General features: G+C 41.6%; 7 protein-coding genes, 1 long non-coding RNA gene and 1 pseudogene across 13 annotated transcripts in view; 6 read left to right on the top strand and 3 right to left on the bottom strand.

Moving 5' to 3' along the window:
- LOC106581170 (reticulon-4 receptor-like 1) overlaps positions 1–285 on the top strand; it is a 221,534-nt gene extending 221,249 nt beyond the window's left edge. Inside the window, exon 3 of the mRNA XM_014163048.2 lies at positions 1–285. This exon is cut by the window's left edge and continues 2,814 nt beyond it. The gene's annotated coding sequence lies outside the window, so the exon portion shown is untranslated.
- Positions 286–88,214: 87,929 nt separating this feature from the next.
- rfa1 (Replication protein A 70 kDa DNA-binding subunit) lies at positions 88,215–133,392 on the bottom strand. Of its 2 annotated transcripts, none has more exon segments than NM_001141785.1 (17): positions 88,215–89,753; positions 97,226–97,312; positions 97,737–97,844; positions 99,087–99,263; positions 112,431–112,560; positions 121,782–121,930; positions 123,369–123,505; positions 124,543–124,735; positions 125,054–125,122; positions 125,215–125,317; positions 125,639–125,768; positions 127,486–127,557; positions 127,719–127,807; positions 129,737–129,845; positions 131,492–131,570; positions 131,837–131,887; positions 132,091–132,195. In NM_001141785.1, coding segments are annotated over 17 exon segments (1,824 nt in total). In that variant the 5' UTR covers positions 132,124–132,195; the 3' UTR covers positions 88,215–89,645.
- Positions 133,393–141,947: 8,555 nt separating this feature from the next.
- Positions 141,948–172,041, top strand: LOC106581074 (WD repeat-containing protein 81-like; annotated as a pseudogene).
- A 4,845-nt stretch (positions 172,042–176,886) lies between these two features.
- Positions 176,887–181,916, top strand: LOC106581172 (alpha-2-antiplasmin). 2 transcript variants are annotated; one of them, XM_014163049.2, is made up of 9 exons: positions 176,887–177,173; positions 178,046–178,119; positions 178,211–178,285; positions 178,378–178,684; positions 179,088–179,231; positions 180,011–180,199; positions 180,319–180,461; positions 180,769–180,973; positions 181,216–181,916. In XM_014163049.2, the coding sequence occupies exons 2-9, from the start codon at positions 178,057–178,059 to the stop codon at positions 181,578–181,580; spliced, it is 1,491 nt and encodes a 496-aa protein (XP_014018524.2). In that variant the 5' UTR covers positions 176,887–177,173; positions 178,046–178,056; the 3' UTR covers positions 181,581–181,916. The 2 variants fall into 2 exon arrangements, with proteins under 2 accessions (XP_014018524.2, XP_045559749.1); XM_045703793.1 differs by having other exon boundaries at positions 178,208–178,285.
- A 6,939-nt stretch (positions 181,917–188,855) lies between these two features.
- LOC106581085 (solute carrier family 13 member 5-like) lies at positions 188,856–202,065 on the top strand. The gene is made up of 12 exons (XM_014162799.2): positions 188,856–189,085; positions 190,421–190,549; positions 190,781–190,917; positions 191,755–191,972; positions 192,180–192,354; positions 192,478–192,600; positions 192,720–192,932; positions 194,473–194,579; positions 194,725–194,846; positions 196,533–196,694; positions 198,452–198,589; positions 198,842–202,065. Exons 1-12 carry the CDS (start codon positions 188,984–188,986, stop codon positions 198,965–198,967), a joined length of 1,752 nt encoding a protein of 583 aa, XP_014018274.1. The 5' UTR covers positions 188,856–188,983; the 3' UTR covers positions 198,968–202,065.
- Positions 202,066–215,030: 12,965 nt separating this feature from the next.
- On the top strand, positions 215,031–223,480 carry LOC106581173 (multidrug and toxin extrusion protein 1). The gene is made up of 17 exons (XM_014163050.2): positions 215,031–215,291; positions 215,636–215,737; positions 215,992–216,060; positions 216,576–216,724; positions 216,977–217,019; positions 217,681–217,725; positions 217,816–217,913; positions 218,051–218,148; positions 218,401–218,514; positions 218,760–218,827; positions 219,069–219,177; positions 219,309–219,384; positions 219,697–219,766; positions 222,025–222,157; positions 222,423–222,517; positions 222,604–222,646; positions 222,792–223,480. Exons 1-17 carry the CDS (start codon positions 215,133–215,135, stop codon positions 223,034–223,036), a joined length of 1,716 nt encoding a protein of 571 aa, XP_014018525.1. The 5' UTR covers positions 215,031–215,132; the 3' UTR covers positions 223,037–223,480.
- Positions 223,481–224,577: 1,097 nt separating this feature from the next.
- LOC106581174 (multidrug and toxin extrusion protein 1) lies at positions 224,578–240,697 on the bottom strand. The gene is made up of 17 exons (XM_014163052.2): positions 240,413–240,697; positions 239,655–239,756; positions 239,304–239,372; positions 238,981–239,129; positions 231,467–231,509; positions 231,233–231,277; positions 229,588–229,685; positions 229,358–229,455; positions 229,144–229,257; positions 228,966–229,033; positions 228,603–228,711; positions 228,374–228,449; positions 228,204–228,273; positions 225,635–225,767; positions 225,250–225,344; positions 224,984–225,067; positions 224,578–224,880 (listed from the first exon to the last, which is right to left on the bottom strand). The coding sequence occupies exons 1-17, from the start codon at positions 240,578–240,580 to the stop codon at positions 224,578–224,580; spliced, it is 1,824 nt and encodes a 607-aa protein (XP_014018527.1). The 5' UTR covers positions 240,581–240,697.
- Positions 224,845–225,462, top strand: LOC123729281 (uncharacterized). Its single transcript, XR_006760997.1, has 2 exons — positions 224,845–225,171; positions 225,272–225,462. It is a non-coding gene; the product is annotated as an uncharacterized lncRNA (long non-coding RNA).
- A 15,244-nt stretch (positions 240,698–255,941) lies between the features above and the next one.
- The window catches only part of LOC106581175 (membrane-associated phosphatidylinositol transfer protein 3), a 129,560-nt gene continuing 97,143 nt past the window's right edge, over positions 255,942–288,358 (bottom strand). For 2 of the 4 annotated variants that reach the window (XR_001323030.2, XR_001323028.2), the window contains exons 11-20: positions 287,008–287,202; positions 286,267–286,415; positions 282,910–283,026; positions 268,075–268,191; positions 267,602–267,750; positions 267,147–267,296; positions 266,382–266,565; positions 265,767–265,895; positions 265,048–265,441; positions 255,942–258,686 (exon numbers count right to left, since the gene is read on the bottom strand). Coding sequence is in view for 1 of the 4 variants with exons in the window: in XM_014163053.2 (XP_014018528.1) it covers positions 265,115–265,441; positions 265,767–265,895; positions 266,382–266,565; positions 267,147–267,296; positions 267,602–267,750; positions 268,075–268,191; positions 282,910–283,026; positions 286,267–286,415; positions 287,008–287,202 (1,517 nt within the window). In the remaining 3 variants the exon portion in view is untranslated. Of the gene's footprint in view, positions 258,687–264,459; positions 265,442–265,766; positions 265,896–266,381; positions 266,566–267,146; positions 267,297–267,601; positions 267,751–268,074; positions 268,192–282,909; positions 283,027–286,266; positions 286,416–287,007; positions 287,203–288,358 lie in introns of those variants that run through there. The other 2 variants (XR_001323032.2, XM_014163053.2) reach the window with 2 other exon arrangements.

Here is a 288,358-nt window from a genome sequence, read left to right as displayed (position 1 = left end):
GAAAACAGGGTTTCTGCTCCCCTGATGGGGGGACAATCTTTCTTTAAATTCATTAACCGTTTCCTTTTTTTTTTTTTGCTAAAAGGAAAATTTTTTATTTCCTTTTTTTTCTTACATCCTGTCAACCCCTTTATTGGATAAAAATGCACAATTCAGTTCCCCTCCTACTGTTCCCCATCTATCTCCTGTCTTTGCCATGATTGAAGGGTTCAAATAAGTCGTTATCAAAGAACAACAGTACAAAATGTTTATAAAGATATTAAAATCTATATCTTCTTATGTTAAGATGACTGTTTGACTGTGTTTATTTAGTATTCAGACACCTTACACAAGGCTGTGCCGTAGGCCCAGGAGAAGCTGGGAGTCAGGCTGGATCCTTCCTTGTCTTTCTCTTTATTAGGAATTTAAAGCTGAAATTGGCTCTGTCAGCAAGTTTGTCTTTTTCCTCCCTGTTTTCCCCTCAATATGTGCACTACTTTGCAATCTGTCTCCCCTCATCAGACACTGCTGGCTAAACTGGCTGCTTTCTACAAATAGAGACATCTCCCTGGCTCAACGCTTGGCTTGTATACATATGCAACACTCACATCAATAAGAAATTGATTTTATTTTAGAGAAATTGACCAAAGAAAGCAGGTCCAAACTACAGTAAGTGACATCTATTGACCAAAAACACAAAAAGAAACACACAGACTACTGGTCGACATGCAGACAGAGTTCTGTACAGAGTCAGTGAAACGCATAGCTCGGTATGATACAGTGCAGTTGAATAAATCATTTAAAAGGCACTAAGGGTATTTATGATGTCACCGTGAATCTGTAGATATGCAGGGTTATTATTATTATTCATGGAACGTTAGAACATACATTCGTTTTCCTCTTCTCTACCCCTCGCACCATGATGGAAATTCATCCACAAGTAAGAGTGCAATTTCGTACATTTTTTATTTTTAATATTCTGTTAAACGAAAAAGGGGGTGGGAAAAAACATAGTTTTATGCATCGTTGAGGATGGCTGCGGAATTACATTAAAATGAATGAGTAGCTCTGGCATCTATTAACATTGGGCTCTAGTGCCATCAAGCCCCTCTCTCCTGTCCTCTCTCTCTCTCACCCTCTCCGTCCTCTCTCGCTCTCTCCCTCTCTGTCTCTCCTGTCCTCGCTCTCTCTCACCCTCTCCGTCCTCTCTCGCTCTCTCCCTCTCTGTCTCTCCTGTCCTCTCTCTCTCTCACCCTCTCCGTCCTCTCTCGCTCTCTCCCTCTCTGTCTCTCCTGTCCTCTCTCTCTCTAACCCTCTCCGTCCTCTCTCGCTCTCTCCCTCTCTGTCTCTCCTGTCCTCTCTCTCACCCTCTCCGTCCTCTCTCGCTCTCTCCCTCTCTGTCTCTCCTGTCCTCTCTCTCTCTCACCCTCTCCGTCCTCTCTCGCTCTCTCCCTCTCTGTCTCTCCTGTCCTCTCTCTCTCTCACCCTCTCCGTCCTCTCTCGCTCTCTCCCTCTCTGTCTCTCCTGTCCTCTCTCTCTCTCACCCTCTCCGTCCTCTCTCGCTCTCTCCCTCTCTGTCTCTCCTGTCCTCTCTCTCTCTCACCCTCTCCGTCCTCTCTCGCTCTCTCCCTCTCTGTCTCTCCTGTCCTCTCTCTCTCTCACCCTCTCCGTCCTCTCTCGCTCTCTCCCTCTCTGTCTCTCCTGTCCTCTCTCTCTCTCACCCTCTCCGTCCTCTCTCGCTCTCTCCCTCTCTGTCTCTCCTGTCCTCTCTCTCTCTCACCCTCTCCGTCCTCTCTCGCTCTCTCCCTCTCTGTCTTTCCTGTCCTCTCTCTCTCTCACCCTCTCCGTCCTCTCTCGCTCTCTCCCTCTCTGTCTCTCCTGTCCTCTCTCTCTCCCTCACACACATATCTCTCTCTACTAACATAACACTCTAAAAACCCTTCCCCAGACCTCAATACTATAAATGCATAAGATGGACAGTCATTGAGCTCTCCAACCTTGCAGGCTGTAGTTCTGCAAGCCCACCAAGCCCCTCGGCAATGGCTGCATGAGACAGACAGGTGAATGTGTTACGGAGAGAATATGTTCTTCTGATTCTCTCTCCTTGTTTTTTCGGCATACTGTACACTCTAGGGAGCTATACTGTGAATTTGATTTGGAGGCTTGATTATAATATCACCTTTACCACATATACAGTAGTCACTGTGTGGAACTTGATATTTCTTCCCGCAGTTGAAGCCATTCACTATAAACTCAACTCCACTTAGCAGTCCCTCTCAGTAAAGGCATCATGGAGCGAGGGTGTACAGAGAATAAACCCATGTTGACAAACGATACCACCATTTCCTTAACAGCATCATTGCAAGTCGTCCCGACTCATTAGGAAATGACACTGACAATTAAGCAGTTTACAGCTACACAAGGCATTCCATATTACTGCTCGCTTCACTAAGGCAATCATTGGTTACACATTTAGTAGCAATCTCGGAGAGCCAGACACAACACCCCATTAACCAATCACACTCATCTAAATCTGCTGCTCCCCTAGAAACAAGGTTAGTCTGATATGTATGCCTATGCCAAAAGAAGGCTATACAGGATAAATGGGGGCCATAATCAATGTTAAATGACTCACCTTGAGGTAGCTTAGCTAAGTCGAGTTTTACATTATTCATTTTTTCTCAACTTTGGGATAAATTAGTATTTCACTCACAGATACTCTCATCTGACTTGACCCACTTATTTGTGAGGCACTTCAAACGCGGGAGCTTAATTGTAATTGTCTTGTTGTGGTTGAATCCAAGAGTGAGCAGCATAGTCAGAACCAACATAGTTCTGTTGGGAAAATCCTCTGTGTAAAGCAGGTAGGTCACCAGTTTAAACATATCTCACAGAAGCTTGAGCCAAAACATATGTCAAGCATTTAAATACGTGATGAACCAATGATGAGTGAACTGAGCAAATGAGAGCGAGAGAGACAAAGGGATAGAGGAAGAGAAAGGCAACATAAGAACGTGAGTTGCTCTGCTTAGAGGATATGACATGGGGATGGATTGAGGGAGTGGAGGAAATAAAGAGAGGAGACAACAGATGGTAGAGGTGAGAGACAGAGGAGAGAGGGCTTGAGGGAGCGTAAGAGGGCAAAAAACCACAGAGGGAACAGCCGGGGCGAGAAAAGAAGGGATGATTGAGGCCATGACAACATGCATGGAGGAGAGATACACGAGACAGGAAGGGGACAGGAAGGGGTAAAAGAGAGGGAGTGTGCTGGCTACAAGTTCACAACAGAGGATGAGCTTAATATTGGGGGCCTATTAATATGTAAGCTATACATATACTGAGTGTACAAAACATTAAGAACGCCTGAGCTGTCCTTTGGTTGGTGGACCATTCTTGATACACACTTCCTGACACAAACTGGTACACCTTGCACCTACTACCATACCCCGTACAAAGGCACTTCAATCTTTTGTCTTGCCCATTCATCCTCTAAATGGCACACATACACAATCCATGTCTCATTGGTCTCAAGGCTTAAAAATCCTTCTTTAACCCCCCTCACCTACACTGACTGAAGTGGATTTAACAGATGACATCAATAAGTGATCATAGCTTTCACCTGGATTCACCTGGTCAGTCTATATCATGGAAAGAGTAGATTTTCATGAAGTTTTGTACATTCAGTGTACATGGCACCACAACAATCTTGATTATACACAACATATACACACTCCCAAAGCACAGTGAAAGATTTACTAATTTGTTATTCATGCATCAGAACAGAACAGAGCTGCTTGTTGATCCATCTCATAGCCTGAGAATACAGTGCCTTCAGAAAGTATTCATATCCCTTGACTTATTGCACATTTTGTTGTTTTACAGCCTGAATTCAAAATGGATTAAATAGATGTATTTCTCACCCATCAACACACAATACCCCATAATAACAAACTGAAAACTTGTTTTTAGAAATGTTCAAACATTTATTGAAAATGAAATACAGAAAAATCTAATTTACATAAGTATTCACACCCCTGAATCTATACATGTTAGAATCACCTTTGGCTGTGATTACAGCTGTGAGTCTTTCTGGGTAAATCTCTAAGAGCTTTGCACACCTCGATTGAACAATATTTGCCCATTATCTTTTCAGAATTCTTCAAGCTCTGTCAAATTGGTTGATCATTGCTAGACAACCAATTTCTTGCTATAGATTTTCAAGTAGATTTAAGTCAAAACTGTAACTCGGCCACTCAGGAACATTCACTGTCTTCTTATCGGAAGCTTTGCAGCCCTACATACGATAAAATAAGTGGAATGCAACAAATAGATATTATTATTATAGTGTATGATGACGATCTGTGTCTGTTGCATAGCGTTTAATTGACTCTGTCACCGTTGTGTGGGTTTAATTAAAAGCAGGCATTTATAAAATGCATAAAGAGAGTGAGAAAGAGAGGGAGCCGAGGGGGGAAGATTATCACAGGGGGACATGATAATTAACAGAAGAAACATTACACAAACCAAACTACCTGCTAGCTCTAGCTCTAGCTCTAGCTCCCTACCTCTCTCCCTCTGTCTCAGAGTCCCTGTCTCCCCAATCAATCACAAAGCTAATATCACCTATTTCTGCATAAGCCCCTTTCTTTCCTCAGCCCTTTTATTTGATTTATTTAGCCTGAGAATCCCTTAAGAACTGTGGTGTACCTCCACCAGCTCTCTCAATGCTAACCAGGCGGCATACTAAAACGCTAGGACATAGCTAGCCCAAGGCCACATCACCACCTGCAGGGAGGGGAAGCAATTCTGTTGTTTGACCTTAACTTAGGTTTGCTCTGCTGAATAGGTGAAAAGAATAAGCTTAACCTGGCTGTCTATTACCATGATCAGTGATTGGTAGAAAAGCTTATTTGTAATATTCTGAGAGGATGGAGTTATGTGATAAATCAGATTTCCCCTTCCTGGGCTAAAATGGACGACAGTTAAAGTGCACCTTGGTGTTTACGTTGGCTGGAATGTGATTTACAGAGGGACTTTAGTACTGTTTCTTAAAGGACCAATCCACAGCTGAAACAATAACAAAGTGGGCATCCCACCACTGTTATCAAAATAATATTTGTAACCATGTTTTGAGGCTATACAGTGTTTGTTTACATGTATGTTGTTTACAAACATTGGAGTAAAACAAGCTTATATTTTGGCTTCTGTAGTAGTACGACAGTTGAACTTAGCTCACAAGGCATAATTAATAATTTTCTTCAAGAGTCAATGGGCATATATCACTAAGTCCAAAAATGAATGTAGCAATTGCGGATTGCCCCTTTAAAGACGGCAACATCTCCCTCTACTCACTCCTGGACATCCAGGCCCATTGAAGCAGCCTCACATCTGCTCTGCTGCTAATCAATGGCGGCAATTAACACATACAATCAATTTGAGAGTGGTGGAAGAAAACAGCAGTCCTTTCTGTGACTGTAAAGCCCTGGGGCCCATCACTCTTCTGATGTGCAGGACCCAGACAAGGGGCTAATGACACACAAAGCACTTTCTCCACTCCGATGAATCACCCTACACCCAGACCTGACAGACAGACAACACACCCCTTCTCTACAAGCAATACCATGTTCCTTTCCCTGCCTTTAATCACACACCTCCCAGTCTTGCACTTCACATACAGTCCTGTTGTATCCGTGGCCATCTTTTGTTCTACGTAACAGCTAAAATACAAATGTAACAGAACCTTGAATATGGCCAGGTTGTCAGAACATGAAAAGAAAAGAGATGTCGGCATACTGTGTACTCCACATTACCACCTAAGATGACAATGTTTCAATCCAGATGATTTTAGTCAGGTCAAACAAAATACAAGTGCTTGTCTTCAGTACACCAAAGCCCTGCTCTCGGAGAAGCACAGCAATATGACAATATTTTCATGGTTATTCTCAGTGGCAACCCGTCAGTCTTTTTTGGGGGATGGGGTTGCCTGTTTTGCTTGTTATTTGGCATTAATACGTGTCATATATCAGTTTGCAAATAAAGCCTTTTTTGCTTTCTTAAGGCAGCTCCAAATGCAGATGTTTCAGCCTAGCTCAGTGCTTTCTGTGGTAGTGGGGCAGCCAGCGGAAAATACGGAACGTACGGGTTGGTAATGTCCTCTAATTGTGCTGTGATTGGCTCAGTGTTCTGTCACTCATGGGGACACTACATCACCGCCAAATCTAAGGGTAGAGCTTGAAAATTCAAGCCCCTTGGGTGCTGCCATAGAGTTACATTAGAAGTGCCCATCCAAGAAGGCTCAAGGTCATTGGCCACAGATAAAATGACATCAAATCACGTTATATCTACAGTAGCTTTGATTGGACTCATACTTTCAAAATCTTAGCTAGCAGTCATCATCATGAATCAAGTCGACAATCTACTTGTCATATGAAGAAAAATAATGAAGAGAAATTATAGATAAAACGTGTCGGTGCTCATCGGCCATTAGACATAAACATTACGCAACAAGTTGGAAATTGCAAATTCAACAATGAGTGGTTTGGAAGGAATCAGTGGCTAACTGCAAGCATTGCAAAGCAATCACTAGCCTGTTATTCAGTGGAGTAGCAGTGTGGTCCCAAGTCTGGGTTTAAGGGTCTCTTTTACAAGCCTAAAATGATAAACATTGGCCATGCTGTCAATCCAGAATGATTTCTGCCGCGCTCAAAACAACTTAACTCGGAACTGAGAAATCTGACTTCAGTGAGTTCAAGACATTCGGGAGCTCTGACTGGGAGAATACGTTTTGAACGGTCATCCAACTCAGGAAGTCGGGAACATGGGCCTCTTTTTAGAACTATGACCTGAAGATCACTGACGTCATCATTATTCAACCCAGTTGTCTTGGAAGCTCCATAAATCCAAAGAATGCCAGACTTTTTTGACAAAGTCTGATGACAAAATTCCCCCACGAAGGAACGCCGCGCCTCCTTCCTGTTCAAGTGAGCACAACACAACAAGGTGAGTCCAAAAATATCTTGTATGCTGCTGCATAAATGATGTAATATGCCAGGGAGATATGTAATACTAAATGTATGTTGTGTAGTAAGCAGTTAGTAGCCCATGTGCCTCACACTAATAATTTGGTCTATTTTCCCCTCTTAATTTCGCTTACTGTTCTGACATGGTGGTGCACATTTAGCCTATATCCTGTTTTAGAGAAATGTAATCCTTGAATATTGTAAGAGCTTTCATTGTCTGCTTATATGCCCCCTTCATTTATCCTACAGTTCTGATCTGGTGTAGAGGGAGAACAATGTAAGAACGGCCCATGTTCTAAATTCTGTTGCTGTACATTTCAAAAGTGCTGAACAAATAGTTATAATGATGACGTCCGTCCTAGCTCGCTCATTAATGTCTTAATCGAAATTACAGATTGCCTCTTATTTGCTTGTCGTCCCCTTATGTCATAGTTTGTACATCTCAATTGTCAGCAGAAACCACATTTGTTTAAGCAAGTCAGCCATATCAGATATGTTTTTTTAAAAGGCAGTAAATTAGGCTGAATGAACTGTTTCGCTGCAAGACAAGGCTCCGCTGATAGACAGGTGTAGCAGTGGTAAGGTGTTGGGACTGCTGTTGGGACTCTGCTGTTGGGACAGCTGTATGTAGGCCCTAACAGTTTATGGGAACTGTTTGTCATCGTTATAGTGCAAATAATGTATTGTTTAGTGTTGTGTTGTGTAGTGGCTTTGCTGGCATGCATCCCCCAATTATAATTGTTTTTGCCCCACCAAGATTTACATGCTGAATTCGCCACTGGTAATTCTATCTATCACCTGAGCAGAGGCTTTCCTTCTTCAGTGCAGTGTGTTTTTCCTCTCCTCTGAGGTGCTGCTGTGAAACTCTGGCCCCAGATCCATATTTAATCATGCCCAGGCAGGCAGGCAGGCAGGCAGGCAGGCAGGCAGGCAGGCAGGCAGGCAGGCAGGCAGGCAGGCAGGCAGGCAGGCATAGTTACTGGGGGTCATGGAGAGAAAGGAAGCTGGTGATCCTACAAATGATTTTCCCACTCACCTTGAGGCAAGGCAGTGACAGCCACCAACCTCACATAATCCTCAGGCTCAGAGGGGAGGGGAGGACTTACTACACAGGAGCTTCCTGGGATACATCCCATATCGCACCCTATTCCCTGTATAATGCACTACTTTTGACGAAAGCCAATAGGGCTCTGGTCAAAAGTAGTGCATTATATAGGGGATAGGATGCCATTTGGGACTCACACATGGATCCAATATAATCTGGTGTGGAGAGCACGGAACATCGTCACTGTTTGAAATGCAATGAGCTGCAGCCTGAGTTACAGCTGATGTGTGTAATTACTGAGCTAGCAGGTAGTGTCTAATTATCCCTCCATACACTCCCTGTCTCCATACACTTGAACAACAGCCGCCGGTCTTCAACGTTCCCCCAATCAATACCCTGATGCTGCATGCTTATCATCGACCAGCTGCAATCAAATCCAATTTGTAAATAGAAAATGATTTGTTGCTCTAGTATTTATTTATATATACGGCCGGGTGGTCTTAGGAAAACAACATGAAAACATCATATTGATATTCAAACATGGTATTTTTTTAGGATATCTCATTGACACCAAGTAAACAAGAGGAAGTAAACTGATTTGTATTTGCATGCAACACTTCTTTCCATCTATTTCTTTCTGGGGACTGGGGAGTTGTGTGGGAGAACCTTCATCTCTCTGAAGAAAAAGACTGCCTCGACCTCCTGCTGATCTTCCTGTGCTGCTGCCGCTGCAGAAAGTTACATCACTACAACAATAGGAAGAGAGGAGACACGTGAGGATCCCATCTCCCACCTCCTCCTTCCCTCTCTCCCACTCAGTGGGAGACTGAAGGCCCTCTGAGGTTGAGTTCAAACTGCCTTCACTCCCTCTCTCTATGTTTCTGCTCTGCAGCACCAGTAGCACACGGATAAACACACCCACACTGGCACACAGCACAGCATATAGTCTAGTGCACAGCAGCACACTAAAATCACACACGCTAAAACATGCACGTACAAACACATATTTTACATTTGGGTTATTTCACCTCTGTGTATTTGAGACACACACATACACACAGTGCACTGTGCACACACGCACATCCCCACACACAGTGCCTGGTTGGCATATCCAAACACACCCAATAACACACACAGAGTCTGTTTTCATGGCTTAAGACCAATTCTGCAGGTTAGATTTGCAAATTGGGATAGTGGGGAACAGTTGGGGAGGAAGGATGAAAAAACATGGCTCAAGAGTAAACAGCATTAACAAAAACAATGGCTTCCCAAAAATAATTGGTCAGGAGCAAATTCTTCATCATAGCCAATTCCACTAGACGATAAATATAAAATTCACCCTTGCTGTGCTTTGTTTATATACTGTTGTATCCTGTGACTACATAATTAATATCACCACAGGTAGGTAAATAAAAGATTCCATAGGAATCAATTTAGCGGGCATGGAAAGTGAATAATGGTCCAAAATGGCTGTTCTCTTGACATTATTCTACGGGGCATGTATAAATAATTATCATTGCAAGAACATGACAGCTACTGGCACGAGAACACACATGCACGCACGTACACACACATAAAGGAACAGCTGGAGTTATGGGGACACAGAGAGAGATCTCGCTTAGGATGTAGGAGAGCCAGTAGACCCTGGGAGGTAAAAGAGAGGAGCATAGCATTTTCCTCTGAGTGGCATAATGGTTTGCAACATGTTGTGCTAGAGAACAGATAACCCCAGCACTCTGCCCAAATGTCCTGCACATAGCCTCTCCTTGGATGGAGAATTCACACTCATTTGTTTGTCCTGTTGAAGGGCCAATGTGTTCCACTAGAGGAATAGGGTGTCCCTTCAGAAGGGACAATAGCCTAATCTCACCCAGGTACTGTAATAGCCATGTGTGCCAGTCTGTCTCTAAGACCAACCTGGACTCAGGGGTAGACGTAATATATTAAATGTAAATCTGTGACACTACTAGTATATATATTACGTTATTAGATATATTACGTTTCGTATAGTATGTATTAATTTGTGGATGTCCATAATCCATTTCATATGATATGTTACGAATTTGCAATAAGTATAATATGTTACAAATTCCAATTTGTTGTGGCTAACGTTAGCTAGGTGGCTAATGTTAGCTAGGCTCGGAGTTAGGGTTAGGGGTTAGGTTAGGGTTAGGAGGTAGGGTTAGGGGTTAGGTTAGGGTTAGGAGGTAGGGTTTGGGGTTAGGGGAAGGGTTAGCTAACATTCTATGTAGTTGCAAAGTAGCTAAAAAGTAGTAAATCATTGCAAAGTTGCTAATTAGCTAAAATTGTCCGTGATATGATTCAAACACAAAACCTTTGGGTTGGTAGACGTTCCCGTTATACCCTCACCCGTCCTCCGCGACCAACCTCCCTCCTTTTGTTTTTGCCTTAATCTTACATCTAGACGTTCCGCTAGCGGAACACCTGCTCCAATATCCAATGATAGGCGTGGCGTGAATTACAAATTCATCAAAAATACAAAAACTTCAATTTTTCAAACATATTACTATTTTACAGCATTTTAAAGACAAGACTCTCCTTTAATCTAACCACACTGTCCGATTTCAAAAAGGCTTTACAGCGAAAGCAAAACATTAGATTATGTCAGCAGAGTACCCAGCCAGAAATAATCAGACACCCATTTTTCAAGCTAGCATATAATGTCACAAAAAAACAAAACCACAGCTAAATGCAGCACTAACCTTTGATGATCTTCATCAGATGACACGCCTAGGACATTATGTTATACAATACATGCATGTTTTGTTCAATCAAGTTCATATTTATATCAAAAACCAGCTTTTTACATTAGCATGTGACTAGCATGTGACTAGCATTCCCACCGAACACTTCCGGTGAATTTACTAAATTACTCACGATAAACGTTCACAAAAAACATAACAATTATTTTAAGAATTATAGATACAGAACTCCTTTGTGCAATCGAGGTGTCCGATTTTAAAATAGCTTTTCGGTGAAAGCACATTTTGCAATATTCTGAGTAGATAGCCCAGCCATCACGGCTAGCTATTTTGACACCCACCAAGTTTAGCCCTGACCAAACTCCGATTTACTATTAGAAAAGTTTGATTACCTTTGGTGTTCTTCGTCAGAATGCACTCCCAGGACTGCTACTTCAATAACAAATGTTGGTTTGGTTCAAAATAATCCATAGTTATATCCAAATAGCGCCGTTTTGTTCGTGCGTTCAAGACACTATCCGAATGGTAAAGAAGGGTGACGAGCACGACGCATTTCGTGACAAAAAAATTCTAAATATTCCATTACCGTACTTCGAAGCATGTCAACCGCTGTTTAAAATCAATTTTTATGCAATTTTTCTTGTAAAAAAGCGATAATATTCCGACCGGGAAAGGGTGTTTACATACAAAGAGAGAGAAAATAAAAGCATGGGATCCCCTCGTGCACGAGCCTGAGTCTCATAGTACTGTGACCGGCCACTATCCAAACGCGCTAATGTTTTTCAGCCAGGGGCTGCCTCGATATCATTCAGCTTTATGCCGCCTTCTGAGAGCCCATGGGAGCCGTAGGAAGTGTCACGTAACAGCAGAGATCCCCTGTTTTGGATAGAGATAATCAAGAAGGCCAAGAAATGGTCAGACAGGGTACTTCCTGTACAGAATCTTCTCAGGTTTTGGCCTGCCAAATGAGTTCTGTTATACTCACAGACACCATTCAAACAGTTTTAGAAACTTTGGAGTGTTTTCTATCCAAAGCTAATAATTATATGCATATTCTAGTTTCTGGGCAGGAGTAATAATCAGATTAAATCGGGTACGTTTTTTATCCGTCCGTGAAAATACTGCCCCCTATCCATAACAGGTTAAGTAACCTACTCTTTCGTAACCATACCAAAACATATCATCAGGGGTGAAAGTAGATTTAATTTCTTCCAAGTACGGGACCTCCTATGAGTGCATGCGCTTGCCTAATCATAGAATTACATAGAATCCCTGTTAATTCAGTAGTATCTCTGTGGGCCTAGTCGTAAAGATTTGTCATTTAACTTTTACAATTTATTACCTTTTATTGTGGCATAAACACAACCAGTCATGATGTTTTAGGGCTTCTTTTCTAGGCTACCTGCGCACGTTCATCCACTCGCAACATATTTCCATCGTTCATCTTTTACACAAAACACCAAAAAGTGTAATGACATTTAACAATCGTCAATAGGCCAGAATTTATGCGTCCACTGCTGTCTGCGCGCATCTCAGTGTTTGCCACTCATCTCTGCCTTGGCAAAATGTCTGTGTTTTTGTCAAACCACATCGCATTTTGGAGCGCAGGCTATACCGCGCGTTTTCAAGTTCATCTGCACATTTTTCTTGCCTCTGACATGCGGTAATGATAAATAATGGTGTAAAAGCCTACAGTTTTCTTGACATTTTGTTTGAATTATTGTGATAGGCTCATGTTTTACTGGTACGGCGTACCACCACTATTTATTTTGCTGGGACGCCGCACCGGACCGCACCGCCTTGAGCCTCATAGCTGCGCCGGATGTCATGCATTTCAATGGAGACGTCCACAACAGAGTGAAAACTCAATGCCCCCTTGCGGTTGAAGGTTCTGTTGCGAGACTAACACCGCATACTTTGACATTTTTATAACTTTGAGTCATCTTTGAGTCGTCCAGCCAGAGTCCGTCGAAGAACAGGAAGTTACCAAAACAGAGATTATGAAAATATGTGGTTTTCAGTGAAGGCTTTATGGGATAGCTAGCAGCTTGTAAACAATATTTGCACATTATTCTTTTGAAGATTCTTCAAGCTCTGTTAAATTGGTTGTTGATCATTGCTAGACAGCCATTTTCAAGTCTTGCCATATATTTTCAAGACGATTTAAGTCAAAACTGTAACTAGGCCACTCAGGAACATTCAATGTCATTTTGGTAAGCAACTCTAGTGTATATTTGGCCTTGTGTTTTTGGTTCTTGTCCTGCTGAAAGGTGAATTTGTCTCCCAGTGTCTGATGGAAAGCAGACTGAACCAGGTTTTCCTCTAGGATTTTGCCTGTGCTTAGTTCTATTCTGTGTATTTTTGTAAACTCCATAGTCCTTGTCGATGAGGAGAAGTTGAGGGAAAAGGAAACAAACAAAACCGGTTTTATTATAACCTGAAAAAAATATATTTATCCTGTCTTGAATGAAGAGTTCATATTTTGCAATCTCGCAAAAGAAATGCCATCTCTGACGAGAGACGGGCTCACCTCCATCTTGCGTTACAAACACTACACTTGTCTGTTCAGTAGCGGGGCAAGACTCTGTGAAGTTGATATACGGAGTAATTAATTACGTCATGATGTGAACGGGGCATCACTTTCACCCCTGCATACCATACTAATTTGAGTGTCACAGATGTACTATGTTACGTCTAGTCTTTGAGGCCAGTGAATAAAACAACCCAGATAGGATCAGGAATACAGCATACAGAGACAATATCAAATCAGATTAGGAACAGAATCCGATCAAGTCCACATTTTAATCTGAAAGTAGTAGTAACTCAAGATTACAATGTGGCTGGATAAATTCCCTCTCCCTTTGCAAGACATGTAAGACCATTGAGTGGAGGTGAGAAAAGGATGCTAAAGCAGAAGGCTGGCTCTTCTCTCTCTGCTCTCCTCTCCTAGTGATGATGCTGTGGTGCTCAGGCATGGCTGCGTCCCGCAATAGCGGGCAGATCTGCATTGATTTTGTGACAAGTGCACCGGGCTCTGCTCTAATTGGCTATGTACGTCTGCAGTCCTCCGGGCTAATTGTGAGGTTACAGCAGCAACAAGACACGCTGCTGGGACCATCCTCACGCTCCCAGCTACAGCCGGACACAGCCACCTTGATTTTATACCAGCTTCTCCAGATCTCTCTGCGGTTTCACTAAATTACATCTTTCAGGCCAGCGATAAGGGAAAACAAGGAAGGAATAGTTTTGGCATGTTGACAATATTGATGTAGATATTTGTCATGCCGGTAAGTACTGTAGGTGTCACAGAGGTTAGTTAATAAACATTGTGTCTGCTTAACATCTGAAAGTGAGGTAAGAACAGAGTCATGTGACAGTAGAAACATATTAAGATAGTAACAGGTGATTGTGAAAACAAAGTTAGATCTCTAATAACTAGGTTATAATAGCCAGGTATTCATGTTCTGTAGCCCTAAAGTCATTGGGTAAAGCTAGCCAGACAGCTTGTAACAGGCAGTAAACCTACAGAATAGAAATTGGACTGTGCATGGCTTGGGACCACAAACCAATAAAAAATCTATAAACGCTGTCATATGCTATTTAATCAAGCTCAAATAGGAAAAACAAAACCTTTCTCAAATGGACCCATCATGTTTGGTCCCATTAGTGCTGGTGCATGTTAGCCCTGTGGTGTGCTGCTGGAGCCACGGCATGTGGTGGAGCTCTGCTCTGAGTGCTCCCTGATGTCCATTACCTAACACAGCCCTGGATGTCCATAACAGTAGCACAGCCCTGGGTGTCCATTACCTAATACAGCCCTGGATGTCCATAACAGTAGCACAGCCCTGGATGTCCATTACCTAATACAGCCCATGATAGCCATTACAGTAACACAGCCCTGGGTGTCCATTACCTAATACAGTCCTGGATGTCCATAACAGTAGCACAGCCCTGGATGTCCATTACCTAATACAGCCCTGAGTGTCCATTACCTAATACAGCCATGGGTGTCCATAACAGTAGCACAGCCCTGGATGTCCATTACCTAATACAGCCCTGAGTGTCCATTACCTAATACAGCCATGGGTGTCCATTACAGTAACACAGCCCTGGTTGTCCATTACCGTAACACAGCCCATGATGGCCATTACAGTAACACAACCCTGGTTGTCCATTACCTAACACAGCCCTGGCTGTCCATTACAGTAGCACAACCCTAGGTGTACATTACCTAACACAGCCCTGGATGTCCATTACCTAACATAGCCCTGGATGTCCATTACCTAACACAGCCCTGGATGTCCATTACCTAACACAGCCCTGGATGTCCATTACCTAATACAGCCCTGGATGTCCATTACCTAACACAGCCCTGGATGTCCATTACAGTAGCACAGCCCTAGGTGTACATTACCTAACACAGCCCTGGATGTCCATTACCTAATACAGCCCTGGATGTCCATTACCTAATACAGCCCTGGATGTCCATTACAGTAGCACAGCCCTGGATGTCCATTACCGTAACACAGACCTGGTTGTCCATTACCGTAACACAGCCCATGATGGCCATTACAGTAACACAGCCCTGAGTGTCCATTACCTAATACAGCCCTGGATGTCCATTACACTAGCACAGCCCTGGGTGTCCATTACCTAATACAGTCCTGGATGTCCATTACCTAATACAGCCCTCAATGTCCATTACAGTAGCACAGCCCTAGGTGTCCATTACCTAATACAGCCCTGAGTGTCCATTACCTAATACAGCCCTGGCTGTCCATTACAGTAGCACAGCCCTAGGTGTACATTACCTAATACAGCCCTGAGTGTCCATTACCTAACACAGCCCTGGATATCCATTACCTAACACAGCCCTGGATGTCCATTACCTAACACAGCCCTGGATGTCCATTACTTAACACAGCCCTGGATGTCCATTACCTAACACAGCCCTGGATGTCCATTACCTAACACAGCCCTGGATGTCCATTACCTAACACAGCCCTGGATGTCCATTACAGTAGCACAGCCCTAGGTGTACATTACCTAACACAGCCCTGGATGTCCATTACCTAACACAGCCCTGGATGTCCATTACCTAACACAGCCCTAGGTGTCCATTACCTAACACAGCCCTGGATGTCCATTACCTAACACAGCCCTGGATGTCCATTACCTAACACAGCCCTGGATGTCCATTACAGTAGCACAGCCCTAGGTGTACATTACCTAACACAGCCCTGGATGTCCATTACCTAATACAGACCTGGATGTCCATTACCTAACACAGACCTGGATGTCCATTACCTAACACAGCCCTGGATGTCCATAACAGTAGCACAGCCCTAGGTGTACATTACCTAACACAGCCCTTGATGTCCATTACAGTAGCACAGCCCTAGGTGTACATTACCGTAACACAGACCTGGTTGTCCATTACCGTAACACAGCCCATGATGGCCATTACAGTAACACAGCCCTGAGTGTCCATTACCTAATACAGCCATCGGTGTCCATTAGCTAGCACAGCCCTGGATGTCCATTACAGTAAGACAGGTCTAGATGGAAAGTAAGTACAGACTGTTTGGACATTGACAAAGCACATAAGTCCTGATGCACATCATGGTAAAGGACATCTTTACCTCACCAGAACTGGAGCAAGCGTCTGGACAGGCATCAGCTGTACAGTAGGGAATATGGCTATCTCCATTTCATTACAAACTGTAAATGCTAAAGGTGTGTATTCAACAGTGTTGAGGCCTACTTTATTGTGTGTTGTTTGGCTCTCTGCAAGGCCCTGCAGAGTTTGGGAAACTCACATTTAATCAGTGCTACTGACCAAGAGTAGGGAGGCCTTATTCCCACCAGGCTCCACTCAGAATCACTGATGAGGAACATGGGAGGTGCTAAATAAGAAAATAGAAGGAGAGAGAGAAGGAGAGACAGAGAGAGAGACAGTGACAGATTGAGAAAAAAATAGATGTTGTGGAAGAGAGGTGACAAGCCATGAACAGAAGGAGAAAAGTTGCCAGGGAAACATATGTGGAAGGACGGTATTGCATTCACTAGGTGGAGGGAGAAGATTTAAGGCCAGGCACCACAGGCTAATTGGGATTATTTTTCAGACATCAGACTGAAATTTTACCAGGTGAAAGTATACATAAATACAATATATTATTGTATTACAGGTTTTATTTATTTTAAAATTAAAATATGCAAATGAGGCAAACTGTCCTTAAATGTGCGATAATTTGCATTTTATGAGAATCTGTTTTTCAACACATTGCTTCAAGGCACAATGTTTTTTGTTGTTGTTTTATTGTGATAAGACACTCAATGGTCAGACCTTTACAGATCAGTTTATCAAAATATTGTCATTTCATGGAATTATTTACAAAACACTATTCACATGTATGACGGATGCATCGTTTGCATATATTTACACATAAAATGACATTTAAAATCAAGACGACACAAGATATTTAAAAAAGCCTGTAAAAGTCTGACTATAAGACCTAAGAACCTGTGTGTGGAATAATGGGAATGGACGTTCTTTGCAGAGTTGAAGCATCAAGAACATGTCATTTTGAGAAAATGCAATTAAAATGTACTTTCCATAAATATGACCATGTACAGTTGAAGTGGGAAGTTTACATACACTTAGGTTGGAGTCATTAAAACTCATTTTTCAACCACTCCACAAATTTCTTGTTAACAAACTATAGTTTTGACAAGTCGGTTAGGACATCTACTTTGTACATGACACAAGTCATTTTTCCAACAATTGTTTACAGACAGATTATTTCACTCATAATTCATTGTATCACAATTGCAGTGGGTCAGAAGTTTACATACACTAAGTTGACTGTGCCTTTAAACAGCTTGGAAAATTCCAGAAAATGATGTCATGGCTTTAGAAGCTTCTGATAGGCTAATTGACATCATTTCAGTCAATTGGAGGTGTACCTGTGGATGTATTTCAAGGCCTACCGTCAAACTCAGTGCCTCTTTGCTTGACATCATGGGAAGATTGTACTTTTTGGAGAAATGTCCTCTGGTCTGATGAAACAAAAATAGATGGCATCATGAGGTAGGAAAAATATGTGAATATATTGAAGCAACATCTCAAGACAAGTCAGGAAGTTAAAGCTTGGTCGCAAATGGGTCTTCTAAATTGACAATGACCCCAAGCATACTTCCAAAGTTGTGGCAAAATGGCTTAAGGACAACAAAGTCAAGGTATTGGAGTGGCCATCACAAAGCACTGACCTCAATCTAATAGAAAATGTGTGAGCTGAACTGAAAAAGAGTGTGCGAGCGAGGAGGCCAACAAACCTGACTTAGTTACACCAGCTCTGTCAGGAGGAATGGGCCACAATTCACCCAACTTATTGTGGGAAGCTTGTGGATGGCTACCCTAAATGTTTGACCCAAGTAAACAATTTAAAGGCAATGCTACCAAATACTAATTGAGTGTATGTAAACTTCTGACCCACTGGGAATGTGATGAAGGAAATAAAAGCTGAAATAAATCATTCTCTCTACTATTATTCTGACATTTCACATTCTTAAAATAAAGTGGTGATCCTAACTGACCTAAAACAGGGAAATTTTACTTGGATTAAAAGTCAGGAATTGTGAAAAACTGAGTTTAAATGTATTTGGCTAAGATGTATTGTAAACTTCCGACTTCAACTGTATGTCAAATTAATTAAACTCTTATTCATATATCTTATTCTAAACTGACAAATAAACATCAAATATACCTTTTACAAATACATTAGCACGTTTAATACATTTGTTTCAAGCAATAGAGCATATGCTTTGAATACTGGTCTGTTGGGCAAATTCTCATTTCACTCAATTTGTCACATACAGGGATTTTGTATGGCTGTTTAAATGTGCAGAACATTACTTAGCTATGCCTGCCCCATATGTAAGGCCCTCTTTGAGTTGTTGTTGGTGACACTTTACTTTCTTGACTGTGTCATGGGACCTGCGCCTACGCTTGGCACACTCTCTGATTGCTCCAGTGTCACCAAAGTGCTGTCAATCCACAATTTGTTCATCACATTTGTTATAGCAGTGGCTGGCTCATTGAACGTGGCTACTGCCATACTGGCTGCTCTGTCAATGCAGCTTTTGCCCTCGAAGACAGTTTTGGGGCATCATGACCATATTACAGAGTTCAGACATTCATTTGCATTCTGGGTTCCTCCGTGCTACATTCTATTGAGGACGTTGTCACTTGACATCCTATAATATACAGGTACCATTTTCTGTGCAACCTCTCTATTAAAAAATGTATGGCCTACAAGGTTTTTGTGACGGGGTGGATCTTCACCATTTTCTATGGCTCGCTGGTACCAGCACCAATGCACACACCTATCCCGTAGTTGGAAGTGAATCCTCTCTTGTGCCAAGTGCCATCAAAGGATACATGAATGTCGGTGATGGCATCCTCATCCTCCAACATCTCTGTTATATCTGGGTCTATATCTGCGTATGCTCTTCTAATTATCTTTGCAGCACTCTCCATTGACTGCAGCCCTCTCTGAATCTCTCCAACTAAAGTGGGGGTGGGAAGTATTTATTATGTCTATCGACATTACAGTCATAACTGCAGGGCTAAATATGATCATATCAGCATGTATTTACTTTACATTAAGCTAATTTCCCACTAATCACATTAGGCTACAGCCGTATGACACTGTAGGCCTATGTGACAGTCTCATTGTATAGTTATGTTTTCCTATCACTCTGTTTTATTAACTTTGTACACTATATACATTTGCTGGAGCAAGGAAATTAATATTATTTACACACAGCAAGTCACCTGGCAATAATGGGCCACTCTCCCTTTTTATTTACCTGTCATTCTCCTCTCATGTCTCTGATATGAGCTGAGACACAAGGAAGGAATTCCTAGGACTTATTTTCTTTAGAGCTGCATAACCAAGTCCAAGTTCGTGGGCTAGAAGAACCATCCTCACATTCATATCAAACGCCACATCTCCCCTGGAGCACTCTTGCAGCCTGGAGGAAGTGTAAACACTCCTCCTAAATGCATCACGATCACCTTCACAGTCTGCACTCATGACAGAATTACAGAATCTGGTTGGTGAAGTCTATGGTGATTTTCAGTCCAGTGTTTAGACACTTAGAGCAAATCCAATCATGTATGAGTTGGTTTATTTGAGACCTGTGGAATAAAAGCCACTGTTACCGGCTGCTGTCTGGTTGATCGCTGCATGTCGTCATCTTCATCTCAACTAATTCGCGTCTCAACGCGCTGCAGCGGGCTACCTCCTTTCCCTGTACTGCCACTGCCACTATCGGCGGATCAAGCAATATGTTTCTTTCAATCACTGTTTTTCTCACATTGGCTACCTGAGATCGCCCATTTTTATTCACATACTGTAGGTATATTCTTCGAGATTTTCTCATTTTGTCTGTCTTTACGTTGATTCTTCGCGGGAGATATTTTCAAACAAGGAAGTACTGAGTGGCACGTGAGACATTTTAATCAATCGGGTTGCCGGAAAGGGCCTTTAAGGGCCAGTAACCAATCGGATGTCAGGAAATTACTTATCTTTCATCACGTAGCTCTACGTTAACAAAGGATATAGCCATGTATGGACAAGCTAATGATATGCTCCGGAAAACAAGCTTTTGAATGATTTATGATTCAACATGGAGAGTTTTAAAAATAGCGGTTGAAGCTCTACATGAAACATGCTATCAATAACGACATTTATGCTAGGTGTAGTTGACGGAGTTGGGATAAAATTATACAAATAAAGTATTTATATGCATTATTTATTTGTACATTTTATGAAAGTATGGAAGTTATAGTTGCAAAATATCCCAACAAATGAAAATTGACAGATGGAAGCAAAATCACAGTTTTTGCCTCTGGTGCCTGGCCTTAAAAGAGGTTAGAGAGAGTGACAGATATTATAAATGGGAAGCTCAATGGGAAGATCGATGGGAAAATCAATGGGAAGATCGATGGGAAGATCGATGGGAAGATTAAAAAACAGATAGAGAGAAGGAACAAAAGAGATGGTTAAGAAGATTTATCTTCCATTTAAATTAAATGGCATGGAAAAATATCACATCTATCTCATGTAGGCTAATGACGTTTCGAAGAACCTACGATAAAAATGTACAAATAAATGTTCAGACTGTGTCCTTTTCCACACTCGCTCCCTGAGGGTTCGAGATGGAAATGCAAGTTCCACATCACATACCAACAGCAGGGTCGTGAAGCAGCAGGAAGAGACCCCAACAGAAAAACAATCTAATCTGTGTAGTTTAAACCTAGTTGCGAGCTCCATGATCATGGTTAGGCCTAACATTTTTAGAAACATTAGACCAGAACCTTGGTCATGAAGATTAGGCTATATATATTTAAAAAAATAGCCATTTAGTCCATAGTGAAGGCTCTCCTTCACATTTCCTCCCCCTTATGACTGTGAGTAGCAACCCTGCGTTGTCGCTACTCACGGTCACAGCTCTGCTCCCTCCCTACCTCCCTCACCATGCCATTCAAATAAGACGTAAAAGTGTGTAGAACTGGAACCTGCTCCCATCTCTTATACAGTCTGCTTGGCACTGTGCCAAGGATGGAGACATAGTGGAAAGAGGAAAGGAGCCATCCCACCAGCACGACAGTAACACATCGTTGTCCTACCCTCCTACTTTCCCAGTAACACCAGGGACGGAGGGACACACAAGCAGGACTTGTAGATACAGTATGAATTGAAATTATTGTGAAACTGAAACTATCTTGAACTGACCCTACGCACACTCACTAGACTATATATACAAACCATAAACGCACACTCTTTAAACTATATATAGTGCTCAAAAAAATAAAGGGAACACTTAAATAACACATCCTAGATCTGAATGAAAGAAATAATCTTATTAAATACTTTTTTCTTTACATAGTTGAATGTGCTGACAACAAAATCACACAAAAATAATCAATGGAAATCCAATTTATCAACCCATGGAGGTCTGGATTTGGAGTCACACTCAAAATTAAAGTGGAAAACCACACTACAGGCTGATCCAACTTTGATGTAATGTCCTTAAAACAAGTCAAAATGAGGCTCAGTAGTGTGTGTGGCCTCCACGTGCCTGTATGACCTCCCTACAACGCCTGGGCATGCTCCTGATGAGGTGGCGGATGGTCTCCTGAGGGATCTCCTCCCAGACCTGGACTAAAGCATCCGCCAACTCCTGGACAGTCTGTGGTGCAACGTGGCGTTGGTGGATGGAGCGAGACATGATGTCCCAGATGTGTTCAATTGGATTCAGGTCTGGGGAATGGGCGGGCCAGTCCATAGCATCAATGCCTTCCTCTTGCAGGAACTGCTGACACACTCCAGCCACATGAGGTCTAGCATTGTCTTGCGTTAGGAGGAACCCAGGGCCAACCGCACCAGCATATGGTCTCACAAGGGGTCTGAGGATCTCATCTCGGTACCTAATGGCAGTCAGGCTACCTCTGGTGAGCACATGGAGGGCTGTGCGGCCCCCCAAAGAAATGCCACCCCACACCATGACTGACCCACCGCCAAACCGGTCATGCTGGAGGATGTTGCAGGCAGCAGAACGTTCTCCATGGCTTCTCCAGACTCTGTCACGTCTGTCACGTGCTCAGTGTGAACCTGCTTTCATCTGTGAAGAGCACAGGGCGCCAGTGGCGAATTTGCCAATCTTGGTGTTCTCTGGCAAATGCCAAACGTCCTGCACGGTGTTGGGCTGTAAGCACAACCCCCACCTGTGGACGTCGGGCCCTCATACCACCCTCATGGAGTCTGTTTCTGATCATTTGAGCAGACACATGCACATTTGTGGCCTGCTGGAGGTCATTTTGCAGGGCTCTGGCAGTGCTTCTCCTGCTCCTCCTTGCACAAAGGCGGAGGTAGCGGCCCTGCTGCTGGGTTGTTGTCCTCCTACGGCCTCCTCCACGTCTCCTGATGTACTGGCCTGTCTCCTGGTAGCGCCTCCATGCTCTGGACACTACGCTGACAGACACAGCAAACCTTCTTGCCACAGCTCGCATTGATGTGCCATCCTGGATGAGCTGCACTACCTGAGCCACTTGTGTGGGTTGTAGACTTTGTCTCATGCTACCACTAGAGTGAAAGCACCGCCAGCATTCAAAAGTGACCAAAACATCAGCCAGGAAGCATAGGAACTGAGAAGTGGTCTGTGGTCACCACCTGCCGAACCACTACTTTATTGGGGGTGTCTTGCTAATTTCCTATAATTTCCACCTGTTGTCTATTCCATTTGCACAACAGCATGTGAAATGTATTGTCAATCAGTGTTGCTTCCTAAGTGGACAGTTTGATTTCACAGAAGTGTGATTGACTTGGAGTTACATTGTGTTGTTTAAGTGTTCCCTTTATTTTTTTGAGCAGTGTATATCAACCATATACACACACTCACTAGACTATATATACACCCACTCACTAGACTATATATACAAACCATAAACACACACTCAATAGACTATATATACAAACCATATACACACACTCACTAGACTATATATACAAACCATAAAAAAACACTCAATAGACTATATATACAAACCATACACACACTCACTAGAATACATATACAAACCATATACACACACTCACTAGACTATATATACAAACCATATACACACTCACTAGACTATATATACAAACCATATACACACTCACTAGACTATATATACAAACCATACACACACTCACTAGACTATATATACACACTCACTAGACTATATATACAAACAATATACACCCACTCACTAGACTATATATACAAACCATACACACACTCACTAGACTATATATACAAACCATATACACACTCACTAGACTATATATACAAACCATATACACACTCACTAGACTATATATACAAACAATATACACCCACTCACTAGACTATATATACAAACCATACACACACTCACTAGACTATATATACAAACCATATACACACTCACTAGACTATATATACAAACAATATACACCCACTCACTAGACTATATATACAAACCATACACACACTCACTAGACTATATATACAAACCATATACACACTCACTAGACTATATATACAAACAATATACACCCACTCACTAGACTATATATACAAACCATACACACACTCACTAGAATATATATACAAACCATATACACACACTCACTAGAATACATATACAAACCATATATACCCACTCACTAGACTATATATACAAACCATAAACACACACTCACTAGACTATATATACACACCACATACACACTCACTAGACTATATATACAAACCATAAACACACACTCACTAGACTATATATACAAACCATAAACACACACTCACTAGACTATATATACACCCACTCACTAGACTATATATACAAACCATATACACACTCACTAGACTATATATACAAACAATATACACCCACTCACTAGACTATATATACAAACCATACACACACTCACTAGACTATATATACAAACCATATACACACTCACTAGACTATATATACAAACAATATACACCCACTCACTAGACTATATATACAAACCATACACACACTCACTAGACTATATATACAAACCATATACACACTCACTAGACTATATATACAAACAATATACACCCACTCACTAGACTATATATACAAACCATACACACACTCACTAGAATATATATACAAACCATATACACACACTCACTAGAATACATATACAAACCATATATACCCACTCACTAGACTATATATACAAACCATAAACACACACTCACTAGACTATATATACACACCACATACACACTCACTAGACTATATATACAAACCATAAACACACACTCACTAGACTATATATACAAACCATAAACACACACTCACTAGACTATATATACACCCACTCACTAGACTATATATACAAACCATATACACACTCAATAGACTATATATACACCCACTCACTAGAATACATATACAAACCATATATACACACTCACTAGACTATATATACAAACAATATACACACACTCACTAGACTATATATACAAACCATATACACACAATCACTAGACTATATATACAAACCATACACACACTCACTAGACTATATATACAAACCATATACACACACTCACTAGAATACATATACAAACCATATATACACACTCACTAGACTATATATACATACTCACTAGACTATATATACAAACCATATACACACTCACTAGACTATATATACAAACCATATACACACACTCACTAGACTATATATACAAACCATACACACACTCACTAGACTATATATACAAACAATATACACACACTCACTAGACTATATATACAAACCATATACACACTCACTAGACTATATATACAAACCATATACACACACTCACTAGACTATATATACAAACCATACACACACTCACTAGACTATATATACAAACCATACACACACTCACTAGACTATATATACAAACCATATATACACTCACTAGACTATATATACACACCATTTACACACTCACTAGATTATATATACAAACCATATATACACACTAACTAGAATACATATACAAACCATATATACACACTCACTAGACTATATATACAAACCATATACACACAATAACTAGAATACATATACAAACCATATATACACACTCACTAGACAACATATACACACCATATATACACTCAATAGACTATATATACAGAAACCATACACACACTCACTAGACTATATATACAAACTATATACACACACTCACTAGACTATATATACAAACCATACACACACTCACTAGACTATATATACAAACCATATATACACACCCACTAGACAACATATACACACCATATATACACTCAATAGACTATATATACAGAAACCATACACACACTCACTAGACTATATATACAAACTATATACACACACTCACTATACTATATATACAAACCATACACACACTCACTAGACTATATATACAAACCATAAACACACACTCAATAGACTATATATACAAACCATATACACACACTCACTAGACTATATATACAAACCATAAAAAAACACTCAATAGACTATATATACAAACCATACACACACTCACTAGAATACATATACAAACCATATACACACACTCACTAGACTATATATACAAACCATATACACACTCACTAGACTATATATACAAACCATATACACACTCACTAGACTATATATACAAACCATACACACACTCACTAGACTATATATACACACTCACTAGACTATATATACAAACAATATACACCCACTCACTAGACTATATATACAAACCATACACACACTCACTAGACTATATATACAAACCATATACACACTCACTAGACTATATATACAAACCATATACACACTCACTAGACTATATATACAAACAATATACACCCACTCACTAGACTATATATACAAACCATACACACACTCACTAGACTATATATACAAACCATATACACACTCACTAGACTATATATACAAACAATATACACCCACTCACTAGACTATATATACAAACCATACACACACTCACTAGACTATATATACAAACCATATACACACTCACTAGACTATATATACAAACAATATACACCCACTCACTAGACTATATATACAAACCATACACACACTCACTAGAATATATATACAAACCATATACACACACTCACTAGAATACATATACAAACCATATATACCCACTCACTAGACTATATATACAAACCATAAACACACACTCACTAGACTATATATACACACCACATACACACTCACTAGACTATATATACAAACCATAAACACACACTCACTAGACTATATATACAAACCATAAACACACACTCACTAGACTATATATACACCCACTCACTAGACTATATATACAAACCATATACACACTCAATAGACTATATATACACCCACTCACTAGAATACATATACAAACCATATATACACACTCACTAGACTATATATACAAACAATATACACACACTCACTAGACTATATATACAAACCATATACACACACTCACTAGAATACATATACAAACCATATATACACACTCACTAGACTATATATACATACTCACTAGACTATATATACAAACCATATACACACTCACTAGACTATATATACAAACCATATACACACACTCACTAGACTATATATACAAACCATACACACACTCACTAGACTATATATACAAACAATATACACACACTCACTAGACTATATATACAAACCATATACACACTCACTAGACTATATATACAAACCATATACACACACTCACTAGACTATATATACAAACCATACACACACTCACTAGACTATATATACAAACCATACACACACTCACTAGACTATATATACAAACCATATATACACTCACTAGACTATATATACACACCATTTACACACTCACTAGACTATATATACAAACCATATATACACACTAACTAGAATACATATACAAACCATATATACACACTCACTAGACTATATATACAAACCATATACACACACTAACTAGAATACATATACAAACCATATATACACACTCACTAGACAACATATACACACCATATATACACTCAATAGACTATATATACAGAAACCATACACACACTCACTAGACTATATATACAAACTATATACAAACACTCACTAGACTATATATACAAACCATACACACACTCACTAGACTATATATACAAACCATATATACACACCCACTAGACAACATATACACACCATATATACACTCAATAGACTATATATACAGAAACCATACACACACTCACTAGACTATATATACAAACTATATACACACACTCACTATACTATATATACAAACCATACACACACTCACTAGACTATATATACAAACCATATATACACACCCACTAGACAACATATACACACCATATGTACACTCAATAGACTATATATACACAAACCCTACACACACTCACTAGACTATATACACAAACCATACACACACTCACTAGACTATATTTTTTCACAAACCATATACACACTCAATAGACTATATATACAGAAACCATACACACACTCACAAGACTATATATACACACACACTCACTAGACTATATACACACAAACCATATACCAACTCACTAGACTATATATACACACCACATACACACACTCACTAGACTATATATACAAACCATATACACACTCACTAGACTATATATACAAACCATACACACACTCACTAGACTATATCTACACACCACATACACACTCACTAGACTATATATACACACTCACTAGACTATATATACAAACCATACACCCACTCACTAGACTATATATACAAACCATATACACACACTCACTAGACTATATATACAAACCATATATACACACTCACTAGACTATATATACAACCATATATACACACTCACTAGACTATATATACACACCATATACACACACTCACTAGACTATATATACAAACCACATACACACTCACTAGAATACATATACAAACCATATATACACACTCACTAGACTATATATACAAACAATTTACACACACTCACTAGACTATATATACACACCATATACACACTCACTAGACTATATATACACACACTCACTAGACTATATATACAAACAATATACACACATTCACTAGACTATATATACACACAACATACACACTCACTAGACTATATATACACACGACATACACACTCACTAGACTATATATACAAACCATATATAGCCACTCACTAGACTATATATACACACACTCACTAGACTATATATACAAACTATATACACACACTCACTAGACTATATATACAAACCATACACACACTCACTAGACTATATATACAAACCATATATACACACCCACTAGACAACATATACACACCATATATACACTCAATAGACTATATATACAGAAACCATACACACACTCACTAGACTATATATACAAACAATATACACACATTCACTAGACTATATATACACACGACATACACACTCACTAGACTATATATACAAACCATATATACACACTCACTAGACTATATATACACACACTCACTAGACTATATATACAAACCATATATACACATTCACTAGACTATATATACAAACCATATACACACTCACTAGACTATGTATACATACACTAACTAGACTATATATACACACACTCACTAGACAATATATTCAAACCATACACACACTCACTAGACTATATATACAAACAATATACACACACTCACTAGACTGTATATACAAACAATATACACACACTCACTAGACTATATATACAAACAATATACACACACTCACTAGACTATATATACACACGACATACACACACTCACTAGACTATATATACAAACCATATATACACACTCACTAGACTATATATACACACACTCACTAGACTATATATACAAACCATATATACACATTCACTAGACTATATATACAAACCATATACACACTCACTAGACTATATATACAAACCATACACACTCACTAGACTATGTATACACACACTAACTAGACTATATATACAAACACTCACTAGACAATGTATACAAACCATACACACACTTACTAGACTATATATACAAACAATATACACACACTCACTAGACTATATATACAAACCATATACACACACTCACTAGACTATATATACAAACCATACACACACTCACTAGACTATATATACAAACCATACACACACTCACTAGACTATATATACACACACTCACTGGACTATATATACAAACAATTTACACACACTCACTAGACTATATATACACACCATATACACACTCACTAGACTATATATACACACACTCACTAGACTATATATACAAACAATATACACACATTCACTAGACTATATATACACACGACATACACACTCACTAGACTATGTATACACACACTAACTAGACTATATATACACACACTCACTAGACTATATATTCAAATCATACACACACTCACTAGACTATATATACAAACAATATACACACACTCACTAGACTATATATACAAACAATATACACACACTCACTAGACTATGTATAAAAACAATATACACACACTCACTAGACTATATATACACACGACATACACACTCACTAGACTATATATACAAACCATATATAGCCACTCACTAGACTATATATACACACACTCACTAGACTATATATACAAACTATATACACACACTCACTAGACTATATATACAAACCATACACACACTCACTAGACTATATATACAAACCATATATACACACCCACTAGACAACATATACACACCATATATACACTCAATAGACTATATATACAGAAACCATACACACACTCACTAGACTATATATACAAACTATATACACACACTCAATAGACTATATATACTAACCATACACACACTCACTAGACTATATATACAAACCATATATACACACCCACTAGACAACATATACACACCATATATACACTCAATAGACTATATATACACAAACCCTACACACACTCACTAGACTATATACACAAACCATACACACACTCACTAGACTATATTTTTTCACAAACCATATACACACTCAATAGACTATATATACAGAAACCATACACACACTCACAAGACTATATATACACACACACTCACTAGACTATATACACACAAACCATATACCCACTCACTAGACTATATATACACACCACATACACACACTCACTAGACTATATATACAAACCATATACACACTCACTAGACTATATATACAAACCATACACACACTCACTAGACTATATCTACACACCACATACACACTCACTAGACTATATATACACACTCACTAGACTATATATACAAACCATACACCCACTCACTAGACTATATATACAAACCATATACACACACTCACTAGACTATATATACAAACCATATATACACACTCACTAGACTATATATACAACCATATATACACACTCACTAGACTATATATACACACCATATACACACACTCACTAGACTATATATACAAACCACATACACACTCACTAGAATACATATACAAACCATATATACACACTCACGAGACTATATATACAAACAATTTACACACACTCACTAGACTATATATACACACCATATACACACTCACTAGACTATATATACACACACTCACTAGACTATATATACAAACAATATACACACATTCACTAGACTATATATACACACGACATACACACTCACTAGACTATATATACAAACCATATATACACACTCACTAGACTATATATACACACACTCACTAGACTATATATACAAACCATATATACACATTCACTAGACTATATATACAAACCATATACACACTCACTAGACTATGTATACATACACTAACTAGACTATATATACACACACTCACTAGACAATATATTCAAACCATACACACACTCACTAGACTATATATACAAACAATATACACACACTCACTAGACTATATATACAAACAATATACACACACTCACTAGACTATATATACAAACAATATACACACACTCACTAGACTATATATACACACGACATACACACTCACTAGACTATATATACAAACCATATATACACACTCACTAGACTATATATACACACACTCACTAGACTATATATACAAACCATACACACACTCACTAGACTATATATACAAACCATACACACACTCACTAGACTATATATACACACACTCACTGGACTATATATACAAACAATTTACACACACTCACTAGACTATATATACACACCATATACACACTCACTAGACTATATATACACACACTCACTAGACTATATATACAAACAATATACACACATTCACTAGACTATATATACACACGACATACACACTCACTAGACTATATATACAAACCATATATACATACTCACTAGACTATATATACACACACTCACTAGACTATATATACAAACCATATAAACACATTCACTAGACTATAAATACAAACCATATACACACTCACTAGACTATGTATACACACTCTAACTAGACTATATATACACACACTCACTAGACTATATATTCAAATCATACACACACTCACTAGACTATATATACAAACAATATACACACACTCACTAGACTATATATACAAACAATATACACACACTCACTAGACTATGTATACAAACAATATACACACACTCACTAGACTATATATACACACGACATACACACTCACTAGACTATATATACAAACCATATATAGCCACTCACTAGACTATATATACAAACCATATACACACTCACTAGACTATATATACAAACCATACACACTCACTAGACTATGTATACACACACTAACTAGACTATATATACACACACTCACTAGACAATATATACAAACCATACACACACTTACTAGACTATATATACAAACAATATACACACACTCACTAGACTATATATACAAACCATACACACACTCACTAGACTATATATACAAACCATACACACACTCACTAGACTATATATACAAACAATATACACACACTCACTAGACTATATATACACACGACATACACACTCACTAGACTATATATACAAACCATATATACACACTCACTAGACTATATATACACACACTCACTAGACTATATATACAAACCATATATACACATTCACTAGACTATATATACAAACCATATACACACTCACTAGACTATATATACAAACCATACACACTCACTAGACTATGTATACACACACTAACTAGACTATATATACAAACACTCACTAGACAATGTATACAAACCATACACACACTTACTAGACTATATATACAAACAATATACACACACTCACTAGACTATATATACAAACCATATACACACACTCACTAGACTATATATACAAACCATACACACACTCACTAGACTATATATACAAACCATACACACACTCACTAGACTATATATACACACACTCACTGGACTATATATACAAACAATTTACACACACTCACTAGACTATATATACACACCATATACACACTCACTAGACTATATATACATACACTCACTAGACTATATATACAAACAATATACACACATTCACTAGACTATATATACACACGACATACACACTCACTAGACTATATATACAAACCATATATACATACTCACTAGACTATATATACACACACTCACTAGACTATATATACAAACCATATAAACACATTCACTAGACTATAAATACAAACCATATACACACTCACTAGACTATGTATACACACACTAACTAGACTATATATACACACACTCACTAGACTATATATTCAAATCATACACACACTCACTAGACTATATATACAAACAATATACACACACTCACTAGACTATATATACAAACAATATACACACACTCACTAGACTATGTATAAAAACAATATACACACACTCACTAGACTATATATACACACGACATACACACTCACTAGACTATATATACAAACCATATATAGCCACTCACTAGACTATATATACACACACTCACTAGACTATATATACAAACTATATACACACACTCACTAGACTATATATACAAACCATACACACACTCACTAGACTATATATACAAACCATATATACACACCCACTAGACAACATATACACACCATATATACACTCAATAGACTATATATACAGAAACCATACACACACTCACTAGACTATATATACAAACTATATACACACACTCAATAGACTATATATACTAACCATACACACACTCACTAGACTATATATACAAACCATATATACACACCCACTAGACAACATATACACACCATATATACACTCAATAGACTATATATACACAAACCCTACACACACTCACTAGACTATATACACAAACCATACACACACTCACTAGACTATATTTTTTCACAAACCATATACACACTCAATAGACTATATATACAGAAACCATACACACACTCACAAGACTATATATACACACACACTCACTAGACTATATACACACAAACCATATACCCACTCACTAGACTATATATACACACCACATACACACACTCACTAGACTATATATACAAACCATATACACACTCACTAGACTATATATACAAACCATACACACACTCACTAGACTATATCTACACACCACATACACACTCACTAGACTATATATACACACTCACTAGACTATATATACAAACCATACACCCACTCACTAGACTATATATACAAACCATATACACACACTCACTAGACTATATATACAAACCATATATACACACTCACTAGACTATATATACAACCATATATACACACTCACTAGACTATATATACACACCATATACACACACTCACTAGACTATATATACAAACCACATACACACTCACTAGAATACATATACAAACCATATATACACACTCACGAGACTATATATACAAACAATTTACACACACTCACTAGACTATATATACACACTCACTAGACTATATATACAAACCATACACCCACTCACTAGACTATATATACAAACCATATACACACACTCACTAGACTATATATACAAACCATATATACACACTCACTAGACTATATATACAACCATATATACACACTCATTAGACTATATATACACACCATATACACACACTCACTAGACTATATATACAAACCACATACACACTCACTAGAATACATATACAAACCATATATACACACTCACGAGACTATATATACAAACAATTTACACACACTCACTAGACTATATATACACACCATATACACACTCACTAGACTATATATACACACACTCACTAGACTATATATACAAACAATATACACACATTCACTAGACTATATATACACACGACATACACACTCAGTAGACTATATATACAAACCATATATACACACTCACTAGACTATATATACACACACTCACTAGACTATATATACAAACCATATATACACATTCACTAGACTATATATACAAGCCATATACACACTCACTAGACTATGTATACATACACTAACTAGACTATATATACACACACTCACTAGACAATATATTCAAACCATACACACACTCACTAGACTATATATACAAACAATATACACACACTCACTAGACTATATATACAAACAATATACACACACTCACTAGACTATATATACAAACAATATACACACACTCACTAGACTATATATACACACGACATACACACACACTAGACTATATATACAAACCATATATACACACTCACTAGACTATATATACACACACTCACTAGACTATATATACAAACCATATATACACATTCACTAGACTATATATACAAACCATATACACACTCACTAGACTATATATACAAACCATACACACTCACTAGACTATGTATACACACACTAACTAGACTATATATACAAACACTCACTAGACAATATATACAAACCATACACACACTTACTAGACTATATATACAAACAATATACACACACTCACTAGACTATATATACAAACCATATACACACACTCACTAGACTATATATACAAACCATACACACACTCACTAGACTATATATACAAACCATACACACACTCACTAGACTATATATACACACACTCACTGGACTATATATACAAACAATTTACACACACTCACTAGACTATATATACACACCATATACACACTCACTAGACTATATATACACACACTCACTAGACTATATATACAAACAATATACACACATTCACTAGACTATATATACACACGACATACACACTCACTAGACTATATATACAAACCATATATACATACTCACTAGACTATATATACACACACTCACTAGACTATATATACAAACCATATAAACACATTCACTAGACTATAAATACAAACCATATACACACTCACTAGACTATGTATACACACTCTAACTAGACTATATATACACACACTCACTAGACTATATATTCAAATCATACACACACTCACTAGACTATATATACAAACAATATACACACACTCACTAGACTATATATACAAACAATATACACACACTCACTAGACTATGTATACAAACAATATACACACACTCACTAGACTATATATACACACGACATACACACTCACTAGACTATATATACAAACCATATATAGCCACTCACTAGACTATATATACAAACCATATACACACTCACTAGACTATATATACAAACCATACACACACTCACTAGACTATATCTACACACCACATACACACTCACTAGACTATATATACACACTCACTAGACTATATATACAAACCATACACCCACTCACTAGACTATATATACAAACCATATACACACACTCACTAGACTATATATACAAACCATATATACACACTCACTAGACTATATATACAACCATATATACACACTCACTAGACTATATATACACACCATATACACACACTCACTAGACTATATATACAAACCACATACACACTCACTAGAATACATATACAAACCATATATACACACTCACGAGACTATATATACAAACAATTTACACACACTCACTAGACTATATATACACACCATATACACACTCACTAGACTATATATACACACACTCACTAGAATATATATACAAACAATATACACACATTCACTAGACTATATATACACACGACATACACACTCACTAGACTATATATACAAACCATATATACACACTCACTAGACTATATATACACACACTCACTAGACTATATATACAAACCATATATACACATTCACTAGACTATATATACAAACCATATACACACTCACTAGACTATGTATACATACACTAACTAGACTATATATACACACACTCACTAGACAATATATTCAAACCATACACACACTCACTAGACTATATATACAAACAATATACACACACTCACTAGACTATATATACAAACAATATACACACACTCACTAGACTATATATACAAACAATATACACACACTCACTAGACTATATATACACACGACATACACACTCACTAGACTATATATACAAACCATATATACACACTCACTAGACTATATATACACACACTCACTAGACTATATATACAAACCATATATACACATTCACTAGACTATATATACAAACCATATACACACTCACTAGACTATATATACAAACCATACACACTCACTAGACTATGTATACACACACTAACTAGACTATATATACAAACACTCACTAGACAATATATACAAACCATACACACACTTACTAGACTATATATACAAACAATTTACACACACTCACTAGACTATATATACAAACCATATACACACACTCACTAGACTATATATACAAACCATACACACACTCACTAGACTATATATACAAACCATACACACACTCACTAGACTATATATACACACACTCACTGGACTATATATACAAACAATTTACACACACTCACTAGACTATATATACACACCATATACACACTCACTAGACTATATATACACACACTCACTAGACTTTATATACAAACAATATACACACATTCACTAGACTATATATACACACGACATACACACTCACTAGACTATATATACAAACCATATATACATACTCACTAGACTATATATACACACACTCACTAGACTATATATACAAACCATATAAACACATTCACTAGACTATAAATACAAACCATATACACACTCACTAGACTATGTATACACACTCTAACTAGACTATATATACACACACTCACTAGACTATATATTCAAATCATACACACACTCACTAGACTATATATACAAACAATATACACACACTCACTAGACTATATATACAAACAATATACACACACTCACTAGACTATGTATACAAACAATATACACACACTCACTAGACTATATATACACACGACATACACACTCACTAGACTATATATACAAACCATATATAGCCACTCACTAGACTATATATACAAACCATATACACACTCACTAGACTATATATACAAACCATACACACTCACTAGACTATGTATACACACACTAACTAGACTATATATACACACACTCACTAGACAATATATACAAACCATACACACACTTACTAGACTATATATACAAACAATATACACACACTCACTAGACTATATATACAAACCATACACACACTCACTAGACTATATATACAAACCATACACACACTCACTAGACTATATATACAAACAATATACACACTCACTAGACTATATATACAAACCATACACACACTCACTAGACTATATTTACAAACCATACACACACTCACTAGACTATATATACACACACTCACTGGACTATATATACAAACCAAACACACACTCACTAGACTATATATACACAAACCATACACACACTCACTAGACTATATATACAAACTATATACACACTCACTAGACTATATATACAAACCCTTTACACACACTCACTAGACTATATATACAAACCATACACACACTCACTAGACTATATATACAAACCATATATACACACCCACTAGACAACATATACACACCATATATACACTCAATAGACTATATATACAAAAACCATACACACACTCACTAGACTATATATACAAACTATATACACACACTCACTACACTATATATACAAACCATACACACACTCACTAGACTATATATACAAACCATACACACACTCACTAGACTATATATACAAACCATACACACACTCACTAGACTATATATACACACACTCACTGGACTATATATACAAACAATATACACACACTCACTAGACTATATATACACACCATATACACACTCACTAGACTATATATACACACACTCACTAGACTATATATACAAACAATATACACACATTCACTAGACTATATATACACACGACATACACACTCACTAGACTATATATAGAAACCATATATACATACTCACTAGACTATATATACACACACTCACTAGACTATATATACAAACCATATAAACACATTCACTAGACTATAAATACAAACCATATACACACTCACTAGACTATGTATACACACACTAACTAGACTATATATACACACACTCACTAGACTATATATTCAAATCATACACACACTCACTAGACTATATATACAAACAATATACACACACTCACTAGACTATATATACAAACAATATACACACACTCACTAGACTATGTATACAAACAATATACACACACTCACTAGACTATATATACACACGACATACACACTCACTAGACTATATATACAAACCATATATAGCCACTCACTAGACTATATATACACACACTCACTAGACTATATATACAAACTATATACACACACTCACTAGACTATATATACAAACCATACACACACTCACTAGACTATATATACAAACCATATATACACACCCACTAGACAACATATACACACCATATATACACTCAATAGACTATATATACAGAAACCATACACACACTCACTAGACTATATATACAAACAATATACACACATTCACTAGACTATATATACACACGACATACACACTCACTAGACTATATATACAAACCATATATACACACTCACTAGACTATATATACACACACTCACTAGACTATATATACAAACCATATATACACATTCACTAGACTATATATACAAACCATATACACACTCACTAGACTATGTATACATACACTAACTAGATTATATATACACACACTCACTAGACAATATATTCAAACCATACACACACTCACTAGACTATATATACAAACAATATACACACACTCACTAGACTATATATACAAACAATATACACACACTCACTAGACTATATATACAAACAATATACACACACTCACTAGACTATATATACACACGACATACACACTCACTAGACTATATATACAAACCATATATACACACTCACTAGACTATATATACACACACTCACTAGACTATATATACAAACCATATATACACATTCACTAGACTATATATACAAACCATATACACACTCACTAGACTATATATACAAACCATACACACTCACTAAACTATGTATACACACACTAACTAGACTATATATACAAACACTCACTAGACAATATATACAAACCATACAAACACTTACTAGACTATATATACAAACAATATACACACACTCACTAGACTATATATACAAACCATATACACACACTCACTAGACTATATATACAAACCATACACACACTCACTAGACTATATATACAAACCATACACACACTCACTAGACTATATATACACACACTCACTAGACTATATATACAAACCATACACACACTCACTAGACTATATATACACACACTCACTGGACTATATATACAAACAATATACACACACTCACTAGACTATATATACACACCATATACACACTCACTAGACTATATATACACACACTCACTAGACTATATATACAAACAATATACACACATTCACTAGACTATATATACACACGACATACACACTCACTAGACTATATATACAAACCATATATACATACTCACTAGACTATATATACACACACTCACTAGACTATATATACAAACCATATAAACACATTCACTAGACTATAAATACAAACCATATACACACTCACTAGACTATGTATACACACACTAACTAGACTATATATACACACACTCACTAGACTATATATTCAAATCATACACACACTCACTAGACTATATATACAAACAATATACACACACTCACTAGACTATATATACAAACAATATACACACACTCACTAGACTATGTATACAAACAATATACACACACTCACTAGACTATATATACACACGACATACACACTCACTAGACTATATATACAAACCATATATAGCCACTCACTAGACTATATATACACACACTCACTAGACTATATATACAAACTATATACACACACTCACTAGACTATATATACAAACCATACACACACTCACTAGACTATATATACAAACCATATATACACACCCACTAGACAACATATACACACCATATATACACTCAATAGACTATATATACAGAAACCATACACACACTCACTAGACTATATATACAAACAATATACACACATTCACTAGACTATATATACACACGACATACACACTCACTAGACTATATATACAAACCATATATACACACTCACTAGACTATATATACACACACTCACTAGACTATATATACAAACCATATATACACATTCACTAGACTATATATACAAACCATATACACACTCACTAGACTATGTATACATACACTAACTAGATTATATATACACACACTCACTAGACAATATATTCAAACCATACACACACTCACTAGACTATATATACAAACAATATACACACACTCACTAGACTATATATACAAACAATATACACACACTCACTAGACTATATATACAAACAATATACACACACTCACTAGACTATATATACACACGACATACACACTCACTAGACTATATATACAAACCATATATACACACTCACTAGACTATATATACACACACTCACTAGACTATATATACAAACCATATATACACATTCACTAGACTATATATACAAACCATATACACACTCACTAGACTATATATACAAACCATACACACTCACTAAACTATGTATACACACACTAACTAGACTATATATACAAACACTCACTAGACAATATATACAAACCATACACACACTTACTAGACTATATATACAAACAATATACACACACTCACTAGACTATATATACAAACCATATACACACACTCACTAGACTATATATACAAACCATACACACACTCACTAGACTATATATACAAACCATACACACACTCACTAGACTATATATACACACACTCACTAGACTATATATACAAACCATACACACACTCACTAGACTATATATACACACACTCACTGGACTATATATACAAACAATATACACACACTCACTAGACTATATATACACACCATATACACACTCACTAGACTATATATACACACACTCACTAGACTATATATACAAACAATATACACACATTCACTAGACTATATATACACACGACATACACACTCACTAGACTATATATACAAACCATATATACATACTCACTAGACTATATATACACACACTCACTAGACTATATATACAAACCATATAAACACATTCACTAGACTATAAATACAAACCATATACACACTCACTAGACTATGTATACACACACTAACTAGACTATATATACACACACTCACTAGACTATATATTCAAATCATACACACACTCACTAGACTATATATACAAACAATATACACACACTCACTAGACTATATATACAAACAATATACACACACTCACTAGACTATGTATACAAACAATATACACACACTCACTAGACTATATATACACACGACATACACACTCACTAGACTATATATACAAACCATATATAGCCACTCACTAGACTATATATACACACACTCACTAGACTATATATACAAACTATATACACACACTCACTAGACTATATATACAAACCATACACACACTCACTAGACTATATATACAAACCATATATACACACCCACTAGACAACATATACACACCATATATACACTCAATAGACTATATATACAGAAACCATACACACACTCACTAGACTATATATACAAACAATATACACACATTCACTAGACTATATATACACACGACATACACACTCACTAGACTATATATACAAACCATATATACACACTCACTAGACTATATATACACACACTCACTAGACTATATATACAAACCATATATACACATTCACTAGACTATATATACAAACCATATACACACTCACTAGACTATGTATACATACACTAACTAGACTATATATACACACACTCACTAGACAATATATTCAAACCATACACACACTCACTAGACTATATATACAAACAATATACACACACTCACTAGACTATATATACAAACAATATACACACACTCACTAGACTATATATACAAACAATATACACACACTCACTAGACTATATATACACACGACATACACACTCACTAGACTATATATACAAACCATATATACACACTCACTAGACTATATATACACACACTCACTGGACTATATATACAAACCATATACACACACTCACTAGACTATATATACAAACCATACACACACTCACTAGACTATATATACAAACCATACACACACTCACTAGACTATATATACACACACTCACTGGACTATATATACAAACAATTTACACACACTCACTAGACTATATATACACACCATATACACACTCACTAGACTATATATACACACACTCACTAGACTATATATACAAACAATATACACACATTCACTAGACTATATATACACACGACATACACACTCACTAGACTATATATACAAACCATATATACATACTCACTAGACTATATATACACACACTCACTAGACTATATATACAAACCATATAAACACATTCACTAGACTATAAATACAAACCATATACACACTCACTAGACTATGTATACACACTCTAACTAGACTATATATACACACACTCACTAGACTATATATTCAAATCATACACACACTCACTAGACTATATATACAAACAATATACACACACTCACTAGACTATATATACAAACAATATACACACACTCACTAGACTATGTATACAAACAATATACACACACTCACTAGACTATATATACACACGACATACACACTCACTAGACTATATATACAAACCATATTTAGCCACTCACTAGACTATATATACACACACTCACTAGACTATATATACAAACCATATACACACTCACTAGACTATATATACAAACCATACACACTCACTAGACTATGTATACACACACTAACTAGACTATATATACACACACTCACTAGACAATATATACAAACCATACACACACTTACTAGACTATATATACAAACAATATACACACACTCACTAGACTATATATACAAACCATACACACACTCACTAGACTATATATACAAACCATACACACACTCACTAGACTATATATACAAACAATATACACACTCACTAGACTATATATACAAACCATACACACACTCACTAGACTATATATACAAACCATACACACACTCACTAGACTATATATACACACACTCACTGGACTATATATACAAACCAAACACACACTCACTAGACTATATATACACAAACCATACACACACTCACTAGACTATATATACAAACTATATACACACTCACTAGACTATATATACAAACCCTTTACACACACTCACTAGACTATATATACAAACCATACACACACTCACTAGACTATATATACAAACCATATATACACACCCACTAGACAACATATACACACCATATATACACTCAATAGACTATATATACAAAAACCATACACACACTCACTAGACTATATATACAAACTATATACACACACTCACTACACTATATATACAAACCATACACACACTCACTAGACTATATATACAAACCATACACACACTCACTAGACTATATATACAAACCATACACACACTCACTAGACTATATATACACACACTCACTGGACTATATATACAAACAATTTACACACACTCACTAGACTATATATACACACCATATACACACTCACTAGACTATATATACACACACTCACTAGACTATATATACAAACAATATACACACATTCACTAGACTATATATACACACGACATACACACTCACTAGACTATATATACAAACCATATATACATACTCACTAGACTATATATACACACACTCACTAGACTATATATACAAACCATATAAACACATTCACTAGACTATAAATACAAACCATATACACACTCACTAGACTATGTATACACACACTAACTAGACTATATATACACACACTCACTAGACTATATATTCAAATCATACACACACTCACTAGACTATATATACAAACAATATACACACACTCACTAGACTATATATACAAACAATATACACACACTCACTAGACTATGTATACAAACAATATACACACACTCACTAGACTATATATACACACGACATACACACTCACTAGACTATATATACAAACCATATATAGCCACTCACTAGACTATATATACACAGACTCACTAGACTATATATACAAACTATATACACACACTCACTAGACTATATATACAAACCATACACACACTCACTAGACTATATATACAAACCATATATACACACCCACTAGACAACATATACACACCATATATACACTCAATAGACTATATATACAGAAACCATACACACACTCACTAGACTATATATACAAACAATATACACACATTCACTAGACTATATATACACACGACATACACACTCACTAGACTATATATACAAACCATATATACACACTCACTAGACTATATATACACACACTCACTAGACTATATATACAAACCATATATACACATTCACTAGACTATATATACAAACCATATACACACTCACTAGACTATGTATACATACACTAACTAGACTATATATACACACACTCACTAGACAATATATTCAAACCATACACACACTCACTAGACTATATATACAAACAATATACACACACTCACTAGACTATATATACAAACAATATACACACACTCACTAGACTATATATACACACGACATACACACTCACTAGACTATATATACAAACCATATATACACACTCACTAGACTATATATACACACACTCACTAGACTATATATACAAACCATATATACACATTCACTAGACTATATATACAAACCATATACACACTCACTAGACTATATATACAAACCATACACACTCACTAAACTATGTATACACACACTAACTAGACTATATATACAAACACTCACTAGACAATATATACAAACCATACACACACTTACTAGACTATATATACAAACAATATACACACACTCACTAGACTATATATACAAACCATATACACACACTCACTAGACTATATATACAAACCATACACACACTCACTAGACTATATATACAAACCATACACACACTCACTAGACTATATATACACACACTCACTGGACTATATATACAAACAATTTACACACACTCACTAGACTATATATACACACCATATACACACTCACTAGACTATATATACACACACTCACTAGACTATATATACAAACAATATACACACATTCACTAGACTATATATACACACGACATACACACTCACTAGACTATATATACAAACCATATATACATACTCACTAGACTATATATACACACACTCACTAGACTATATATACAAACAATATAAACACATTCACTAGACTATAAATACAAACCATATACACACTCACTAGACTATGTATACACACTAACTAGACTATATATACACACACTCACTAGACTATATATTCAAATCATACACACACTCACTAGACTATATATACAAACAATATACACACACTCACTAGACTATATATACAAACAATATACACACACTCACTAGACTATGTATACAAACAATATACACACACTCACTAGACTATATATACACACGACATACACACTCACTAGACTATATATACAAACCATATATAGCCACTCACTAGACTATATATACACACACTCACTAGACTATATATACAAACCATATACACACTCACTAGACTATATATACAAACCATACACACTCACTAGACTATGTATACACACACTAACTAGACTATATATACACACACTCACTAGACAATATATACAAACCATACACACACTTACTAGACTATATATACAAACAATATACACACACTCACTAGACTATATATACAAACCATACACACACTCACTAGACTATATATACAAACCATACACACACTCACTAGACTATATATACAAACAATATACACACTCACTAGACTATATATACAAACCATACACACACTCACTAGACTATATATACAAACCATACACACACTCACTAGACTATATATACACACACTCACTGGACTATATATACAAACCATACACACACTCACTAGACTATATATACACAAACCATACACACACTCACTAGACTATATATACAAACTATATACACACTCACTAGACTATATATACAAACCCTTTACACACACTCACTAGACTATATATACAAACCATACACACACTCACTAGACTATATATACAAACCATATATACACACCCACTAGACAACATATACACACCATATATACACTCAATAGACTATATATACAAAAACCATACACACACTCACTAGACTATATATACAAACTATATACACACACTCACTACACTATATATACAAACCATACACACACTCACTAGACTATATATACAAACCATATATACACACCCACTAGACTATATATACACACTCACTAGACTATATATACACACACTCACTAGACTATATACACACAAACCATATACCCACTCACTAGACTATATATACAAACCATTTACACACACACTCACTAGACTATATATACACACTCACTAGACTATATATACAAACCATACACACACTCACTAGACTATATATACAAACGATATACACACACTCACTAGACTATATATACAAACCATATATACACTCACTAGACTATATATACAACCATATATACACACTCACTAGACTATATATACACACCATATACACACACTCACTAGACTATATATACAAACCATATACACACTCACTAGACTATATATACAAACCATAAATACACACTCACTAGACTATATATACAAACCATTTATACACACTCACTAGACTATATATACACACCATTTAAACACACTCACTAGACTATATATACAAACAATATACACACTCACTAGAGTATATATACACACCATATACACACACTCACTAGACTATATATACACAGCATATACACACTCACTAGACTATATATACAAACCATTTACACACTCACTAGACTATATATACACACACTCACTAGACTATATATACACACACTCACTAGACTATATATACAAACCATACACACACTCACTAGACTATATATACAAACCGTTTACACACTCACTAGACTATATATACACACACTCACTAGACTATATATACAAACCATATACACACTCACTAGACTATATATACAAACCATTTACACACTCACTAGACTATATATACATACTCACTAGACTATATATACAAACCATACATACACTCACTAGACTATATATACAAACCATATATACACTCACTAGACTATATATACAAACCATTTACACACTCACTAGACTATATATACATACTCACTAGACTATATATACAAACCATATACACACTCACTAGACTATATATACACACACTCACTAGACTATATATACACACCATATACACACTCACTAGACTATATATACAAACCATTTACACACTCACTAGACTATATATACATACTCACTAGACTATATATACAAACCATATACACACTCACTAGACTATATATACAAACCATATACACACACTCACTAGACTACATATACAAACCATACACACACTAACTAGACAATATATACAAACCATACACACACTCACTAGACTATATATACAAACCATACACACACTCACTAGACTATATATACAAACCATATACACACACTCACTAGACTATATATACAAACCATATACACACACTCACTGAATATATATACACACCATAAACACACACTCACTAGACTATATATACAAACCATACACACACTCACTAGACTATATATACAAACCCTTTACACACTCACTAGACTATATATACAAACCATATACACACACTCACTAGACTATATATACAAACCATATACACACACTCACTAGACTATATATACAAACCATATACACACTCACTAGACTATATATACAAACCATATACACACTCACTAGACTATATATACAAACCATAAACACACACTCACTAGACTATATATACAAACCATATACACACTCACTAGAATACATATACAAACCATATACACACTCACTAGACTATATATACAAACCCTTTACACACACTCACTAGACTATATATACACACACTCACTAGACTATATATACAAACCATATACACACTCACTAGACTATGTATACACACACTAACTAGACTATATATACACACACTCACTAGACAATATATTCAAACCATACACACACTCACTAGACTATATATACAAACAATATACACACACTCACTAGACTATATATACAAACAATATACACACACTCACTAGACTATATATACACACGACATACACACTCACTAGACTATATATACAAACCATATATACACACTCACTAGACTATATATACACACACTCACTAGACTATATATACAAACCATATATACACATTCACTAGACTATATATACAAACCATATACACACTCACTAGACTATATATACACACCATACACACACTCACTAGACTATATATACAAACAATATACACACACTCACTAGACTATATATACAAACAATATACACACACTCACTAGACTATGTATACAAACAATATACACACACTCACTAGACTATATATACACACGACATACACACTCACTAGACTATATATACAAAACCATATATACCCACTCACTAGACTATATATACAAACCATACACACACTCACTAGACTATATATACAAACCATACACACACTCACTAGACTATATATACAAACCATACACACACTCACTAGACTATATATACAAACCATATACACACACTCACTAGACTATATATACAAACCATATACACACACTCACTAGACTATATATACACACCATAAACACACACTCACTAGACTATATATACAAACCATACACACACTCACTAGACTATATATACAAACCCTTTACACACTCACTAGACTATATATACACACTCACTAGACTATATATACAAACCATACACACACTCACTAGACTATATATACAAACCATATACACACACTCACTAGACTATATATACAAACCATATACACACACTCACTAGACTATATATACAAACCATATACACACTCACTAGACTATATATACAAACCATATGCACACTCACTAGACTATATATACAAACCATATACACACACTCACTAGACTATATATACAAACCATATATACACACTCACTAGACTATATATACAAACCCTTTACACACACTCACTAGACTATATATACACACACTCACTAGACTATATATACACACCATATACACACTCACTAGACTATATATACAAACCATTTACACACTCACTAGACTATATATACATACTCACTAGACTATATATACAAACCATACACACACTCACTAGACTATATATACAAACCCTTTACACACTCACTAGACTATATATACACACACTCACTAGACTATATATACAAACCATATACACACTCACTAGACTATATATACAAACCATTTACACACTCACTAGACTATATATACATACTCACTAGACTATATATACAAACCATACATACACTCACTAGACTATATATACAAACCATATATACACTCACTAGACTATATATACAAACCATTTACACACTCACTAGACTATATATACATACTCACTAGACTATATATACAAACCATATACACACTCACTAGACTATATATACAAACCCTTTACACACACTCACTAGACTATATATACACACACTCACTAGACTATATATACACACCATATACACACTCACTAGACTATATATACAAACCATTTACACACTCACTAGACTATATATACATACTCACTAGACTATATATACAAACCATACACACACTCACTAGACTATATATACAAACCCTTTACACACTCACTAGACTATATATACACACACTCACTAGACTATATATACAAACCATACATACACTCACTAGACTATATATACAAACCATATATACACTCACTAGACTATATATACAAACCATTTACACACTCACTAGACTATATATACATACTCACTAGACTATATATACAAACCATATACACACTCACTAGACTATATATACACACACTCACTAGACTATATATACACACCATATACACACTCACTAGACTATATATACAAACCATTTACACACTCACTAGACTATATATACAAACCATATACACACACTCACTAGACTATATATACAAACCATATACACACACTCACTAGACTATATATATACACACTCACTAGACTATATATACAAACCATACACACTCACTAGACTATATATACAAACCATATACACACTCACTAGACTATATATACACACACTCACTAGACTATATATACAAACCATATACACACTCACTAGACTATATATACAAACCATACACACAGTCACTAGACTATATATACAAACCATATACACACACTCACTAGACTATATATACACACCATAAACACACACTCACTAGACTATATATACAAACCATTCACACACTCACTAGACTATATATACAAACCCTTTACACACTCACTAGACTATATATACACACTCACTAGACTATATATACAAACCATATACACACACTCACTAGACTATATATACACACCATAAACACACACTCACTAGACTATATATACACACACTCACTAGACTATATATACAAACCATACACACACTCACTAGACTATATATACAAACCTTATACACACACTCACTAGACTATATATACAAACCATATACACACTCACTAGACTATATATACACACCATACACACACTCACTAGACTATATATACACACACTCACTAGACTATATATACAAACCATATACACACTCACTAGACTATATATACAAACCATACACACACTCACTAGACTATATATACACACACTCACTAGACTATATATACAAACCATATACACACTCACTAGACTATATATACAAACCATATACACACTCACTAGACTATATATACAAACCATACACACTCACTAAACTATGTATACACACACTAACTAGACTATATATACAAACACTCACTAGACAATATATACAAACCATACACACACTTACTAGACTATATATACAAACAATATACACACACTCACTAGACTATATATACAAACCATATACACACACTCACTAGACTATATATACAAACCATACACACACTCACTAGACTATATATACAAACCATACACACACTCACTAGACTATATATACACACACTCACTGGACTATATATACAAACAATTTACACACACTCACTAGACTATATATACACACCATATACACACTCACTAGACTATATATACACACACTCACTAGACTATATATACAAACAATATACACACATTCACTAGACTATATATACACACGACATACACACTCACTAGACTATATATACAAACCATATATACATACTCACTAGACTATATATACACACACTCACTAGACTATATATACAAACAATATAAACACATTCACTAGACTATAAATACAAACCATATACACACTCACTAGACTATGTATACACACTAACTAGACTATATATACACACACTCACTAGACTATATATTCAAATCATACACACACTCACTAGACTATATATACAAACAATATACACACACTCACTAGACTATATATACAAACAATATACACACACTCACTAGACTATGTATACAAACAATATACACACACTCACTAGACTATATATACACACGACATACACACTCACTAGACTATATATACAAACCATATATAGCCACTCACTAGACTATATATACACACACTCACTAGACTATATATACAAACCATATACACACTCACTAGACTATATATACAAACCATACACACTCACTAGACTATGTATACACACACTAACTAGACTATATATACACACACTCACTAGACAATATATACAAACCATACACACACTTACTAGACTATATATACAAACAATATACACACACTCACTAGACTATATATACAAACCATACACACACTCACTAGACTATATATACAAACCATACACACACTCACTAGACTATATATACAAACAATATACACACTCACTAGACTATATATACAAACCATACACACACTCACTAGACTATATATACAAACCATACACACACTCACTAGACTATATATACACACACTCACTGGACTATATATACAAACCATACACACACTCACTAGACTATATATACACAAACCATACACACACTCACTAGACTATATATACAAACTATATACACACTCACTAGACTATATATACAAACCCTTTACACACACTCACTAGACTATATATACAAACCATACACACACTCACTAGACTATATATACAAACCATATATACACACCCACTAGACAACATATACACACCATATATACACTCAATAGACTATATATACAAAAACCATACACACACTCACTAGACTATATATACAAACTATATACACACACTCACTACACTATATATACAAACCATACACACACTCACTAGACTATATATACAAACCATATATACACACCCACTAGACTATATATACACACTCACTAGACTATATATACACACACTCACTAGACTATATACACACAAACCATATACCCACTCACTAGACTATATATACAAACCATTTACACACACACTCACTAGACTATATATACACACTCACTAGACTATATATACAAACCATACACACACTCACTAGACTATATATACAAACGATATACACACACTCACTAGACTATATATACAAACCATATATACACTCACTAGACTATATATACAACCATATATACACACTCACTAGACTATATATACACACCATATACACACACTCACTAGACTATATATACAAACCATATACACACTCACTAGACTATATATACAAACCATAAATACACACTCACTAGACTATATATACAAACCATTTATACACACTCACTAGACTATATATACACACCATTTAAACACACTCACTAGACTATATATACAAACAATATACACACTCACTAGAGTATATATACACACCATATACACACACTCACTAGACTATATATACACAGCATATACACACTCACTAGACTATATATACAAACCATTTACACACTCACTAGACTATATATACACACACTCACTAGACTATATATACACACACTCACTAGACTATATATACAAACCATACACACACTCACATACTATATATACAAACCGTTTACACACTCACTAGACTATATATACACACACTCACTAGACTATATATACAAACCATATACACACTCACTAGACTATATATACAAACCATTTACACACTCACTAGACTATATATACATACTCACTAGACTATATATACAAACCATACATACACTCACTAGACTATATATACAAACCATATATACACTCACTAGACTATATATACAAACCATTTACACACTCACTAGACTATATATACATACTCACTAGACTATATATACAAACCATATACACACTCACTAGACTATATATACACACACTCACTAGACTATATATACACACCATATACACACTCACTAGACTATATATACAAACCATTTACACACTCACTAGACTATATATACATACTCACTAGACTATATATACAAACCATATACACACTCACTAGACTATATATACAAACCATATACACACACTCACTAGACTACATATACAAACCATACACACACTAACTAGACAATATATACAAACCATACACACACTCACTAGAATATATATACAAACCATACACACACTCACTAGACTATATATACAAACCATATACACACACTCACTAGACTATATATACAAACCATATACACACACTCACTGAATATATATACACACCATAAACACACACTCACTAGACTATATATACAAACCATACACACACTCACTAGACTATATATACAAACCATTTACACACACACTCACTAGACTATATATACACACTCACTAGACTATATATACAAACCATACACACACTCACTAGACTATATATACAAACGATATACACACACTCACTAGACTATATATACAAACCATATATACACTCACTAGACTATATATACAACCATATATACACACTCACTAGACTATATATACACACCATATACACACACTCACTAGACTATATATACAAACCATATACACACTCACTAGACTATATATACAAACCATAAATACACACTCACTAGACTATATATACAAACCATTTATACACACTCACTAGACTATATATACACACCATTTAAACACACTCACTAGACTATATATACAAACAATATACACACTCACTAGAGTATATATACACACCATATACACACACTCACTAGACTATATATACACAGCATATACACACTCACTAGACTATATATACAAACCATTTACACACTCACTAGACTATATATACACACACTCACTAGACTATATATACACACACTCACTAGACTATATATACAAACCATACACACACTCACTAGACTATATATACAAACCGTTTACACACTCACTAGACTATATATACACACACTCACTAGACTATATATACAAACCATATACACACTCACTAGACTATATATACAAACCATTTACACACTCACTAGACTATATATACATACTCACTAGACTATATATACAAACCATACATACACTCACTAGACTATATATACAAACCATATATACACTCACTAGACTATATATACAAACCATTTACACACTCACTAGACTATATATACATACTCACTAGACTATATATACAAACCATATACACACTCACTAGACTATATATACACACACTCACTAGACTATATATACACACCATATACACACTCACTAGACTATATATACAAACCATTTACACACTCACTAGACTATATATACATACTCACTAGACTATATATACAAACCATATACACACTCACTAGACTATATATACAAACCATATACACACACTCACTAGACTACATATACAAACCATACACACACTAACTAGACAATATATACAAACCATACACACACTCACTAGAATATATATACAAACCATACACACACTCACTAGACTATATATACAAACCATATACACACACTCACTAGACTATATATACAAACCATATACACACACTCACTGAATATATATACACACCATAAACACACACTCACTAGACTATATATACAAACCATACACACACTCACTAGACTATATATACAAACCCTTTACACACTCACTAGACTATATATACAAACCATATACACACACTCACTAGACTATATATACAAACCATATACACACACTCACTAGACTATATATACAAACCATATACACACTCACTAGACTATATATACAAACCATATACACACTCACTAGACTATATATACAAACCATAAACACACACTCACTAGACTATATATACAAACCATATACACACTCACTAGAATACATATACAAACCATATACACACTCACTAGACTATATATACAAACCCTTTACACACACTCACTAGACTATATATACACACACTCACTAGACTATATATACAAACCATATACACACTCACTAGACTATGTATACACACACTAACTAGACTATATATACACACACTCACTAGACAATATATTCAAACCATACACACACTCACTAGACTATATATACAAACAATATACACACACTCACTAGACTATATATACAAACAATATACACACACTCACTAGACTATATATACACACGACATACACACTCACTAGACTATATATACAAACCATATATACACACTCACTAGACTATATATACACACACTCACTAGACTATATATACAAACCATATATACACATTCACTAGACTATATATACAAACCATATACACACTCACTAGACTATATATACACACCATACACACACTCACTAGACTATATATACAAACAATATACACACACTCACTAGACTATATATACAAACAATATACACACACTCACTAGACTATGTATACAAACAATATACACACACTCACTAGACTATATATACACACGACATACACACTCACTAGACTATATATACAAAACCATATATACCCACTCACTAGACTATATATACAAACCATACACACACTCACTAGACTATATATACAAACCATACACACACTCACTAGACTATATATACAAACCATACACACACTCACTAGACTATATATACAAACCATATACACACACTCACTAGACTATATATACAAACCATATACACACACTCACTAGACTATATATACACACCATAAACACACACTCACTAGACTATATATACAAACCATACACACACTCACTAGACTATATATACAAACCCTTTACACACTCACTAGACTATATATACACACTCACTAGACTATATATACAAACCATACACACACTCACTAGACTATATATACAAACCATATACACACACTCACTAGACTATATATACAAACCATATACACACACTCACTAGACTATATATACAAACCATATACACACTCACTAGACTATATATACAAACCATATGCACACTCACTAGACTATATATACAAACCATATACACACACTCACTAGACTATATATACAAACCATATATACACACTCACTAGACTATATATACAAACCCTTTACACACACTCACTAGACTATATATACACACACTCACTAGACTATATATACACACCATATACACACTCACTAGACTATATATACAAACCATTTACACACTCACTAGACTATATATACATACTCACTAGACTATATATACAAACCATACACACACTCACTAGACTATATATACAAACCCTTTACACACTCACTAGACTATATATACACACACTCACTAGACTATATATACAAACCATATACACACTCACTAGACTATATATACAAACCATTTACACACTCACTAGACTATATATACATACTCACTAGACTATATATACAAACCATACATACACTCACTAGACTATATATACAAACCATATATACACTCACTAGACTATATATACAAACCATTTACACACTCACTAGACTATATATACATACTCACTAGACTATATATACAAACCATATACACACTCACTAGACTATATATACAAACCCTTTACACACACTCACTAGACTATATATACACACACTCACTAGACTATATATACACACCATATACACACTCACTAGACTATATATACAAACCATTTACACACTCACTAGACTATATATACATACTCACTAGACTATATATACAAACCATACACACACTCACTAGACTATATATACAAACCCTTTACACACTCACTAGACTATATATACACACACTCACTAGACTATATATACAAACCATACATACACTCACTAGACTATATATACAAACCATATATACACTCACTAGACTATATATACAAACCATTTACACACTCACTAGACTATATATACATACTCACTAGACTATATATACAAACCATATACACACTCACTAGACTATATATACACACACTCACTAGACTATATATACACACCATATACACACTCACTAGACTATATATACAAACCATTTACACACTCACTAGACTATATATACAAACCATATACACACACTCACTAGACTATATATACAAACCATATACACACACTCACTAGACTATATATATACACACTCACTAGACTATATATACAAACCATACACACTCACTAGACTATATATACAAACCATATACACACTCACTAGACTATATATACACACACTCACTAGACTATATATACAAACCATATACACACTCACTAGACTATATATACAAACCATACACACAGTCACTAGACTATATATACAAACCATATACACACACTCACTAGACTATATATACACACCATAAACACACACTCACTAGACTATATATACAAACCATTCACACACTCACTAGACTATATATACAAACCCTTTACACACTCACTAGACTATATATACACACTCACTAGACTATATATACAAACCATATACACACACTCACTAGACTATATATACACACCATAAACACACACTCACTAGACTATATATACACACACTCACTAGACTATATATACAAACCATACACACACTCACTAGACTATATATACAAACCTTATACACACACTCACTAGACTATATATACAAACCATATACACACTCACTAGACTATATATACACACCATACACACACTCACTAGACTATATATACACACACTCACTAGACTATATATACAAACCATATACACACTCACTAGACTATATATACAAACCATACACACACTCACTAGACTATATATACACACACTCACTAGACTATATATACAAACCATATACACACTCACTAGACTATATATACAAACCATATACACACTCACTAGACTATATATACAAACCATATACACACACTCACTAGACTATATATACAAACCATACACACACTCACTAGACTATATATACAAACCATATATACACACTCACTAGACTATATATACAAACCATATACACACTCACTAGACTATATATACAAACCATATATACACACTCACTAGACTATATATACAAACCCTTTACACACACTCACTAGACTATATATACACACACTCACTAGACTATATATACACACCATATACACACTCACTAGACTATATATACACACTCACTAGACTATATATACAAACCATATACACACTCACTAGACTATATATACACACACTCACTAGACTAAATATACAAACCACATGCACACTCACTGACAGACACTACATTGACAATCCCACACAAAACCCACATACATTCACTACAAAAAACACACAACACACATACGTAAACCAACACAATACAAACACACATACACTGTTCATTACACACACACACACACACACACACACACACACACACACACACACACACACACACACACACACACACACACACACACACACACACACACACACACACACACACACACACACACACACACACACACACACACACACTCACACACACTCTTACACTCATCATTTGCTGCTGCTACCCTGTTCTTTATTTTACTCATATTATTATCTACTCTGCCTTCATGTACATATCTACCTCAAATACCTTGTAGCTCTGCACATTGATGTCATACTGGTAGTCCCTGTATATATATTTTACCCCTACACATTGATGTGGTACTGGTACTCCCTGTATATAACTATTACCCCTGCACATTGATGTGGTACTGGTATTCCCTGTATATATCTATTACCCCTGCACATTGATGTGGTACTGGTATTCCCTGTATATATCTATTACCCCTGCACATTGATGTGGTACTGGTATTCCCTGTATATATCTATTACCCCTGCACATTGATGTGTATATATCTATTACCTCTGCACATTGATGTGTATATATCTATTACCCCTGCACATTGATGTGGTACTGGTATTCCCTGTATATATCTATTACCCCTGCACATTGATGTGGTACTGGTATTCCCTGTATATATCTATTACCCCTGCACATTGATGTGGTACTGGTATTCCCTGTATATATCTATTACCCCTGCACATTGATGTGGTACTGGTATTCCCTGTATATATCTATTACCCCTACACATTGATGTGGTACTGGTACTCCCTGTATATATCTATTACCCCTGCACATTGATGTGGTACTGGTATTCCCTGTATATATCTATTACCCCTACACATTGATGTGGTACTGGTACTCCCTGTATATATCTATTACCCCTGCACATTGATGTGGTACTGGTATTCCCTGTATATATCTATTACCCCTGCACATTGATGTGGTACTGGTATTCCCTGTATATATCTATTACCCCTGCACATTGATGTGGTACTGGTATTCCCTGTATATATCTATTACCCCTACACATTGATGTGGTACTGGTACTCCCTGTATATATCTATTACCCCTACACATTGATGTGGTACTGGTATTCCCTGTATATATCTATTACCCCTGCACATTGATGTGGTACTGGTATTCCCTGTATATAACTATTACCCCTACACATTGATGTGGTACTGGTATTCCCTGTATATATCTATTACCCCTACACATTGATGTGTATATATCTATTACCCCTACACATTGATGTGATACTGGTACTCCCTGTATATAACTATTACCCCTACACATTGATGTGGTACTGGTATTCCCTGTATATAACTATTACCCCTGCACATTGATGTGGTACTGGTATTCCCTGTATATATCTATTACCCCTGCACATTGATGGCTGTTCCTGTATATATCTATTACCCCTGCACATTGATGTGATACTGGTACTCCCTGTATATAACTATTACCCCTACACATTGATGTGACACTGGTACTCCCTGTATATAACTATTACCCCTACACATCGATGTGGTACTGGTACTCCCTGTATATAACTATTACCCCTACACATTGATGTGAAACTGGTATTCCCTGTATATATCTATTACCCCTACACATTGATGTGATACTGATACTCCCTGTATATATCTATTACCCCTACACATTGATGTGTTACTGATACTCCCTGTATATATCTATTACCCCTACACAATGATGTGTATATATCTATTACCCCTGCACATTGATGTGTATATATCTATTACCCCTGCACATTGATGTGTATATATCTATTACCCCTACACATTGATGTGTATATATCTATTACCCCTGCACATTGATGTGTATATATCTATTACCTCTGCACATTGATGTGTATATAACTATTACCCCTGCACATTGATGTGGTACTGGTATTCCCTGTATATATCTATTACCCCTACACATTGATGTGGTACTGGTATTCCCTGTATATATCTATTACCCCTACACATTGATGTGGTACTGGTATTCCCTGTATATATTTATTACCCCTGTACATTGATGTGGTACTGGTATTCCCTGTATATATCTATTACCCCTACACATTGATGTGATACTGGTACTCCCTGTATATATCTATTACCCCTACACATTGATGTGATACTGGTACTCCCTGTATATATCTATTACCCCTACACATTGATGTGGTACTGGTACTCCCTGTATATATCTATTACCCCTGCACATTGATGTGGTACTGGTATTCCCTGTATATATCTATTACCCCTGCACATTGATGTGATACTGGTACTCCCTGTATATAACTATTACCCCTGTACATTGATGTGGTACTGGTACTCCCTGTATGTTGCTCCAATCGTCTGTATTTTAGTCCTCTTGTGTTACTATTTGATTTTGAAACTCTGCATTTTTGGGAAGGGCTCGTAAGCAAGCATTTCACAGTAAAGTCTACACCAGTTTTATTGGGCGCATGTGAAAAATACAATTGGATATTATTTCAAATGACATCCACAGAGATGCCAGGCATTGCTGGAGCAACTATGTATTATTTAAATGGAGAGCTTGGGACTATAAGGTTCTATCTGCATTTTTGACAAAAATGAGTTTTTGACATATCCTTGTTCTGTTCAATGTTCTCTACCTAAACTCAGCAAAAAAAGAAATGTCCTCTCACTGTCAACTGCGTTCATTTTCAGCAAACTTAACGTGTAAATATTTGTATGAACATATCAAGATTAAACAACTGAGACATACACTGAACAAGTTCCACAGACATGTGACTAACAGAAATTGAATAATGTGTCCCTGAACAAAGGGGGGGTCAAAATCAAAAGTAACAGTCTGGTGTGGCCACCAGCTGCATTAAGTACTGCAGTGCATCTCCTCCTCATGGACTGCACCAGATTTGGCAGTTCTTGCTGTGAGATGTTACCCCACTCTTCCACCAAGGCACCTGTAAGTTCCCAGACATTTCTGGGGGGGAATGGCCCTAGCCCTCACTCTCCGATCCAACAGGTCCCAGACGTGCTCAATGGGATTGAGATCCGGGCTCTTCGCTGGCCATGGCAGAACACTGACATTCCTGTCTTGCAGGAAATCATGCATTGAACGAACAGTATGGCTGGTGGCATTGTCATGCTGGAGGGTCATGTCAGGATGAGCCTGCAGGAAGGGTACCACATGAGGGAGGAGGATGTCTTCCCTGTAACGCACAGCGTTGAGATTGCCTGCAATGACAACAAGCTCAGTCCGATGATGCTGTGACACACCACTCCAGACCATGATGGACCCTCCACCTCCACATCGATCCCGCTCCAGAGTACAGGCCTCGGTGTAACGCTCATTCCTTCAATGATAAATGTGAATCCGACCATCACCCCTGGTGAGACAAAACCGCGACTCGTCAGTGAAGAGCACTTTTTGACAGTCCTGTCTGGTCCAGCGGCGGTGGGTTTGTGCCCATAGGCGACGTTGTTGCCGGTGATGTCTGGTGAGGACCTTCCTTACAACAGGCTTACAAGCTCTCAGTCCAGCCTCTCTCAGCCTATTGTGGACAGTCTGAGCACTGATGGAGGGATTGTGCCTTCCTGGTGTAACTCGGGCAGTTGTTGTTACCATCCTATTCCTGTCCCACAGGTGTGATGTTCGAATGTACCGATCCTGTGCAGGTGTTGTTACACGTTGTCTGCCACTGCGAGGACGATCAGCTGTCCATCCTGTCTTCCTGTAGCGCTGTCTTAGGCGTCTCACAGTACAGATATTGCAATTTATTGCCCTGGTCACATCTGCAGTCCTCATACCTCCTTGCAGCATGCCTAAGGCACGTTCAAACAGATGAGCAGGGACCCTGGGCATCTTTGTTTTGGTGTTATTCCAGAGTCAGTAGAAAGGCCTCTTTTGTGTCCTAAGTTTTCCTAACTGTGACCTTAATTGCCTACTGTCTGTAAACTGTTAGTGTCTTAACGACCGTTCCACAGGTGCATGTTCATTAATTGTTTATGGTTCATAGAACAAGCATGGGAAACAGTGTTTAAACCTTTACAATGAAGATCTGTGAAGTTATTTGGATTTTTATGAATTATCTTTGAAAGACAGGGTCCTGAAAAAGGGATGTTTCTTTTTTTGCTGAGTTTATATAGTAGCCTAAATCAGGGTTTCTCAATCTCAGTCCTGCAAACATCTTATTAACGATGTACATCATGTTGTGGTAGTGGGGACTCTGCCCTGAGGGTGCTCTTTAATACCAGACAAGAGAGAGACAAGTCCCACATGCAAGCAAGGGTGACTTTAAGGCCCTTATGTCAACTGGGATTTGCACATTCTGAACTGAACACAAGTCATGACCACTTCACACATTCCCTTGTACTGTATGCCCTTAGCCTGAACCCACAGTTGACTGAGAGGTGTACCCATAGGTCTACAGAGAGTGCTGCTAGCTGCCTCGAAGGACCAGTCTCCATCTGTGCTCTCCTGTCCTATGCTACTTGCTGGCCCAGACACTGTCCCTCTGTGGCCCTGAGCAGCAGATGCCATTTCTCTCCCAAGGTATGCATCTTCCAACCTGCCTTTGTACTCCACTTTATTCACAACACAAATTATGAATAGGGGGACAAAGATGGAATCCATCTCTCTCTCTCTCTCTGCCCTCTCTAGCCCCAACCCAGTCAATTAAATTCAGGCTTGTCAGATCAAACAGACTTACTCTCCCTTTCACACACTCATAACAACCCCCCTCAAGAATGAAGGGGAAGGGCTCTGGCTTACATTCGTGGTGAGGAGCGGATCCAGAGAAGAAAGCTGACATTTGAGGACAGACAAGCTTTCTGCCCAGAGATCCAATGACACGCACGCACGCACACACGCACACACACACACACACATAACCCTGTGCGTCCCACACTGCTGCCCAGCACTCAATTAGGAGCGTGCTCTGTGAAAGCGTTTGATCAGCTTTTAGAAGCACTGGACAGGACGCACACAAACACACAGACACACACACTCACACACTATGCAAGTGCACACATACACACCCGTGCACGCGTAAACACGTCAACATGAGCGCATGAACACACACTATATTGTCCCCAGAGAGAGGATGGTTTTGAACTTGTTTTATGATAGACAGCACAGGGCATTTCAATAAGTGCACAGTATCTCTTAGAATGAGTCTTTGTGCTTCACACATTTTACTGTAGACCTAGATCTCACCCTTTAAAGCTATGAAAAAATAATATAAAACTAGAGGAATTTGAGATCAATATACACAATGCTAACTGCATAGAAATTTCATCTTGGGTTACTAAAAGGCTACATATTTGAAAAGTGAATACCCACTGTGACCATCTACTGCAACAAACTTAGAGAGTCAAGTAGAGGATGTATGGAATGCATTATTAACCAAACTGCATATTAAAGCCAATAGAAATGGGGGTGACCTTGGCTTCCAATCTATCCTTATTTCCACTCCAGGCAAGGATCAGGGCCAAGGCCCGTATGAAGGACAAGAGGGTACACTGATTTCACATAGCAACTGTCCAAAGATGATTTCAGAGTGTGCACCATGCACTTAGAAGATACCAGATGCAGTGGAGTGGTTAGTACCATGATATCCAGACAGTCGGTTAGTTGCCTGGCAAAGGGATTACAGATTCTCCATGCAGCCCTTTTCTCCCAGTTAATCAAGTTAAATCTGTGCAATCCAATGATGTTAGTAATGCCCTTACCTATAGTAGACTGAAACAAAGAGAAGAATAGGGCTCAATGCTGCTTTCTCCTACATCTGAAGTTCAAGAAGGCAACCCGTTGTGTTGCCGATGTCTCTTAAATCAGTAGCATTACAGAATAATTTGAGTTTGAATGTACTCTTCACTTTACTTTTTTTTTCTCACTTTTATTTAACCAGGTAGGCAAGTTGAGAACAAGTTCTCATTTACAACTGCGACCTGGCCAAGATAAAGCAAAGCAGTGTGACACAGACAACAACACAGAGTTACACATGGAGTAAACAATAAACAAGCCAATAACACAAAAAACAAGTCAATGATACAGTAGAAAAAAGAAAGTCTATATAGATAAGGTGGAGCTTTACCTAGCATAGACTTGTAGATGACCTGGAGCCAGTGGGTCTGGCGACGAATATGAAGCGAGGGCCAGCCGACTAGAGCATACAGGTCGCAGTGATGGGTGGTATAAGGGGCTTTGGTAACAAAACAGACGGCACTGTGATAGACTGCATCCAGTTTGCTGAGTCGAGTATTGGAAGCTATTTTGTAGATGACATCGCCGAAGTCGAGGATCGGTAGGATAGTCAGTTTTACTAGGGTAAGTTTGGCAGCATGAGTGAAGGAGGCTTTGTTGTGAAATAGAAAGCCGATTCTAGATTTGATTTTGGATTGGAGATGTTTAATATGAGTCTGGAAGGAGAGTTTACAGTATAACCAGACACCTAGGTATTTGTAGTTGTCCACATATTCTAGGTCAGAACCGTCCAGGGTGGTGATGCTAGTCGGGCAGGCAGGTGCGGGCAGCGAACGGTTGAAAAGCATGCATTTGGTTTTACTAGTGTTTAAGAGCAGTTGGAAGCCACGGAAGGAGTGTTGTATGGCATTGAAGCTCGTTTGGAGGTTAGTTAGCACAGTGTCCATGCCTGATTAGAAAGTAGTTAGGCATATTAGATATCACCCCATAGACATCCTATAATGCATTTATTACTGTGACTGCCCCATAGTGATGAACCATAAAAAGGTCCCACTAGGTGTAAGCCTATTCTCTTTCTGTACACAGATTTTAATTCAGGTCTATTTTCACAAAACCATTCTACAGTATTTTGAGTGCCCGATGGAATATCCCACAACTGGACAAAGCCACAGAGTATCCAGTATATTGACCAGATACTCAAGTTGCTACTCTAACAATGGAAATAAATGTCTTAAAAAATGGAAGGCAGTCCAAGATCAGGTGGGACCTTTCTAGCCAATGAGAGGGCAGATATGCATGTGTACAACAGGACAAGTCCAATATAAAGTGTTGCAGTCATGTCCCGGTCCTAGTTATATCATTACACTCGCAACAACCTAAGCATTACAAAACTGATACTTTAGAAAACAAGCCACACCTAGCAAATAAGCCATTGATTTTTTTATTCGACACTCATTGACCTCCATATAAAAACTCCTCACTTGGTGAGTCAAAACAGCTAAAGAAACACCCCCTGCTGGAAAAGACAGATTTTGGGCCCAGTTATCCCTCTGGCTTTGCCTCTTCCTCTCTGACAAAGCACAGCCATATCAACAGTAATGGAGCCAGAACTAATTTCACTATGTCAATATTGAACCAGATACTGCAAGGCCAATTTTTTAAGAGTATGATTCCAAATGCCAATTAATCTAAAACAGTATTGATGATGACTAAGGTGAAATGAAGCAATTACCTGTCTACATTATTGTAGCTCACTGATATCATGACAAACAGGCAAAAATCCATTTGCATATTTGGAGGCTTAAAAATGAATAATCATTTTCTTGTCAAACTGGAGTGCGAGTTGAAACCATAAAATTGCCAGCCAAAACAATGGTGGCTCATCTCAAAGGAAAGCTTCTCCTGAAAGCATCTCCTCATACACCCATCTATGACAGCAGGGTGATTGCTTGCATAATGAGTGGCACCTGTGTCACTCTTTAGCTCAGCCAATCAGAATCTTGGAACAATTCCCAGGAACTCCACAGCGGCTGCAGAGTTGTCAGATGGGAGTATAGTGCCTCAGAATGTAGTAGTGGTGGTGAAATATGAACAACTGAAACAGTGAAAGACAATACATATTTACATATTGCTCATCAATGTACTTTAAAAACAATTAACTGAAGTGTCCTTATTCAGTATGTTGAAGGGGATATCCTATCTCCTCATGGTATTTTTATTTTGATGAAAGCACAATAATAGGCTATACCTGTGATTAATTGAAAGCAGAGAATAATTTATATTCCCCATGACTAGAGCTGGGCGATATGGACAAAAATCCATATCGTGATAAATTGCCTGAATTGATGCGATAATGATAAATAGAATGATAAGTTTATAACAATGTGCACCACAGTTGTTTAAATATCCTTTAAACTACTACTAGTTTGATGGTTGTAGCCATCAATTGTCCCATTAACAATCACTCATATTAGCAAACCTATTTCATTTCAAACTTCACATTTCTCTAGTATAGGCTACTTATCGTAACAAACAATATCAGCTGAATGCCTGTGATAAGTGATCGGTAGGGTCCGTGTCCATAATATTTGGTTTATCGTCCCAGCTCTACACGAGTCATACATTGCTTACAATGGGAACACATTTTTCAATGAGACATTTCCACAGCATTCAAGAACATGTGAAGAGCACATTTTTTAACCCTCTTCTACAGGATTCCATACTCCATCCTTGTTGTAGATGAAACATACAGTGCTGTGAAAAAGTACCCTTCCGTATTTCTTATTTTTTTGCACATTTGTTACATTTAAATGTTTCAGATGATCAAACAAATGTAAATATTACACAAAGATAACCCAAGTAAACACAAAATGCAGTTTTTAAGTGATGATTTTATTTATTAAGGGAAAAAGCTATCCGAACCTTCATGGCCCTATGTGAAAAAGTAATTGCCCCCTAAACCTAATAACTGGGTGTGCCACCCTCAGCAGCAACAACTGCAATCAAGCGTTTTGCGATAACTGGCAATGAGTCTTTCACATCCCTGTGGAGAAATTTTGGCCCACTCTTCTTTGCAGAATTGTTTTAATTCAGCCACATTGGAGGGTTTTCGAGCATGAACTGCCTTTTTAAGGTCACGCCACAGCATCTCAATCGGATTCAAGTCTGGACTTTGATTAGGCCACTCCAAAACCTTAATTTCGTTTTTTTTAAGCCATTCAGAGGTGGACTTGCTGGTGTGTTTTGGATCATTGTCCTGCTGCAGAAGCCAAGTGTGCTTCAGCTTGAGTTCACAAACTGATGGCCGGACATTCTCCTTCAGGATTTTTTGGTAGAGAGCAGAATTCATGGTTCCATCAATCACAGCAAGTCATCCAGGTCCTGAAGCAGCAAAGCAGCCCCAGACCATCGCATTACCACATTTGACTGTTGGTATGATGTTTTTTTTCTGAAATGCTGTGTTACTTTTACACCAGATGTAACAAGACTAAGACCTTCCAAAAAGTTCAACTTTTGTCTCGTCAGTCCACAGAATATTTTCCCAAAAGTCTTGGGGATCAGCAAGATGTTTTTTGCCAAAAGTGAGACGGGCCTTTTTGTTATTTTGGGTCAGCAGTGGTTTTCGCCTTGGAACTCTGCCATGGATGCCATTTTTGCCCCGTCTCTTTCTTATGGTTGAGTCATGAACACTGACCTTAACTGAGGCAAGTAAGGCCTGCAGTTATTTAGATGTTGTTGTGGGTTCTTTTGTGACCTCTCCGATGAGTCGTCACTGCGCTCTTGGGGTAATTTTGGTAGGCCGGCCACTCCTGGAAAAGTTCACCACTGTTCCAAATTTTCTCCATTTGTGGATAATGGCTCTCACCGTGGTTCGCTGGAGTCCTAATGGCTTTGTAACCCTTTCCAGACTGATAGATGTCAATTACTTAGTTTCTCATCTGTTCCTGAATTTCTTTGGATCGCGGCATGATGTCTTGCTTTTTGAGATCTTTTGGCCTACTTCACTTTGTCAGACAGGTTCTATTTAAGTGATTTCTTGATTCAACAGGTCTGGCAGTAATCAGGCCTGGGTGTGGCTAGTGAAATTGAACTCAGCTTTCCAAAAAATTTGATTAACCACAGTAAATTCATGATTTAACAAGGGGGGGAAATTACTTTGTCACATAGGGCCATGAAGGTTCGGATAGCTTTTTTCCCTTAATAAATACAATAATAATTTAAAAACTGCATTTTGTGTTTACTTGGGTTATCTTTGTGTGATAGTTACATTTGTTTGATGATCTGAAACATTTAAGTGTGACAAATGTGCAAAAAAAATAAGAAATCTGGAAGAGGGCAAATACTTTTTCACAGCACTGTATGTGTATGCCATCCATTGCCATTGTTCTCTTGATGGGTCTTTTACTGTAAAGACATAAAAATCCACACAAAACTCCACAAGCTGAATGCATATACAGTTGAAGTCTGAAGTTTACATACACCTTAGCCAAATACATTTAAACTCAGTTTTTCACAATTCCTGACATTTAATCCAAGTAGAATTTCCCTGTTTTAGGTCAGTTAGGATCACCACTTTATTTTAAGAATGTGAAATGTCAGAATAATAGTAGAGAGAATGATTTATTTCAGCTTTTATTTCCTTCATCACATTCCCAGTGGGTCAGAAGTTTACATACACTCAATTAGTATTTGGTAGCATTGCCTTTAAATTGTTTAACTTGCGTCAAACATTTCGGGTAGCCTTCCACAAGTTTCCCACAATAAGTTGGGTGAATTTTGGCCCATTCCTCCTGACCTAGCTGGTGTAACTGAGTCAGGTTTGTAGGCCTCCTTGCTCGCACATGCTTTTTCAGTTCTGCCCACAAATGTTCTATAGGATTGAGATCAGGGCTTTGAGACGGCCACTCAAATACCTTGATTTTGTTGTCCTTAAGCCATTTTGCCACAACTTTGGAAGTAGGCTTGGAGTCATTGTCCATTTGGAAGACCCATTTGCGACCAAGCTATAACTTCCTGACTGATGTCTTGAGATGTTGCCTGAAATCCACATAATTTTCCTACCTCATGATGCTATCTATTTTGTGAAGTGCACCAGTCCCTCCTGCAACAATGCACCCCCACAACATGATGCTGCTTCACGGTTGGGATGATGTTCTTCGGCTTGCAAGCATCCCCCTTTTTCCTCCAAACATAACAATGGTCATTATGGCCAAACACTTCAATTTTTGTTTCATCAGAACAGAGGACATTTCTCCAAAAAGTACGATCTTTGTCCCCATGTGCAGTTGCCAACCGTAGTCTGGCGTTTTTATGGCGGTTTTGGAGCAGTGGCTTCTTCCTTGCTGAGCGGTCTTTCAGGTTATGTCAATATAGGACTCGTATAACTGTGGATACAGATACTTTTGTACCTGTTTCCTCCAGCATCTTCACAAGGTCCTTTGCTGTTAATCTGGGATTGATTTGCACTTTTCACACCAAAGTACGTTAATCTCTAGGAGACAGAACGTGTCTCCTTCCTGAGTGGTATGACAGCTGCATGGTCCCATGGTGTTTATACGTGCGTACTATTGTTTGTACAGATGAACGTGGTACCTTCAGGCATTTGGAAATTGCTCCCAAGGATGAACCAGACTTGTGGAGGTCTACCATTCTTCTTCTGAGGTCTTGGCTGATTTCTTTTGATTTTCCCATGATGTCAAGCAAAGAGGCAGTGAGTTTGAAGGTAGGCCTTGAAATACATCCACAGGTACACCTCCAATTGACTCAAATGATGTCAATTAGCCTATCAGAATTCTAAAGCCATGACATAATTTTCTGGAATTTTCCAAGCTGTTTAAAGGCACAGTCAACTTACTGTATGTAAACCTCTGACCCACTGGAATTGTGATACAGTGAATTATAAGTGAAATAATCTGTCTGTAAACAATTGTTGGAAAAATTACTTGTCTCATGCACAAAGTAGATGTCCGAACCGACTTGCCAAAACTATAGTTTGTTAACAAGAAATTTGTGGAGTGGTTGAAAAACTAGTTTTAATGACTCCAACCTAAGTGTATGTAAACCTCCGACTTCAACTGTATACATCATGGCTACATCAACCAGTGTAGCTAGGCTAACACACATCGGCTACAGCGAGAAGACTCCCCGTGTGTCTGGGCTTATCTCTATTCCTCCCCTTCTCCCTCATCTCCCTCCCCCTGCTCCCCCCTCCCTCCCTAACACAGGACATGAGGTCCTTGACATAATGACACGTGAGGAGGACATAGGGAGACACCCGACTTTAAAGACATAATCACCCCACTGCTGTCAGAGATCAGGTCAGACTCTTTCTTTGTCTCTCTTTCTTCCTCCCACTCCCCCCCATCTCTCCCTCCACACGCCTGCCCGGCCCACTTAGCATTTAGTCAGTGTGTCAGCCCCACACACATTCTACATGACAGAGGGTCGACACTTACACCGCGCCCCAGTGACTGCGCTCATCCACTACCGTCTCCCCGGAGGTGAGAGGTCCTCTTTCTGCCATTCACCACAACCCAAAATATGCTGTGACTGTCTTTCTGCCCCTCCAGCAGAAAAGAGCTCCAGAGGTCGAGAGGAAGATTGTGGTGCTTCGACACAGAAGGCCAGGACTCATCAGAAAGAGCTACGAGTGACTGAACCTCCACTTGAAATGACAGAGCACACTTCCAAACAAAAATGAGGCGCACAAAGGGGTTACATGAGAGATCAACACGATGAGAACATTCTACTGACTCCAGTACACTACTTCTCTCCTCCACCCCTTATTTCATGGACCCCTGACTCCACCAGCGCGAGGATTAACATCCACTGCCCTGTGTTCAGCCAGGGGGTAATTACATAAAAAATACATCACAAAACATCCACCGAATGTTTCTGTTTTCTTCAAGTCAACAGTGGGAAATAAGTTTGAAGTGTTTTGGCGTTTACAAAAGGCTGAAGTAATGTAAGATAGAGTATAAATCACTGCTATCTGTAAAGAGAATTATTTGTACTCATATTACTATGTAAATAATAGTAGATTTGATCAGAGGCAGAAAAGGGGAGCTGAATAGAGCCAGGGGGCCTTCAGCAGTAGTTCTTCAGCCTATTTACTTCCATGAGAGGAATGGAGCATTAGACTAATGAGCAAAGTGGCCAATGCCCCAGAGCACTTCTCCATTCCCCAGGGGGAGACAGTCAACATACAGGTCACACCCACTGACCCTCAGCTTCTCTCCCCCTCTCCTCTCTAAAAAACAGATGCTTATTCAACACAGATAAACACACACACACACACACACACACACACACACACACACACACACACACACACACACACACACACACACACACACACACACACACACACACACACACACACACACACACACACACACACACACTACGCACTCACACAAACAGAAAATAGCAGAGCCACTTAAAAGCAAATCAGCCAAATTGCCAATCAATATTAGCAATAAACAGGCCAGGGTGCTTTGACAGTCCTTTTCTAATCCAGCCAGTAGAGGCCTGGTTAATGAGAGGGAATTTAGAGCACACAACACACACACACACGGCTGGGCAAATCCAAATGACCGGCGGCTGCCAATAAACACAGCCAGGACCAAAGCAGCATGTTGATCAGCTGGGCCTGGTATGGTCACACAGTCTGAGCTCCATCATCACTGGGCTCTGGCTTCTCCATACAACAACCCTCTGTAATCAAAGGGCCAAAGCCCTGAAGGTGGAGGTGGGGGTGGAGGTGGAGGTGGGGGTGGAGGTGGGGGTGGGGGGTGGAAGTGGGGGTGGAGGTGGAGGTGGTGGAGGTGGGGGTGGAGGTGGGGGGTGGAGGTGGTGGGGGTGGAGGTGGAGGTGGGGGTGGAGGTGGTGGGGGGTGGAGGTGGAGGTGGAGTTGGAGGTGGGGGGTGGAGGTGGGGGTGGAGGTGGGGGTGGAGGTGGTGGGGGTGGAGGTGGAGGTGGGGGTGGAGGTGGTGGGGGTGGAGGTGGAGGTGGGGGTGGAGGTGGTGGGGGTGGAGGTGGAGGTGGAGGTGGGGGTGGAGGTGGTGGGGGTGGAGGTGGTGGGGGTGGAGGTGGAGGTGGGGGTGGAGGTGGTGGGGGTGGAGGTGGGGGGGTGGAGGTGGGGGGGGTCGATGACTGATGATGCTGGCACTGGAGCTCCATTCCCATTTATGATGACATCAGCGGGTCGGCAGGGTTCAAAATAGCCAATCAGGAAGGCAATTACACTGATTAGTGTCCTTTGACACTGTTAGTGGTATGGGCTGTCCTGAATTAAAGCGAACAGGTTCAGAATGCTAGAATGGGATGTTGACTCCCTGACGGTGTTGGTGTCTTTATGTCAACACAGTGTTTGAAAAGGCTTTTCTATCTCTGTCTTGTTCTTATCTGCAGTGAGCCATCACTTTCTTTTTTTTACCCTGCCCTCATCTTTCAACCTTTCACATCTCTCCTCCTCTCCGGCTGTGTTCATCCAAAATTGCCTCCACCCACCCACTCTCTCCTTCTCCTCCCCTGCTCCTCTCCATTCAAACCTAACGACCCATACTTCATCCTCATCACTCTATTTCTCCTTAGCCCATAGTCCATCTCAAGCCATCTCAAGCCATAATCAATTACAGCCAGATCAATAAGTGTTGTCAGAGGAGAGAACCTGGTGACAGAGGTCTCATTGAGTTGTCAGTTAGACTAGCTGTTCTGTCCTCTCAGGCCCTGCTCTCTGACAGGTAAATATCTCTGTAGTACAGCCATCAACACTAACAAGAAAACACACACACATACAGTGCCTTCGGGAAGTATTCAGACCCCTTGACTTTTCCCACACTTTGTTACGTTGCAGCCGCATTCTAAAATTGGTGGTTCCAAACTTCTTCCATTTAAGAATGATGGAGGCCACTGTGTTCTTGGGGACCTTCAATGCGGCAGACATTTTTTGGTACCCTTCCACAGATCTGTGCCTCGACACAATCCTGTCTCAGACTTCTAGTGACAATTCCTTCGACCTCATGGCTTGTTTTTTTCTCTGACATGCACTGTTAACTGTGGGACCTTATATAGGCAGGTGTGTGACTTTCCAAATCATGTCCAATCAATTGAATTTACCACAGGTGGACTCCAATCAAGTTGTAGAAACATCTCAAGGATGATCAATGGAAACAGGATGCACCTGAGCTCAATTTCAAGTCTCATAGCAAAGGGTCTGAATACTTATGTAAATAAGGTATTTCTGTTCTTTACATTTGTAAAAACCTGTTTTCGCTTTTGCATTATGGAGTATTGTGTGTAGATTTCTGAGGATTTTTATTTATTTAATCAATTTTAGAGTAAGGCTGTAACGTAACAAAATGTGGAAAGGTTAAGGTCTGAATACTTTCCCAGTATTTCAGTGGATGACATATTTCAAATCAATTATCATAATTCATCTTCCAAATATTGACTTGTAGGCTTATTTACCACACCTAAAGCCGTTTTGAATAATTCTCACTTTACAGCTCTAGAGCTCATAAGCTAAGTAGCTTTATTTCTAAATGTTAATTTCTTACAACACCCACTATAATTATTTAGGATTGTGATTAAATCATGTTTACAAATGTTGTCAGAGAATAGTGTTACCATGGTGAATAGGATATATATTTTTTTTAAATGTAAGAATGCAACTCCCGTTAGACAGAATGGTCTTTTGGTGTTTTTCAGCAGTGTGTTTGTTGTCATGCCCCACACCTGCCTGACAGACAAAGGGGAAGTTAAGATAATTAAAATTCTACTTTATGCGTACAGGTAGTCATTTATGGTATATACCGCCGGAACAAATTATGTGGTTTTGGGGCAGCATGATTTGAGTATTAGCTGTCAGCAAGAGGCTGGGAGCTAGCAAGGTGTCTGCTGTCTATAAGATAATTGCCTGATGTCTTTCAGGAGAACCAAGGTGGCGTCTAACGTCCTGCAGCTTGAGAACCGCCTCACCTCCCATTCACAGGGAAAACATATTTCCAGGTTGTTGTTCCTAATAGAAAAGTAGAAGTACAACACATGGGTTTGTTCTCCTGCAGACCTGCAGCCCACCTGGTTTAGTGGCATTACTCAGTCTGTGAAGAAAGCCGTCCCTGACGCCTTCAGAGGAATGCACAATGTGGATTGTTTGGAGATGGAATGCAATCCCAGCAGAGCTGAGGGGCAGTATTAAAGATTCAACATGCTGTCAACTGTGCCAATGGTTGTGTAAGGCTCAGTCTCTAAGAATTCATGGGGGCTTTTATCCAAATAGACATTGACAATCCGTATTGACTATTCTGAGTATATCTATCCAGCTCTGAGAAGGGCTGATTATTGATTTATACAGAATACAGAGACTGTAGCTTCACATGATGGCCATGCTACGTTACACCTCTCATCCTGATTCTAGGAAAATATCAAAGGACAGGAGTTAAAAGCCCCTGAATGGAGTTAGAAGTTAAAGTGTGATATAATTAGAGCGTTGGGCCAGTAACCGAAAGGTTGAAAGATCGAATCCCCGAGCTGACAAGGTAAAAATCTGTCATTCTGCCCCTGAACAAGGCAGTTAACCCACTGTTCCTAGGCTGTCATTGAAAATAAGAGTTTGTTCTTAACTGACTTGCCTAGTTTAATAAAGGTAAAATAAAAAAATAATAAATAATGTATGGCATGCCATCAAAAGACACTAAATGATGATGGCACCTTTGAAGACCTGTACGTGTTACAGGCTACAAGCCCTACATCTCCTACATCTCCTACATCTCCTACAAGCCCTACATCTCCTACATCTCCTACATCTCCTACATCTCCTACAAGCCCTACATCTCCTACAAGCCCTACATCTCCTACAAGCCCTACATCTCCTACAAGCCCTACATCTCCTACATCTCCTACAAGCCCTACATCTCCTACATCTCTCTCTGAAGGCTTAATGAGGTTCAACATAACCCTTATGTCTTTTTAAATGGCAAAGTGCTCGGTTTACCGCAGACCTTAAATTGTACCGGAAACTCAGATATATATATTTTTATTCCTCTCAGAAACAAACTGTCTCTCTCTTCCACTGTTCTATTTCTTCACTGCAGTAGAAAAACAGGCATATCTAATCCTGGGAGGTTGAAGTATTGCCCTCAGTGTCACACATCCTTGGCTGCTCTTCTGTCTTCTCTCTTTATCTGTCTAAGTCAGGGTACGGTGCTTGGCTGGGAACACAGTCACCCCTCCACATCCATCGGAGCGTCCGGTGGGAGGGGGGCTGTCCAAGGCACCAGCGCTGAGAGGCATGAAAGGGGGGATTTTATGACGCCGTTCCAGTGTGCTTTAGAAGCCCCTAAGTCAGACCCGGCGTCCTACTGCCCTACCAGCCCACTCACCACGGTAAAGCCTCCAGCACGCCTCCGCTTAAAAGACACAACCTCACGATCAAACGTGACATATCTGCCTCTCGCTCGTCCTTACAGTCATGTTACGTTCCAGGGTCTCAGTCTTAGTGACTGGGGGCTGTTGGCTACACACCAGGCTTCAGTAATCTACAAACATCCCCCACGCAAGCACACATACAGGTACCCCCCGTCCCCGTCCCCCCCACACACACACACACCCTGCAGGCGCTTCATTAGCAGACATCAAAGACCTGCCAGAAAACACAGGGGTCACTAATGGTCCAAACAGGGACTTCAATTAAACAATTCCAATGGGGGGCTAGCTTGCCTGGCGTAGACCAGTGGTGGCTTCAGGGGACAGACTCCTTCCACACTGCTCTGCGGTGTTATCTGTGTCTCTACAGACCTGCATGCAGCGCTTAAGGCCCCTCTGAAGGATAATTCTGGCATCGCATAGCATCCTCTCTTTGTAATTATAGCACTTCAGAGTTTATGATACCGCATATTTGATTCATTTTTCCTCAATGTTTGTCACAAAAGTATTCCTCGCTTTGATTTTCTCCCTTATTATATGCCCTGAGTTTTTGGTTTTACTAGGCAAATATGAGGCACAATGGTTGGTAAGTAATGATCTAGAATCAAGGCTGTAGGGTAAATATCATCTGCCTAGTGAGAGCAATTGACTTGGCTGAGTTAAAGAGGCATCTGGGTGGTGGGTTTGCTCTGCTGCACCAGTTACTGTAGTCTCTGTAGGCTTTCTTCTCTCTCCCCTCTTTGAGTAGTGATCATTTAGAACGGTGTGGAGGAATAATTATTTAATGATTGCATTTAAGCCGATGGCATCTCTGTAATAACTTGAGAAGAGGTTATATCAGTGTGGGGAAGTAATGTTTCAAAATGGCAGAACATAATACAGGGAGTGGAACCTCCTTGCTTCTGTGCAAATACTTTTAGAAGGATATGTTTAATTGAACTTCTCCACCCTTCACCTGCCTACCTGTCTTGCCTCCCCCTCACACACACATGAAGGACTACAGGGCTTCTTCACATTCAGCCTTGCCTTCAAGGGTCTGTAGAAAGATGTCAAAATAGAATCTGCAGCAGGACTTGTGTAAAGCTATATGTGCAGGCGCTCTGTCAGCCAGCAAGACAGTACAGCCCTGAACAACCAAACTCCCATTTTCTTCATTTCATTCCAGAAAAGGTTGCACTGACAGTGAGTAAATAAGCCAAATGCTCTTTCACTGGCCAGCTTGGAGTGTGTTGTGTGAGTGGGAGGGTGTATATTGTAGAAGGCAGCAAGAGAAATGACTCCGTCACAGCAGTGGATCACCCACAGGAGCACCAGGAAGCACAGATCACTAAAGACAGGGCAAGGCCTGTGGCGCCCAGATTGCTGCGTCTCAAATGGTACCCTATTTCATATATAGTGGCCTTGCCCTATGGGCCTTGGTCAAAATATGTGCACTATATAGGGAATACAGTGCCATTTGGGATGCACCCAGAGACAGGGCAAGGCCTCTAGCTATCCCCAGCGTGGGGTTAGTCCTCTCTGGGCCTGGCCTGCTTGACACAGAGATAAGATCAGACCTTGGAGACAAATGCGCACCCTATTTCCTACTACACAGTGCACTACTTTTGACCAGAGCACTATAAGCCCTGGTAAAAAGTAGTACACTAGGAATAGGATGCCATTTGGGATGCACATCAAAACTTTATTGGTGAATAAATCTATCAAATCTGTATGACTACATGAGCTTCAGATCAGTTCCCATAATACTGTGTAGACTGGAGTGACTGTGTAGGGACAGACTTGAGCCATTGAATCCATGCAAATGAAAAAGGCTGGCGAAGCCAGCAAATGTTCTGCAAATGTACTATTCTCTTTCTGAAGCCCACATTAATAAACCCAGCCATAGTCTCTCCCAGTCTCCCAGGACCAGCAGGCTAGCCCTCATGACTGGAATAACATTGCAGAGAAAAACCCTTCGAAAAAGAGATGCTCAAAGCAAAACTACAGTGTGTGAGAAAGAGGGTGGGGTGGAGGGAGATGGAGGGGAAGGGGTTGTGAGAGAAAGGGGGATCTGTATTGATGTGGAACAGCTTCCCTCCAGTTGTGGTGTCCACCGCATGCACGCACACGCATGTCCCAAAGGGTCATACACTCTTTGGCTGGAAGGGGAACCCACTAGCCTCACCAAACTATTAAAGGCCCTTAAACAGTGAGAGGGGAAGAGGGGGAGGAGAGGAGAGAGAGGAGGGCAGCCAGCCAGCCAGAGAGGCAGCATGAGAGCAGGGCCTAGTTATATAATCAAACAGCCTGTCCTAACCTCTACCAGAGGGACCTAAAAATACCTGTTTTTAGACAGAGAGAGGGGAGTGAAGAGCAGAATGGTGAAAACTCTGAAGCAGACAGGCAGGGAGGGAGGGAGGATGGCAGGGAGGGAGGATGGCAAGGAGGGAGGCAGACAAGCAGGAAGGGAGGGAAGCAGGGAGGGAGGGAAGCAGGGAGGGAGGGAGGATGGCAGGGAGGCAGGAAGGGAGGATGGCAGGGAGGGAGGGAGACAAGAAGGGAGGGAGGCAGGGAGGGAGGGAGGGAGGGAGGATGGCAGGGAGGGAGGCAAGCAGGGAGGGAGAGAGGGATGGAGGGAGAGAAGGTGGTGGTATTGTGTGAGTGTCTAAGAATAGAAGTAATCTGTGGGGTGCTGGTGCACTTTTCCAAGTCATTTAACGTGAACGGCAGTAAGAGGGAAGGTGATAATAGATACACATCAGGTGGTACGACTGGTCTTCATCCTCCCTGTTACGTCAGGGGGAAAGAGAGACATTTCAGAATAAAACCAGGACAGTGGGTGTATGTCTAATATTTCTCTACATGTAAATGAGCTCTGACAGACCAAAGCGGTATTCACACCATGACTCTTTCTGCTGTCTAATCACCTGTTATCTTGACACTTCACTGAACTCTGAGATGATATCACTCCTCAGTATTCATTGATGAGCAGCTCCTTATTCAATGCAATTGGTTATCCAATTAAAAGAAGCCCAGACAAGGTCAGCTGCACCTGTACACCCAGAAATACACCACAGTGGTTTCAAAGGGCCTTGTGTCAGATTCAACAAAAGAGCAACATGAAACTTCAAAGTTATTTGAAATGGGAAGCCTTATCAGGCATAGCAATTTCACTGATGTGCCAGACCTTTGATGTTCTCGCCTTTGTTTTACCATTTTTTCTTTGTGATGTATGATTTATTGTGCATCTCAAAAATCTGCCTGCTCCATCCAAAAGCACTCTCTGACCGGGTTCCTGTAACTGCTAGCAGTTGTTGACAGGATCAGGATCCCAACACTGCATCTGTTAAACACAAGCGCACACACACACACACACACACACACACACACACACACACACACACACACACACACACACACACACACACACAACAGCTAGTGACGTTTTAATCTATAAAACAGGGATGACCAAGTATGATAATCTAGACCAGACTGGAGCTGAACAATAGACAGCCGTGTGTCCGCCTGTTAGCTCTGGGTAAACATTTACCTCCAGCACCTCGCAACGCGGTGTTATTCTGACCCACTTTAAAACATGTTGAAGACAATGATTTTTGATGGCTCACATCAATAACAACAACATCAAACATGCCACCTACTCAACCTGATATGTGGATAGTATACTTAGCCTGTCTGTCTGTTCATCGCCTGGAAATTGCTGTGAGTCGTTATCAGTGGCTGCTGCTGTGAGGAGACAAGCCATCCATAAGCCAGCCAATTGTATTTTAGGGGATGTTGATGAATATCTCGTCTTTAGACTTTGCGACTTTACCTCCAGTATATATGGACGCTCTACGGGAAGCAGAGAAGAAAATCAAGAGAGGGAATGAGGAAGATTCATTTTGACTGAATCCAAAGAAAGTATGTATTTTTCAAGAATACGAATGACAGGCAGAGAAACAGGCAGCAGAGAAAAATTCCAACAGCAACTCTCATCATCGCTATCAGGATGTTTTATTCATTGGCATGGCCTTATAATCTAGTGCTTGAGAAAAGCAAACAAAAAGCCCCCATCTATAACCAAATCCAATTAAAGTGGAAAAGGGATAAGAGCCAGAGACACGTGTATGTTCAGATTCAATCTACAGTTCTTTTGAGAAACTACAATGGATTATTACTTTATTTGATCACAACAATTATTGTGAATATCATATTTCCACCTACCAGACATGTGATTGTCAGAGAAATGTTCTGCACTCACTTGAGGAGGCAGGCAGGCAAGTAGGTAGATATTCTGCCAACTATCTTTTCTCTCTCTCAACAACAATAGCCTTGGCTGGGCAGCTGTTCTAGTGCTGAGCAGAAGCCACATGACCAGGATGTGTGATCAACAGGTTCCACTACTCCTAAGGACTTGTCTTTCAAATGATATCAGCAAGAATTACTTACATTTATTTGGAATAGTAAACCAGACAAAATTAAACGTGCTTATTTATATAATGAATATGAGTTTGGGAGGCTGAAATTATGAAATATTAAAGCATTAAACCTCTCACTAAAAGCTTCACTCATACAGAATTATACTTAAACCCAAAATGTTCCTCCTGTAGATTATTAAGAATGGTTCATCCTCTCTTTAAAAATTGCCTTTTTACCTTCATCCAGATTACAACATGTAATTTTCTGTTCAAACGGAAAATTAAACCTTGTTCAAAGTATTGCCCTTTCTCAAACAAGCCATAGACCAAGCTGATTATAATTTAAATTTCAGCCTCCAGAAAAGACAAAACAAATATTAAACTAAAATATACTATTTTTTATGTAATTTTTATTAAAGGAATTATGAACAAGAATGGGGGAGTTATGTCACACATGCAGTTATCGAAAATATATGTGAACGTTTGCTCAATACAAAGTTACAACCAATTGATTGCAGAATTACCGCAGAAATGGAAACGGCAGGTGGAAGGGGGAGAAGGCAGAGAACCAGTCATTCTGCCCTATATTAAAGACCACAATTGGCAGAATTTTTTTTGTCTAAATAAAAAAATGTACCAGTTCCATTAGAGGACAAACATGCTGACAGCTGCATCACACAGGTTACAAAACAGCTGGGAATACATCTTTGATGTTCTGATCCCATGGCACATTATGAACTGATATACAAACAACCATTGATTTAACAATCCAAGTTTTTCAATGTCAATTATTATACAAAATTCTTGCTACCAACAAAATGTTATATATATGGGGCATACAACCATGTCAGCTATGCAGATTTTGGTATGGCCCCTTAAAACAGTTTTCTGGTCACAGGTTTAGGAGTAGCTAAAAAGTCATAATATTGTTCTAAAATGAACGCTACAAATAGCACTACTGGGTAATCTGGAAAGCCACAGTCAATCAATTAACAATATAATACCACTTTTAGCAAAACATTCATTTTTAAATCATAATCTGTTGGTAATATGCATTTAGAAATGTTCAGAATCTGTGTAAGACATCACAGCACAGTTTAAAAATATATATATGGCACAAGAAAATCAAGAGAAGGTGTTCTATAGAGATAGGTGGGATGGGCTGAGGGAAGCTGAGGGGTGGATTTAATCTGTAATAGTTACTAATCGGAAATAGTTCTTCATCTGTAATAGTTCTTCATCTGTAATAGTTCCTCATCTGTAATAGTTCCTCATCTGTAATAGTTCCTCATCTGTAATAGTTCCTCATCTGTAATAGTTCTTCATCTGTAATAGTTCCTCATCTGTAATAGTTCCTCATCTGTAATAGTTCCTCATCTGTAATAGTTCCTCATCTGTAATAGTTCCTCATCTGTAATAGTTCTTCATCTGTAATAGTTCCTCATCTGTAATAGTTCCTCATCTGTAATAGTTCCTCATCTGTAATAGTTCCTCATCTGTAATAGTTCTTCATCTGTAATAGTTCCTCATCTGTAATAGTTCTTCATCTGTAATAGTTCCTCATCTGTAATAGTTCCTCATCTGTAATAGTTCCTCATCTGTAATAGTTGTGACTGAAAATAATATACAGTATATCATGTGTACTGGACATGTCTGAGCACTATGAATCCAAATGTAAAAAAATCCAATGAATCCAGATCTGTATATAAAATAAAAATATGTTATGTGATATTATGCAAAAAAGTACCATTATGTAAAAATGTATTTGTAACAAAGTTACTTTTGTCCTCCGGAGAGGGGTGGGTGGTGGATGGCAAAAATCTATACTTTTTCCAGGGGTGTAAAGTACTTAAGTAAAAATACTTTCAAATACTACTTCAGTAGTTTTTTGGGGTATCTGTACTTTACTTTACTATTTATATTTTTGACAACTTTCACTTTTACTTCACTACATTCTTAAAGAAAATAACGTACTTCTCACTCCATACATTTTCACTGACACCCAAAAGTACTTGTTACATTTTGAATGCTTAGCAGGACAGAACATGGTCCAATTCACACACAGAACATCCCTGGTCATCCCTACTGCCTCTAATCTGGCGGACTCACTAAACACAAATGCATTGTTTGTAAATGATGTCTGAGTTCTGGAATATGCCCCTGGCTATCCGTAAATAAAAAAATAACAAGAAAATTGTGCCTACTGGTTTGCTTAATATATGGAATTTGAAATGATTCATACTTTTACTTTTGATACTTAAGTATATTTTAGCAATTACATTTACTTTGGATACTTAAGTATATTTAAAACCAAATACTTTTACTCAAGTAGTATTTTACTGGGTGGCTTTCACTTGAGTAATTTTCTATTAAGGTATCTTTACTTTTACTCAAATATGACATTGGGTACTTTTTCCACCACTGTATTTTTTTAACACTGGGGTAAATCGTTTAAGAAACCACATGGATACGTGCACACACACACTCTCCCAGGTACTAAAGATGGGCACACGGGCACAGAGTCACAGTGTACAGTCACGCACGCACACACATACCCCTAGGTACTAGCGAAGGGGCACCAGCCAGGGCCATGAATCTTGAGAGATAAACACAGCGCTCCATCCATTACAATTACAGCAGCGCCCCAGAGGGCCTCCTGGCCATCTGTCTCCATGGTGTCAGGGCCATGCTGGGGCCTGTGGGCCTTAACGCTCTGCTTCCTCAGCTCAGCACAGCTCAGCAAAGCATGCATCACCAACCCATCAGGGCTCACCGGGCACATGCTGAGCCAGAAGAGAGGACGCATGGAGCATCACAACAAACAAGGACTGGGGCTGTGTGTCCCAAATGGTGCCCTAATCCGTATATAGTGCACTAATTTAGACCAGGGCTCTGGTCAAAAGTAGAGCACTAAATAGGAATAGGTTGTAGTTATGGACGTAAATGGAGAGCTTCACAGTGTGCAATTACCACCAAAACAGTGACTCATACTCACTCATACATACAGTACACTGTCCGAAAAGTTACATTGTTAGTCTATTATCATTAGATTACTTTATTTCTCCATTTCAGGGTCTCAATTATGGACCCATTTTAAGATTAGTCCGATAGAAGATCCGATTATTTTTATTGGTGTCTTGGACTCGGTGATCAGATTTCCCATCCAGTTTGGTGCAGTACGGAGTGGACAACCAGTCACAGAGCTGATTGTATTTCTCTAATGGCCCCATTACACCAGTTTCTATGAACATATGTCATTGACTCCACATAGAGTTCATCGTTTCTTACCCAGCATGAATGCTGAAGTGCTCATCTCAGAAACAGACCATTCTTTCCCGAGTCACATACAAAAGTCTTCACCTGAATGTACACAAACACACCAGCACACACACACACACACACACGTTTTCTTCTTCACGTTCTCACACTGCATGTGTAAAACTGTTTCAGCTGTCAACCCCTAGCTACGTGAACACAGTGTCTGGTATACATAAATTACAATACCGCTCCCCTCACATCTGTAAAATGCCAACATCTTTCTAAGAAACCAGAGAGGGTGGGTAACCATGACAAGATTCACTTGTGTTGTACTTAACGCCAGCTAAAAGTAGGTAAAAAAAACTACATAAATCTACAAGCAGTATATTTGTAAATGCATCAGGGGTAACCAGGTTCATACTGTTTACTGTGGTCTATCTACTGCATAGAAAATCTGCATATCAACTGATTTCTCCAGTTTAAGTGTCTTCTACAGGTGCGGAACATAAATCTGCTTATTTACAATTCATCTCACAAATCAAAATTCTCTATAAGAACAGACTCATCAAATTCCTAACCATGTGAGTGAAACAGGTGAGCAGCACCAGCGCTGGCAGTCAAAGGTTCTCACCAAGCAGCTGTTGATAACAGACAGCACTGCCCTACAACACTATCCTATCCACCCATCACAGTATGCTTAGCCAAGCAGGGAGCACTGCACACGCTATCTATAAAAGTCAGCCTTGTCAGTCAGGAGGGCAAGACGGTACATGCCTTCAAGGTAATCAGAAAGGTTTGAGGTCTTAACCAGGTTTAGATAGAACTCCTAGGTACTCTGAACCCTTCGAGTGGAGCGTAGGGGATGCCATGCCCCAGGGAGCCAGAAGCAGCCATTTTGGTGCTACACAGATCCCACTCTTCTGTCTGACCTGTTCAATAGAGACTTGACATCTTAGCAGATATATACTTTAACAGTAGTGTAGCATCTGGGAGCATATTTCATAAAGATTAAGAAGATCCCCTACTGTACTATTCAGACATGTTTTCAGGGTGAGATCTGGGAATGTCCTCTGATCCCAAGTCTGATGCTTGCGTGTCTGTACAGTCCCTGTATGTTTCCGATGCTGATGACAATCTAACTATGTGCTTCAATATAGTTTTCATTTATTCATTCATTCAATTGAAAGACTGATATAGACTACAGTACATTGAGGCCCGACTGATTGTGATTTCCCCACCTACAGTGGGTACAATAAGTATTCACCCCCTTGGATTGTGCACATTTCGTTGTGATACAAAGTGGGATTGAAATAGATTTGATTGTGATTTTTTTTGTCATTGATCTACACAAAATATTCCATAAAGGCAAAGTGAAATGAAAATTCTACAAATACAAATTAAACAACAAAAATATAGTCGCTGCATAAGTATTCACCCCCTTTGTTTAGGCAAAATTAGTTCGTAAGTAAAATTTGGCCAAACAAATCACAAACTACAGTACATGGACTCATTCTGTGTGAAATAGGGGTTCACACAATTGTTTAATGACTACCCCTTCCTCTGTCCCCCATACATACATTTCTGTAAGGCCTTACATATCTGTAAGGTCCCTCAGTCAAGTATTGAATTTCAAGAAATGATTCAAATACAAAGACCAGGGAGCTTTTCGAAAGCCTCAAAAAGAAGGGCAGTGCTTTGTAGATGGGTAATAATAACAAATCTGACATTGAACATTTCCCATCCAGTGTTGGTGTGTGATTTGATCATCTCTATAAGCAGGGTCAACTTAATAATTATGCTGTGGATGATGTATTAAACCACCCAGACACATCAAAGATGCAGCTGTTCTTCTGAACTGAGCTGTAGGACAGGAAGAAAACTGCTCAGGAATGTCACCATGAGGCCATTGGTGATTTTAAAACAGCTAGAGTTCAATGGCTGTGATTGGAGAAAACTGAGGATGAGTCCACAATAATAACCTAAAAGAGAAAACAAGAATACAATTATACAGAATAAAAATATTCAAAATCATGCATCCTGTGTGCAACAAGGCACAAAAGTAATACTGCAAAAAAACATGGCAAAGGAACACACTTTTTATTTTGGGCAAATCCAACATCACTGAGTAACTGCCTGCTTATTTTGAAGCATGATGGTGGGTATGCTTGACATTGGCAAAGACTGGAGAGTTTTGCAGGATAAAAATAAACTGGTTAGCGCTAAGCACAGGAAAAATCCTAGAGGAAAACCAGCTTCAGTCTGCTTTCTGCCAGACACCGGGGGGAATTCACCTTTCAGCACTACAATAACCTACAACACAAGGCCAAATCTACACTGGAGTTGCTTACCAAGATGACAGTGTATGTTCATGAGTGGCCAAATCTGCTTGAAAAACTATGGCAAGACTTGACAATTGCTGTCTAACCATAATCCCAAACATCTTGACAGTTTAAATAAACTTGAAAATAATAATTGTTACGTTTAAATATTGCACAATCCATGTGTGCAAAGCTCTTAGACTTACCCAAGACTCTCAGGTCACTAATCGCTGCCAAAGGTGTTTCTAAATTATATTGACTCAGGGGGTGAATACTTATCTAATAAAAGGTATCTTAGTATTTCATTTTTCATTAATCTGATTATATATTTTTTTTATCTTCCACTTTGAAATTTGAGTATATCATTCAATTAAATCCATTTGAATCCCACTTTGTAATACAAACTGAAGAAATCCAAGAGGGGTGAATACTTATCATACCCATTGTAGCATACCTGCCAACCCCCATGTCCCCATCTGTAACGCCCATCTGTTGTCAAGATAATAGTTGAGTGGGAACTAATCCTGATTATTACACAAAAATGTAATTCAGTTTAATTGAATGTGAGTCAGCCAATATGTGTCATGCTAACAAGTGTAAAATCAATTGTAAAAGTGCATTAAAATCAAATGTTCTAATTGGAAGTCTGCATGGCATAAAGAAAATTGGAAGGAAATAATCTAGCTAGGTGTAAAAGGCTGGCATCTTGTGACGACTCCTCAGGATAAGCTTGAATGAAGTGATATTATTCGTTCACCATGTTTTAAATTGGTAGTCTACATGCAGGATGTAAGAACTATTTATAATGTGATAGACTTGACTCCCAAAAACCGTCAAAATGTGTGAGTGTGTCATGGAATTAAGTGTTTGAGCTCAGCGACAATCACTGGTTCACCCCTCACTGAGCCCCGAGGCTATTTCCATGGTTACATGTGTGACTGACAGGCCGAGTGTGTGTGGGGGGGGGGATTCACAAACCGATCTGCTCGGCTTTGACACTAGTTATCTTCGGAGCCAAAAGACAACAGCCAACCCAGCCAACAAATGACAACAGCAACGTTATATAGAGGAAACCTCTAGGAAGTCTTCCTAGGGGAAATCACCATATAAAGAAGCAGAGGGTGTCAGTTTGAGAGGTGGGGGGAGGAAGGGGGGGGGGAACGAAGACAAACTCAAGCAATGAGGCACAGCTAAAAAGAACAACATTTTGAACAGTGGGAAGACAGCTTTAATCCATCTCAGCTACACACAATGGGCCGAAGATGCAGCGTTCAGCGGAAACGCGATGGTTATCAGAAGAAAAATGGGGAAGAAGAGCTTTACTGATGTTCTGCTTTAATACAACATGGAAGTCAAGACTACAGGAGGGCATCAGTGGCACATCTGAGCTCCACCTCTGGAGATAGATGTTTGTCCCAATTGGCACCCTATTCCCTATATAGTACACTACTTTGGACCAGAGCCTTATGGGCTCTAGTGCACTGTAAAGTGAATAAGGCAGCATTTGGATGCATCCAGAGAGCACTGTGAGCCAGCTACTGAATAAATCTTTTAAAATGCAGCAACAAAGATTAAGGCTCCAGACCTGTCCCATGACCCCCACCCCACTGCCTTCTCTTTAAATGGGCTGAGACCTGGTTAACCTGCCTGCTGTACAACATGGTTACACTCAGACATTTATCTGGCTACACTCCAGCAGTGCATTCTAACACATCACATTAACCTGGGCCCTTTATTCATATCTATCAACAGAACAAAGCAGAAAACATTCATTTAAAAACACCTGACAACTCCTTCACGTTTGATCACAAACAGGTTTATTTTTATGTAAACTGACCAAATAGATGTAAAGAAAAATGCCAATTATTGCTGTCTGAAATATTCTAACTTAAGAGGTACTGAAAATAATTACAAAGATTAAACCATGTATCTACATAAATACAGTACAGCGCATTTCCAGCATTCTGCCTGCTCTGTGGGTGTGAGAGAGTTAGAAAATCATTGCTCTTATCAGGGATGGGTAGGTCCAGGTATGGTGATGGTGGGAGCGAGTGACAGAGCGCTAGCTACAGTACAGACCCCTGTGCACATACAAAACACCCATGCAATAACAGCTAACTTAAGACAGACCACACAGCTATGATTTCTGTGGTTAAGACTGTCCCATCCCAGGCACCATCCATCCCTCCCTAAAATCCCTCGTTCCATTTTATCCACCACCCAAAATGTCAGCAGTTTCAGAAGTCACCCCCCACCCATCACCAAAACACAGAGATATAATACTGCCCCAGCACTCACTCTCTCTACTGGTTGGGCCAAGAAGACAAAACCAAAACTTCTAGTACCATTCAGCATAGTTAACATATTCAAAGTTCAGTGACTTACAGAGTAACAGAGGTACATGGACACAGCTAAATAAAAAGTATAGAATAGTAACACTTCGGTTACGTCTGAAATAGCACCCTATTCCCCATGTAGTGCACTACTTTTGGTCAAAAGAAGTGCACTACATAGGGTATAGGGTGACATTTGGGATGAAACCTAGGACTGGTTCACAGTCAGTCTGGCAGGTTGGGAAGTGCTGCGGCTGCAGATCAGGGGGCGAAGCTTGAACATAGCCGAGGGGGCAAAGCGAGCGTTCTTATTGGGCGGAAGCCATCTTCCTGATGTTCATGATGAGTCTCTTGCTGTACTCCTTGTGGTCCACAGGTTTCACCTCCATCACCGTGGCCTTGATCCGGGACTCGTCCTAAAGAGACAGGCAAACACATGGAATAGATGTTACACGATGTCCCCCTCAGTGTCCATTCACTACACTCGCTACCTCACAATTATCTCTCCTTCCTCCCAAAGTGTGAACTTATTCACTTCCCTTCACTGATTTCAAAGTAAATGACTGGTACAATAAATGTGGTGGAAATTCTCTATAGCCCATGCCTCCACCAATCCAATGCTTTAGATTTGTGGGAAATAGTGTATTACTGGGATGCACCCACTGTGTTAGAGGGAAGACAAACCAACACAAACCTCAGCCATGTGCAGATCACCTGCTGGGTGTCGACGAACAGTGGCCATTCAACATGTAGAATCATTAGGAAATGAACAGAAAAAGACAGCCGAGGTTCTGTGGTCAATAGGCTGGACACCCGCTGCTTTTAACTGTTGGTCTGCACGGTCTGTTTGGACTTTTACTGGAATGCCTGTTATACAAGCTTGTTCAGCCAAGGACAAAAGCTTGGATTCACCATAGGTCACTGACTGCAGGTTCAGCCAGAGAAAGCAGCACTAAGTAGGCAGGCAGCCTGGTACCAGAGAGATTATCCGACTTCTCTAACACGTTAGAAAATGTGATATTTGAATAGCCTGTATTTAAAATCTGGCATTTAAATGGATGGTGATGCAACCTCTGTGCACTGCGACAGAGACAGCGTTTAAATGTTCTCACCACCTCCGCATCTGTCTAGAGTAGATAAGGTCATCCACCTGGTCCATCACTCTTTAAAGAGGCTGCTACAGTCACCAGCTACAATCACCTGCTACGTCCCAAATGACACCCTATTCCCATTTCCCTACATACTGAACTATTTTTGACCAGAGCCCTATCGAGCCTGGTCAAAAGTAGTGCACTATGTAGGGAATAGGGTGTCATTTTGGATGCCGACATTCACTTGGTCTCCATTAAAATCGCTCAGGAACCACTAGAGGTGAGATGGATACATGTTCCTTTCAATTGACTCACTCTTATTAGAGCCTGAGAGAAAACAAGCCCCCTCTTCTTGTCCCCTCACTAAGAGGGAATCCTGTCCTTCTAAGCAGCCCTTACATAACACAGGGCATAAGTGCATGCTGTAGCAAAACATTTTCCAACGGAAAGCTAAAATATGTGTTTGATATTGGACTGGTAGTTCAAGTAGTCCCTCCCTGTTTGTCAGTTTTCTTCTGTTTTGGTGGATAATGAATGCGACCCAGGAGAAGGTTAGATTCGACAGTCATCACCATCCTACAGTCTCTCTCTCTTTGCAGATCTCTACAGAACAATCCTCAGGCAAGGGTAATAGCTATGCTGCTGCTAAAATGCTAATTGTACACAGCGAACACAAAAGATCAAAACGCTGCAATCAATTGCCGATCTAGAATTTTCTCAGAGGAGAAATACCCATTTCCTGAGTGGGGTGAGCATTGTTCTGGGCTGTGCTAATGTATGTGCAGGTGGCGGGGCAGGGTGCAGAGCGGGGCGAGGGAGGGTGTCATAGGGTGCGTGACAGAAGGAAATGGGGGTGTTGTAGGAAGAAGAGAGAAAAGGTGTTGTAGCACTCCTCTCTCTCACATGGGCTTAAAAAGGACTATCGGCCCTGCGGTTACGATCGGCCCTGCGGTTACGATCGGCCCTGCGGTTACGATCGGCCCTGCGGTTACGATCGGCCCTGCGGTTACGCTGCACTCCCCCCATTAGGTTCAGCTAAAAAGCAATTTATGCAGTCTGGATGTTAGTGCATTCACACTCTCCTATCTGCCTCTAACCACGGCCAGATGGAACGCTTGAGAAGGTATACAGTAACGTTATGGTTCAGTGGATGACCTCAGCCATGTGGGGTTTGACTTCTGCAGCCTGTGGTCCACTGAGCACCTCCCATGTTTACAATACTAGTTATTACTGTAATATTTTTACAGACAAAATGATTGAACCATGGTTTAATTGTTCACTGTTCATTGAATTTAAGTGCTAGCTGCAATGGATATCTTCTCATTTCTACAAGAAACAAGAATGATGTAACCATGGTTGCATTGTGTCTGTTCATAGAAGAAGTCCACTCCATGAAGTACACTAGAGCAGATACGTCCCCATCTCTAGCAGAGGTCTGTTGGTCGCAGCAGGTGTAGACACTAGAGCGAAGACAGCGGTCCTGACAGGTCTGTAGTGTAGTGTCAGTCCTGTGCTCTGCTGCCCCCACCTCGGTTTACATGCTGACACAGTGTGACTGGGGGAGTAGGGGCTCAGCTCGGCTAGCTTAGCAGCATGTGTGTGGTGGATGTGACAAAACTTTGTATGTCTGTGCCTACACTCAGGCTTCAGACAACTCAGGCCCTGTTTGTTCCAGCCACACATAAAACAATTTAAACATTTTTGGAGGAGGCGGGGAAATCACTGTGAGATATATCTAAGATATTCGTTAAAGAGGTAGGGTTTCAGACGTTTTCAAAAGATGGGTGGGGACTTCCGCTGTCTTGACAATAGGGGGAAGCTTGTTCCATAAGCTGCCCAGCATCCCTACAAAGTGCACACACACAACCCACAGATACACACAGTGCAGTTCCAATGAGACCTTTCTTTAATAGTATTAAGTGTGCCAGCGTTGCTATGGTAGATAGTGGGAGCAGAAACCTGACTAACCAAATCACACATGAAAAGGGCATCAGTCTTTTCATCCTGTGTGCAGTGGCTCTGAAACAGACACAGCAGCAGAGATGAAGGGTGGTCTGGAAATGGTCCCTCATCATTTTCTACCATCTAATGAGTAACTCCCTCCCTGGTCACTCTGCTTTAGTCCCCCAACTCACCCTCACCTCCCTTTTCTTCCCCCAGAGCACACTGCCCTCACACACAGGTCTCTCAGGCTCACTCACACACACACACACACACACACACACACACACACACACACACACACACACACACACACACACACACACACACACACACACACACACACACACACACACACACACACACACACACACACACACACACACACACACACACACACACACACACAGCACTGCAGCTCCACAAGCGAGTGTGACAGAGTTTGTCAAGCGATTAGTGTTGGTCACATCTTGCCAGAAAGGCAGGGTTTATGTGGGCAAAGCGAGGAGAATCAGACTGCCGCTTGCTATGCAAATCCACAGCACTTCTCTGCTTCTCCTTCCGTAGTACTACTGCACTGGGCTCGGCCTGTCATGGGTTGGAAAGGGATGGAAGGCAGACATCTATTTGAGAGCTTGACATGGTTTTATGTCCGATGTGCTCTCTTTTCTCCAATGTCCCCCAGACAACCACTTGAGACCCAGACAACCAAGCACTGGAAACAGACTAAACAAGTTACAAGGACTAAACTGTCTGGACCAAGAGAGAAAAGTGAGAGCTAGGGGGAGGGAATAACAGCACTGTACAAAGTTACAGCTGGGTTACGATCACATAAGCTAATCATTGTTACTTATAAACTATGCTTCTCTCACCTCCTGATTCCTTACACAATGATCAAATATATAGTCAGCAGACATGGCTAAGCTGCATCTCTTCCATCAACACAATAGCATGTCTCTGCTAGTCTGTCTGTGGTCAGAGCAGCAGGTAGGTAGCTACAAGGTCACCTCTGGAAGCGCTGACAGCGACTTTTTCTCATCTAATTCTGCATTATACAATCTCCAATTACTGATGCAAACTGCTTCTTGAGTAAAAAAATAATAATTCTGCTGATAACTTCCCAACATTAAGTTTATTAGACAGATGCCATCTAACACGGCTGCTCTCATATGATGCTGTAGTATTGATGTCTAGTAAAGTATTGGTATGAGTCATTAACCATATGATGCTGTAGTACTGATGTCTAGTAAAGTATTGGTATGAGTCATTAACCATATGATGCTGTAGTACTGATGTCTAGTAAAGTATTGGTATGAGTCATTAACCATATGATGCTACAGTACTGATGTCTAGTAAAGTAGTAGTAGGAGTCATTAACCATATGATGCTGTAGTACTGATGTCTAGTAAAGTATTGGTATGAGTCATTAACCATATGATGCTGTAGTACTGATGTCTAGTAAAGTATTGGTATGAGTCATTAACCATATGATGCTGTAGTACTGATGTCTAGTAAAGTATTGGTATGAGTCATTAACCATATGATGCTACAGTACTGATGTCTAGTAAAGTATTGGTATGAGTCATTAACCATATGATGCTGTAGTACTGATGTCTAGTAAAGTATTGGTATGAGTCATTAACCATATGATGCTGCAGTACTGATGTCTAGTAAAGTATTGGTAGGAGTCATTAACCATATGATGCTGCAGTACTGATGTCTAGTAAAGTATTGGTATGAGTCATTAACCATATGATGCTGCAGTACTGATGTCTAGTAAAGTATTGGTATGAGTCATTAACCATATGATGCTGCAGTACTGATGTCTAGTAAAGTAGTAGTAGGAGTCATTAACCATATGATGCTGTAGTACTGATGTCTAGTAAAGTAGTAGTAGGAGTCATTAACCATATGATGCTACAGTTCTGATGTCTAGTAAAGTATTGGTATGAGTCATTAACCATATGATGCTGTAGTACTGATGTCTAGTAAAGTAGTGGTATGAGTCATTAACCATATGATGCTGTAGTACTGATGTCTAGTAAAGTATTGGTATGAGTCATTAACCATATGATGCTGTAGTACTGATGTCTAGTAAAGTATTGGTAGGAGTCATTAACCATATGATGCTGTAGTACTGATGTCTAGTAAAAGTATTGGTAGGAGTCATTAACCATATGATGCTACAGTTCTGATGTCTAGTAAAGTAGTAGTAGGAGTCATTAACCATATGATGCTGTAGTACTGATGTCTAGTAAAGTATTGGTATGAGTCATTAACCATATGATGCTGTAGTATTGATGTCTAGTAAAGTAGTAGTAGGAGTCATTAACCATATGATGCTGTAGTACTGATGTCTAGTAAAGTATTGGTATGAGTCATTAACCATATGATGCTGTAGTACTGATGTCTAGTAAAGTATTGGTATGAGTCATTAACCATATGATGCTGTAGTACTGATGTCTAGTAAAGTATTGGTATGAGTCATTAACCATATGATGCTGTAGTACTGATGTCTAGTAAAGTATTGGTATGAGTCATTAACCATATGATGCTGTAGTACTGATGTCTAGTAAAGTATTGGTATGAGTCATTAACCATATGATGCTGTAGTACTGATGTCTAGTAAAGTAGTAGTAGGAGTCATTAACCATATGATGCTACAGTACTGATGTCTAGTAAAGTATTGGTATGAGTCATTAACCATATGATGCTGTAGTACTGATGTCTAGTAAAGTAGTAGTAGGAGTCATTAACCATATGATGCTGTAGTACTGATGTCTAGTAAAGTAGTAGTAGGAGTCATTAACCATATGATGCTGTAGTACTGATGTCTAGTAAAGTAGTAGTAGGAGTCATTAACCATGGCAACCATGAACAAAAACATGGACTTTGTCAATATGAGACCCTTACATTGTTCATCCTACGTCAGAAAACATGCTCTACAACCTAGCTACACGACTCAAAGTAAGAAAAACAGATTTTTTTCCTCTCAAGGAAAACTGGCTTGCAGCAGAAAGCCCAGACATGTTTTAAGGAAACATTTGGTTGAGGCAATGGCCAGGACATCCTTGAAACAGCAGGCTCCTGTAAACTGCCGAGGCTGAGCTGTGCTCTCACACACACACACACACACACACACACACACACACACACACACACACACACACACACACACACACACACACACACACACACACACACACACACACACACACACACACACGTTGTGACAGACAGTGGTCTCTACTCTTCTGTTGTTAATGGGCCTCCCTGGCAGAGTTCCAACTCTCCCTGCTCTCAGTCCCAAACCAATCAATTATTTTATGCTGTGCCCTCAAAACAAGGCTCCATCTGTGTAGCTTCCAGGAGAGGGTGACCACAACTAATCTGTGTGCACCTTTCACACAGCCCCTGAAAACGAGCTGTCGTGTCAAGAAAACCCACCGTCTGTTCTATTCTGTGGTCTCTCTCTACAGACGAAGGGATGGAAGGAGAGGAGAGAAGAGGCAATTCAACCAATAAAAGGAGAAATGCCACAGCCAAATGCTGATATTTGTCAGGCCAATTGGAATATGAACGTCACACACAGCTGAACATAGAAAGAAGCTGTTTACATACCGATTTCAATAAATTGGCATTCAGTCAAACCTCTGAACAAGATGTATGTGTGTCTGTGTTCTTTTTCCTCCCATCCAGATGACTGGAATGGAACAACACAACCTCTACCTCATAGTTGGCAACACGCTCTGATATGAAGTAATAAATGTCTGTTAGGCTTGAGCAGTATACCGGGGCATTTGGAAAAAGCCACATGATGGTTTTTCAATACTGTCAATAGCACTGAAACAATTTTGGAATTTAATAAAAGTTGAACATTTGTTGCTACTTTTTAAAGTAAATACCTGCAGTCAATTTTGTAATACGTTAGGAGATGAAGAACATTGCGTTCTTCATTTGACCTGTTACATTATTACAAGCACACAATGACAAGAGACCGGAGCCTTGTTGTGCAGCACGCGCTAGGTGATCTAGTTACAGTATGGAACTCACAACTAAATATTTGCCAGCTAAATATCTTATAACTATTAAGTTAACTGTCTAAAATGTGCTAAATGCTCTGCAGTTCTGCATTTGGTTTGCTAATTTAGTAGCTAGTTAGCTATCTATCTGGTTAGCTTCTTCCAAAATCAAGCCTTCGCTTGGTAACAGCAGAGAATCCCCTCCTGGATCAAGAGCCTTGCTAGCTAATATTTGTTTTGTGCGTGCAGCAAACTGTTACTTGTATACAAGTATAGTTTAAGTCAGAATCTGTACAAAATGTTTGCAATGTGCTCATTAGCATTTAAGTTAGCATTCTCTACAGGATTTCACATGTACTTGTTAGAATTGATAACCTTCGGATTACAGAGTATCAGTGGGGTTTGAAAACAGCGCCCCTTGTTTTCAGTGTCGGTATTACTGAATATCCTGGTATGGCGTGAAGTTATGGCAATCTGGATACCGCCCAAGCCTGATGTCTGTCATTTTATACATTTAGTGTCAGATCAATATATCGGTTGACTGATTAAAATCGGCTGATACTTTCCCCCCTCTCTTTTAGATCTATCATATCGGTCTTTATATCACCGATATTGACAAATGATGAACAAAAACATGCTAATCTTAGGACTTCTGTTCACGTAATGTTTGTTTTCAATTGTAAGAAATTACATTCAAAAGTATCTTTGAAGAGACATATATCACGTCTGAAAAACAATGCATCGGCCGATAAATTGGAACAGGTATTACTTTGCCTCCCAAAAATAAGCATTGTATTGGATCCCAAAATCCCATATCTGTCAGGCGCTACTTACATTGTAGGTCTCCAGCTTCACTCTGTTACGGAAAACGAACGTGTGGAAGTTGGCCTGCTGAAAGATCTCCTCGAAGGCAGCTTCATTCTGCATGAAAATTAACAAAATGGGATCAATTTAACTTTAATGACACTCAGAAACTTGCTCGTTTCCATTAAAAAGCCATTGTTTTAATCAAGATGGCTGGTTCTAAATCAAAGCCGTTTTCCATCTAATTAAAATGTTCAAAATAATGTAGCGCAACATTTTTTGTTAAAAATCACTTGTGATTATTTCAATAGAAGTCCTTGGGTTATAGAAGCTGTGTGAGGGCGGACAGAGACCACACAGCAGCCTGTTTAGGCAGAGCAGAGGTAGCTGGTGCTGGTGGCTGGCAGGGACAGGCTAGAGTAGACCGTGCCTGGGGTTCAGCACCTCCTCTAGGCCCTTTCCTCAGGCCAGGCTTTCAACCAGAAAGAGAAGGAGCGAGACAGGGTGACAGGCGGGCAGAGAGGGAGACAGGCAGGCTCACCGAGTCCTTGAGCTGCCCTAGGTAAGCAGCGTTCTGTCCCAAGATGGCTTCAGCACTCTCCTGGAAGCAGGTCACCCACTGGTTGTCCCCGTAGTCTGCTATGTTGGCCTGCAGGACGAGAGGAGGAACAAAGAGACAGACGCATGTTAGGAGTGAGTACTGGGGAAAGTCAAAGGTCATCTGGGCTTTGTTGATCATTGGTTGCAACACAAATAGCACCCCATTATCTTTATAGTGCACCACTTTTGACTAGAGTGCAATGGGCCCTGGTCAAAAGAAGTGCAACACATAGGAAATAGGGTGCCATTTGGAACACATTCAGTCTATTAAAAATGTAGGCTTCTCAGAGATTTGATACTTTGGTTTATTATTGTTAATGATGTCACGTTGCTGCTGAATATTCAATGTATTGTCGATTGCACAAGTTTATACTCCTGGGAAAATCATTATTATAGAACTCTCCATTTGGCACCAGCAGAACCAAGGTGTACGTGTGATGAGAGCTGCGCACAGTGGTAGCATATTCCCAGCTTATGATCCAGTTCTGTGAAGAAAAGCAATATGCTGACTGGCGAGAGGTGCAAAACAATAGAAAAGCAGCTTATTTTAGATGTCTGGCTGCAAGAGCTCGTTTGCTGACTAAATGAGGTAGTATTTTAATGCTGCTATTTTTAACAAGCAGAGAAAAAAAATGCCTCAACATTGATGGGGGGGGGGAATAGAGCAATTAACTCAACATAATCCTGACTTCTACCTAACAAAACCAATAAAATGAATCCGAAATAGCCAGCCACTATTTAACACTTGCAGCAGCGAGAACAGAATGGCCTTAAATAATCTTCTTCAAACATGTGTAAAGAGCTCCGACGGGGAGAGTTAAAGACCGTCAGAGAAGTAGAACCACAGGGGAAGACTGGCTGGAGTCCTGGGAGAAGAGGGGAAAACTGTGGCCAGAAGGAAGGAGAGAAAGGAGTGAAAGAAAGAAAGGGGTGTGAAGACAAGCGAGAGCAAGAGTGAAAGGAGGGAGGAAGACAGAAAGCGAAAGTGCGCGTGCCAGAGAAAAAGCGCAAGAGGCAGAGTAATGAGAGGCAGTATGTATATAAGTCCCCCAGAGGAAGACACACCCAGCCACAGCAGCAGCAGACACAGCCCCACCAAGGGTCCTGTGAGGATGAGAGAATGAATAGAGGCCTAGGGGACAGGGTCAGGAGCCGGCAGGAACTCTGTCACAGTGAGGGTTAATAGGGTGGGACACAGCATGTGCGTTCCTACGTGTGTGTGGGTCCTCTGACTGTGCGTACTGAATCCAGCCAGAAAGCCAGAGGGTTTAGACAGAGCTGAGCCACTCACAGAGAGGATGAGTCGGTACTTGAAGTTGGGGAACTCTTTGTCACACTTCTCACAGCGGAACATGCCGTTCTGCTGGTCCACCACCTTCTTATTGCAGTCCTGACTAGGGCACGCCTGGTACAGACAGTTCTCCTTACGGATGTACACTATGGTGGCGATGCAGCTGAAGTAGTCTGCCTGGAGAGAGACACACACAACATTACTGAGTATACTTCTTAGTCCTTTTTAAAAGTGTACACTTCAGATGTTTTGTGGAAGATCATATTGCTATACCTGCAGCTGAAGGAGTACGCCCGGACGGACACACCCACACACAAACATACGAGAATCATTCTGTCAATCCTTTTGAAATGGAGATGTTTTGTGGCAGGCCATATTGTAATGTGCAGGTTTGGTCTATGATTTCTACATAAGGTTCATGACATTACACAGCACAGAACTAACAACTAATAAGCACTAAAGAACAGATCTAAGAGGACATAAACTAGAATATTCAAACTCTATTAAAAGAGAAACATTACTGCAGTGGGATGCAAAAATAACAATCCAACCGCAATCTGCATAGCATAGCTCCAAACACAAATACAAAACTGCAAAGGCAGGCTACCTCATCTTTTTTATGGGGGCATATGCAAAGTTTATAACCCCAATATACATAAACAGCCTTTCAGAATAATTCCGAGCCTGTCGGAGAGCAGCAAACACCTGCTGAGAATTTCCCAACGCTGAGTCTTGAAATATATAAATGGAGACAGACAGAAAGGGCTGTGGGAGGGAGCAACATAATGACGTGACTCAGTGTCAACAGGGTTGGAGAGGAGTCCCGTCGCCTCTCGTTCTGTCAACAGGGTTGGAGAGGAGTCCCGTCGCCTCTCGTTCTGTCAACAGGGTTGGAGAGGAGTCCCGTCTCCTCTCGTTCTGTCAACAGGGTTGGAGAGGAGTCCCGTCGCCTCTCGTTCTGTCAACAGGGTTGGAGAGGAGTCCCGTCGCCTCTCGTTCTGTCAACAGGGTTGGAGAGGAGTCCCGTCGCCTCTCGTTCTGTCAACAGGGTTGGAGAGGAGTCCCGTCGCCTCTCGTTCTGTCAACAGGGTTGGAGAGGAGTCCCGTCGCCTCTCGTTCTGTCAACAGGGTTGGAGAGGAGTCCCGTCGCCTCTCGTTCTGTCAACAGGGTTGGAGAGGAGTCCCGTCGCCTCTCGTTCTGTCAACAGGGTTGGAGAGCAGTCCCGTCGCCTCTCGTTCTGTCAACAGGGTTGGAGAGCAGTCCCGTCGCCTCTCGTTCTGTCAACAGGGTTGGAGAGGAGTCCCGTCGCCTCTCGTTCTGTCAACAGGGTTGGAGAGGAGTCCCGTCGCCTCTCGTTCTGTCAACAGGGTTGGAGAGGAGTCCCGTCGCCTCTCGTTCTGTCAACAGGGTTGGAGAGGAGTCCCGTCGCCTCTCGTTCTGTCAACAGGGTTGGAGAGGAGTCCCGTCGCCTCTCGTTCTGTCAAAATGTTGTAGAGCTCCCTTCCTGTTTCTATACCCCCACCTCATACGCCTTTCTGCCACAGACAGGTGGAATCTCTCTCCCCCTCCTACTGCTCGTCACCACCCTGCAGGTGGCCATGGGGACAGAGATGTGACAATGAGGTGACAGAGGCCCAGTGAGGTGAAAACAGGGTCACGTTGAAGGGGAGTGAAAGGAGCAGACACCTCCACGTCTTAACACAGTCTACATCCCAAACAGCGCCCTATTCCCTATGTAGTACATTACTTTCGACCAGGGCCTATAGGCAGCACCACATGGTAATATCTCATTATGGAAACACACACAGGAGAACCTCTGAGGCCAAGCACCTTCATCAGTCAGTCATTAGGATTCATCCAGAGGACAAAACAGGGTATGCTCTTTTAAAAACCCATAACACTCCCTTACACAATAATGGCCTACAGTAGGATTACAACAGGGGATTGTAATAACCTGGACGTCCTGATTCATATTCATGGAGGGGAACATTGCCTGGCGTACAGAAAGGAAAGCAGGGGACAGGAAACAGGACATTTCTGCCTGGTGCACTTCATTGAGAATTCCGCATGCAAGAGTTTCTCTTTCTTTCTCTCTATAGTTCACAATCTAGATGGAGGCCCCAGGCAAAGTCTTAACCTCCAGTTTCAAAGGAAATAAATAGAAAAACTAAAGGGAACGTTTCCGCCACATTGGCCGTAATTGATTTTGCTCTCTCCCCATAGGCTGACTGCTGGACACTGTCAGTATGCCTAAGGAATACAGCCATAATTAAATTGCACAGAAGGACAATTTATATTTTATGTCACTTCAGACCACAAAACACTTGGGGAGTAATCAATGACAGTGGCCAAATGAGAGACAAATCTCTCCCCTTTCAACGCATGGAATCTGCCTTTAAAACTACAGGTGTTTTAACAAACACCACATATTTCCCTTCCCACACTGCAGCTTCCCCAAAGAGCACTAATTAACCAAGTTAATACCTCCGCAATTACCATGTCACTCACCACAGAGAGAGAGATGAGACCACTGAAGACGTTTTTCTCCTGTCTCTGTCACAAGGCTTTACATAAGCAGGCAGTGTCAAGCCATCGGGAAGGAGCGGACTGTGGACGGGGTTAGCCATTCGCTGTCGACAGGGCAAGCCGGTGTTGTGTAAATTGGAGGTTTTGACAGAGACTTTGTGACAGGAACAATTAATTGCCGCTGACTTGCGGAGGGCTTTGAGAGGGCCGACCTTGTGACCCCATGTCTCTGAGTCTCTACGGGCTGAGCGTGAACAGTACGAGGAGGACAGACTGAGCTCGAGTCAGCTCCTCTGTCAAACCCAGCCTTCAGCACACACAGACACTACAGGCTGAACTAGAGCCCTGGGTCACACCTCTCCTCTCCCCTCCTCCTCCCACACCACAGCCTAATGCCAGGAGAAAGCTCCTTAACCCAACAGGGGGCTAATGGATAGTGTGGAGGACTCTGGTCAAGGTCAAAGGAACTAGTGAATCAGCAATGCTCATACTGGTTAGCCTATATAGTGCCAACTGCCTACTCTAAAATGAGATAGTGACAACGTTTACATGCACTTTACTATGTTCATTTTAAAAAACATCAGCAAAAGGCCAAACTGAAAGTAAGCATACAGTGATTAAAACACCTGGTTTTCTGAGCAATCTTTCAAATTATTTGGACATGTAAACAGCTTAATCAGTGTTCCAGTGGTGGGGAGGCAGGCGTTGGGCCAGTAACAAAAAGGTTGCTAGATCGAATCCCCGAGCTGACAAGGCAAACATCTGCTGTTCTGTTCCTGAACAAAGCAGTTAACCCACTGTTCCTAGGCCGTCACTGTAAATAAGAATTTGTTCTTAACTGACTTGCCTGGTTAAATAAAGGTGTAAAAAAACAGGTCTGCGTATGTGCCAGCACCGGTAGCCTCCCTCTTATGCGCGAGAGAAGTGAGTTCAGAAAAACTGAAAGTATACATCTTAAAAATAGATTTCACATCAAACTTTATATGCCGAAACCAGAAACAAAAAGGATTTGCAAAAATAACATGGTCACGGTGGTAGAACGTCTATTTTGATTGGCGATTTTCTGCATTTATCTATCAGGTAGCCTGATTTCAGATGTGTCCATGTGATTTTAGGGAAATCATTTTTTCTTCCAAAGCATGTAAATGTTTTAAACAATTATATTAATCCACAATAATGTGTGCAAGTAACCTACAAAGTCTACAATGTGAGGAGCGTGTCAAGTAACTGGTCAGCCTATATAGTGTCCATAACACTACAATGTGAGGAGCGTATCAAGTAACTGGTCAGCCTATATAGTGTCCATAACACTACAATGTGAGGAGCGTATCAAGTAACTGGTCAGCCTATATAGTGTCCATACACTACAATGTGAGGAGCGTATCAAGTAACTGGTCAGCCTATATAGTGTCCATAACACTACAATGTGAGGAGCGTATCAAGTAACTGGTCAGCCTATATAGTGTCCATAACACTACAATGTGAGGAGCGTATCAAGTAACTGGTCAGCCTATATAGTGTCCATACACTACAATGTGAGGAGCGTATCAAGTAACTGGTCAGCCTATATAGTGTCCATAACACTACAATGTGAGGAGCGTATCAAGTAACTGGTCAGCCTATATAGTGTCCATAACACTACAATGTGAGGAGCGTATCAAGTAACTGGTCAGCCTATATAGTGTCCATACACTACAATGTGAGGAGCGTATCAAGTAACTGGTCAGCCTATATAGTGTCTATACACTACAATGTGAGGAGCGTATCAAGTAACTGGTCAGCCTATATAGTGTCCATACACTACAATGTGAGGAGCGTATCAAGTAACTGGTCAGCCTATATAGTGTCCATAACACTACAATGTGAGGAGCGTATCAAGTAACTGGTCAGCCTATATAGTGTCCATACACTACAATGTGAGGAGCGTATCAAGTAACTGGTCAGCCTATATAGTGTCCATAACACTACAATGTGAGGAGCGTATCAAGTAACTGGTCAGCCTATATAGTGTCCATACACTAGAATGTGAGGAGCGTATCAAGTAACTGGTCAGCCTATATAGTGTCCATAACACTACAATGTGAGGAGCGTATCAAGTAACTGGTCAGCCTATATAGTGTCCATACACTACAATGTGAGGAGCGTATCAAGTAACTGGTCAGCCTATATAGTGTCTATACACTACAATGTGAGGAGCGTATCAAGTAACTGGTCAGCCTATATAGTGTCCATACACTACAATGTGAGGAGCGTATCAAGTAACTGGTCAGCCTATATAGTGTCCATAACACTACAATGTGAGGAGCGTATCAAGTAACTGGTCAGCCTATATAGTGTCCATACACTACAATGTGAGGAGCGTATCAAGTAACTGGTCAGCCTATATAGTGTCCATAACACTACAATGTGAGGAGCGTATCAAGTAACTGGTCAGCCTATATAGTGTCCATACACTAGAATGTGAGGAGCGTATCAAGTAACTGGTCAGCCTATATAGTGTCCATAACACTACAATGTGAGGAGCGTATCAAGTAACTGGTCAGCCTATATAGTGTCCATAACACTACAATGTGAGGAGCGTATCAAGTAACTGGTCAGCCTATATAGTGTCCATACACTACAATGTGAGGAGCGTATCAAGTAACTGGTCAGCCTATATAGTGTCTATACACTACAATGTGAGGAGCGTATCAAGTAACTGGTCAGCCTATATAGTGTCCATACACTACAATGTGAGGAGCGTATCAAGTAACTGGTCAGCCTATATAGTGTCCATAACACTACAATGTGAGGAGCGTATCAAGTAACTGGTCAGCCTATATAGTGTCCATACACTACAATGTGAGGAGCGTATCAAGTAACTGGTCAGCCTATATAGTGTCCATAACACTACAATGTGAGGAGCGTATCAAGTAACTGGTCAGCCTATATAGTGTCCATACACTAGAATGTGAGGAGCGTATCAAGTAACTGGTCAGCCTATATAGTGTCCATAACACTACAATGTGAGGAGCGTATCAAGTAACTGGTCAGCCTATATAGTGTCCATACACTACAATGTGAGGAGCGTATCAAGTAACTGGTCAGCCTATATAGTGTCCATACACTACAATGTGAGGAGCGTATCAAGTAACTGGTCAGCCTATATAGTGTCCATACACTACAATGTGAGGAGCGGCAGGATTCAAGAAAGAACAATAAGAGCGCTATACTGAGGCTTGGTGACACCAGGCCCTGGAGAGCTGCAGAACCAGGACTAGATCACCGAGAGCCAGGAGCAACACTACTAAAGCCCAGCCAGCCACTGAGCCAATCACCACAGCAATGCCCCAACATCCTCCATGCACACAGACAGGTAGGGATTTAGCCACAAATAGGTTTCTAGTCGAGTGTTGCTCTTCTATTATTTATCTAGGCCTATATATTTGGAACAACATGCCCCATTTTCTCCTCCGTTTGCTAAGGTAGGACATTTTCTCACATGCTCTTTGACCCAAGCCTGTCTATACTCCAAAGCCCTCTATCCATTCTCCAACACCTCAGTCCTTCACACGACCCGAGTCCACCTGTGTCCGTTAGTCAAGCCTGAGCTTTTCTACCATTTTCCCCCTCTCCTAGTATAATGGCGCCGGAGGGGATGGCTGCTGTTTTATGGGCTCCTAACCAACTCTGCTATTTTGTTTGTTTTTTCGCATTGTTTGCAACTAATTTTGTACATAATGTTGCTGCTACCGTCTCTAATGACCAAAAAGAGCTTCTGGACATCAGAACAGTGATTACTCACCTCGAACTAGACAACTTTTTTTTTTAATGAGTCCGACGTGAAGGATATACTGCTTTGTCGAGACAAGGCCCAAATCCCTGTCATCAGCATGAAGACGGAGAAAAGGGGGGAGGAGGGCGGGGTGCCTTGGCAGAATTCGCTGACGAGTAGGTAAACCACCACTACCCTCGGTATTACTGGTCAACGTGCAATCACTGGAAAACAAACTGGACAATCCACGATTAAGACTATCCTACCAACAAGACATTAAAAACTGTAATATCTTATGTTTCACGAGACTTGGCTGAACGACGACACGGATAATATAGAGCTGGCTGGCTTCTCCGTTCATCGGCAGGACAGAGTAACTACGTCTGGTAAGATCAGGGGCGTGAGTCCATTTGTCAATAACTGCTGGTGCGCGATGTCTAATATTAAAGAAGTCTCGAGGTATTGCTCGCCTGAGGTAGAATACCTCATGATAAGCTGTAGACCACACTATCTATATTATTCGTAGCCGTCTATTTTCGACCACAACCCGATGCTGGCACTAAGACCACACTCAACAAGCTGTATAAGGCCAAGAAAATGCTCATCCAGAAGCGACACTCCTAGTGGCCGGAGACTTTAATGCAGGCAAACTTAAATCCTTTATACCTAATATATATATACATTTATTTTTAAGCTCTAGACCACCTTTACTCCACACACAGACACGCAAACAAAGCTCTCCCTTGCCCTTCCTTTGACAATAATTATATCCTCCTGATTCCTGCTTACAAGCAAAAGTACCAGTGACTTGCTCAATACGGAAGTGGTCAGATGACACGGATGCTACGCTACAGGACTGTTGTGCTAGCACCGACTGGAATATGTTCCGGGATTCATTCAATGGCATTGAGGAGTATACCGCATCAGTCACTGTCTTCAACATAAAGTGCATCGACGATGTCATCCCACAGTGAACGCATGTACATTTCCACACCGAGCTCAAGGCTAGAGCTGCCGCTTTCAAGGAGTGGCACACCAATCTGGACGCTTATAAGAAATCCCGCTATGACGTCTGACGAACCATCAAACAGGCAAAGCGTCAATATAGGACTAAGATTGAATCCTACTACACCGGCTTTGACGCTCGTCGGATGTGGCAGGGCTTAAACTATTACGCGAGCTGCCCAGTGACGTGAGCCTACCAGACGAGCTAATTGCCTTTTATGTGTGTGATCACGCTCTCCGTAACTGATGTGACCAAGACCTTTAAACAGGTCAACATTCACAAAGCTGCCGGGCCTGACGGATTACCAGGACGTGTACTCAAAGCATGCGCGGACCAACTGGCAAGTGTCTTCACTGACATGATCAACCTCTCCCTGGCCAAGTCTGTAATACCTACATGTTTCAAACAGACCACCACAGTCCCTGTGCCTAACAAAGCGAAGGTAACCTGCCAAAATGATTACCGCCACATAGCACTCATGTCGGTAGCCATGAAGTGCTTTGAAAGGCTGGTCAACACAATCATGTCAGAAACCTTAGACCCACTTTAATTCGCAAACCTCCCCAACAGATCAACAGATGACGCAATCTCAATCGCACTCCACACTGCCCTTTATCACCTGGACAAAAGGAACACCTATGTAAGAATGTTGTTCAATTCATTGACTACAGCTCAGCGTTCAACACCATAGTGCCCACAAAGCTCATCACTAAGCTAAGGACCCTGGGACTAAACACCTACTTCTGCAACTGGATCCTGGACTTCCTGACGGGCTGCCCCCAGGTGGTAAGACAAGGCAACAACACATCTGCCACGCTGATCCTCAACACTGGGGCCCCTCAGGGGTGCGTGCTTAGTCACCTCCTGTACTCCCTGTTCAACCACGACTGTGTGGCCAAACGACTCCCAACACCATAAAATGTTCTGACGACACAACAGTGGTAGGCTGATCACCGACAACACAGCCTATAGGGAGGAGGTCAGAGACCTGGCAGTGTGGTGCCAGAACAACCTCTCTCAATGTGAGCAAGACAAAGGAGCTGATCATGAACTAAAGGAAAAGGAGGGCCGAACAGGCCCCCATTAACTTCGATGGGGCTGTAGTGGAGTGGGTTGAGAGTTAAGTTCCTTGGTGTCCACATCACCAACGAACTATCATGGTCAAAACACACCAAGACAGTTGTGAAGAGGGCACGACAACACCTTTTCCCCCTCAGGAAAAGATTTGGCATGGGTCCCCAGATCCTCAAAAAGTTCTACAGCCGCACCATCGATAGCATCCTGACTGGTTGCATCGCCGCCTGGTATGGCAACTGCTCGACATCTGACCGTAAGGCCCTAGAGGGTATTGCGTACGGCCCAGTACATCACAGGGGTCAAGCATCCTGCCATCCAGGGGATCTATACCAGGCGGTGTCAGAGGAAGGCCTCCAAAAAATTGTTAAAAGCAGCACCGGAGCACCAAGTCTAGGACCAAAGGACTCCTTAACAGCTTCTAACCCCAAGACACAAGACTGCTGAACAACTAATCAAATGGCCACCCGGAGTATTTACATTGACCCCCCTTTGTTTTTACACTGCTGCTACACGCTGTTTATTATCAATGCATAGTCACTTCACCCCTACCTACAGTTGAAGTCAGAAGTTTACATACACCTTAGCCAAATACATTTAAACTCAGTTTTTCACAATTCCTGACATTTAATCCTAGTAAAAATTCCCTGTCTAAGGTCAGTTAGGATAACCACTTTATTTTAAGAATGTGAAATGTCAGAATAATAGAAAATAAATGGTTCTATTTCAGCTTTTATTTTTTCCATCACACTCCCAGTGGGTCAGAAGTTCACATGCTACCAAATTCTAATTGAGTGTATTGCCTTTAAATGATTTAACTTGGGTCAAAGGTTTTGGGTAGCCTTCTACAAGCTTCCCACAATAAGCTGGGTGAATTTTGGCCCATTCCTCCTGACAGAGCTGGTGTAACTGAGTCTGGTTTGTAGGCCTCCTTGCTCGCACACATTTATTCAATTCTGCCCACAAATCTTCTATAGGATTGAAGTCCGGGCTTTGTGATGACCACTCTAATACCTTGACTTTGGATGTATGCTTGGGATCATTGTCCATTTGGAAGACCCATTTGCAACCAAGCTTTAACTTCCGGACTGATGTCTTGAGATGTTGCTTCAATATATCCACATAATTTCCCCTCATAATGCCATCTATTTTGTGAAGTGCACCAGTCCCTCCTGCAGAAAAGCACCCCCACAACATGATGCTGCCACCGCCGTGCATCACGGTTGGGATGGTGTTCCTTGGCTTGCAAGCATCCCCGTTTTTCCTCAAAACATAATGATGGTCATTATGGCCAAACAGTTCTATTTTTGTTTCATCAGACCAGAGGACATTTCTCCAAGAAGTACGATCTTTGTCCCCATGTGCAGCTGCAAATCATAGTCTGGCGTTTTTATAGCTGTTTTGGAGCAGTGGCTTCTTCCTTGCTGAGCGGCCTTCCAGGTTGTGTCGATATAGGACTCGTTTTACTGTGGATATAGATACTTTTGTACCCGTTTCCTCCAGCATCTTCACAAGGTCCTTTGCTGTTGTTCTGGGATTGAGTTGCACTTTTAGCACCAAAGTACGTTCATCTCTAGGAGACAGAACGCGTCTCCTTCCTGAGCCGTATGACGTCTGCGTAGTCCCATGGTGATTATACGTGCGTACTATTGTTTGTACAGATGAACGTGGTACCTTCAGGCATTTGGAAATTGCTCCCAAGGATGAACCAGACTTGTGGAGGTCACCATTTCTTTTCCTGAGGTCTTGGTTGATTTCTTTTGATTTTCCCATGTCAAGCAAAGAGGCACTGAGTTTGAAGGTAGGCCTTGAAATACATCCACAGGTACACCACCAATTGACTCAAATGATGACAATTAGCCTATCAGAAGCTTCTAAAGCCATGACATCATTTTATGGAATTTTCCAAGCTGTTTAAAGGCACAGTCAACTTAGTGTATGTAAACTTCTGAACCACTGGAATTTTGATACAGTGAATTATAAGTGAAATCATTTGTAAACAGGAAAAATTCTGTGTCGTAGATATCCTAACTGACTTGCCAAAACTATAGTTTGTTAACAATAAACTCGTGGAGTGGTTTAAAAACGAGTTTTAATGACTCCAACGTAAGTGTACAGTGGGGGGGAAAAAGTATTTGATCCCCTGCTGATTTTGTACGTTTGCCCACTGACTAAGAAAAGATCAGTCTATAATTTTAATGGTAGGTTTATTTGAACAGTGAGAGACAGAATAACAACAAAAATATCCAGAAAAACGCATTTCAGAAATTTTATAAATTGATTTGCATTTTAATGAGGGAAATAAGTATTTGACCCCCTCTCAATCAGAAAGATTTCTGGCTCCCAGGTGTCTTTTATACAGGTAACGAGCTGAGATTAGGAGCACACTCTTAAAGGGAGTGCTCCTAACCGCAGCTTGTTACCTGTAAAAAAGACACCTGTCCAAAGAAGCAATCAATCAGATTCCAAACTCTCCACCATGGCCAAGACCAAAGAGCTCTCCAAGGATGTCAGGGACAAGATTGTAGACCTACACAAGGCTGGAATGGGCTACAGACCATCGCCAAGCAGCTTGGTGAGAAGGTGACAACATTTGGTGCGATTATTCGCAAATGGAACAAACACAAAAGAACTGTCAATATCCCTCGGCCTGGGGCTCCATGCAAGATCTCACCTCGTGGAGTTGCAATGATCATGAGAACGGTGAGGGATCAGCCCAGAACTACACGGGACGATCTTGTCAATGATCTCAAGGCAGCTAGGACCATAGTCACCAAGAAAACAATTGGTAACACACTACGCCGTGAAGGACTGAAATCCTGCAGCGCCCGCAAGGTCCCCCTGCTCAAGAATACATATACATGCCCGTCTGAAGTTTGCCAATGAACATCTGAATGATTCAGAGGACAACTGGTGAAAGTGTTGTGGTCAGATGAGACCAAAATGGAGCTCTTTGACATCAACTCAACTGGCCGTGTTTGGAGGAGGAGGAATGCTGCCTATGACCCCAAGAACACCATCTCCACCGTCAAACATGGAGGTGGAAACATTATGCTTTGGGGGTTTTTCTGCTAAGGGGACAGGACAACTTCACCGTATCAAAGGACAGGGCCATGTACCATCAAATCTTGGGTGAAAACCTCCTTCCCTCAGCCAGGGCATTGAAAATGGGTCGTGGATGGGTATTCCAGCATGACAATGACCCAAAACACACGGCCAGGGCAACAAAGGAGTGGCTCAAGAAGAAGCACATTAAGGTCCTGGAGTGGCCTAGCCAGTCTCCAGACCTTAATCCCATAGAAAATCTGTGGAGGGAGCTGAAGGTTCGAGTTGCCAAACGTCAGCCTTGAAACCTTAATGACTTGGAGAAGATCTGCAAAGAGGAGTGGGATAAAATCCCTCCTGAGATGTGTAAAAACCTGGTGGCCAACTACAAGAAACGTCTGACCACTGTGATTGCCAACAAGGGTTTTGCCACCAAGTACTAAGTCATGTTTTGCAGAGGGGTCAAATACTTATTTCCCTCATTAAAATGCAAATAATCTTATTACATTTTTGACATGCGTTTTTCTGGATTTTTTGTTGTTGTTATTCTGTCTCTCACTGTTCAAATAAACCTACCATTAAAATTATAGACTAATCATTTCTTTGAAAGTGGGCAAACGTACAAAATCAGCAGGGGATCAAATACAGTGGGGGGGGGAGTGTATGTAAACTTCCGACTTCAACTGTACATGTACAAATTACCTGGACTAACATGTACCCCCACACATTGACTCGGTACCCCCTGTATATAGCCTCGTTAGTGTTACTTTTTTTTATAAATTTTTGTTTATTTAGTAAATACTTTATTAACTTTATTTCTTGAACTGCATTGTTGGTTAAGGGCTTGTAAGTAAGCATTTCACGGTAAGGTCTACACCTGCTGTATTAGGCGCATGTGACAAATAGATTTTGATTTAGATTCTCCATCTCTCTCCCAGTCAATCCTGAGCTTTTGTATCATCCCCTCTCTCTGTCGATCCCCCCTCTCTCCCAGTGCCCTTCTAACCAGAGAACACTCCTCACACGTCAGTCAAATAAACCCAATTAAAATCCTCTCATCCCTTATCCCAAAACAGAGGTTAATAACCAAGGCCCAGGATTAAATAATATAGTTTTATATTACAAATATGAAACATATCAGTTTCCATAAACTTAGATGAATTATATACACCTCTCCACCCTTCTCATAAAATGAAAATAAGAAGCTGAAATTTTAAGCACATATATTACTTGACTTATATGAGAGCAATCACTTCATTACCAAGATTAATGAATGGAGCTACTCTTATCTTCACAATCAATATGGGAGATAAATGTGACGTCACAAAGCACATACCTAGGTAGGGAAAGGGCAGCAGAGGACACCGACTATGTTGGTGATTAATGAGAGGGAGATCATCAGAATACCATAGGGTGCATCCCAAATGGCACCCTATTCCCTATATAATGCACTACTTTTGACCAAGTCCCATAGGGAATAGCGTGCCATTGGGCCCTGGCCAAAAGTAGTGCACTATGTAGGGAAGAGGGTCACATTTTGGACAGAAACAAGCTAGCATTCTGCTTTAAAAATAAGCTTGGGATCCAGCAGCAGTCATTTAATGAGTCGCTCTGATTAAAGACTTATCATGAATGCCAACCAAGAGAAGAGAAGAGAATCCTTGGAAAGCCAGGATGAAGTGACAAGGTTCCAGTGTTCCATGGTGACTGAGATAGAGATGCTGCTGTGTGTTGGATCCACAATGCAGGTTGGTCTACTTCCCACCTTCAAAGAAGAGATCGCTTGTATTCGATATTGTCTTTCAGTTTGTCCTTGAATATTCTTGCTTTGAATCAAGTCAAGAAAAATATATTTTAGACTGTTTGATGTACATGTTTGTCTACAAAAAAGTATGTGAGTGTGAGTGTGTGCTGGCGTGTGTGCGTGAGCAAAAAAACCTTGTCTCCGTGTCCAAGGTGCTCTGTCTTGATGTCAGCCAGGGTCTTCCAGTTGGTGTTCCCTCCTCCTCCACCTGTCCTCGCCTCCGTCAGAGACTGGCCATCCATAGAATGGCCCTCCTTGTCATACCTGGATGGACAGGGTTAAACACACACACCTTTAGTCAACATGTCACTGCAGAAACAACCCCATCAATCTCAACAGAAAAGACAAAGAGGTCAAGTGTAATACATAGAGGTGCCTCACAGACCACCGTCTTGTAGCCTAGTGCCTCGCACACCACCGCCTTGCAGCCTAGTGCCTCGCACACCACCGCCTTGCAGCCTAGTACACCGCACCGCCTTGCAGCCTAGTACACCGCACCGCCTTGCAGCCTAGTACACCGCCGTCTTGCAGCCTAGTGCATCGCACACCACCGCCTTGTAGCCTAGTGCCTCGCACACCACCGCCTTGCAGCCTAGTACACCGCACCGCCTTGCAGCCTAGTGCCTCGCACACCACCGCCTTGCAGCCTAGTACACCGCACCGCCTTGCAGCCTAGTGCCTCGCACACCGCCGTCTTGCAGCATAGTAGACCGCCGTCTTGCAGCCTAGTAGACCGCCGTCTTGCAGCCTAGTAGACCGCCGTCTTGTAGCCTAGTAGACCGCCGTCTTGTAGCCTAGTAGACCGCCGTCTTGTAGCCTAGTAGACCGCCGTCTTGTAGCCTAGTAGACCGCCGTCTTGTAGCCTAGTAGACCGCCGTCTTGTAGCCTAGTAGACCGCCGTCTTGTAGCCTAGTAGACCACCGTCTTGTAGCCTAGTAGACCACCGTCTTGTAGCCTAGTAGACCACCGTCTTGTAGCCTAGTAGACCGCCGTCTTGTAGCCTAGTAGACCGCCGTCTTGTAGCCTAGTAGACCACCGTCTTGTAGCCTAGTAGACCACCGTCTTGTAGCCTAGTAGACCACCGTCTTGTAGCCTAGTAGACCGCCGTCTTGTAGCCTAGTAGACCACCGTCTTGTAGCCTAGTGAATTGTCTGTTGTCTAGTAGTGGTTTAACAAAACCCATCCTGGCCAACATAGCCATGCCTGTTTGACAAAGCTGAGCTAGGTTGCATCCTAAAAGGGCACCCTATTCCCTATATAGTGCACTAAATAAGGAATATGGTGCCATTTGGGACGCAAAAATAGTCTGTGCTGAGGGCAAACCAGGCTGAGTGGCAGAGAGAGTGGCTGTGAAATGAATCAACAGCAGTGATGGGGGAATCAGAAACCAATTTTCACTCAGCGTTACCTCCAGGTGATTCACACAATACAAGGGAGAAGGAGAGAGAAGAGAGGGATGGAGAATAGGGGGAGGAGAGCAGGGGAAATGGGAAAATAAATAAATAAATAAACACTCAGGTTGGAATGGTGCAAGAGATCAATAGAGCTGAGTAATCTATTGCTAGGAGGTATTGTGTAGCGCTGTGGGGGGGTGAGGGGACAGGGGCTGTAAATACAGTGAGCGGGACTTGCTCTTGGAAGCATGACTAATTGAAAATATCCCCATTAATGGCCTGCAAGCATGTGGCCCGGCCACTGTGGCCTCTGCCAATTTCCTCTCCCACCCAACCACCGAAAAATGTGTGCAATTCTTTCCTGTGGCACCTATTCCCTCATCTCTGTAATACCATTCCTGCTTTGTTATAATTCTACTGGTGTTCGTACTGATAGGGGGCCTGACACCTGGCTGTTGATGCATAAAAAACATCAACCTAGTTCTGAAGTCCACCTGAAAATACTTATTTGTTTCTGATTAACAACAACTCCTTTCATGAAGCTGCTGGTGTTTCACCAAGAGAAATAAGCTGGAACAGAATGAAAGGAATTAAACATTTATAGCGTTTTCAGATCCAGACTCCTGGTAGGTAAGCTGATGATCATTAACGTATATCTGATTTGAAGATGTTATTTTTGACAGAGCTACAAATAATTAACAAAATGCTAAGCAAGATACCCAGGAGACTATGTAACGCAGACTGTAAAGACAGACAAACAGAAGATTGTTCTGTAGGAAACCGCTACAACAGGCAGGGTATAGTAAGTCAGTGGGTTTGATGAAGGAAACTAAAATCAGGACAAATTGGAGCTGGCAGAAGATGTACAACAGTGGACTGTCAGGCAGGCAGGGAGATGCGCAGTGAGTGGATGAAGTGAGACTAACCAACGAAGAGAGACGACAACAAGAAGAAAAGGGAAAGAACAGATTCATGTGCATAGCATGGCACCCCGTCACACGTCACAATGAGCCATACGGCCAAGGACAGGACAGGACGGCAGGGAGACATGACATAGAGCATGTGACAGAGGGAAGGAGAAAGAGCAGTTATGCATGACAGGATCCCTTCTGTAAGCACTGTTCTGTTCCTTCCCTGTCTCCAGCTATGGCGCTCATGATGAGTTTCTGACTGGCGGACAACATACAGCAAATATGATTAGTCAGCCATGAGGTCTGCTCAAGCATTCACTCTCTGTAGTTGTGAAGTTGAATGATGCAGTACATGAGGTAATTACCAATGGGAACAGGGTTGTAAATATGACCATGTATTCTATTCCAAAATTACATTTCCAAATTGTCTGAATCACAAGACTGTTTTTAATTTCACAAAAAGGACAGATTAAGCATGCGCCAGGAGGGAACTAAGCTGCAGTGGTGCAAAAAGTACACAATTGTCATACTTGAGTAAAAGTATAGATAACTTAATAGAAAGTCACTCAAATAGAAGTGACCCAGTAAAATACTACTTGAGTAAAAGTCTAAAAGTATTTGGTTCTAAATATACTTAAATATCAAAAGTAAACGTAATTGCTCAAATATACTTAAGTATCAAAAGTAGAAGTATAAATAATTTCAAATTCTTTCTTTTAAGCAAGCCGACGGCACCATTTGTTATGTATGGATAGCCAGGGGCATCCTGTCCTGCTAAGCATTCAAAATGTAACGAGTACTTTTGGGTGTCAGGTAAAATGTATGGAGTAAAAAGTACATTATTTTCTTTAGGAATGTAGAAGTAAAAGTTGTCAAAAATATAAATAGTAAAGCACAGATACCACAAAAAATGACTTAAGTAGTACTTTAAAGTATTTTTACACCACCCCAAAGCTGGGACAAACTACTGACAACAAGAGAAAGAGGGAATAAGAGGAGAGACCAAGTAGCATAGCCACAGAGTTAACCTACTTGTTTAAAATCACAAATATGAATGGTTATGTTGGAGCATTGAGCACAAGCTAGGCAGAACTACTGAACAGCAACAGCACACTTCCAGTGTGTGAGTAGAGGAAAGGAGGGCAATCAAAATGTTCTTGAAATCACTAACTGGTGCGCTGTTTCATTAGTAGAGGGTCTGCACTCAAAACGTTGATGCTATTTTATTCATTGATGCAAAGGACAAATATATTTTTGCTGTGAGCTGAGCAGCTCCACTAGTGGGTAGCAGGATTTCCACATCCCAAATGGCACCCATTTCCCTATATAGTGCACTACTTTTGACCATGGCCCATAGGACTCCGGTCAAAAGTAGTGGACTATAAAAAGAATAAGGTGCCATTTGGGACACATCCTGTCTGTCTGTAGTGTGTAAGGGAGATCAGATGACTCAGTGACTGCAGGAAAACACAGAACAGAAAGAGTGAGGGTAGCCAAGTATCACTAAGTGAGCAATGGCAATAGGACAACAAGAGGAAGAATGACAAGATGGAGTGACAGACAGAGACACAGTTATGCAGACAGCTAGGGGAGGGAAGAGAGAGAGAGAAGAGAGGGAAGAAAGAGAAGAGAGAGGAGGGGGGAGAGGAGAGAGGGGGGAGAGAGGGAAGAAAGAGAAGGGAGAGGGAGGGGGAGAGAAGAGAGGGGGGAGAGGAGAGAGGGAGAGCAGGAGGCACTGCAGATGTGTCTGTGAAGCCTGTGATGCCATCTAATGGACAAAGGCTGCTACGGTATGCACCGGATGGTTCAGCAGGGAAACATTTCACGTTTGCTTATGAAACAAATTAGCACAAAATTAGAGAAACAAATTAGATTTTATTTTATGTGGATTTTATCTAAATCCTCCCAAATAGCAACTGAGCAGTCAAGGCATTTTCAGGGTATGTTACTTGATACTGGGGAAGAGCAGGGTAATTGACTAGACTAAGCTATAATTAAGTAGATGTGGTTTATGATAAGGTAAATAAATTATCGTTATGAATCATTTAAATGCCTAAATAATGAGGGCACTAAATGAGCATGCACAAAAGTTGCAAAAAGTCAACGAAAAAACAGCACCAGTTGAGTAAGGAACACTTTAATTAATCTAGCTAAATTAATCTTTAAGCATTTAAATTATGCAATAGAGTGGGGCTAAGACAGTGCCCTAAATTACTGCAGCACCACAGGAATCACATTTGATGCTGTCTATAAAGACAAATCCATGTTTCTTTCATGCACAATAGTTCATATTTCAAATTCTCCCCAAAAAAGAACACAGATTTCATGGCAATCTGTAAAGTCTATTTCAAAGACAAGGGAATCATATTTATAAAAATGGAGCTCAGAACCAAATCAAGGCTCAAGATAATTGCTGCGTAGTGTGGCATTCTTGTTTGAGGAAATTAAAACAGTTTCTCTCTATAAGATTAATTAGTCTGACATTAAAAAGGGAGAGCGGCATTTTTTTAAAATGTTTTATTCAGTCCAGCACACACAGGGATAGGCTGAGCAGAACCACTGATTCACTGCATGGGTTTCAGTCAACAGCTTACCCAGGGTAGGATAGATAGATACGGAAATCCCAAGAGTTTGCAGCCAAAATGACCAAATTAAGACACCTACACTTTGCAAAACAATGTTTTTAAGAGATTGGCTCTGACAAAAGGCTCACAGAGCTTGCCTTTGTTCTTCAGTTGTAAAAGGCTCTGGGTTTTCTATGCTTGCGAGATGAAAACGTTCACATACAAAGGCCTCTTCATTTGTGGACAGATCGGTAGCACCCCAAATTGAATCCTGAATCCACTATATATATGGAACAGGGGGAAATTTGGGATGCGGACTGCTGATAGCATGGCTCACTGATGATCAACATCCTTCTCTCCCAGAGTAGTGAAAGTATTCAACAAGCACCGTTGTGCTAGGCCTAAATCACTAACTCATTCACTACTAACCTAGTTTTAGTCAACATATTGCTCCGTACTACTTGAAAAGCAAAAATACATTGTTCTCAATACAACATTTTACTTCATATTTGAGAGTCTATTCCATCCTTAGACAGCAGACCATCATGTAGGGCTGGGAATTGCCAGGGATATGTATTGCGATTCTCACGATTCTATATTGAGATTGAACACTGCGATTTTATTGCGATTTGAGGTCCCAAATATATTGCTCACTATATGTCTGCTGCAGAGAGACAAGAGAGCATGAGAAAATTTGTTTTGATCAGTCAGTGAAATACATTTATTTTGCTGAAAACATGTTGGCTCACTTTTTAAAAAGAAGATGAACAAACTATGAAGGACAAATACTGGAGTTTTGGTGCAGGTACAGCAGACTAGCGGTAGCTAACGCTACCTACAGTAGCAAAAAAAAGTACAAAAATAAATAAAAAGATACTTTAGGCCAATGGACATACACTTAAAAATATAAAATGCAATTTCAACGATTTTACTGAGTTACAGTTCATAGAAAGAATTCAACTTAAACAGGTCCTAATCTATTGATTTCATATGACTGGGCAGGGGTGCAGCCATGGGTGGGCATAGGCCCACCCATTTGAGAGCCATGTCCACCCACTGGGGAGTCAGGCGCAACCAATCAGATTGAGTTTTTCCTCACATAAGAGCTTTATTACAGACTCCCCCTCCTCAGACGATACCGCAGGTGAAGAAGCCGGATGTGGATGTCTTGGGCTGATGTGATTACAGATCATCTGCGGTTGTGAGGCCGGTTGGATGTACTGCCAAATTCTCTAAAACGATGTTGGAGGCCGCTTATTTTAAATTTTCTGGCAACAGCTCTGGTGGACATTCCTGCAGTCAGCATGCCAATTTCACACTCACTCAAAACTTGAGACATCTGTGGCATTGTGTTGTGTGACAAAACTGCACATTTTAGAGTGGCCTTTTATTGTCCCCAGCACAAGGTGCACTTGTGTAATGATCATGCTGTTTAATCAGCTTCTTGATATAACACACCTGTCAGCGGGATGGATCATCTTGGCAAAGGAGAAATGCTCACTGACAGGGATGTAAACAAAGTTGTGCACAAAAACTTAGCAAAATAAGCTGTGTGAAAATTTTGGGGATCTTTTATTTCAGATCATTAAAATGGGACCAACACTTTAGCATATATATTTTTGGTCAGTATAATAACGTCCAAAAATACTATAAGATGTTCTGGTTGGGTCACTGCCATTAGTCAGAGACTAATGTCTGAGGTCAGGACTCTATCACCAACCTCTGAACTGTTCACCAGGCCTAACTGATGGATGCCTGCAAACCTGCAGGAGCCAACTTGTCCTTGAGGACATGCATCATCCCACAGCAGCTAGGCTTTGCACTGGAAAACAAAACAACACTTAGGCTCGTTATCGCTGGCTGTCCATGTGACAAGTGACTGGCGTTCCTGCGTCCCAAATGAAACCCTATTCCCTTTGTAGTACACTACTTTCGACCAGAGCCCATAATGTTCTGGTCAAAAGTAGTACACTATATAGGGAATAGGGTGACATTTGAGACAGAGAAAATTAAGGAAGCTCACACAGCTCAGAGGGCAGGAAGTGGAACACCTGCGTTGTTGAAGTGAGCAGGCGGAAACATTGGAGATTCTCGCAAAGTCGCTCCACTACATCCACATCATTATCCAATGCCATATTGGTAAACAAGCTATATGATTTAATGCAAAATGCTTGAGACAGGCTTCCACATAGACAAATGGTAGAGAATTATCTTGAATAGGAAGCATATAATACCACATTATGTTTGTGGAATGACCTCTGAAATGGCCAAATATCATTCAAATACCCAACTAGTAACAATTCTCTATAGCTTAGTCCATTAAATGTTTATAGGACAGGGTGTTTAGCATACTGAAAAAACAAATAATACCAAAACCGTTTCCAAGAAACGTCTGAGATCCAGTGACCCGACAACAACCTTTCAAAGGGTAGTCGTGAGGGAGAGATAAAGCTGTAATCAGAACTCACCACAACCCAGACACCCAATGAAGTGGCAGATATGAGCATATTTTGTTGACTCTCACCCTCCCGCTATGTAGTCACATTTCACTGCTCTCATTATGCAGATCAAGGCTTCTGATCCGCTCAAAAATAATTACAGTGGCCTAACCTTTTTTTTCTAAGGCACAGGGAAGTGGAATTTGAGCACGTCAAGACGCACAGGACGTGCCAAAATATAAATTGAAATTGTTATTGGGTCTCCTTCCCTTTCATTCCTCAGCCTCCTTTCATCTTATTTCCCTGGGGAGTGTGGGGCCAGTGTTGCTGTTGGAAGGTAAATAAAATAGCACCTTGGGTGAGAATCGATTGAATCTCCACTTTTGAGACATTTTTCCTTCCATGTCTGACTGGGGGCCAGGCATGGTCTGTTGTCAGAGTGGAGTGGGAGAGGAGGAGTGGGAGAAGAGGAGGAGAGGATGTAGAAGAAGGAGGGACAGCTCAATCAAAGTGCCAGAGAGCTGAGGTGAAGGTTAAATAGTAGCAATGGCTGTCCCTTAATAACTCATGTTCTAAATTGTGGACTCTCCTTAAACAATAGCATGGTATTATTTCACTGTAATTGCTACTTTAAAATTGGACAGTGCAGTTAGATTAACAAAAATGTAAGCTTTCTGCCAATATGAGATGTCTTTGTCCTGGGAAATGTTCTTGTTATTACAACCTCATGCTAATCGCATTAGCCTACGTTAGCTCAAGCGTCCCGTGGAAGAGACACCGATCCCGAAGAAGTTTAGGTCCCTGTGATCACCCTGCCTCCTCCATCCATACACATCTAGCAGACTGCCTTTCAAACCCTGCTTCTACCCACTGAATTACAAGATTCCAATTTTATGCTTCTAGCCGGCCATTGACAAGACACTGCTTTGATATCAACTTAACTAAACTGCTGCCTAGCTTCCCAACTAGATATGGGATTGGAAAAGCGGAGTATTTATTTTGGGATATGGTACACAGTGAATAACATTATTTAAGTAATGAATAATGGGAATTCTCAAGAGAACGCAAAGAAAATATGAGTCATAGTAACATTTTTCCCATTGCTTTGCTGGAGCAGCGGGGTCTTCAAGGGATAACTCTGTGATAGTGTCTGCCATCTTAAACCACTGCATGTGGATGTGCTACCAACTACCCCTTTCTCTAAATAACCACTCTCACATACAAAACTCAACTTGCACCTATATTCACTATATATTTGTTTCAATAAAATATAGGCTTTAGGTTTAACTACAAAATTGTTTTATTTTTAATTTCACCATTATTTAACCAGGTAGGCCAGTTGAGAACAAGTTCTCATTTACAACTGCGACCTGGCCAAGATAAAGCAAAGCAGTGTGACACAGACAACAACCCAGAGTTACACAAACAAACGTACAGTCAATAACACAATAGAAAATACAATTTGAAAAATCTATGTATAGTGTGTGCAAATGTAGAAGAGTAGGGAGGTAGGCAATAAATAGGCCATGGAGGCGAAATAATTACAATTTAGCATTAATACTGGAGTGATAGATGTGCAAGTAGAGATACTGGGGTGCAAAAGAGCAAGAGGGTAAGTAATAATATGGGGATGAGGTAGTTGGGTGTGCCATTTACAGATTGGCTACAAATATAGGCTTTAGGGTTACTTCAAAATATATTTTGAATTTAGTTATTGACATTAATGAAATAAAATATTTATGTTCTGCCCCGTCAATGTGATCAAAACACAAATGCTCCCATCACCACAATCAAAGACAAATTTGTGCACATGTCATTTGTGGATTCTTTTGAAGGGCAGATAAGAAAAAGGCATTTTCCACAGTTTAAGAATGATTTGCAATCATATGTAAAGCTTCATTGAAGTAACCCCCCCACATCTTCACTAACGGAGGTAGGCTAATCTTGATGATACAAGCCAGAGCACGCACCCCTCTCAGGGTTTGGGGGGGGATCTGATATTTAACATTCAAATTTCTCGACAGTGGAGCAGAGGATGTGAGAGATTCATTCCCGGTCTTTTAAAACCAAAATATGACCCAATAGTGGCTCCATACATACCCAGGCTGTTCTTGTATAACACAGTCAGAGGCTGTTAGAACCTAAAGCTATTTGGCTCCAGATGAGACAGACACTTACCAGCCCCGCAGCTTGTATGCCTCAGGGATGTCGGGGTTGACCATGACGGTGCTGCTGAACGAAGCAGATAGAGATCTGCCCCCATAGTCCGACAGCTTGGCCCCTTTGATGGCCAGGATGGGCTGCCCAGAGCCATCAAAGTTCTCTGCCTGCAAATTGAACAGGTAGGTTGACTGAGGATACCAATGATATACACTTTATGTGCAAAACTACACAAATTAGTGGATTCGGCTATTTCAGCCACACCTATTTCTGGCAGGTGTATAAAATCGAGCACACAGCCATGCAATCTCCATAGACAAACATTGGCAGTAGAATGGCCTTACTGAAGAGCTCAGTGCCTTTCAACATGGCACCGTCATTGGATGCCACCTTTCCAACAAGTCAGTTCGTCAAATTTCAGTCCTGCTAGAGCTGCCCCAGTCTACTGTAAATGCTGTTATTGTGAAGTGGAAACATCTAGGAGCAACAACAGCTCAGCCGTGAAGTGATGGGCCACAGAAGCTCACAGAACAGGACCACCGAGTGCTGAAGCGAGTAGCGCGTATAAATCGTCTGTCCTCGGATGCAACACTCACTACCGAGTTCCAAACTGCCTCTCGAAGCAACGTCAGCACAATAACTGTTCGTCAGAAGCTTCATGAAATGTGTTTCCATGGCCAAGCAGCTGCACACAAGCCTAAGATCACCATGCGCAATGCCAAGCGTCGGCTGGAGTGGTGTAAAGCCATTGAACTCGGGAGTAATGGAAATATATTTTCTGGAGTGATGTATCACGCTTCACCATCTGGCAGTCCGACAGACGAATCTAGATTTGGCGGATGCTAGGAGAACGCTACCAGCCCCAATGCATAGTGCCAACTGTAAAGTTTGGTGGAGGAGGAACCATGTTCTGGGGCCATTATGTTCCAGCAATGTTCCAACATCTAGAGGAAAGCCTTCCAAGAAGAGTGGAGGCTGTTATAGCAGCACAGGGGGGACCAACTCCATATTAATGCCCATAATTTTGGAATGAGATGTTCGACGAGCAGGTGTTCACATACACTACATACCCAAAAGTATCAGCACCGGGGGAGAAAAATAAAGTGGAAAAAAATATTCTTGCAATTCTGTATTTACAAAAGCTTATTGTTCTTTATAAACTATACATGTTGTGTACCTCTGCAAGTGCCCCCGGATAGGGGATATCTGCAGAACAAACAGAGGGAACAGTGTGCTGTAGCTTGTCAGAATGAAAGAAATGGTGGCAAACTAAGCATAGCCCCACTGAGACACGTATAAAATCAACTGCAGGAGTGAGTTCCTTCATCACACTGTGACAGGGTATTCTCAGTGACTTCAACCACATCAGCTTCTATTAAACACAGAGAGAGAGAGCGCGAGCCCTACCTGGGGCTCTGGCTGACAAGACACAGGGACCCAAACTTAATGCAGGTGTGTACAGCACATAATGAAGGTGCTATAGCATGTCACCGGCATGAGAGAAAGTGACTTTCATCCTCTCTTTATCCAGCAGGGGTGTCCCATTGTGTCCAGACGCATATAGACCATCTATGGCTGTGCTAGTGTCTGTCCCCCAGTCCTCACCTCCTCTCCCCACAGGGTGACCTCCACCAGTTTACCAGACTGGTCCATCAGGTTGAGCGTCCTCTTGGAGACCTCACGGTTGTTCTTGGTGTTGAGGCGGGTCACGTCGGACACGCTCTTGCACACTCCAATCACATCTGGAAAACACACACGACCACATCATTAGCACAGTTGACTCTGAGCAGCATTACTGTGGAGAACTGGGGGGACTGAGTGACCCAGGAGAATCAGACACGTGATCAATATTTATAATATGCATGTGAAAATGTCCATAGATAGTTGAACATATTTTTAACACAGGTGACATCATGAGCACAATAGACTACGGTCACGTTTGAGATCGAATTCTACTAATTTGCAGTCGGACACTGCTGACTAACTGATCTAAAAATCACTTTAAGTCCTAAATAATTATCTTCATGGAGCCGCAGTTAGCCTAGTGGTTAAAAGTGTAGTGCACTACTTTTGACCAGGGCCCTCTGGTCAAAAGTAGTGCACTATATAGGGAACAGGGTGTAATTTGGGAGCAACCTATACTCTGCCATTTTAACCCTTTCATCCAGTCGTTGTTAGGTTACAACTGATTTAAGCATGCTTAAGAAGATGTCTTCAACATCACGAGGCTGGCTGGGCTGACGCCTGCTGGTCCTGAAGAGAAATGACTATACAGCTAGACTACAAGCTGGAAGGAGTCTATTACCATCATTACAACTAGGGATTAGTCCCAAATGGCATCCTATTTCCTGCATTGTGCACTACTTTTGACCGGCACAATATAGGCCCTGATCAAAAGTAGTGCACTATATAGGGAATAGAGTGCCATTTGGGACGCTGACAATGGCTTATTACTAACTCATTTTACCAGTTCTCTCTCCTCTCTGCCATAGGGCCCAAAGTAAATCTGCGCCACAGGCCATTACTGTCATCAGCGTTATTAATGACTTTTATATCTGCTCTTAGAATTACCTCAACCTCCCCAGCGCAACCAGCTTCCCGCTGCTGCCATAGCATTCCTCTCCCCTCCCCTCCCCTACCACTCTATTGAAGCTATCCCTATGATAGGATAATAATAATAATAAGCTACGTCTGTTATTAATGACGGTTATCATGCCCCGCCAGCCCTGCCTGGACCACCCATCCCCTTCGCTCCTCCTTTGCTACACCTGTGCCTTACCCAAAATGGTGTCCTTTTCTCGGGCCTGCAGGTCGGCGATGGAGACAAAGTTGCACTGCACCATGGGTACGTCCTGGGTGTCTTCACAGGGGATGATGGTGGACTCTCCATTCAGGGTCATCTCATAGTCATTCTTCAGGGATGAGTACTGCTTGTTGGCGATCTTCAAGGATCCCTTGGAGATGTAGAACACCTGGACATGGATCAAATAAGGTTCAAATATAAAATAGATCTGGACACAGGATTCACTTCAGCTGAATACTGATGTAGGTGGTAAATAAAGCCTAACAGAGGATCTGAAGCAGAGGATCATGTTGCTACTGTCTTGTGACTCATTTTGGAGAGAATCATTCATCTCAGATTTGTATCATTATATCCAATTCAGCAGATTGCACAAATCAAAAGGTATTGGCAATAGCACATTGAGATTGATTACTCAGTTGACCCAAATCTGCCAAAGTGACAGACATATGGTGGATAAGCATCATTAATAGGAGGCAGTTCCTCTCACCTTGCCAGTCTCGATGATGCTGTAGAATTTGTCCACCTCCTGGGTAAAGGCAGTCACTCTGATCTCTCCCTGCATCAACACACAACACAGTCAGCTACGGACTAGCTCCACACGATCCAACACGGCAACACGAGAAACCCTTTTTGTTAGCGTTTACTCACACTCTCATCCACAATCTCCATAGAGAACAGCTTGCCGTCCCCACGAGAGTTGCTCCATGTGCGGATGCCGCTCTTGTTGGTGACACGGGCTCGGATGGTCCACCTGACAGAATATAACCAATGTTAATGTAGTTGTTGGATGGACATCTCTTCCTTGAAAAGACCTTGACCAACTATCTATGGAATAAATCTCAAACACATCACACCGTCATTATTCAGTTATATGACTAAAGAGTATGGTATAACAGGATTATAATGACTCAAGAGACCATGTTGTTTGAGATGGTCATCAAAGTGATAGGTTGCATCACAAAAGGCACCCTATTCCCTATATAGTGCACTACTTTAAAGTAGTACACTACATAAGAAATATGGTGCCATGTGGGACTCAGCCATAGACTGGTATAAGAAGAAGACCACTCACTTTGACTGGTAGGGGTTGAGGCTGGCGATGGGCACGACTTTGGCGGATCCCCCAGGAGTGCTGGGCATGGCAGACGGAGGCATGCCCTTCTTCCCCCCAAACTCTCTGCTGGGACCTTTGTTCATGGAGCCTTATGATAGATAGGGAAATTAAAAAGAGAACAGAGGCATTATTGGTGCATATAGAGAGCAGTGATGGAGTGGCAAACTCAAAAGAATAGACATTCATAATTCATCAGGGCTGAATTTCAAAAATCTAATTTCTTTGGATCACAACTCCTTGATCAATGTAATTATCTCACTTCATGAAAGTAGTCTCGCATCACAGAAAAACTTAATCAGGAAGAGTAGTGGATTTATTGTGCTAGATTTGGGATCGTAGGAGAGGAGACAACACCCCCCCCAAAACAAACTAAGTTGTGTGAGTATGAGATGTTTCTGTGAGAGATATGATGATTCACATATCACAGACTCAAAGCAGACATAAGTGTGAAATAACAAACCAAAGCTGCTCTTCCCACAGGAAATTGGTGCATGAAGCCTGACTTTGAGGTTTCTCTGTCCGGACAAGCGCTAGCTGCACATTTGATTTGTGTGCGTCTCACACTTTGGATTACAGCTCAGAGAGTCCACTTGCCAAGCACTGCATTTCTAGTAATTAAGCCCCCAGATCCAGCAGCACAGCCACACAACTGAACAATAATAACTGTGCTGATGAGGATGCAGCTCACCATCACTACTTCAATTCTCTGACATCAGATTAGTGGGATGAATACCTATGACCTGGACCACAAGATGATATAAGCTCCTGAAGCAGTAGATTGGGCTAAGAGTTCATCTGTCATGGTTCACAAAATGCCTTATGATACTGTAGGTTAGCACTAAGAAAAGTTTCCTTTAGCCCTGCATATTTTCATCAAATAACTGGGTAAACACTTGTACTGTGCAATGATTAGAAATGGTTATTCAGTCACAAGAGATGGGTTTAGAATTAAGCATTAATTTAATTACCTGCACACTTTCGCTTAGACCTATTTAGGGAGCATTAGTAAAAATACATGCTAAATTAAAGTAGAATAACTAAATATGTATATTTTGGAATCAATGACAGTAGCATATTATTGATAATTAGGCTACCCATCACGTACCATCTCTCATCATGGCATGATTACCATTTTATTTCAGTACTAATTATAACCAAGTGCTTACCTAATTACCTCATGAAAAGGGAACTGTCGAAAGAGCTGAAAACCATCAATACTACTGTATACTCAGATCATAGACTATAAATTTGGTTTTGAATTGGATGACTGACGAGGACATCTGGACTACTGGAAATAATAACCTGTGTGAAGTACAGATGGTTCACCAGCAGCATGTCTGTGTCATAGCTTTTCTCCAAGACTGATTTTACTGGCTTATTTGCAACAAAGAGACCGAACATAGACCTAATATTTTGTGTTTATCAGTATCACATGGGTCAACTACCATCTTAGTAAGATAAGTATGTTACAGATGACTGCATATACCCAAGAGGCAAATGTTAATTAGCTAAGCCTTCTGACAAAAACAGCAGCAGTGTCATGTTCAGTAGATCTGAGGATTTTAACCAACATTTGTCCGTTTTGCATAAATGCTGCCATCTACTGTAAACTGAAAGAAAATAACTTATATTGAAATGTTTTGTAACCTTCTAAATCATTTTAAATACATATATATAGTGACAAAACATTAGGAATTTATCTTGAGAAAACAATCCATTAATGACCCAACCTCTCAATTCAACTCCTGGTACATGATGTGAAAAGACAGATTTAAAAGCAAAGTGAGTGATCTGAAGTTGTATACCATCAATTCCATTCTGGGGCGGCAGGGGGTGGACTGAGGGATTAGGGGCTGACTGTGGGGCTTTACTCTGACCTGCAAGGGAGATGAGGAAGTGAAAGGTCAAAACAAGTAAAGTGCACATTCAACATGGCAGGCTATATCCATGTCTGGATTCAAACATTTGTTCAACTTCTATCCCCCTAAGCTGTATGATATGGTGATGGTTAGAAATGCAGTATGGGCTGAAGACTCGCCTTCCACGTAAGGCTGGGGCTCTCCGATCTTTCCAGCTACCTCATCAGCAGACTTCACCACCTCCATGTCCAATATGACCACCACACGCCTGAAAAGAAAAACAGATTAACAACTGCTTTGTAAATAATATTCCAAAGAGATAGAGATAGATAGATAGATATATATATCTATCTATCTCTATATATATCTCTATCTATATATATAGTTGTGTGAGTATATATATATATATATATATATATCTCTATCTATCTATCTATATAGATAGAGATATATAGTTGTGTGAGATATATATATATATATATATATATATGTTTACACACACACACACACACACACACACACACACACACACACACACACACACACACACACACACACACACACACACACACACACACACACACACACACACACACACACACACACACACACACACACACACAGTTGAAGTCAGAAGATTACATACATTTGTGGAGTGGGTAAAAAATTGGTTTTAATAACTCCAACCTAAGTGTATTGTTAACAAACTATAGTTTTTGCAAGTCGGTTATGACATCTACTTTGTGCATGACACAAGTAATTTTTCCAACACCTGTTTACAGACAGATTATTTCACTGTATCACAATTGCAGTGGGTCAGAAGTTTACATACACCAAGTTGACTGTGCCTTTAAACAGCTTGGAAAATTCCAGAAAATGTCATGGCTTTAGAAGCTTCTGATTGACATCATTTGAGTAAATTGGAGGTGTACTTGTGGATGTATTTCAAGGCCTACCTTCAAACTCTGTGCCTCTTTGCTTGACATCATGGGAAAAATCAAAAGAAATCAGCCAAGACCTCAGAAGAAGAATGGTAGACCTCCACAAGTCTGGTTCATCCTTGGGAGCAATATCCAAACGCCTGAAGGTACCACGTTCATCTGTTCAAACAATAGTACGCAACTATAGCTGTCATACGGCTCAGGAAGGAGACGCGGTCTGTCTCCTAGAGATGAACGTACTTTGGTGCGAAAAGTGCAAATCAATCCCAGAACAACAGCAAAGGACCTTGTGAAGATGCTGGAGGAAACAGGTACAAAAGTATCTATATCCACAGTAAAACGAGTCCTATATCGACATAACCTGAAAGGCCGCTGAGCAAGGAAAAAGCTACTGCTCCAAAACCGCCATGAAAAAAGCCAGACTACGGTTTGCAACTGCACATGGAGACAAAGATCGTACTTCTTGGAGAAATGTCCTCTGATCTGATTAAACAAAAATAGAACTGTTTGGCCATAATGACCATCGTTATGTTTGGAGCAAAAAGGGGGAGGCTTGCAAGCCGAAGAACACCATCCCAACCGTGAAACACGAGGGTGGCAGCATCATGTTGTGGGGGTGCTTTGCTGCAGGAGGGACTGGTGCACTTCACAAAATAGATGGAATCATGAGGTAGGAAAATGATGTGGATATATTGAAGCAACATCAAGACAACAGTCAGGAAGTTAAAGCTTGGTCACAAATGGGTCTTCCAAATGGACAATGACCTCAAGCATACTTCCAAAGTTGTGGTAAAATGGCTTAAGGACAACAAAGTGAAGGTATTGGAGTGGCCATCAAAGCCCTGACCTCAATCCTATAGAAAATCTGTGGGAAGAATTGAAAAAGCGTGTGCGAGCAAGGAGGCCTACAAACCTGACTCAGTTACACCAGCTCTGTCAGGAGAAATGGGCCAAAATTCACCCAAATTACTGTGGGAAGCTTGTGGAAGGCTACCTGAAACGTTTGACCCAAGTTAAAGGCAATGCTACCAAATACTAATTGAGTGTATGTAAACTTCTGACCCACTGGGAATGTGATGAAAGAAATAAAATTAAATAAATCACTCTCTACTATTATTCTGACATTTCACATTCTTAAAACAAAGTGGTGATCCTAACTGATCCTAACCCATGTTTCCAATAGAAATGGAAAGAAAAGGGTTAGTCATTCTGTAGGCAGGAAAACATGAAAAGATCAAAAGATAGAAGCAACATACCGTCCATCCTTTAAGACATTAGTCACGTTCCTCTTCAGCTGACAGATACAGTTTGGGGCTAGTCGGTTGTCCTCAGCCATTGGGTTGAGCTGGGTGGAGAGCATGAACGCTACAGGAGGGATAGAGATGTTAGAGACAAGACAGACCAACACAAACATCGGCAGTGCAGTAGAGGGTGGCCACCCACTGCACACGCCCATTGCTTGTGTTAGTCTGTCTTTGTCTATGAGAGCTGATGATATGCATCGACCAACTAAACCCTCACCACTGACAGATACAAACAACATGCGATCCTTGGTAGTAAACATGGAACAGAGCCAATTGCAGCTCAGTCTAGTCTGGGATGAGGAAAGATTTTGATCCCAAAAATATGTTCCTTAATAGGTCTTATTATTTCATGACTATGTTACCACAATACTTCTTAAACTATGCCAAATTAAAAGGAAGAAATTGATTAATGTTTTTTTTCTATGATGACTTGCAGCTCTCTATTCCTTTTACTGAATCCTGACTACCTCCTGCTGGTTTGCCCCAGGCAATCCACAGCATAAATCACATTCACAGCACAAAGCACTCCAAAGTGCCCCTGTTTCTTAGGTCTGCGATTTACCTTGATATTTTCAGGGTGAGACTATGGAAAAAGACTAAAACCACTTTTGATTTACCCTGTTGTCTTTGAAGTCTAGCTCCTGGTGTAATTCAGATTACGACTGGATTGCACTATGGATTTACAACAACGGGGTGCAGTTTCTCAACAGCTTCATTTGGCAGGTCTCTAACATCTCCATTAAGAATATCCTTGACTTTAATTTAAACTGATACCTTGACAATATATATATATATATATATATCCAATATAATTTGAACCATGAATTAATTAAAAATACTGGCATATAGTATCCAAACAGAAAACGTTAGTTTTCTTTGCATGCCTTTACCACAAAGCAATGCTATGTATGTATGCATGTTTAGCTCGCTTCATATTCATCGCCAACCCCACTGGCTCCAGGTCATCTATAAGTCTTTGCTAGGTAAAGCCCCGCCTTATCTCAGCTCACTGGTCACCATAGCAGCACCCACCCGTAGCACGCGCTCCAGCAGGTATATTTCACTGGCCACCCCCAAAGCCAATTCCTCTATGGCCACCTATCCTTCCAGTTCTCTGCTGCCAATGACTGGAAAGAATTGCAAAAATATATATATATATAAATCACTGAAGCTGGAGACTCATATCTCACTCACTAACTTTAAGCACCAGCTGTCAGAGCAGCTCACAGATCACTGCACCTGTACATAGCCCATCTAACCTCATCCCCAAACTGTTATTTATTTTTGTTCCTTTGCACCCCAGTATCTCTACTTGCACATTCATCTTCTGCACATCTATCACTCCAGTGTTTAATTGCTAGATTGTAATTATTTTGGCACTATGGCCCATTTATTGCCTTACCTCACCTCATTTGCACACACTGTAAATATACGTTTTCTATTGTGTTATTGACTGTATGTTTGTTTATTTCATGTGTGACTCTGTGTTGTTGTTTGTGTCGCACTGCTTTGCTTTATCTTGGCCAGGTTGGAGTTGTAAATGAGAACTTGTTTTCAACTAGCCTACCTGGTTAAATAAAGGTGAAATAAATAAATAATAATAATAAAAATGTGCCACCTGTAATGGTCACCTGCCTCCTGCCCTACAACCATTTCTGTGTGTACTTTGAACAGGTGGTGGGGTGGATTTGGAATAGTTCTACTCACAGGACATTGAGTGCTGTCCATCACTCATCATCAGACGAAAGCGGGCTGGTCCACTGCCTCCATCAATTTTCCGGATGTTCTGAAAGAATATGAATACAGGAGTGCGGTCGTAATTATCTTGGTCAATGTCGACAAAAATCTAGCAGTGGTCGAAATCTGTATTACCATCTTGGAGAATATCCTTGTCTTAAATGTTGTATGTCCATACTGTCCAAGTTAGTTCATTGTTGACAATGCCTGTAGTCATTCTTCAACAGTTGGCCCTATTAACTTGGCCAACTAACAAGTTCGCTAAAGTTAGCTAGCTAACGTTAGCTAGCTACTTCCACATCCATTCATACTCACCACTAATTGAAGTATGGGGTTTTGTACATCATTCGAGCCTTTGGTTAGGGCCTGTTGAAAGAGTAGAACACAGCTTGAGACAGATTAAAAATATATATAGACGCTAGTTAACGTAAGTTAGCATTGTGGCTAGTTCTACAAAGCAGCAAGTCAACACTCAGTGCAGACAGTCCCCGTCTGAAAACCATCTTCCTCAATCCTGGGAACACTTTGTTTGCATGTTTTCTGGGATGTCATAAAATGTCACCACCTACCTCTATCGCTCCCTTTGTCAGCATGTTAGCCATGTTGAAGCGGAGTTTATAGCTATGTAGGGTGAAAATGTATGTTATAACTCAGCGAGGACAATCTAACTTCTACAGTGCCAGTGTTGCGTCTGTGGCGCGAAATGTATCCCTGAACGCGCGAACTGTTCATGACGTCATCGCGTCATTTACTGCTAAGTCTTCCGGTTTCTTTTATAGATTTAGGATCAGTTTACACTCGCCAAGACCACCTTTAGCAACAGGGGGTAAAATAAAAAACGGACCTTAGAACAGCTTGACGAACCAACGGGCCTCTATGTAACTTTGGTTAAACGTGTAAAAAAGTGTTTATATATTAAAGGCATTGCAATGTCTAAAATTGCTTTATAAGAAGACACAAAATAACAGTTGTATATGAATAGCTGCTCCTTATATTAGAAAATCCTGCAACATTTATGACAACCATCTTTGTTGAATGAAAACAAGGCGCTGCATGGTCAATCTGGAGTCTGCATGCAGCATTTACGGTGATATGGCTTCTGAAGAAGTCGGGACATTCATATTTATTGTGCTTCGCTGAGCAGAGCATAAATTGTATTTTAGTGATTTGGAGGCCACAGGCAGATGCCCAGCCCATATATTGTTTATTAGTTACTTTACACCTTCTGCAGTGTTGTCACAGTCCCTTCTAGCGTGTCCTACATTGCTTGTGAGCGTCTTAGAATACGTGCGTGTCCCTGAGAGTATTAGCTTTCTGGCACGGGGTCATTATAGCCCCTACCGTTTAAAAGCTGGAGCTAAAAGGAAAACTGATCCATTTGCCACAAGAAATAATGTATTATTAAACAAAATAATGCCAAGTTCACGAAGCCCCCTGATGGTGTGATCGCCTTTGCTGCCTAATGGTATGTCCGCCCCTCCTAAAACACAGACCATATTTTTTTTTACATTGATTGGAGTCAATGTAATGGGAGTTGTGTCTCCCATTGACTGCCATGCTCAGGGGCAGAATGACATATTTTTACCTTGTCATCTCGGGGATTCATCCAGCAATCTTCCGGTTACTGTCCCAATGCTCTAACCACTAGGCTACCAGCCACCCAATCCAACAAATAGTGTCATGTGCAAATATACTGAACAAAAATGTAAACATGTTTCATCAGCTGAAATAACATAATTTTTGCCATACTCATAAATTTGTTTACATCCCTGTAAATCAGCATTTCTCTCGGAGGCGTCCGCATGGTCCTAAAGCACACCGTTGCCTCGTTTTGTATCACATCAGCATGATAAAACTGGCGGGGGACAAAGATGCAATTTCAGAATGTGGAAAAAAAGTTGCACCCCTGGATCAGGGCCTAATGAATGCATTTCAATTAACTCATGTCCTTATATGAACTGTAACTCAGTAAAATTGTTGAAAATGTTGCATTTATATTTTTGTTCAGTATATGTTTTGGCAAAACTTCTTTGAGAAATCTCAGGTTTATAAATTAGGGACCATGCACAACAAATAGGCCTATATGTTCAAGTAATTGGAGTGGAGGATACGTGTGTAAATAATGAATCGCTTCTTGTTGGAATGCGGTTGTTGAGTAAGGACAAAGATGCTCTAATTCTCATTGGTCTAACGTTATCTGTGGTAAGGATGGGAAACCGTTTGAGGTGTCAAATGGGGAAGTATGTGCTTGGAAAAGTGGAGTCTGTCAGTGACCAGTAGTGGTTTTATTTTGATTAATTGTATTTCTGACAAGCAGAAGAAGACAGCAGTGGGCCTCAAAAGAATCCGGACAACAGAGGTTTTATGGTTTGAACATCGGAGTAGAGCACCCGTCAAAGGAGTCATCTCAGGGGTGACGACGGGTGTTCAGGTTGAATACCTGAAGATAATTCCTGGTGTGGTTTGTTGCATCCTAAGATGCTAGGATCTTTTACTGAAAACTCCAAAGCGTACTTATAAAAAACGGAACAGATTTATTTAATGTTCACCTTAACACATTACAGTCGACTACTCTATACAGTGTCTTTGGCCCAACTCTCCAATACAGTGGCTTGCTTAAGTATTCACCCCCTTGACATTTTTCCTATTTTGTTGCCTTACAACCTGGAATTAAAATGGATTTTGGGAGGGTTTGTATCATTTGATATACACAACATGCCTACCACTTTGAAGATGCTAAATATTTTTTATCATGAAACAAACAAGAAATAAGACAAAAAAACAGAACTTGAGCGTGCATAACTATTCACCTCCCACAAAGTCAATACTTTGTAGAGCCACCTTTTGTAGCAATTACTGCTGCATGTCTCTTGGGGTATGCCTCTATAAGCTTGGTATATCTCGCCACCGAGATTTTTGCTCATTCTTCAATGCAAAACTGCTCCAGCTCCTTCAAGTTGGATGGGTTCTGCTGATGTACAGCAATCTTTAAGTCATACCACAGATTCTCAATTGGATTGAGGTCTGGGCTTTGACTAGGCCATTCCAAGACATTTAAATGTTTCCCCTTAAACCACTCGACTGTTGCTTTAGCAGTATGCTTAGGGTCATTGTCCTGCTGGAAGGTGAACCTCCGTCCAAGTCTCAAATCTCTGGAAGACTGAAACCAGTTTCCCTAGAGAATTTCCCTGCATTTAGTGCCATGCATTATTCCTTCAATTCTGACCAGCTTCCCAGTCCCTGCCGATGAAAAATATCCCCACAGCATGATGCTGCCACCACCATGCTTCACTGTGGGGATGGTGATCCCGGGGTGAGGAGAGGTGTTGGGTTTGCACCAGACATAGCGTTTTCCTTGATTGCCAAAAAGCTCAATTTTAGTCTCATCTGACCAGAGTTCCTTCTACCATATGTTTGGGGAGTCTCCCACATGCCTTTTGATGAACACCAAACATGTTTGCTTATTTTTTTCTGGCCACTCTTCCGTAAAGCCCAGCTCTGTGGAGTGTACGGCTTGAAGTGGTCCTATGGACAGATACTCCAATCGCCGCTATGGAGCTTTGCAGCTCCTTCGGGGTTATCTTTGGTCTCTTTGTTGCCTCTCTGATGAATGCCCTCCTTGCCTGGTCCATGAGTTTTGGTGGGCGGCCCTCTCTTGGCAGGTTTGTTGTGGTGCCATATTCTTTCAATTAAAAAAAAATGTATTTAATGGTGCTCCGTGGGATGTTCAAAGTTTCGTATATTTTTTTATAATGCAACCCTGATCTGTACTTCTCCACAACTTTGTCCCTGACCTGTTTGGAGAGCTCCTTGGTCTTCATAGTGCTGCTTGCTTGGTGGTGCCCCTTGCTTGTGGTTTTGTAGACTCTGGGGCCTTTCAAACAGGTGTATATATACTGAGATCATGTGACACTTAAATAAAGTCCACCTGTGTGCAATCTAACTTATGTGACTTCTGAAGGTAATTGGTTGAACCAGATCTTATTTAGGGGCTTCATAGCAAAAGGGGTGAAAACATATGCATGCACCACTTTTCAATGTTATATTTTGTAGAATTTTTTTAAACAGGTAATATTTTTCATTTCACTTCACCAATTTGGACTATTTTGTAAGTCCATTACATGAAATCCAAATAAAAATTCATTTAAAATTGCAGGTTGTAATGCAACAAAAATAGGAAAAACACCAAGTGGGTGAACACTTTTGCAAGGCACTGTGCATCATTGAACTTTTACCGACCTTGCATCTCGTAATCAAATCACTTCAATGCAGGAACGGAAACCCCATTATCATTTGTTAATTCAAATAACTCAACACCTGCATTCAAATCCCATTGGCTATTTGCAACCATTTTACATCTAAACTCATTAACACATAATACATTTCTCAATACACCACACTCCTCCCTGGAAATTCTCACTTCCTTTGAAAACATCCTTGATGAACATCATGAGTTTTCCAAAACAGTTTTTCACTTATCAACTCATATACAACCTGTTAACAGATCCAATTGGTCCGGAGGCCTTCTGACCCTTTTTGGCCTCTCATTACGCTTAGGGCCCTCAGGCACACAGCCTGGCACAATCTGTGTCTCTGTATGCATGCCTGTCACAGTCGTTGTTCCCTGGTCCCAATCAGAAATGTTCCACTCTGACACATTCAGGTCTTCTCTTTCATTGTGTTGCATCATCATTTGATCCACATGCTTCTTACACAATTTTCCCTCAGTCTGCACTAAGTAGGTTACAGGACCAAGTACCCTATTCACAAACCCGGGTATCCATTTCTCCCTCTCTCCTCCCTGGTAATCTCGGACAAGCACTGTTTGTTCTGAATGAAAAAAACAAAGACGCTTGCCGACCCCCTTGTCCTGTATCTTAGACTGCATGTCAGCTTAAAAACTGTGTTTAACCAGTGATAACCTCGTTCTAACCTGTCATTTTAGGAACAACTCTGCTGGAATTTTTCCAGTTGTGGCATGTGGCGTATTCCTGTAGGCAAACAGAATGTTGTCCACACTATGCTGTACAGACTGTCCTGATGACTTGTCCTTTTCTAGAGCCTGTTTTAGATTTCTGTACAAGTCGCTCTGCTGCGCCATTTGAAGCCGCATGATACGGAGTTGACTTGATGTGTTTCACCCCATTCAACTGGAAGAATGTCTCCATCTCTTTTAACACCAGCTGTGGCCCATTGTCTGAAACACACTCCTCAACTAACCCGTAGGCTGATAACATTCCCCGGAGTGTCTCTACCGTGGCTGTAGCTGAAGTATTACTCATACACTTTACTTCTGGCCAGCGTGAGTATGCATCCGTAACTACTAAGAACTGGTGCTTTCCCTTTTGAGCAAAATCTAAACTCAGCAAAAAAAGAAACGTCCCTTTTTCAGGACCCAGTCTTTCAAAGATAATTCATAAAAATCCAAATAACTTCACAGATCTTCATTGTAAAGGTTTAAACACTGTTTCCCATGCTTGTTCAATGAACCACAAACAATTAATGAACATGCACCTGTGGAACGGTCGTTAAGACACTAACAGCTTACAGACAGTAGGCAATTAATGTCACAGTTATGAAAACTTAGGACACTAAAGAGGCCTTTCTACTGACTCTGGAATAACACCAAAAGAAAGATGCCCAGGGCCCCTGCTCATCTGCGTGAACGTGCCTTAGGCATGCTGCAAGGAGACATGAGGACTGCAGATGTGGCCAGGGCAATAAATTGCAATGTCCGTACTGTGAGACGCCTAAGACAGCGCTACAGGACAGACAGCTGATTGTCCTCGCAGTGGCAGACCACGTGTAACAACACCTGCACAGGATCGGTACATCCGAACATCACACCTGCGGGACAGGTACAGGATGGCAACAACAACTGCCAGAGTTACACCAGGATCACACAATCCCTCCATCAGTGCTCAGACTGCCCGCAATAGGCTGAGAGAGGCTGGACTGAGGGCTTGTAGGCCTGTTGTAAGGCAGGTCTTCACCAGACATCACCGGCAACAACGTCGCCTATCGGCACAAACCCACCGTCGCTGGACCAGACAGGACTAGCAAAAAGTTCTCTTCACTGACGAGTCGCGGTTTTGTCTCACCAGCAGGTGATGGTCGGAATCTCGTTTATCGTCGAAAGTAATGAGCGTTACACCGAGGCCTGTACTCTGGAGTGGGATCGATTTGGAGGTGGAGGGTCCGTCGTGGTCTGGGGCAGTGTGTCACAGCATCATCGGACTGAGCTTGTTGTCATTGCAGCCAATCTCAACGCTGTGCGTTACAGGGAAGACATCCTCCTCCCTCATGTGGTACCCTTCCTGCAGGCTCATCCTGACATGACATTCTAGCATGACAATGCCACCAGCCATACTGCTCGTTCTGTACGTGATTTCCTGCAAGACAGGAATGTCAGTGCTGCCATGGCCAGCGATGAGCCCGGATCTCAATCCCATTGAGCACGTCTGGGACCTGTTGGATCAGAGGGTGAGGGTTAGGGCCATTCCCCCCCCAGAAATGTCCAGGAACTTGCAGGTGCCTTGGTGGAAGAGTGGGGTAACATCTCACAGCAGGAACTGGCAAATCTGGTGCAGTCCATGAGGAGGAGATGCACTGCAGTACTTAATGCAGCTGGTGGCCACACCAGATACTGACTGTTACTTTTGATTTTGACCCCCCTTTGTTCAGGGACACATTATTCCATTTCTGTTAGTCACGTCTGTGGAACTTGTTCAGTTTATGTCTCAGTTGTTGAATCTTATGTTCATACAAATATTTACACATGTTAAGTTTGCTGAAAATAAACGCAGTTGACAGTGAGAGGACGTTTCTTTTTTTGCTGAGTTTATATGGATGCGCTGCCAGGGCCTCTCAGGCCATTTCCAAGGATGCACTGGTGCAAGGTTCGGCATATGTCTATTAGACTGACACACCTGGCATCTCCTTACCATGTCTTCTATGTCTGAGTCTAACCTGGGCCTCCAAAAGTGACTCCTTGAAAGAGCTTTCATTTTGACCATGCCCCCGTGGTTTTCATGTAGCTCCTTCAGTAGGTACCTCTGTAGAGTAGCCTTCACCACCGCTCTCATACCCCGTAACACACAATCACTTTCTACAGTGAGCTCATCCCTTCTCACCCAACAAGGCTTTCGTTCAGGATCAGTAACATGGTTAGGCCACCCTGTAAGTGTGAAGTGCTTCACTTTTGCCAAACCCTTGTCCTTGGTAGTTTCCCTGGCTATGTCCTTAGCTAAAATGGGAAGTACATCTAAAAATGACACTCGATAGTTTGGATTTCTCTCTGCCCCCCCATGACATTGCCATAGTAGGTAAGTAAAGCTAGATATGCTCTGAGCTCTGTCACGTTAGTTGGCACTGGAGTCTTTGCTATGGCTTCAGTCTTGTCCTGCACTGGATGTAGCCCCTGTTCGTCTATCCTGTGACCTAAGTAAGTGACACGACTGAAAAAATGCATACTTGTCCCTGTTTACTCTTAACCCATGCTCTTGCAGCCTCTTTAACACTGCTTTAAAGTTCTGTAAGTGGTCGTCTGCCAATTTCCCTGTGATAATGTCATCTAGAAAGCACACAACCCCAGGTAAACCCTGTAAGACCTGGTCTATAATACATTGGAATACACCTGGAACGCTTGATACTCCATAAGGCAGTCTATTAATCTGGTAAAAACCCTTCAACGTGTTTATAGTCAGGAAATGCTTTGACTCTTGATCTACCTCCACTTGCTGGTAGGCCTGTGTAAGTTCTAACTTTGTGAACTGTTTACTCCCGGTTAAAGTAGCAAACGAGTCCTGGGTCTTTGGTAAGGGGTACTGGTCCACATCCACCCATGCATTTACAGTCACCTTGTAATCATGACATATTCTGACACCCCCGTTTGTCTTTAGAACGCAAACTATAGGTGCTGCCCATTCACTGTATTCTATGGGTGTGATCACTCCTTGTTTTTCTAGCTCTATAAGCTGTTTGTCTACTGCCTCTCTGAGTGCATAAGGCACAGGTCAAGCCTTACAAAACTTTGGAACAGCTTTCTCTGACACTTGAATTTTGGCTTAACTCCCTTTACCACACCCAGTTCACCACTAAACACCTCAGCATATTTATCACACAGCTGGCAACTGGGTCTGACACATGGTTCACTCTTGACCAATCTAATTTGAGGTGCTGAATCCAGTTCCTCCCCATTAGCGTAGGACCCTTCCCTTTTGACACTAATAGAGGTAGTGGTAACATCTGAGCACCACATTTCACTTTAACCTCAAGCTGTCCCAATAACTGAATCGGCTGAGCTGAGTAAGTTCTCAAAACATCACAGTTTATGCTTCTTAAATCTGCTGTTGTACAGCTTCTCTGAGATAATAGACATGGCAGTACCAGTATCTATCTCCATCTTTATCTTTTCCCGTTACATGTCACCATGACCATGTAAGGTTTCACACAGTAAAAAGTCCCAAGTCCTTTTCTGACTGGTGATTTCTGACTGTGCTGGAGCCTTTAGGCAATAGCAGTTCTGCCTCCTCAACTTGATCTGTTGTCAAGTAGCCTGTCCCCTTCACTGGATTAGAGTGCGCTGTTTGAGAGCGTTGCTTAGAAAACGTGCTGACATCCACTGTTTCTCCCGGTCGGATCCAGGTCGATGCCCCTCCCATTTTGTGCTCAACTGATCGGTTTTCAACTGAGTTGGTGTCTTGGCATTTTTCCTATTTTGTTGCATTACAACCTGTAATTTTTAATTGATTTTTATTTGGATTTCATGTAATGGACATACAAAATAGTCCAAATTGGTGAAGTGAAATGAAAAAATAACTTGTTTCAAAAGTTACAAAAAAAAATAAAAAAATTAAAAGTGGTGCGTTCATTTGTATTCACCCCTTTTGCTATGAAGTCCCTGAATAAGATCTGGTGCAACCAATTACCTTCAGAAGTCACATAATTAGTTAGATTGCACACAGGTGGACTTTATTTAAGTGTCACATAATCTGTCACATGATCTCAGTATATATACACTTGTCTGAAAGGCCCTAGAGTCTGCAACACCACTAAGCAAGCAGCATTATGAAGACCAAGGAGCTTGCCAAACAGGTCAGGGACAAAGTTGTGGAGAAGTACAGATCAGGGTTGGGTTATAAAAAAATATCAGAAACTTTGAACATCCCACAGAGCACCATTAAATCCATTATTAAAAAATTGAAAGAATATGGCACCACAACAAACCTGCCAAGAGAGGGCCGCCCACCAAAACTCACGGACCAGGCAAAGAGGGCATTACTCAGAGAGGCAACAAAGAGACCAAAGATAACCCTGAAGGAGCTACAAAGCTCCACAGCGGAGATCGGAGTATCTGTCCATAGGACCACTTTAAGCCGTACACTCCACAGAGCTGGGCTTTATGGAAGAGTGGCCAGAAAAAAGCCCTTGCTTAAAGAACAAAATAAGCAAACATGTTTGGTGTTCTCCAAAAGGCATGTGGGAGACTCCCCAAACATATGGAAGAAGGTACTCTGGTCAGACTGGGAAACTGGTCAGAATTGAAGGAATGATGCATGGTGCTAAATACAGGGAAATTCTTGAGGGAAACCTGTTTCAGTTTTCCAGAGATTTGAGACTAGGATGGAGGTTCATCATCCAGCAGGACAATGACCCTAAGCATACTGCTAAAGTAACACTCGAGTGGTTTAAGGGGAAACATTTAAATGTCTTGGAATGGCCTAGTCAAAGCCCAGACCTCAATCCAATTGAGAATCTGTGGTACGACTTAAAGATTGCTGTAAATCAGCAGAACCCATCCAACTTGAAGGAGCGGGAGCAGTTTTGCCTAGAAGAATGAGCAAAAATCTCGGTGGCGAGATATTCCAAGCTTATAGAGGCATACCCCAAGAGACATGCAGCAGTAATTGCTACAAAACGTGGCTCTACAAAGTATTGACTTTGTGGGAGGTGAATAGTTATGCACGCTCAAGTTCTGTTTTTTTGTCTTATTTCTTGTTTGTTTAATGATAAAAAATATTTAGCATCTTCAAAGTGGTAGGCATGTTGTGTATATCAAATGATACAAACCCTCCCAAAATCCATTTTAATTCCAGGTTGTAAGGCAACAAAATAGGAAAAATACCAAGGGGGTGAATAGTTCCGCAAGCCACTGTAAGGGTGATGGAAATTGGTGGCAAAACTGTAGTAAATGTTTGCTGCCAGATAAAAGATACCATGTGTGTTAAAGGTGGATTTTGTTGCGTTCATTGTTACAGTATATACTGTACAGCACAAGTCTTAAAGAAGTCTAAGAAACTAGACATTACTGTAGCAGCAGCAGAAAAGTTTTTGGCACACAAGGATTTTACATCGGAAGGCGTACTGGCGCCGGAAGACCCGCCCTTTCATGTTCCCGGTGAGCCTGTGTAGGGATCAGGTCAGTTTATTTTTTTATTTTTAACAAAAGTGTATTTATTTTGGTAGTTCAGTTTTGGGGGGGGATCCTGTTACCATCCCGCATAGTATGTGGTGGGATGCACATTAAATTGTGTAATCGCCAATATACCACAGAAGTAATAGTCTACACACAGAGAATGTACATTTTCGACAACTCGTTTGAAGGAATCACATGCGCGTGCACGGAATAGGGTCACGTGAGTTGTCGAATTCAAAACATCCTTGGCTGACAAGTTGCTTCTTAAAGAATACACTTGTGCATCTGCTCAAATAGAACATCCCAATTAATTTCAGACTCAGTATGGAACCTGACGTTGTATTAGGTACTGTCACAGGTACGTGAGGAGTTCATATAAGAAAAGTTAGCTAGTTGTTGACCTTGCTAGCTGAGATCTGCAGCTAGTTAATTAAATTGTTAGCTAAATTTATCCCGTCCTATTTTTTTCAGATAGCTAGCGAGTCTCTCGCTGAATGCATTGCAATTTATTTGTATGCATTACTATAAAGTGTCGTACGACTCGGAGACTGAAATTGAAGACTTTTAGCTAGTTAGCTCACAACACTGACATTGCTTGTACCAGCAAAGATGGTGGATATATGAAGGTAGTTAATTCTGCTGTGTATTTAGGCTGTTTACCGTAATAATAAAAACAAATTCCGGTCTACTTAACGCGGTGTGTATCCCCTAGACACCAATGCAATAGTACCTGGCTGGGTCTGGTCTACTTAATTAATTGATTTGCATTGAACCGCTAGTGGGGTGTCTCGCTTCCTCTTCCGTCTCTGGTACCAGTCCAGTTCAATAACGGTTGTTACATGCCACTCCCACGACATTCGGTATCACTTACTATATGCCGCGCCCACTGCCATTGAGGAGGCTGGCGCTGTCTTGCCCACTCCGGCACAGTAAGTGGCGGTAACGTGATGCCACCCACCGAAAAACCCCACCGAAGGAGGCTGCTAGCTAGGCGACACCGGTACACAGTGTCCTTCGGCCCCGCATTCTGAGCGCTGTTTTCCCTCAAACCCTGTCCTAACTAACACCTCAATGCGAAACTCTGTCCCAGCTAGCTAGCAGCCTCAATGGGAAACCCTGTCCTAGCTAGCTAGCAGCCTCAATGGGAAACCCTGTCCTAGCTAGCTAGCAGCCTCAATGGGAAACCCTGTCCTAGCTAGCTAGCAGCCTCAATGGGAAACCCTGTCCTAGCTAGCTAGCAGCCTCAATGGGAAACCCTGTCCTAGCTAGTTAGCAGCCTCAATGGGAAACCCTGTCCTAGCTAACTGGTAGCCTCAATGGGAAACCCTGTCCTAGCTAGCTGGCAGCCTCAATGCGAAACCCTGTCCTAGCTAGCTAACAGCCTCAATGTGAAACCCTGTCCTAGCTAGCTAGCAGCCACAATGGGGAAACCCTTTCCTAGCTAGCAGCCTCACTGGGAAACCCTGTCCTAGCTAGTTAGCAGCCTCACTGGGAAGCCCTGTCCTAGCTAGCTGGCAGCCTCAATGCGAAACCCTGTCCTAGCTAGCTAACAGCCTCAATGGGAAACCCTGTCCTAGCTAGCTAGCAGCCACAATGGGGAAACCCTTTCCTAGCTAGCAGCCTCACTGGGAAACCCTGTCCTAGCTAGCTAGCAGCCTCACTGGGAAACCCTGTCCTAGCTAGCTAGCAGCCTCACTGGGAAACCCTGTCCTAGCTAGCTAGCAGCCTCACTGGGAAACCCTGTCCTAGCTAGCTAGCAGCCTCAATGGGAAACCCTGTCCTAGCTAGCTAGCAGCCTCACTGGGAAACCCTGTCCTAGCTAGCTAGCAGCCTCACTGGGAAACCCTGTCCTAGCTAGCTAGCAGCCTCACTGGGAAACCCTGTCCCAGCTAGCTAGCAGCCTCACTGGGAAACCCTGTCCTAGCTAGCTAGCAGCCTCAATGGGAAACCCTGTCCCAGCTAACTAGCCGCTCAATGGCAGTAGTAAGTGACGCGTGCCATGTAGTAAACACGTTCTGCAGATAGACCCTTCTCGTCTCCGTTAGGCTAAGCTCTGCTCCCATGGCTCCTACTGCCTGTCCAATGGCTTAGTGGAAGATGAAGTGGCATGATAATCTGCAGCTCTCATCTTCATATTGTCTTCTTCCACTGAGCTTTCACTTGTTGCACTTGTGTTGATTAGCTGGCTGGATCTATTTTCTTCTTGGCAGTAGGAGAGTCATGTGAGTTGAGTGTAAAAATTCACATCCTCTCAACCTCACATTTTATTTGTCACATGCTTTGTAAACAACAGGTTTTATTTTTTTAAATGTTTGTTCTTAACTGACTTGCCTAGTTAAACTAATTATTTTTTACTGCCTCGTTCAGGTGTAGAACGATTTTTTTTTTTTACCTTGTCAGCTCGGGGATTCGATCTAGCAACCTTTCGGTTACTGGCCCAACACTCCAACCACTAGGCTACATGCCACCCCGCAACAAATAAATGCACCATGAGTAATGATAACATGGCTATATACACAGGGTACCAGTACTGAGTCGATGTGCAGGGGTACGTGGTAATTGAGGTAGATATGTACACTGTACAGTACATACGGGTAGGGTCAAATTGAATAGGCAACAGGGTAGATAATAAGCAGTAGCAGCTTTGCTATCATTCATGTCAGCAGCACCACCCCTGGACAAGCTCACTCGTTGGTTTAGTGTAAAATTAATGAAAGTCTGGTTTCTATGTAGACTTGTATTTTTTTCAACCGTTAACCAGGTTCATCTTACCAAAATTTTGTTTAATATTGTAATGCAACTTGGTAATTTATATTCTATTTCAAATGTTTCACAGGAAACATCATCAGACACTTCCTTCTTCAATGGAAGAGTGAGAGAGTCATCCTCTGTGCTGGAGGGAGCCATTGGGAGGACAGTAGGACAGTGTGTCTGTCTGTCAGACCTGGAGGAGTAGGTCACCATGGAGTGGCTAGTGTCGGCTGTAGGGAAGGACCTAGGGTTGGACCGTTGGCAGCTGGGTCCAGGGCCCCACCCGCTGGGTGATGGGCCTAAGGGAGAGGTGGGTCATCCGTTGTGCCCGTTCAGAGAGCGCCAGTGAGCCTGAGATTCGCACCTACCTCTAGCGCTCCCTGGTGAAGCTGCCTCCTGGCTGGCCCTGTGTGTGCATCCAGGGCTTGAGGAAAAGCAAGCTGAGCTACAGGCTGGCAAGGGATCCAGGCTGTCAACTAGTCTCCCAGGATTCTTTCATGAAGACCATGCAGGGGGTATCACAACATAATTTCAGGTATTCCAGTTAATTGCGTAAATATTTTTTGGGGGTCAACTTTAATTGCGAAATAACAGCATTATACAGTATTTTAAGCACTTAGATATAAGTAGTTAAAATGTGAAACTCCTAATAAATGAATTGTAAAATTTTGGCCTGAAAATGTAATACATTTATGAATGTGTGATAAAACATGGTTGAGAGTCGTTACGGTATTCATCTGTTTTGGTCCTTTCACAGAAACCTGTGGTGCGAGGCTCATCACAGCCACGTGTAGCACTATGCAGGGGCTACAGAACAGATGCATGTAGCAGCCATAGATGCTTTGTGCCAAGCGCTGCAAAAGCTCTTCTGCTCTACGTTCGTCTCATCCCTCTCCCCTGCCAGAGACAAGGACAAAGACAACCCATTCTCCCCAACCAGCTCTTCCTCCTTCACTAAGCACCCCTCAGACCAACTGTGTCCTAACGTCCTCTCTGCTGAGTGCCTACTGGAGTCAGCAGAGATGCTCTACGTGGTTCTCCCTTACACCCAGTACTCACTCCACGACATCGTCAGCTACAGCCCAGCCAAGCTGGCCAACAGCCATGCTAAAGTGCGGTTCATCCTCTACCAGTTACTGATCGCGTTGCGGGCCTGACAGGCGTCGGGGCTGTCCGGTGGAGATCTTTCCCTGCAGGACATAGAGGTGGACGAGCAGCTCTGCAGCCACCTCAAGGTCAACCTGGCCCATTATGAAAAGCTGGGGGAGGACAGAGAGGCTGACTGCTATGTTACAGAGGCAAAAGTTCCAAGAAGCTTCAAGGCGAGGGATCAGAGCTCAGGTGTAACCGTGATAAGAGGCTGTGTAGAGATTGTTTTGATGAGCTCAAGTCCTTGGTCCTGGACTGGGTCCATGGTAGAGTCAGCAACTTCTGCTACCTGATGGAGCTGAACAAGTTAGCTGGACGGCGGGAGGGAGACCCTAACTACCACCCGGTCCTGCCCTGGGTGGTGGACTTCACTGTGCCATATGGGAGGTTCCAGGACCTCAGACGGTCCAAGTTCAGGCTGAACAAAGGAGACAAGCGGCTGGGCTTTACCTATGAGATGACCAAAGAGGCCCTTGCAGCAGCGGTGGCTAACGGAGGTGGGGCAGGCAGTATAATAGGAGACCTGGGTCTGGGTGGGTCTGTAGGAGCCGGTGGTTCAGGGCTGTCTGAACACCTACACGTGCCCCATCACATCCCAGACGTGTTATCAGACATCACCTACTATGTCTACAGGGCCCGGCAGACACCCAAGACAGTGCTGTGCAGCCATGTCAATTCTCAGTGGGAACCGAACGAATACCCAGCCAGTATGGAACGCATCCAGAGCTGGACCCCGGATGAGTGTATCCCAGAGTTCTACACAGATCCCTCCATATTCTGCTCCATCCACCCTGACATGCCGGATCTGGAAGTTACCCTGTGGTGTAACTCCTGTGAGGAGTTCATCGAGGTGCACAGATGCCTCTTGGAGAGCATAGAGGTGTCAGCAGCTGCACTACTGGATAGACCTGACGTTCGGCTACAAGCTGTCCGGTAAAGAAGCCAACAAGGGCAAGAACGTGTGCCTGCACCTGGTGGACAACCACACCCATCTGACCAGGTACGGAGTGGTCCAGCTGTTTGACCAGCCCCACCCACCCACCCCGCCTTGCACCTTACCAGTACTCGCCACCTGAACCCCCTCTGCTAGGCCCCTCCTCTCTCAACGTGCCTCCTCTACAGATCCCAACGCTAGATGCCATGGTGGACGGAATGGTCCCAGAGGCTACGGGGTGGACCATGATGGACCGAGATGAAGAGCTAGGACACAGTACGGAGGCTCTAGACTCACTCAGTGGAGGGCCCTCCACTGGCACTTCCACTACCTCCTCCGTCCCTCTACCTTTCATCAGCACCGCAAGGTCTGGGGGGAAGACTGGAGGAGAGCACCCAGCCATGGTGGTGTCCCAGTCGCCCAGCTCTGTCCCTGGGGAGTGGGCATCAGGTAATGCCACCTGGGCTCTGGCATATGCAATGCCATGCTACAGAGAGGGGGCACCATAAACAAGGAGCACGGATGACTTCAAGATCACCCTGCCTGAGGGCTTCAGTCCCCTTCAACCTCTGGAAGAGCTGGAGAAACTGAACAACTTCCTGGTGAATAGCCTCCATGCAGAAGTCTGGCACCAATCTGACTCCAGGAAGGAGAGGACAGGAGCTCCACAATGTCTCCCCTGTCTAGCAGAACTCTACCAGAGGGACATGCAGCCTCTGGCGTCATAGCAGAGATCTTCTACTCGTCTAAACTGCGGGGTGTGAAACCAGGCACCCCCCTGAGTGAGCGCTTCCAGGCTGCGATAAAGCTATGTTCGGCCAGCCTGCGTGACGTGCCACTGCATCATGCTCTTGAAACACTGCTAAATCTACGGCAGCACTCCTCCAAAGCCAATGTAGAGAAACCATGTTGTCCTCCACCTCTTCTATTTAAATACGACCCCATTTATGAGGGTCTCCCACCCCCAAATCCCTGTCAGTTACTGAGCCCCATCCTCTCCCCATTGCCTTTCCCCACCTATTTCCCTGCCCTCTACCATTTCATCTACTCCTATCATTTCATGATGGAGACCACCTGCAGCCTTCTAAGTCGCGATGTGGTCCACCTATGGCAGCAGCTGGAGACACTGTTACAGGGAGTCATCACAGCTGAGGGGCTGGAGATCCTCCTGCCCTTTGTGCTGGCGCTCATGCTAGAGGAGTCCACTGCTGTGTATGCTGCCTGGTACCTGTTTGAGCCCATCTCTAGGGTACTTGGGCCCAGAAACGCGGCCAAGTATCTTCTGAAGCCCCTGGTCAGTGTGCATTAGATCTTGCGGTGCCTCAGAGGTTGCTTCTACCTCTACACAGACTGCTTTGTTCTGCAGCTGATTATCAGACTGGGCCTGCAGGCCTTCCTGTCCAGCCTCCTGCCACATGTGCTCCAGATAATCTCTGGCTTTGAGAGCTGCAGCTCGGGCTTCGGGCCCCAAAGGGAGGCCAGCAAAGGCCTGAGGGGAGGGGCATTTGACCTTGGAGAGGAGGAGGACTACCAGGAAGGCAGGCCATCCTCAGGCTCTGTGAGTGGGAAGGTGGGAGGGGGCAGTGGAGGGGCTGGGGTTGTAGGGGTGGGGGGAGATCCAGAGCTGGTGGACTACTCCTCAGGTGTTAGCTTCAATGACCAGGTGTTCCTCTCAGAGGGTGAGGACTTCCAGAATGGCTTCTACGTTAACAATGGAGCAGGGGGAGTTACTGGGGGGAAACTGCAGAGTCAGAACTCACCAGCAGGAGGCAACGAGCAGGACCAGGTGTCTTTGAGCTTGGGGAAGCTGAGCGACAAGGGCAGCACTAGCCAGGTCTCTATCGGAGATGCCGACTCCACTTGGGACCGAGCCAGTCTGAAGTCAGCTGACAGCAGCCAGGACTTGAAGCAGGCCAGCGAGGGAGGGGAGCTGGAGGAAGAGACTGAGACAGACTGAGGAAGGGAAGGAGAGAGGGACAGGGGAGGGCAGTGGTCCCAGCCTAGAACTGACTTTATCTGGCTGCACAGAGGAGACAGTGGCCACCCTGGAGGGTGAGTTTATCAATGGCATGGATTTGGAAGACTCACAGAAAGACATGGTGGGAGAGGAGGAGGAGGAAGAGCATGACCCGTCAGAGGAGGAGGAGGAAAAAGATCCTTCTAGGTGAGATTCTACTAACATATCATAACCACACTGTGTGTGTGAGTATGAGAGCGAGTGGGTAGATTTGAGTTTAGCAGAGTGTGTAATAAGCCTATCTGAGTGAGAGGATATCAACACCTAACCACTCATGTCACTCCTGCAGTCTGATTCTAGAATTCTGCTCTGAGCTCCAGAACCATAACCACATGCTCTAGATCTGTTAGAATTCTTCTCTGAATTACAGAACCCATTCTGTTCAGAATTCATGACAGGAAAAGATAATGATTGCATGTTTTATTATTAGGTTAGAAACTGAATATGTGCTTATCATATGATCTCTGGTCTTTGCTGAAGAAATAACTAAGTACAGTGTCTTCATTAGACACTATAGGGTTACAAGTTATGACAGTATACAGAAAAGCTGTTGGTTATGCCCGTAGGCTAAATCATACAGCGTTCATGGCATTCACTTCACATAGGGAAGAGCAGGAAGGTGGTGAAGTGACTGGAAGTCGATAGCCCGCAGGGAGACTCATGCACACCACGTCCCCCAGTCGAGAACCACCACGTTGGAAATTGGTTCGTTGTTGCCGCTGTGGAGTTTTTTCACCTTTTATACAAGTTCACACCCAGCAAAGCAGAGCCCCGGCGGTCCATGGTGGTGAATCTGAAGTAGTATACTTCTTTCACTGGTGCTGTGAAGATACCTGTTTCAGAGGGGAAAATGGGGAGGGATCAAATTTATTTATAAAGCCCTTCTTACATCAGCTGATATCTCAGTGTTGTACAGAAACCCAGCCTAAAACCCCAAACAGCAAGCAATGCAGGTGTAGAAGCACAGTGGCTAGGAAAAACTCCCTAGAAAGGCCAGAACATAGGAAGGAACCTAGGCTATGAGGGGTGGCCAGTCCTCTTCTGGCTGTGCCAGGTGGCGACTATAACAGAACATGGCCAAATGTTCATAGATGACCAACAGGGTCAAATGATAATAATCACAGTGGTTGTCGAGGGTGCAACAGGTCAGCACCTCAGGAGTAAATGTCAGTTGGCTTTTCGTAGCCGATCACATTCAGAGTATCTCTACCGCTCCTGCTGTCTGTAGAGAGTTGAAAACAGCAGGTCTGGGACAGGTAGCACGTCCGGTGAACAGGTCAGGGTTCCATAGCCGCAGGCAGAACAGTTGAAACTGGAGCAGCAGCACGGCCAGGTGGACTGGGGACAGCAAGGAGTCATCAGGCCAGGTAGTCCTGAGGCATGGACTCAGGTCGAGAGAAAGGTCGAGAGAGAGAAAATACTTTAATTCACACAGGACACCGGATAAGACAGGAGGAATACTCCAGATATTCAGACTGACCCTAGCCCCCCAACGCATAAATACTGGAGGCTGAGACAGGAGGGGTCGGGAGACACTGTGGCCCCATCCGACGATACCCCCGGACAGGGCCAAACAGGCAGGACATAACCCCACCCACTTTGCCAAAGCACAGGCCCCACACCACTAGAGGGATATCTTCAACCACCAACCTACCATCCTGAGACAAGGCTGAGTATAGCCCACAAAGATCTCCGCCACGGCACAACCCAAGGGGGGGGGGCGCCAACCCAGACAGGAAGATCACGTCAGTGACTCAACCCACTCAAGTGACGCACCACTCCTAGGGACGGCATGGAAGAGCACCCGTAAGCCAGTGACTCAGCCCCTGTAATAGGGTTAGAGGCAGAGAATCCCAGTGGAGAGATGGGAACCGGCCAGGCAGAGACAGCAAGGGTGGTTCGTTGCTCCAGTGCCTTTCCGTTCACCTTCACACTCCTGGGCCAGACTACACTCAATCATAGGACCTACTGAAGAGATGAGTCTTCAATAAAGACTTAAAGGTTGAGACCGAGTCTGCGTCTCTCACATGGGTAGGCAGACCATTCCATAAAAATTGAGCTCTATAGGAGAAAGCCCTGCCTCCAGCTGTTTGCTTAGAAATTCTAGGGACAATAAGGAGGCCTGCGTCTTGTGACCGTAGCGTACGTGTAGGTATGTACGGCAGGACCAAATCAGAAAGATAGGTAGGAGCAAGCCCATGTAATGCTTTGTAGGTTAGCAGTAACACCTTGAAATCAGCCCTTGCCTTAACAGGAAGCCAGTGTGGAGAGGCTAGCACTGGAGTAATATGATACAAATTTGGGGTTCTAGTCAAGATTCTAGCAGCCGTGTTTAGCACTAACTGAAGTTTATTTAGTGCTTTATCCGGGTAGCTGGAAAGTAGAGCATTGCAGTAGTCTAACCTAGAAGTGACAAAAGCATGGATCAACAATGTAGGTCTCTTATAGACATGTACATTGGTGTGTAAGCACTGAAGATGCTACCTGTATTTGGGCTGTAGGCCCTGCCCAATGTTTGATGACGGTTTTGTAGACCAATGTGGTTTCAGTGTTGAAGGGTCCGACATGCATTGCTCCCGAGTTCAATAAAGAGGTGTAGAATGCCACCTTGGGTCTGCCTGCGCCGCAGACACAGGAGAGAACACATCAAGTTTGTTCAATAAACATATTGAACTAGATTTGTTGAACAATAGTTAGTTTGCGTAAAATTTGTGTTAAGTTCACATCTGTTTTACCTGCATTCTCTGTCTTCTGATCCCACACCTGGCTCTCACTGTTTGTCATTCTGGCCTCTCAGGCTAAAGTGCCAAGGGAAAAAAAACATTCAACATTGATAAACAATTAGGCCTATTTGGTCAAAAGTGCACTTGGAAGACTCCCACATCCTACTGTCGCAGTCTGGAATATACCCTACCCTTCAGTGTTTGTAGAAAATATCTGGTGTATGAATGCCTATTGTTACTACAGCTCTTTTTACCATAACATCACCCCAAAAGCAGTCTTACTATATCACCCCCAAAGTAGGTCTCTTTAACGATGTTAAATAGGCTAATGTTCCATTGTTCATCTTTTCAACTTCTAACGAGAGTTCCAGTAAAATAATCTCTGCTGTTTGTGTGGAGAAAAAAAAGGTTTTGTGATATAGGGTGACGTCTCACTGCTCAGAGTTGGTGAAAATGCGCTTTGGTGATGAAGTTTCACTTCCCTATGTTAATAAAATACATTTTACCTAGACAAATAGGATCATGTTCTGAATCGTTGAGTGGGGTCTTTCTCTAACATATCATTAACATTATATCCGAGCTCTGTTGACATAGCAGTTCATGTTTCTTTTACGTTTTGTGGTCATCTTACAAGTTGTTTTCCGCGGGTCACAAAAAGATAAATTGGCATTACACTATCTGAGTTAAATGTGAAAGGCTTTGAAAATAAGACGCTTGGTATACGCTCAGTGCTCCATTGACATTTCAGAGATATGCTAGTTTTTGTGAAATCTTCTAAAAAGAACAGGAATTTCAAATTAATTTGAAAAGCGTATATACTAAAATATGAAAATACTATTGTTATGTCTAAAAATCAATATTGATCTTACCTCTATTGTTTGTTTTATGTCCTGCAGATTCGAGAAGATGACGAGTTCAACAAAGTGAGCCCGTCAGGTAGCCAGTAGCCTTAATTCTGGCATAGAATCCAGCCTAGCTGATGCGATGCAATTTTCCGAATTCTTTACCACATTTTATTTTATGCCTCCATTGATTTAGTCACTAATTCTGGCCATCCTACTATATATTATCTTAACATCTTCATCTGTTTTAAAAGTTTTCAGTGTAGGTCCTATGATGACAAATGATACTCTACCGGTGTTCTCTGTCTTCAGCTCCTCCACCTATTTCTCACTGTCCATCAGTTTGGCCTCCATGTTTCTCAACTCCACTGTCTGTTCCACCACCATGTCTCTCAGCGATCTCATTTCAGTCCAGATGTCAGGGCTGGTACTTTCACTCCCTTTATCCCTCCTTCTACTATCCCCCTGAACCCATGCCCCAGACAGACAGACCAGCAACACCAGCAGAGTTACAGCAGCACCCTTCATTCTTAAACAATGCCTCGTCATTAAATCTCTACAGTAGTCTACTGAGTGAAATTGTCTTTATACACACATCCAGAAAATACAAAGTTGAATGCTACAGTGCTGGACTTTGCCCTGGACAAATGTAGCCTGAAATTCAGACCTGTTTTGTGCTAACATTACCCTCCTTCAAATAAAAATCGAATCAAATTTTATTTGTCACGTGCGCCGAATACAACAGGTGTCGACCTTACCGTGAAATGCTTACTAAACCAACATTGCAGTTTTAAGAAAATAGTTAAGAACATATTTACAAAATAAAGTTAAAAAAATATAATAATATATATGCAGTACCAGTCAAAAGTTTGGACACACCTACTCATTCAAGGGTTTTTCTTTATTTTTTACTATTTTCTAAATTGTATAATATTAGTGAAGACATCAAAACTATGAAATAACACATATGGAATCATGTAGTAACCAAAAAAGTGTTCAACAAATCTACATATATTTGAGATTCTTCAAAATAGCCACCCTTAGCCTTGCAGACAGCTTTGCACACTCTTGGCATTCTCTTCACACTCTTGGCATTCTTTAACACTATTATTCTACAATGTAGAAAACCTTTGACTGGTACTGTGTATACATCAATACACTTCTGTTCAAAAGTTTGGGTTCCCTTAGATTAGTCCTTGTTTTTGAAAGAAAAGCAGATTATTCTTGTCCATTAAAATAACATCAAATTGATCATAAATACAGTGTAGACATTGTTAATGTTGTAAATGACTATTGTAGCTGGAAACAGTAGATTTTTAATGCAATATCTACAGAGGCCCATTATCAGCAACCATCACTCCTGTGTTCCAATGGCACGTTGTGTTAGCTAATCCAAGTTTTCATTTTAAAAGGCTAGTTGATCATTAGAAAACCTTTTTGCAATTACGTTAGCACAGCTGAAAACTGTTGTTCTGATTAAAGAAGCAATACAACTGGCCTTTTATTTGAGTATCTGGAGCATCAGCATTTTAGTGGGTTCAATTACAGGCTCAAAATGGCCAGGAACAAAGTACTTTCTTCTGAAACTCGTCAGTCTATTCTTGTTCTGAGAAATGAAGGCTATTCCATGCAAGAAATTGCCAAGAAACTGAAGATCTGGTACAACGCTGTGTACTACTCCCTTCACAGAACAGGGCAAACTGTCTCTAACCAGAATAGAAAGAGTGGGAGGACCCGGTGCACAACTGAGCAAGAGGACAAGTACATTAGTGTCTGCTTTGAGAAACCGATGTATCACAAGTCCTCAACTGGCAGCATCGTTAAATAGTACCCGCAAAACACCAGTCTCAACGTCAACCGGAGGTAACTCCGGGATGAGCGGCAACTCCGGGATGCTGGCCTTCTAGGCAGAATTCCTCTGTCCAGTGTCTGTTCTTTGCCCATCTTTAATCCTTTCTTTTTATTGGCCAGTCTGAGAGATGGCTTTTTCTTTGCAACTATGCCTAGAAGGCCAGCATCCCGGAGTTGCCTCTTCACTGTTGACGTTGAGAGATCCTTCATTTCTCAGAACAAGAATAGACTGACGAGTTTCAGAAGAATGTACTTTGTTCCTGGCCATTTTGAGCCTGTAATTGAACCCACAAATGCTGATGCTCCAGATACTTAACCAGTCTAAAGAAGGCCAGTTTTTGTTGCTTCTTTAATCAGTACAACAGTTTTCAGCTGTGATAACATAATTGCAAAAGGTTTTCTAATGATAAATTAGCCTTTTAAAATGATAAACTTGGATTAGCTAACACAACGTGACATTGGAACACAGGAGTGATGGTTGCTGATAATGGGCCTCTGTACACCTATGTAGATATTCCATAAGAAAATCTGCCGTTTCCAGCTACACTAGTCATTTTTTTCTAAAAACTCAACCTCAAAACACTTGCAACCCGCTTCACCAATTAAAAAAAAGAAGTATTATTTACCTCAAATCTGAAATCCACAACAGAGGTTAGCCAGTTCACTGGCTAATGTTGGAGTTCAGCTAGCCACGGTTGGCGGTCATCAGCTATCCCTTAGCTTGAAAAGTTATCGCCAGTTTTGTACAGTGTGACTCAGACCAGAGCATACCCAACCTATTTTCTCTCCATATCCCCGGATTTCTATCGCAGGCTCTGGACATTTACACCTGGATTTTGCAGCTAGCTAGCTGCTACCTGAGTGACTATTGGCTAACGTCGGTCCCGGAGCTAACATCAATTATTCCGGAGCTAGCCAGCTGAAGAGTTCCATCAGCCACTCCTGGGCTACAATCACCTATCCGGACCCGTTTTACTGCCGATGCGGAGACCCATCGGGCCTTCACGACTGGACTACCGACGTTATCTGCCCGAGGGAGTTATCCAACTGGCCCCTCCGTCGCGACGTAACCTGAATGCCCATCTGCGGCCCGCTAATCGTTAGCTGTCTTATCGGCTGCTATCTGAATAGGTCTATCGGACAATTTTCTTGGGCCACTATAACTATTTTGCCAGTTGGACTGGTCCATCCTACCACACGGAACCCCACTAATCTACAGACGGAAACGCACGAGGTTGCTAAAACCAGACCACCCTCCATCTTCTGCCAGCTTGCTACCTATGGCCCAGCTAGCTGTCTGAATCTCACTGGACCCTTATGATCACTCGGCTAAGCATGCCTCTCCTTAATGTCAATATGCCTTGTCCATTGCTGTTCTGGTTAGTGTTTATTGGCTTATTTCACTGTAGAGCCTCTAGCCCTGCTCATTATACCTTATCCAGCCTTTCAGTTCCACCACCCACACATGCTATGACATCTTCTGGTTTCAATGATGTTTCTAGAGACAATATCTCTCATCATCACTCAATGCCTAGGTTTACCTCCACTGTATTCACATCCTACCATACCTTTGTCTGTACATTATACCTTGAAGCTATTTTATCGCCCCCAGAAACCTGCTCCTTTTACTCTCTATTCCGGACGTCACAGACGACCAATTCTCATAGCTTTTAGCCGTACCCTTATCCTACTCCTCCTCTGTTCCTCTGGTGAATCCAGGCCCTGCAGTGCCTAGCTCCACTCCTATTCCCCAGGCACTCTCTTTTGATGACTTCTGTAACCGTAATAGCCTTGGTTTCATGCATGTTAACATTAGAAGCCTCCTCCCTAAGTTTGTTTTATTCAGTGCTTTAGCACACTCTGCCAACCCGGATGTCCTAGCCGTGTCTGAATTAAATTATAACATTTTTGACATGCGTTTTTCTGGATTTTTTGTTGTTGTTATTCTGTCTCTCACTATTCAAATAAACCCACCATTCAAATTATAGACTGATAATCTCTTTGTAAGTGGGCAAACGTACAAAATCAGCAGGGGATCAAATACTTTTTTCCCCCACTGTAGGTAGGGGTAAAATGCTCTGTCTTATGCCAGACAATGTTTGGAGTGAATTTTAGCACAAACACACTTTTTTACCCAGGCTAGGACAAATGAATGCTGAACTGAACTTTACCCCCACATGAATGGGCATGGCAGCAGATTTCATGTTTTAGATGCTCATTGTGTTTGATATCTCACCCCCCATTCGGAATGGGCTTTGGCAGAGGTGGCGGGATTTTGTTAGGAGAGATTGCAAAGCATTTTCGTCCAGAACCCAAATTGATTAGTTAGAGATTTGGTTTTGGGTGCCGAGAATATCAGTTGTTATTGTTGTGTTCACTGTATAACACTGATAACTGATTTCTCCCTACAGACACAGTCTGCAAGACCGTTAGATGGCTGTCTGCAAAGTTTGGACCCACAGTGACGTCTCGATATGTGGCCAGAAATCTGCTCCGGCTGCTCACCATCTGCTACATTGGTGAGTAATTGATGGATAGTTGGCACCGAAAGGACAGGATTTTCAAATACTGAGAGAGTTTGCTGTAACAGTTGTTACATACTATATTACAGAAAACACCAAGTTACCACACTATCTATTGTCCTGGTTGAAATATGAAACAATCAACCAGTTTACGCTTAAAATACATTTTACTGCTTTATGATAGAGATCCTATTAAATGAGGATATCCCTATTAAATCAGGGATTATATACAGTTGAAGTCAGAAGTTTACATACACTTAGGTTGGAGACATTAAAACTTGTTTTTTTAACAGCTTGGAAAATTCCAGAAAATGATGTCATGGCTTTAGAAGCTTCTGATAGGCTAATTGAAGTGTACCTGTGGATGTATTTCAGGTCTACCTTCAAACTCAGTGCCTCTTTGCTTGACATCATGGGAAAATCAAAAGAAATCAGCCAAGACCTCAGAAAAAAATTGTAGACCTCCACAAGTCTGGTTCATCCTTGGGAGCAATTTCCAAACGCCTGAAGGTACCACGTTCATCTGTACAAACAATAGTACACAAGTATAAACACCATGGGACCATGCAGCTGTCATACCGCTCAGGAAGGAGACGCGTTCTGCCAACTTGTACGGGATACATTTGTACTGTAGTGAAGCCGTCTCTATAGTAATGCAATGTCTCTTTCATAATCATGTGAAACGTCAGTTACTATGGAAATGCTGGGATGTGTTTTTCTATGAGAATGATGTTTAATGTAACTATGATGCAACTTATGTTGATATAGATTAGAGGTCGACCGATTAATCGGAATGGCTGATTAATTAGGGCTGATTTCTAGTTTTCATAACAATCGGTAATCAGTATTTTTGTCCACCGATTTGCCGATTTAAAAAAAAAAACTAAAATAAATAAAATAAAATAAATAAAAATAATTATTAAAAAAAAGTGAACTTTTTTTACACCTTTATTTAACTAGGCAAGTCAGTTTAATTACACATTCTTATTTTCAGTGACGGCCTAGGAACGGGGGTTAACTGCCTTGTTCAGGGGGGATTCGGTGATTCGTTTTTGCAACCTTCTGGTTACTAGTCCAATGCTCTAACCACCTGCCTTACATTGCACTCCACAAGGACTACCTGTTACTCGAGGGCAGCAAGAAGCCAAGGTAAGTTGCTAGCTAGCATTAAACTTATCTTATAAAAAAACTATCAATCTTTAACATAATCACTAGTTAACTACACATGGTTGATGATATTACTAGTTTATCTAACGTGTCCTGCACTGCATATAATCGATGCTGTGCCTGTTAATTTCTCATCGAATCACAGCCTACTTCGACAAACGGGTGATGATTTAACAAGCGCATTTGCGAAAAAAGCACTGTCGTTGCACCAATGTACCTAACCATAAACATCAATGCCTTTCTTTAAAATCAATACACAAGTATAGATTTTTAAACCTGCATATTTAGTTAATATTGCCTGCTAACATGAAATTGTGTCACTGCTCTTGCGTTTATTGCCTGGCTCGTTGCGAACTAATTTGCCAGAATTTTACGTAATTATGACATACCATTGAAAGTTGTGCATTGTAACAGGAATATTTAGACTTAGGGATGCCACCCGTTAGATAAAATACGGACCGGTTCTGTAACGGCTGTCGTCGGAAGAAAACCAAGATGCAGCGGAGGTTGTGTGTTCATCTTGATATTTAATTAAAAAAACAAGAGAACACTACAAAAATGAACAAAACACTCGATAGCGCCGACAGCAAACAGTCCTGTCTGGTCCCAACTGAACAAAACAGAAAACAATTCCCCACAAAACCCAAAGGAAAAACCTGCTCCTTATGTGTGACTCCCAATCAACAACAACGAACTTCAGCTGTGCCTGATTGGGAGTCACACATGGCCCAAAACAAAGAAATACAAAAAACCTAGAAAAAGAACATAGAACGCCCACCCAATGTAACACCCTGGCCTAACCAAAATAAAGAACAAAAAACCCCTCTCTATGGCCAGGGCGTTACAGGTTCCGTATTTCACTGAAAGAAAAAAACGTTTGTTTTTGAGATGATAGTTTCCGGATTCGACCATATTAATGACTTAAGGCTCGTATTTCTGTGTGTTTATTATATTATAATTAAGTCTATGATTTGATAGAGCAGTCTGACAGCGGTGGTAGGCACCAGCAGGCTCGTAAGCATTCATTCAAACAGCACTTTCGTGTGTTTTGCCAGCAGCTCTTCGCAATGCATTGTGCTGTTTATGACTTCAAGCCTGTCAACTCCCAAGATTAGGCTGGTGTAACTGATGTGAAATGGCTAGCTAGTTAGCGGGTGCACGCTAATAGCGTTTCAAACGTCACTCGCTCTGAGACTTCAAATTTATTTATATAGCCCTTCTTACATCAGCTGATATCTCAAAGTGCTGTACAGAAACCCAGCCTAAAACCCCAAACAGCAAACAATGCAGGTGTAGAAACACGGTGGCTAGGAAAAACTCCCTAGAAAGGAAGAAACCTAGAGAGGAACCAGGCTATGAGGGGTGGCCAGTCCTCTTCTGGCTGTGCCGGGTGGAGATTATAACAGCACATGGCCTAGATATTCAAATGTTCATAAATGACCAGCATTGTCAAATAATAATAATCATAGTAGTTGTCGAGGGTGCAACAAGTCAGTAACACAAGAGTAAGTGTCAGTTGGCTTTTTCATAGCCGATCTTTGAGAGTATCTCTACCGCTCCTGCTGTCTCTAGAGAGTTGAAAACAGCAGGTCTGGGACAGGTCCGGTGAATAGGTCAGGGTTCCAGCAGGTCTGGGACAACAGGTCTGGGACAGGTAGCACGTCCGGTGAACAGGTCAGGGTTCCATAGCTGCAGGCAGAACAGTTGGAACTGGAGCAGCAGCACGGCCAGGTGAACTGGGGACAGCAAGGAGTCATCAAGCCAGGTAGTCCTGAGGCATGGTCCTAGGGCTCAGGTCCTCCGAGAGAGAGAAAGAAAGAAAGAGAAAGAGAGAATTAGAGACAGCATATTTAAATTCACACAGGACACCGGAAAAGACAAGAGAAATACTCCAGATGTGACATCCTGACCCTAGCCCCCCGACACATAAACTACTGCAGCATAAATACTGGAGGCTGAGACAGGAGGGAGTAACAGGAGGGACTTGGAGTAGTTGTTCCCCTTGCTCTACATGGGTAACGCTGCTTCGGGGGTGGCTGTTGTCGATGTGTTCCTGGTTCGAGCCCAGGTAGGAGCGAGGAGAGGTACGGAAGCTGTACTGTTACACTGGCAATACTAAAGTGCCTATAAGAACATCCAATAGTCAAAGGTATATGAAATACAAATCGTATAGAGAGAAATAGTCCTATAATTCCTATAATAACTACAACCTAAAACTTCTTACCTGGGAATATTGAAGACTCATGTTAAAATAACCACCAGCTTTCATATGTTCCCATGTTCTGAGCAAGGCACTTAAACGTTAGCTTTCTTACATGGCACATATTGCACTTTTTCTTTCTTCTCCAACACTTCGTTTTTGCATTATTTAAACCAAATTGAACATGTTTCATTATTTATTTGAGGTTAAATTGATTTTATTTATGTATTATATTAAGTTAAAATAAGTGTTCATTCAGTATTGTTGTAATTGTCATTATTAGCCTTCCCTGTGGCTCAGTTGGTAGAGCATGGTGTTTGCAACGCCAGCATAGTGTGTGCAACGCCACGGGGGGCCAGTACAAAAAAAAAATGAAATGAAATGTATGTATTCACTATTGTAAGTCGCTCTGGATAAGAGTGTCTGCTAAATGACTAAAATGTAAAAATGTACAAATAAATAAATAAAAATCGGCCGATTAATCGCCATCGGTGTTGAAGAATCATAATTGTTCGACCTCTAATATATATTACAATTATCATCCTGAATATGAAGGTTATACTCACTTCATGTTACACACATAGACACTCAACCATGCAAATTGGTTGGGTAATTATTTATTTAGATATCACACATTATAGTCTTAGTCTTATCCAGACATCATACACACTCTCACGAAATCACATCCAATATTATACACATCAACCTACTCAAATCTACTACACACATAATATCCTGACTCAATTTTCTAACATCTGTGGCATTGGCTCACAGGCAAACAGGCAAGGGAATAAAAAAGAAAAGAAAACACCAGTTGGTTTGTGCATATTGCTAGAACCTGTTTCTTGAATACTAAACATCAGACATTTGAAATCTCTATTTTTGACCATCGTAATACCTCTAATGGTAGTAACTTTACAAGCACTATTTATGGTGAATGTAGACTGAGAATAGTATCTAGTTATGGTAAAGGGGGGAAATAAGTATTGGCAGTTATAATTGTGACAGCATAGCCAATTTTTAGAAGAAAAGACAATCAGTCTTTACATGGCTAAAAGAGAAGGAATATAACATACTGTTTACAGGAAACTCGCTCTACATCCTTAGATTAAGTTGTGTGGAAAAAGGAATGGGGGAGAATAATAAGCTTACATTTTCTTTTTTGTCTCCTCCTCACCCTCTGAATAACGATTACTGTAAGTAATTCTTTCCAAATAATAAAAAGAAAAATTAACAAATGCACAAAAATATCAGTGCGAAGGCCAAATTACAGAGGAATAACTTTTTGAGGCTATTAAATCCTTTCAGTCTGGGAAAAAACCCCAGGGCTTGATGGGATACCGGTACAGGTATATTGTCTTTTTATATACTCAAAGTTCCATAATTAGCTTGTTTGAACTACTCGTATATAAATGGTAGACTGTCAGGTACTCAGCGGGAAGGTCTGATTTCACTATTATTAAAAAAAGACACAGATGGCAAATATAAAGATCCAGTCATCTAAAAAAATGGAGTCCTCTTACACGTCAATGTTGTGATGCAAAAACACTAGCGAAATGCATAGCAATCAGGATTAAAAAGGTTTTGTCAGGTATTGTTCATCCTGATCAGACAGGTTTTTTTTACATAAATGATACATTGGAGACAGTATACGACAACTACTAGAAATAATAGAACAACATGAAACATCTAAGAAGCCAGGCCTGGTATTCACAGCGTATTTTGAAAAGGCCTTTGATAAAGGAACCCTTCACTTTTTCCACATTTTGTTACTTTACTGCCTTATTTTAAAATAGATTTTTTTTCCCCTCATCGATGTACACAAAATACCCAATAATGACAATGCTAAAAAAAATTATATCAATTTGAGCAACTATTTTTTTTAAATCACATTCCCGTAAATATTCAAACCTTTTACTCAGCACTTTTGTTGAAGCAGCTTTGGCCTTGGGTATGATGCTACAAGCTTGGCACACCTGTATTTGGCGAGTTTCTCCAATTTCTTCTCTGCAGATCCTTTCAAGCTCTGTCAGGTTGGATGGGGAGTGTTGCTGCACAGCTATTTTCAGGTCTTTCCAGAGCTGAACACCCGTAAGGCAGGTCTGCTGGGAGTTGTGTTTCTGACCCAGAAGATCATTGTGTTCCTGTCTGACTCCACCCTCATGGACATGCTGATGAAGATCAACCAGGACGTTCTGCTGCCCCTGCTGGACCTGCTCACCTCACCCAACACACACACACACACACACACACACACACACACACACACACACACATCCCAGTCAAAAGTTTGGACACCTACTCATTCAAGGGTTTTTCTTCACTTTTTACTATTTTCGACATTGTAGAATAATAGTGAAGACATCAACTATGAAATAACACATATGGAATCATGTAGTAACCACAAAAGTGTTAAACAAATCAAAATATATTTTATATTTCACATTTTTCAAAGTAGCCACCCCTTTGCCTTGACAGCTTTGCACACACTTGGCATTCGCTCAACCAGCTCCATGAAGTAGTCACCTGGAATGCATTTCAATTAACAGGTGTGCCGTGTTAAAAGTTAATTTGTGGAATTTCTTTCCTCAATGCATTTGAGCCAATCAGTTGTGTTGTGACATACAGAAGATAAGCCTATTTGGTAAAATACCAAGTCCATATTATTTTACCTTTATTTAACTACACAAGTCAGTTAAGAACAAATTCTTATTTTCAATGACAGCCTAGGAACAGTGGGTTAACTGCCTTGTTCAGGGGCAGAACGACAGATTTGTACCTTGTCAGCTCGGGGATTTGAACTTGCAACCTTTCAGTTACTTGTCCAATGCTCTAACCACTAGGCTACGCTGCCGCCCCAAGAACAGCTCAAATAAGCAAAGAGAAATGACAGTCCATCATTACTTTAAGACATGAAGGTCAGTCAATCCGGAAAATGTAAAGAACTTTGAAAGTTTATTCAAATGCAGTCGCAAAAACCATCAAGCACCATGATGAAACTGGCTCTCATGAGGACCGCCACAGGAAAGGAAGACCCAGAGTTACCTCTGCTGCAAAGGATAAGTTCATTAGAGTTAACTGCACATCAGATTGCAGCCCAAATAAATGCTTCACCGAGTTCAAGTAACAGATACATTTCAACATGAACTGTTCAGAGGAGACTGCTTGAATCAGGCCTTCATGGTTGAATTGCTGCAAAGAAACCACTACTTGCTTGGGCTAAGAAACACGAGAAATGGACATTAGACTTTGAGATTTTTGGTTCCAACCGCTGTGTCTTTGTGAGACGCCGAGTAGGTGAACGGATGATCTCCGCATGTGTAGTTTCTACCGTAAAGCATAGAGGAGGAGGTGTGGGGGTGCTTTGCTGTTGACACTGTCAGTGATTTTATTTAGAATTCAAGGCACACTTAACCAGCATGGCTACCACAGCATTCTGCAGCGATACGCCATCCCATCTGGTTTGCGCTTAGTGGGACTACCATTTGTTTTTCAACAGGACAATAACCCAACACCTCCAGGCTGCGTAAGGGCTATTTGGCCAAGAAGGAGAGTGATGGAGTGCTGCATCAGATGACCTGGCCTCCACAATCACCCGATCTCAACAGAATTGAGGTGGTTTGGGATGAGTTGTACCGCAGAGTGAAGGAAATGCAGCCAACAAGTGCTCAGCATATGTGGGAACTCCTTCAAGACTTTTGGAAAAACATTCCTAGTGAAGCTGGTTGAGAGAATTCCAAGAGTGTGGCAAAGGGTGTCTACTTTAAAGAATGAAATATGTAAAGTATATTTTGAATTTTCTTAAAAAAAATGTTTACTACATGGTTCCATATGTGTTACTTCATAGTTTTGATGTCTTCACTATTATTCTATAATGTAAAAATAACGAAAAACCCTTGAATGAGTAGGTGTGTCCAAACTTTTGAATGGCACTGTATATACTAACAACTCAACAAGATCTCAAAGTTTAAATTGAAATTTGACTTATTATCGATGAACGTCTATTTAAAAAATTTTTTTATTCCATGTGGTTATAGGGTTAAAACAGAAATGCATGAGGTCATGAAAGCACTGGGACATTTTCAGCTTCCAGGAATTGTGTATAGATTCTTGCGTCATGCTGAAACATGAGGTGATGGCTTGCGGAAGAATGGCACGACAATGGGCCTCAGGATTTCATCACTGTATCTCTGTGCATTCAAATTGCCATCGATAAAATGCAATTGTGTTCAGTGTCCGTAGCTAACACCACCACCGTGGGCACTCTGTTCACCACGTTGACATCAGCAAACCGCTCGCCCACATGACACCATACATGCTGTCTACCATCTGTCCGGTACAGTTGTAACCCGGATTCATCTGTGAAGAGCACACTTCTCCAGCGTGCCAGTGGCCATTGAAGGTGAGCATTTGCCCACTGAAGTCGGTTACGATGCCAAACTGCGGTCAGGTCAAGACCCTGGTGAGGACGACGAGCACACAGATGAGCTTCCATGAGACAGTTTGTGCAGAATTTCTTTGGTTGTACAATCCCACAGTTTCATCAGCTGTCTGGGTCGCTGGTCTCAGACGATCCCGCAGGTGAAGAAGCTGGATGTGGAGGTCCTTGGCTGGTGAGGTTACACATGGTCTATGGTTGTGAGGGCTGTTGGACTTAACTGCTAAATTCTCTAAAATGACGTTGGAGGCTTATGTTAGAGAAATGTACATTCAGTTCTCTGGCAACAGCTCTGGTGGACATTCCTGTAGTCAGCATGCCAATTGCATGCTCTCTCAAAACTTGAGACATCTGTGGCATTGTGTTGTGTGACGAAACTACACATTTTAGTGGCCTTTTATTGTCCCCAGCACAGGGTGCTCCTGTGTAATGATCATACTGTTTAATCAGCTTCTTGATATACCACACCTGTCAGGTGGATGGATTATCTTAGTGAAGGAGGGACCAACACTTTACATGTTTGTATTTTTGTTCAGTGTAACATCAGACCTTGGAGACTGAAACATGCAAGGAAACATTATTTCCCACATAAATTCATAGTGTTACATTGAAATGAAATAGACAGTGGGTATAATGTTAAACAGTGTTCTATTGAATCTGCCACTCTGTGTTCTGTCCTCAGGTTCCCCAGTGGAGTGCAGACACGTTTGGCTGTGTGTCTGAAGACCCTCCGCCTGATGACTCATCTGCCTGCGCATCGGCAGGGAGATGGTGCAGCAACACATGGTAGAAACCCTGAAATGCTTCTTCACTGTCTTCTCCCTACTGCAGTGCCTACAGGGACAGGGAAACACTGGCCTTACTGGAAGGTAGGCATTCTGAAACTGTATATATTAAACACCAAAATGTTTTAAGTGAAGTTAGGCTGGTTAAAAGCCAGGAAATTCAAATATGTCAGTTTTGATATAAGCTCAGTCTCCTAACGTATCTTAAGTTGTGAGACTTTTTAAAATTATTTCATTCCATTGAGCTGTCCTCTGTGTGGCGCAGATGGAGAGCTCCCCCTGCAGGGAGGTGGGAGAATGCACCCTGCTGGATGTGTATACGCCGGAGGGGTCAGAGGGGACGTGTGAGCTGGGGGTTCTGGAGGAGCTGCAGGCCGTGTTTAACCCTGAGACGGCATACGCCTCCCACATCCCCTTCTACTGCCTTCATAGGTGAGACATGCGCGCGCGCACACACACGCACAAACAATTTTATAAATGCATACAATCCATCTTAAAATCTGAATTCTACATGTTCCTTACACAGTTGAAGTCGGAAGTTTACATACACTTAGGTTGCAGTCATTAACTCTTTTTTTCAACCACTCCACAAATTTCTTGTTAACAAACTGTAATTTTGGTAAGTCGGTTAGGACATCTACTTTGTGCATAACACAAGTAATTTTTCCAACAATTGTGTAAAGACAGATTATTTCACTTATAATTCACTGTATCACAATTCCAGTGGGTCAGAAGGTTTACATACACTAAGTAGACTGTGCCTTTTTAAACAGCTTGGAAAATTCCAGAAAATGATGTCATGGTTTTAGAAGCTTCTGATAGGCTAATTGACATCATTTCAGTCAATTGGAGGTGTACCTGTGGATGAATTTCAAGGCCTACCTTCAAACTCAGTGCCTCTTTGCTTGACATCATGGGGAAATCAGCAGAGACCTCTGAAAATAATGATAGACCTCCACAAGTCTGGTTCATCCTTGGGAGCAATTTCCAAACGCCTGAAGTCACCACGTTCATCTGTACAAACAATAGTACGCAAGTATAAACACCATGGGACCACGCAGCCGTCATACCGCTCAGGAAGGAGACATGTTCTGTCTCCTAGATATGAATGTACTTTGGTGTGAAAAGTGCAAATCAATCCCAGAAGAACAGCAAATGACCTTGTGAAGATGCTGGAGGAAACAGGTGCAAAAGTATCAATATCCACAGTAAAACGAGTCCTATATCGACATAACCTGAAAGGCCGCTCAGCAAGGAAGAAGCCACTGCTCCAAAACCGCCATACAAAGCCAGACTACGGTTTGCAACTGCACATGGGGGGAAAGATTGTACTTTTTGTAGAAATGTCCTCTGGTCTGATGAAACAAAAATTGAAGTGTTTGGCCATAATGACCATCGTTATGTTTGGAGGATAAAGGGGGAGGCTTGCAAACCGAAGCATCTTGTTGTGGGGGTGCTTTGCTGCAGGAGGGACTGGTGCACTTCACAAAATAGATGGCATCATGAGGGAGGAAAATGATGTGGATATATTGAAGCAACATCTCAAGATATCAGTCAGGAAGTTAAAGCTTGGTCACAAATGGGTCTTCCAAATGGACAATGGCCCCAAGCATACTTCCAAAGTTGTGGAAAATGGCTTAAGGACAACAAAGTCAAGATATTGGAGTAGCCATCACAAAGCCCTGACCTCAATCCTTTAGGAAATTTCTGAGCAGAACTGAAAAGGTGTGTGCGAGCAAGGAGGCCTACAAACCTGACTCAATTACACCAGCTCTATCAGGAGGAATGGGGCAGAATTCACCCAACTTATTGTGGGAAGCTTGTGGAAGGCTACCCAAAACGTTTGACCCAAGTGAAACAATTTAAAGGCAATGCTACCAAATACTAATTGAGTGTATGTAAACTTCTGACCCACTGGGAGTGTGATGAAAGAAATAAAAGCTGAAATAAATAATTATCTCTACTATTATTCTGACATTTCACATTCTTAATATAAAGTGGTGATCCTAACTGACCTAAGACGGAATTTTTACTGGGATTAAATGCCAGGAATTGTGAAAAACTGAGTTTAAATGTATTTGGCAAAGGTGTATGTAAACTTCCGACTTCAACTGTATGTCCTTGATGGTTGTCAAAGCATTGTGTCCTTTGGCCCTGGCCCAGGTAATGTAGCGATCCATAAGCTGGTTTCCACCCACGAGCTGGTCTGGAGGTTGGCCCAGTCCTACCACTCCAGGGTGAGTCCTGGCAGTCCTGATGCCCCCCCCCAGCAGGGTCCAAGGACAGGGTAGCTCCCTCGCAGTGGCCGCTCCCTGCAGGGCAACTGGCTGGCCTGCTGGCAGTATGAGATCAGTCTCAACCTGCAGGATCCCCACTTCGACTTCCACCAGATCCGCCTGCAGAGCTTCCTGGCCCATTCGGGCATGGCTAAGTGTTTGGCTTCGCTTGCTGGGGAAGACTACTTCCTGTCTGGTAGCACGGACAAAACAGTGAAGCTGTGGCCCCTCTATAACCCCTGCGACGTGACGCAGGAGGTGGAGCCAAGGCTGACCTACACGGATCATAAGAAGTCTGTGTTCTGTGTTGGCCAACTGGAGGCACTCCAGGAGGTGGTCAGCTGTGACGGCACCGTGCACCTCTGGGACCAGTTCACAGGTCAGTGGGGAGGAGACGTGTTGAGTTGACTCTCTGCTTCTGTTTTGTTGGAGTACACAGAATGTTTTTCATTTAACTGAGTGATTTTATTTTAATTCCACTACATATTTAATTATAATAAGAAATTAGGTAAATAAAATGTGAAAGCTTCTGAACATACATAAAGTATTAGGAAATAAAGCTCTCCTCTTCCTGTGTGTGTCCAGGTGAACAGATCTGCTCTTATGAGGCCCTGGATGGGAAGATCCCCCATCACAGCAGTGACCACCATGCCTGCTCCTCACTGTAGTGTAGTGTTTGGCAGTGCAGACTCTCCTCCGCTTCATCGACCCAGGCCTGCAGGTACCTACCAAACCCAGAGAAAAACTACCCTGCTCACTCCCCATGTTTAGTCTCCATCCTTTTTATGCTAATCTAGTGGTCTGGTCAAAAGTAGTGCACTATGTAAGGGATAGGGTGCCATTTGGGGCGGTACCATGCTTTTCTGACTTATTATCCCATGTTATTTATCAGTGTAATGGAATAGAATAGCTTTTTCCTATTGCTTCTAATCTTCCTATTCTTGGCCTGCCTGACATGCCAGAGTCAATGCTCTTCCCTAAAAAAAGAACATAAATATAATTTATATACAGTACCAGTCAAACGTTTGGACACACCTACTCATTAATTGCTGATTGAATTTATAATTGCTGCAGTTAATTGCTGATTTCTGAGGCTGGTAACTCTAATGAACGTATCCTCTGCAGAAGAGCTAACGGCTGGCGTACCACAACGTGAGTGCCGGTCTGATCCGCTACCTGGCCGTGAGCCCTGGAGGGCGCACCGTGGCTGCAGGCTTCTCCTCTGGCTTCATCGTGCTGCTAGACGCACGCACAAGCCTGGTGCTGAGAGGCTGGCCCGCCCACGAGGGAGACATCCTGCAGATTAAGAGGCGTGTGTGTGTGGGGGGGGTTGGGTAGGTGTGTGTTCAGTGTCTGCACGTGCATGTTTTTTGGTAATTTCACACTGACGATTGCTAGAGCAGTGGTTTCAAATCAATACGGATTCATGTTCCCGTTGGATAGTGATTATTTTTTACTGCGGTTAGCTATTGGATTTCACCAGCGGCATAAACAATGGATATTGAGGGATATAAAGTGAACCTTGTCTCCTAGCACTGACTGCTCCCACTCTCTCACACAGTCAGTTATTTGGCCTGCGGAGCTTCGTTACATAATGGGCCTTTTCCCATCAAAATGTTTCTGCTGCTTGACATGCTGGCTGCATCCCAAATGCCACTCTATTCTCTCCCTTTGGGCCCTGGTCAGAAGTAGTGCACTATACAGGGAATAGGATGCCATTTCAGACGCAGCCACTATCTCTGGCCAGTCAGTCCTTCACATGTTCCTCTCAGGGAAGTATGTAGGGCTCTAAAATGTTCAGCAGTCAGTCAGCTGATAAACATGAGGCAGAGTTGCAGCTTACTGTTTTATTCTGCTGTTCCATATTGGTGGTGGTGAAATTTTAACGTGAGTCAAGTGACAGTTGTACCCAGAGGGTTTGTTCAGAAGCAGTCAACAAAGCACTAGAGCTGAGCAAACTTGACTTAACCCTGATTGGTGGGGTCAAGGATTGTGTCTCTGGCTTTAGAGGCTCAAGTTCAGGTAAATATGGACAGGAGTTACTCATTATAAAGGCTATACTGAGTCTCACTGGTCCATCCAGAAATGACCTAGACTCCTCATTGCTGTAATATTTATGGATTACTCTGTCAGTTCTCCCATGTTTGAGGTGCGCCACTGAAGATTGTATCCCCTATCATCGTCAAGCCTATCGCCAACTTTTTTAACCTGTCTCTCCTTTCTGGGGAGGTTCCCATTGCTTGGAAGGCAGCCACAGTTTGTCCTTTATTTAAAGGGGGAGATCAAGCTGATCCTTACAGTTATAGGCCTATTTCTATTTTTCCCTGTTCATCAAAAGTGTTGGAAAAACTTGTCAATAATCAACTGACTGGCTTTCTTGATGTCTAAAGTATTCTCTCAGGTATGCAATCTGGTTTCCGCTCGGGTTATGGATGTGTCACTGCAACCTTAAAGGTCTTAAATGATGTCACCATTGCCCTTGATTCTAAGCAATGTTGTGCTGCTATTTTTATTGACTTGGCCAAAGCTTTTGATACAGTAGACCATTCCATTCTTGTGGGCCGGCTGATGATTATTGGTCTCTCCTGAGGGGTCTTTGGCCTGGTTTGCTAACTACCTCTCTCAAAGAGTGCAGTGTATAAAGTCAGAAAATCTGCTGTCTCAGCCACTGCCTGTCACCAGAGGTGTACCCCAATGTTCGATCCTTGGCCTACGCTCTTCTCAATTTACATCAACAACATAGCTCAGGCAGTAGGAAGCTCTCTCATCCATTTATATGCAGATGATACAGTCTTATACTCAGCTGGCCCCTCCCTGGATTTTGTGTTAAATGCTCTACAACAAAGCTTTCTTAGTGTCCAACAAGCTTTCTCTACCCTTAACCTTGTTTCTGAACACCTCCAAAACAAAGGTAATGTGGTTTGGTAAGAAGAATGCCCCTCTCCCCACAGGTGTGATTACTACCTCTGAGGGCTTAGAGCTTGAGGTAGTCACTTCATACAAGTACTTGGGAGTATGGCTAGACGGTACACTGACCTTCTCTCAACACAGATCAAAGCCTCAGGCTAAAGTTAAATCTAGGCTTGGTTTCTTCTATCGTTATCGCACCTCTTTCACCCCAGCTGCCAAACTAACCCTGATTCAGATGACCATCCTACCCATGCTAGATTACGGAGACGTAATTTATAGATCGTCAGGTAAGGCTGCTCTCGAGCGACTAGATGTTCTTTACCATTCGGCCATCAGATTTGCCACCAGTGCTCCTTATAGGACACATCACTGCACTGGATACTCCTCTGTAAACTGGTCATCTCTGTATTCAAAGACTCAATCATGGACACTTACTGACAGATGTGGCTGCTTTGTGTGATGTATTATTGTCTCTACCTTCTTGCCCTTTGTGCGGTTTGTACCATGTTTTGTGCTGCTACCATGTTGTGTTTCTTCCATGTTGTTGTGTTGCTACCATGCTGTCTTGTCATATGTTGCTGCCTTGCTATGTTTTTGTCTTAGGTCTCTCTTTATGTAGTGTTGTGTTTTCTCTCATGTCCTGATGTGTGTTTTGTCCTATATTTATATTATATTTATTTATTATTTTTAATCCCAGCCCACGTCCCCGCAGGAGGCCTTTTGCCTGTTGGTAGGCAATCATTGTAAATAAGAATTTATTCTAAACTGACTTGCCTAGTTAAATAGGTTAAATAAAATAAAAAAATTAAAATGTGTAATGTCCTGGCAAAGAATATACAAGTGCTCTTTTTAATCCAGTTTTGTCAGGGTGAGCGCATGGGTGTGTGGGTGTGAGCGTGGGTTGGTGTGGGTGTTTGTGAGTGTACACACACAATGCTCTCTGACTGTGGTCTCCTGTGTGTTTTGCAGGCTGCTGAGGGAAACCTGGCCATCAGTTTGTCCACTGACCACACTCTGACTGTGTGGAAAGACCTGGAACACAAGCCCCTCCACCAGTACAAGTGACCCTCCAACCCGGTCCATGCCTTCGACCTGTACGGGGCAGAGATCGTGGCGGTCACCGTGGCCAACAAGATAAGGGTGTACTCCATGATGAACATCTCTGCCAGCCCAGCCAGCAGCACCAAGCTCAGCTTGGAGAACTTTCGTGGAACCCTCACCAGCCTGGTTGTGCTGCCCACCAAGAGGCTCCTGCTGCTGGGTTCAGAGAATGGGGCCATCAGGCTGCTAGCTTAGGGGCTAACGTATAACAAACTGGCTCAAACTGGCTCATTCCTAAAGCGTGTTGCCTGTATCCTGAGCCTCTCTCCGCTCCTCCCGTGTGGGATCGAGGCTAGACCCGCTCATGAGGCAAGTGGTGAAGTCCTCAAAACGTGCTTTTACTACAGAGAGAGAGGACCACTTAAGGACTACTTACAGTGGTGGGAAAAAGTATTTGATCCCCTGCTGATTTTGTACGTTTGCCCACTGATAAAGAAAGGATCAGTCTATAATTTTAATGGTAGGTTTATTTGAACAGTGAGAGACAGAATAACAACAAAAATATCCAGAAAAACGCATGCCAAAAATGTTATAAATTGATTTGCATTTTAATGAGGGAAATAAGTATTTGACCACCTCTCAAACAGAAAGATTTCTGGCTCCCAGGTGTCTTTTATACAGATAACGAGCTGAGATTAGGAGCACACTCTTAAAGGGAGTGCTCCTAACCGCAGCTTGTTACCTATAAAAAAGACACCTGTCCACAGAAGCAATCAATCAGATTCCAAACTCTCCACCATGGCCAAGACCAAAGAGCTCTCCAAGGATGTCAGGGACAAGATTGTAGACCTACACAAGCCTGGAATGGGCTACAAGACCATCGCCAAGAAGCTTGGTGAGAAGGTGACAACGTTTGGTGCGATTATTCGCAAATGGAAGAAACACAAAAGAACTGTCAATATCCCTCAGCCTGGGGCTCCATGCAAGATCTCACCTCGTGGAGTTGCAATGATCATGAGAACGGTGAGGAATCAGCCCAGAACTACACGGGAGGATCTTGTCAATGATCTCAAGGCAGCTGGGACCATAGTCACCAAGAAAACAATTGGTAACACACTACGCCGTGAAGGACTGAAATCCTGCAGTGCCAGCAAGGTCCCCCTGCTCAAGAATACATGCCCGTCTGAAGTTTGGCAATGAACATCTGAATGATTCAGAGGACAACTGGTGAAAGTGTTGTGGTCAGATGAGACCAAAATGGAGCTCTTTGGCATCAACTCAACTCGCCGTGTTTGGAGGAGGAGGAATGCTGCCTATGACCCCAAGAACACCATCTCCACCGTCAAACATGGAGGTGGAAACATTATGCTTTGGGGGTGTTTTTCTGCTAAGGGGACAGGACAACTTCACCGCATCAAAGGGACGATGGACGGGGCCATGTACCGTCAAATCTTGGGTGAGAACATCCTTCCCTCAGCCAGGGCATTGAAAATGGGTCGTGGATGGGTATTCCGGCATGACAATGACCCAAAACACACAGCCAAGGCAACAAAGGAGTGGCTCAAGAAGAAGCACATTAAGGTCCTGGAGTGGCATAGCCAGTCTCCAGACCTTAATCCCATAGAAAATCTGTGGAGGGAGCTGAAGGTTCGAGTTGCCAAACGTCAGCCTCGAAAAGATCTGCAAAGAGAAGTGGGACAAAATCCCTCCTGAGATGTGTGCAAACCTGGTGGCCAACTACAAGAAACGTCTGACCTCTGTGATTGCCAACCAGGGTTTTGCCACCAAGTACTTAGTCATGTTTTGCAGAGGGGTCAAATACTTATTTCCCTCATTAAAATGCAAATCATTTTATAACATTTTTGACATGCGTTTTTCTGGATTTTTTTGTTGTTATTCTGTCTCTCACTGTTCAAATAAATCAACCATTAAAATTATAGACTGATAATTTCTTTGTCAGTGGGCAAACGTACAAAATCAGCAGGGGATCAAATACTTTTTTCCCCCACGGTATATGAGCCTCAAACTGAGGGCACTTTGCCCGTCTGCTCTGCTGTAGTCAACGACCAAAATAAAGATGAAGTGTTGTATCACTCATTCGAGGATAGATCTACTGTATGGGGCAACTAAACACTTGATTATGACTTTTAGCATTTATCTATAGATCTTATATTATGAAGAAGATTCTTATCCTTGACTCGGTCAATATTATTTTCAAAAGGAACTGCTCAGGAAGGTGGAGCCAAACATGGCTCTGATGTAGTGTTGGTACTTTCCAAATAGATGCATACCTATCAAACAACACCAAAAAAGACTGATTCACATTTCACACACCCACACCTATCATTATTATCATTATTATTATTAGATTATTATAATCTGGTTTCAGATCTGGTCATGGGTGCACCTGAGCCACGCTCAAGGTCCTAAACGATATCATAACCGCCATCAATAAGAGACATTACTGTGCAGCCGTATTCATCGACCTGGCCAAGGCTTTTGACTCTGTCAATCACCACATTCTTATTGGCAGACTCGACAGCCTTGGTTTCTCAAATGATTGCCTAGCCTGGTTCACCAACTACTTCTCTGATAGAGTTCAGTGTGTCAAATCGGAGGGCCTGTTGTCCGGACCTCTGGCAGTCTCTATGGGTGTGCTACAGGGTTCAATTCTCGGGCCTACTCTCTTCTCTGTATACATCAATGATGTTGCTCTTGCTGCTGGTGATTCTCTGATTCACCTCTACGCAGACGACACCATTCTGTATACTTCTGGCCCTTCTTTGGACACTGTGTTAACTAACCTCCAGACGAGCTTCAATGCCATACAACTCTCCTTCCGTGGCCTCCAACAGCTCTTAAACGCAAGTAAAACCAAATGCATGCTATTCAATCGATCACTGCCCGCACCTGCTCGCCCGTCCAGCATCACTACTCTGGACGGCTCTGACTTAGAATACGTGGACAGCTACAAATACCTGGGTGTCTGGTTAGACTGTAAACTCTCCTTCCAGACTCACATCAAACATCTCCAATCCAAAATTAAATCTAGAATCGGCTTCCTATATCGCAACAAAGCATCCTTCACTCATGCTGCCAAACATACCCTCGTAAAACTGACCATCCTACCGATCCTCGACTTCGGTGATGTTATTTATAAAATAGCCTCCAACACTCTACTCAACAAGCTGGATGCAGTCTATCACAGTGCCATCTGTTTTGTCACCAAAGCCCCATACACTACCCACCATTGCGACCTGGAAGCTCTCGTTGGTTGGCCCTCGCTTCATACTCGTCGCCAAACCCACTGGCTACAGGTTATTTACAAGTTTCTGCTAGGTAAAGCCCCGCCTTATCTCAGCTCACTGGTCACCATAGCAGCACCCACCTGTAGCACGCGCTCCAGCAGGTATATCTCTCTGGTCACCCCCAAAGCCAATTCCTCCTTTGGTCGTCTTTCCTTCCAGTTCTCTACTGTCAATGACTGGAACGAACTGCAAAAATCTCTGAAGCTGGAGACTCATATCTCCCTCAATAGCTTTAAGCACCAGCTGTCAGAGCAGCTCACAGATCACTGCACCTGTACATAGCCCATCTGTAAACAGCCCATCTATCTACCTACCTCATCCCCATACTGTATTTATTTATTTATCTTGCTCCTTTGCACCCCAGTATCTCTACGTGCACATTCATCTTCTGCACATCTACCATTCCAGTGTTTAATTGCTATATTGTAATTTCTTCGCCACCATGGCCTATTTATTGCCTTAACTTACCTCATTTGCACTCACTGTATATAGACTTTTAGTTTTCTTTTGTTCTACTGTATGTTTTGTTCATTCCATGTGTAACTCTATGTTGTTGTATGTGTCGAATTGCTATGCTTTATCTTGGCCAGGTCGCAGTTTATTTAACCAGCCTACCTGGTTAAATAAAGGTGAAATAAAAGTTAAATAAAATGCATCACCATGCATCAGGTGCACTGAATAACTATGCTGTATTTCTAGATGAGAAAAAATAAAAAAATACATTTTAAGTCTATTTGCCATGTCTTTCTAAAGAAGTAATGCTTTATCTCACCTTACATTGTTTCTAAATTGTAAAAATAAACCAACACAAGACCATTTGATTTTACAAGTGTTAATGCATCTACTTAATGCAGACAAGCTGAAGGCTTGACAAGTGGGATGGCAGAGTCACAATGTGATTCTTCAACCTGTAACTGCTGTGTGCCAAGGTCACATGGTCAAATCCTACTGCACAATAAGGAGCACCATTTATCAAGCTATTCTCGATCACATTTTAAGATTATTTTACAATTGAATGGTTTAATATTAGCGTCGTTAACATTTCTTTTGAATAATTCTGAACCATGGTTGCCGATAGAAACAATCAGTTTGTAGGCCTAATTAAAGAAAGGTTGTTTTTATGTAATGTATCATGATGAAACCCACTCAGACATTAAGCAAGCAATGTGTTTGGACTCTAATTTGTCCATAACATCGACTAGCATAGGAACAAAGAATCCAAGCCAAGACCCAATTGACTTTTTTATTGTAATAACTATGCCTTATATGTAATCACAAATTGGCAGTATAAGAAAAGAATGGCAAGAAAAAGCCAGTGTATGTACCTTGTTATCCTGAATTGGATGCTTATCTCTTCCACCATAACACCTGTTACCAAAGTTTTCACTCCTGTTCTTAGTCAATCTTCAAGACAGTCTACTCTGCTCCCAAGGGTGTCTGTGCTCTTCTGCACTTTTATGAGGTGCATTACCATCCATGACCTCAACACAGTCTTTTTTGGAGAGAACCGTCAACCTTGGCTCATCCAGTTGTTTAACAGGCCACAAGGGTCACCATGTTCCCACGAGGCTCGCTCCTCTGATTTTTTTGTGGTTCCTTTGACTTTTGTATTGTCTAATAATCAAAAATGTACTTTCTTTTCAAAAGGAATTAAGTAACACCTTGATGGTCAAACTGATGTCCATTACAACATTTTGATGAGAGAAGTACTCATTTTATTTAACAGGTTTAATAAAATATTACCTACACAATGTGCTTGTTTCAGGTTTTTACATGAGTCAGAAATGTTTGTATATTGTCAGTCCTCACCAAATCCTCCTCTCTTATTCTCCTCTCTGTTGCAAGCAACTCAGAGAGCGCAACATTTAGGGTTCTTGTTGGACAAAGTCCCCTCCTGATGTTTTTAGAAAAATGTCTGTCAGCTCAGCTGCAGTCATGTGATCTGGTAGATACCACCTACTGTTTTATGTTGAGTGGTAAAAACTTTTATCTGTTATGCAGTGTAGCTACGTTCTGTTTCTACCCATCCAATCAGTCTAATGCCAATTTTGTCAGGTTTGGAGTTGCTTCATACCAGGTTTGGAGTTGCTTCAAGTTTCAGGCTCTGTCAGGCTCACTGTTTAACCCCTGAATCGGTCTCAATATTTACATTTACAAACAAGTAGTGACATATATGAAGCACAGATCAATAAAAGTTGAAATTTAACAGCCTGCTGAGCAACTCCCAGTCTTTTGCAAAGGAAGAATTCTGCTATTACACATTCAGTGTGTGTGTGTCTCTTTAGACAGGATAGCAGGTCTCCCATCTTAATTTTGTCAAGGTAAGAACAAACATTTGGGAATTTATGATATGGCTTATGATTTCATTGACTTACACTTTCATTTATACAAGTCATAAGGTTTCAGCTAAACCTTTGCCTCAGGGTAATAGTAGTAGGACCAGTAGTAAAATATAGTATCGTTATAATTATAGTAATAGTATAACACTTGAGGTTGCCCTTTGATTATGTGCGTTCATTTAAACCAAATGTCACCAAACTTTCCATTTAATTGCAAACTGTTTTTTAAATGTTGTTTTCCTGTTTTTGGTATGTTATGAAGAAATAGCAAGTGGTTAATGTCCCTGGTCATAAAATATTAAAGTAATTCCTCTCAATGTGTACTTGTGGCAAGGCTTGCCATTATGTAGATACAGCTAGTATAGCTAGCTGGTGGTACCAGCTGCTGGTCTTGCTAACCAGATTTACCAGAGCAAGAGAGCCCAAAATGTTAAGCTGTTTGTACCTGGTCACCATCTTTCAGGTGTTCTTTTTAAATTAAGACTGTAGTTGCCATACAGAGAGGGAGGCTAGAGGGAGAGACGGGATTATAGACTTCTAAATGTGCATCCCAAATTAAGTAAAAAAATATATATATACTGGTGAGAATGTTTTGTATGATATACCTCAGTACATTCATGTTTTCTTCCAGGGAAAAGTCTGTTTTGTAATGTTTTCTATTTTCAAATGAGATACACTGCTGTACCATGCTAAAGAAGTTAATAGAACTGTTTTGTGTTTGTCATTGCGAAAGACTGGATTATCAAGCCTAAATGTCAGTTTCTTGTCGTCCTTCACCTGTCATTCATTCCATTGACAGGAATTGAGTGGGCCAGTCTCATTGAGTAATAGCTTTTTACCCTCTGTTGTTTCAGGCTGGCTGTTCATGGACATGGACCTTTGTCTACTATCACTCCTGTTGTTCTGTGTCTGCAGACAAGAACTAACTGTAAAGCACTGAAATTAATCATCAACATCAATCGTGACTACTTTTTCTGAATGATGTGCATTCTCATATCACTGTTTTTCCCTTCAAGCAGAATGGAGAGGTGTCAAATGATGCTCCAATCCCTCTGGTCCCTCTCATCCCATTGATGCCCAGCCACCCTAAAGAGGTCAGTTGCCAAAGCAGAATGCATAGCTCTCATACCATCCACGTGCCTTTTCACTCTACATTCTCTTAACCCAACACAATCCACTTTTCCAGGAATCAGGGACTTCTGCCCCCAGTACACAGGAGCCTCAAAACACAAGTCCCACCTCATATACAAGCATCGCTTATCCCCTCGTGACAGCCAGTGCCCTGGGCGGGGGCTCATCTGAGGAGGATAATCAGGGACAGGATGGGGGTTGTAGGGCCCAGGCTCGCAGGCCAAAATCCAGGCAGGCCTTAGCTGGTTCCATCCAGAGGCTGGGCATGAAGCTATTGGGCCAGATGAAAACAGGACCTGAGCAGCCCAATGTCATTATATCCCCCCTCAGCATATCCCTGGCACTCTCCCAGCTGGCTCTGGGTATGACATATTCTGTTTTTGGTGTTTTTTTTAGGAGTGATTAAAACATTTTAGGAATGTAGTTATCTATGCTCTTTCAGTATCATCTGTACTTGGCATGGTTTACAGTACCAGCATCACAACCTCTTAGCCTATGTCCCAAATGGCACCCTATTCCCTATATAATGCCCTACTTGTGACCATAGGACACGTTTAGACTCAACATAACCTAATTGAATAAGTACTTGTTTGTTGTAAATGTTAAGAGCTCAATGCAAATTGTATTCATCACGTGTACAGATAACAGCAGGAATCAAAGGTGCAGCTAAATGCCTGTGTGTTAGTTCACTCAACATTGCAGTCCAATAATCAATAAGCTGCAGCATGTTACATCATCATCATCATGTCTATGTATGTATCTTAGGAGCCATGAATGAGACAGAGGAGCTGCTCATGCACCATCTCCATGGAGATACTCTGCCCTGCTACCACATGTCTCTACACTACTTCCTGGAACGCCTCCGCAAGAGCGACCTGCAAGTGGCCTCACGCCTCTACCTGCAACCAGGTCAGAGCTTTCTGCTTCAGGGTTGGGGTCAATTCCATTTCAATTCCAGTTAGTTCATGAAGTATACTGAAATTCCATTTCCAAATCTCTTCAATGCTTTTCATAGAGGAACCATTGGAATTGGAATTTGTTTATTTTCTTAACCTTTTACTGCAGTGGGCTAAATCAGGGTCACACAGTGTTTTTTGGTAGTCTTAAACAAATCTACTTTGAAACCAAAGTATACACCTCACACACATTTGTGGGCTTATAAAAAGAAGGCACCTGTACCATGTCAGATATAGAGTTGAAATGTAGTGAATTTTGAGTTTACATCCCAATATTACACTTTATATACATCACAGAAGACTGAAATATAACAAAATCATTTGACAAAGAAACATCGGATTTTCAACGTTTAAAATCATGTTTATTAATTATGAAATTATGAACAATATGAATAACATTCTACCCATGAGGCCACTAGAGGGCGATGTGGTCATTTGACTGCAGGAAAGGGAGTTGAAATGGTATTGACCCCAACCCTTCACTGGTTACTTGAGTAAGAGGGTTAGGAAGTTGATGGAACATAAAGGAAACGGACCTGGAAATGGAAGGAAGCTAATGACAATAGACACATGTTATGATTGAGTGTTCAGAAGTTCAAACAAGTGACATTGAATGAAACAATACTCTAAATGGCCAGATTTAAATAAGAAAGTACTGATGTGTTACTGACTTTATGACTTCACAATGATATTATGATTATGTCTGAAAGAGTCTTTTGATGTCTGTTTCAGGGTTTGAGCCCAAACCAGAGTTTATTCATCAGTCTCAGGATGCATATGGCTCAGAGCCAGTGACCTTGGAAGGGCTGGCTGAGGTCAACGAGTGGGTAGAGAGGGCCACAAATGGAAAAGTGACTGACTTCCTGACCAGTCTGCCGCCCAATCTGCTTCTCATGCTCATCAATGCTGTCCATTTCAAAGGTTTGTCATAGTATCTATCTACTAAATTCACAATTCTATTTCCTGCCTGGCATTATCAGTCTGTCCTTAAATGTTTTTTTTCTTCTAATATCTCCATAATCACCCATTGGCCTAAATAGGAGAATGGAAGGCTCGTTTTGACCCACGATTTACCTCCAAAGATGTCTTCTACATTGACGACAAGCACATGGTCAATGTTGACATGATGATGGGGCCCAAATACCCCTTAAGTCTGCTCATTGATAATGATCTGGAAGCTCAGGTAAGACTCTCAATCCCTTTTGTCGTCCCCCCCCAGCTTGACTATTTATGTTTTTCATAATTTTACCATCCATCACTCTCTACATGTAGTATATACTGTACCTGTATACTGTGTTATATTATATTTCAGATATTACTCCCAAATGGTATTTGTGTCCTTTTAATTATTTTTTTTTTACATATTGTCTTCTTTTTGTAATTTCTCTCCTTTAATTTCACTATTCACCTTCCTACTTTCCTGAGGCACAAAATTGTTGCACACTACATTACCTTCTATTTCTCATCATTCTCCTTGTCTTCCTGTGCAGGTGGCTCGCTTCCCCTTCAACAATCAGATGAGCCTGCTGATAGTGATGCCCATGAATGGCCAGGTGAATAGGTCAGCCCTCGCAGCAAAGCTCAACATCTCTGACCTGTACAACCGCCTGCCCAGAGAGAGACCCATGCAGGTCAAGCTGCCCAAATTCAAACTGGACTACAGCCAGGACCTGCAGGAGGCTCTGACCAACATTGGTAAGTAGTGGAAGATCCATCAGCAGCCTAGATTAATATGTGAAGTGAGTACACTAGTGAAGACATTCACAGATAATAAGACTTGAAGCACAAGGGAAGGAGTGATAAAGATTTAAAACAATTGTTCCATGTTATTCTTCTACACTAATTGAAATTACTGCCAGAAGCTGTAAGTCTTTTGAAAACTTTAGAACTGCCAGTCTTTCTCTTATACCTAAGTGTGTGATTTGTCTTATTCTCAGGTATGGGGGAGTTGTTTGCTAGTCCCAATCTGGCAGCCATAGCTGAGGGCCCTCTGCTGGTGTCCAGTGTGCAGCACAAGTCCAGTATGGAGATCACTGAGGAGGGAGCAGAGGCTGCTGCAGCAACCAGCCTGGTCATCTCACGGTCCAACCCCTCTTTTACTCTCAACCAGCCCTTCTTCTTTGCCCTCATGGACGATAAGACACAAGCACCAGTCTTCCTGGGCATCATCACCAACCCTAACCCTAGAGCTTCTGCTATGCAGAATAGTGGAGGGTCTGCCAACCTAGATAAAGTACTGTTCCCCATTGATGACAAGAATGACAAGCATTATCATCACTCTTTTGGTGGGCCACCAAAGTAAGCCGAAACCTCATTCACTGTGGGGAGATTGAGACCATTATCTATTGACCTTGAACTGCACTGCTGTCTGTCAGAGAGGAAGCAAATCCAGATGAGCAACTCCAATGCATGACAACAGCCCAAGTTATCCAAATGGTCAGCTGGATTGAAATGCAAGAATTGTTCTAAGTGTGTCAAAATATAAACAAGCAACGGTTGTTTTTCTTTTTTTCTTTAGTTTTATTTTAAATACACAACACACTGAGGTGCCCCACATTCTCTAATGAAGTTTACTGCTGATTAAAAATACTAGTATTTCTATCTGATGTTTTGGATTAAATGTATCATGAAAATGCAATATTGTGTCCGGATTTATTACGCTACTTGATGAGACATTAAACATGTCTAAATCCTGTGAGATTATTTGGTGTTTTTGAAATTTTGGCCCTATATTTTACATTTTATTTTGTGCATAATTTATGAATAACAAACATGCCCTATCAATGCTTTAGGTCAACTCTGCAGTGCTGTTTAGATGAAAAGAAACTAACAAATGGGTTTGAAAAAACGGTCAATTCATGTCAAGCTTTATTTTACACAATATACCTCACAAACATTGCAAAGAGATTTTTCCCTTATATTTACTGTTAAATTCTGGTATTTTCAGAATACAAATCATGCCACACAAATCCAAGTAGGCAAACAAATTACCAAAGGATCACTGAACTGCAGCTATTCAAAAAACTCACGAGGTGGCGATATAAGATCCTTTGAGATTCAGCTCAGGGTCAGTAAGGACCTGGGATTCTATGGATTTTATATGGTGGGGAAAAAAGATGCATAATTAGGGATTCAACAGCAGCAAACCTGGTGAAACCCTACTGTACAGTGAGGGAAAAAAGTATTTGATCCCCTGCTGATTTTGTACATTTGGCCACTGACAAAGAAATGATCAGTCTATACTTTTAATGGTAGGTTTATTTGAACAGTGAGAGACAGAATAACAACAAAAAAATCCAGTAAAACCCATGTCAAAAATGTTATTAAATGATTTGCATTTTAATGAGGGAAATAAGTATTTGACCCCCTCTCAATCAGAAAGATTTCTGGCTCCCAGGTGTCTTTTATACAGGTAAGGGAGTGCTCCTAATCTCAGTTTGTTACCTGTATAAAAGACACCTGTCCACAGAAGCAATCAATCAGATTCCAAACTCTCCACCATGGCCAAGACCAAAGAGCTCTCCAAGGATGTCAGGGACAAGATAGTAGACCTACACAAGGCTGGAATGGGCTACAAGACCATCGCCAAGCAGCTTGATGAGAAAGTGACAACAGTTGGTGCGATTATTCGCAAATGGAAGAAACACAAGGTAACGGTCATCGTAAGGAGTGGACCAAAATGCAGCGGGTATAATGATCAACTTCTTTAATTTATTAAAGAAAAACACTTAAACAAAACAAAATGACGAAAACAGTCCAATAAGGTGCACAGACTATACTGGAAACAACCACCCACAAAACACAAGAGAAAACTAACCCAACTAAATTTGGCCTCCAATTAGAGGCAACGACAACCAGCTGCTTCTAATTGGAGGTCCTACCAAAACCCCAACATAGAAATAGAAAAACTAGATAAACACATAGAAATAGAAAGTGTATAACATCAACCAAAAAACCCGAACCACACAAAACAAACACCCCCTGCCACGCCCTGACCAAACTACAATAACAAATAACCCCCTTTACTGGTCAGGACGTGACACACAAAAGAACTGTCAATCTCCCTCGGCCTGGGGCTCCATGCAAGATCTCACCTTGTGGGGTTGCAATGATCATGAGAACGGTGAGGAATCAGCCCAGAACTACACGGGAGGATCTTGTCAATGATCTCAAGGCAGCTGGGACCATAGTCACCAAGAAAACAATTGGTAACACTACGCCGTGAAGGACTGAAATCCGCAGCGCCCGCAAGGTCCCCCTGCTCAAGAAAGCACATATACATGCCCGTCTGAAGTTTGCCAATGAACATCTGAATGATTCAGAGGACAACTGGGTGAAAGTGTTGTGGTCAGATGAGACCAAAATGGAGCTCTTTGGCATCAACTCAACTCACCGTGCTTGGAGGAGGAGAAATGCTGCCTATGACCCCAAGAACACCATCCCCACCGTCAAACATGGAGGTGGAAACATTATGCTTTGGGGGTGTTTTTCTGCTAAGGGGACAGGACAACTTCACCACATCAAAGGGACAATGGACGGGGCCATGTACCGTCAAATCTTGGGTGAGAACCTCCTTCCCTCAGCCAGGGCATTAAAAATGGGTCGTGGATGGGTATTCCAGCATGACAATGACCCAAAACACACGGCCAAGGCAACAAAGGAGTGGCTCAAGAAGAAGCACATTAAGGTCCTGGAGTGGCCTAGCCAGTCTCCAGACCTTAATCCCATAGAAAATCTGTGGAGGGAGCTGAAGGTTCGAGTCGCCAAACGTCAGCCTCGAAACCTTAATGACTTGGAGAAGATCTGCAAAGAGGAGTGGGACAAAGTCCCTCCTGAGATGTGTGCAAACCTGGTGGCCAACTACAAGAAATGTCTGACCTCTGTGATTGCCAACAAGGGTTTTGCCACCAAGTACTAAGTCATGTTTTGCAGAGGGGTCAAATACTTATTTCCCTCATTAAAATGCAAATTATTTTAAAACATTTTTGACATGCGTTTTTGTGGATTTTTTTGTTGTTATTCTGTCACTTACTGTTCAAATAAACCTACCATTAAAATTATAGACTGATCATTTCTTTGTCAGTGGGCAAACGTACAAAATCAGCAGGGGCTCAAATACTTTTTTTTCCCTCCCTGTATTTGTTCCGGTTCATTATTGCAAGGGGTTAAAACAGCGACGCATTATGGTGAAAAAAATGCTAATTCCTGTGCGATCTAAAGGCCGAGGATTGTGCAATTTAGCAACATGGTAAAAGCCGAAGGGCCCATGGTGGTGCTATAATAAGCAATTAAAAATGTTAACTTTGAAAGGTCTGCCCCTGCACCCTGTGTGAACTAAAGTCATATAACTCACAAGGAACAAATTTGCCTCAAACTCAAAGTCCACCATGATGGATTTTGTGAGAAAAAAATATATATACACTACCGTTCAAAAGTTTGAGGTCACTTAGAAATTTCCTTGTTTTTGAAAGAAAAGCCATTTTTTTGTCCATTAAAATAACATCAAATCGATCAGAAATACAGTGTAGACATTGTTAATGTTGTAAATGACAATTGTAGCTGGAAACGGTAGATTTTTGAAGGAATATCTACATAGGCGTACAGAGGCCCATTATCAGCAACCATCACTCCTGTGTTCCAATGGCACGTTGTGTTAGCTAATCCAAGTTTATCATTTTAAAAGGCTAGTTGTGTCACGTCCTGACCAGTAAGGGGTCATTTGTCATTGTAGTATGGTCAGGGCGTGGCAGGGGGTGTTTGTTTTGTGTGTTTGGGGGTTTTTTGGTTCTAGGGGATTTTGGTTCTAGTTTTCTATTTCTAGGTTTCTTTTCCATGTTTGGCCGAGTATGGTTTCCAATCAGAGGCAGGTGTTTTTCGTTGTCTCTGATTGGAAGCCATACTTAGGCAGCCTGTGTTTTCCTTTGGGTTTGTGGGTGGTTGCTTTCTGTATAGTCTGTGTACCTTGCAGAACTGTTGATTGTCGGTTTATTATTTTTGTTTAAGTGTTCACTTTATAAATAATAAAAGAAGATGAGCACTATACCCACTGCGTTTTGGTCACCCTTCATCACACCTGTGACAAGTTGATCATTGATCGAAAACCCTTTTGCAATTACGTTAGCACAGCTGAAAACTGTAGTTCTGATTAAAGAAGCAATAAAACTGTCCACCTTTAGACTAGTTGAGTATCTGGAGCATCAGCATTTGTGGGTTCGATTACAGGCTCAAAATGGCCAGAAACAAAGACCTTTCTTCTGAAACTCGTCAGCCTATTCTTGTTCTGAGAAATGAAGGCTATTCCATGCGAGAAATTGCCAAGAAACTGAAGATCTCGTACAACGCTGTGTACTCTTCCCTTCACAGAACAGCGCAAACTGGCTCCAACCAGAATAGAAAGAAGAGTGGGAGGCCCCGGTGCACAACTGCGCAAGAGGACAAGTACATTAGTGTCTTGTTTGAAAAACAGAAACAGATTCCTGTCTAGCAGGAAATCATGCACAGAATGAGCAGTATGGCTGGTGGCATTGTAATTCTGGAGGATCATGTCATGATGAGCCTGCAAGAAGGGTACCACATGAGGAAGGAGAATGTTTTCCCTGTAACGCACAATGTTGAGATTACCTGCAATGACAACAAGCTCAGTCTGATGATGCTGTGACACACCGCCCCAGACCATGACGGACCCTCCACCTCCAAATCGATCCCGCTCCAGAGTACAGGCCTCGGTGTAACGCTCATTCCTTCGACGATAAACGCGAATCCGACTATCACCGCTGGTGAGACAAAACCGCGACTCGTTGGACCAGTCCTGTCTGGTCCAACGACGGTGGGTTTGTGCCATAGGCGATATTGTTGCGGTGATGTCTGATGAGGACCTGCCTTACAACAGCCCTACAAGCCCTCTGTCCAGCCTCTCTCAGCCTATTGCGGGCAGTCTGAGCACTGATGGAGGGATTGTGCATTCCTGGTGTAACTCGGGCAGTTGTTGTTGCCATCCTGTACCTGTCCTGCAGGTGTGATGTTCGGATGTACCAATCCTGTGCAGGTGTTGTTACACGTGGTCTGCCACTGCGAGGACGATCAGCTGTCTGTCCTGTCTCCCTGTAGCGCTGTCTTAGGCGTCTCACAGCACGGATATTGCAATTTATTGCGCTGGCCACATCTGCAGTCCTCATGCCTCCTTGCAGCATGCCTAAGGCACGTTCACGCAGATGAGCAGGGACCCTGGACATCTTTATTTTGGTGTTTTTCAGAGTCAGTAGAAAGGCCTCTTTAGTGTCCTAAGTTTTAATAACTGTGACCTTAATTGCCTATTGTCTGTAAGCTCTTAGTGTCTTAACGACCGTTCCACAGGTACATGTTCATTAATTGTTTATGGTTCATTGAACAAGCATGGGAAACAGTGTTTAAACCCTTTACAATAAAGATCTGTGAAGTAATTTAGATTATCTTTGAAAGACAGGGTCCTGAAAAAGGGATGTTTCTTTTTTTTGCTGAGTTTAGTAACGAAAAAAGTGTTAAACAAATCAAAATATATTTTATATTTGAGATTCTTTGAAGTAGCCACCCTTTGCCTTGATGACAACTTTGCACTCTCTTGGCATTCTCTCAACCAGCTTCATGAGGTAGTTACCTGGAGTGCTTTTCCAGCAGTCTTGAAGGAGTTCCCACAAATGCTGAGCACTTGTTGGTTGCTTTTCTTTCACTCTGTGGTCCAACTCATCCCAAATCATCTCAATTGGGTTGAGGTCGGGTGATTGTGGAGGCCAGGTCATCTGATGCAGCACTCCATCACTCTCCTTCTTGGTCAAATATCCCTTACACAGCCCGGAGGTGTGTTTTGGGTCATTGTTCTGTTGAAAAGCAAATGATAGTCCCACTAAGCGCAAACCAGATGGGTTGGCGTATGGCTGCAGTATGCTGTGGTAGCCAAGCTGATTAAGTGTGCCTTAAATTCTAAATAAATCACAGACAGTGTCACCAGCAAAGCACCCCCACACCATCACACCTCATCCTCCTCCATGCTTCTCGGTGGGAACCACACATGCGGAGATCATCCGTTCACCTACTCTGCGTCTCACAAAGACACGGCGGTTGGAACCAAAAATCTCAAATTTGGACTCATCAGATCGAATGAGAGATTTCCACCGGTCTAATGTCCATTGCTTGTGTTTCTTGGCCCAAACAAGTATCTTTTCATTATTGTAGTCCTTTAGTATTGGTTTCTTTGCAGAAATTCGACCATGAAGGCCTGATTCACGCAGTCTCCTCTCAACAGTTTATGTTGAGATGTGTCCGTTACTTGAACTCTGTGAAGCATTTATTTAGGCTGCAATTTCTGAGGCTGGTAACTCTAATGAACGTATCTTCTGCAGCAGAGGTAACTCTGGGTCTTCCTTTCCTGTGGTGGTCCCCATGAGAGACAGTTTCATCATAGTGCTTGATGGGTTTTGCGACTGCACCTGAAGAAACTTAAAAAATTATTGAAAAGTTCCAGATTGACTGACCTTCTTAAAGTAATGATGGAATGTTGTTTCTCTTTGCTTATTTGAGATGTTCTTGCCATAACATGGGCTTGGTATGATTCCATAGGTGTTATTTTATTCTACAATGTAGAAAACAGTCAAAATAAAGAAAAATCCTTGAATGAGTTGGTGTGTACAAACTTCTGACTGGTACTGTATATAAACAAATACTTTTACTCAAATAGTATTTTGCTGGATGACTTTCACTTTTATTTCAGTCATTTTCTATTTAGAAATCTTTACTTTTTCTCAAGTATGACAATTGGATACTTTTTCCACGACTGATTGCTGCTGTCTGTACAGGCCCAGAGGACTACACAGGGAATGGTCACAGAACAACATTACACTTCTTGGCTAATCATGTACAATTGCAAACATTATTCGTTTTAGGCAAGTAAATGTGTTGTTATCTATGAGGTGTACAGCTAGTAAAGGGTCTAATTTCTCTGTCACAATTTGAGTTATCAGTTCCATTTGAAAAAGCTAAAATCAAAAGCTATAAACAATTGTTCAATTTAATTATATAATAAATATTGAGATAACTGGTCATAGCTTACTTACATAATTGTTATCGTTGTTTATTCTCTCAGAGAGAAACAAAATCCGTCATTAATCTTAATTGATGTGATATTGAAAAAGTTGTAGTAAAGGTATTCAGGATCCCACCACCATTAAATCTAGCTTAAGCCTCCTCTCTCTCTCACCCTCTCTCTCTGTCTGTCTATCATCATTTTGTTCGTGAGTTCTCTTCACTCTCCTATTACCCATCATTATGTTCGTGAGGTCTCATCCCTCTCCTATTATCTTTTGGGATACTGAGTGTCGCAGCGGTCTAAGGCACTGTATCGCAGTGCTTGAGGCGTCACTACAGACCCGGGTTCAAGCCCTGGATGTATCTCAACCGGCCGTGATCGCGAGTCCCATTGGGCGGTTCATAATTGGTCCAGCGTCGTCCGGGTTAGGGGAGGATTTGGCCGGGGTAGGCCGTCATTGTAAATAAGAATTTGTTCTTGACTGACTTGCCTAGCTAAATAAATGTTCAATTAAATAAAAAATATCTGCTGCGGGACTCCCCGTTCCTCCCCCTTTCACTTCCTCCCCTCCCCGAGCTGCTCGACGCAAAACAACCGGTCCCTAGTACTCCAACTTTCTTTGCCACAGTATCGCCTTAAGTCAAACGATGGCAGCATTTCTGAAATCCCTTCGGAATCTGAAGAATGAGATCGTTCTATTCTCTTCCCCGTTACTTCTTCTCCCGCTGCCTTTAGTCATTGGAACAAAGGTATGTAAATTGTCACACGTTTTGCACAGATTTATACACACGTTTTTATGTTGAAAATATATTTGATGTATCTTGTAAGTGGGTTTCATATTTTTGTTTAATGATATTGTTTAATTTGCTAAATGCAAAGGAGTTGGTCATTTCTGACTACTTTTCTATATTTGAACGATGTTTGTATAATTACATTTATCATAAACCTTCAATTAGACAGGCACTGAAGCAGGTCTAACTGCATTCTGTGGTTGAGAGACATTTAGTCATTGAACATTTTTGTTCAGCCTTGCACCTGTTGATGCAGCCTGAACAGTGAGTTACAGCATTGAACCATTTTCTTTAAAGACATCTATTTATTTATCTAGAGTGACTTACAGGTCACTCTAGATAAAGCAAGTAGGGTTAACTGCCTTGCTCAATGGCACATTCACAGATATTTCCCCAACTCAGCCAAGGGATTTGAACTAGCAAGCTTTTGATTAGTGGTCCAACATTCCTAACCATTAGGCTACCATCCTCCCTGTTCCTTCCATCCTCCCTGTTGTTTTAACCCTATATGGCAGGTCATGTCCAGCATGGGAACACTAGTTACACTGAATCCTCCTGTCATAGGTTATATCCCAAATGGCACCCTATTCACTATAGTGCACTACTTTTGACTAGAGCCCCTGTTGCCCCTGAAGCTGAGACTCTGTCCTTGCTTTGCCACTACTGCATCACACATGGGGCTATACGCATGTTATCTTTGTCTTATCCTTGGTGTGTACTTTCAGTGTATCAGAATCAATACTAACGTTATCACAACTAATCTGTCACACACACACCCACACACATAATAGAGGACTGCTGAGTGATACATGTGGTCTGATCAGTGTACAGTTGAGACAAACAAGTGCTGCCATGGATTACAACACAGAGTGATCTTTAACCCCAATCAACATGTCTCAGTACCAATCAGCTAGAATCTATCCCATTAGGATGATATGTTCATTTTGTGCCATATCATTTTTCTGTCCCTAACAACAGTACAGCTCTGATATCTTAATTTGATCACTCTGTTGTCGCAGAGAATATTCCTGAGCAGCAGGAAATGCAAATTGTAGTGTATTCAAGGTTTGAAAAGGCATCTAAAGTTTATAATTTTCACTTTAAAATGCCAAACTTGATTTGCCCTAACAAAAATAATTCCATTGATTATCATTCAGATAATAATTCACATTTCCTGTTGCTGCAGGATTATTTAATCTGTAAGAGCCAGCAGTATTCATTCCCAGGTGTGGTGGTGTGTTGGATGTTCTGACCTGTTGGTGACCTGTTGGATCCTATGTATTTGTTGTGCAGGAGGCATCATGTGCCTATGTAATCATCCTGATGGCAGTGTACTGGTGTACAGAGGCCTTACCGCTGGCTGTCACTGCCCTGCTCCCTGCTGTCCTCTTCCCCATGTTTGGCATCATGCAGTCCAAAGACGTAAGACAGCCTGTATTGCAAGCCGTGAAGACATCTTTCAATAACATGATAAATGAATCTACCATTAAACTGTACTAATCAAACTTTACTAGAGTAGCCTACTGACATTCAATATACTTCACAATGGTGTCTGCACATTGTTTTAGTAGATACAGTATTGGTAGATGTTTGCATGTGCATACACAAATGCACCGTGGACCCATGAGTCACTTATCTGTGTGTGTTTTCCAGGTGTGTATGCAGTACCTGAAGGACACCAACATGTTGTTTGTGGGAGGACTGATGGTGGCGGTGGCAGTGGAGCACTGGAACCTGCACAAGCGCATTGCCCTCCGAGTGCTGCTCTTTGTAGGGGTGCGCCCCGCTCTGTGAGTGACCCTCAACTAACTAACTAACTAACTAACTAACTAACTAACTAACTAACTAACTAACTAACTAACTAACTAACTAACTAACTAACTAACTAACTAACTAACTAACTAACTAACTCATCAATACAAATCCCCTGCTATGTGTGGGACTATATCTATCTCTAGATAAGGGAAATCAGTTCATCTTTATGACTATCTACAGGTATGTTATATTGTATTGACCTTGCCATTATACATGATGAGGAAATATTACCTAACATTTCACTCTCCCTGTGTCAGAGGGTATTCTGCCTTTCACTTGGTCTGATCCATCTCAGTAATGCCCTTTGAGAGACTTTGACAATTTTTTGCATACAATCTTAGAAAAAAGCGGTGCTATCTAGAACCTAAAAGGGTTCTTTGGCTGTCCCCATAGGAGAACCCTTTAAAGAACCCTTTTTGGTTCCAGGTAGAACTCTTTTGAGTTCCATGTAGAACCATTTCCACAGAAGGTTCTACAAGGAACCCAAAAGAGTTCTAACTGGAAACAAAAAGGGTTCTACCTGGAACCAAAAAGGGATCTCCTATGGGGACTGCCGAAGAACCCTTTTGGAACCCTTTCTTCTAAGAGTGTAGATGAATATAACATTTTATAAGCCTTGTTATAAGACCTTCTAAAAGCGCATACCTGCTTATAACAAGTTATAAAGCATTAAACCTGTATGCTATGCTTTAAGTTAAGTGTTACAGAAAATTCTTATTCCACATTTCTTTGCTGAGGCCTGTGTTTCCTCCATAGAGATCCTGTAATTCCTATGATTCTCTATGTCATTCTATGGTTTCCTGTCTCTCCAGTCTGATGCTGGGCTTCATGGGGGTGACAGCTTTCCTGTCCATGTGGATCAGTAACACAGCCACCACAGCCATGATGGTGCCCATCGTCCAGGCTGTTCTGGAGCAGCTCAACAACTACACAGAGACTGAGATGCCTGTGATCCTCAGCGCTGAGGAGAACCCCCAATCTCAGGAACCCACTGACAGCAAACAGACGGAGAAACAGGCAGAGGGACATGGTGAGCACTGAGCAGAGAAGGACAAATTAATGAACAGTTCATTTGTGAGTTTATTGAAAGGGGTTATTATCCATTGAATGAACTCAGGGCTTATCAAGTAAGATTATCAAGGAGCGTAGGTATGAGCAGTGTGCAATACAAATTAGTTTTCTTTGCTTTGTGACTTCTTGGGCTATGTTAATGTTCCTATTTGGACTGTTTGTCCAGTTGTGGTGACCTGTTTAGATCCATTTGTGGAGGCTATCCGGCGTAAGGAAGCTGCAGACAAGAAGAAGATGTGTAAGGGCATGACGCTGTGTGTCTGCTATGCGGCCAGCATCGGGGGCACTGCCACCCTCACAGGGACTGGCCCCAATCTGGTGCTCAAGGGACAGATGAACCAGTGGGTACCTTCAGCTATGGATTGTGTCCTCAGCGTATTTCAGTACATCTTTCAAATCATGTATCTTTCAAATCATATTTTTCTTTATGTGCTAATGTTAATAATATTTTATGTTTCCCTCAGACTGTTTCCTAACAATGGAGATGTCATCAATTTTGCGTCCTGGTTCGGCTTTGCTTTCCCCAACATGATCCTGATGCTGACCCTGGCTTGGCTCTGGCTGCAGTTTGTCTTCATGGGATTCAAGTGAGTTTCAGATTTAAAGGACATGTTTTATCTTTCAGTCAGAGATCATCCTACTCAATTCAATTTACTACTGAAGTCACCCTTTAAGCCTCAACCCCTTTCTCTCCCTCCATTCCCAGTTTTAAGAAGACGTGGGGCTGTGGGGCAGTGAAGACAGAGAAAGAGATAGCTGTGTACAATGTGATCAAGGAGCAGCATCGTCAGCTGGGCTCCATGTCTTTTGGAGAGCTGAGTGTGCTGGGTCTGTTCAGTTGTCTGGTGGTTCTGTGGTTCACCAGAGATCCTGGCTTCGTGGCCGGCTGGGCCACATACATCTTCAACGCTGACGCAGAGTACGGCTGTCTACTGTTCATAAATACTACACTGTACATGCACAGCATATTACACATGCCTAGTATGCTTTCTAAATGGCATCATATTCCCTTTATAGTGCACTGCTTTTGACCAGGGCCCATATTGCTCTGGTCTAAAGTAGTGTGCCACAAAGGGTGCCATTTGAGACACAGCCCTAATCAATACATAGAAGACTTGAGACCATTACAAAAACATTATATTGACAAGTTATACACTATATATGCAAAAGGATGTGGACATCGCTTCAAATTAGTGGATTTGGCTGTTTCAGCCACACCCGTTGCTGACAGGTGTATAAAATCAAGCCCACAGCCATTCAATCTCCATAGACAAACATTGGCAGTAGAATGGTCTTACTGAAGAGCTCAATGACTTTCAACGTGCCACTGTCATAGGATACCACCTTTCCAACAAGTAAGTCCGTCAAATTTCTGCATTGCTAGAGCTGCTCCGGCCAACTGTAAGTGCTGTTATTGTGAAGTGGAAACGTCTAGGAGCAACAATGGCTCAGTCTCGAAGTGATAGGCCACACAATCCCACAGAACGGGACCGGTGAGTGCTGAAGCACATAGCGCGTAAAGATTGTCTGTCCTCGGTTGCAACACTCACTACCGAGTTCCAAACTGCCTCTGGAAGAAACGTCAGCACAATAACTGTTCATTGGGAGCTTCATGAAATGGGTTTCCATGGCCAAGCAGCTGCACACAAGCCTAAGATCACCATGCGCAAATGCAAGCGTCGGCTGGAGTGGTGTAAACCTCGCCGCCATTGGACTCTGGAGCAGTGGAAACGCGTTTCTGGAGTGATGAATCACGCTTCACCATCTGACAGTCTGACGGACAAATCTGGGTTTGGCCGATGCCAGGAGAACGCTAACTGCTCCAATGCATAGTGCCAACTGTAAAGTTTGGTGGAAGAGGAATAATGGTCTGGGGCTGTTTTTCATGGTTCGGGCTAGGCCCCTTAGTTCCAGTGTAAGGAAATTTTAACGTTATAGCATACAGTGACATTCTAGACAATTCTGTGCTTCCAACTTGGTGGAAAGCCCTTTCTTGTTACAGCATGACAATGCCCCCATGCACAAAGCGAGGTCCGTACAGAAATGGTTTGTCATGATCGGTGTGGAAGAACATGACTGGCCTGCACAGAGCCCTGACCTCAACTCCGTCGAACACTTTTGGGATGAATTGGAACGCTGACTCCGAGCCAGCCCTAATCGCCAAACTATAGTGCCCGACTTCACTGATGCTCTTGTGGCTGAATGAAGTCCCCGCAGCAATGTTCCAACATCTAGTGGAAAGCCTTCCGAGAAGAGTGGAGGCTGTTATTGCAGCAAACGGGGGACCAACTCCATGTTAATGCCCATGATTTTGGGATGAGATGTTCGACGAGCATCGTCATGTTTCTCACTTCCCACATACTTGAATACTTCACAAGAAAAAAGAAGCAAGAAAACATGAATTGTGTGTCTGAATGCTGACAGATAGTCACCCTTTCTTTATCCGTTCTTCCCTCCAGATATGTAACTGATGCCACAGTGGCAGTGTTCATCGCTGTCCTTCTCTTCGTCCTGCCTTCTAAGCCCCCGCGCTTCTGCTGCAGGAGGTCCCAAAGCTTTGACATTGGTAAACCATGTTTTTAAACCACACATAAAATTTAACAAGCACGGTACCTGATATTCAGTATGCTACTTTAGTATCTAAGGATATGAAGACTTGAAGACCATTACAGTGGCATGTCTGTAACAGTGATTTGTTAACCCCTCTACAGAGCATCAGCACCCGGCTGGCCCCACACCAGCTCTGCTGACCTGGAAGGTGGCCCAGAAGAAGTTACCCTGGAGCATCGTTCTCCTCTTGGGGGGAGGGTTCGCCCTGGCCAAGGGCAGTGAGGTGAGAGACAGGGCCAGTATGTACATACAGATGTAGGATCTCCCTGTTGCAGGGGAACTTTCCTGACATGCAGGACATTTAAAACTTGTGTATTTGAGGTTTAAAAAGGTTTCTGAAGTTTGTACGAAAAATGTAGCAACCTTCTATAATGTCCATTAATTATAATACACATAATAATTAATTTCCAGTTGCTGCAGGATTATTTCTATGCTGTAGCAAACTGGCTCAAATTAAGATTCTATATCTGTATGGTGTAATCCTTGTTTGCTTTCCACAGAAACATTTTAACCAAAAAAGTCAGATCCCCACTGAGAACTGAATCATCCTACATTTCATCAGGATCTTTGTGACAAAGGGCCATTTCTGATTAGTCAACACAGCTCCACCCTGTACACTTCCCAAATACAATGACACATATGGCATATCATGTGGGATCACACAGGTGACATATCAGCTGCTTACTTAGTCACTTCAGTGAAAACGAGTACACTAAAATCCACCTTTCTGTCTTTGCATACTGTACACAGTATGTACAGGTAACTGCCAAAATAAAGGAAACACCAACATAAAGTGTCTTAATAGGGCGTTGGGCCACCATGAGCATATTAATGCAATGTTAATTTTATTTTTTTATTTTTTATTTCACCTTTATTTAACCAGGTAAGCTAGTTGAGAACAAGTTCTCATTTACAACTGCGACCTGGCCAAGATAAAGCAAAGCAGTGCGACAGAAACAACAACACATGGAATAAACAAGCATACAGTTGTCACGCCCTGACCATAGAGAGCCCTTGGTTCTCTATGGTGTTTAGGTCAGAGCGTGACTAGGGGGGTGTTCTAGTCCTTGTATTTCTATGTTGGTGGTTTGTATGGTTCCCAATTAGAGGCAGCTGGTAATTGTTGCCTCTAATTGGGGATCATATTTAGGAAGCCCTTTCTCCCACCTGCTTTGTGGGATATTGTTTCAGGTAGTGCCTATGTGCACGCTGTACTTCACGGTCGTTGGATGTTTTGTTTCACTGTGAATTAAAATTATGTGGAACTCAACTCACGCTGCGCCTTGGTCTGCTCTGTACGACGATCGTGACAACAGTCAATAACACAATAGAAAAAAAGAAAGTCTATATACAGTGTGTGCAAATGGCATGAGGAGGTATGGCAATAAATAGGCCATAGTAGCAAAGTAATTACAATTCAGCAGATTAACACTGGAGTGGTAGATGAGCAGATGATGATGAGCAGATGATGGTGTGTAAGTAGTGGTACTGGTGTGCAAAAGAGCAGCAAAGTAAATAAAAACAATATGGGGATGAGGTAGGTAGATTAGGTGGGCTATTTACAGATGGACTATGTACAGCTGCAGCGATCGGTTAGCTGCTCAGATAGCTGATGTTTAAAGTTAGTGAGGGAAATGTAAGTCTCCAGCTTCAGCGATTTTTGCAATTTGTTCCAGTCACTGGCAGCAGAGAACTGGAAGGAAATTGCTTGTTAACTCAAGCACCTGCCTTCAATGTGGAAGCACCTGCCTTCAATGTACTTCATATCCCTCATTTACTCAGATGTCCTTTGTTTTGGCAGTTACCTGTACATATGTAGATGTATGTGGGTCTGGTAATGTATCCGACACCATAAGAAGAGTACCATGGTTGTTTGACTCATTGTATGGTTATGTATGTGCCCCTGCAGGAGTCAGGTCTGTCTATGTGGATGGGGGACCAGATGACTCCCCTCCACAACATCCCACCCTGGGCCATCGCCATCATCCTGTGTCTGCTGATTGCCATCTTCACCGAGTGCACCAGTAACGTGGCCACTGCCACTCTCTTCCTACCTGTCCTCGCCTCAATGGTAAGACTCAACACACAACTCTGTATTAATAACACAATACTAAGCCCTACTACACAATACTACACAATACTACACTACTGCACAATGCTACACAATACTACACTACTGCACAATACTACACTACTGCACAATATTAATATACAATACTACACAATACTATACCACTACACAATACTACACTACTACACACTACTACACAATACTACAATACTACACCACTACGCAATACTACACTACTACACAATACTACAATACTACACAATACTACAATACTGCACTGCTACATTACTACACAATACTACAATACTACACTGCTACACAGTGCTACACTACTACACAATACTACAATACTACACCACTACACAATACTACACTACTACACAATACTACACTACCACACAATACAACAATATACTACAATACTGCACTGCTACATTGCTACACAATACTACAATACTAAGCAATACTACACTGCTACACAGTGCTACACTACTACACAATACTACCGTATTACACAACTGCAAGCAGGAATACAATAGTTGTCCAGTCTGGTAAACTGCTCTGACACTCAGACATGTAGAGTACATGCAGAAGCAGTAGTAGTAGACTACTTGCAATGGGCTGCAATACTGTAGCTCCTTGATGTGAAGTACAGTACTTACCAGTCTCCCCTATAGGAGTGCAGCATTGAAACTACTCCCAGTGGAAGCTGGCCTTCATGTCCTTGTTTGGCTGCCCTGGCCTGTAGTTGTTTGGGTTTAATACATTTGGTCCCCTTCCCTGGGCCCTTCCTTCTATAGCCACACTGCCAAACACACCAATTAAGCTCTGTGGCTTGTACTGGTGCCCACCCCCATCCACACTGATGAATGGTATCACTGTGCCCAGTGACCAAGCACTAAGAGAGGACCCAAGCTGGGCCATGCCGGAATGTTCCAAGCTGGGGTATAGAGAGAGGGATTTATTGAGGTCAAAGCCAACAGGAGAGCATGAAGATGACATAAGTGTGGAAAAGGGTGAGTGAAAAAGGGAGAAGGATACTGTAGGAAGAAAAATGGGGTTAGTGAACCAACTACTACTTACAGCGAAGTCTGGGAAAGAGAGGTTACTAGGACGTGTGCTTTTGGGTCTAGCTGCTTGTTTTATGTGTCTGTAACAGACTAATACAAAAATGAATCCAACTATATTGTATAAAATCCATTATATCCGTTGAGGAAGAGCATGACATAGGGATGAGAATTATGACATGAAACATTTTCAAAATAATTACTGTCGTGTGAATCTTTTTGGGGAGACTAAACAACTCTTCAGAGGCTTACATTCTTATATATGTTCTGCTATTACATTGTGATTCTACACCGTTCTGGAGAAATCTGTGGTGCGTTTCCATTTTGCCTGCCATTACTCAGATCCCAAACAACATAGCATGCATCTTAATTGCATCTTTATTGCACACGCCTAATGGACGATTTTGAACCCTAGAATTACAAACACTAAAATCAGATACTTATGAGCCAGTGATTACGGTGCAGAAAAGCAGCACAGAAGACTAGAGTGTTGTCATTAGGTATGCACCCCAAATGGAACCCTATTCCCTATATAGTGCACTACTTTTGACTAGGGCGCATGGCCTCTGATCAAAAGTAGTGCACTATGTAGGGAAACGAGTGCCATTTGGGACTCACACTAAGAGTCTCCATCTTAGCCCAGGCTCAGACAACTGAAGATGTGTGTCTGTGTCTATGTGTTTATTTCAGTCCCAGTCCATTGGAATGAATCCTCTGTACGTCATGGTGCCTTGTACTCTCAGTGCCTCCTTTGCCTTCATGCTACCTGTGGCCACACCGCCCAATGCTATCGTCTTCTCATTTGGCTACCTCAAGGTTTCTGACATGGTGAGTTACAGTACACCATTTTACAAAGATATATCATCTACTGCATTGTCAATCTTTTTTTATTAATTAACAAAAATAAATAATAGCAAACAAATCCTAATCAATTTAGGAAACTTCTTATATTGCCATTTACTAATAAGTTGTGGACAGTTGTCCAGTCCTATAGTTTATTTGATTTCACTATGAATGATGAATGATTGCTAACAGACCCTGAAATCACACCCCGTTGTGCCTCCCCTCTCTCGCTCCCAGGCTAGGACAGGTATAGTGATGAACATCATCGGCATCCTGTGCATCACTCTGGCCATCAATAGCTGGGGCAGGGCCATGTTCCACCTAGACACCTTCCCTACCTGGGCCAACACTACTGGGTTGTGAGGGCCCCGAGGGTCCTCGGGCCAGGCCATGGGGAACACATGGAAGGGCCCCTTATGTGCTAGAAACCTCTACCGAGAAAGGCATCAACGTGACTGGTCGTGTTAGTGTGTTGGGTGTTGGGAGAAAAGCCACGTAGCTTCCATTACGAAGGACACTTGAATCACCCTGTGGAAAGAATGATGGATGGATGGATGGGTTTAACTGGAGAGAAGAATGATGAAGGGTGGAAAGTATCACTTCTGTACTTTTAATGCTGTAATGTGTTATAGAGAATGTCCAGTCCTATTCAAAATTCCCAAGCATTATCTCTATCAAATCAATCAAATGTATTCATAAAGCCCTTTTTACATCAGCCAATGTCACAAAGTGCTATACAGAAACCCAGCCTAAAACCCAAAAAGCAAGCAATGCAGATGTAGAAGCACGGTGGCTAGGAAAAACTCCCAAGAAAGGCAGGAACCTAGTAAGAAACCTAGAGAGGAACCAGGCTCTGAAGGGTAGCCAGTCCTCTTCTGGCTGTGCCAGGTGGAGATTATAACAATACATGACCAAGATGTTCAAATGTTCATAGATGACCAACAGGGTCAAATAATAATAATCACAGTGGTTGTAGAGGCTGCAACAGGTCAGCACCTCTGGAGTAAATGTCAGTGAACATGTTCTCAACTTCTCACTCTCAGACGTAGTTTCTGTCTCATATTTGTTGGTCTGTTTATATATCAAGACTCAGAGTTGCTTAAAATCCATTTGTGGTTGACTGTTTTTGATGAACTTTTCCTTTTCACAAAATAGCTTGTGAACTACACTACATGACCAAAAGTATGTGAACACCTGAACACATCGCCTGGCTCGCAGTAGGCGTTCCAATTCATCCAAAAAGTGTTAGATGGGGTTGAGATCAGGGCTCTGTGCAGGCCAGTCAAGTTCTTCAACACCGATCTCGACAAAACATTTCTGTGGCATTGTCATGCTGAAACACGAAAGGTCCTTCCCCAAACTTTTGCCACAAAGTTGGAAGCACAGAATCAACTAGAATGTCATTGTATGCTGGTGCGTCAAGATATCCGTTCACTGGAACTAAGGGGCCTAGCCCAATCCATGAAAAACAGCCCCAGACCATTATTCCTCCTCCACCAAACTTTACAGTTGGCACTATGCATTTGGGCAGGTAGAGTTCTCCTGGCATCGGCCAAATCCAGATTTGTTCGTCAGTCTGCCAGATGGTGAAGCATGATTCATCACTCCAGAAACGCGTTTTCACTGCTCCAGAGTCCAATGGTGGTGAGCTTTACACCACTCCAGCCAACGCTTGGCATAGCACAAGGTGATCTTACGTTTGTGTGCGGCTGCTCGGCCATGGAAACCCATTTCGTTAAGTCTCCCGACACAGTTATTGTGCTGACATTGCTTCTAGAGGCAGTTTGGAACTCGGTAGTGAGTGTTGCAACCGAGGACAGACAATTTGTACTCACTCTGAATTTGTCAGCACTCTGAAGCATGTAGGGGTGGCAGGTAGCCTAGTGTTTAGAGCATTGGACTTATAACCGAAAGATTGCAAGATCGAATCCCCAAGCTGACAAGGTAAAAATCAGTCGTTCTGCCCCTGAACAAGGCAGTTAACCCACTGTTCCTAGGCGTCATTGAAAATAAGAATTTGTTCTTAACTGACTTGCCTAGTTAAATAAAGGTTAAAAAAAAACTTCACAATAACAGCACTTACAGTGCGGGGCAGAAATTTTACGAACTGACTTGTTGGAAAGGTGGCATCCTATGACGGTGTCACGTTGAAAGCCTCTGAGCTCTTCAGTACGGCAAATTCTACTGCTAATGTTTGTCTATGGAGATCGCATGGCTGTGTGCTCGAGTTTATACACCTGTCACCAACAGGTGTCACTGAAATAGCCAAATCCACTAATTTGAAGGGGTGTCCACATACCTTTGTATATATAGTGTATGTTTCCATGACCAAACAATGTATGTCATCTTCTCTTTTTGCTAATGTATAGTCTTAGTCTTAGATTAACTTGTTTTGATTTTGCTAGTAATCAATAGTGAAACGTGGTGCATTGTACTTGAACTTTGAATACTGTATGACTGTACAACTTGAGATGCCTTTGTACATACTTTTCTAAACTTTAACCGTTGGGGCTGGAAAATGCAAACATATTGAAAACTCAGATATGTGAATACACTGTACAATGGTTATTTACTGTGTGCTGATGATGTTTCTCCTTCGTTATAACAGTAATATAATGTGTATTTCAATACATTTTATTTAATTATTATAGTATTATCTTGATCAAAAGTTGTATATTCATAAGATGTAATATAGTTTATAGTGTATTGCACACTCTGAAATGTCCAAAATGGAAAGGAAATGTCTGGGCTGCTTGCATGTACTGTACAGTCAGAGATGGGCAAAAATTACAAGATACAATTACAAAATATCATAAATGTATTTAATTAAAATACATGTATTTTATATTTTAAAATACAGAAATACATTTGCAAGTAGCCGGCCCGAACAGCAACAACATTCTCAGCAATGGTTACAGAAACGTTTTACTTGCTATGACTGTGATGAGTTGTTGTTTATCTTAGTTGAATGCACTGACTGTATATGTGAAAATGCACATACCAAAATGAACTGCAAAGCACACTGGGTATTGTTATTGGCCTTGTTTCAGGGTCATGTCTAGATGGGATACAGCTTAACCTAATTCTCATAACCTGCTATGTAAATTCTCCTAAACCTGCTACGAAAAGTCTGTTCATGTAGTTCATTTAGCAGACGCTTTTATCACACCATATTTCTATCAGACTTCTGATACCAATGCAAGGTGAAAGGGAGCCACAAAATGGTGAACCGCTATAAAAAAGGAAAACAAAAATTACAGCTCTTGAAAGTATCTTGTTACAGAATACATTGGAGTGTAGTTCAGCCCATTGTAATACAAATGACAAAATACATCTCCGTGTACAGTGCCTTATAGATTCATGCAATCGTATACAGATTTCACTGGTTTGATACACTGTTGCAAACTGATCGTGCGAAATAAATACAACTAAGAGGAAAATAAAATATGTATTCATCTTAACGGACCAAATATGTATTTTTATTCATAATTGTTATGTGTATATGTCTTTCACTTAAAAGAACAGTACATTTAGTAAGTGTTGCCTGAGAAGCATAATGTTACTTAACCTCGGTTGCTCCTAATAACGTAATTCAGCCGTGTGCTATTAGTTACATAATGAAATGTGAAATTGTTGGTTGTCTTGGAAAATGAATCACTAACACAGGATAAATTCTTTCAAGGAGAATGGCACATGAAATGCTGTCCTTCCTGGAACATTGGACAAAAGTGTTGTTAAATGCAGCCAAGAACACTGTGTACCTTTCTTATATATAAAGGAATTACCTATTCTCATACAAATAGATTAAAGACATTGCTTATCTCTAAAGAGTGTGACTTACAGTGCAGTTTGAAATATATAGATGTAGGGGAACTGTGCCAGCATTAATGCCAGAGGTTGTTTTTGTATTCTTTTGTTGGCTTGAGTTATGTTCTTCCCAGCAGGTCCTGGAATGTAAAGAAACCCCTTGTAACCTTACATTCATTACAGTTGAAGTCGGAAGTTTACATACACCTTAGCCAAATACATTTAAACTTAGTTTTTCACAATTCCTGACATTTAATCCTAGTAATAATTCCCTGTTTTAGGTCAGTTAGGATCACCACTTTATTTTAAGAATGTGAAATGTCAAAATAATAGTAGAGAGAATGATTTATTTCAGCTGTTTTTTTTTTTCATCACACTCCCAGTGGGTCAGAAGTTTACATACACTCAATTAGTATTTGGTAGCATTGCCTTTAAATTGTTTAACTTGGGTCAAACTTTCGGGTAACCTTCCACATGCTTCCCACAATAAGTTGGGTGAATTTTGGCCCATTCCTCCTAACAAAGCTGGTGTAACTGAGTCAGGTTTGTATGCTTCCTTGCTCACACACGCTTTTTCAGTTCTACCCACACATTTTCTATAGGATTGAGGTCAGGGCTTCGTGATGTCCACTCCAATACCTTGACTTTGTTGTCCTTAAAACCTGTTGGGGCTAGGGGGCAGTATTTGCACGGCCGGATAAAAAACGTACCCGATTTAATCTGGTTACTACTCCTGCCCATTAACTAGAATATGCATATAATTATTGATATTGAGATTTGGATAGAAAACACTCTAAAGTTTCTAAAACTGTTTGAATGGTGTCTGTGAGTATAACAGAACTCATATGGCAGGCCAAAACCTGAGAAGATTCCATGCAGGAAGTGGAAATCTGATTTGTGGAATCATCTTCAACACTTTGCCTATGAAACACATCGTGAGTTAGGATTCAATTAGCACTTCCTAAGCCTTCCACTAGATGTCAACAGTCTTTACAAAGTGGTTTGAGTCTTCTCCGGTAGAAACTGACCGAACGAGATGCCTGGAAAGTTGGTCATAGAGGGAGGGCCATTACTACTATGACGCGGGCGCCCATGGGTACCCTCTCATTCCGAAACATTTAGTAAGACAATGCAATCGTCCACCTTGAATATTATTGAAGCTCTGATTGAAAAAGGCCCTAAAGATTTATGTTATACAACGTTTGACATGTTTGAACGAACGTAAATATATATTTTTTGCACATTCGTGACGACAAGTCCCGCGCACCTCGTACATTATGAGTAGCCTTCGGAACGCGCTAACAAGAAGGAGCTATTGGGACATAAATTATTAACTTTTTCGAACAAAACTACATTTGTTGTGGACCTGGGATTCCTGGAAGTGCCTTCTGATGAAGATAATCAAAGGTAAGGGAATATTTACAATAGTATATTTGATTTTAGATGGTTCCAAGATGGCGCTAACCTGTATCGCCTAGCCTATTTTTCTGAGCATAGCACCTCGTTTATTGCAAAGTGTGATTTCCCAGTAAAGTTATTTTTAAATCTGGCAATGCGGTTGCATTCACGAGATGTTATTAATCTATAATTCTTTGAATGACAATATTATAAATTTACCAATGTTTTCGAATAGTAATTTAGTAAATTGTAGCGCTGATTCACCGGAAGCATTTGAGGGAAAATATTTTCTGAACGTCATGCGCTGATGTAAAATGCTGTTTTTATATATAAATATGAACTTTATCGAACAAAAAAATGCATGTATTGTGTAACATGATGTCCTAGGAGTGTCATCTGATGAAGATTGTCAAAGGTTAGTGCTGCATTTAGCTGTGTTTTGGGTATTTGTGATGCATGCTAGTTGCTTTGAAAATGGCAGTGTGATTATTTTGGGCTGGGTACTCTCCTAACATAATCTAATGTTTTGCTTTTGCTGTAAAGCCTTTTTGAAATCGGACAACGTGGTTCAATTCAGGAGAGGTGTATCTAAAAAATGGTGTAAAATAGTCATATGTTTGAGAAGTTGAAGTTATAGCATTTATGAGGTATTTGTATTTTGCGCGACGCGATTCCACTGGCTGTTGACTAGGTGGGACGCAAACGTCCCACTGGCAAAGAGAGGTTAAGCCGTTTTGCCACAACTTTGGAAGTATGCTTGGGGTCATTGTCTATTTGGAAGACCCATTTGCGACCAAGCTTTAACTTCCTGACTGATGTCTTGAGATGTTCCTTCAATATATCCACATAATTTTCCTCCCTCAAGATGCCATCTATTTTGTGAAGTGCACCAGTCCCTCCTGCAGCAAAGCACCCCCACAACAGGATGCTGCCACCCCCATGCTTCACGGTTGGGATGGTGTTCTTCGGCTTGCAAGCCTCCCCCTTTTTCCTCCAAACATAACGATGGTGATTATGGCCAAACAGTTCTATTTTTGTTTCATCAGACCAGAGGACATTTCTCCAATAAGTACAATCTTTGTCCCCATGTGCAGTTGCAAACCCTAGTCTGGCTTTTTTATGGCGGTTTTGGAGCAGTGGCTACTTCCTTGCTGAGCGGCCTCTCAGGTTATGTCGATATAGGACTTGTTTTACTGTGGATACTCATACTTTTGTACCTGTTTCCTCCAGCATCTTCACAAGGTCATTTTTGCTGTTCTTCTGGTATTGATTTGCACTTTTTGCACCAAAGTACATTCATCTCTAGGAGACAGAAAGCGTCTCTTTCCCGAGCGGTATGACGGCTGCGTGGTCCCATTGTCTTATTACTTGCGTACTATTGTTTGTACAGTTGAACATGGTACCTTCAGGCATTTCGAAATTGCTCCCAAGGATGAACCAGACTTGTGGTCTGCAATGTATTTATTTTTCTGAGGTCTCTGCTGATTTCTTTTGATTTTCCCACGATGTCATGCAAAGGGACACTGAGTTTGAAGGTAGGCCTTGAAATACATCCACAGGTACACCTCCAATTGACTCAAATGATGTCAATTAGCCTATCAGAAGCTTTTAAAGCCATGACATCATTTTCTGGAATTTTCCAAGCTGTTTAAAGGCAGTCAATTTAGTGTATGTAACCTTCTGAACCACTGGAATTGTGATACAGTGAATTATAACTGAAATAATCTGTCTGTAAACAATTGTTGGAAAAATTACTTGTGTCATGCACAATGTAGATGTCCTAACCGACTTGCCAAAACTATAGTTTGTTAACAAGAAATTTGTGGAGTGGTTGAAAAGATAGTTTTAATGACTCCAACATAAGTGTATGTAAACTTCCGACTTCAACGGTATAACCCCTATAGAATAAATAGTTTTATTTGTGACCTATAAACAACTATCATAGGAATTAATGTTGTCAGTTATGGTCAAAGTAAGCCCTTTGTAAGAAATGCTGTACATTTAATCAAATTCCTCACTAAATGTGGGGGAGATTCCAGGTTTCCTGATTTCCTGGTGCCTCCCTGTATGCAGATTATTTGACAGATATATTTCAAAATAATATTTATTTATTTATTTTAAGACAATTATTGATGACATAAGTCAATGGTGCTACCTGTCAATGATTTTAGAGACCGGTATAATGATGATTTAAATGGTTTGACCATCCATATCTGTTTACACTTGATTGATATCCAGATACAATGTGCCTGACTACCTCCGGAGGTGTTCAGGAAGATCTGATTACAATCACAATGAGTCTTTTAATCATCTACACCTGTATAAAGATGTGGACAATATCAAGACAAGGATGCATGTTAGAAGCTGTTATCAACGGGACAATAGAGAACGTGTTTGAACAGAAAACAGGAGATGACAAAATTTCAGTAGCAATCCTCTTTGGCTACGCCTTAGCTATTTCTCAACTTAATGACTAAAACATGCAGACTTTAACAGCTGACTCTGACCATACTATTGTTTTCGTCTGCTCCTTTTCTCAGTGATTTGTGGTTTGGTACATAGGCCCACATGATCCAATAAACTTAGTGCACAGTACACCAACACAGCACAGGCTTTGGCTGAAAGGCTCTACCTGGGGAGAGAGAAAAGAATGTGTCACTGTCCCATCACAAAGAGATTGCATGAACCTGGCGAGGTCAGGAGATTCACTAGAAACCCTATATTGTTGTACAGACAAAATAGTACATTTCACAGCCTCCTATTGATAGTCTCTAGGGCTATAGCTCCAATTCATTACACCACACAGTAGAGACATGGTGAGAATATTTCAATATCATGGAAGAATCGTATAGAGATGGTATGTTTCACAGTCTAGACAAGAAAGCAGACAGTTCACAGACACTACAGGTTTTTAATGGTTGAATCCTACAAGACGATATGGTCATTGACAGCTAAAAACATCCCAAAACAGCAATTTATTGTTGAATATGGAGGAGAATAGAAACCTCAAGAGGCAGAGAGGAGACTGAGAAAAAAAAGGAAGGAAGGAAGGAAGGAAGAAATACAATATAATATTTTAGCTAAGCCCTGACCTTGACCACAGAGTCTCGGGCATTTCAAATGTTAAGGATTAGTTGGGTGTATTGTACAGCTCAGATCACTATGATTTAACGTCCTAAGGGGGGGGAAAGCCTATGTAATTACAGTGCCTTTCTCTCTCTTTGCTGCCTCTCCAACACCCACTCATTATCCAATTAAAACATGTCCGTGTGTATCATAGCCTCTATTATTACCTATATATACATTCAGTGTTCAGTAAGAAAGGGAGAATGGCAACTATATTCTTTTCTGAGGTTGTGTAAAAAATATTCTATAGACAAGTAAAGCCCTTTGGTAAAGTTACCGGCACGGCAGAACTTGTGTTGTTAGCCATGTGTGTGCTATTGTACACTGAGAGTTTTGAACACTAAGAACATTCCATTTTTTACTATTTTCTACATTGAAGAATAATAGTGAAGACATCAAAACTATGAAATAACACATATGGAATCATATAGTAACCAAAAAAGTGTCAAACAAATATACATATATAGCCTCCCTTTGCTTTGATGACAGCTTTGCACACTCTTGGCATTCTCCCAATCAGCTTCACCTGGAATGCTTTTCCAACGGTCTTGAAGGAGTTCCCACATATGCTGAGCACTTGTTGGTTGCTTTTCCTTCACTCTGCAGTCCAACTCATCCCAAACCATCTCAATTGCGTTGAGGTCGGGTGATTGTGGAGGCCAGGTCATCTGATGCAGCACTCCATCACTCTCCTTCTTGGTCAAATAGCCCTTACACAGCCTTGAGGTGTGTTGGGTCATTGTACTGTTGAAAAAAGAAATGATAGTCCCACTAAGTGCGAACCAGATGGGATGGCGTATTGCTGCAGAATGTTGTGGTAGCCATGTTGGTTAAGTATTCCTTGAATTGTAAATAAATCACAGACAGTGTCACCATCAAAGCACCCCCACACTATAACACCTCCTCCTCCATGCTTCACTGTGGGAAATACACATGCGAAGATCATCCATTCACCCACACTGTGTCTTACAAAGACAAGGCAGTTGGAACAAAAAATCTCTAATTTGGACTCATCAGACCAAATGACAAATTTGCACCGGTCTAATGTCCATTGCTCGTGTTTCTTGGCCCAAGCAAGTCTCTTCTTCTTATTGGTGTCCTTTAGTAGTGGTTTCTTTGCAGCAATCGACCATGAAGGCCTGATTCACACAGTCTCCTCTGAACAGTTGATGTTGAGATGTGTCTGTTACTTGAACTCTGTGAAGCATTTATTTGGGCTGCAATTTCTGAGGCTGGTACCTCTAACTTATCCTCTGCTTCAGAGGTAACTCTGGGTCTTCCTTTCCTGTGACGGTCCTCATGAGAGCCAGTTTCATCATAGCGCTTGATGGTTTTTGCGACTGCACTTGAAGAAAGTGTTTGAAATTGTCCGTATTAACTGACCTTCATGTCTTAAATTAATGATGGACTGTCGTTTCTCTTTGCTTATTTGAGCTGTTCTTACCATAATTGTCACGTTCCTCGTATTCTCCCTCATCGGAAGATATGTCGAAATCACTCGATGACCAATACGCAGCAGGTTGACTGTTCCACATCATATTTATTTTAGATGGAAACGACAAAACAAAATAAACACTCAGAGGAGAAAGGTGACAGTTTCACAGGTGAAACGAAACACAGTGCAAAATTACAATTACCCACAAAAATCAAACAAACACACCCCACTATATGGGACTCTCAATCAAAGGCAGATAGACAACACCTGCCTTCAACTGAGAGTCCCAACCCCAATTAACCAAACAAACATACACTCACTAAACTCCACATAGAAATACCTAACCTAGAACCTACCCCAACACTCACAACCCCACTATACCATAACCAAACATAACTGCCACGTCCTGACCAAATATAATACAAAAAACCTAAGTATATGGTCAGGACGTGACATTACCCCCCCTAAAGGTGCATACACTGAATGCACAAAACCAACAGAAAAAAACAAAACAAAAAAAACAACACACAATTAACCTCCTAACTAAAGGGAGGGAAGGGAGGGTGGCTGCCGTCAACGACGGCACAGTGCTACACCCCCTCCCCAACCCACCTCTATTGGAGGTGGCTCCGGTTCTGGCCTACTGTCCAACAGACCGTAGACAGACCTGTTGGGCTTAGGACAGTAGGCAGACTTCTTTGGTTCTGGTTCGTGGGCCGACTCCGTCGGTCCCAGGCTGTAAGCAGACTCCTTCGGTTCTGGGTTGTAGGCAGAATCATCACAGTCATAGTTAATCAACTTTATTTTAGAATTGTGACCAGACTCACCCGGTTCTGGGTCACAGGCAGCTCCCCTCAGTCCCGGGTCGCAAGAGGTTGTCGGATACTCTGGTCCGCACCCCGGTGTCGGATCCTCTGGGCCGCACCCCGGTGTCGGATCCTCCGACGGCCCTGACCCAGGATTCACCAGGCTGGGGAGACATGATGGATGCCTGGCCCTGGGCACAGGCACAAGACTCACCAGGCTGGGGAGACCCACTGAAGGCCTGGTCCTGGGAGGTGGCACAGGATGAACCAGGATGGGGAGACCCACTGGAGGCCTGGTCCGAGGAGGTGGCACAGGACGGACCAGGATGGGGAGACCCACTGGAGGCCTGGTCCTGGGAGGTGGCACAGGACTCACCAGGCTGGGGAGACCCACTGAAGGCCTGGTCCTGGGAGGTGGCACAGGACTCACCAGGCTGGGGAGACCCACTGAAGGCCTGGTCCTGGGAGGTGGCACAGGATGAACCAGGATGGGGAGACCCACTGGAGGCCTGGTCCGAGGAGGTGGCACAGGACGGACCAGGATGGGGAGACCCACTGGAGGCCTGGTCCTGGGAGGTGGCACAGGATGAACCAGGATGGGGAGACCCACTGAAGGCCTGGTCCTGGGAGGTGGCACAGGATGAACCAGGATGGGGAGACCCACTGGAGGCCTGGTCCGAGGAGGAGGCACAGGATAAACCGGGCTGTGGGGGAGCACTGGAGTTCTGGTACGGACACTCTTTACCCACACTCCAGGCTGAATGCCCACTTTGGCCCGGCACGGGCGGAGAGCAGGCATTGGGCGAACTGGACCCTCCCAGCGCTCTGGAGACACAGTGCGCAACGCCGGCGCAGGATAACCTGGACCGAGGAGGCGCACTGGAGACCAGACGCGCTGAGCTGGCACCATCCGCCCTGGCTCGATGCCTGCACTCGCATGGCACTTGCGGGGGCTGGTATGTAGCGCACCGGGCTTTGAACGTGCACTGGGGACACCGTGCGCTCCACAGCATAACACGGTGTCTTACCAGTACCACGCTGCTTCCGGTAAGCACGGGGAGTTGGCTTAGGTCTACCACCTGACTCCGCCAATCTCCCCGTGTGCCCCCTCCCAAAAAAATTGTGGGGCTGCCTCCCGTGTCCGTTGCGCTCCCTCTCCTCATACCAGCGCCTCTCAGCTCTCGCCGCCTCGATCTCCCACTGTGGGCGGCGATAATCCCCAGCTTGAGTCCATGGTCCTTTCCCGTCCAGGATTTCCTCCCAAGTCCATGATTCCAGATAGCCTTTCTCCTGGTGCCTCTCCTTGTGCTGCTCCTTCCTCTGCTGCTTGGTCCGTTGTCGGTGGGTAATTCTGTCACGTTCCTCGTATTCTCCCTCATCGGAAGATATGTCGAAATCACTCGATGACCAATACGCAGCAGGTTGACTGTTCCACATCATATTTATTTTAGATGGAAACGACAAAACAAAATAAACACTCAGAGGAGAAAGGTGACAGTTTCACAGGTGAAACGAAACACAGTGCAAAATTACAATTACCCACAAAAATCAAACAAACACACCCCACTATATGGGACTCTCAATCAAAGGCAGATAGACAACACCTGCCTTCAACTGAGAGTCCCAACCCCAATTAACCAAACAAACATACACTCACTAAACTCCACATAGAAATACCTAACCTAGAACCTACCCCAACACTCACAACCCCACTATACCATAACCAAACATAACTGCCACGTCCTGACCAAATATAATACAAAAAAACCTAAGTATATGGTCAGGACGTGACAATAATATGGACTTGGTCTTTTACCAAATAGGGCTTTCTTCTGTATACCTCCCCTACTTTGTCACAACACAACTGATTGGCTCAAACGCAACTTTTAGGAAAGCACACCTGTTAATTGAAATGCATTCCAGGTGACTACCTCATGAAGCTGGTTGAGAGAATGCCAAGAGTGTGCAAAGCTGTCATCAAGGCAAAGGGTGGCTATTTGAAGAATCTCAAATATAAAATATATTTGGATTGTTTAACACTTTTTTGGTTACTACATGATTCCGTAGGTGTTATTTTATTCTACAATGTAGAAAACAGTAAAAATAAAGAAGAACCCTTGAATAAGTAGGTGTGTCTAAACCAAAAAATTTGAGTAATTAAGGTGACAGACATTGACACATTCAATACTGCCTTGCACACTTTTGCTTGCATCTAGCTGGTCTAGGGTGTAATCATTAGTTCAACAGTTGCAAACGAGAGAGTTTCTATTGGACAAATTCAGGTATGTTCATCCCTGTTTTGTTCCGTTTGCTTCTGTTTAAGAAACTTTTTTCAAAAGAATTAGTGGAATGAATACACCCCTGATCACACGCAAACACAGTTCACTTTCGTAGCAGCCTCATAAAAAAGCATTGTTGTATTCTTTCCCACATCTACACACTCTCCTCTCACCTTTCCCCTTCGCTTGTGGACTTCAGTGCACAACACATCAGCTTTCTGTGACCAGGCAAAAAACCTTTCCAAGCCAAACCATATCATAACCGCTACACACAGCCTACATCGTTGTCACCATAATAACGTCATAGTCAACATAGCTACTACAACTAGTAAACCCGCTACAATCATGCAGTATAGTTTACAGTCAGTAGCAAGCAGTTTAGCAGTTACACCTGCGGATCCTGGTGACAATAAATGAATACAACCAAAAGCTTACCTTGACTTGGAAGAGTTCCAGTGTTGGATAGCTATAGCCAGTTAGCTAACTTAGCATCCCTCTGTTTTGAATAGGCTAAACTAGCTAGCTGCATTCACTAGCTAAGTAAGTGAATGTGAAAAAATACAACAAAATATATCAAAATCTCTCTCCCCTCTCTTTCTCTCTTGCTTCTTCATTTTTTAAGAAATTACTTTGTTCAACACTATACAACTATTGCCTTTCTCTCTCTTTCAGTCAACTACTCACCATATGTTAGGCACTGCAGTGCTAGCTAGTTATAGCTTATGCTTTCAGTACTAGATTAATTCTCTGATCCTTTGATTGGGTGGACAACATTTCAGTTCATGTTGCTTGAGCTCTGATAGGTTGGAGGACGTCCTCCGGAAGTTGTCATAATTACTGTGTAAGTCTATGGAAGCGGGTGAGAACCACGAGCCTCCTAGATTTTGTATTGAAGTCAATGTACCCACAGGAGGACGGAAGCTAGCTGTCCACCGGCTACACCATGGTGCTACCCTACAGAGTGCAGTTGAGGCTACTGTAGACCTCTATTCCAGTGTTTTAATCAATTATTTGGTGATGTGAATATATTTAGTACATTTTTATCTAAAAAGGATAACTTTGTAATGTTTCACTGAGGAGGATGGTCCTCCCCTTCCACCTCTGAGGAGCATCCAATGTGGTACGCATAGTGTCAAACAAAATGTAGGCCTACAGTATACACTCTTAGAAAAAAAGGGTTCCATAAAGGTTCTGCAGCTGTCCCACAGGAGAACACTTTTTGGTTCCAGGTAGAAACCATTTTGGTTCCAGGTAGAACTGTTTTGGGTTCCATGTATGGTCCTACAAGGAAACCAAAAGGTTTCTACCTTGAACCAAAGGGGTTCTTCCTTGAACCAAAAGAGGCTCTTCAAAGGATTCTCCGATGGGGACAGTCAAATAACCTGTTTTCATTGTAGATTATGTGAGGGAAAAAAGTATTTGATCCCCTGCTGATTTTGTATGTTTGCCCACTGACAAAGAAATGATCAGTCTATAATTTTAATGGTAGGTTTATTTGAACAGTGAGAGACAGAATAACAACATCAAAAATCCAGAAAAACGCATGTCAAAAATGTTATAAAATGATTTGCATTTTAATGAGGGAAATAAGTATTTGACCCCTCTGCAAAACATGACTTAGTACTTGGTGGCAAAACCCTTGTTGGCAATCACAGTGGTCAGACGTTTCTTGTAGTTGGCCACCAGGTTTGCAAACATCTCAGGAGGGATTTTGTCCCACTCCTCTTTGCAGATCTACTCCAGGTCATTAAGGCTAACGTTTGGCAACTCCAACCTTCAGCTCCCTCCACAGATTTTCTATGGGATTAAGGTCTGGAGACTGGCTAGGCCACTCCAGGACCTTAATGTGCTTCTTCTTGAGCCACTCCTTTGTTGCCTTGGCCGTGTGTTTTGGGTCATTGTCATGCTGGAATACCCATCCACGGCCCATTTTCAATGCCCTGGCTGAGAGAAGGAGGTTCTCATCCAAGATTTGACGATACATGGCCCATCCATCGTCCCTTTGATGCGATGAAGTTGTCCTGTCCTTAGCAGAAAAACACCCCCAAAGCATAATGTTTCCACCTCCATGTTTGACGGTGGGGATGGTGTTCTTGGGGTCATAGGCAGCATTCCTCCTCCTCCAAACACGGTGAGTTGAGTTGATGCCAAAGAGCTCCATTTTGGTCTCATCTGACCACAACACTTTCACCCAGTTGTCCTCTGAATCATTCAGATGTTCATTGGCAATCTTCAGACGGGCATGTATATGTGCTTTCTTGAGCAGGGGACCTTGTGGGCGCTGCAGGATTTCAGTCCTTCACGGCGTAGTGTGTTACCAATTGTTTTCTTGGTGACTATGGTCCCAGCTGCCTTGAGATCATTGACAAGATCCTACCGTGTAGTTCTGGGCTGATTCCTCACCGTTCTCATGATCATTGCAACTCCACGAGGTGAGATCTTGCATGGAGCCCCAGGCTGAGGGAGATTGACAGTTCTTTTGTGTTTCTTCCATTTGCGAATAATCGCACCAACTGTTGTCACCTTCTCACCAAGCTGCTTGGCGATGGTCTTGTAGCCCATTCCAGCCTTGTGAAGGTCTACAATCTTGTCCCTGACATCCTTGGAGAGCTCTTTGGTCTTGGCCATGGTGGAGAGTTTGGAATCTGATTGATTGATTGCTTCTGTGGGCAGGTGTCTTTTATACAGGTAACAAGTTGAGATTAGGAGCACTCCCTTTAAGAGTGTGCTCCTAATCTCAGCTCGTTACCTGTATAAAAGACACCTGGGATCCAGAAATCTTTCTGATTGAGAGGGGGTCAAATACTTATTTCCCTCATTAAAATTTAAATCAATTTATAACATTTTTGACATGCGTTTTTTTCTGGATTTTTGTTGTTGTTATTCTGTCTCTCACTGTTCAAATAAACCTACCATTAAAATTATAGACTGATCATTTCTTTGTCAGTGGGCAAACGTACAAAATCAGCAGGGGATCAAATACTTTTTTTCCCTCACTGTAGCACCTTTTTTGTATGATAGATATTGCTCATAGTTTAAGTGTGTTTTAAATATATTTGAAATAGTCTTAGAGGCCCATTAGGCTGCCAGGTCTCTGTTACTTTCAGACAGACACTATTATCTACACTACTGTAGCCAGAGGAAGTGTCATCCCTCTAGTGCCTCATATGTTTGATCTTTCAGCTGATGGGACTGTCACCTACCATCGACTTTCTTTCAGAGGCTTTTACAGCTTTAGACCTTTGTGAATGTCATTGTTAAAAGTGCCTAGTCGTGTTTGAAATCGACTACATTGCAGTCGGTGACAAAATACTTACTGATCTACAAATCATCTTAAATTACTACTCATTATTTGTAGATGTGCCAGTCTGCTCAGTCATTAATCAGCTACTGAGAAAAATTGATGCTCTCGAACACTGCCTCAGAGTTCAATAGGGAAGAGCTCCATCATCTGGTGGAGTTGCAGAATTGACAAAACACTGTGAACTTTGTCCAGCAGTGGATTGGCAGTCATGTTTAACAATGCTAGTTGAGATTGCTTGTGTACAGCTAAATCAGAGATAGGAAGTGACATAGTCCGTCATCAGATAGGAAGTCTCACTCTGGCAGCTGGTCGCTAGAATACCACCTTGTTCTTACTTGACCATACAGACTTTTCTGAGTGACAGTCTTAAGAAATGGATACTAATGTAATTGTGGAGAGTAGGACGAATGGGAATGAAAGCTCTTCATATTCATTGACAATATTTGGGAACTGCTTGAGATGTATTCGCAGGTTGATTCCTGTTGACTTCAAAAAAGAAATGATTGAATTATCAACATTGGCTGGGCCTGTGGTAAGAAACATCTATATTCCATTTTTCGTGTCCACAATTAGTTCAAAGTTATATGAAACCATACATTTCTAAATTAAATTATTATTGTTATTTAGCAGTGTTGCTTATATAATATTGAATTCACTTTAAGGCCACTGGCACACTGGCTAATTATAGGTTACTGGCATCTGGCACACTATAGATGTTTTTTCATCGCTTCATCTACTTACTTTGAATGACCTCAAGCCATACATTTGATGCATGTATAACACCTCAGTGTTAGGCCTATTCACTACACATATTCCTGATAGTATACACGACTATATCAACTGATTTATCAAATGTTGTGGTTGTATCGGCACCAGGTTATGGCTCAGCTCATGGTCTTTTTAGTGAGTTTCGTCAGTACAGTTTTCTGTGGCCATTTGGGGAAGACAGAACTGGCAGGGGTGGCTCTTGCCGTAGCTGTAAGTATTGATTGACTTATGAGTTTATATAACTTTTTTATTACAACAATTGTGGGTAATATTATACTGGGTACCAGTATGTTTGTGCCATAATGTGACTTCTGCCACTCCGTGTCATGTCAAACATGATGGCACAAATAGACTGGTACCTAGCTGTGGTAATATTGCATAACTGTTGTAATTACAGCACACTATGAAATTGACAGTTTCAACCAATTTCTAAATTTCTCAAAATCTCTGTTCTGGTCTTCCAGGTGATTAATGTTACAGGTATCTCCATTGGGTCTGGTTTATCATCAGCGTGTGACACACTCATATCTCAGGTAGGTATGAAACCTAGTCTGTTTCCTCCTCCTAACACAGACCACTGTCCCCAAAATGTTACCAATAGCATCGTCATCATAGCTCTGGTCCAGGGGGTCATACACGGCTTGCTATTGCTCAGTATCAGTAAATTGCATGTAATCACCACTGGGATTATTATTATTTGACCCTGCTGGTCATCTATGAACGTTTGAACATCTTGGCCATGTACTGTTATAATCTCCACCCGGCACAGCCAGAAGAGGACTGGCCACCCCTCAGAGCCTGGTTCCGCTCTAGGTTTCTTCCTAGGTTCCTGCCTTTCTAGGGAGTTTTTCCTAGCCAGCTTGCTTCTACATCTGCATTGCTTGCTGTTTGGGGTTTTAGGCTGGGTTTCTGTACAGCACTTTGTGACATCGACTGATGTAAAAATGGCTTTATAAATACATTTGATTGATTGATGTAGCACCCGGGACCAGAGCTACAGTATCCTGCCGTTCCACTCAAAGATGAACTTGATTATTTCTCCCTGCAGACCTTTGGGAGCCGCAACCTCCTGAAAGTTGGGGTCATTCTACAGAGAGCCATCCTCATTCAACTTCTGGCCTGTTTCCCATGCTGGGCTATTCTCCTTAACACAGAACCCATCCTCCTGGCTGTCAAACAGAGCCCAGAGGTTGCCAGGTAGGTCAGACTCCTCCAGTCACTGCACACAGTTACCCCAGATCTAATAGATGTCTAAAATGGCACCCTATTCCTTATATAGTGCAATACTTTTGACAAGGGCCCATAGGGAATAGGATGATATTTGGGACGCAGGCTATGTCTCTGAATGTGTTTGTTTTCTGTCATTCACAAGTGACATGTAGAGAACGGTTTGTAGAATGTGATTATTGTTTTGGATCATTCTGATAGAGCTCTCTTATGTCACTTTAGGTTGTCTCAGATCTATGTGAAGATTTTTATGCCAGCACTCCCAGTGAGTACATCTATCTACCCAGACACACGTGAACACAGTCTATTAAGCAGTAGTGTAAAATAAAAATACTTTAAAGTACCACTTAAGTAGTTTTTGGGGTGTCTGTACATTACTTTACTATTACTATTTTTGACTACTTTTACTTCCTAAAGAAAATAATGTACATTTTACTCCATACATTTTTCCTGACACCCAAAAGTACTTGTTACATTTTGAAGGCTTAGCAGGTCAGGAAAATGGTCAAATTCACATACTTATCAAGAGAAAATCCCTGGTCATCCCTACTGCCGCTGATCTGGCAGAATCACCAAACACAAATGCTTCATTTGTAAATTATTTCTGAGTGTTGGAGTGTGCCCCTGGTTATCTGTAAATTACATAAACCAAGAATAATGTGCCTTCTGATTTGCATAATATAAGCAATTTGAAATTATTCATTTACTTTTGATACTTAAGTATATTTAAAATCAAATACTTTTAGACTTTTACTCTAGTAGTATTTTACTGGGTGACTTTTACTTGAGTCATTTTCTATTAAGGTATCTTTACTTTTACTCAAGTATGACAATTGGGTACTTTTTCCACCACTGCCATTAAGATAATAATGAATTTCACATGTCAATAACTTACTGAAACATGTTCATCATACATTTTTTAACAGGCCACTTTTATTTACCAGCTGGAGGCCAGATATCTACAGAATCAGGTTAGAGCTAACCTAGACCTCAGTCAGTCGCCCTGCAACTAGAATAATCACCTGACCATTTGATCTGAATGAGACTTTATTGTCCTTCAGGGAATCATATGGCCGCAGGTCATCACAGGTGTGGTGGCTAACCTACTGAATGCCCTCATCAACTACATCTTCCTCTATGTTCTGGACCTGGGTGTAGCGTGAGTGTCATCCCCAAACAGTGATTATTCTCTCACCACCATTACCATTGATGTAATGGATATAGGATGGGATGGTAATTGTTAGCACTGAGGGCTATAGGATGTAATGTATGTTGTGGATTGTTTTCGGTTGACAGTGGGTCTGCATGGGCCAACACCATCTCTCAGCTCTCTCTGGCTGTTATGCTCTATACCTACATCCTGTGGAAGGAACTACACAAGGCCACCTGGGCAGGTGAGACATGATTACACTAAAGTAGATCTTATACCACCAAATCCACAAACTCTTTGAACTCTCTGTGACTTGAATGGATCCCATACAAAGTGATGCATAATATGCATTTATTAGTATGCATTTATTGAGGGACAGCAGTGCAATGTCAAACCAAGTGCGCTGTTTTTGGCTTCCTCCAAACACCTTCTGTGAGAACATGAGCATTAACCTTTAAGTGAGGATCCCAGTGTCTGAGCCTTGTGTTCCTTGTAGGCTGGTCTTGGGAGTGCCTGGAAGACTGGGACACATATGTCCACCTGGCCATTCCTAGCATGATCATGCTCTGTGTGGAGTGGTGGACCTATGAGATTGGAGGTTTTCTAGCAGGTACGGCAACAGATGGAAGCAGGTCTATATGGTGTCTGGTTATTTTGTTATTTAGCTATCTGGTTGTTTTGCATTGAAGTCTCTGAATGTCATTGAATATCTCTCTATTATTATTTGTTTTATGTGAAATGGTGTTCTAGATTTTACTATTTGCTTGTGGGTATTTCTACACATTACAAACTGTTTAGATGTTACAGTGTTTCTGCTTTGGTTTGATATCCCTTCTCACTACCTCTCAATGGCAGGTCTGATAAGTGAGGTGGAGCTTGGAGCTCAATCAGTCGTCTACGAACTGGCAAACATTTGCTACATGGTAAATATATAGTTGAGACTTTTTTTTACTTTTGGCAAATGTTAATCCATCATACCATATATTCACACTAGTCACATAGAGAGTGAGCCATCTGGGTGTGTGTGTGTGTGTGTGTGTGTGTGTGTGTGTGTGTGTGTGTGTGTGTGTGTGTGTGTGTGTGTGTGTGTGTGTGTGTGTGTGTGTGTGTGTGTGTGTGTGTGTATGTGTGTGTGCGCGTGCGTGCGCGTGTGTGTGTTGTCAGTTCCCTCTAGGGTTCAGTGTGGCAGGCAGTGTGAGGGTGGGCAATGCTCTGGGGGCTGGAGATACAGAGCAGGCCAAGCTGTCTGCCAAGCTGGCCATGTTCTGTGCTGGTATGTGTGAACACCTCAAATAATATTTAAACGCTTGACAAAAGAAAATAAAGCATTAATACGATAATTAAATGATACGTTTTACTGAAGAAATGTGTTCAGTCTATGTATGACCTTTTGTCTCTGTCCAGGGTCAGTTTCTGTGTGCTTGTCGGTTCTTGTTGGGATACTGAAGGACAAAATCTCCTATGTCTTTACATATGATGAGTGAGTAATGTAGTCTGTGGTAATTTACCACTACAGATTTGTTTCTGTGGCTTTGGGATCTGTTGTTCATCGCCATGACTTTGCAGTTTGTTGTGTTTTACTACAACCCTGGTGTGTTGTAATGTATCTGTGTATGAGCGTGAATATTGATGACCTTTCTCTATGACATAGCTAAGTCACTCACTGTAATACAGAAGTACACAGTCATGAACTTGGCTTACATATTCCTTCACACTTTAACTAGGGCGAGGTGTCTCTGTCATTGATTTACATAACTGAATGTATTTCTTCCCCCTGAATTTCTACCAACAGGCAGATCAGGGAGAGGGTTGCTCAAGTTATGGCTTTCTACGCCCCTTTTCTTCTGTTAGATGCAATATCGGTAAGGAGTCAATGCTGCTACTGTATCACAACTCATAGCTCCCTTTACTCATCACATTATAGATCCACTCTTTATAATATCAAAGGTACCATTATAACAGGTACAGTGCATTAAGGAAATACTTTACACATTTGTTACATTACAGCCTTATTCTAAAATGTATTACATTATTTTTCACCTCATCAATCTATACACAATACCCCATAATGACAGAGCAAAATCAGGTTTCATTTTTTTTAGCAAATATATATATGCCATTTACATAAATATTCAGACCCTTTACTCAGTACTTTGTTGAAGCACCTTTTGGCAGCGATTACAGGCTTGAGTCTTCCTGGGTATGACGCTACAAGCGTGGCACAACTGTATTTGGGGAGTATCTCCTCTGCAGATCCTCTCAAGCTCTGTCAGGTTGGATGAGGAGCGTCACTGCACAGCTATTTTCAGGTCTCTCAAGAGATGTTCGATTGGGTTCAAGTCTGGGCTCTGGCTGGGCCACTCAAGGACATTCAGAGACTTGTCCCGAAGCCAGTCCTGCATTGTCTTAGCTGTGTGCTTAAGGTCATTGTCCTGTTGAAGGTGGACCTTCACCCCAGTTTGAGGTCCTGAGCGCTCTGGAGGAGGTTTTCATTAAGGATCTCTCTGTAATTTGCTCTGCTCATCTTTCCCTCAATCCTGACTAGTCTCCCAGTCCCTGCTGCTGAAAACCATCCCCACAGCATGATTCTGCCACCACCATGCTTCACCGTAGAGATGGTGCCAGGTTTTATCCAGACGTGACGCTTTGCATTCAGGTCAAAGTGTTCAATCTTGGTTTCATCAGACCAGAGAATCTTGTTTCTCATGGTCAGAGCCCTTTGGGTGCCTTTTGGCAAACTCCAAGCGGGCTGTTATGTGCCTTTTACTGAGGAGTTGCTTCCATCTTGCCACTCTACCATAAAGGCCTGATTGGTGGAGTGGTGCAGAGATGGTTGTCCTTCTTGAAAGTTCTCCCATCTCCACAGAGCATCTCTGGAGCTCTGTCAGAGTGACCATTGGGTAAACTCCCTCTTTACCTGTGTAGTCTGGTCTCCTTCACCACCAGCAGTTACCATACTCGGTCTGCTAGGTGGTTGCTACTTAAAGTCCCCAGGACATTCACAGTATTAGGCAAGACTGCCTTCTCTTCTTGTGCACCAGACAAATTAAAAACTATATATTTCACCTTTATTTAACCAGGTAGGCTAGTTGAGAACAAGTTCTCATTTACAACTGCGACCTGGCCAAGATAAAGCAAAGCAGTGCAGCACAAACAACAACACAGAGTTACACATGGAATAAACAATAGAGAAAAAGTCTATATACATGGAATAATCTACAATCTACAATCCATGATTCATCTAGATATGTTAGTGCCGTTGAATTAATTTAAAATATTGATGGGAGACTCTTAGAGAGGAGTGTAAATGCTTTTTTTTTTTAGGTTGGATCATGTTGCTGTATTGTATTGCTCTATGTTTTAATTCTGTAATGTATTGATTGTTGCTGCCTTCTTGGCCAGGTCTCCTTTGAAAAAGAGACTCTGGGTCTCAATGGGCTTTTCCTGGTTAAATAAAGGTTACATGTAAAAAATATTTTAAAATTGGTCACCTACCTGACCAAGGCCCTTCTCCCCCGATTGTTCAGTTTGGCCGGGCGGCCAGCTCTAGGAAGAGTCTTGGTGGTTCTTCTCACATTTAAGAATGATGGAGGCCACTGTGTTCTTGGGGAACTTCAATGCTGCAGAAATGTTTTGGTATCCTTCCCCAGATCTGTGCCTCGACACAATCCTGTCTCAGAGCTCTACGGACAATTCCTTCGACATCATGGCTTGGTTTTTTCTCTGACATGCACTGTCAACTGTGGGACCTTTACATAGACAGGTGTGTGCCTTTTCGAATTTACCACAGGTGGACTCCAATCAAGTTATAGAAACATCTCAAGGATGATCAATGGGAACAGGATGCACCTGAGCTCAATTTTGAGTCTCATAGCAAAGGGTCTGAATACTTATGTAAATAAGGTATTTCTGTTTTTTATTTGTAATACATTTGCGAAAATGTCAAAAAATCTGTTTTTCGCTTTGTGATTATTGGGTATTGTATGTAGATTGATGAAGATTTGTTTTATTTGATACATTTTAAAATAAGGCTGTAACATCAAGGGGTCTGAATACTTTCCGAAGGCACTATGTTTGTAGTACAACAGTAACCTTGTCTCTGTTTCTCCTGGTTCCCCAGGCTGCCTCAGGTAGTATTATAAGGGGTGCAGGTAAGCAGAAGGTTGGGGCGATATGCAACATTCTGGGTTTCTATGGGGTTGGCTTTCCTATTGGAGTGTCCCTGATGTTTGCTGCCAAACTAGGAATCATGGGTAAGAACATCTATAAATGTGTTTCACATTTTGTCCTTTGAATTTATGGAGTAATATTTCATTCCTTTTTCAGTCTTTTGATTGCTCCCGTATTGCACCTGGGCGCCTGACTGTTTCGTAATTTAACAACATTACATTGTTGGTTTGTGTGGCAAGGTGACAAGTTGGCTAAAGCAAAGACAAACTGCCGCCAATCTCCCTACTGCTTCCTTCAATTGTCTTTACTTCTTTGACTGTTACTGTTATGTTTGGTCTCCACCCCCAGGCCTGTGGACCGGTCTGTTTACCTGTGTGTTCCTACAGTCCTCCTTCCTCATCGTCTACCTATCCAGAATGAACTGGAAGAATGCCACTGTAGAGGTGAGGGAACAAAGGCATAACACTCAAGTCTTTATTTCATTTCATGTAAAGAGGATTTTAATGGTGATGTGTTGGGTTGTTTGCAGGCCCAGATCAGAGCTGAGGTACAGGGGAACTCTACAGACATGGGTAAGAAAGTCTCAGTTTAATCATTGACCCTTCACTTTACTCATTCATCATCATAACTCTTTACATGGCTTTACAAATGTATAATTTTATTCTTGTTTATGGAAGAATCAATGCTCTGTCTAATAGGTGTGTTTCTGTGTGACAGACATGGCCCCAGAGGCCCAATCAAATGATATAGCTCCCTGTGAGGGCCACACAGACAGAAATGCCCTGGCTGAGGATGGGGCTGAGGCTGACGGTGAGGTTGGGGACAGGGTGGCCCTCAGCATGGTAGAGGCCTTTCTGGCCCACAGGGCCCTGGTTATGCGGAGGGGCCTGGCTCTGTGTGTCATGCTCTTCATCCTGGCCCTGGGAATCATCATCAACATACTGCTCACCAACCTCACTTGATGAACACAAAGTGAGTTCCAGAGAGGATGGGTTCCAGAGATAGCTCCACTCAACCAGAGTGGTATGAGGACCACCTAAGCAACGATACAGAGAAGATAGGACTGGAGAGGAGCTGGCCAAACTATGGTGCCAAATTGTTCCAGTACTGTTGGTCTGTGTGGAGCCAAGAGATTATTTATTCTGGGTCTTTTCATTTCTCATTGGAATGAAATTGTATCACACTGTCTGAGCTGATTACACAAACCAATCAAACCTAATGTTTTCTCATCGTAATAATATCGTGCAAACCAAAAAGTAAAGACAGACTCACACTGTACGATCCAAAATGTTTGTATTCCATTCTATTAATTAATTCCAAAAACAGTGGTGTCATACCCATAGGGGGCCCAAAGCCACATACCCCCTTATAATACAAAATTAAAATGAACTACTAAACTTTTTTAAGCCAACGTGTTATCATAATTATTTATAACAAGATCTGGGGGCACACCGACTGGACCAATCCCCCCCCCCCCATTCTTCCTCGTAAGCGTTTCCTTCCAAGGTGCACAGAGGAAAGATATGCTTAGGCAGGAGGCTAGATACTCTAGTGTGTGCAATATCATCAGTGGAGGAGGAGAGAGAGAGTGTAGAGTGACACACACAGCATTTGATTTGATTCTAGCTGCCAGTGATGGGCAGAAGGGTTTGTAAATTCATTTGATCAAGCTGTGTGGCCTATTGATTCCTTCTTGAAGTTGGCTTTAGCTAGCCAGCTAGATAGGTTCCCAATCTCCCAACCTCATAACTAACTCGAAGAAAAAAGGGTTCCAAAAGGTTCTGCAGCTGTCCGTCAAGGATAACCCTTTTTGCCATTTTTGGATCCAGGTAGAACCCTTTTTGGTTCCAGGTAGAACCCTTGGGTTATACTAGGGGGACAGCCGCAGAACCCTTTGGAACCCTTTTTTCTTCGAGTTAGTTATGAGGTTGGGAGATTGGGAACCTATCTAGCTGGCTAGCTAAAGCCAACTTCAAGAAGGAATCAATAGGCTAAACAGCTTGATCAAATTAATTTACAAGCATACCCTTCTGCCCATCACCGGCAGCTTCAAAGGGTTTTCCCATGGAGACAGCAGAAGAACCCTTTTTGGTTCTAGATAACACCTTTTTTTCGAAGAGTGTAGCTACCAAGCCATTTCAGGCTATCAATCAAGTTAGAGTAGCTTGTCTAACTACGTATCTTAGCCGGCATGCCTGCTGGCAAGGTTGCTAGACTTTAGAAAAGCAAGCAATTACTAAATGTGCATCATTAATTAAAATGACAATTGAACAGGTAAAGAGGTATGCTTAGAAAGGTAAAGAGGTAAGCAGAAAAATATACTTAAAAAAATGTATTTTTTTTACATTGAATTGGGCATAATGACTATGGCTCTAGATTGAAGAAAAAGGCTGTTTCAGGTGTAATAATTGGTGTAACAACAGATTCACTGACACAGCATGTCTATGACAGCACCTCTATTGTCTTGCTACAGGGTCTGTTCTGGGTCCGACAGGTATTACTCCTAGATGAGAACTGTTGACGGGGCGAGTTCAGGGGGGGAGGGAGTGGTAAAGGTAGTGTTGCTCCAGTCTACACTCAGATTGCTCCATGAGCTGATTGGTAGAGGCTGGAGAAGATGTACACTGGTCCCCACAGCCAGGATGACAATGGCAGCCAGTACAGTGAGACCTCTCCTCAGGACCAGCTGGGTGGTGGAAAGCATTCCATTGGGGCTCCCATCCTCCCTCTTCACCTCTGGGGTCCCATTGCTTCCCCTGAGGTCTTCCTGGCCCTCAGTACTCACTGAAATGTATCCATTCACTGTCTGGGTGTGGAAGCAGGCACAATCTGGGTTAGAACAATGTTATTCGCGAGAGTATAGAATAAATAATATAAAACATAGGACTGAGCAACATGTTTTTACTCACCCTTCCACTGTTCTCTGTGGTTTCAGGTGCAACTATACTCCTCATTGACACCATATGTCCAGCCTTTCCAGCTCGTTTCACAGCCTGTCACAAATAGATCAACTCCATGATGCTCTCAACTGACAGCAAACATTTCCTTCACCCGCCCCAGGCCACTACTATGCTTCACAGAAACCATAAAGATAGAGGTATGGGCTGTCAGTCTCTCAATCACCTAAGCCTTTGTATGTTCCAGATAGGGAAGTGAAAAGCCACTGGTGACGTACCTTCTCTGTCATTCTCTTCCAGTTGAGCCTGAAGATGACAGTGATGAAGAAGGTGGACTGTAGAATTACACAGATGAACAGGCCTAACCAGAACCCTGTGTAGAGGGAGGAGAGGAAGAGGGAGAGGGAGAGGAGAGGAGAGGAGGGAGGTTAGACCGGCATTGACCAAAGACAAGAACATTGTGTCATCTTCAATAAAGAATACTCCCGCGATTCATGATTCTTGATTACTAGTGAAAGCAAAATATTTTCCTGAATTTGATCATGACCATACTTCTGTTGCAAGTATGTGGCAAGGCAGTAAGCATGAGCAAAGACCTCTGGTCTTGAAAAGGAAGTCTAAAATTGTGTCTGGTTTTCATAAAATTCAGAAATGAGTAAATACCTAGGACCCTGAGGCCAGCTGTGAACATCAAAGAGATGCCCAGTGGAAGGCCCACACAGTAGTAGGTGATAAGATTAGCCATCGCTGCTATCTTCTGTTGGCCCGTGCCCAGGATGATGCCCATGCACACACACTGGGACAGACAGACAAATCTAAGATTAGTGGGTGTTTACAGAGAGAGACAAACATTGTTGGCTGGCGGTCAACAGGTTTCATGTCTTATCACTCATTCAACAAGTGTTCCAGGAAAATTATATAGACTATCTCCCTTATTCCAACATACAGTACCAGTCAAAAGATTGGACACAGCTACTCATTAAAGGGTTTTCCTTTATTTTTGTACTATTTTCTATATTGTAGAATAATAGTGAAGACACCAAAACTATGAAATAACACATGTGGAATCATGTAGTAACCAAAATAGTGTTAAACAAATCAAAATATATTATATATTTGAGATTCTTCAAAGTATCCACCCTTTGCCTTGATGACAGCTTTGCACACCCTTGGCATTCTCTCAACCAGCTTCACCTGAAATGCTTTTCCAACAGTCTTGAAGGAGCTTCATGAGATAGTCACCTGGAATGCATTTCAATTAACAGGTATGCCTTGTTAAAAGTTCATTTGTGGAATTTCTTTCCTTCTTAATGCGTTTGAGCCAATCAGTTGTGTTGTGACAAGGTAGGTGTGGTATACATAAGATAGCCCTGTTTGGTAAAAGACCAAGTCCATATTATGGCAAGAACAGCTCAAATAAGCAAAGAGAAATGACAGTCCATCATTACGCAAAGCACCCCCACACATCACACCTCCTCCTCCTCCTCCATGCTTCACCGTAGGAACCACACATGCGGAGATCATCAGTTCACCTACTCTCCGTCTCACAAAGACATGGGGATTGGAACCAAAAATCTCCAATTTGGACTCATCAGACCAAAGGACAGATTTGCACCGGTCTAATGTCCATTGCTTATGTTTCTCGGCCCAAGTAAGCCTCTTCTTCTTATTGGTGTCCTTTAGTAGTGGTTTCTTTGCAGCAATTCGACCATGAAGGTCTGATTCACGCAGTCTCCTCTGAACAGTTGATGCTGAGATGTGTCTGTTACTTGAACTCTGTGAAGCATTTATTTGGGCTGCAATCTGAGGTGCAGTTAATTGCCGATTTCTGAGGCTGGTAACTCCAATGAACTTATCCTCTGCAGCAGAGGTAACTCTGGGTCTTCCTTTCCTGTGGCGGTCCTCATGAGAGCCAAATTGTCAAAGACCCCAGCCACCCCAGTCATAGACTGTTCTCTCTACTACCGCATGGCAAGCGGTACCGGAGTGCCAAGTCTAGGACAAAAAGGCTTCTCAACAGTTTTTACCCCCAAGCCATAAGACTCCTGAACAGGTAATCAAATGGCTACCAGGACTATTTGCATTGTGTGCCCCCCCCAACCCCTCTTTTTACGCTGCTGCTACTCTCTGTTTATCATATATGCATAGTCACTCCATGTACATACTACCTCAATTGGGCCGACCAACCAGTGCTCCCGCACAGTGGCTAACCAGGCTATCTGCATTGTGTCCCGCCAACCCCTCTTTTACGCTACTGCTACTCTCTGTTCATCATATATACATAGTCACTTTAACCATATCTACATGTACATACTACCTCAATCAGCCTGACTAACCGGTGTCTGTATGTAGCCTCGCTACTTTTATAGCCTCGCTACTGTATATAGCCTGTCTTTTTACTGTTGTTTTATTTCTTTACTTACCTATTGTTCACCTAACACCTTTTTTGCACTATTGGTTAGAGCCTGTAAGTAAGCATTTCACTGTAAGGTCTACACCTGTTGTATTCGGCGCACGTGACAAATAAACTTTGATTTGAATTGATTTGATTTCATCATAGCGCTTAATGGCTTTTGCGACTGCACTTGAAGAAACTTTCAAAGTTCTTGAAATGTTCCCGTATTAACTGACCTTCACGTCTTAAAGTAATGATGGACTGTCATTTCTCTTTGCTTATTTCAGCTGTTCTTGCCATATTATGGACTTGGTCTTTTACCAAATAGGGCTATCTTCTGTATACCATCCCTACCTTTTCACAACACAACTGATTGGCTCAAATGCATTAAGAAGGAAAGAAATTCCACAAATGAACTTTTAACAAGGCACACATGTTAATTGAAATGCATTCCAGGTGACTACCTCATGAAGCTCCATCAAGACTGTTGGAAAAGCATTTCAGGTGAAGCTGGTTGAGAGAATGCCAAGAGTGTGCAAAGCTGTCATCAAGGCAAAGGGTGGATACTTTGAAGAATCTCAAATATAAAATATATTTTCATTTGATTAACACTTTTTTGGTTACTACATGATTCCATATGTTATTTAATTGTTTTGATGGCTTCACTACTATTCTGCAATGTAGAAAATAGTACAAAAATAAAGGAAAACCCTGGAATGAGTAGGTGTCCAAACTTTTGACTGGTACTGCATATAAATGATTTGTAATTATAGCAGTACTATTGTATAAAATGTTATTAATTTTTTCAATGGTTACAAACCACTTGAGTTGACTTACCACTAGCCCATCAAAGAACTGAAGGACACAGTACACATTGAGAAGTTGAGAGACCAGATTTATGATCTGACTGAAAAGGAATTAAATAATCGTTATTGAGATGGTCAGGTTACAATTTGGTACGGTCTTGATTTGAATCATTATGTTGACTATATGTACACTCTACTTACTCATCAGAAGTAAACATGAAGGCGATCACTGTTTTAGTAGAGATCAGCACAATTCCCTGAATTACTGCCATTGAACCTAGGACGTGGAATGGAGGAAAAAGACATGCACTACTGCAAAAATATGACTAGTTTGTCAAAGTAATTATTATCATTTTAGTTCACCATCGTTCACCGTAGTTGTGATGGTTGAAATAAGGGCCATATGAGCTAGAGTAAGTGTGTGACTGACCTGAGAGGGCGAGGGACACCTTGGTGGTGAGGATGGCCCCAGCTGTGTCTCCGGCCCCAAGAGCATTCCCCACACGAACACATGCTGCAGCCTGGATCCCCATGGGGAACTTTACCCGCACAACACAAAACAACACGTTATCTGGACGCCTCATAAACAGCTTGCTGTCTTAGTCTAACCATGTCTCAAACAAAGTTAATGTCTGCTTTTAACTCAGATTTAATGTTGATCTGTAGCCTATATGTACAGTACATTTTGGGTTATTCTTCAGCTTATTTGGACTGGATAGCCAGTGCATTAGGCTTCATTTGGTTTCCATGATAGGTGTTAGAGTGGGTGTGTAAAGAGTTCTGTACACATTACCATGTAGTTGATGAAAGCCAGCATTATGACCACATGTTGAGCAGCCAGGTCCACTTCACTCAGCATGCCTGAGAAAGAGAGGGGGAAGAATGCAGAGTTGGATGTTACATAGATATGGGTGTTTTGGCCTTTTGAATGTGACTGTTCATTGGTGTTAACTTTAAGAGCTGAAATGTACCTGCAAGGAATCCCCCAAGCTCATAGATCCACCATTCGAAACATAGCATCAGTGTACTGGGGATGGCTAGTTTCATATAAGAGCCCCACTCCTGCAGCGCTTCTGTGGTCCAACCTGTAGGAGGAGACAAAGGCCTGTTTATCCCAACACAAACCGGTCTATTTCAATAGGCCACATTCATTAGGCACAATCAGAGAGATGGACGTTCTCTTACCTCCCCATGTTTTCACATGTAGCTTCTTCCAATAAATGTAAGCAAACAAGAAGGAACATATGTAGAGCTGGGAGAGTGTATTAGCTGCTGCAGACCCTCTAGAAAACAAACACACACCAACAAAAACGCACATAATTACAGTAGTTGGTACATAATTGATACTCTGACTATGTTACTGACTGTTAAGAATATGGCACTGTTATCAATGTTTCTTGTGTGAGCACACCTACATAACTCCCAGGTCCATCCAGTAGAGCAGGATATAGTTTGTCACCACGTTAGCGATGTTGGCTGCTGCTGCTGTGTACATCTGAGGCAGTATTATCCCCTGAGCACAGAAACACACTAGTTGATATGATCATCCGATTCACACCTAACCTGGGTTACTGTACTCCTAGATGACTGTTTTACTCAGAGGTCACCAAGTGCAACATAGCTTCAGCGTGTAAATCAGCGAGAAAGATGTGTCGGCATCGAGTAATTGTCTCTGGCCCCCTCCCAGTCTCACAACTCAATCGCTAGTTGAAAACGGTTTTCTGCCCCTCCCAAGAGATAGAATTTGTAGATAATTGGCCCTCTTTCTGGAACTCACCCACAAACAGGACCATGCCTGGCCTGCTGAGGAGTGACGGACTCCATCCTAGCTGGAGGGGTGCTCATCTTATCTATGAACATAGAGCCCTGTCTAACTCCTCTAGCTCCACTCACTTCTAGATTAGACTACTGCAATGCTCTACTTTCCAGCTACCCGGATAAAGCACTAAATAAACTTCAGCTAGTGCTAAACACAGATGCTAGAATTTTGACTAGACCCCAAAAACTTGATCATATTACTCCAGTAATAGCTTCTCTACACTGGCTTCCTGTTAAGGCTAGGGCTGATTTCAAGGTTTTACTGCAAACCTACAAAGCATTACATGGGCTTGCTCCTACCTATCTTTCTGATTTGGTCCTGCCGTACATACCTACACGTACGCTACGGTCACAAGACGCAGGCCTCCTTATTGTCCCTAGAATTTCTAAGCAAACAGCTGGAGGCAGGGCTTTCTCCTATAGAGCTCCATTTTTATGGAATGGTCTGCCTCTCCATGTGAGAGACGCAGACTCGGTCTCGACCTTTAAGTCTTTATTGAAGACTCATCTCTTCAGTAGGTCCTATGATTGAGTGTAGTCTGGCCCAGGAGTGTGAAGGTGAACGGGGCCACAGTGTCTCCCGACCCCTCTTGTCTCAGCCTCCAGTATTTATTCTGCAATAGTTTATGTGTTGGGGGGCTAGGGTCAGTCTGTTATATCTGGAGTATTTCTCGTGTCTTATCCAGTGTCCTGTGTTAGGGCTTTTAGGCTGGGTTTCTGTATAGCCCTTTGTGACATCGACTGATGTAAAAAGGGCTTTATAAATACATTTGATTGATTGATTGATTGAACTCAGATAACACAAGAGACTGGGATGAGGATGCCATCATAGAAATAAGAATGAATAGAACGGCCGTCTCCACTCAAGTCAATGATGGCATAATGGATGGAATGGCAGCCATGTTGAGTGTACCCATGCCAGGAAGAATCATGGTGTAACCTTCAATCTGTGCAGTGATTTGTTGAGTCAACTCAACTGACATTACATCAGTTGGCATCATTTGAATGAACATTCTTCATTACCATGGTAATCCAGCATCACGTGATTGAACATTCCCAAATACCATGCAAATGATTGTATCACAATACCAGGCAGCCATTGCGAGTGTACCTATGAGTTTACCAGTCAATTGTAAGGGTTAAAGCATCCAAGGCTCTTCTATTCATTCTTATTTCTATAGACGCGATGAGGTGTGAGGAACAAAACAAGTCATTTGTAGCCCAGCAGCACGGTCAGTGTACCTGGTTTTGGAGATAAGAAGCCTGAAGTTGATGCAGGAAAATAGCCTGAAAGAAAGAGATACAGAGTAAATTAGAAAGACAGGGACGAGAGGATGTTTAATGCAATTTAATGAAAAAACACAAAATGTACTATTCATCTGATAAGAATAGGTTAATGGAGCCATCTAGTTGAAAACTCAGACACAATTGAAGCCACCCTAAAGAAGTGGGTGTTTGATAAAACAGATGACTCACTGGTACTGCAGGTAGGTAGGCGATGACATACAGCTGTGCTATTCTGAAAGACAGAGCATGTATTCGCTGTTAAATCACACACCATTACTACACCTGTTTCCATGTATTTACCCTATACACACCACATACTGCTAAACTCTATCAATTTACCATTAAGTTGTCCGTGAAAATCACCTATTCAGGCAGCAGTGACAGAATGTTTATTGCATCTAGAAACTAACAGCAATCTGTACATCTCATTGAGTAGGTCAATTGGCTGTGAAAACATTGCTGTCATTTCCACTGAATGGAGTGTTTGGGGAATTGCCAGGGGCCACATTTGATGGCGAGAGCAGTCAGAGATGGTGTTATTGCACCTAAGAGAATGAGGAGTTCTGTTCTCCCTCAATTAGCATACAAACAAGCGTAATATCTTTATCCAGCATCAGAGGCACAATACCATGCATTAGCTGTATCTGTGATGTGCTCAGGTCTGAGTCATTGTCAGTGTGAGTAGGGCCTCATATTTTTCCCGACTATGTGACCTGGGAGCTAGTCATAGGGTATAACCAGGGTCAATAAAACTCTGGAGCTAGTCATAGGGTCAAACCAGGGTCAATAACAACTCTGGAGCTAGTCATAGGGTATAACCAGGGTCAATAATAACTCTGGAGCTAGTCATAGGGTCAAACCAGGGTCAATAATAACTCTGGAGCTAGTCATAGGGTATAACCAGGGTCAGGAACAACTCTGGAGCTAGTCATAGGGTATAACCAGGGTCAATAACAGCTCTGGAGCTAGTCATAGGGTATAACCAGGGTCAGGAACAACTCTGGAGCTAGTCATAGGGTATAACCAGGGTCAATAACTCCGGAGCTAGTCATAGGGTATAACCAGGGTCAATAACAACTCTGGAGCTAGTCATAGGGTATAACCAGGGTCAGGAACAACTCCGGAGCTAGTCATAGTGTCACATCCTGACCAGCAGAGGGACTAGTTGTTTAGTATTTTGGTCAGGACGTGGCAGAGGGATGTTTGTTTTGTATGGTGGTGGTTTTGTGTGTGTTGTAGAGGGGTGTTTGATTTATGTGTTCCTGGGTTTTGGGTGTATGTTCTAGGTTAGTATGTTCTAGGTTGTATTTCTGCATTCTGTCTAGTTTAGGTTTTCTATGTTTAGGTTTGGGTGCTGGACTCTCAATTGGAGGCAGGTGTTTCTCGTTGCCTCTGATTGAGAGTCCTATATATGGGTAATTGTTTGGTGTAGTGTTTGTGGGAGATTGTTTCTTGTTTTGCCTGTGTGAGCCTGACAAGACTGTTTTGTTGTTCGTGAGTTCGTTGTTTTGTTATTTCGGTGTTCTCTTTGATTTCAAATAAATATCAAGATGAGCATCCACATTCCTGCTGCGTTTTGGTCCTCCATTCCAGACGACAACCGTGACACATAGGGTCTAACCAGGGTCAGGAACAACTCCGGAGCTAGTCATAGGGTATAACCAGGGTCAATAACAAATCTGGAGCTAGTCACAGGGTATACCCAGGGTCATTAACAACTCTGGAGCTAGTCATAGGGTATAACCAGGGTCAGGAACAACTCCGGAGCTAGTCATAGGGTATAACCAGGGTCAGGAACAACTCCGGAGCTAGTCGTAGGGTCTAACCAGGGTCAATAATAACTCTGGAGCTAGTCACAGGGTATAACCAGGGTCAATAACAACTCCGGAGCTAGTCGTAGGGTATAACCAGGGTCAATAACAACTCTGGAGCTAGTCATAGAGTATAACCAGGGTCAATAACAACTCTGGAGCTAGTCGTAGGGTATAACCAGGGTCAATAACAACTCTGGAGCTAGTCATAGGGTCTAACCAGGGTCAATAATAACTCTGGAGCTAGTCATAGGGTCTAATCAGGGTCAGGAACAACTCTGGAGCTAGTCATAGGGTATAACCAGGGTCAATAATAACTCTGGAGCTAGTCATAGGGTCTAACCAGGGACAATAATAACTCTGGAGCTAGTCATAGAGTATAACCAGGGTCAATAATAACTCTGGAGCTGGTCTTAGGGTATAACCAGGGTCAATAATAACTCTGGAGCTAGTCATAGGGTCTAACCAGGGTCAGGAACAACTCTGGAGCTAGTCATAGAGTATAACCAGGGTCAATAACAACTTTGGAGCTAGTCATAGGGTATAACCAGGGTCAATAATAACTCTGGAGCTAGTCATAGAGTATAACCAGGGTCAATAACTCCGGAGCTAGTCATAGGGTATACCCAGGGTCAATAACAACTCTGGAGCTAGTCATAGGGTATAACCAGGGTCAATAACAACTCTGGAGCTAGTCATAGGGTATAACCAGGGTCAATAACAACTCTGGAGCTAGTCATAGGGTATAACCAGGGTCAATAATAACTCTGGAGCTAGTCATAGGGTATACCCAGGGTCATTAACAACTCTGGAGCTAGTCATAGGGTATAACCAGGGTCAGGAACAACTCCGGATCTAGTCATAGGGTATAACCAGGGTCAGGAACAACTTTGGAGCTAGTCATAGGGTCTAACCAGGGTCAATAACAACTCTGGAGCTAGTCATAGAGTATAACCAGGGTCAATAATAACTCTGGAGCTGGTCATAGGGTCTAACCAGGGTCAATAACAACTCTGGAGCTAGTCACAGGGTATAACCAGGGTCAATAACAACTCTGGAGCTAGTCATAGAGTATAACCAGGGTCAATAATAACTCTGGAGCTGGTCATAGGGTATAACCAGGGTCAATAACAGCTCTGGAGCTAGCTCTGGAGCTAGTCATAGGGTCTAACCATGGTCAATAGTAAGTTGTTATTTTCTATGGTAGAGTAGGTCAGGGCGTGACAGGGGGTGTTTGTCTGTTTTTGTATTTCTAAGTTCAGTTTCTAGTTTTGTATTTCTAGGTTGTTTTTTGTTTGGCATGACCTCCGATTAGAGGCAGCCGGTTGTCGTTGTCTCTAATTGGAGGTCATATTTAAGTTGATGTTTGTCCCACTTGTTTTTTGTGGGTGATTATATTTTGTGAGTAGTGTTCGTTCCTCCTGCGTCACGGTTTGTTGTTTTGTCATTCAGTTTATTTTTTGTATTGCATTAAGTTTCACAGTTTAATAAATATGTGGAACGAAACAGACGCTGCATTTTGGTCCGATCATTCAAACAGCCGTGACACACAGGGTATAACCAGGGTCAATAACAACTCTGGAGCTAGTCATAGGGTATAACCAGGGTCAATAATAACTCTGGAGCTAGTCATAGGGTATAACCAGGGTCAATAATAACTCTGGAGCTAGTCATAGAGTATAACCAGGGTCAATAACAACTCTGGAGCTAGTCGTAGGGTATAACCAGGGTCAATAACAACTCTGGAGCTAGTCGTAGGGTATAACCAGGGTCAATAATAACTCTGGAGCTAGTCGTAGGGTATAACCAGGGTCAATAACAACTCTGGAGCTAGTCATAGGGTATAACCAGGGTCAATAATAACTCTGGAGCTAGTCATAGAGTATAACCAGGGTCAATAATAACTCTGGAGCTAGTCATAGGGTATAACCAGGGTCAATAATAACTCTGGAGCTAGTCATAGAGTATAACCAGGGTCAATAATAACTCTGGAGCTAGTCATAGGGTATAACCAGGGTCAATAACAACTCTGGAGCTAGTCATAGGGTATAACCAGGGTCAATAATAACTCTGGAGCTAGTCATAGAGTATAACCAGGGTCAATAACAACTCTGGAGCTAGTCATAGGGTATAACCAGGGTCAATAATAACTCTGGAGCTAGTCATAGAGTATAACCAGGGTCAATAATAACTCTGGAGCTAGTCATAGGGTATAACCAGGGTCAATAACAACTCTGGAGCTAGTCATAGGGTATAACCAGGGTCAATAATAACTCTGGAGCTAGTCATAGAGTATAACCAGGGTCAATAACAACTCTGGAGCTAGTCATAGGGTATAACCAAGGTCAATAACAACTCTGGAGCTAGTCATAGGGTATAACCAGGGTCAATAATAACTCTGGAGCTAGTCATAGGGTATAACCAGGGTCAGGAACAACTCTGGAGCTAGTCATAGGGTCTAACCAGGGACAATAACAATTCTGGAGCTAGTCATAGGGTCTAACCAGGACCCAGAGTTTTCTCTGGTCATGAAAAACTCCTGGCCCTAATATAAGTGGTAGTGTACTATAGTGTGAGTCAGACTCCAGGCCATCTGACTGTAATAGTCACCACTAGCCAGCCTCCACCCAGTACCCTGCCCTGAACTTAGTCACTGTTACTAGCCGGCTTCCACCCAGTACACTGCCCTGAACTTAGTCACTGTTGCTAACCGGCTTCCACCCAGTACCCTGCCCTGAACTTAGTCACTGTTGCTAACCGGTTTCCACCCAGTACCCTGCCCTGAACTTAGTCACTGTTGCTAACCGGCTTCCACCCAGTACCCTGCCCTGAACTTAGTCACTGTTACTAACCGGCTTCCACCCAGTACCCTGCCCTGAACTTAGTCACTGTTACTAGCCGGCTACCACCCGGTACTCTACCCTTCACCTTACAGACTGTTGCCCTATGTAGCCTACATAGTCATTGAACAAAGGTCAATAATGTTTGCATACAGTACTGTTTTACTGTTTTATTCATATACTGTCCATACAGTCTATACACACCATCATATGTGTACCAGTCAATGTCAGAGTCCGGAATATAAATATATACAGTACTAGTCAAAAGTTGGGACACACCTACTCATTCAACGGTTTTTCTTTATTTTTACTATCTTCTACATTGTAGAATAAAAGTGAAGACATCAAAACTATGAAATAACACAGCAAAAAAGTGTTAAACAAATCAAAATATATTTTATATTTCAGATTCTTCAAAGTAGCCGCCCTTTGCCTTGATGACAGCTTTGCACACTCTTGGCATTCTCTCAACCAGCTTCACCTGAAATGCTTTTCCAACAGTCTTGAAGGAGTTCCCACATATGCTGAGCACTTGTTGTCTGCTTTTCCTTTACAATGTGGTCCAACTCACCCCAAACCATCTCAATTGGGTTGAGGTTGGGGGATTGTGGAGGCCAGGTCATCTGATGCAACACTCCATCACTCTCCTTCTTGGTCAAATAGCCCTTACACAGCCTGGAGGTGTGTTGAGTCATTGTGCTATTGAAAAACAAATGATAGCTAGACTAAGCCCAAACGAGATGGGATGGCGTATTGCTGCAGAATGTTGTGGTAGCCATGCTGGTTAAGTGTGCCTTGATTATAAATAAATCACAGACAGTGTCACCCGCAAAGCACCCCCACACCATCACACCTCCTCCTCCTCGCTTCACGGTGGGAACCACACATGCAGAGATCATCCGTTCACCTACTCTGCATCTCACAAAGACATGGCGGTTGGAACCAAAAATCTCCAATTTGGACTCATCAGACCAAAGGACAGATTTGCACCGGTCTAATGTCCATTGCTTATGTTTCTCGGCCCAAGCAAGCCTCTTCTTCTTATTGGTGTCCTTTAGTAGTGGTTTCTTTGCAGCAATTCGACCACGAAGGTCTGATTCACGCAGTCTCCTCTGAACAGTTGATGTTAAGATGTGTCTGTTACCAGTGGTGTAAAGTACTTAAGAAAAAATACTTTGAAGTACTTTTTTGGGGTATCTGTACTTTACTATTTATATTTTTGACTACTTTTACTTTTACTTCACTACATTCTTTAAGAAAATATTGTACTTTTTACTGCATACATTTTCCTTGACACCCAAAAGTACTCGTTACATTTTGAATGCTTAGCAGGACAGGAAAATAGTCTAATTCACGCACTTATCAACCGAACATCCCTGGTCATCCCTACTGCTGTCACGTCCTGGCCAGTATATAAGGTTAATTGTTTTGTAGTTTGGTCAGGGCGTGGCAGGGGGTATTTGTTTTCTGTGGTTCGGGGTGGTGTGTTTTGTGTAAAGGGTGTTTGATTTAGTAATTCCGGGTTTTGGTTTATGTTTAGTAATTCTATGGTTAGTCTAGGTTGTGTGTTTCTATGTTTGGTTGATTGGGGTTGGGACTCTCAGTTGAAGGCAGGTGTTGTCTATCTGCCTTTGATTGAGAGTTCCATATATTAGGGTGTGTTTGTATGTGTGATTTGTGGGTGTTATTCTGTGTATAGCCTTGTGCCTTACCAGACTGTTTATTTGTCGAGTGTTCGTTTTTTGTTATTTTGTATGTTCATTTTTGAGATTAATTAAAAATCAAGATGAGCATTCACGTACCTGCTGCGTTTTGGTCCACATTTTCTGATGACGATTTCGCATTATCGTCAGAAGACGAAGACAGTTGTGACAACTGCCTCTATTCTGGCGGACTCACTAAACACAAATGCTTCATTTGTAAATGATGTCTGAATGTTGGAGTGTGCCCGTGGCTTTCCGTAAATTAAAAAAACAAGAAAATGGTGCCTTCTGGTTTGCTTAATATAAGGAATTTGAAATGATTTATACTTTTACTTTTGATACTTAAGTATATTTTAAACCAAACACTTTTATACACTGGGGGACTTTTACTTTTACTTGAGTCATTTTCTATTAAGGTATCTTTATTTTTACTCAAGTATGGTTGTTGGGTACTTTTTCCACCACTGTCTGTTACTTGAACTCTGTGAAGCTTGTATTTGGGCTGCAATTTCTGAGGCTGGTTACTCTAATGAACTAATCCTCTGCAGCAGAGGTAACTCTGGGTCTTCCTTTCCTGTGGCGGTCCTCATGAGAGCCAGTTTCATCATAGCGCTTGATGGTTTTTGCAACTGCACTTTTTTCCGGATTGACTGACCTTTACGTCTTAAAGTAATGATGGACTGTCGTTTCTCTTTGCTTATTTGAGCTGATCTTGCCATAACATGGACTTGGTCTTTTACCAAATAGGGCTATGTTCTGTATACCACCCATATCTTGTCACAACACAACTGATATGCTCAAACGCATTAAGGAAAGAAATTCCACAAATTAACTTTTAACAAGGCACACCTGTTCATTGAAATGCATTCCAGGTGACTACCTCATGAAGCTGGTTGAGAGAATGCCAAGAGTGTGCAAAGCTGTCATCAAGGAAAAGGGTGGCTACTTTGAAGAATTTCAAATATAAAATATATTTTGATTTGTTTAACACTTTTTTTGGTTACTACTTGATTCCAAATGTGTTATTTTATAGTATTGATGTCTTAACTATTTTTCTACAATGTATAGAATAGTTAAAAATAAAGAAACTGTTGAATAAGTAGGTGTGTCCCAACTTTTTCCTGGTTCTGTATATATCTACATTCCGGACTCTGACATTGCTTGTTCTGATATTTCTTAATTTGTTTCTTTGAATTTTGTGGATTTATGTGTATTGCTTTGTATAGTTAGGTATTACTAAACTGTTGGAGCTAGAAGCATAAGCATTTCGCTGCACCTGCAATAACATTTGCAAAATATGTGTATGCGACCAGTAACATTTGATTTGATTTTGACAGTGTAGTTGTTACCTGGCCACCTCAGGCTCCTGGCCCAGAGCCAGCAGGATAGACTGGGTGTTGAGGAGCATGGCCCAGCAGGGCAGACAGAAGAGCAGCAGGATCAACACACTCCTCTGGAGAATCACCCCCACACGCTGCAGGTTCCTACCTCCAAATGTCTGCTCAGACACACACACACACATCACACACATACACACACACACATACACACACAAACAAACAGCAGCATGAATGACATGAGACATTATCGCTGGGGTCACAGTCTGTGACTGTTGCATATATTTGAACTGGAACGTATACTTCAACTACTGCTTTCAAATATATTTACATACCTGAGATACCAAAGTGTCACATGCTAAGGCAAGTCCACCTCCTGTTGCTGCAGTCGTAACATTAATAGTCTGAAGAAGATGACCATCAAACACATTTACAGCACACAGTTACACACAGATTTACATTCTTACGTTACATTTTTTTTTTTTTATGAGAATTGATTATATCATTGCTATCCCCTCCCTTGTGGTTCTTCAAATGAACACCAGAATCTGTGAGGACCTTAGGTGATGTTGTAATCTTTCAAACCATTTTCCCGCTCTTCTCTAATCACATGCAGAGGAGCCATTTTCTTATCTAAGCTGATAGACCCCAGCAGTTCACACAACATAGCTAGAGGATTGACTCACCGCGCAGGCCAGGCCATAGCCAGCTAACACCGCATTCCCCAGGCGACCACAGAACATAGTGATGACAAACGGAAGCAGGTAGTTTAGGATTCGAGACAGCAGCTAGGGGAAAAAGACATGCATAAACAATAACAAACACCCCATTGGGCAAAACTGGTTGAATCAACACTGTTTCCACATCATTTCAACCCAAAGAATCTATGTGATGATGTTGAATCAACGTTGAAAACTTATTGGATTTGTAAAAAGTAATCAACGTAAGGACATTTCACCTCACTTTGAACCTAAGTCCAATGACATAGTGACATTTTTTGTTGATTTCACACTGAATTTACAATAGTTGACAACTCAACCAAATGTAAATCCAAACTAAACGCTGAACTGACGTCTGTGCCCAGTGGGACAGACATTACTTCTAAGTTAATAAAGAGAAATATACTTGAAACACTAGTTCAAATGGGCTTTAGTGTCCCTCGGAGTGTACTTTTAATAAATCATAGAGCCATTAGTATGCACTGCACAGTTCATCCTGTAGCCTAGTACTTAATTCTCACAGAGTAGTCTACCTATAACCCTAGCAACAGAGCTATCCACTTCCAAACAGGGCCACACAATAGCTCTGTCCCAAATGGTACCCTATATTCCCTATATAAGGCACTACCTGTTAAAAAGTAGTGTTCTATATAGGGAGTATATGGTGCCATTTGGGAAACCCACAATAACACACAACAGGCTAGGTGGGCAGTGCCAGTCCTTACCAAGGGTCCAGTCATCCGGAGAATGTGGTAGAACTCCTCTCTATGCGCCAGGGGGATTCTGTGCCTTACCCAGCGGCAGCAGAACAGTTTGTCACTAGACTCCTCCATTATAGGTAAATTAGAATTAGAAGTGGGCCCAGATGCCAGTGTAGGCACAGAGTCTTCCATCCCAGCCTCTGTGTCTGTCCCCTCTCAGTCCTCAGTAGTGTTACTGTTGGTACTGTGCTGTAACTCCCCTGTCACTGTCAGACAGACAGCTCCTCTGCAGCTGTGTAAGCACTGCTCTGGTCAGCAGGTCACCAATGCAAAGTTTCAACATCCCAAAAGGCTTACTCATTGAATAAAAGTGTGAGACATCTCAAGTGCCTTGGCATTGCATAATAGAAGGAATCAGATAAATAGATAAGTAGAACAGAAATTCTGCCCAAAAGACATCAACAAGGACCGAGAGATACAGACCAATAAATACCCCTATTTATTTTATATTAACAGGTCTTTTAACTGAATGGCTAATACTTGTTGGGTATTTATGCTTTGTTTGCATCTCAGGGATGGGGGTGGAGTTGAGTGAATCATTATGTGTGTGCCAACAAAGAGAAACATGAGTTACAATGTGGCATAGATGTAATTAACCTTATCCTCTTCCTCTGTACTCAATGTGAATAGAAATTAGATAGGTGATTAAGAGCATACAATGGTTGTGGATAGTATTTTTATGACAACAAACTTAGCTTATGACCAAGCAATCAACCTCAAACCCAAAGTCAATTTCAGACTATTCAACTAGATGTGTGTTGATCATTAGGAAGGATGTAGCATCAAACATAAACGTGGCTGACAATCTCCCTCGTCAGAGCAGCAAAGATCCCCCAGCCAGTACACTGGCCTATTGCAACAGAAGATGCAGACTGTGGTATTGGCAGGGGAAAGCTTCATTTACCTGGCCATCTGTAACACTGCCACAGCAGATGGTAATGCAAATGGGAAAAATATACTGTATCTTATGGATGGAATACATCCTTATTATATTTTTACCTTTATTTAACTAGGCAAGTCAGTTAAGAACAAATTCTTATTTACAATGACGCCCTACTTGTAAATTTTCATGTATTCTCATGAAAACTTTATGGAAAGGTGCTGTTGTCTGAAGTTCGTTTATGGAGGAGAATTACAAACCAAAACCAGTAGACACAGCCAAAAAGTATAAAGACACCTATCAGGTAGAGAGAACTGATGACAGTGACAGGGAGATGTAGTATCTATCTGCACTCCCACTCTCTCAGCACAGGAGGGGGCAACAGGGCTGTAAATACTTGGAGGGATGAAAGCTGTCTAAAATCTCAATTGCTATCAAAAGGTTCCAAAAAGGTTATTTGGCTATCCCCATAGGTGAACCTTTTTTGGTTGCAGGTAGAACCATTTTGGGTTCCATTTAGAAGGGTTCTACATGGAACCCAAAAGGGATTCTTCATAGGGTTCTGCTATGGGGACAGCCGAAGAACCCTTTGGTTCTAGAAAGCACCTTTTTTTTCTAAGAATGTACTGTGTCAGTCTCTGGACTGTCCCAGGCTCTAGCCTGACTGGAACAATCAGGCCACATCAGACATCATGTGCCGTGTCACTTGTCATCTTGTCATCTTGTTGCTTCCCCTCTGATGCCCGTCTGTTATCGTGTTGTTCACAATCTCCTGGACTGATGATGGCACTTCATATCCCTGCTTGCCTTGCCTCTCTCGCTCTGCCTCTCTTGTTTGGACAGCTTAGAAACACAGGGACATGTGAAGAGGAAACACAGTGGGAAAATTGGATGCAGCGCAGGGATTGAACCCTCTGGCCTCAGTGGTCGTTATATAAATGATGTGCTAAGAGCTGGCAGTGTTACCACTTGACCACAGGCACTGCAGAGGGAAGCTTTTCTGTGAGCTATAACATATTATTGTCCCTTGGCTTCCTCCTCTAGGTCTCCAGCCTTCAGGATGAAAATAAACCCCCTGATAAAAGCCCTTAACTCCGCTTCTCTTTCTGGGCTGTTTGTATCAGCTAGCAGCAGGTCAATAAAAAGAACCCTCCTTTATTCCAAAAATACTCTACTGATATCTACCTCTCTGCCATGAAAACTATCCCCTTTCATCACTAAGATAATGTTTATCCAGCACAGTGAGTACCAGTGCTTGGTGTATAATTAATTGACCCTATTATAGATGGGTATGTGTCATGTCTGAGGTGTGTGTATATAGAGTGTGAAACAGGAAACATTGAAATAAAATAGAACAGAAGAATAAAAGCCATGGAGGAAAGCCAACACGAGTCACCCAACCTAATTTCACACGCGGTGCCAAAGTCAGTCAGATTGCATAAATTACATACAGAAAGGAATAGCTACTGTAAGTACATTACAAAGATGTATTGTAATCATGTCTGGTATTTTTATAATGGTACCATAACCAGTCCTATTGTTCTCGTCTTGGATGTGCTGTAGAGGCCAGATTCCAACTTAGAAAATGTTGTTGGTATTCAGACTTACCTTATGGAGGTGCATAGTGGCATAGCCATGGGAAGATGTTTGGGGGTGGGGGTGCTGCGATTTCTTCTAAGAGGGGATGCAGAATTGTGTTCGTTTTTTCGTGCTACATCGGTCTGCTAATACAGGACTAGTAAAGGCCCAGTGCTCTACTTTTGTGAGAGAAAAGAAATATATATAATTATTATTTGTATTAATATTTGTGTTTAATTCAGATTTTCCCATGGCTATGGTAATGAGCTTTGCAGGCGTGGTTACCTTGCAGACGCTGAATACATTTAATTGAACTGCTGAAAACCCTCTGAAAACCCTCCCACAATGAAAGAAAGCCATGTAAATATATGCATATTCGTCTCAGTTTCAGCACCAACTGGTGCCCTTACCTACCATGATACATGCTCCTTCTCCTAGTCACTCCTATAGGCTACAATAACTACATCAAAGAGCAAGTAGACCAGTATTTTGTCTAGAACGGAGACACCTTGTTTTGTCTGGGAACAGCACCATGTGTATTTCCCCATTTGTTTTATTACAGTTTATCCTAAACACACTTAAATGTGCAACAGATTAGACAACAGCTGCACAGCAGCTGCACCTTGGAAAGATGGTTATTTGCTGGGTTATCTACAACCTAATTAAAATGACCTGCTATCTACAACCTAATTTTGGACAAAATTACCTGGAGGGATTTCTGGAATGGTATGATGCAAAATGGAAGCTACAAATGGAAGAAAACAAACACTAAAGTGACAGTTAATAATACATGTATGTATGTATTACTGATGTTAGTTCCCGATAGTGGCGAATATTTAACATTATACAAATTGTAAAATAAAATAAAAAAAAACTCTGGTATTAAATTAAAACATTCTAAAGCATATACATCAACTCTGCAGGTCCAGCCCTACAGAAGCCTATAGCTTGGGTCTCCAAATTTCATCTGCGCAAATTATGAGGGCACACAATTCAAATTCAGAATAACGGCACAGCTATTTCTAGCCTACATCACTGTGGAAAAGGGGCAACAAAACATTTCAAGTTGATATGATTTTCAGTTTGCTTTCATATGACTGGTTTCCCATTCGTCTCCAGGGTTCAGGGCCGGCCCTTCCATAGGCCGCAGCCTATGGCGGCACTTGAATTTGGGGAGGCATTTTGACAATTGGCTGCCGCACTTTGGCGCCCCAGATAGGCTCTACACCGCCTGCGGCACCCCATCCACCAGCTCATAGCGTTGCTGCAGCTCCTACCTTCACCCCATTCCCGCTTCTCCCGAAGTAGCTATGGTGATGTGTGTGTTTGTATGGGATTATCCAATTGTGAGACATTAATAAAAATGAATCTGCCAATTAAATTATTATTTTTATGTTTGTGTGTGTGACGAAGACGATTAGTGATTAAAGCAGTAGCCTAACCTAGCCTGTTAACGTTAGCTAGCTACTACTAGTGGATATAATTTTAGCTAAAAGTAATCTATTGAGATTTGAAACAAAGCGAATAAAAAACAATGAGAAAAGAGGCACAAAGATTCGCTGGTGAAATGTATCAGCGTGCAGCAATGTCCATCAGCCGGTGTGGAGAATGACAAGCCTACGAGGACAGGCCATTCATTCGCCGAGAACGACAAGCACCCGTTCGCTGATTCCAGCACCAGGCCTAGCAACACCTCCAAACAATGCCAACGAAGACACAACTATCTTGGACCCAGACTCAAATTCGTAGCTCCCCGTCCCGGATAACAGTGCTGCTAAATCCGACTCCCAGACAAAAAAACATAAAATATCCCATTGAGTGACCAAAATATGGTAATGGCTCTTTACGGGATATGTTAGTGCAGGCTGGGCCACATCAGGATAAGGAGGGGAATTTCCCAAGAGATGAGGGGCAACGAAAGTTTTCGGTGGCCCACTACAATAGGAGGATGGCGAACTGGGAGAAAGTGGAGAGACAAAGGCTTGTCTATTCTAAGCAAAACGATGCAGCCTTCTGTTTTCGCTGCAAACCTTTTTCACACGAATGCAAATCTGCGCTGGTCAGGGACGGAACCAGGGACTGGAAGAATCTGTGCCACCTCAGCTCGAATGAGAAGTCGCATGACCACCTAGATAGTTTCCAGAGGTGGAAGGAGCTGGAGATCAGGCTGGTGTTCAGCAAACTCGGATGATTTGATTTCTGGACCATGGACAGCTACCGAGAGAAAACATCGCTGAGTGCAATACAGCACCGCAGCAGAGGAAAGAGGCCACTCTAGGTGGAGACTAAATAGCCTACTTTTTTGACACGCACAATTATCCTATCCATTGATATCGATATAGCCAAACACACCAATACTGCCGCATGCACTGATTAAATACCTCTGTGTCTGGGAAGGGCTTAGTGTGTTTAACTAAAACCAGGGCTCTAATTGAGTGAGGGTATCACATACCCTGTGTTAAAGAAAAAGGCAAAAAGGATATATATTGTTTGCTTTATATTTTGAAATAAATACATAAAACGTATCCAGATTATATCAAACGTTCTATAACAATGCTTAACTCTGTGATGCCTTATGGTAGAAACAAGCTCTAAAATGCCCTCGAAAGACGTGTGCGATGCATATGGGGATATATTGATTCCTCACTATGACATTCTGAAGCTAAACTGCAGCCTATAATATTCGAGGAGATAAAAAAATGACTTTTCTCTTCTGTCCCTATTAATTGGGCTTTTCTCTTCCTGAAAAGAGAAGATGTTTGTTTAAACCCAGGCAGCTTTTAGGGAAGCACTTCTGTTGTTGGGTTATACAACGGACGAGTAGCCAGCAGTTTATTGCAGATTATTGTCTCGCCTAGAGCGACAGAATGTCCAGGACCGGCCCTGCCAGGGATCATAAGGAAAAATGATCTAAAACAATTGCTATGTGTATTTACAGTCCCCTTCTCCAAACGGATTACTCATTTACCTAGCTGTTATCAATAGCTCCTATCAATTTATAAATGACATTGCATGGAGAATGCTGTTATTTCTATCTGAAAAAAATATTTATATGCTTTTTCCACTTGGAACCGGCAGGTTCACTCAACCTTATTCATGGTTTCCTTGTGTGAGAATGTGGTGGAATTATGAGGGAATGAATTCAAGGTCAATATACAGCGTATCTGTAGACACCTCCGTCACACATCAATTCATTACTTAGATCGCCACACTAACGAATAGCGGGTGAATATGATTATATTGGCATGCTTAAATTCAAGGTCAGAGTACGGATAGAGAGAAAAGTGCATAAAAGGGAATTATGTTCCATTTACACGTGCGGTCAGAATCGGGGCGGGTGATGTGGGGCACGGAGACGTGGACGTGGGGTGGATAATCCAATCTGGAGGGTACAGAAAGGGGGGGCAGGGGGAGGAGGAGCTGCAGTGGTACCAGGCAGGGCTGCAGCTTAGTCTCAGTAAAGGAAGGGAACATGCTCAACTCTAAATCTTATTCTGTTAACAAGTATAAGGGTACTTGGAAGCAGAAATCTGCTGGGGGATTATTTAAGATACTTTTGGAAGAGGTAGGGTTTCAGATGTTTTCAGAAGATGGGCAGGGACTCTGCTGTCCTAGCTTCAGGGGGAAGCTGGTTCTGCCGTTGGGGTGCCAGGACAGAGAAGAGCTTTGACTGGGCTGAGTGGGAGCTACCCTCCTGTAGGGTTGGAAGGGCCATGAGACCAGAGGTGGCAGAACGGAGTACTCGAGTTGGAGTGTAGGGTTTGAGCATAGCCTGAAAGTAGTCAGGGGCAGTTCATCTTGCTGATCCATAGACAAGCACCATGGTCTTGCATTGGATGCGAGCTTTGTCTGGAAGCCAGTGAAGTGTGCGGAGGAGCGGGGTGACATGGGAGAACTTGGGAAAGTTGAACATCAGGCGGGCTGCAGCGTTCTGGATAAGTGCAGGGGTTTGATGGCACAAGCGGGGAGCCCAGCCGACAGTGAGGTGCAGTAGTCCAGACGGGAGATGACAAGTGCCTGGATTAAGACCTGCGCCACTTCCTGTGTGAGGTAGGGTCGTACTCTACGGATGTTGTAGAGCATGAATCTGCAGGAGCGAGCCACTGCTTTGATGTTTGCAGAGAATGAAAGGTTGTTGTCCAGGGTCACACCAAGGTTCTTTGCGCTCTGGGAGGGGGACACCGTGGAGTTGTCAACCGTGATGAAGAGGTCATGGAATGGGCAGGCCTTCCCTGGGAGGAAGAGCAGCTCCTTCTTGTTGAGGTTGAGCTTGAGGTGGTGGGCCGACAAATCTGCCAGGCACGCAGAGATGCATGTGTCCACCTGGGTGTCAGAAGAGGGGAAGGAGAAAAGTACTTTAGTGTCATCCGAATAGCAATGATAGGAGGGAGAGACCATGTGAGGACATGACAGAGTCAAGTGACTTGTTGTGTAGAGAGAAGAGGGGAGGGCCTAGAACCGAGCCCTAAGGGACACCAGTAGCGCGATTACGTGGTGCGTGAATTTGATGGTTCATGGTGTTGAAGGCAGCGGATAGATCGAGGAAGATGAGAACAAAGGAGAGAGAGTCAGCTTTGGCAGTGTGAAGAGCCTCCATGATACAGAGAAGAGCAGTCTCGGTTGAGTGACCAGTCTTGAAGCCTGACTGCTTAGGGTCAAGAAGATCGTTCTGAGAGAGATAGCGAGAGAGTTGGTCAGAGACAGCACGGTCAAGTGTTTTGGAAAGACAAGAAAGAGTGGATACCGGTTTGTAGTTTTCAGAGGGGCCGAGTGTTGCTGTTTTTTAGGATGTGAGCGACTGGCCACCTTGAAGTCAGAGGGAACGCAGACAGTGGTCAGGGATGAGTTGATGAGGGAAGTGAGGAATGGGAAAAGGTCTCCAGAGATGGTCTAGAGAAGGGAGGAGAGGATGGGACCGAGCAGGCAGGTTGTCGGGCGGCCGGACCACACTAGTCTCAGGATTTCATCTGGAGAAAGAGGGGAGAAGAGGTCAAGGCGTATGGTAGTTCTGTGTGAGGGGTACCAGTGGATGAGTGAATAGGCTGACTGAATGAGGAGCGGATGTCATCAACCTTTTCAAAGTTGAGGGAGGGGGGATGACACAACAATCATTTCTACATAAAGAATATTGTAGAGATAAGAGAATTCTTAATGTACATTTGCAATAGAATTCATAGCATGATAAATGTGTGTATGCCTTAGCACACACTCAATTACATTGGAGAGCCCTATCGATCCCTATCATAGAATATTTGGTTCCTCCTGATCTCTCTATTCCTCTCCTCCTCCTCTTCCTCTTGTTCCTCTCCTCCTGCTGTCCCACCAAATCTGTCAGGGACAGACAATGTGACAGTGGAGGAGTTTAGTGACATGGTGCTGTCCTGTCCCGTCTATGACAACCCCCCTGTGACGGTGTCGTGGCTGCTGGACGGGGAGGCCCTAGACCTGGTCAGCGGTGGTTACACCCTGTACCAGGATGGCAGAGAGGCCAAGGTCACCATCACCAAGGCCCTAAGGGTCCTCCACCCAGGACTCTTCAGCTGTATGGCAACATCCATAGAGTATGGAGACACCACCAAGTTCTTCCAGATCACTGTGGAAGGTTAGAGCTGTTATGGAGAGATCAGAGAGAACTGAATGGTGCTATTATACTGGGGCAAACATATAGTTGAAGTCTGGGTTAAACAGATTATTATGCTTTTATATCACCTGAACAATAGCATGAGAGATGTAGCTTGTGAAATTAGTCTGTCTGGTTGTTGTAGATTCTAACAATTACAGTCTATAAATTTACAGTCTGAAAGAAGATAAAAAGTCTCGGATACTCTGACATTATTATCATAATTTCTATCAGAACAAACAGACAGAACAAACAGACAGAATAAACGTGTTTTTATGAGAGAGCTAGCTTGTGAAATTGCTGTGTCTGCTTTATGTATTGTAAGGCGGCAACTGTTGGAATCAGAGTCATATGTATATATGTAGGTATAAACGCTAACGTTCTGTATATTACTTTGGAAATAGAGGATGACGCAGCGGGACGAGGCGCACCCGAAGTTAAAAGTTAATCGAGTGTTTTCATGTGCTGAACACATTCAAATAGCATACATTTTTAGCCAGCAGCATACCACCCTGCACCCCACTGCTGGCTTGCCTCTGAAGCTAAGCACGGTTGGTCCTGGCTGGGAGACCAGATGCTGCTGGAAGGGGTGTTGGTGAGGATGTGGAATTGGAGACAAATGGGAGTGGAGTTGCTGTGCGGGAGATGGACAAACATACAAGTAAAAAAAAAAAGTATGTTTGAATGACACTGAGGGGCAGTGTTTTTACAGCTAATGCCGGTTTGCCTGAGGCTGATGCCGTGCAGGTGTTTGTACACGTGCATATGCACACACATTCAAATAAACGCATACAAGAACACACACATACATGTAATAGTGCCAGACATGCACTCAAACATATACAGTTGGCATTGCTGTTATGATTTTAGTTGTCCTTGATGTCCTTTGTTTTATATATATATATATACTATTTTTCTAATAGTAATTCTGAGTTTAGTGAGTCCCAAACTTGGTGGGTGTCAAAATAGCTAGCCGTGATGGCCGAGCGATGTACTCAGAATATTGCAAAATGTGCTTTAGCCGAAAAGCTATTTTAAAATCTGACACCGCGATTGCATAAAGGAGTTCTGTATCTATAATTCTTAAAATAATTGTTATGTATTTTGTGAACGTTTATCATGAGTAATTTAGTAAATTCACCGGACGTTTTCGGTGGGTATGCTAGTTCTGAACATCACATGCTAATGTAAAAAGCTGTTTTTTGATATAAATATGAAATTGATTGAACAAAACATGCATGTATTGTATAACATAATGTCCTAGGAGTGTCATCTGATGAAGATCATCAAAGATTAGTGCTGCATTTAGCTGTGGTTTTGGTTTTTGTGACATATATGCTTGCTTTGAAAATGGCTGTGTGATTATTTTTGGCAGGGTACTCTCCTGACATAATCTAATGTTTTGCTTTCGCTGTAAAGCCTTTTTGAAATCAGACAATGTGGTTAGATTAACAAGAGTCTTGTCTTTAAAATGGTGTAAAATAGTCATATGTTTGAGAAATTGAAGTTATAGCATTTTTGAGGTATTTGTATTTCACGCCACGCGATTCCACTGGCTGTTGACTAGGGTGGGACGCAAGCGTACCACCTCGCCCAGGGAGGTTAAATAACATCTTACCATGCCTGGACCCAGACAAACATAATGATTCAGCTACATTCTCATGAATGTGATTCTATGAAGTTACATATTCATAGCCTGCATGCAAAGTGAAAAGACATTTTGGTCATGAGCTCAAATCAGATCAGAGGAGACCATTCAAACTGGCTGTCAAATCCAAAGACGTAGCCAGTGTGGGAATGGTCTGATAAATGACAATTCCAGTTTTGTGGCTCGGGTGGGTGACCTTTTTTTTCTAAAGGGCATTTATTCAAATCCATTTTAAGGAAATGTATTTTTTGTCCTCTGAGCTTAAATAGAAAGCAGAGACCAAATTAATTATATTTCAAAATAGAACATTTCCGTTGAGAAAGTCATGTGATGGAAAACACTATATAAGAGTAAGTAAAGAATACATAGAGTCACCTAAAGAATGAATTGCCAATGTAATGCCCTTCTAAGGTGTTGGTAACTAATATTAGCCTCTGTGAAGAAAGCACAGCAGTATATGTTTCCCACGCTGGATCGTCAGGGGAAACTTTATCTGTATGGCCTTGCTGGGTTGTCCTTTTTCATTGGTGGAATGTGCTTCATCGGAGTGTGTGGTGTGTGTGAGCGAGAGAGAGTCTGGCTGGCCCTCATATGAATTTTTTTTCTCTCTCTCTCTCTGGACTGCACTGGGCTGTTTAAAGCATGTCATCTCTGCTGTGTCATCACAGGACAAATTAAGCCTTGGATTGGTGTCCAGTAATAACAATCTCACTGATTCAGAACTGGCATGTGGTGGCGTGCTCTGTAACTACCTGCCATAGAGACGTTAAGTAGAGCGTTGTGCTGGTGCTAAATAATTCTGTCAAAGCTGGAATGTTACTGCTGTGCATGTAGACCTACAGTACGTGTACTGTGAATAACAATTCTGATATACTAGTCAATAATATTTTGCATGACAATGAACAAAACATGATCTGTTGCTACACGCCTTCTGAGTTCTCCAATCCCCTGCACTGAAGTGCTGTGCTGCTAGGGGCTATTTCAGTTCAGATTCTACAAATCATAACAACCGCTTTCAGTGGGAATCCATAGCGGTCTTGAGACCCCTTTCAATCACATACATGGATTACCTAACGTGTTACCAAGGTCACCTATTGTATCATACAGTATATTTTTTAAATAATTTCTTTTATTGAACCTTTATTTAACTAGGCAAGTCAGTTAAGAACAATTTCTTACTTACAATGACAGCCTAGGAACAGTGTCTTCAGGGGCAGAACAACAGATTTTTACTTTGTCAGCTCGGGGATTCGATCTAGCAACCTTTCGGTTACAGGCCCAACGCTCTAACCACTAGGCAACATGACCAGAAGTATGTGGACACCTGCTCGTCGAACATCTCATTCCAAAATCATGGTCATTAATATGGAGTTGGTCCCCCCTTTGCTGCTATAACAGCCTCCACTACTCTGGGAAGGCTTTCCACTAGATGTTGAAACATTGCTACGGGGACTTGCTTCCATTCGGCCACAAGAGCATTAGTGAGGTTGGGCGATTAGCCCGGACTCACAGTCGGCGTTCCAATTCATCCCAAAGGTTTTCGATAGGGGTTGAGGTCAGGGCTCTGTGCAGCACAATCAAGTTCTTCCACACCTATTTCGACAAACTTTTTCTGTATGGGCCTCGCTTTGTGCACAGGGGAATTGTCATGTTGAAACAGGAATGGGCCTTCCCCAAACTGTTGCCACAAAGTTGGAAGCACAGAATTGTCTACCATGTAAAACGGCCCCAGACCATTATTCCTCCATTATTCCTCCACCACCAAACTTTACAGTTGGCACATGCATTGGGGCAGGTAGCGTTCTCCTGGCATCTGCCAAACCCAGATTTGTCCATCGTATTGCCAGATGGTGAAGCGTGATTTACCCCTCTAGAGAACCCGTTTCCTCTGCTCCAAAGTCCAATGGCGGCAAGCTTTACACCACTCCAGCCGACGCTTGGTATTGCGCATGGTGATCTTAGGTTTGTGTGCGGCTGCTTGGCCATGGAAACCCATTTCATGAAGCTCTCGACTAACAGTTCTCGTACTGACGTAAGGCCATTCTACTGCCATGTTTGTCTATGGAGATTGAATGGCTGTATGCTCGATTTTATACACCTGTCAGCAACAGGTGTGGCTGAAATAGCCGAATCCACTAATTTGAAGGGGTGTCCACATACTTTTGTATATATAGTGTATGTGCTGTGATGAGTGTGTATGTTGAGTATGTTGTTGTCTTTTCAGTCCCCTCTCTCCCGCTGTGTGAGCCATACGTATTTCAAAGTGATTGCATGATGGCCCTCTGCTGTGCTGTTGACCATTTAAGTGAATAGCTTTGCAGCCAAAGAATTCAAGAGCAGTTAATCAAACTGAACGAGATGGAAGTCACGACTCCTATCATAGGCCAAAGGAACAACCCTGCCAGGTTTCAAAAAGCCTTTACAACTAAGGGATTTTTTTTATGTGGCTAGAAGAGAGGTAATGGTGGAACTGTAATAAACTATTCAAAATAACAATAGTTACTACATACTGCAGGCCTGGTAACCGTGAATGAGGATAAATAGAGTTGCAGTGATCATAATCCCTATACTATAAAGTCTAAAAAGCTTTTTGTATTTGATGGATAGGTCAATGCTTTTTTGACTTTGTCATTACCAGTGACAATGAGTACATGCGTCTTATAGGGAAACTGCCTTGTTTCCAGATATTGACCGGCTAGAGGGGCTTGGCAGTATGACAAAATGTGTCAAAAAGTAGGCACTACTTTCTACAGACTTCCTGTGAACTAACTTTTCTCCCTATTTATATATCAAGGACAAATTAGATTCATAACACCAAGGATAAGGACACAGGAAGTCAAAATAAGAGTGTGAGGGGGAATTGGTTGCCTAGTTTTAAAAACCTAATTAAGCATTTAGGGTAACATTTTACAATGTGGGCTATCTGGTGAAGCTTTCCAAATAGCTGTGGATTAGCATAAATATTAAGAAGAGGTCTGCACAAAGATGTGTGATAATAGGCTTGATGGAGTCATTAGAATGATGGGATGATGTTCCCAGGACTGATTATTAGAGCTGGAGAATAAGCTGGAGGAGACAGCTCAGTTTATCAGAGACATCTCAGGTCACGGTACCAAACCTATTTAGCTCAAAGGTGTAGTGTATTTAGCAGCTAGCTTTTCAGTATAGGAATCAAGTACTGAGGGTCTATAAGAGTAGCTTTAAAGATAACTAAGAAACAAAAGCATTTGTCTGTGCTCTATCAGATCAGAGTAGCAAAGGAATATACTTGTAGTTCATAGGTATTAGCATCTAGTACTTCACTACAGGAATTAGGTGGCTCTGAATGGCACCTTACGAGCTTTGCAGGTTATTAATAAAGACCAGTGGCAGTCGGTGCTGTTTAAGATGGAGGACAATAATTTTTTTGTGAGCATGGCCTTATTTCTATTACAGGATATTGGATGACTGTCGTTCATATTTCATTCACCCAGTTAAATGTAACATCGATAGGTTTAGGCTTCTACATGATACTCAAATGCTCCCTATACCCATCATGAGGTTGCTACAACCTAGCCAATGAATGAAAGTTTACAACACAGGTGCAGACAGGTGGAGAGAAAGATTTGAGGTGACAGACAGTGACACATTCAATACTGCCTTGCACATTCTTGCCTGCATCTAGCTGATCGAGGGTGTAATCATTAGTCCAACAGTTGCAAACGAGAGTTTCTATTGGACAAAATCAAGTATGTTTATCCCCATTTCATTCTGTTTGCTTTCGTTTAAGAAACGTTTTTCAACAGAATTGGCGGAATTAATACAACCCTGATCACACGTAGTTAACTTCCATAGCTACACACAAACAGTTTGTTGTGTTCCTTCTCGCATCTAAGAGCTCTCCTCCTCTCACCTTTTCCCATCTCTTGTGGACTTCAATACACAACACATCAGCTGTCTGTGACCAGGCTAAAAAACCTTTCCAAGCCAAACCTTCATATCATAACTGGTACACACAGCCTACATCGTTGTCACCATATTAGCTAAAGTAACGTCATAGTCAACATAGCTAATAGAACGTTATTAAACCCGCTACAATCATGCAGTACAGTGTTCAGTCAGTAAGTTGTTACACAGGCGGGCCCCGGTAGCAATAAATTAGTAAAGCTTACCTTGACTTGGAAGAGTTCCAGTGTTGGAGTCATTGCCAGCTACAGTATCTAACATAGCATCCCTCTGTGTTTGAATAGGCAAAACTAGCTAGCTCCATTTGCTAGCTAAGTGAAAGTGAAATAAAAATTGACAAAATATATCTAGCTGTCTCTTGCTTCTCCTTCATTTTTGAAGTAATGAATTTGTTCAAAACTGTTCAACTATTGTGTCCAGGTGTGATAGATGAGACACAGGTGTGCGTAATGATGGTTACCAGGTGTGCGTAATGATGGTTACCAGGTGTGATAGATGAGACACAGGTGTGCGTAATGATGGTTACCAGGTGTGATAGATGAGACACAGGTGTGCGTAATGATGGTTACCAGGTGTGCGTAATGATGGTTACCAGGTATGATAGATGAGACACAGGTGTGCGTAATGATGGTTACCAGGTGTGATAGATGAGACACAGGTGTGCGTAATGATGGTTACCAGGTGTGACATTTACATTACATTTTAGTAATTTAGCAGACGCTCTTATCCAGAGCGACTTATGGTAGTGAATGCATACGTTTCATTAAAAAAAAAATCTCCGTACTGGTCCCCCGTGGGAATCGAACCCACAACCCTGGCGTTGCAAACACCATGCTCTACCAACTGAGCCACACGGGACCACAGATGAGACACAGGTGTGCGTAATGATGGTTACCAGGTGTGACAGATGAGACACAGATGTGCGTAATGATGGTTACCAGGTGTGATAGATGAGACACAGGTGTGCGTAATGATGGTTACCAGGTGTGATAGATGAGACACAGGTGTGCGTAATGATGGTTACCAGGTGTGATAGATGAGACACAGGTGTGCGTAATGATGGTTACCAGCTGTGATAGATGAGACACAGGTGTGCGTAATGATGGTTACCAGGTGTGATAGATGAGACACAGGTGTGCGTAATGATGGTTACCAGCTGTGATAGATGAGACACAGGTGTGCGTAATGATGGTTACCAGGTGTGATAGATGAGACACAGGTGTGTGTAATGATGGTTACCAGGTGTGATAGATGAGACACAGGTGTGCGTAATGATGGTTACCAGGTGTGATAGATGAGACACAGGTGTGTGTAATGATGGTTACCAGGTGTGATAGATGAGACACAGGTGTGCGTAATGATGGTTACCAGCTGTGATAGATGAGACACAGGTGTGCGTAAAGATGGATTGCCAGGACTGGTGGTTAGTAGACCGGCGACGTTGAGCGCCGGAGAGGGGGTAGACGTTACAGTTTTAATTTATTATTTGGTGAAGTGAATATATTTTGTATAGTGTTATCTAAAATGTATAACTTTCTATTTTTATGAAATTCACTGAGGATGATCCACCCCTTCCTGCTCTGAGGAGCCTCCACTTACAGACACAGGAGCATTGGAGTTTTAAACCAAGTTTAGCCTCTGTCTGTGCTCTTTATACATGTATTGTTCCTGTGTTTATGCGTGGACGCTTCTATTATGTTGTCACGTTCCATGTTAGTTGTTTTATTAAACTTTTCACCTGCTTCTCGACTCTCCGTTATAATACAGGAGAGTCTATAGCGACAGCTGTGAAGGCAATTACTATAGAAACAGGAGCATTGGATCAAATTGAGCCTCTGTCTGTGCTCTTTTTCTTTTTATTACTGACAGGATAGTGAGAGATGGTTGAAGTCCAAGAACACAATTACAGGAAACCATATCATATAAACAAATGTTTCAACTACATTAAATCTGAACAAAATGTTCTATTGGATTTCTGCAGCAGTGCAACTCTGACCATATAGTTTACCTCAAGATAGAATAGCATGACAATAAATAAACAAATATCACTTAATTTACCTAAATTATGTTAAATATTTAATGGCAATAAATTTTTTCCTTTCACACCACATTTTTATAGGAAACAGGCCAGCTGAAATCAGAATCACTGTAAATGTCTTAGTGTACATGGTAGTCTATGGTAGTGTCGTCGAAAATACAGCGATTATCATACAGTGTACAACACATTATACTGATGGGAATGATCAAGATACAAATCACAAGTCAAACTGTATATCATTCTTTCAACAGTATTCACCCAGACAATGTTGCTGGTATGTTATTGACATTATAGGGATGGAGTTACTGGGACTTTTTACATTCATGTTTTAAATATAGCTACTGTTCTGTCATTAGTTTAGTAAGCTTAGATACTGTCTCAAAGCTGTGTTACTCTATGAGGTTAAACAAAAGAGGAAAGCAAACAACTAACTCTTTCACTCACTCTCTCTAAGCTTCTGATTTCAACCAACAGAGATTCTTCTCCAGTCAATGGGTTTGAAACTAAACCCTGAGGCAACACTAAAGCTCTTGCTCTTTCTTGACAGTTATACAAACCTTACTAGTGTAATCCTTGGTGAGACACTCATCTTAAATCTGAACCATACTCCTGCTTTTAACAGGCAACACTGAACAACCTTCGACTTCTCCTTCCAGAATACATGGTCTTTACTTTCATGTTCAGGAGCATATTGTAGCTCCAGGTATTTACACCATAAATACTTGATTATACAGAAACGTAATACTTAAATACACAGAAACGTACACATAAGCACGCGCACGCACACACACACACACACACACACACACACACACACACACACACACACACACACACACACACACACACACACACACACACACACACACACACACACACACACACACACACACACACACAAACACACATGACTCCATTCCAGCATATACTTAAATGTATACAAGACAAAATATCAAGTAGATACAATGTACTTTCTCATGAATGTCAAACTCATACTTTGGTCAAGCAATTAGGTTAGTAATATCATTTTCATAATTCTACACAACAACAAAATACATATTAAGGCAAAAGTAACTATCAGTCACATTAAAGAACAGTTTAAAAAACACACTTTTAAAATATTTCTGCACACAGTTTTTCATCATAGAAAAATAGGTGTGTTGCACAGAGAGGTGACCCACCATAGTACAATGTATGATAAGGTGACATGGTATCTCATATCATTAGACATGCCCCTTCATTAGTCCCAATGACCCTCACACTTCAAGATGTAGCTTTCCTAAAATGGATGCTAACTATAGCATTCTGAATGATGTTATTTCACCTGACAAGAAGGTTAGGATCTATTGCAAGATATAACGTTAATAGGACTTATTCTCTTCCCACTGTCAGTTCCATGTCTTAGACTTTTGACCATAACAAAATCAAATAACTGATTTCATCATTCCTCATGAGAGGTCGTCATGACTACTCTGATGTCTGTGTCTATCTCATCACAAACCTGTAAACAATTTCAGTCAATTCAGTACAAGCCTTCCCTCAAACAGCTGTACAAAGCATATCACACAAGCCCAGAAACTCAACAGAGAAGGAGTAAAACATGTAGTTCAACATCTGCAGACAGATATAAGATCACAACAGCAAGCAAATCCCGCTATCATATCTGAGCCAGCAGGAGTAACAGCATTCCACAGAACTACAGCCCACCAAGCACCACGGTATACTGTAGTACTTGTATAGTGCAAGTCAGAGCAACCAGTGGCCATGGACCCCCTACCAGGCTGCTGTCTGAAGCCATGTTCTGCCTCAATGACTTACTGAATGAGAGAGGGAGAGATGGATGGCTATAGGGCTGAGGCTGGAGTGGGGTTAGTTTAGGTCAGCCGGGCTGAGGAACATGAGGTTAATGTCCCCAGCGTGAAGTAGCCAGAGGCCCCACAGCGCTCCTGGGGACACAGACCATAGAGAGGGACAAGATGTCTGTCCTATTTACATAGAGAATAATTGCAAGAGTCAGTCGGTGTAGCTCTGCCACCTGTCAACACAGCAGGTCAATGAACATACTGTCTGGAACATCTCCTGGTGGTGTATTGCTTGGGCTAGAACATTCCTCCATAGGTTTCAACAGGATCTTCTCTGTTACTATTCCCAGTGGGGGATGAGAGGGAGTCTTCTGGCATATGACTCTGGTTGCATCTGTGTGTTGATCTAATGTTCTGCAGGAAATGTTTTTGCACCATTTTACAAATGACCAAAGTGTCCCTCTCTCTCGGCTTGACAAAAGATAACACATTGATTCATTAGCATTGCCACTGAAAAAACGTTTTCCACATTGGACATAATTTGAGCTTGAGAGACAGACAGCATTAGGATGAATCCATGGCTGTTTCAAGCATTAAGAGAAATCTTGAGGAATACCATCTACTGAGTCCTGGGAGTGGAGAAGGGCAGCTGTTGAAGAAGTGTAGAGGGCCAAGCAGGAGGTTAACACAACTGATACCAGCAGAAGATCCAATATAAGTGACGGCACTGCAAAAAGAAAGAGAGATTCAGTTAGTATAGTGGTTCAAATTCCAATATATATATATATATACTGCTCAAAAAAATAAAGGGAACACTTAAACAACACATCCTAGATCTGAATGAAAGAAATAATCTTATTAAATACTTTTTTCTTTACATAGTTGAATGTGCTGACAACAAAATCACACAAAAATAATCAATGGAAATCCAATTTATCAACCCATGGAGGTCTGGATTTGGAGTCACACTCAAAATTAAAGTGGAAAACCACACTACAGGCTGATCCAACTTTGATGTAATGTCCTTAAAACAAGTCAAAATGAAACTCAGTAGTGTGTGTGGCCTCCACGTGCCTGTATGACCTCCCTACAACGCCTGGGCATGCTCCTGATGAGGTGGCGGATGGTCTCCTGAGGGATCTCCTCCCAGACCTGGACTAAAGCATCCACCAACTCCTGGACAGTCTGTGGTGCAACGTGGCATTGGTGGATGGAGCGAGACATGATGTCCCAGATGTGCTCAATTGGATTCAGGTCTGGGGAACGGGCTGGCCAGTCCATAGCATCAATGCCTTCCTCTTGCAGGAACTGCTGACACACTCCAGCCACATGAGGTCTAGCATTGTCTTGCATTAGGAGGAACCCAGGGCCAACCGCACCAGCATATGGTCTCACAAGGGGTCTGAGGATCTCATCTCGGTACCTAATGGCAGTCAGGCTACCTCTGGCGAGCACATGGAGGGCTGTGCGGCCCCCCAAAGAAATGCCACCCCACACCATGACTGACCCACCGCCAAACCGGTCATGCTGGAGGATGTTGCAGGCAGCAGAACGTTCTCCACGGTGTCTCCAGACTCTGTCACGTCTGTCACGTGCTCAGTGTGAACCTGCTTTCATCTGTGAAGAGCACAGGGCGCCAGTGGCGAATTTGCCAATCCTGGTGTTCTCTGGCAAATGCAAAACGTCCTGCACGGTGTTGGGCTGTAAGCACAACCCCCATCTGTGGACGTCGGGCCCTCATCCCACCCTCATGGAGTCTGTTTCTGACCGTTTGAGCAGACACATGCACATTTGTGGCCTGCTGGAGGTCATTTTGCAGGGCTCTGGCAGTGCTCCTCCTGCTCCTCCTTGCACAAAGGCGGGGGTAGCGGTCCTGCTGCTGGGTTGTTGCCCTCCTACGACCTCCTCCACGTGTACTGGCCTGTCTCCTGGTAGCGCCTCCATGCTCTGGACACTACGCTGACAGACACAGCAAACCTTCTTGCCACAGCTCGCATTGATGTGCCATCCTGGATGAGCTGCACTACCTGAGCCACTTGTGTGGGTTGTAGACTCCGTCTCATGCTACCACTAGAGTGGAAGCACCGCCAGCATTCAAAAGTGACCAAAACATCAGCCAGGAAGCATAGGAACTGAGAAGTGGTCTGTGGTCCCCACCTGCAGAACCACTCCTTTATTGGGGGTGTCTTGCTAATTGCCTATAATTTCCACCTGTTGTCTATTCCATTTGCACAACAGCATGTGAAATTTATTGTCAATCAGTGTTGCTTCCTAAGTGGACAGTTTGATTTCACAGAAGTGTGATTGACTTGGAGTTACATTGTGTTGTTTAAGTGTTCCCTTTATTTTTTTGAGCAATGTATATATATATATACATATATATATTATATATATATATATATACAGTGCATTCGGAAGGTATTCAGACCCCTTGACTCTATCCACATTTTGTTACATTGCAGCCTTATACTAAAATTGATTAAATTGTTTTTCCCCCTGATCAATCTACACACAATACTCCATAATGACAAAGCAATAACAGGTTTTTAGAAAATTGTGCAAATGTATACAGTTGAAGTCGGAAGTTTACATACACCTTAGCCAAATACATTTCAACTCAGTTTTTCACAATTCCTAACATTTAATCCTATTAAAAATTCCGTGTCTCAGGTCAGTTAGGATCACCACTTTATTTTAAGAATGTGAAATGTCAGAATAATAGTAGAGGGAATGATTTATTTCAGCTTTTATTTCTTTCATCACATTCCCAGTGGGTCAGAAGTTTAAGTACACGCAATTATTATTTGGTAGCATTTGCCTTTAAATTGTTTAACTTGGGTCACACGTTTTGGGTAGCCTTCCACAAGCTTCCCACAATAAGTTGGGTGAATTTTGGCCCATTCCTACTGACAGAGCAGGTGTAACTGAGTCAGGTTTGTAGGCCTCCTTGCTCGCACACGCCTTTTCAGTTCTGCCCACATATTTTCTATAGGATTGAGGTCAGGGCTTTGTGATGGCCACTCCAATACCTTGACTTTGTTGTCCTTAAGCCATTTTGCCACAACTTTGGAAGTATGCTTAGGGTCATTGTGCATTTGGCAGACCCATTTGCGACCAAGCTTTAACTTCCTGACTGATGTCTTGAGATGTTGCTTCAATATATCCACATAATTTTCCCTCCTCATGAGCCCATCTATTTTGTGAAGTGGACCAGTCCCTCCTGCAGCAAAGCACCCCCACAAAATGATGCTGCCACCCCCGTGCTTCACGGTTCGGATGGTGTTCTTCGGCTTCCAAGCCTCCCCCTTTTTCTTCCAAACATAACGATGGCCAAACAGTTCTATTTTTGTTTCATTAGACCATAGGACATTTCTTCAAAAAGTACGATCTTTGTCCCCATGTGCAGTTGCAAACCGTAGTCTGGCTTTTTTTATTGTAGTTTTGGGGCAGTGGCTTCTTCCTTGTTGAGTGGGTTTTCAGGTTATGTCGATATAGGACTCGTTTAACTTTGGATATAGATACTTTTGTACCTGTTTCCTCCAGCATCTTCACAAGGTTCTTTACTGTTAATCTGGGATTGATTTGCACTTTTTGCACCAAAGTACGTTCATTTCTAGGAGACAGAACGCGTCTCCTTCCTGACCGGTAACAAGGCTGCGTGGTCCCATGGTGTTTATACTTGCGTACTATTGTTTGTACAGATGAACGTGGTACCTTCAGGCGTTTGGAAATTGCTCCCAAGGATGAACCAGACTTGTGATGGTCTACAATTTTTTTATGAGATCTTGGCTGATTTCTTTTGATTTTCCCATGATGTCAAGCAAAGAGGCACTGAGTTTGAAGGTAGGCCTTGAAAGACATCCACAGGTACACCTCCAATTGACTCAAATTATATAATTTAGCCTATCAGAAGCTTCTAAAGCCAATTTTCCAAGCTGTTTAAAGGCACAGTCAACTTAGTGTATGTAAACTTCTGACCCACTTGAATTGTGATACAGTAAATTATAAGTGAAAAAATCTGTCTGTAAACAATTGTTGGAAAAATTACTTGTCTCATGCACAAAGTAGATGTCCTAACCGACTTGCCAAAACTATAGTTTGTTAACAAGAAATGTGTGGAGTGGTTGAAAAACGAGTTTTAATGACTCCAACCTAAGTGTATGTAAACCTCCGACTTCAACTGTATATAAAATAAAAAACTGAAATATAACACATTTACATAATTTACATGAGATTACAGCCTTGAGTCTTATTGGGTATGACGCTACAAGCTTGGCACACCTTTATTTGGGGAGTTTCTCCCATTCTTCTCCGCAGATCCTCTCAAGCTCTGTCAGGTTGGATGGGGAGTGTCGCTGCACAGCTATTTTCAGGTCTCTCCAAAGATGTTCGATCGGGTTCGTCTGGGCTCTGGCTGGGCCACTGAAGGACATTCAGAGACTTGTCCCTAAGCCACTCCTGCTTTGTATTGGCTGTGCTTAGGGTCGTTGTCCTGTTGGAAGGTGAACCTACACTCCAGTCTGAGGTCCTGAGAGCTCTGGAGCAGGTTTTCATTAAGGATCTCTCTATACTTTTCTCCGGTCATCTTTCGCTCGATCCTGACTAGTCTCCCAGTCCCTGCCGCTGTAAACACCCCCACAGCATGATGATGCCACCACCATTCTTCACCATAGGGATGGTGCCAGGTTTCCTCCAGATATGAAGCTTAGCATTCAGGCCAAAGAGTTTAATTTTGGTTTCATCAGACCAGAGAATCTTGTTTTTCATGGTCTTATAGTCCTTTATGTGCCTTTTGGCAAACTCCAAGCGGGCTGTCATGTGCCTTTTACTGAGGAGTGGCTTCTGTCTGGGCAGTCTACCATAAATGCCTGATTTGTGGAGTGTTGCAGAGATGGTTGTCCTTCAGGAAGGATCTCCCATCTCCACAGAGTAACTCCGGAGCTTTGTCAGAGTGACGATCGGGTTCTTGGTCACCTCCCTGACCAAGGCCCTTCTCCCCCGATTGCTCAGTTTGGCCGGGCGGCCAGCTCTAGGAAGAGTCTTGGTGGTTCTAAACTTCTTCCATTCAGGAATGATGGAGGCACACTGTGTACTTTGGGACCTTCAACGCAGCAAAAATAAATTGGGGACAATTCCTTCGACCTCATGGCTTGGCTTTTGCACTGACAACTGTGGGATGTTATATAGACAGGTGTGTGACTTTCCAAATCATGTTCAATCAATTGAATTTACCACAAGTGGACTCCAATCAAGTTGTTGAAACATCTCAAGGATGAAAATTGAAACAGGATGTACCTGAGCTAAATTTTGAGTCTCATAGCAAAGGGTCTGACTACTTAAGTAAATAAAGTATTTTGAGTCTCATAGCAAAGGGTCTGAATACTTATGTAAATAAAGTATTTCTGTTTTTACATTTTAATACATTTGCTCAAATTTCTAAAAACCTGTTTGCGCTTTGTCATTATGGGGTATTGTGTTTAGATTGATGAAGAAAAAATTATATTTAATACATTTTAGAATAAGGCTGTAACGTAACAAAACGTGGAAAAAGGGAAGGGGCCTGAATACTTTCCGAATGCACTGTAAGTGAACAGTGAATTATCCTATACACCTGACATTTCCCATGACTATTTTTGTTCAGTGTAGATTAGTTCCTACAGGCCCACTGAAGTGACACAGTACCCATGCTCCAATCTCCTTAATTGCAGAAACACTATTCCCAAATCTAGAAATGAGTGGATTTCGTGCTTGACTGGACACTCCAGTTGTAGCTCAGCAGGCCCTCTATTCGGCTCTGTTAAATGGGAAAATAGGAGGCAGTGGGCTTTGAAAATAAAGGAACTGTTCCTAATAATAGCACAGCTACCTCAGGTTCCTGAATGAATATTTATGAGGGAGTATACAGGCTGATCTCTGCTCTCTCTCCGTTTCTCTCTGTCTGCTCTCCCCCTCTCTATATATCTTCCTGCATGCTTTCTTTCTCCATCTCTCGCTCTCTTTCATCTCTCTCCATTTTTCTGACTGCAGTCTCTCTCTCCATGTTTCACTTACTGCGTTTAAATCTCTCTCCCGTTCCATCTCTGTCTTCTCTGCCCCTCTCTCCTTGTCTCAGACAGTAAAGCTGTTATTATTATTATTTTGTTTAGCTGTATAAATCATAATGTCTGGGCCTCCCGAGTGGCGCAGTGGTCTAAGGCACTGCATCGCAGTTGCTTGCTGTGCCACTAGAGATCCTGGCTCGAGTCCAGGCTCTGTCGCAGCCGGCCGCGACTGGGAGACCCATGGGGCGGCGCACAATCGGCCCAGCGTCGCCTGGGTTAGGGGAGGGTTTGGCTGGCAGGGATGTCCTTGTCACATCGCGCTCTAGCGACTCCTGTGGCGGGCCGGGTGCATGCACGCTGACAAGGTCGCTAGGTGTACGGTGTTTCCTCTGACACATTGGTGTGGCTGGCTTCCATTGTGTCAAGAAGCAGTGCGGCTTGGTTGAGTTGTGTTTCGGAGGAAACATGGCTCTCGACCTTCGCCTCTCCTGAGTCTGTACGAGAGTTGCAGCGATGAGACAAGACTATAACTCCCAATTGAATACCACGAAATCGGGGGGAAAAAGGGGTAAAGTAAAACAAATTATAATAATTAAAATCAAGCCATCTGCAGATCCTATTCCAGCTGTGATGACCCTTGTATATCACACCACAAAACATAACAAAATCAAGGTGAACATTTATTGACTGCACTAGAGTACAATACGAGCAAAGCAAATCAATCTGTGTTGGAGTCAAAACTTTACAAAGCCTTATGATATCAAAGGCTTAGGCCACAATGCTGAAGAGCCAAAAGTCAATATCTAAATTATTCTAAATGAATAATTTATTCACATTACATAATTGCCAATATGCTGCAGTAAACTCTACACAAATTACACAATGGAAAAGGGAACAAGGTATTTTCACAGCCTCAAGTACACCAACACAGAAACAGGTTCTGGGGGGATATTTTCAGTGTGTTGCTATTATAGAGAGATGGTATGATCATATAGTTCTAGGAGTATAATATAGGGCAATTTAAGCCATTTAAGTCTGAATGTTCACCTTGACCCTGGACACTGAGACCCCTGTCCTCCTCCTCTTCCATCCTCCCTCCATCTCTCTCTGTCCGTCAGGGTGTCGTGTCTCCACGGTGCATGGAGGCACGCCCCCAGACACCATGGCCGCCGCCCCCTCCTCCTCCTCCCCCGGGGTCCTGGTCAGACTCTGGTTGGCTCTGGGCCCGCTCAGGCTTGGGGTTGGGGGTGCAGGGAGGATCAGGGTGTTGGACAGACATAGTTCTCCTCAGGTGGGTGCGTTTACACAGGAAGTCAGGTTTGGCAGTGAGGCCGAAGGAGCCTTTCTTCAGGACCATGCGTACTGAGGAAAGCTTCTTGGGTCTGGCCCGGTGGCCAAACTGCAGTGAGGAGAGGTGCACTGCATAGCCATCACTTAGGAACTATGGGAAAGAGAGAGAGAGAGAGAGAGAGAGAGAGAGAGAGAGAGAGAGAGAGAGAGAGTGCGAGAGAGAGTAGGAGAGTGCAGAGAGAGAGAGAGAGAGAGAGAGAGAGAGAGAGAGAGAGAGAGAGAACGAGACAGTTAGTGAGAGTGGTCATGTTAGATAAAAGAATAGAAGACTAAACAGGTAGATAGAGATGGAGAGTGACAGGAAAGACAGACCGGAATAGATACATCAAAACACGATCGATAACTATTAGCGAATCAATGCCATTAGCTTGATCGTTAAAGAAAAGTAGAAGAGTGTACAGTCCCCTGATGTCTACCTGGCATTGATTCTGGTACTTCTTGGAAGGCCTGCCCACAATATAAATCTGGGAAGGACTCAGACCCAGCATGTTGTACACGGAGATGTCCTTCATGGAGCCATAGGCTGAGTTGATCTTAATGTGACACTGGCAGAGAGAGAGAAGAGAGAGAGAGAGAAAGAGAGACAGAGAGGGAAAGCGAGAGAGAGAGAAAGAAAGAAAGACAGAAAGAAAGAAAGAAAGAAAGAAAGAAAGAAAGAAAGAAAGAAAGAAAGAAAGAGAGAGAGAGAGGGATGTAGGGAGCAAGAGAGAGATAGAGAAAGAAAGAAAGAGAGAGAGGGAGGGAAGTAACACTTGATGATGGGTTTGGCACTTTCATGCAGTGCGACCAGAGATTATACTGTGTCTACAAAGTCAATGTCAATGTGAGAACCAAAGAAGTGTGCGTGAGAAATAGGGGAAGAAGAGAGAGAGAGAAAGAGAGAGAGAGAAAGGGAGAGACAAAAGAGAGTGAGAGACATATAGAGGGTGAGAGAGAGAAAGTGAGGAAGAAAAAGAGCAAGAGACATACACGAAGAGAAGGAGTCGAGGTAGAAAGAAAAAGAGATCCACAGTATTATGAAGGTATTGTACCTCCTGCACTAGGTTCCTGAGGAAGATGGTTTTCTGTCTCAGTGGGTCGTGGACCAGGCCCTCAGAGAAGAATATCATGCCCTGGGGGAAGTTGTGTTGGGACAGCCATGACACCACACGCTGCTTCTGCATGTCTGGCCTCCCTGTGATGTAGATGATAAGATAGCCCAGGTCCTGCCAGTGTCTGGACACAAAGATAAATAGATACATTGCTCTGAGAATTATCGTTTTCACTGAATATAACGACAGATTGACATCAATAATATTCCTCTGAGATTTATGATTTATTTTGATATTTTTTTCATATTTTTAGTGTTTGTTTTCTCCCTTCATGTATTAAAGGGATACTACAGGATTTTTTTTACAATGAAGCCCTTTATCTACTTCCCCAGAGGCAGATTAACTTGTGGAGACATTTGCTATGTATCTGTGTCCAGTATGAAGGACGTTAGAGGTAGTTTTGCAAACCCGTGCTAACTAGCATTAGTGCAATGACTGGAAGTCTACAGCTTTTTATGTAGACTTCCAGTCATTGCGCTAATGCTAGTTAGCAATTGCGCTAATGCTATTTAGCAACTTCCTTCAAACTCCCTTTAATGTGACAAAATAAAAGGATAATATTTTGCAATTTAGCTCATTTTCATTCCATTAATAATTTCTCTCTGCTTGAACTGCTCCTTAATCAAACAAAAGCTGGAAGGCACATTCACAAACATACACACAAACAATTGCACGCACGCACACACACTTGGAGGCATCAGTTACCTGACTACGTCCACAGCTCCGGGACGGACTTTAGGGTCGCTGCCCATGATGGAGACGCTAGCAGCGAAGGAGCCATCGATGCTGAATACCACACACTCCATCCCCCTGGGCAGCACCGTCAGATAGGCCTCCGCACTCGTCTGATCTCCCCTGGGGAGAGCGAGGAAAAGAGAGGGGAGAGGGGGGAGGATGATTAATAGGTATGGTGGTAATTCACAGCAGCAGCACCTCTGGGGCTCCTTGTTATTCAACAACCTGTGAGTACCCTGTTAGAGCTTCACAGTACTTTACCTCCATCACTGATATGTGCCGTAATTGAATTCAGTACTCCTCCACTTTCATGGGAACTCGTCCCAACCCACATCCATTTCATTATTGACAGAACCTCTAACATACTGTAACAAACATGCTGTGGTTGCGTCTTAATAAGGAATAAAAAGTATCTGTTTGATTACTTGACCACCATTTTGATAGGGTAGACCCCGGTTGCCAGCTTCTTGCTCTTGGGGATGGTGTAGACCACTCTGCCACTACTGGTGGTCACCTCTGTGTCAAAGTGGACCCAGCGGCCGGACTGGGGCTGGGTCATTAGGAGAATGTCCACCTGCGAGAGGACAAGATAGATTCATGATAAGATTATAAGGTTCAGGGCAGCAATAAACTTTAGTGTTGATGTCTGTCAAAGGAAATTCCTTTGTCAGACCACTCACTTTAAGAGAAGTATCAATTTAACTTTATTGACACGCAGACACTTTTAAAAGAGTTGCAACTATAGTGTTGTAAATAGTGCAACTAGTGTTTGCAAATTATGCAAAAAGGTTCAGGAGCAAGATCCTTCGTCAGAGCAATATGGGTTAATCTTTATTGACATGCAGACACTTTTAATTAATAATGTTTATTGCTGAGGCATGTTGTGTGGTGTCGTCACCTTCTCTCCAGTCAGAGTCACCATGTCCAAGGGGCCATACATGAACCGACCAACCAGAGTCTGTGGTCCCTCCTCTGTGGTGATGACATCATTCACCCTGTGGTTGCCAGTCACATTCTGCATGAGGAGAAGCAATTTACTGTCACTTCTCTTTGGGTTTGTATGCATCCCAAATGGAACCCTACACTCTTAGAAAAAAGATGCTATCTAGAACCTAAATGGAGAATCCTTTGAATAACCATTTTTCGTTCCAAGTAGAACCCGTTTGGTTCCCGGTTGAACTCTTTTGGGTTCTATGTATAACCCTTTCCACAGACGGTTCTACATTGAACCAAAAAGGGTTGTACCTGGAACTAAAAAGGGTTCTACCTGGATCCAAAAAGGGTTGTCCTATGGGGAGAGCCGAATAACCTTTTTGGAACCCTTTTTCGAAGAGTACTATCTATATAGTGCACTACTTTGACCAGAGACCATGATCTCTGGTCAAATGTAATGCACTATAAAGGGAATAGGGTGCCATTTGGGGCTACACATTTGTCTTTCATTACTTTCTGCATCACTCCTCTTCAGACGTAGTGTTTACATCGGCAGAATGGGATGTCAAAGGAACGATGGCAAACAGCCCTACTTTTCCATTTTTCCCTGTTTTGATGCGATGCATCACATTTGAGATGTGTGGCGAATGAGTCTCAGAAGAAATGTGCACTACAGGACCTTACCAAAAGAGGCTGTCAAATCTCCATGAACCCCTGGCTACAGTAGGAGTGTGCTTCTGGTTCCCCTTCACTACATCTCATTTCAAAGAGCAGGATGAATAACCCTAACTGAGCTGAGCTAAGGACAAATCCTCTAACTCTATGAAGGCATCCCAAAAGACACCCTATTCAATATGTAGTGCACACTACTTTTGACTAGGGCCCATATGGCTAGTCAAAAGTAGTGCAATACATAGAGAATAGCGTGCCATTTGGGACATAAAACAACTTTATTGCTGAGCTGGTGGGATTTTAATAGGAAATTAAAGTAGAGGAGTTTGCAGATGTAATTCCCTGGCTATGTTACAGTGATGCCATGCTGCATTACCTCAGTCATAACCACAGGTGGTTGGTGATAGAGTAATTGGGGACGGGTTTGACTAAAGGAAACTTTCAGGAACACTTAAAGGGCCATTTGTAAGGGTTGTGGTGCAGTAGCGTATGTACATTAAGGGCTCTATTTGAACAAACCTAATGCAATGGTACATTTTTCACTGGCGGTAGCATTATAGGTTCAGGGTTGTGTCAGAAATATTTTTTGCTATTTTCAAAACCGGAATTATGGGAGCAGTAGCTGGTGGTGCGTAAGGGCTGAGTTTTTATGAATAAACAAGTTGTGGGTGTGTCGAGGCTTGACACCTCACTGGACAATCAGAACGTGCTCCATGGATAAATATATGTTTGCTTCAAGTTATGTATTTACGTATTGTATTGTCACTCCAATTCAATGTTAGGATGAAACAGTCAGAGGTCACCAAGTGCAACATAGCTTCAGCGTGTAAATCAGCTAGAAAGATGTGTCGGCATCGAGTAATTGTCTCTGGCCCCCTCCCAGTTAGGGGGAGTGATGAGCTCTACAGCAGAGTCTCACAACTCAATTGCTGGTTGAAAACTGTTTTCTGCCCCTCCCAAAAGATAGAATTTGTAGATAATTGGCCCTCTTTCTGAGACTCACCCACAAACAGGACCAAGCCTGGCCTGTTGAGGAGTGACGGACTCCATCCTAGCTGGAGGGGTGCTCTCATCTCATCTACGAACATTGACAGGGCTCTAACTCCCCTAGCTCCACAATGAGATAGGGTGCAGGCAGCAGGCTGTTAGCCAGCCTGCCAGCTTAGTGGAGTCTGCCACTAGCACAGTCAGTGTAGTCAGCTCAGCTATCCCCATTGAGACTGTGCCTGTGCCTCGATCTAGGTTGGGCAAAACTAAACATGGCAGTGTTCGCCTTAGCAGTCTCACTGGAATATAGACCTCCTCCACTCCTGCCACTATTGAAAGAGATTGTGATATCTCACATCTAAAAATGAATTCCTATCGGACCTTGTTGTCATTGCAGATAATATTCACATTTTTGGTGACCTTAATATTCACATGGAAAAGTCCACAGACCCACTCCAAAAGGCTTTCAGAGCCATCATCGACTCAGTGGGTTTTGTCCAACATGTCTCCGGACCTACTCACTGCCACAGTCATGTTCTGGACCTAGTTTTGTCCCGTGGAATAAATGTTGTGTATCTTAATGTTTTTCCTCATAATCCTGGACTATCGAACCACCATTTTATTACGTTTGCAATCACAACAAATAATCTGCTCAGACCCTAACCAAGGATCATCAAAAGCCATGCTATGAATTCTCGGACAACCCAAAGATTCCTAGATGCCCTTCCAGACTCCTTCCACCTACCCAAGGACGTCAGATTACACAAATCAGTTAACCATCTAACTGAGGAACTCAATTTAACCTTGCGCAATACCCTAGATGCAGTAACACCCATAAAAACCAAAAACATTTGTCGTAAGAAACTAGCTCCCTTGTATACAGAAAATACCCGAGCTCTGAAGCGAGCTTCCAGAAAATTGGAACGGAAATGGTGCTACACCAAACTGGAAGTCTTCCGACTAGCTTGGAAAGACAGTACCGTGCAGTATCGAAGAGCCCTCACTGCTGCTCGATTATCCTATTTTTCCAATTTAATTGAGGAAAATAAGAACAATCCAAAATATATTTTTTATACAGTCACAAAGCTAACTAAAAAGCAGCATTCCCCAAGAGAGGATGGCTTTCACTTCAGCAGTGATAAATTCATGAACTTCTTTGAGGAAAAGATCATGATCATTAGAAAGCAAAATACGGACTCCTCTTTAAATCTGTGTATTCCTCCAAAGCTCAGTTGTCCTGAGTCTGCAGGAACTATGATCAAGAGAGACACTCAAGTTCTTGACACGTTGAAGAAAATAATCCTGGCCTCTAAACCTTCAAGCTGCATACTGGACCCTATTCCAACTAAATTGCTGAAAGAGCTGCTTCCTGTGCTTGGCCCTCCTATGTTGAACATAATAAACAGCTCTCTATCCACCGGATGTGTACCAAACTCACTAAAAGTGGCAGTAATAAAGCCTCTCTTGAAAAAGCCAAACCTTGACCCAGAAAATATAAAAAACTATCGGCCTATATTGAATCTCCAATTCCTATCAAAAATCTTTGAAACAATTTAGAAAAAGCTGTTGCGCAGCAACTCACTGCCTTCCTGAAGACAAACAATGTATACGAAACACTTCAGTCTGGTTTTAGACCCCATCATAGCACTGAGACTGCACTTGTGAAGGTGGTAAATTACCTTTTAATGGCGTCAGACCGAGGCTCTGCATCTGTCCTCGTGCTCCTAGACCTTACAGTTGTGGCCAAAAGTTTTGAGAATGACACAAATATTAATTTCCACAAAGTTTGCTTCTTCAGTGTCTTTAGATATTTTTGTCAGATGTTATTATGGAATACTGAAGTATAATTACAAGCATTTCATAAGTGTCAAAGGCTTTTATTGACAATTACATGAAGTTGATGCAAAGAGAGTCAATATTTGCAGAGATGACCCTTCTTTTTCAAGACCTCTGCAATCCGCCCTGGCAGGCTGTCAATGAACTTCTGGGCCACATCCTGACTGATGGCAGCCCATTGTTGCATAATCAGTGCTTGGAGTTTGTCAGAATTTGTGGGGTTTTGTTTGTCCACCCGCTTCTTGAGGATTGACCACAAGTTCTCAATGGGATTAAGTTTTGGGGAGTTTCCTGGCCATGGACCCAAAATATCGATGTTTTGTTCCCCGAGCCACTTAGTTATCACTTTGGCCTAATGGCAAGATGCTCCATCATGCTGGAAAAGGCATTGTTCGTCACCAAACTGTTCCTGGATGGTTGGGAGAAGTTGCTCTCGGAGGATGTGTTGGTACCATTCTTTATTCATGGCTGTGTTCTTAGGCAAAATTGTGAGTGAGCCCACTCCCTTGGCGGAGAAGCAATCCCACACATGAATGGTCTCAGGATGCTTTACTGTTGGCATGACACAGGACTGATGGTAGCGCTCACCTTGTCTTCTCCAGACAAGCTTTTTTTCAGATGCCCCAAACAATCGGAAAGGGGATTCATCAGAGAAAATGACTTTACCCCAGTCCTCAGCAGTCCAATCCCTGTACCTTTTGCAGAATATCAGTCTGTCCCTGATGTTTTTCCTGGAGAGAAGTGGCTTCTTTGATGCCCTTCTTGACACCAGGCCATCCTCCAAAAGTCTTCGCCTCACTGTGCGTGCAGATACACTCACACCTGCCTGCTGCCATTCCTGAGCAAGCTCTGTACTGGTGGTGCCCCGATCCCGCAGCTGAATCAACTTTAGGAGACGGTCCTGGCGCTTGCTGGACTTTCTTGGGCGCCCTGAAGCCTTCTTCACAACAATTTAACCGCTCTCCTTGAAGTTCTTGATGATCCGATAAATGGTTGATTTAGGTGCAATCTTACTGGTAGCAATATCCTTGGCTGTGAAGCCCTTTATGTCCAAAGCAATGATGACGGCACGTGTTTCCTTGCAGGCAACCATGGTTGACAGAGGAAGAACAATGATTCCAAGCACCACCCTCCTTTTGAAGCTTCCAGTCTGTTATTCAAACTCAATCAGCATGACAGAGTGATCTCCAGCCTTGTCAACACTCACACCTGTGTTAACGAGAGAATCACTGACATGATGTCAGCTGGTCCTTTTGTGGCAGGGCTGAAATGCAGTGGAATTTTTTTGGGGGGATTCAGTTCATTTTCAATGCAAAGAGGGACTTTGCAATTAATTGCAATTCATCTGATCACTCTTCATAACATTCTGGAGTATATGCAAATTGCCATCATATAAAGTGAGGCAGCAGACTTTGTGAAAATTCATATTTGTGTCATTCTCAAAACTTTTGGCCACGACTGTAGTGCTGCTTTTGATATCATCGATCACCACATTCTTTTGGAGAGATTGGAAACCCAAATTGGTCTATACGGACAAGTTCAGGCCTGGTTTAGATCTTATCTTTTGGAAATATATCAGTTTGTCTCTGTGGATGGTTTGTCCTCTGACAAATCAACTGTAAATGTAGGTGTTCCTCAAGGCTCCGTTTTAGGACCACTATTGTTTTCACTATATATTTTACCTCTTGGTGATGTCATTCGGAAACATAATGTTAACTTTCACTGCTATGCGGATGACACACAGCTGTACATTTCGATGACACATGGTGAAGCCCTAAAATTGCCCTCCCTGGAAGCCTGTGTTTCAGACATAAGGAAGTGGATGGTGGCAAATGTTTTACTTTTAAACTCAGACAAAACAGAGATGCTAGTTCTAGGTCCCAAGAAACAAAGAGATCTTCTGTTGAATCTGGCAATTAATCTTGATGGTTGTATAATCGTCTCAAATAAAACTGTGAAGGACCTCGGCGTTACTCTGGACCCTGATCTCTCATTTGACGAACATATCAAGACTGTTTCAAGGATAGCTTTTTTCCATCTACTTAACATTGAAAAAACTTTCTGTCCAAAAATGATGCAGAAAAATTAATCCATGCTTTTGTCACTTCTAGGTTAGACTACTGCAATGCTCTACTTTCTGGCTACCCGGATAAAGCACTAAATAAACTTCAGTTAGTGCTAAACACGGCTGCTAGAATCTTGACTAGAACCCCAAAAATTGATCATATTACTCCAGTGCTAGCCTCTCTACACTGGCTTCCTGTTAAGGCAAGGGCTGATTTCAAGGTTTTACTGCTAACCTACAAAGCATTACATGGGCTTGCTCCTACCTATCTTTCCAATTTGGTCCTGCCGTACATACCTACATGTACGCTATGGTCACAAGACGCAGGCCTCTTTACTGTCACTAGAATTTCTAAGCAAACAGCTGGAGGCATGGCTTTCTCCTATAGAGCTCCATTTTTATGGAATGGTCTGCCTCTCCATGTGAGAGACGCAGACTCGGTCTCAACCTTTAAGTCTTTATTGAAGACCCATCTCTTCAGTAGGTCCTATGATTGAGTGTAGTCTGGCCCAGGAGTGTGAAGGTGAACGGAAAGGCACTGGAGCAACGAACCGCCCTTGCTGTCTCTGCCTGGTCAGTTCCCCTCTCTCCACTAGGATTCTCTGCCTCAAACCCTATTACAGGTGCTGAGTCACTGGCTTACTGGTGCTCTTCCATGCCATCCCTAGGAGGGGTGCGTCACTTGAGTGGGTTGAGTCACTGACGTGGTCTTCCTGTCAGGGTTGGCGCACCCCCTTGGGTTGTGCCGTGGGGGAGATCTTCGTGGGCTATACTTGGCCTTGTCTCAAGTATAGTAAGTATGGTAAGTTGGTGGTTGAAGATATCCCTCTAGTGGTGTGGGGGCTGTGCTTTGGCAAAGTGGGTGGGTTATATCCTGCCTGTTTGGCCCTGTCCGGGGGTATCGTCGGACGGGGCCACAGTGTCTCCCGACCCCTCCTGTCTCAGCCTCCAGTATTTATGCGTTGGGGGCTAGGGTCAGTCTGTTAAATCTGGAGTATTTCTTGTGTCTTATCCAGTGTCCTGTGTGAATTTAAGTATTCTCTCTCTCTCTCTCTCTCTCTCTCTCTCTCTCTCTCTCTCTCTCTCCGTCTCTCTCTCCCTCCCCAGATGTTCTACCTGTCCCAGACCTGCTGTTTTCACCTCTCTAGAGACAGCAGGAGGGGTAGAGATACTCTGAATGATCGGCTATGAAAAGCCAACTGACATTTACTCTTGAGGTGCTGACCTGTTGCACCCTCTACAACCACTGTGATTATTATTATTATTTGACCCTGCTGGTCATCTATGAACATTTGAACATCTTGGCCATGTTCTGTTATAATCTCCACCCGGCACAGCCAGAAGAGGACTGGCCACCCCTCATAGCCTGGTTCCTCTATAGGTTTCTTCCTAGGTTCTGGCCTTTCTATGGAGTTTTTCCTAGCCACCGTGCTTCTACACCTTCATTGCTTGCTTTGTGACATCAGCTGACGTAAGAAGGGCTTTATAAATCAATTTGATTGATTGATTGATTGAATGTTAGTCCGCTATAGCCTAGTTCGTTAAATAACCTGCCCCATATTTACTAAATATGGGCTAAATAGGGGTGGCCAATAAGCAAGATTAAATTCACTAGGCTATTGATAAGGCCTAAAAAGAGTATAATTCAAATTTAAAAAAATAAGCAACAACTTCTTTTAAATAGGCTATGTTTAAATAAAGTTACAGGCACCATAATTGCTCCTCGTGGGCTTATAATACAGACAAGGCAATTCAGAATATGGGTTTTACGCACATCAAAACTTCTCACAGGAGCTGGATAAAGATCCAATATAAAGAGAAACAGGGAATGTAATGTTATACTGCTCCAAAATGTAATGTTTTATAAACATCATGAAACCATCTTACAGATCAGATTTGCACTTATTTGCAGATGAAATTACATTGAACGTTATCATGAACGTTTTCTCAACATAAACCCATGGATGGTGAATCTTTCTAGTAAGTTAGATTTTTTTAATCAAATTAAACAGAATACAATCAATCTGTTTTTTAAAACAACAACTATATTTCTAAATATGATCGGGTCAAAAGCATCATAAATCACATCTCTCGTTACATGAGCATAAGGCAATGTGTGCACACATACACTACACTAATGTCCTTGTTTTTGAAAGAAAAGCATTTTTTTGTCCATTAAAATAACATCAAATTGATCTGAAAAACAGTGAAGACATTGTTAATGTTGTAAATGACTATTGTAGCTGGAAACAGCTGATTCTTTATGGAATATCTACATAGGCATACAGAGGCCATTATCAGCAACCATCACTCCTGTGTTCCAATGGCACGTTGTGTTAGCTAATCCAAGTCAACAGTGAAGAGGCGACTCTGGGATGCTGGCCTTCTAGCCAGAGTTCCTCTGTCCAGTGTCTGTGCTCTTTTGTCCATCTTAATCTTTTCTTTTTATTGGCCAGTCTGAGATATGGCTTTTTCTATGCAACTCTGCCTAGAAGGCCAGCATCCCGGAGTTGCCTCTTCACTGTTGACGTTGAGATTGGTGTTTTGCGGGTACTATTTAATGAAGCTGCCAGTTGAGGACTTGTGAGGCGTCTGTATCTCAAACTAGACACTCTAATGTACTTGTCCTCTTGCTCAGTTGTGCACCGGGGCCTCCAACTCCTCTTTCTATTCTGGTTAGAGCCAGTTTGCGCTGTTCTGTGAAGGGACTGGTACACAGCGTTGTATGAGATCTTCAGTTTCTTGAAAATGTCTTGCATGGAATAGCCTTCATTTCTTTGAACAAGAATAGACTGACGAATTTCATAGTAAAGCCCTTTGTTTCTGGCCATTTTGAGCCTGTAATTGAACCCACAAATGCTGATGCTCCAGATACTCAACAAGTCAGAACAACAGTTTTCAGCTGTGCTAACATAATTGCAAAAGGGTTTTCTAATGATCAATTAGCCTTTTAAATGATAAACTTGGATTAGCTAACACAACGTGCCATTGGAACACAGGAGTGAAGGTTGCTGATAATGGGCCTCTGTACGCCTATGTAGATATTCCATAAAAAATCTGCCGCTTCCAGCTAAAATATTCATTTACAACATTAACAATGTCTACACTGTTCTGATCAATTTTATGTTATTTTAATGGACAAAAAAATTGCTTTTCTTTCAAAAACAAGGACATTTCAAAGTGACCCCAAACTTTTGAACAGTAGAGTAGGCCTAAGGGCTCTTTGGCAGGAGGCATGGATGTTTGTCTTATCAATTGAAGATAGTTTATTAAATAGTATACAGTAATCCTATAATAGGCCTAGTTATAACAAACATGTAGCCTATCTAGTTTTGTTATTGACTTCAACATGGAAATATTCCACTACACACATTGCATTCGCTATTCGAAAATGCACTGCATGTTCAAGCCATGGACAATTGGACATTGCCCAAACGTTATGAGATAAGCCTACCATCGCCATTGATATGGCCTGTTAGTGACTTTGCCATGTAAAAGGTAAACAAACAAACAGGCAAATAGCCTAGGCTACAAGTGGATACAGCACCAAGGACAGTAATCGGAATTCCCGAGATTTGACAGTTCAGTCCAACAGATGAAAATGGAAGATGCAATTTTTTTACAAAATGATAAAGGAAAAACAATAAGCAGTCTATTGTAATAACTTGATGTTCCTAAACAGACTTCCTACAGTTGCTGAAACCTTTCATTCAATGAGCATTGCACATATGACTAATGAAGAACAACCTGCATGGATGTCCAATATAAAGAAAGGAATGCCTGTTGACTGTTAAGCTGCTCGTGATATAATAAAACATTGGTCAAAGGCAACTGATTAGGCTACTGTGCACTTCCGCTGGCAAAATTGATGTCATAACCAACTGCACCAGAGCTGGAAAATAGACAGAGTGCTGGCTTTTACAAGTTAAAACTGTCTAACTTGCGCCCCCTTAACGCAAGCCGAAAATAGAGGCCTAAGTATCTAATGAAACCTAACGTGCTTTTTTGGGCATTTCTGAGCATATTCGATGTCACAGAAATACGCAGTTTTACCAAATGGTACATTGTTTATTGTACATAAACTACCACATCATATGCAGCAGAACTGTATAAAGGCTACATAATACTCTTAAAACATAGCTCCATGAGCCTAGTTTGAGCACACTAACCAATGTTGTAGACTGATGTGATGTGTTAGTCTCTGTATCATGAATATTGGGACACCAGTTATTGTCATCTAATGAAGCAGGTAAACAGATTAAGTTTGTCAATAATTAATCCTCGCCAGTTCCGAGCCATGCGAACTGAAGCGGTGGCATCTCAGCATGCCTTAGACACACACACACACACACACACACACACACACACACACACACACACACACACACACACACACACACACACACACACACACACACACACACACACACACACACACACAGGAAAAACACACACAGAGTTTTACACACTGGCACGTCTGCAGCACTGTCTACTGCTGTGAACAGGCTGAAAGGCCAGATTAATTCCAATATCAGGCCAGTGACCACATTTCTCTGCTACAGGTCACTGCTGAATCTCTCTGCATGAATGCCTGTCTTATGGGAAAATAGCAGAATATATCGCTATCACACTGGATGAGTGGTGAGTTCACCTTGCCCTCAGACACACACTGAGAGGAGGAGATGGAGAACGTTGGAGAGGCAGACCCCCGTTTTACTGGTCACAATGGTGCTCAGGAAGCAGCACAGACAGCGGTGGCCCCACTACATCAGTGACAAAGAGCCCCTTACTAGGAGAGTGAACTGAAGTCACAGCATCACTGACACCAGGCAGGGTATCACTATCCCCTGGATGAGCTGGCAGAGCCCAGATAAAGTCTATACCGGGCACAAGGAGACTGTATAGCAATACAGCTATAGCACATATCATATTCAGGTCATGTTCTCCAAGCTGCTCCTCCTCCAGCTGTCTCTCATCTACCACCACACAAGAGACAGATCACAGGCTTGGAGGCTGGAGCAGAGCATGTAAGACACAGTCCAAAAATAAAACCTATGGCCAGTTTCCTTAAATGTAGATATGTTCCAGTTGGCCACGCAGTACATAATATAACTGGACAAAAGCCCATTGTTATTTAATTATTTCCTTTGAATATACTGTGACTAAAAGATGGACCAGAAAAAGACTGAGCTGACTTTTCAGCCTGGCAGTAGTCATAATGTATTTTATGCTGGAGTATCTGTTAATTGTGGTGTTGTGCTAGCATGTTTTTTCTGACATTCAGGACTCAGCCCACACACTGACACACAAGCAACAATTTCACAAGATTGCAGAAGCTCTTCGCCCATTCAGTGTTGGTGTATTTCTTGGTTCAACTAAAAGAGACCAATGCTATTGAGGCAGAAATGATTAAAGCTGTGAAAAGATGTGTAAAGCTGATGGTAAGAGTGCCTGTGTAACTGTGTGTGTGCTTGCGTGCGTGTGTGTTGTGTGTGTGTGTGTGTGTGTGTATGCGCACACGTCCTTATCCCTTTGTCTCTGACTGAGATTCAATTAGAAAACATGTGAAAGTCTCAAGAAGATTTCAGCTAAAGATTATTAAATATTTATTGGAATTTCTTCATACAGGGATTGAACAGAATATAATCTGTGTCTTTCTCCAGTACATAGAGTAGGGTCTGTCCATATATTGATAAAGGCGCATGAGGGTTGGCTGCCGTTTTATGGGCACCTAACCAACTGCGCTATTTTGTTAGTTTTTTCACATTGTTTGTAACAAATTTTGTACATAATGTTGATGCTACCGTCTCTTATGACAGAAAAGGGCTTCTGGACATCAGAACCGCGATTACTCACCTTGAACTGGACAAAAACAAAAATGTAACGAGTCCGACGCAAAGGATGTACTGCTTTGTCGAGACAAGGCAAAAACCCTGTCAACCGCGTGAAGAAAAGACAGAAAAATGGGGAGGAGGGCGGAGTGCCTTGAAAGAATTCGCAGACGAGTAGGTAAACCACCACTACCCTCCGTATTATTGGCCAACGTGCAATTATTGGAAAACAAACTGGACAATCCACGATTAAGACTATCCTACCAACAAGACATTCAAAACTGTAATATCTTATGTTCCACGAGACTTGGCTAAACAACAACATGGATAATATAGAACTGGCTGGCTTCTCCGTGCATCGGCAGGACAGAGTAGCTACGTCTGGTAAGACCAGGGGCGGGGGAGTGTGTCTATTTGTCAATAACTGCTGGTGCGCAATGTCTAATATTAAAGAAGTCTCGAGGTATTGCTCGCCTGAGGTAGAATACCTCATGATAAACTGTAGACCACACTATCTACCAAGAGAGTTCTCATCTATATTATTTACCACCACAAACCGATGCTGGGACTAAGAACGCATCAACGATCTGTATAAGGCCATAAGCAAACAAGAAAATGCTCATCCAGAAGTGGGACTCCTAGAGGCCGAGGACTTTAATGCAGGGAAACTTAAATCCGTTTTACCTCATTTCTACCAGCATGTTAAATGTGCAACCAGAGGAAAAAAAACTCTAGACCACCTTTACTCCACACACAGAGACGCGTACAAAGCTCTCCCTCACCCTCTATTTGGCAAATCTGACCATAATTCTATCCTCCTGATTCCTGCTTACAAGCAAAAACTAAAGTAGGAAGCACCAGTGACTTGGTCAATAAAGAAGTGGTCAGATGACACAGATGCTAAGCCACAGGACTGTTTTGCTAGCGCAGACTGGAATATGTTCCGGGATTCTTCCGATGGCATTGAAGAGTACACCACATCAGTCTCTGGCTTCATCAATAAGTGCAACGATGACGTCGTCCCCACAGTGACCATACGTACATACCCCAAACAGAAGCCATGGATTACAGGCAACATCCGCAGTGAGCTAAAGGGTAGAGCTGCCGCTTTCAAGGAGTGGGACACTAATTCGGACACTTATAAGAAATCCCGATATGCCCTGTGATGAACAATCAAACAGGCAAAGCGTCAATACAGGACTATAGTTGAATCCTACTACAACGACTCTTACGCTCATTGAATGTGGCAGGGTTTGAAAACTACTACAGACTACAAAGGGAAACCCAGCGGCAAGCTGCCCAGTGACGCGAGCCTACCAGACGAGCTAAATGCCTTTTATGCTCGCTTCGTGGCAAGTAACACTGAAGCACGCATGAGAGCATCAGCTGTTCTGGACGACTGCGTGATCACATACTCCGTAAGTGTCTTCACTGACATTTTCAACCTCTCCCTGACCAAGTCTGTAATACTTTCAAACAGACCACCATAGTCCCTGTGCCCAAGAAAGCGAAAGTAACCTGGCTAAATTATTACCGCCCCATAGCACTCATGTTAGCCATGAAGTGCTTTGAAAGGCTAGTCATGACTCACATCAACACCATTATGCCGGAAACCCTAGACCCACTCCAATTCGCATACCGCCCCAACAGATCCACAGGTGACGCAATGTTAATCACACACCCTACTTCCCTTTCCCACCTGGACAAAATGAACACCTATGTGAGAATACTGTTCATTGACTACAGCTCAGCGTTCAACAGCATAGTACCCACAAAGTTCATCACTAAGCTAAGGTCCCTGGGACTAAACACCTCCCTCTGCAACTGGATCCTGGACTTCCTGACAGGCCGCCCCTAGGTGGTAAAGGTAGGCAACAACACATCTGTCATGCTGATCCTCAACACTGGGGCCCCTCAGGGGTGCATGCTTAGTCCCCTCCTGCACTCTCTGTTCACCCACGACAGCGTGGCCAACCACGACTCCAACACCATCATTAAGTTTGCTGACGACACAACAGTGGTAGGCCTGATCACCGACAACGATGAGAGAGCCTATAGGGAGGAGGTCAGAGACCTGGCCATGTGGTGCCAGGACAACAACCTCTCCCTCAATTTGAGCAAGACAAAGGAGCTGATCGTGGACTATAGGAAAAGGAGGGCCGAACAGGCCCCCACTAACATTGATGGGGCTGAATTGGAGCAGGTCTTGAGTTTCAAGTTCCTTGGTGTCTACCTCACCAACAAACTATCATGGTTCAAAAACACCAAGACAGTTGTGAAGAGGACACGACAACACCTCTTCCCCCTCAGGAGACAAAGATTTGGCATGGGTCCCCAGATCCTCAAAAAGTTATACAGCTGCACCATCGAGAGCATCACCACCTGGTATGGCAACTGCTCGACCTCCGACCATAAGGTACAATAGAGGGTAGCGCGTACAGCCCAGTACATCACTGGGGCCAAACGTCCTGACATCCAGGACCTATATTCAAGGCCAGGGGTGGGCATTTCCAGTCCTCGAAGGGCCTGATAGGTGTCACAGTTTTGCCCCAGCTAACACACCTGACTCCAATAATCACCTAATCATGATCTTCAGTTTAGAATGCAATTTGATTAACCAGCTGTGTTTGGTAGGGATGGAGAAAAAGTGTGACACCAATCAGGTCCTCGAGGAATGGAGTTGCCCACCCCTGTACTAGGCGGTGTCAGAGGAAGGTCATAAAAATTGTCAAAGACTCCAGTCACCCAAGTCATAGACTGTTTTCTCTGCTACACCGCACGGCAAGCGGTACCGGAGTGCCAAGTCTAGGACCAAAAGGCTCCTTAACAGCTTCTACCCCCAAGCCATAAGACAACAGAACAATTAATCAAATGGCCACCCGGATTATTTACATTGACCCCCCACCCCCTATGTTTTTACACTGCTGCTTCTCGCTGTTTATTATCTATGCGTAGTCACTTTACAAATTACCTCGACTAACCTGTACCCCCGACTCGGTACCGGTACCCCCGTATACAGCCTCGTTATTTTTAGGTAATTTTCTTCAGTTACTTTTTGATTTGATTATATTTTTTACTTAAGTTTATTTAGTAAATATTTTCTTAACTCCATTTCTTGAACTGCACTGTTGGTTAAGGGCTTGTAAGTAGGCATTTCACGGTAAAGTCTACACCTGTCATATTTGGCGCATGTGACAAATAAAGTTTGATTTGATTTGAAATGGCACCCTATTCTCTATATAGCGCACTTCTTTTATCCCAGGTCAAAAGTAGTACTGTACACTATATAGTGAATAGGGTGCCATTTAGGACATAGCCATTGAAACCAGTGTGGGGATAAAGGTGATATTGACACTTCCTTCTGAACTGTCCTTTATCTTCCATGAATAACTCATGTTGGTTTCCTCACCCTCAGTTTGACAGGCGTCCTCCTGCGAAGCCACTTCTCCCGTGGGCTAGATGGAGAGAAGGGGGCTGAGTCCTTGCTGTCAGCTTCCTGGGTCTTAACACTGTCGCATCGCATGAGCTGCATGAACACACACAAGCACACAAGCATGGACACACACACACGGTTCATTAATCCACCGCCTGCTTAGTCCACTCAGTATGATGGCACTTCTCAAACAGAATCCCTAGTCTACATTTAGGCACCTGATGCACATTTATCAGTGGAGTGGCATACATACACTAGACAAAACAATTACATGGAATACTCATCCTCTGGTGCTCGAACACACTTGAGAGAGAATGAAACTGGGACTGTCATTATCTTGAGGCGTACACTGTCACAGCTGCTAACAGGAGCTCATTTGTCAGGAGGAAGATTCAGGCGTATTAACAGGCTAGCCTTTGGATGATTCGTTATGAAGTGGACTACATGTACATTTCATCTCAGAAGTTGAGAGAAAAGAACCTGTCTTTAGCCTAATCAATGTGCAGCCAGGCTAATGAAACAGCCGGGCTAATGATGTGTTTTCAAAGAGGAGAGGAGAGGAAAGGACAGGTTGCAATGAGAGAAGGAGTTTAACTCCATTACTGCATTAATGAGATCCTACTTTAAGTTTCAACCTCTTACTACACAGCAATGATAAGAAAAGGTGATTGATTTTACTTAATTCAAACTTGACCAGGGCAGTAAGTTTGTGTGAACCCTTTTTTATTTATTTAACCTTTATTTAACCAGGTAGGCCAGTTGAGAACAAGTTCTCATTTACAACTGCGACCTGGCCAAGATAAAGCAAAGCAGTGCAACAAAAACAACAACACAGAGTTACACATGAGATGAACAAACGTACAGTCAATAACACAATAGAAAAATCTGTATACAATGTGTGCAAATGAAGTAAGGAGGTAAGGCAATAAATAGGCCAATAGTGGCGAAGTAATTACAATTTAGCAATAAACACTGGAGTGATAGCTGTGCAGATGAGGATGTGCAAGTAGAAATACTGGTGTGTAAAAGAGCAGAAAAACAAAAACAAATATGGGGATGAGGTAGGTAGTTGGATGGGCTTTTTAAAGATGGGCTATGTACAGCTGCAGCAATCGGTAAGCTGCTCTGACAGCAGACGCTTAAAGTTAGTGAGGGAGATATAAGTCTCCAACTTCAGTGATTTTTTCAATTCGTTCCAGTCATTGGCAGCAGAGAACTGGAAGGAAAGGCGGACAAATGTGGTGTTGGCTTTGGGGATGACCAGTGAAATATACCTGCTGGAGCGTGTGCTACAGGTGGGTGTTGCTATGGTGACCAGTGAGCTGAGATAAGGTGGAGCCTTACCTAGCAAAGACTTATAGATGACCTGGAGCCAGTGGGTTTGGCGAAGAATATGTAGCGAGGATCAGGCAACGAGAGCATACAGGTCTCAGTGGTGGGTAGTATATGGGGCTTTGGTGCCAAAACGGATGGCACTGTGATAGACTACATCCAATTTGCTGAGTAGAGTGTTGGAGGCTATTTTGTAAATGACATCGCCGAAGTCAAGGATCGGTAGGATAGTCAGTTTTACGAGGGTAGGTTTGGCACCATGAGTGAAGGATGCTTTGTTGCGAAATAGGAAGCGGATTTTAGATTTAATTTTGGATTAGAGATGCTTAATATGAGTCTGGAAGGAGAGTTTACAGTCTAGCCAGACACCTAGGTATTTATAGTTGTCCACATATTCTAAGTCAGAACCGTCCAGAGTATTGATGCTGGACAGGCGGGCAGGTGCGGGCAGCGATCGGTTGAAGAGCATGCACTTAGATTTACTAGCATTTAAAAGCAGTTGGAGGCCACGGAAGGAGTGTTGTACGGCATTGAAGCTCGTTTGGAGGTTTTTTAACACAGTGTCCAAAAAAGGGCCAGATGTATACAGAATGGTGTCATCTGCGTAGAGGTGGATCAAAGAGTCACCCGCAGCAAGAGCGATATCATTGATATATACAGAGAAAAGAGTCGCCCCAAGAATTGAACCCTGTGACACCCCCATAGAGACTGCCAGAGGTCCGGACAACAGGCCCTCCAATTTGACACACTGAACTCTATCTGAGAAGTAGTTCGTGAACCAGGCGAGGCAGTCATTTGAGAAACCAAAACCAAGAATACGGTGATTGACAGAGTCGAAAGCCTTGGCCAGGTCAATGAAGACGGCTGTTGCTGTGTGGGGTGCAGAGCTGTTGGCCGATGCTGTGGTAGCCAGGTGAAAAGCATGGCCAGCCGCAGAGAAATGCTTATTGAAATTCTCAATTATCGTGGATTTATCGGTGGTGACATTGTTTCCTATCCTCAGTGCAGTGGGTAGCTGGGAGGAGGTGCTCTTATTCTCCATGGACTTCACAGTGTTCCAAAACTTTTTGGAATTAGTGCTACAGGAAGTATAACCAGCCAGCTGTATGTTGATAGTGTCGTCGTTCAGCCACGACTCCGTGAAGCATAAGATATTGTTTTGAATGTCCCGTTGGTAGTTTAATCTTGTGCGTAGGTCATCGATTTTATTCTCCAAAGATTGCACGTTTGCTAGCAGAATGGAAGGAAGTAGGGGTTTATTCGATCGGCTACGAATTCTCAGAAGGCAGCTCCTCGTCACGCAAATCACGGGGATCTGGGCCTGTTCCCGATAAAACAGTATACCGTTCGCGTCGGGCTCGTCAGACTCGTTAAAGGCAGAAAAGGATTCTGCCAGTCCGTGGTGAGTAATCGCAGTCCTGATGTCCAGAAGTTATTTTTGGTCATAAGAGACGCAGTGCACTATATAGGGAATAAGGTGCAATTTTAGACACAACCCCTTACTGTACTGGGTGGCTGCTCTGGTCTCTTCTCATTGCTCTCTAATTACCAAGTTAAAAGGCTGTCAGTGGTCAGAATGGGCTTTAATAGGTCATGACACCCTGGCTGGTTTTAATTACTCTGTGAGGGTCTGAGGACACCACGAGCAGACCCACACACACCTCCTACATAAACATAATACAAGCGCACACAAACACCTAGTTACATTTTACATTTTAGTAATTTAGCAGATGCTCTTATCCAGAGTGACTTACAGGGGCAATTAGGGTCAAGTGCCTTGCTCAAGGGCACATGGACAGATTTTTCACCTTGTCAGCTCGGGGATTCAAAACAGCAACCTTTCCGTTACAGGCCAAATCTCTTAACAGATAGGCTACCTGCTGCTCATATGCATGCAAGCACACATAACCACAATCCACAGCACAAATAATAGTATACATGATCTGAATTCTAGTCTCAATAGTCAGAACACAGACACACATACATATAGGGGGGTGTTACCTGTCGGAGCACAAACGCAGCTACATCAGTGGACTCCCAGTAGGAGGCATGGAAGAGATGAGGCAGTGCCACAGTGGGGAAGGAGGTCAGCACGTCTGGACAGTACAGAGAATAGTCCAACCTCTTAGAGCCCCACCAGCTACTGGAAACTGAGGCGCACGCACGCACGCACGCACGCACGCACGCACGCACGCACACACACACACACACACACACACACACACACACACACACACACACACACACAGAGAGAAAGAAACACACGGAAGGGAGATAATTAACACAGGCATATCAAGATAAGGTTTTCTTGGAGTTATTTAAAGTGATTTGTGGGTACTAATTGGTATTATTCATCTGGTATTTTAGCCACCACAGTATTAGATTAGCAATAGAAGTAGGTTAATGTGAGGTAAAATCTGGAGAGGCAAAGTTGGGTCTCATGAGTCAGGCTATATCTACCCACTGTAGATAATTGATTAAATAATGTACAAAGCGTAGCCCGAATGTGACCTTTTGTTCTGATTGCTAATGAGCAGTCTTCACCCCCTTCTCTCTCTCTCTATGCCCTCCCCCCTCTCTCTCTCTATGTATCTTTCTCTCTCTATGCATCTTTCTCTCTCATTCCCTCTTGTTCTCTCTCCACCTCTTTCTCTCTCTCTATCTTTCTCTCTCTCATGCCCAATATCTCTTGCCTTTCTCTCCCTCTCTGCCTGTCTCTCTTTTGTTCTCTCTCCCACTCACTGTTGGTGATGATACTACTCATCCGGCCCACAGAGCAGAAGGACGTCTCACTGTCCATGCTGGACACACTGGCCCTGCGCCCTCCCCCTCCTCCTCCCCTCCCACTGTCTGTTTCAGGGGAAGGGGGCACGGTCGGGTCACCAGGATTGGGCTCTGCCTCCAGGAACACCTCTGGGTGGCTCTGGATACCGTCAGCTAGAGGGTGAGAGGGAGAGAGAGTTCAATTATATAACAATGAACTAGTAACGTTCTCTGTGAATCAATGCTGTTACATGGTCTAATAGGAGAGTATGTGGTATTGGCTTGTTCTGTGTGTCCCAGAGGAAGGCCTTGGACACACACATTGTCAGGTAATTAGGTTGGGCTTGTAATGGTCCAGGGATTGTGACCGATGGTGATAACCATTCAACACACCCAACCCCAGGAGCTGAGACAGAGAGGTCAGTGAGGGAAACTGTTAACAACTACACTACAGCCCAGATGGACATAGTTACTGATCACCTTTAACCCTGTATGTTTGGATGGATGTGTTTGTTTTGTCCCTCCAATGTACAGGCATTATTTGCTCTGTAGACCTGTAGATGGAAGGAGGAAACTTGTATTCCCCTGTGATATATATGGTTGTATCAGAGAACATGGAAATAAAGGATAGTCTCTAAGAGACATGGCATTGTAGTAGCAGATCACATCAATAATATCATTCTTAGAGAGACAAGTGACCACTCCTTCTGTTTAATTATACATTTATGTTGAACTTCACAGGAGCCTCTCTGGAATAAAGGAGGGAGGGAGGGAGGGAGGGAGGGAGGGAGGGAGGGAGGGAGGGAGGGAGGGAGGGAGGGAGGGAGGGAGGGAGGGAGGGAGGGAGGGGAGGGAGGGAGGGCAAGAGAAAGAGTGATGACGAGAAAGGAGAGAGACAGACTACAAGGGAAATGTGTCATTTCCAAGACATGTTGAGGCCAATGTATTTTCTCTTCATCCAACTCAACTCAACTGTTAATTCTATTTGTATTTGTTCCTTTCCCCTTATTTTGCCAAGAGTTGTAATCCCTTTTCTTTTATTTCCTTTCCATTCTATATGACAATATGTTACCCGTTTCAGGAAACTAGGCGTATGTCACGAGTCACTACCTCACAGGAGAGCCGTTTGAACGGAAACTTAAAAAAAAAAATCTAAATGTTTTTTTTTCGTCAGAAACGCCTTCTCGAACACGTGAACTTTCACGTGCCTTAATAACAAACTTGCATGCCATCTGTAAATACAAATAAACTTGTTAAATAACGAGCCTAGTTGGTTAAGCCACAGAAAAAGACAGCAACCTTCCCGCTACCCATGATTGGCTGAGATAAT

Source organism: Salmo salar, chromosome ssa20 (assembly GCF_905237065.1).
Source record: "Salmo salar chromosome ssa20, Ssal_v3.1, whole genome shotgun sequence".
NCBI lineage: Eukaryota > Metazoa > Chordata > Actinopteri > Salmoniformes > Salmonidae > Salmo > Salmo salar.
This window is presented reverse-complemented; position numbering and strand designations above follow the sequence as displayed.

Bases quoted from the DNA above. Each gene is read 5' to 3' on its own strand.
- rfa1 (XM_014162782.2), bottom strand. From the start codon at position 133,127: ATGAATCCCCGAGATGACAAG. The intron at 123,506-124,542 runs GTAAGGCACAGG...TGTGTTTTCCAG, and splicing joins AGAAAAGGACACCATTTTGG to ATGTGATTGGAGTGTGCAAG. The intron at 97,313-97,736 runs GTGAGCCTGCCT...ATTTTCATGCAG, and splicing joins TAGGGCAGCTCAAGGACTCG to AATGAAGCTGCCTTCGAGGA.
- LOC106581172 (XM_045703793.1), top strand. From the start codon at position 178,057: ATGGACATGGACCTTTGTCTACTATCACTCCTGTTGTTCTGTGTCTGC. The intron at 178,120-178,207 runs GTAAAGCACTGA...TTTCCCTTCAAG, and splicing joins TCTGCAGACAAGAACTAACT to CAGAATGGAGAGGTGTCAAA. The intron at 179,232-180,010 runs GTCAGAGCTTTC...TGTCTGTTTCAG, and splicing joins ACGCCTCTACCTGCAACCAG to GGTTTGAGCCCAAACCAGAG.
- LOC106581085 (XM_014162799.2), top strand. From the start codon at position 188,984: ATGGCAGCATTTCTGAAATCCCTTCGGAATCTGAAGAATGAGATCGTT. The intron at 192,355-192,477 runs GTGGGTACCTTC...TGTTTCCCTCAG, and splicing joins CTCAAGGGACAGATGAACCA to ACTGTTTCCTAACAATGGAG. The intron at 194,847-196,532 runs GTGAGAGACAGG...GTGCCCCTGCAG, and splicing joins CCCTGGCCAAGGGCAGTGAG to GAGTCAGGTCTGTCTATGTG.
- LOC106581173 (XM_014163050.2), top strand. From the start codon at position 215,133: ATGGATACTAATGTAATTGTGGAGAGTAGGACGAATGGGAATGAAAGC. The intron at 217,914-218,050 runs GTGAGTGTCATC...TTCGGTTGACAG, and splicing joins GTTCTGGACCTGGGTGTAGC to TGGGTCTGCATGGGCCAACA. The intron at 219,178-219,308 runs GTATGTGTGAAC...GTCTCTGTCCAG, and splicing joins GCTGGCCATGTTCTGTGCTG to GGTCAGTTTCTGTGTGCTTG.
- LOC106581174 (XM_014163052.2), bottom strand. From the start codon at position 240,580: ATGGAAGACTCTGTGCCTACACTGGCATCTGGGCCCACTTCTAATTCT. The intron at 229,456-229,587 runs GTAGGTGTGCTC...TTTGTTTTCTAG, and splicing joins TGGATGGACCTGGGAGTTAT to AGGGTCTGCAGCAGCTAATA. The intron at 225,068-225,249 runs GTACGTCACCAG...TATTTGTGACAG, and splicing joins GGAAGAGAATGACAGAGAAG to GCTGTGAAACGAGCTGGAAA.